The sequence below is a fragment of the Triturus cristatus genome, chromosome 1_2 (genome assembly GCF_964204655.1).
Source record: "Triturus cristatus chromosome 1_2, aTriCri1.1, whole genome shotgun sequence".
NCBI lineage: Eukaryota > Metazoa > Chordata > Amphibia > Caudata > Salamandridae > Triturus > Triturus cristatus.
In genome coordinates this window covers 201,918,601-202,206,958 of record NC_140580.1, presented here as the reverse complement: position 1 = coordinate 202,206,958, position 288,358 = coordinate 201,918,601, and the positions used below count along the sequence as shown (strand labels likewise).

Genomic DNA, 288,358 nt, shown 5'->3' with positions numbered 1-288,358 from the left:
TGTTAGATGGGATTGTATCTGATGTGGTAAAATTTCAAATTCATGGTCCCACAGAGGTGATTAATGTAACCAATGTGCTTCGTGTTTCTATGGAGGATGTTGTGAAACAAAACATACGCTCTGATGATTGGGATGTCCAAGCCGTTGAGGCTCTTTTTTCTGAGTTGAAATATTATGCTGCTTTTGATGTAGAAGATTTGTATTTAGACACAGAAAATTATGGAGAATTGTTCTGTTAACAACACTATGGCAATCATTTCCTGCATAAAGCAAATACATTCAGAAAAGTCGTTAATGATACGCAATGGGAACATTGTCCAGCTCCCATTGAAGGCAGCTCCAAAACTCTAGTGAAAACATTTACATATTTTACTGATTTCAGCGTTTCTAAATCTGAAGCCTTTTATTTCAAAATTGCTGCTGAGCCAGCTTCCAAAGTTACACTGACCCATACTAAATTGTTGTATTCCAAGTCCATTATGGATGAATTGGCTATAGGAGGCTATGAGCTGTGGAAAGATACCATTGATCTTAAATCTGTTTGGGGTTATAAAGTTTGGCAGGTACAAGGCACAGAAGCTCTGCATCGTGCGTGCCTCATCCCGAACCATATGTTGTTTTTGAATTCTAACATTTTTCAGACCCCCTGCTTTGGATTGGCTACTTCTAAAAAGATGAATTCTCCTACTTTTCCTGATCCGGGCGCTTATCCGACCTGGGATAATCACACAGATCTGTCCCTTGATGAATTGCAGTCATTCATTACTAATACATCCTTCAATATTTCCAACTTAAATCCTGGTTAATATCGCAGAAAAGTTCAGATTCCTGTCAACATCGTTTTCTGGGTCTGCACCCCCGTTATACACAGGTTAGAATTGACCCCCGATTTGAATCTTCCCATTCTGTTATTACCTATTCTGTAGGAAAATTATGTCAAAACCGGCTTACACATTCCACCTTAGCATCAGTTAAACATAATTTTTCAAAATTAAATGACAAAGTACATTTGAATGATTTTGTTAAGGGCCCTGTGGGTGGCAGGTCCAAAAGGTGGGTGTATGCTGTTTACAACGAAGTTCGGAAATTATCTCAAATTGAAGCTGCTTCTAGATTGCTATTGAGCAAGCGAATTTGGAAAAAGTGCTTGCTGTCATTGATAATAGCATTAACACCCTTTCTTCCAGAGTTTACATATTAGATAATATTGTTTCATCTGTTGTGGATATTGTACAGGATGAAATGTCTGTTTTATACCATGGTCAAAATCAATTGCATTCTATAATGCAGTTTACATGGACTTTACAAACATTGAAGGCTGGGAAAGTTCCCTGGGACTACATGAACACATCATCTTTATTTCTGCCGTTTAATCTGACTGATAAACAACAGTTCATGTCCATGAAGGATGCGACATACTCGTTATTGCATATTGAAAAGTTGGAACCTTTACCATTCTCTGTGGCCGAATCGAACTCAGCTGTGTGGCTTATCCATGGATTAATCACTCTACCATTTCCATTGTTTAAGTTCAGTTCATGTATGAAACACTATGCCTTCGTCAGATACGAACCACTGGGTACCGCTTTCCTGCATGAAGTTTGGTCACTCCCATTTACATACAGGTGCCTGAGAGAGGGTAAAGAGGTTTATTTAAAAGGAGAGGAATGCACTTCCACACCTGATCACTCATTAGTCTGTAGGAACATCGAATTGCATGGCTCATGCAATGTTCACGCCCCAAATTTAGCTTGCATTTTGAAGGGAAATCCTGTGCCAGCGATCACACCCACTTTCACGTTATTAGCAAACGGTAGTTATTTGCTTTTAAATAATGAAGCATGCTGCGGGATGCTAGTAGGGATTCCATACATTGTAACTGTTGCACAACAAGTAGTCTGTTGTAAGAATGTTCTTTTCCCACCCCCTTATCGGAGACTAGATGTATCCATCTGTCCTTCCATACCAACCTTGAAAGCAGAGTTCAACAAGATGAGCAGAATAAGGGCTCAAAAAGAAGTCGCCCCGACTTCCTCCCGTGAAACATTTGTCCTTCACATAGCAAACACCCGCACCGAGGTGCATGCGCTTTTAAATACTGATCTCCCACTTCATTTCGGTGCTCTGATTCACACTATATTCAATGCCTCGTCAACAACTGGCTCGGTGCATTTTTTCAAAGTTGTGGGCTCCGGCCTTGTGACCTCCTTCCAAACAATATTTGGTGTGATATCGGTATTATTTCAGTCTATTTTTTCCAGGGTCTTCGGCGGGCTTCCGTTAATGCTCGCCTTGACTGCTGGTGTGCTGCTGTTGATTTGTTTGCTCCGCAATGGCTGCACGATCTTTGCCACACGACACCCGGCCACGGCTGCTTCAACTGCACAACAGGATGCTTGACTACTATGGAACATTACCACTGGCCACTTTGAACGTAGCCTATGGATTATCCTTCTGGTTCTCATACTTTACTTGCATGCAACCTGTTTTCCATTGCCTAGATTGTCCATTCAAATGGGCTCTGAATTTGTTCCTGTCGAACACGGCGTCTCCTGCCCCGGATTGAGATCGACTGATGAGTCCCTTAGTGGCTCATGAGTTGGACTATTCTGGTATCGGGATTATGGCCCGTGGAGCGGTGCACGGAATCCTAGGAAATTGGGATATATATGCCGCAGCCCATGACTTCCTGACGTGAAGTTATCTTGAAGAACACGCAAGTTGTCCTCTGATGGTGCTAGAGGCTCCGGTTGTCTTAGAACATGTATGTTCATTTAATTTACTTGACTGGATGGCTGACTCATTTACTGAACATTACAATGACTTCCTCTTGGAGGCTGTTGCAACACATTGTGCATACACGTTGATGGATTAAATTGCCAGTTGTCCATCTTCCATCTTCCGCACGTCCTAATCCAACATTTTTAATTTTTCTTTTTTTACTCCACAATGGGCTCAATACCGCCCCTGAGAGATGTTTACATTTTTTACGTTTTCCCAACAAATTTTTCGAACTTTCACTACCAAATATATGGATTGGCAATATATGGACTTGGTTCTGTCTCCCTCGACCTTGAACTCTGCGTTCCTACATTGCTTCCCTATTCTGTTTGTGGTCCGATCAAGGGAGGGTGTAGTGGAGACAGGGTTTTATGTGCACACATTGCTCTGTTAGCATAAGCGCTTTAGATGTTAAACGCCATCTTGCCACTTTACTGCTTTTGCACACGACACTACAGGTAGCTGTTTTTATAAGTAAAACTGCTTGCTTGCTTTTTTTCTTCACATGAGAACGGTCTGCTTTTCACATCCCTAGACGTGCATCGCAACATTAGTCTGAACACGTGTGCAGAAACCATCAAGGTCAAATAACAATGTATGCTGTTGAATTAAGGTTGATCGACCCACGCTCTAGACACAACAAGCACACAGCTGCAAATATCTGAAACTCAGGTGCCTTTAATATTGCATTTGCATGCATGATTCAGGCACTTGGAGAAAACCTTTCCAGACAAAGAGAGCAGTGCTGATCCTATGATGTGATTCACCTAAGCTGATCTTTGAGGTATGGTGTTCCCCATTCAAACCTAGAGACCTTCTATTAGTTTATAAAACGAGTTTACTAGTGAAGGGAGGGTGGGTCACAAGGTATTATAGGACCTGTTTTCCACTATCATTTTTAATATGATTTCTCCCTTCATTTTCTATGGAATTGTAACAATGCTGATGGTTTTATTTCTAATCATTTGTTTGCTTACGTTAGCCAAAGTACTGCACCTTAGAGCACGTAATTAAAAATAAACATTTTAACCTTTCCGTGTCTCTGATTACTCTTGTTGTGGACTGATATGAGAATAATAACGAAAAGGTGTTTCTGATTCCCACCATTCCTGAGAGTAGTCTAAGTCGCTTGTTCTGGGTTGTCTAATCATTGGTAGTTCTGAGACGATACGGAGAACGAATGAGACACTGATGCTAGTCGGACAGGGGTTCTAGGTACAGAGGTGAGTTTTTGGTACACCACAATTCACTGAGGTCCTGGTTTCCTGTGCACAGTTCTGTGCATGAGCAGAATCCCTGCAACAGTGCCCCCTGCTGCCATTGTGGTACACATACGCTGGTGGACCTGCCTTAACCCTGCAATCTTGCACCCTGTGGTGAGTGGAGAGGATCTGGTGGACCCACGAGTTTCTCGACAACTTCTTATGCCACCTCATCAGGACAACAGTGAGGGCTAGAAGGTCCAAACAAAAAGGCGAAGAGACATAGCAACTGCTCCATGGACCCCCACTGCTACCATGGCTAAGCACAAGGGGGTCTATTCGGGCAAACAAGGCACCATGTATAAAGTCACTCAGTCTAATGGGCCCCCGCAGTCCCAGAAGGTGTTTGCTCCCAAAGGAAGGTTAGAGGTGGCAGAGCCCGGGCCTCTAAACACAGCTGTTAACCCAGCTACTATTAACCAGTCCAGAGATATACTAAAAGCCAACATTGGTGCAGTTGGTAGCGACATCACGCTTCTGTGCCAATACCGATGTAAGTCTGTAGAATGCATTTCCAAAGCCGAAACACAGATTTCTGGTACGGAGGATTCACTACAGACACTGCAACAGATGGTGGTATGACTCTCATTCACTACCAAAGAACTAGTCACCAGAGTGGAGGATGCAGAGGGCCATGCTAGAAGAAATAATGTATGCTTTGTGGGCTGTAGAGAATCCACATTAAAAAGGTTTTTAGACCACTGGCTCAAGTCCTTTATGCCCATGGAGGCCATATCTACCGCCTCACTTAGTTATCTACCAGTCTGAAAAAACTCTGCTTTATAATCCAGAGCAAGTCTTCTACTGGACAGATGAAAAAGTTACCCTTCAGGCCAAGACTCCACCGAGACTCTCTCCTATAAGATAAACTTTTGCGGTTCCCTGGCCACATTGGCATTCACATTCGCACTGGAAACCAGTCTCACTCAACATGGAGAAATATACAACAGCAACATAGTGGTCTTGGCAGAATATTGGACAACCTGGCAGATACTGAAGAAGGGGAAATGGCAGACCCTCCCCCCCCCAACCCTGACAAGTCACAAATTGGATGAGGGATGAAATACACATACACCTGTAATTGTCTGGGACAAGGACCACCCGTCGGTGAGAAGGGGACTGAATCCGGCAGGTGGGCTGCACAGGCAGTCCAGACTCACCACCATAATACCCCAAGTACTTGCAACCATAAACTATTCTCCATTTGTGAGACAAAGGAAGCAGTTACACCCACAGTTGGAGGAATGAGTTTGGGATGGGGATATGCTTGGTACAAGGCTGCCCCGGAGCTCCATTTGAGCCAGGCTCCGGCCTGTTCTGTGACAGATACTTCAAGTTTTAGAAGTATTGGGTGGGGGGAGTTGGGTAATATTTATCTTGGTTATTTGTTTATACAGTCAGCATCTATCCTCTCTACTGGGTGGAACACCCTCCACTGGACTAAAAACCACTCATGTGACTGGGTGACATCATACCCCTGTTTAGAAATTACCAATTGCATGTTGTCATCTGGAGTGTAAACGGTATGCTTGACAAGATTAAGAGAGGGGAGGTCCTCAAAAATGCAAAGAGGGTGGTGGCTGATATTCTAATGTTATATGAGACCCACCTAGCAGGCAATAAAGTCCCCTACTTTGCCTGGTTAAGATTCAATCATGAATATCACTTGGGGTTTGTGAGAAATTCCAGATGGACGGACATGTTGGTGAGACCCCATATACCATAAGTACTGAAAAAAGTTTGGTCAGACTAATGGGGTTGAGCTCCAGCAATCACAGGGCTCCTATATGGCAAGTCCCTGACACTAATCAGTATATACACCCCCCTTCACTTGAAGGGACTTTCCTGGAGTCCATTACTTGACTGCTGATTGAGGTGCTCCTGGTAATTGGGGGGACTGGAACGGACTAGTGGTGGAATCAATGGGAAGGGGAGGAGGAGTGGAACAAAGGACAGGAGGACAAGCTCTCCTATGACTCTTCACCAACACCTTGGGCTTGGTGGATGTCTGGAGAATACTTCATCAGACAGAATCCGGCTACACCTCTTACTCTCACGCACATCGCTCATTCTCTCGCAAGGACTTCACGCTACTGCCCTAAGCTCACACACATGATCTTAGGGACATACATCTGAGCTGGGGTTATGTCTGACTACTACCTGGTTAGCCTAACCCTCATACAGTGCCATCAATACCCAATGATGTGAAGTAGCATGGCTCTATGGTCACCGCAAAATACACAATGCAAGACACACATCAGGGAAACAATAGACTCATACTTTGAGCAGAACACTGGTTTGGTTGGTACTCTCTGGGAGGCCTACATGGCCACGATATGAGGAATGGCCATAAGCTACTCAACTAGGGAGAAATTAAGGCAAGCTCAAACTATATCACAGTTAGAATCCTGAATTTTAGACCGAAAAACACATACACCAAGAGTTGGCGGAAACAGTACAAAGGGATTTAAAAGAAGCACAGGTAGAACAGCTATGATTTACTATTACGGTCCATTTCCCACAGTAAAAAATGCTCACTCCTAAGGCCAAACATCGGAAATGCCCCAATATTTAGAATGATCACAACAAGCAGAAGGAGCACTTTGGTTAGATTATGTGTTTAAAGAAGACATTGCACACTGGGCCTAATATCCCAAAATAGAAACAACTAGCAGAGTTACATAGAACAGCTGTGCCCTTGTTCCTTTTTGAAAATGAAAAATACCGAAAGAATAGATGTGTCTTGATATGCTCTTTGGAATGAACAATGATTTACAGTTCTATGTAACTCTTCAAGTTGTTTATATTTTGGCATAATAGGCCCAGTGCAATTTCTTCTTTAGACTCATAATCTAACTAAAGTGCTCCTTCTGCCTATTGTGATCAGTACAAAGAAATGTGTCCGTTATGCAACAGATCCTCCGGCAGACCCAGACCTAGACAGATGAAGCAAAACTGATATAGCAGTCTTCCCAAAGTAACTGGGGAGACAAATCAAGCAAACCACTACATAGGCTCTGTTTCAGCATTCAACACCACACACAAATAGCATGTCTCAGGGACTCAAAAGGCAAGAAGACAGAATCTGGACTCATCACCCAACAATTTGCAAGATACTCCAGGTATTCATATACCTTGAATTACCCACTACCACAGGGTAAAATAGAGGAGTTTCTGTCTGATCTCCCTTTTCCACTCTTGTCACACTGAGAATGACTGTCCTTGGAGAATGGCCTCACATCAACAGAGCTGGTGGCAGCTTTAAGCCAACTAAACTCTGGAAAGACCATGGGCAGGAATGGCATTCCAGGCGAATTCTCCAAAACATGTATGCATACATTTAGCAACCTGTTAGCCACAGAGAAGAAAAGATTGCCTTCTGACATTCGGGGGGCAGAAATCATAGTGGTGGCCAAACCTGGACACACACCCGATAAATGCTCCTCCTACTTCCTAATCTTCCTCCTCAATACTGAGATCAAAATCATAGCAAAGCCACTGGCAGACAGACTGCTAAAAGTGATCCCCACACTAACACATCCCAACTAGACAGGCTTTATGCCTCGCCGTGAGACTAGGCACAATATTGGGAGACTTCACAAAGCATTGGCTCTAGCAGAGAGGCTGGGGAGGTCTAAGGCAGTAATGCTAGCTGAAAAAGAACAGGCACTTGACTGAGTAAGCTGGTCATACTTATTTGTTCTTCACCGCCTCAATTTTAGACCTAAATACATAGCACATGTAAAATTGCTTTAACACTGATATTTCAGCAGTGGTGAGAGTGGGGAACAACTAAGATCCATTACCAATACTGCAGGGCACACAACAGAGGTGCCGATTATCCCAACTCCTTTTCACCATTTCAATAGAGCCCCTAGGTGTATGGATCGGGCTGGAAGCGTAGATACGTGGGCTTAGTTGGGGACAGGGTTAACCGATAGAGTGGCACTTTATGTGGATTACATAAAGAGATTTGGATTTCCCATTAATATGGGGAGACGCAGTGCTACCGACTCGGGGGCACAGCTGACACCACCACTTGGAACCACAAGCCCCAGGAGCCTGAGGGGCAGCGCCACCAACGGAGGCCCCGCCCAACTGACACCGGGGACTGTATTTGAAGACCTTGCGCCTCCCGCTTTGCGGGAGACGCAGCGCTACCGACTCGGGGGCACAGCTGACACCACCACTTGGAACCACAAGCCCCAGGAGCCTGAGGGGCAGCGCCAGCAACGAAGGCCCCGCCCACCTGACACCGGGGACTGTATTTGAAGACCTCGCGCCTCCCGCTTCGCGGGAGACGCAGCGCTACCGGCTCGGGGGCACAGCTGACACCACCACTTGGAACCACAAGCCCCAGGAGCCTGAGGGGCAGCGCCAGCAACGGAGGCCCCGCCCACCTAACATCAGAGGCATTTAATTCCAGCCGCAATCCCGCATCACGGGACGCGCGCGGGCGAACGCCGGGCTAAGCCCGGGCAAAGGGCGGGCCATTTGTGGCCGTTAGGGGCCGGAAGAGGCCGGGCAGGGCTATCCCTCTGGAGGTTGGAATACAGAACTCATGCCATTAATGAAAGTTACAAGGTACTGAGTTTTGCTATAAGCCCATTACAATTGTTTGGGGTTTCCCAAGTTGTGTTCATTGAGACTCCCGTTATCCTGTGTCTGTTGGGTTTTTAATTATTATTTTTTTATTGATTTCTTTTTTCAGCACTGGTACCTGTTTTTTTCCATCTGTGCTGTTACCTGTGACTTTTATCATGGGCAAGAGGAAATGTACTGAGGGTGGGTTGGTGGCCAGCAGTAAAAGAGACAAAAAAGCAAAAAAAACAACCCATGCCGCCATGAACTGTGTATTGTCTCGAATAGAGGAAATTGTTAATGAATGTGAGGAGTCGCTTGGGAGCGGGATTACTGATGTCACATCGCAAGGGGGGTGCAAAGCGGTTAAACCCGCTCTAAAAAATGCTAAGAAAACGATTCCCACGATGTTCTCTAACCAACATCAAAGAAACAATATGCATGGTCTAGCCCCAGTTCCATTAAAGCCCGCTGTTGACCCCTTAGATATCGAATCTCAGACCATGGTAATTGAGCACGTAATTGCACCAGACTTACATACTCACGAGTTCCCCCCTAACCCCGTCCTATGCTCCAACAGGTTCTCTTTACTAGATCCAAACCCTGACATATCCAGTCCACCATCTGATAGGGAGTTTCTAATTCCTGCCAGCCCTGTCAGGTTTTCAGTTGGTTCCCTAGAAGAACTGCAGGATAGGATTAAAAGGTTGGAAGAGCTGGTTGCAGTACTTAACAGCAGGGTGGAGACCCTTGTTTTAGGCCAAAGCATGCCTCAGGCACTCCCCGCTTCAGTATCATCCTCGGGGTCTACATCTACCTTGAAGTCGATTGACTCGGTCCCTCCTACCTGACCCCCAGCCAAAAGGCCTTCTAGTTCTAGGGGAGGGTAGTAAGAAATCAGCTGCCACCTCTAGATCCTTTGCCGATGTCACGCGAAACTTGGCTTCCAGTAGGCTGTTAAATACACATTCCCAAACCAGGCCTAGTATCCTTGTTACCCCTCCCCTTAGAAGGGGTGAGCATGGCCCCTTTCCTCGCCCTGTAGTTGGTGGATCCACGCCTTATCATTTCCCTGCAAAGCCTCTTGTCTTTATGACGCATGTCCCGAAAACGACTAATCGGGGGGGTTTGAAAGAAGCGAGTCACTGCACAATAAAGTTATTCATTGGTTGAGGCACATCAGAGGTTGTAGATCAATCATTAGAGATGATATACTGAGAGTGCGACGGTTGTCTAGAGCGGATTCGTCATTGGATTGTGTGGAGATTGAGCTTAGTGATCTAGCTCTAGTGGAAAATCTAATATTGCTAGAATATAAATCAACACCACCTCCTTTATCCAAATCCGTAGTTCCCCAGTCTGGTCTCAACATAGTGAGCAGGAGGACTCTGGGCTTAGACAGATGGACTGACTAATCAATCCTTATGCAAACATCTCTTTGTCAACCCCTGAATGCCCCTCTTTTGAGGGAATAGGCTCGGCTCCTACCCTCCCCCTAGATCTCTTAGCGGCTGGATTAGTTGACTTTGTGATAACCGGTGTAGCTCCCGGGGGGGGGGGGGGTTCAGACGGGGGTTGTCTTGAGAGCAGGGAAGTAGCTGTAGTTCCCCCTCCCACCCGAACTCCCCGAGAGTTATCCAGTTTTTATCATGGAATATCGCCGGCTTAAAAAGGAACCTTGCCGATCCCGTGTGGAATGATCTTATCAATAAATTTGATATCATCCTTCTCCAGGAAACTTGGAGCTTGGTTCCCCTCCACAGATCTGGGTTTACTACCTACTTTGTTCCAGCGATTAGCTCATCCAGAGGACGTCCATCAGGGGGCCTTCTAATTTGGGTAAACATCGATCTGAACTGGATAGTCAAGCATAATGCTGTGTCTCAAGATATTCTCCATTTATCTATTGGTGGGTCAGAACGTCATCCCTGCCTAGAAATCTTTAACATTTATGCTAGAGGGTCGTCAGGCGCACAAGTAAGTCCCACGATATCAACCCTTGAGTCCGAACTTTCAGCCATCTCCCCCGCGTCGGGTGTTGTAGTCGCTGGTGATTTTAATTGCACCTTTGAGCCCCTTAGCGACGATGACATCTTGGGCACGGCTGGGGTTGACTCTAAGCGAGGCATTCCCCCACTGAGTCTCCCCCATTAAAAAAGTGGTCAAAAAGGGCCGTGCAAATTACTGCCTCGACCCTAGAGTTCAATCTAAGGGCAACAAACGGCAGATCTCGCTCAGATTCCAGGGGAGCACCCACATTTATCAGAACGAAGGGCCCCATCGCGCATAGACTATATCTTGCTGGATGTTGAACTCTGGCCGGATCTCATTGACATGGAAGTCATCTCTAGGCATGAGAGCGACCACAATCCCCTAACCATGCAATTCAGGCGCGAGTTGCTTACCACATCTATTGAGCCTATTAGCGCCCAGATACTTTGGTCTAGAGAGGTTGTCCCTTCCAACTGCAATAGACGGCTCAAATGGTCTAGAGTCGCAAAGCGTGAGCTGGATCTGGATAGGATCAAAAATATTCTGAAAGAAAGCACATGTTTAATGGAGGCCATCCTGGCCACTGCTCCTAATGCCACGCCAACCGAGGGTTTTAATGAGATTTACCTTGACACCGTGGAAAAGGTGGGGAAATTCTTTGAACCAAATGATAAAGGGGATCGCAAGCCACCCCGATTGAATACTGAAAATCTGTGGTTTTCAAGTGACTGTAGGGAAAGGAGACAGGAACTTGCTAGGGCTTTAAAACTAAGGGATCAGCCTTCTATCGCCTATGCTCGGAAATCCTACTATAGCTCCATAAAGAAAGCGAAGCGCATTTGGGAAGAAGACCATTGGCAGGACCTGAAGTGTGCAGCATGACTGAAAGATTCAACTCCGTTTTGGGACCTTATAAACATCAGTGCAAGGGGTGGGGCAGACCCAATCCCAAACCACATAACTGGGCGCCAGTGGTTCGATCATTTCTCTGGTCTATGCTCTCCCAAAGAAGACTTTTCTCTGGTGGATCTGGGACCAGCCCCCGTGCCTTTAGTTTCCCTAGGGGGGGGGGGGCAGTTCAGTCTCAGTGAGATCCAATTAGCAATAAAAATGATAGCGCCGGGCAAGGCAGCCGGACCAGATGGTCTCCCTGGAGACCTTCTTCTTTATGATAGAGAACTCTGGGCTGAGTTTATTTTACAAACTCTGAATAATAGAGCAATAGGACACCCAGTACCAGATTCCTGGAAAGGGGCAGAGGTGGTGGCTATCTTCAAAAAAGGTGATAGAGAGGACCCTGCCAACTACAGACCAATTAGTCTAATAGATGTGATCCAAAAAGTGGTAGGCAGGGTCCTCTTAACCAGGATTAAGGCCTGGATTGATGAAGAGGGCATCCTCTCACATTTCCAGGCTGGATTCAGGCAAGGGGTTGGAACTATTGACCAGGTTTTCAGATTTTGCACAATCTACTAGAAATCTGTCATGATTGAAAAGGGTAGCCTTTATTTTGCATTCATTGACCTCAAGACAGCTTTCGATCTCGTTCCCCGGCCAAAGTTGTGGCAAGTCCTGGCCGATTTGGGCATTCCCCCCCCTAATTTTGGACCTTCTTAAACAGCTTCATGAAGGCAACTTTGCAAGAGTCAGGTGGGGGCATCAGGGCCAGCTGACAGAAAGAATAGCAGTAAGGAGAGGGGTCCGCCAGGGCTGTGTTCTAGCGCCGACCCTGTTCTCTCTCTTTATAAATGGGGTGGCAGACTTTTTGAGGGATGACGGGGTCGACGCTCCAGCCCTGAGCGGGGAAAAATCGCCCTCTCTGCTTTTTGCAGATGACACGCTGCTGATCTCAAAGAGTCCCATGGGTCTCCAAAAACTTCTGTCTCGCTTTACTGAGTTTTGCAATACTAGGGGCCTGATGATCACTACATCTAAGACCAAGTTAATGGCCATGTCCCCCTCTAAAAGATTCAGGAACAACATCAGGGTGGACAATTGTAACCTGGAGCTTGTGGCAGCCTTTGATTACCTCGGGTGAGGGTTAACAATAAGCTGAAATGGGCACCTCACATATCCAAAATGCTCCTGAATCACAAACAAGCCGCAGGAGCTATGGCTAGACACCAGAGGCTATCTTACAGCCGGCCAATAGCTGCAGCAACCAAGGTTTATCAGGGTAAGGCCCTATCAGCATCTCTCTACGGGGCAGAACTATGGGGATTTGAAAATCTAACAGAGTTGACTAAATCTGAAAATAAGTTCTTTAGAGACATAGCCTCGCTTCCTCTGTCTACTCCATTAGTTCCTCATCGTAGTGAACTTGGTAGACATTCCATAAACGATGTGGCCAGGTTGCGCCCCCTACTGTACTGGGTAAGGCTTAGAAGGTCCCCGAATCTAAGCCAGTATGCCGCCGCTCTGAACAACATATTACATCTTGGAGCTTGCCATAAGATACCGTGGGTATCCAATCTACAAATATTGGTGTTAGAGCTAGGCTTGGGTGAGTCCTGGGAGAACCAGCAACCACCTCCTAAACCCATTGTGAAAAACATCTACTGGGACTGGGTTAACGCTGCTATTCTGAGGTCTCAGAGAGGCATCCTCACTGAAAAATTCTTAGCTGTTAAACCCGCTCCCAGTTTGGAGCCGTTTCTGGACCTCATTGAATCTCCCAGTGACAGGTCACTCTACCTTAAACTTAGGTATGGCACACTACCACTACATGAGTATCAAACAGGGTGGAGAGGTGGGAAGGAGGATGTTAAAGTTTGCCCAGGTTGTGCTTCCCCCACGGAATCTATCGGCCACTTCTTATTTGCCTGCCGGGCCTATAAACAAGTGAGAACCAGATGGCTGAAACCTGTATGTGCCAACCTGGGCTGCAGGTCGCATAGGGTGGTCCTGCGTATTTTAACTTATGAGACGACAGTCCCTAGTGTCATTTTTGGGACTGCTAAGTTTTTGGGGGGGCCTGGAGGATAAGGCAGAGGCTCCTTAAAAAGTACCACCCACTGAGTAGAACATCATCTCTTTCACCTCTGCCTTAGTTCCTAGTCCCTAGTCCCTAGTCCCCAATTAACAACATCTATTCTCCCACTCCTCTCCCCTCTTATGGCACTTTATCACAAAACATGTTTTTCCCTTGGGGGTAATGATTTATGATGTATCAGATATTGTCAACATTTTATTCTGTATATATGAGGAACCTAACGCTGTAGTGGGTTCTTTTTTTTTTTAAACACTGTTTTTTATAAAGTTTTATACTTTTATGATATTTTATATATCGAATAGAGTTACTACAATACTACAATTAATATAATAAAGGCTGTCCAACTCTTGTATCGTCTACCAAGAGCAAGGGTGTTTGTAAACTGCGAGCTAACTGATTGGTTCAATATATTGCGTGGAACCAGACAGGGATGCCCCTGTCTCCACTCTTGTTTAATATGTATATTGAACCATTAGCAATATGGATTAGGAAAGATACCGCTATCGTTCATTTTAGATATGGAGACTTTGTGATTAAGTTAGCCCTTTATGCTGATGACCTTCTACTTTATACCCTGAACCCACAATTGTCCATTCCGATATTAATGGCCAAAGCGGAAGCATTTGGGAAGATTTCAGGATACAGGGTGAATACAAATAAGACTGAAATTATGGAATGGAACCAACCCAAGCAACAATTCCAGGCAAAATCGAGCATGCGCTATCTTGGCATAATCATTACGCAGAAATTGGCGGAAGTTACTACAGTCAATTGGAAAAAGATTAGCCAAGATGTAGGGAAACTGTTGTTAGATGGGCAAATCTCCCTCTAAATCTGTACGGTAGGATAAATCTCATTATGATGGTTATTTTACCCAAAATTACATTTTTGTTTAATTCCATACCACTATTAATTGATAAAAGGGAGATCGCTAAACTCCAAGGAAGGTTAGGTAGTTTTATCTGGGCTTCTAAGGGCTCTCACATATCTTGGAAAAGATTAAGGAGGAGACTGGAGAGGGGTGGGCTGGCTTTAGCAGCTCTGATGACATGTGGGCATGCCTTTTTCTTGAAGAACTGCCGGATGCTTCTAAATAAAGTTGACGGTTCTGAGATGGGAATTCTCTTTGGGGCAATGCTCGGTGAACTGAGGGAGGGCCAAGACCAATTCCTGTTTAAGTTTGGAGACCCAAAGTACTTCAAAAAAGTAAGATTGAAGATTTTAGTGGGGGCTTTGAAAGTATGGGTCCTAATTCGGAAAAAATAGGAATTTCCTAGTCTTCATCTAGGGCCACGATTTGGGAATCTCCAGGGACCCCCTGAGTGTCTGAATGATTCACTTAGTCTCCCATTAAGGAACGCAGGTATTTCTTGTTGGGGAGATTTGAAGTCGGGCACTGAGTTAGTAAATTGGGAAACTTTGAATTCAATCACAGGAGGCCAATTAACCAGGTTTAAATACTATCAGCTCTCTGCTTGGTGGAGACGTCAAGATTGGAATGAAGAGGAGGACGATACCTGGTTAGATCAAGCAATAAAAACTGGCACTGTCAAGAAGGAGGTAGCCCTATGGTATCATACCTTGATTAACGCAGAAGACGACTTAGACAGAGATATGCAGAGGCTCTGGGGAGAAGATATGTTGAATATAAATTTGAGGGAAGCCTGGATAGTTTCCTTTACAATGCTCGGGGAAACTGTGAAACCTGCTTATTTAAAACGCAATCCCCTCTTCACTGCTTATAGGGTGTATTGGTCCCCAGCAAGATTAGAGAAACTCTCAGGGACACACTACGAATGCCCAAGATGTGGAGACCCTGCAGCCGACAACAGGGGTGCCGATTATCCCAACTCCTTTTCACCATTTCAATAGAGCCCCTAGCAATATGGATCAGGCTGGAAGCGTAGATACGTGGGCTTAGTTGGGGACAGGGTTAACTGATAGAGTGGCACTTTATGTGGATGACATCTTGATATTCCTATCTGACCCTGATAAGACAGGTCTGAGCACTAAGTATCCTCGAGGCCTTTGGGGATACCACGGGGCTTCGCCTCAACAGGGCTAAATCTGACGTATTACCAGCCAACTCTTACCCCCTGAGCTCAAGATGGGCGGTGGACCAGCAGATAGTTAGACAAGGCTTCTGATTGCCAGGTGTGTATATCATGCTGGACACTAAAATAGCATAGGAAAACAACATCTACCCATTAATGGAGAAACTGAGCTCTGAAGTTAAAACTCCCTGCTACGTAGGTCAGCCATTTTTAATGTGGTATCATTGCCCCAATGCAACATGGGATAAGAGAGGTTCGGAAAGCCTGCTTGTCTCCTCCCTAAGTTTGACATTAACACACACAGTCAACCAGGTTTAATTTTTATGGTCATTCCCTTGAACAGAGTCAAAAAGATATTTTGGGATTAATGCCTGATCAACAACCTTATCATGGCAGGCTTCATCATAAGCATCTATCTACACCATGGTAAGTGAATACCACCATGGTGGACTCAACCACATACGGGAATCCTTAGATAAATCATTACTGGATTTAGAGTAGGGATCTAAATAAGTAAAAAATACTCCTAAGGTATACCCAATGAAATGTCCTTTTTATTATCTGAGTACTATAAACATGATTAAAAACTACCCTGGTAATTATTAGTAAGGCTCCCTGTGTTCTGTTTTTACTGATTTTTACAGATAAATACAGACAGAAAGCATTCATTTTCTTGTCCGTATTTATTTTTAAATGTGGTTCAAAACGGAAATTGGGTTGCTTTTTGAGTAATTCTAAATACTGTTTGCCATTACTGCCAGGCCAATAGATGTGTGGATTGATAAATAAGGGAGTTAAAGAAGAATGGGATTTTAGTTAAGAGGCTTTAACAGCAGTAGATACTCACAAAGTTGATGCTGCAATGTGCATATTTTCTGATAAGTGCACTGATTTTTCTTCTGCAGGTGTTCACAGCACTGAACCCTGGCAGACATTCAAGTATGAGTGTATATTTATGGGTTAAATAAATGTGGAAATATACTATTTTCAGCTTACTTTTTCCACAAAACCCAAAATAAATATGGATAAATACAGATAAAATTAGCAAAAAATAAATATGGATAAGTACAGACAGAAATGGCAAAAAAACGAAATACCATACAACCGGGAGCCCTAATTCTGAGTAACAATGGCTCAACTATCCTTGTAAAAAGGCCAACATGTTTTGACCTTCTTTTAAAGCCTGTTTGGGTCTAATGCCTTCGTCAGGTCTGTTAGCATCTCTGACTAACTAGTCATTCATACCATGCACTAAAATGAGGCCTAAGGGTCTCACCTAATTGAAGTCTCCTCTTTGGAGAGAACCTCTTCTTTTAGGGTGGTTCAGGAATAATGCAGGTAAATCAGGGAGGCGTGCCCCTGTAGTCACACATTCGTCAAGGTGGCAGAGCCTGCTTCCGAATCTTACTCGTCCCTGCATACCCAACGCCGATTCCTATACCAACTACAGAATTACCCCTATGTGATTTCGCGATCCCCGTTCCATAAAATAAATTCTGTGCTTCGCAGTTTTTTATGGGAGCAATGACCACCCCACATAACCTTACAGAAAGGCACTCAACCCACTTACATGGTCTACTGATTGTTAACGAATGGGGAAATGACAGGGCGATCCTGCATATGCTGTGGAAAGGTGGGCCCTTTGAGAGATTCCAGCTCGCTTACTGTTATGTGGGGGAGGGAAAAGTCTAACGCTCCTACCAGCAACCAGGGTCATGGTAAAGCTATGGAAGTCTGTCTTGATGCAGTTGGGTTGGGGAGGCAAACTTACAGAACAAACACCGCTATGGGGGGAGAGACACCATGGCAAGTGGAAACATTGGAAGGTTTTCAGAATTGGGATATGATAGAGATCCAAACACAGGTGGACATTACGGAGGTTGCTACATTGAAATCCCACTAAACACTACAAGAGGAATATGATTTGCATCGCAGCCAATTCTATAAATACTTGCAGCTTCAGCACGCACTGACACCGTACATCTCTGTGCTAGAGGACGCCCTAAATGTAACCCACTAGAAAGCAAACTACTCATAGAGGACCTTGGAGACCACAAGGTAACCAAGATATTCCAATCACTAATCATCAATCAACCAGATTACTTCCAGGCCCTCTGTTCAGCATGGGAGGTGGACCTGGGAGAGCATATAGACGGTGAATGAGCAGATGCCAGAGCCTCCCCTCGACAGGTAGCCATGGCCGCCATTGTCTCATGCAATTAAAATACCACCAAAGGGTATATCTGATACAATATAGGCTATGGGGGATGGGAGTGGTGGCCTCTCCTATCTGTCTCTAATGTAATGTGGAGTAAGGATAACTCCTACATACAGTGTGGGGCTGCAGAGACCTGCTGCCATATCGGAAAGGAGTGTTGGCTTGCCTTGGGTCAGTCATGGGACTTACGCTAGACCCTTAAGTTACACTTCAACATATTCACGAAGTCCTAGACAGTGACAGATATTTAAAAAAAACGTATTTCACCTAGGACACATGGTGACCAAAGGGTTATGGCATGCAGGTGGAATGACTACACCCCCCCCCCAACGGTCGCTGAATGGGGAAAAAGCCTAGATTACTGCAAGGACATGATTAAAGCAGTATACACGGCCCGAGGTTGCACAGGGAGGCATACTAGGATTTGGCAGGCATCGGCAGGCTATCAGGGCATCTGCTTAGAATCAGTAATCCCTGCAAACAAACTAATAGAAGCTGAGATCAGAGACTTCGGGAAAGGAACTTCCAAGGTGGTAGATGATGTACCATTATGAGGTAATAGACAGTGACACTGGGGGTAGTATGTGTATGGAGATGGCGGGGTCAGGAAGGAGGAGGGAATCAATTATTTTATTTTTTACCTTTGTAAACTGTAACCACATTGGTAATAATCCGCACAAATGTAATAAAATGTGTTACAAAAAAATGAGTTTGTATTCCAAAGAACTGTAGCCTATGGCCATCTACATGCCACTTTTAAATTAACTTATTTTTCATGATGTTGTCGCAAATTATGACCCTGTTGTTTACTCCCTAAGTTGTTTGTTCAATCCTTTCAGCATTAAAAGTTGAGATCAAAAGTATACACAATAGAAAAGAAATATTTCTGCAGTCTCTGAGATGTTTTCAACACTTCCCGTTGTCTCAGCCCTCGCTTCCTCATCGTATGCGATCCTGGCTTTCCCATAGCTATTTTTAAACAGAACTGCTGGAAATAAATGCGGAAACATTTTTTTTTCATTTCGGATGCGCTATCCCTGGGTGTGTTTCAGATTGTCTGAACATATTTAAAAGAGGTCTGGAAATGCCCCTCCACTTTATGAAGCTCGCAGTTGCTGAATATCGACATACGATTTTGTTTCTGAGTATGCCAGCTGTAGCAACAAAATATATTTTCTAGCCAGTAGATAGTTCAAACATTTAATGCAGTTTCATCTTTTTAGCAATCTAGATTTTCCCCGATCGCACCACAATGTGATCATTCTCGCACTTGCAGCAACATGTTGGCCACATACACAAAGTATTTTTGTCGTATATGTTTGAAAGACCCGGTGCAGAGTTTAGGGAATGGGCGGACCAAAGCATAGTTTACCTTAAAAGTTTGGAACTCCCACAAGCTTATGAGTTTGTTAACTCTCAAAAACTATGATCCGAATCCTTCTCATCCTGGAATTGGTCAGAGTTTTACTCGAGGCCCGGAACAACTCCTCTTCCAGGATGGGAAGGGGATCAGATCACCTCAAAATCTGGAGGGGGCTTAGGGAAGAGGTTTCTCCTTGGAGACCATGTTTTTTCTTGGGAAGAAAAGAAAAATAGCGCAATTGCACACTGTGGACAATCATACGTTAGGGAAAAAGGAGTTCGGAGAACATGTCAAATGACATTTTTTAAGAGTACACTTAAAAACATCCGCATGTCACAGCTTTCCAGGCATGTACTGGAAATGTTTCTCAATTCATAAAAGTATTACAATCTGCACCTGGTCATGGGAGAACTGTTACGGGAGCAAATTTACTTTGTGAAACAGGCCATATGTATTTAATTATTATTTCATTTGTTCTATTGCTTGAGAGCATCTACTACTGAGTGAGAAATTGCATTTTGGGCAGATAGATCAATGTGAGAGTTGTCAAAGGGAAGGCTATAAAGTTTGGAGTGAGAAAGGGAAAGCTATTCCTCCATTTGCTAGGTTTGTGCTTTCTAACTACAAGTACATACATAATGATCCTCATTATAAGTGGCGGAATCCTACCTGAAGTGATAATTCGAGGTGAAGAAAGATACTAACATGGACCTAGCAAGTAGTCTGGTGTCTGTAGGCCTGATATTTTCAGGTCTGGAGACACTGGGTCTGATTTGTATTAGGGAAACCACAGCATGGACAGGGGAAGGGGCTGCAGAGAGGAGCACAACTTTGCCCCTGTCTGACCCATGCAGGATTACAGGTGCACATACAAGCTCCTCCAGGCTAAGTCTACCCTGCCTCGGCCTCACAGCCCCCAGTATTCCCACACCAAAGTCCAGCAAACAAATAAGGGGTTATATTGGAGTACTCGGGTCAGATCACATATTTTAAATTTAAAGCTGTCGGCTGGAGGATGTGGCAATGAGTAACATGCAGCATTCTGTTCTCGGTTGCTTGGTCTGGAAATTTAAATGGTGTCTGTATCATGTTCATATACTCCTATGTTATAAAGTGTAAATGATCAGATGGATAACCCAGACTGTACCAATAGTTGTAATCAAATACGGATCCAATTTTACAGAAGTTTGCAACTTCCTGTGGCATTGGTTCTGATTGAACCGGAAGTCATACAGCTCAGGATGGTATACTTTTGGACATTTACCAGATGTACACCTTCACTTTCAAAACCTGGCAAGTGGGAGCAGCATTTTCCAAGAATAATGAGCCTAGTATTGTATGTATGAATGATATCTTCTCCTCAAGGACATCCTTGGGGAAAAGATCCGGCCATCTGATCATTAGATAAGCTTTCATTGTGAGTACCAAGTTTCTGTCACATAATTAAGATTTATTGACTTGCATTAAGAAAAAGAACATATATAAGCGTGGGCCCAGAGTACCCCTAAATTCTTACCACCCAAAAGGACACTTCAACAACATGCCCATCAGCAGATGAGTCAGGGACAGTGATAAACCTCTGTTTTATGAAGCAATGTATCACAAGTCAAAGGCACCACACAACATATCAAAATTATAGTCAATTGAGTAAAGACAGACTCAATAAGTGAGTTCTAGGGGACAATTAGGAAACGTAGAAATATTTATTGAAAAAATTCAGAAGGGTACAATACGGAAATTGTAGAGAGCAGATACGTAAGTCTTTGCCATGAAAGAGGCAATATAGAAGAGTGAGCAAAATATAAAAAATTGAAGTCCCCAATAAGCAGTAAAGTCAATTAGAAATCACACAGCATCCCTAGTAGCTGTAGAAATGTATCCGGAAACATTATATTGCATTACCATCTAAGCCCTATCCCACTACATGAATATTGATTCAAAGCCTCAAAGCTAATGTCATTCAGAGATGTCATGGCAAACTAGTCACAAAACAACAGTAAGCTTTTGTGAGTTAATATAATACAGTAAGCTAGCGGAAGGGACTCTAAATGATCACATTACTTGAACCATGTTGGAAAGATTTCTTCAAGAGCATCAAGAACAATGTCAATATAAATAAACATGTCTTCAATTGACTGTGTGCTACAGAAATAATAAAACAGTGAATGTGCAGGGTAAGTTATCCATTTTGAACGAGATGGCATTGAGGTCTAACTGAAGCCTAGTTTGCATAAGCCAGAAAAAGACACTTTAACATTTCATAAATAATTTGTTTCAAGTGTGATAACATCAAATAAGTGTACACATGTAAAATCGAGTGTGGAACCAGGAATCAGGCCACCTTACATGTTTTGATGTTTCTTAACTTTTACTGTTTTAAATATGTTTTTTTTTTAAATGAGGTAACTATGGAATATGTAAACTGAGATTTGATGCTATTTTCTCATGTTGCAAAGGTTTTAACTAATCATGCAATAAAGTATTTGTCAAGAGTATGGAACCCCGTTTTGTACACCGTTATAAATGCACAATTTAATAAAAGCACAACAACTCTCACATAGTGATCTAAATTTCTATGTATTTGTAGCTCTTTGCTCCAACTGACCATATTCTAGAGAGCCCTGGTCAGTTGTAATTACAATTGCCTTTGATATTTTACTGTGCTGCTTGAGATTTTGCATTACATGCTAGTTGGACTTTAGACTTCCTGATGTGTTGTGTTTTAATTCTAAAATTGTTGAGAGTCAACTTTTGGTGCTTGCAGTTGTGCGTAGAGAAGAAGCACATACATAAAGAGTTGATTACTTCAATCTGGATACGACCAAGGCTTGGTTACAGAGACTTGATGATTGATAAGGAAGGAAACAAATAAGAATCCTGAAAAAATACTTACCGGACAATTCATTTTGTGAATACAAGGTTGATGTCAAACAAGACAAAGACATTTTACTTGGAATTAGCAGATGAGGAAGATGGATGAAGTCAGCCTGGATGCTGGAAAAGTAGCAATGCTGTCTGGGTGAATACACCATTGAGGGAGGCTTTGCTCCTATTTCTCTATCCTTAAATGACGTGGAGGCATGTTGCATTGACATAGATTAGCTGCTGGGCCACAGTATCCGACACCCATCACAAGAGAAGAGAGACAATGAGTAGTTCATTGCAATTGGCATGTAACTAAAAATGAAGAGAAGATTGTTAAATTACTGATCCGAGGTGATTGAAGATGAGGGTGGCAACAAGGAGACTTGTGGGATTCCACATTTCATAGTCAGGCTGGGAGAGGAAAGGTTCAAGCTTAACTCGCTGGGAGTGACTGAATACAAATTATTTAATACATGACAAGGCAAAGTTGGACACACAATCTGTCTCTTCAGCTGTATATATTGTAACATTTATATAGAGCTTCAAAATTCTGATGAAGTCATGAAACTCCTTATTTTTGGGATACGTGCCACTTTATTTGAAGGAACTCATGAACTATATTGTAGAATGCTGTGCCAAAGAGGTTAAGCAGCCTCAAGTAATGCCAAAAATTGCACTACGTGAGCAAGTGCATGAAATTAGTCACTATCTGATTCTCCATGGGGTCTTGGGCAAGCTTTGTGAGACTTCCTCCTAATGTACGAATGGGTTCAAGTGGCTCACTTTATAGTACAACTGTCAATTTATATGGACAAAAAGGCTTTGGCTTAACTAGCAATTCTGTAGGTTAACTTATTAAATAATCCAGAATGTTCGTGGTCTTTAAATGAGTTGGTTCCTTTCCAGTCATGTTGGAGGAACTAGGGGCTTCACCACCCCAAGAAAACCTCAGTGGTAGCTGGTAAACATTTAAAATAATGGCATGTAAATAACTGGTTGTCGCAGAGTCCCATCCTGGCCCATGGTGGTTGTGCAGCACCAGCTGGGGCTTCTTTAGTCTTCTGGAGCAGAAGGTGTGCCCCTGCGACAAAGGTGGAGGAGGCAGGAGGAGGAAAAGAATTTCTGTGCCTACAAGCACAGACGCACAAGGCAGGGCGATGGCATCAGCGGCCCTGTGATGACAGCTTCTGCCTTGCACTGAGTCACTATTGTTACTAGGGTAATGTTAACATAAACCCATGATCAGAGTCTGACAGTGGACAGAGACCCCATGTTCTCCTATATTTGTTTGCTATATTCCAGCACTTAATTGTAAGGCATTGCAGGCCTTGAACCGAGTCTGATGTTAATCCACCCCACTCTCGGATAGTGGAACCAGATGCTGGAGGAAGGAGGAATAGGAATGAGAGAAAAAAGAGATAGCCTGAGCACCAAAGTCTTGTCTGGTATACACCTCTCACAGTTCCAGAGACTCACAGCAGTGTTCTTATAGGATAACATCAAGTGTTTACTGCGAATGCAAAAAACAAAAACTAAAGTTCACAGCCAGAAGCAATCCATTAACAAAGGTGGTTTTCGTTGTTATGCTTACTGGCTTCAGAATGGGGGGCTGCACTGAAACTAAGGCACTGCGGAGGAAGCATGTATCAGGAGTGATGAACTTCAGGTTTAATGCAATCTTGGGAAAATTGGTAAGAGGTAGCAAGGGAAAAAACACAGCAAACCAAGCCAAATCGTAATCCGTAAGCAACTCAAAGTTCAGGCAGGAGTCAGGAAACTGAGGGAACTGATTTATGGTGCAAGACAACAAATGTTAAGAATGAACACTGCAAATGAGCTAATACAATCTGAGATGATTCGGGGTACCTTCCCAGTTGAAGTTAACAAATGTAAAGCACTGCTGTCACTCATGACCCAGAAGCCCAATCTCACTGAACTTCAGGATAGCAGTCCTGACACACTCCCAGCCTCAAGCCAGTCTCCCTCAGTCACATAGGGACTCCAGTGCCACTTCTGTTGAATCTTCTACTCACAGCAAGTCCCTGTCTGCACACCACCGTAGGAAGCCTTCAAAAATGGAAGTCCTAATTTTTCTTCATACATTTACTCAGCAGCCTTACAGCAAGACTCAGCAAGTGAGGTACTCACTAATTTAGGAGTTCACTACCATGGAAGGGTGTACTGAACTTTGACTAGTAAGAGTTAGAGGCAGTCACATGCTTGCAGCATGTACTGCCTTTCATAGTTGTACAGTCCTAGAGCTGAAACGCCTCCGGTCTGGAACATCTTCTCTGTCAGAGAAGGCAAAGCCTCCTATTTGGTTGGGGGACACTCAGGGCCTGATTCACAAAGCTAAACTTACACTTTTGTGTAAGTTCCCTATTTTTTGGTATTCACAAGCTACGAGTTTAATTTTACTTTTAGTAATAGTAATTTTACGGTTGCGAAGATTTCGCAGTTGGAGGCTGATAACTCTGCATATAAAAATATAGGATGGGCCTATCTTTTTCTATGCAGAGTCTCTGCTGTAAGTGTTGCACAATCTGCTTTCAGCCATCTCCCTAGGTTTGGGACGGCATATTCCCAACCCAACACAACAGTCACAAGAAGTCACAAAACAAAAGACAATCATTGAGTATCCTTGGATCTAGCAATTGATACAACTAAAAAGGGGCACAAGCAAAACAAATAGCCCACTGCTGAGGGCTATACCAGTTGTTAAAGGGCCTGCAATTGAGTTATAAATATATATAAGAGGGACAGCCGCAGTCCGTGCAGTTAACAGCAGTGGGGTCGGGTAAGGGGGGATTTCGAGGGACGATGCCAAGGGAAAATTAAATAAATACCGTGTTACTTGCACGGACCGCGGCTGATGAGAGATAGGGCCTTAAACAACCGGTATAGCCCGAGGCAGAAGGTCTATAAGGCTATTAGAACATTCCACCCACTAAGAGTAGAATGTTCAAAATTAACCAGCCATTTTAAGCCCAGAGCTACTCCATTGTCATCAATGGAGCATCGAACATTCCAATGTTGTAATTTTCATTGACTCTATCCTTCAACCTACTGGGAATATCGAGTGACTGGTGTACAAGTGGTAGGTAGTTTTCTTACTAATATATATTCAATATATAGAGTTTGATTCACTCTGCCAAAAATGCTCTTCTTTTTAATCGGGAATGATTCTTACCTTAAGGATCTCTTTGAGAAACAACATCTTAAATATTCAGACATCTTCAACCATCTTCAAACTGTAGGCATCATAGAGGATAAAGTGTAGCTTAGTGGAAAGCAATTCATATTTCTACCACAGCATCTGTGCTCAGGCTCGTGTTTGGTGGCATATGGTAGTGAAAGCCATAGACATGTGCCTGATATATATTTCAGCAATCCTATCAGGAATAATGGCCTTTGTTCTAGCTTAAGAGGACCAAATACTAAGATAGTTGTGTTTAAATAGACTCTGTAATATTAAGAAAATATCTTTTAAACGTTTGATGCACGTTAATTGAGGTCTGCACCTTGTCCTAATGGCATATTCCCTGACAAAAATCCAGACAGATGGACTGGTTTTTGCATTGTCGCTAGAAACAGCTTGAGCTTTCAGCAGAAAGTTTGTCCTGAGACAGCATGTTATGCAATACTCCACAGCCCCAATGCTTGCGAATAGGAACATTTTATAGACCACACGGAAGCTCCTAGGAGTGTCCCAGCGCTTACTACTAATAGTCAGAGGGCTGCAGTCTCTCCAAAGCAAATGGACAAGTTTTAAGTTTTTTCCTAAACTTAGATTCGAAGGTCATACATTGAAGTTTGCAAGGGAGCTGATTCCAGGCTTGCACGGACAAGTAAGAAAAGGAGAGCCTACCTCTTTTTGCCTGTCTCACCCGAAGAACCACAGCAAAAGAGACTCGTCAAGAGCACAACATTCTTGGTGAAGATTAGATTCCAAATAATGAGGGCCTGCCAAAAAGAAGCCCTATAGGCTAAAAAAAGTGACTTGAAAAGAATTCTCCTCTTAGCGAGGAGTCAGGGAAGAGATCTCAAGCGAGAAGAAATAGGTGTACAATAGGCAAGTCTCAGAGTGAGCCAGGCTTCAGCATTCTGAAGTCTCTTAATCAGGAATTCCGTGAGGTCCCGATCCAACATATTCTTGTAGTACAACCTGGAGGTAATGAGAGTACAAACTACCATCTTCCTAGAGGATAATGTGAGAAGCAGGAAATATTCCCTTAAAGAACGAAGTACACCAAAGCACGCTCCAACCTCTGAGGACATCTGCCATTGGAAAGACAGCAAATTGACAAAACTTTACTCCATGGTTTTTGACCACTGCTGAAGGAGAAGGTGGAGATGGAGCCCTATCGGGCCAACAATTTAGCATCAAATCACCTGGAAAAGCCCCATATAAAAGGACCTACGTCTTTTCCATGTTACACTTTAGGTGGCAAACACGCAGCTGTTCGATGACGGCAGACAGGAATGATTTAAAAGAACCACAGCCTGTGTGGTCCCCCTTCTGAAAAGAGAGGAAAAGCTGAGTGTCATCAGCATATGACATTATCTTAAAGCAATGTGATCCCACCAAATGGGCTAGTTGGACCAAATACACATGGAAAAGAGTAGGACTTGAGGATGATCACTGGGGCTCACCAACCAAAAGGGGCTTTGACTTAGAGGTGAAGGGGGATGCCAAATAGATTGTCCTCGATTCTCAAGGATGGATTTACTTCAATCAAGGGCCAGTCCACAGACCCCAGTGATTCCAGGCATTGAAGAAGGGGTATAGGTGACACTGTATCAAGAGCAGTGGAAAGATCAAGAAGAACCAACGCTGCCTTCCCACATGCAACCAAAGATAGTTTAATGAATTCAGACACTTGAAGCAAAGGAGTCTTCATGCTGTTCTTGGGGCAAAATCCAGATTGACGAAGGTGCAACAATGTATTAGTGTCAAGCATAGCTGCCAAGGCTCCAGTTTACTTATGCATGACATTTCCATCTTCTCAGTGCGCTGGTACGTGACATTTAATTGCCACATGTGTGACACAATTAGCTACATTTTATTTGGAGTGAAAAGAATCATGATCACATAAAGAGGTAGCTCATTTTAGCCCCTTTTTATGTAACATTTTAGGAAGTACCTTAAAACAACTCCGAGGCAAATGTTTGAGGTGCTCAAACAAAGATAGTCCCTAATAGATTTAATCCCACTGCTGTCTATGGCAGCAGTATTACCTCACAACAACAATGGACAACTTCCTATCTTTTATAGCTGATAAGATTCACCATGACTAGAAATGTACGGCCCTGCCTGGTACATTACCAATCAGAAGCATTGCAGACAATCTTACAATTAGTTGGCAAATAGGAAAAGATGAACATGCATAAGAAATGCATTTATTTCCAGCAGGTTGTGCCCTCAGGTACAATTTACTTGAAGCATGCTGTATCTCCCCCTTCTATCACAGTTATTACAGGTGAGTTGACTGACCGGAGTACTGCAGGCCTAATGTTGCCTGCAAGCAGATACCCCCAATAATGGCAATGAGGCCTCCAGGCACTAAGCAACTTGTCATCTAAAGTAATCTCTGCAGTGCATGTCAGGATCTGTGCTCAGAGCGCCTGCCAAGACTACAATTCCCAGAATGCCATGTGCATGAGTGGGAGGAGCCACGGGCATAAAACGCCCTGAACGCACGCACGACGCTGTGCGTAATTGACGAATTTCAAACTCGACGAGCGGCGTCTCGTAAACTTTGTTTCCGCATCGGCAGTGAGAGACGCGGTGATTGCTGTAAGCTGCAGCCGAGATTATCGGCATTAGAGTCTCAAGGACTGAGACCAAGACTCCTTGAGGGCCGTTCCAGAGTCCTTGGTCCCCACGCGGAGGGACTTGGTGGTTGGAGGCAATCACTGTTTGTTTTGGTTCCGACTCCCGAACAGACCTCTGGAGGAGTCAGACGTACAAGATACGAGGATCATAGATATAGCCGGCTGAGTCCTGTTAAACCGGCAAAAAACTGCAAGTACCTGACGGGGGGGGGGGGGTGTGCGAATTCAAATGTTTTCCCTTTCCGGGTGGCCTCTTGCAGTACCTTTCGTTCTTTAACCTCCCGTACTGGTCTGGAGTAAGACCGTGGTTAATAGGAGCTAGCATCGCGGTGAGGAAACCGCCAATAAAGCGATTGAGAGATCGGTCACGTGCAGAGGCAGGCGGGGTGTCATTCATAGTTCATTCGAGCGCATCGCTGGAGATACAATCCGGCAGACTTATCGATAGAACCATACCAGGACATATAGAACATTACCCACCTAAGGGTTACAGGCGGGGGGCACCGCTCTCTGTGGTATTGACTACTGGATGGGAGCATCGACCTAGAGTCCGTATAACTCCACAGATACATACCCGAGCCACTCACACCAACAACAGTAGTAAAGAAGGCTGCCAATCCTCTCCAGTATCTCCAATAATATACATGGTCATAACCCCAAAAATTACTGGGATCATCTATTGCTTGGTCAGCGTGTGCATGTTGTGTATGGTTACAACATAGAGTGATGGTATGCTTGTTTATGAGGAAATAAGGAAGCTTATTATCAGAACTGTGCCAAGTAGTGAGAATTACTGAGAGTAGGTACGTTGTCTTGCATTGTATTGTGTTATTGTTTATATGTTATTGTTTGTGTGTTAACTTTTCTTTACAGGTTCTACTCCACGCTGTTCCCATCCTTCCCTTCCCTCGCTCGATTGCTCCAGTCTTCCGTGCCTTTAGTGCAGGAAGTTGGTGACGTCGAGAGGTGGACACCATATAGCGTCGCCCGAATCCTTAGGAGTATCGGACCTGGGACTGATTCTTGACAGAATTACGCACCCACGTATTGAGACTCCTCCCGGTTCGGGGGGTGGTTAGAGACGCAGTATGGAAGAGGTTGTAGCTGCACTTGCCGCAGTACAGCAGGAGTTGGCGGCCTCTAGGGCAGAAACGGCGGACTTAAGGGACAAGGTGGAGAGGCTGTCAAGGAATCCCTTTGATGTAGGATCCGTTGTGCATCCGATACAGGTCACGGTACCTCCCCCCATTCCGTTAGCCAACCCCGAGAGATATTCAGGAGACCCCCATGAGATACAGGTGTTCCTCACTCAGATATTGATGCACTTCTCCTGTAGGCCTTCCTCCTTTCCTACCAATCATTCTAGGGTGGCGTTTGCTATCTCCTACTTGGCTGGAGATGCAGCCAATTGGGCGGTTCCTTTAGTACGCCATAACAACCCGGTCTTATCAGATTGGGACGAGTTCCGAACAGCTTTGGAGGGGGTTTTTGACAGAAGAACTACCACGTTCAGTGCAGATAGGGAGCTCTTGGAATTAAAACAAGGAAGAACCGAGTTAGTAACTTATTTAACCACGTTTAATCGTTTGGTAGCGGAAGCAGCGTGGCCCGAAGAGAATGTCTCTTTTCTATCAGGGTTTATGCAATGACTTAAAGGATGTTATAGCTCGAATAGATCCCCAGCCCAGAACATGCGAGGCTCTAATAAATCTAGCCTTACGTTTAGACGGTCGGATAACAGACCGGGGGGACGATAGGTTTAGGGGAGAAAGAGTGAGTAAGGAAACCATGGGGAATGGGGCGGCCTCTGAGCCCATGGAAGTGGGCGCGGTCCGTGCTCAATTATCAAGGACTGAAAGAGAGTGCAGACGAACACAAGGTTTGTGTATGTACTGCGGTAAGAAGGGGCACTACGTACGTGAGTGTCCTGCCCGTCCCAAAAGACCAGGGGGCAATTACAGGAATAAGAAAGCTATTGCCACAGTGGCGGGAGGACACTGTTCCCCAGAGGGGGGTGAAGCCTCCGAAGAAGCCGAGGTACACAAGTGGGCGATTCCGTCTCTGGCCACCACTCAACAAGGCGATGTCGAAAAACATTTCGAACTGATCATGTGGCTGGATACCAGCCGACACACCTATCAGATCAACGCTATGTTGGATTCAGGGGCAACAGGTAATTTTATCCATAGCGGACTGGTGGAAAAACTATCTATAGGAAAGATCACTCGGGAAATCCCCGAAGAAGTGTTAGCGGTGGATGGCAAACCTCTCACCTCAGGCCTACTCCTAGAACAAACAGAAATTATAAATTTGACGTGTAGAGCAGGTGAGATGCACCACATCGACTCCTTGGCCTTGAATATCATAGATCCTCCACAGTACGAGGTGATTTTGGGGATGCCGTGGTTCAGCCTTCACAATCCCACCATCGATTGGAGAGGCCGAACCCTTCAGTTCTTATCCGAGGAATGTCAGGAGCATATGGTGGTAGTTTGGGGGCCACAGCAGTGGCACACACGTGGGTAGCAGCCACGGCAGCCGAAAAGAACATTAGTCTACTAGAGGAATACCGGCTCTTTGCAGACGTGTTTAGCAAGGAACAGGCCGAGTCGCTTCCCCCACATCGTCCATATGACTGCCAAATTGATTTGGTGGAAGGAGCTACGATACCTACGTGTAGGTTCTATGCCCTCACGGAACCAGAAACTAAACATCTCCGAGAGTATTTAGACCATTTTTTGGAGATAGGGTTCATTCGCCCGTCCCGTTCCCCAGCGGCCTCGCCGTTGTTTTTTATTGCAAAGGCTAATGGGGATTTGAGAGCCTGCTGTGACTATCGCATGCTCAACAAAAATACAGTTCGCAACAGATACCCGCTACCCCTTATCCCGGTCCTTTTGGATCAAGTGCGGGAAGCAAAGATTTACACGCGGTTAGATCTGCATGGGGCGTATCACTTGGTACGCATTCGTAGAGGGGACGAGTGGAAGACCACGTTTAAAACCCGCTATGGTCTTTTTGAGTATCTGGTAATGCCGTTCGGGTTGTGTAACGCCCCGGCGGCATTCCAGTACTTCTTGAATGATGTCCTTAAAGACTTCGTGGATAGAACAGTAGTCGTATATATAGACGACATATTGATTTATTCTGAGTTGGTCAACCGTCACCTTGAACATGTGTCACAGGTATTGAAGGAGTTGAGAAAGCACAGCCTCTTTTGCAAACTAAGCAAGTGCGAGTTTGGGGTGACGGAAGTGGAATTCTTGGGAGTGATACTCCGTCCGGATGGTATGAGTATGTCAGAGCGAAAGGTGCAGGCAGTACAGGATTGGCCGGTTCCCCAAAACGTGAGGGACGTACAGTGCTTCCTGGGGTTTTCTAACTACTACCGGAGATTTATATAAGGTTTTTCACAACGGGCCATTCCAATTACCCGTTTGCTCAGAAAGGGAGTGGCATTCGCATGGACCACCGAAGCTAACCAAGCCTTTGAATATCTGAAGAAGGCGTTTACCTCTGCACCGGTCTTGCGTCACCCACAATTGGATGTTCCTTTCATAGTTGAGGCAGATGCGTCTAATGAAGCTATAGGGGCCATCCTTTCACAAAGAGACAAAAACACAGGGCAGCTTCACCCTGTGGCATATCTTTCACAGAAGTTGTTACCGGCCGAGAGGAATTATAACATTGCGGAAAAAGAACTCCTCTTGATTAAAAAGGAGTTCCAGGAATGGCGCCCGTATCTATGGGGGGCTAGGTTCCCGGTAACGGTATATTCCAATCATCGGAATCTGCAGTATCTGCGAACTGCCAGGCGTCTGTCACCAAGACAGATGAGGTGGATGCTTTTCTTTGAAGAGTATAATTTCATCATCACCTTCCGCCCCGGGGCCGACAACCGAAAGGCCGACTCTCTGTCCCGAGTGATGGCGGTTGAAGGAACCGAGGAAGATATCAAAGAGTCTATTATACCGCCGTCCAAGGTAATTTGTGCCATACGCGCAGAAGAGTATCTGGACAGCATACGAACAAACAGGAGCCAGGAGGCTTGGAGCAGTTGGGCGGACAAATGCCCAGAACGCAAGATCCAGGGGGGGCTGCCGTTCCAGAACAAGAAATTGTTCCTACCCACACACGCCCTTAGAAAACGAGCTTTTGAGCGGTGCCATGAATCTCCTTTGGCAGGGCATCCGGGCATTCTAAAGACCACGCTTTTGGTGCAAAGATATTTTTGTTGGAAATCCCTAGTCCAGGATGTTAGGAATTGGGTGTCGAGGTGTGAAGATTGCGCAAGGGGGAAGACAGACACATCCACCCGCAGAGGCAAATTGGTCCCCTTACCTACCCCCCGGGCGCCATGGCAGAATATCAGCCTGGATTTTATCACAGGCCTCCTGGTGGACCAAGGGCATACTGCAATCTTGGTAGTTATCGACAGCCTCACCAAGATGGGCCACTTTATTCCTTGCAAGACACTGCCTACCGCTGGACAGACCGCACAACTGTTGTTACAAAACATAGTGAAGCTGCATGGAATTCCGCAAGTTATTGTGCCCGACAGAGGCCCTCAATTCGTGGCACGCTTCTGGAAAGGGTGGTGTAAGGCTCTGCATATCGACTCGGCGTTGTCCTCCAGTTTCCACCCACAGACTGATGGACAAACCGAAAGGTTAAACCAAACAGTAAAGAAATATCTAAGATGCTATGCAGAAAGAGCGCACGAATCATGGGTGGCCATGTTATGGATGGCAGAGTTGGCATATAATAACGCCTCCCACGGCTCCATTGGTGTATCGCCCTTCATGGCCAACTTTGGGTATGGCGCTAGGATTTTGCCTATTGTCATGCCGGGCCGGGTCATAAATCAGCCTTCGATACAAGATCACATGAGAGAGTTGCGCCAAGGACACTCCAGAGTACAGAAAAATTTGGTGAAGGCTAAGATACGGTATAAAAACTGGGCGGATAAACATAGAACGGAGGGCCCGCAGTACAAACAAGGTGACCGGGTGTGGTTGTCAACGAAGAATTTCCGGTTTAAGCTGCGGAGCGTGTTCCACCCACGATACATAGGCCCTTATCGAGTGATTAAACAGGTGAATCCGGTGGCTTATAAACTAAGGCTTCCAGGCTCATTGCGTATTCACCCGGTGTTCCACTGTAGCCTTTTAAAGCCAGCAAAGGGAGGAGTGCGCAAACCTCCACCTGCAATTTCCACGGACGTCGGTCAGGAGTATGAGGTACGACGTGTGGTGGATTCCAAGTACAGGGGGGGGAACTTGTGGTACCTAATCTCCTGGAAGGGGTACTCAGCAGAGGAAGATTCGTGGGTGCCCAGTGCCAACGTGCACGCTCCGGCCAAACTCAGGGCATTCTATCGGAATTACCCTGATAAGCCGGGTTCTAGGAGGCGCCTGGCGGGGGACCTACTGTCAGGATCTGTGCTCAGAGCGCCTGCCAAGACTACAATTCCCAGAATGCCATGTGCATGAGTGGGAGGAGCCACGGGCATAAAACGCCCTGAATGCACGCATGACGCTGTGCGTAATTGACGAATTTCGAACTCGACGAGCGGCGTCTCGTAAACTTTGTTTCCGCATCGGCAGTGAGAGACGTGGGGATTGCTGTAAGCTGCAGCCGAGATTATCGGCATTAGAGTCTCAAGGACTGAGACCAAGACTCCTTGAGGGCCGTTCCAGAGTCCTTGGTCCCCACGCGGAGGGACTTGGTGGTTGGAGGCAATCACTGTTTGTTTTGGTTCCGACTCCCGAACAGACCTCTGGAGGAGTCAGACGTACAAGATACGAGGATCGTAGATATAGCCGGCTGAGTCCTGTTAAACCGGCAAAAAACTGCAAGTACCTGACAGGGGGGTGTGCGAATTCAAATGTTTTCCCTTTCCGGGTGGCCTCTTGCAGTACCTTTCGTTCTTTAAACTCCCGTACTGGTCTGGAGTAAGACCATGGTTAATAGGAGCTAGCATCGCGGTGAGGAAACCGCCAATAAAGCGATTGAGAGATCGGTCACGTGCAGAGGCAGGCGGGGTGTCATTCATAGTTCATTCGAGCGCATCGCTGGAGATACAATCCGGCAGACTTATCGATAGAACCATACCAGGACATATAGAACATTACCCACCTAAGGGTTACAGGCGGGGGGCACCGCTCTCTGTGGTATTGACTACTGTATGGGAGCATCGACCTAGAGTCCGTATAACTCCACAGATACATACCCGAGCCACTCACACCAACAACAGTAGTAAAGAAGGCTGCCAATCCTCTCCAGTATCTCCAATAATATACATGGTCATAACCCCAAAAATTACTGGGATCATCTATTGCTTGGTCAGCGTGTGCACGTTGTGTATGGTTACAACATAGAGTGATGGTATGCTTGTTTATGAGGAAATAAGGAAGCTTATTATCAGAACTGTGCCAAGTAGCGAGAATTACTGAGAGTAGGTACGTTGTCTTGCATTGTATTGTGTTATTGTTTATATGTTATTGTTTGTGTGTTAACTTTTCTTTACAGGTTCTACTCACCGCTGTTCCCATCCTTCCCTTCCCTCGCTCGATTGCTCCAGTCTTCTGTGCCTTTAGTGCAGGAAGTTGATGACGTCGAGAGGTGGACACCATATAGCGTCGCCCGAATCCTGAGGAGTATCGGACCTGGGACTGATTCTTGACAGTGCAAGAAATATCAGAGACAATACATTTCATTCTGTGTTTCACTCAGCAGACTGGGAACCGGAAGAGCTGGCCTCAAGACAGTTTGACAGTTGCTTGTTAATCAGTTTCTCAAGAACCTTGGCAAACTCTGGACCAAGGGAAATAGAAAGCTCAGGGCAGCAGAAGATATTTTTTTAACAAGAGAACTACTTTCGCCTGCTTCCAAACTGATGGAACAGTGGGGGTGGATGTGGAAATATTCAGAAGCTTATTTAAGATTGGATTGCTCAAGATTGGATGGCTTTTGCCCTACTATTTTTTGCTTTTGTTTCTTTATGGGTTTGACTCCTCACATAAGCTTTTTAGGTTAAGCTTTCGAGACCTGTTTTATATACTTTAATAAATACTTCGTTGTGTACTTAAGCCCGCCCACTGCTTTTCATTTTTTGTTTCAGTGTTCTTGCTTGCTAGCGGTCAATCCTTCGTCTTTGTCCCTCCTTTTTGGCTTATATTTCCTCCCACGCAGCAGTGACCAAGTACTGTATCTTTACGCTTTGGTTGTTTATCTGTTTGTTTGGGGGACCATTTTTGTAATGTCTTTCCTGTTCGTTTTACACTCTGGGTGCGTGTTCAGCTTCGTCGCCCATATTTTATTGCATCTTCCCTCCCTACCCCTCCTTCCCGTTTGTGCTGCCATCATTCCCACACCTCCCGCTCTGTTGCTTATTTTTAATTATATTCTCTAAATAACTTCATCTCCTCATCCTGTCCCCCTGCTGCTTGCATTTTCTTGCCTCTTCCTTAAGCTGCAAGTGCCGTCACCCCACCACTGCCTCCTGCCCATCACTGCGTGACACGCTAAACTCCTCCTACCCCTGACTCTGCTTTAACCATTTTCTTAGAAGGCAGTCGTGTTTCCGAGCTCTTAAGGCCCTGTAAATCTTTTTTTTTTATCTTTGTTTAATTTCTTTATGAACCAGCTACATTGGTATTTTCTAGTATGCAGTGGGGAGAGACAGGCCAGTACAATGTATTGCCAAAAGGCATTTTTTTAAGCAGAGGATGTGGGCCTCACTGGAGATCTGTGGCTGCTGTCTTTGGGCTGACCCGAAAAGAATGTCCTGTAAGTAGACTGGCATGCATCCAACAGGGTGTTTCATATTTCACGACGACCCATGTTTAAGTTACTGCACTCAGTAAAGCCCAGTGTTGCAATAGCAATATAGAAGTTAATTAGCCAGGGTCACACGCTTGTCAACCTGGGAGGCCAGGTTTAAGATGCAGGGCTCCAGAATCCACAATCCACAATTTAGCTGTGAAACTTTGTTATATCCGCTGTTTTTGTTTCTTTTAGGGTTCTATTCAAGTTCTTACGGCTGTTAATCTTGTTATGATTAGTGTTTTTTATTCAGAGTATATTGTACAGATATATGTATTTCATCTTTGGCGAAGGTTGGGTCACATTTGTAATTAAATATCACAACTATTTAGGTTTCATATGTAGTGTGTTGTGCAGGTAGGTGTTACCGCTCACCTTGTCTCTGATTATGTTTTGTCATCAAAATATTGCAGTGTTCGCCCCAGGGCTGTGGCCTGAAGGTGAGGGCTGGGCGCCTGGTGTACCAATCTGGCCCTGATGCTTAGGGCATGGCCTTATCAGTGCAGAGATCTCCCTGTATTAAAACAGTTCTTTGAGGACAATCTTGCATTGTTGTCGGTGTTGTTTAGTTTTAGGCAGGGACAGCCCAAATCCCACCCAGCACCTCTGTTGTTCCCCTAACTCCCTGTTGCTGCCGCAGCTCCAGCGTTTGTTTTCCTAATTAATCTTTACAGCCTCCACCCAGCTCCTCCCTTGCACTCCCGCCCCCCTTTGCTTTTCCACAGATGACATGCTTGTTTCAGAACCGCCTGCTAAAAACTAGGGTCGTTTCTAGGTGTTTTGCCGCCCTAGGCGAGAATTGAAAAATGCCGCCCCCACTCTCAGCTGATGTACAGTTCTCAGTGCAGGACTGGTCATGGTGGTACTGCTATGCATGTATGAGAGAGGTGTGCGTGCCCTAAACACCATCTGCTCAGCCTCTAGTACCAGGCTCAGAGCAGGTGTTCATGAGGAGTTTTATTGTTGTCAGGAGACTGCAACAATTACTGGGGGCCCGGGCTGGGGCACAGGTTGAGTGTGGCAGATATCCTGTGATATACACAAGCTATAATGTACTTTCGTGAAGGGCCAGAGTGTCTTTCAAGTTCAACAGCATGGTATTATGTCTGTTTATCTAGGAGAAGTGTGTACAACCAAAGTTTGCAATATATTAATTCAAACATGCATAGTTTAAAGTTGTTACCAGTTATTTCATCATAATTTGCACAACACTGTGTTTGGCTCGATTATGAGAATGGCTTAAAAACATGAAGCTTTATTTTTTAAGCACATGCTCGCAACAAAACAGGAACAGGAGCAAGAAAGCAAGAGAAAATGAAATTGTGAAACACGCTATCATGTGGGGAAGCGAAAGGCTGCTTCACAATAGCTTAAAAGCGCATCACAATTAACACTGACCTCTGCAAACACGGCTCCACTTCACCAATTCAGTGGTCATGATTTACACAAGCCAGGAATGAGAACCTTCCATTTTTGGACAAAGGAAGCACTAAGCACACATTCATTTCTATGGCTGCAGAGTGATAAGCATCACTCTAACGAACTTTGAAACACAAAGGTTTTCAAAATGCACTCATCAAGCTAGGGAACCCCGGGGTCAAGTGTGCTGCCGCCTGCTATTATTACTGACTTGCGCGGGTCTCTACACACCTGGAACCTACCGCGCAGTCAAAAATCGTGTCCTCCCGAGAACTCACTGGCAACTTTCGTTTCCAGCGACTCCATCAGATGAACTGGGCAAAACCACGGGGAAAGGATAGGACCAGGGGACAGCAGCACAGCGGGAGGGAGGAGCAGAGCACAAGCACCCCTGCGGCTCCTCCTGCTTATTGCTACCGCCGAATTGCAAGGCAAACTTGCCAAAAACTACTACTGCAAATACTTTTGGATAAATACAGTCTGCTGCTCACTCTGGCACTTACTGAAGATCATGCAGGCTCGGCGGTCCTGTCTGCTGCAGTCAAGTCGTGCGGCAGGAACCCATCCACATCGTTCCAACTGCCGACTGCGGCGGCGATGAGGAGCTGGCTCTCAGCCTAATTCCCTTTCACCCCCCCGCATTTGACTCTCACCCCCCACTGACCTTAGACTATAACACCTCAACAAGCAATGATTGGCCGGGAAAAGACTGACTTCAGCTACGCTCGTGTATTGGGCCGGGAGCGGGCGGGGGAGGTGTCTAACTTGGATACATTGTTGTAGCAAAGTGAGCAGTGCTCGAGAGCTAAGAGCTGCCAGCCCTTCAGCCTGCCGGGAACAGCGCTGCATTGACAACTGAGCAGCGCTATAATGCGTGACTAATGCATTCAGTGCGGTGATGGGGCTCACCAAACTAAAATGCTCTAGACCAGAGGTCTTCATAACTTTTGGGTGCCGAGACCCCCCTGTCAACATTTTCAGTCGTAAGGACCCCCTCCTGACAAACATTTCTAAACCTGTAGGCAGGGCTACTGGAATTGTGAGGCAGGTGAGGACCAAATTACACGACAGGCTTGACTAAATTGTGTGGGAAGAAAATGTAAATAATGTTATGTGATGCCGCGTTATTTTGGGATAGCATTGCTTCATTATTTTGACATTTTTTGTACACAGTAACACTGGTGAAAGATTTCACCCCATCAGTACCAGTTTATAACCAAAATACAGCAATTAACATCAGAAAGATGTCTAGTCAACCTTTGTGATGGGCCTTCCACTCCACAGGAATACGCTCTGCCACATTAGAAGCTCACCTGGCCCTGGCCGGGAGCAGCAGGGGTCCCTTAAAACCCTGGCGGTCTTTTGCAGAGTTAAGAAATTTACCCATGCTGCTTTCCTCTCACCCCTCCTTTCCATCCCTCTCTCCTCTCCTCTCCTCTCCTCTCCCAATCCCGGATCCCTCTCTCACTTTGCAGGCCATTTTCTTTCACCCCTTTTTACAACTTCTGAACTCTCCCCATTCAACTTCTCACTTCACCCTTAATCACCTCTTGCCATTCTGTCTTTTCACTGCCCTCACCTCTAACAGTCTCTCGCATTTATCTCATGGCCTCTCTGGCCCGTCACCTCCCGTGCCCATCTGCACTTCTCATTCACCTCCAGTCTCTCCATTCAAATTGTTGTCTATTTGTATCTTACACCTCTCCAGTCCCCCCATTCATCTTTCACATCTCTCCTTTGTTCTTCCACACTTTCTTTATCAATGTCCCTCTCCCCTGTTACCTCAGCACCAGTGCTTAATTTGAGCAGGTGGTTTCCGGTGCTCCACACTGGCACCCAATTGTGCACACTGGCACTATGACCGTCTGCCACATGGTGGCTCTGTCTGTGTAATTTAGAGATGAGCAGAACAGCTGTTTTATGAATTCAATATACATTAAAAACGATAAACTCCTGACATCCAGGGGAGGCTGGTGACATTTGAAAGAGGTGAGCGTAAAATGATTGGCATACTGCACCGTTGCGAGGAAGGGCCCATTTTCGGCGGATTCCCGTGCCACGCTCCAGGATAAGATTGATGGGAAGGTGCGCGCGCTGCCAGGGTGTGATCCTGGGGTCACCGGGGCAGCACCCCCACTCCGTCTGGTGGCTTCCCCTCAGCAGGAGCCTGTGGACGAGGGGTGCTCCCGTGGACGCCTCTGGGGCAAGGCCCAGAAGGGTGCACATCATGCCGGGGTCAGTTATGCGGTAAGCACCAGAGTACAGACACTCAGAGCTTGTGATGTGCCACTTTCTAAGACATTTGCACCTTTCAACTGGTTCCGAAAATACATTTCTACTTACAGGCCAAAGCTGCAGTGCACTGGAGGTCGGCAGTGCAAAAGGGTTTGCACCGATCTGTCTGTGTAAATACGTGTCACAGCGCCCTTCACTGGTGCAGTGGTCCGTGGTGGAGGGGGGCCACGAGAGCCGGGGGGACATTAGCCCTCTGCGGATGCCCGTGGCGAGGTGGGACTGAGCCCGAGGCCAACAGACCTTTCACTCGGAACAAAGAGAAGTGCATCTGTGGAATCGGCTCAATCGGGGGTAGATTTGGAGAAAGTAAGTGTATTTGGCACGTGTTTGCCAGTGTGTTGTGACTCCCAAGGGCTCCAAGGAGCCACCGACCCCCGTCACACCTTGGGGTGACGTCACGACGAGGAGCACGAGCTGCTGAGGTATAAAAGCTGTTCTCGTGCACACATTTGAGTTGGAAGCGCTGCTGCTGCTTCGAATAAACACATTAAAATAAACATATGGACGGGAGAGCGTTCTAAAGATGACATATTGTTAACATTATCTGAGCCGAGCCCATAAAAAGCGTGAAGGAATGCCGGCTGATAAACCATGGTGGAAAGTTCTGCGTTTGGAGAAAACGCACATTCCCCAGTGGCGGCCCTTGAAAAACAAGGCAAGGCGCACTTGTACTCACCGGTTTCAACTTGGCCAGGGACACGGTGTTTCTCCCAGAGGTGTCTCAGGGGCCCAGATGCAACTCGTTGAAGAAAGGAGGGAAATAGGAACCCAGCACAGACCGAAGGAAGCAGTGTTGGAAATCCCGCCTCCTATTCTCATAGGCTGACAGCAACAAGGGTCAGCCAGTCACAGGAGGAGGCGGGATCCTCGAAGGATGTTATGAGTTACGTCGTAACGTCATAGATCCGGTCGAGCCGCGTTTTCGACCAAAGTACTGGCAAAACTGCTGCACTAAGTAGCGCCTGCTTGCCCTCACCACTGCCTCACAGACACACACTGCACATGCGGGATATGGGCGGTATTGAAGTCGTCCACCTCGCATGCACAGCGTGTGTAGTATGTACAGGGCTGTGCTGCACTGCCACCAAAATGGACAGTGTGAGTGCCGCAGCCTCAGACCTGTCAATCTCCTTCTCCCTCCTCTGGAGACTGGTGGGGCTCCGCCCCCTACGCCCTCATGCAGGAGCCGCGGTTGCTGACATCCATGCCATTCTTATAGCCTTGGGGGCTTGAAATAGTCACACTTGTACAAGTGTAATGATTGGTAGTTGCATAGGTATTGTCAGTGGCCGCACTGGCAAGGCAATGGGTGGGTGGTTAAAGTTGGAGTGGCCTACTGGTGAGATACCTGGCACATGTTTTGTTACAAATTAATCACTGCTCAGCACCCACCCCAGTACTCCCTCTCTTCCCCGATCGCTGCTGTCCCTCACCCATGTCGCATCATATTACTTTTTAGGTCACAGATCATCTCTCAGCTATCTTCTCTCACAGTTTAACAGTAGCCCTCCTCTGGGCCCTCAACTTTCCCTCACACTCACTTCTTGCGTGTCTGCACTTCCCTTTGGCACTTCACATTTCTCCTCATCCCTGACCTCTTCAATTGAATTCTCACTCCCTTGCTGTACTTACTCATCCTCTCATCTCTCCTCACCGAGCACACTGGTTGGACCCGTATGCTCCGCTTGGCCTGTGCCACTCTGCTTATTGTTCCCTAATTCAGGAAGGCACAAATTGTCGGTCATGCTGTTTTGGTGCAAGACGAACAGTTATGGAACGTGCACCCTCCTTTGCTTCGCTCCACCAAGAATCTATTGTCCTTTAGGAAGATATAAAAACCTGCCTCTACGTTCTGTAGTTCACCCCATTTGGCTGGTTCGCCTTCCCCTTCTGTGTGTTTCTCATTTGCCTTCAGGCAGCAGATGGCGATTAGCCCCTGGACACCTTTTGGTAACAGTAGCGCACTAAATGAAAAAATAATAGTAATAGGCGGAAGCAGAGGAGCCACTAGACCCAAACTTCGCGGGGGCCTACAGTCCCAGGCAGGCCTGGCCCTAGCACTGGTCACACACGGTGCAACAGTCTTTTTTGGTGCCCCCTCCCCAGTTTCCTCCTCCTCCATAACTTCACTCACTACCACTCACCAACAATGCAGCTCATCTCTCTGTAGCACCTTTCTGACAAACATAAATTTTTATTGATAGCGCTACTCATAGTTTACTCACACTCAGTTCTGTGATTTGCATAGTACATGTTCTTTGTAGCAGGCACATTAACCCTCTGCACTCTGTGGATGACGAGTGACCATGTGAGTGCACGGTGAGCGATGCAACAGTGTGAGAGTAGGGAAAAAGGAGTGACTGCAGGGTGAGTGAGGTGACCATATGAATTTGGGTGCAGATGTAAATGCAGAGTGGGACACTGAATGCATGGTTAATGATGGGCTTGTTTGAGTGAATTGCAAATTGAGCAGTGAGGGGGCAGGTGAATGAGGTGTCACATGAATGCAGGATGAGTGCAGATGAGTAGTGTGACTGCAGGGTGAGGTACAGGGTGAACAGCACAAGTGCATTGTGAATGCAGAGTGATCGCTGTGAGTGCAGGGTGAGCGGGTGAATTGTGTGAGTGCATGGTGATCAGTGTGAGTGCAGGGTGAGCATGAAAGTGAAGTGTGAGAATGAGAAGTGAGTTCTCTGAATGCAGGGTGCCTTCCCAGAAAATTGAAGTAACTCAGCATATTATTGACGGCGGCGTAGGGTTTCAGATATACGTTAAACTATTGCTATTATGGCATTAATTAGGGATCGAGGGTGGAGGAAATAATTAATATGCTGATCCGGCAAAACACTTCCAGTCCTATGGTTAGGGTTGCCTGCTCATTATTTTGATGTCCCAGACGGTACAAAAATAAGCAGTCACCTAAAGCTGTATTTTTCAGCACTAATCTGTGCATACTTCGAACAGCACATATAAATAGAAAGCACTTTTAATTGTGTTCTAGGACTGCCTCAATGATCCATGACTGATAATTAAAGGGAACAAAGACAGAAATGTCACATTAGGAATGAATGCATATGGTTTTATTTACAATCCTATTTAGTGTCAAGAGGAGGCCTTTGCAGGCTCTTTAAACATCAAATGGCTGGTATTTTTCTTTTGGTAACCCTACTTTATATTTCTTTTCATGAAATGCATTCTCACACTACTGCAGTAAATGTAAAATGCCTATTCCTTACATTTGTAGAGTGGGGGCCCAGTGGGTACTGGAACTAGAAAAACAAGCATTGGCATAGCCAATAGGTCTCGCTTTTGGGACCTTATAAGTATTTAGTTATGCAGCACAATACCGTAGCTACTGTGTCATGGGCCCTGGGACAAAGGAGGAAATATACGTACTGACTGCTGCCTGAATTATGAAATTCAGAAATAATCATGGTTCAGTGTGCCCCTCAGTCCTCTGGGCCCTGGTGCACTACACCTGCTGTACCAATGGAAGCTACGCCCATTCTCCCCATCTCTGTGTCCTGGTGCTTTCTTACTATCTTGGACTAATTATAAAAAATCGGGTGCCCACTGCATTATTTTTGTATCTTATGCAAACTGAAAAACTTTGAAAATTCTTTGATAGGTGATAATAATTTGTGGTGTGACCGGTGGAGGCCAGATCTGTGGGGGCATGGGTCTTTCTTAATGGCATTCTATCCTCACATGTGCGTGAACTGTAGACACTTCTCTCTTAAATCATAAATACACTTCTTGAGTGTTTACCAAAGTTGGAAGTAAGGCATCCCACTCTCCTCACTCATCACACTAGCTCTCGCCATTTCTACCCTTTCACGCATTCCATATACCAGACTCCTATCCAGTTCTCTCCCTCATCCCATTTCCACCTGAGCATTTCCATTCTGTCCTTCGTCAGAGCTGTCCCTTACCTTCAATGTGAGGATGTTAAAAAAGCCCCAAAAAAGCTTTAGACCTCCAGCTTATGAAGAGATTGAGATATTTTTCACTTTCCGTGAGTACAAACTCGTGGACAGAAGGAATTATCCACGAATTGCAACTGGCAAATGTAAACACCGGTGCATTTAAATGTACGATGCACATTAAAATTATAACTATTATTGTTCAAGTAGCTCCAAGCCCGAGTCTAAGATGAGACGCCTGAGCCCACCCTTGCTGCCCTCCGAGTGTCAGATCCGTGGCATCAGAGGGTCCTTCTTCCTGTTCTTGGAAGCAGGGCCCATCCCCCAGTCTGGAGAGTAGAGTGACTTTCCAGGCTTTCAGCACTCGGGCCTCCTGACGTGCTCATGGCCCTCTTGTTATGCATAGGTGTGTCTGCATGAATGTGGCTGGCATCTTGTGTGGGTTGCCTTCTCGAGTTTCCTCTCAAGCCAGATGAATTTAACATCCCTGCTGCTGAACTGAGGGTGAGGCTTCATTTACAGGATGGGTGAAATAGATTTAGCTTAAATTGCTCCTCAAACGCAATGTGAACAAGCGAAGGAAGGGGGCAAAAGATATGAGGAGGCAGCAGGGGGAGGGGAGAGGGGAGGGGGCCTGCGCCTGTTTCCCTTGCGGGAAAAACTAAGCCTCAGTAATCAGTTTACAAAAGGTATGTAAACATACAAATGGTCTTTAAAGACCTGTGAAAAACTCAGGCGTGCCGTGCTGTGCTGGAGATAAGACTGCAGACAGCCCAGCGGAGCCCATAGCAGCTCAAGCTGAGACACACTACGGGGGAGGAGAGGGGCTGAATCCCTTGTAGTTGTATGGGCCTGGGCAGAAGTGTGACCGGGAATGTGCGACCCCCTTTGCGACGCTCCACGGCCCCCCTGGGGGTCGCGCCCCACACTTTGAAGACCCCTGCTCTAGACTAACGCCCTGGGGCCCTGATGCGTGGTACTTGTCAGGACTGTTTTCCGCCCTCCCCCTTTTGCCGCCCTAGTGGTAATGGTAGAAATGGCCCTGTGTGGGTGCTAGTGTGGGTGCTAGTGATGATGAGCAGGGTGTTTTCGCCAGGAGGAGCGTTTTGAATGATGAGCAAGTGGTGAAGAAAGACATGCCACAATGGGATTCGCCACAGTCATCGTCACTGCAGGAAACCTATACACCTAAAAGGTTATCTGTAACAGGCTGACACCAAGTTATCGTTAGGCCTTCTTGTATTCTTAAGGTCTTTTGAGATTGTATATAGTGTTTTAGTCTAGGGTGCATGCAAAGTATTGCGCGTTTCAGGATTTGGAGGGTTGTGATTCACTATGTTTACTCATCATTAGGTTTTATCTTACCATTGTTGCTATATTGCATCCGTGTTTTTTATTATGTAATTGTTTGTACATTTATTTACTTTCTTTTCCATTGTTTTATTACAGTTTTCTATTCCTTTTGTGTACAATTATTATTTATGTACATTCTGTTAGAAAGGGAGATGTGTTGTAACTTACTACAGTTTATGTAGAGCCATGGTGCTCAAGGATTCCATGTGACGTCATGAGCCTACTGTGATAACAATAGAACTTTATTCAGAGTTGTGTGCTGATGGTTGAAGGGAGAAGAGCAGAGCCAGGCTGTGCTTTAAGTTGGTGGAATAAAAGAAGCTTCAATTTGTCTGCCGTGTCCAGAGTGCTTCTTAGCACACTCCATGACACACAATTCCACAATCACCCCATCTGCACTCTTTAAGATTGAACAATGCTGGGTTCACCTATTGGGCTTGGATAGGAATGGTCTCAATGAGGACATTCCGTGGAGTTCCCTCAGTACATAATTACATAGGGTACTGAGAAGTGTACTACCTGTGAACTGGCAATTACATTCCGGAACCTGCAACACTGGTGAGGTCCTCCGCTGAGTGGTCGCGAGATTTTGTAAGTACGGAACTACTTCTGATCCACGACCGAGGTAAGACTCATCAACGTTTTAGAATGTGGCATAGGAATGGACCCGGCGCCTCTCCTGATATACCTATCTTGGGGGCCGAAAAGTGCTCTTTCCACCGCTACACTGCCACTGTGTTAATATTGGGTGGAGGGCTGGCACTGAGGGGATGCCACGCTGGTCAATGGTCCGGTAGCCACGGCTTTCCATGACACTCTGTGTGGCCCCGCCTGGTTGCCTCCTCCCGGTTGTTTTACACTGTGGTAGTGACTGCTACTACCGGGCACCTGAGAGTGACGCGTTGCTCCGCATATGTAACTTTCCCAATGCTGGGTCCACCGGAGTCCACCATTATCCATGAGCACTTTACCTTTAACGCTAATTGTCTCCTGCCATCATCTTTTATTCAGGAAACTACGCGTTGAATTGACGTGCTCATTTGTTGCCGCTGACCGATGCGGCCAGTAGTGAAATACTTTTAGGTGAGTGGTCCTACTACGGTCTTCTGGTGATCTACACTACTAACCGGAGGCCGCTGGGTTGCCTAAAATATCCAATAAGATTGTTGGATTTCTGCTGCATTTTTATACTTTTAACTTGAGACTATTATTATTCTGGTATTTAGTCACATACACGACTAGGCCACCCATTAAGGGGTCACTAAAATTGCACGTGGCAGCGTTAAATAACAACTACATTGTACATTGTCATACAACTTGCTTACAATGACAAAGCTTGCAATTGATGCTCCCCCTGTATTAGTGACTATGTGGTTCCACACTTTGTTTTAAATCCTAGATTGATTCCAGCACTGATGGACGTTCCTCGCCGATGGTGCTCCAGAACTGGTAACACTTAGGTCAATGCACCTCATAACCAGTAATTAGTGTAGTATTATATTTATGATTTTCGGTCCTGAAGAATTTCCGCTTGATTCCATTTCTTGGAACTACAAGGCAAGAAACATGTTGACCACATAAGTGTAACTACCCACAACATTATTGTAGTTAGTTGCCATCACCATTTTAACCAGGGTAGGAGGCAGGATTATTAAAGTAGTGGCCCTGACCACTGTCCCCTGTTTTAATTCACTACCTCTATACACACTACACTTTCGCACCTTAGAGCCCCACACACGCACTCACCATACGGCAAGGATAAAAGATCTCCGCCAAAGAGCCCTCACTGAGGGTGCCCGTCGGGTATTGCACCGCCGACCCGACGAGGAGCACGCCCGATGATGAAGCATGACACCTAGCGGGCTGGGTGTGTGAGGGCATTTTATCCGAAAAGAGGAATTCCTCATCCTCCTTTTTGGGTACTAAACACCATTGGTGTTCTCCCTTTAGTCACAATTCAGATAATTTCTCTAGGAACTGCATACCAATTCTTGTTATTCTCAGTATTTGGGCACGTATGCTGGACCTGTGTTAGAAATAGCCCACCCCGGTCTCTCCCTTTGTTCACACGCCTAGCACGGTTGCATAACCGTGAGACCTGAGGTTACCAGACACACAACCTGTGTGTACTGGACCATAATATGTTCTTTTTTACCTCACAATGGAAGAAACTCAAGGTCTGAGTTTTGGTGAGGATGCAGCAGCAGAAATCCTTAAAACACCTTCAATCCTAGGCGCTGAGGGCAGCTCAGCCACAGGTAACCAATCAGAAGACCGCCCTCAAAAAAGAATGGCTCAAAACTACATTACACGGAGCACTCATGACGGAATATCTTAGGGCTAACATTGCTCCCAACGGCTTAATTGTTAACAACTTTCCCCGTCTCTTCTTGGATGACCCGTTGTTCAAGAAGGAATAGTCCCTGGTATCTTGGAAATGTACCAGTGACCTCCTCATCCTGATCATAAACACAGCTAAAAGAATAGCTGATGCCCTCCTTGCTCGGATACAAATAGCAGAAGGTAATCTTAAATCTGACATCCAGAATACTGCATTTAAATGCACATTGACAGAAATAAACCATGAAATCAGCGAAAGTAGGGAGTTTCTGCTGAAACAAAAAATCAGTAAACTCCAGAAGGACATCAACCGATTCGACAAAGAAAAAGTCTACCCCTATCTCAAGCCGGACTTTACAAACAACAAAACCAGCTACTCCTCTGACGAGAGCAGAACCGATGCAAGGAGCGTTGCACTTTAGATCCTTTACAAGGTCCCTCTCCTCAAGCATACTACATTACCCAGAATGCAGCATATGGGGGAGGTGGTTGTGTGCGCTCACAGGTATCACGTGTCCTGGGAGGCGGATATAAGCTTCCTACTATCAAGCACAGGTGCTTGACAACCTTCCCTTTGGATGGACCACGCATCCCTTCAGCTGTGAATTGTTTGTTCGACTCCGGTTGGGAATCCCCGTGTAGTGTGTTACTCTCTCGCTACTCTTTTTCTGCAGTCCCGGCCCTCATCTTCTTGACAACTCCTGGATATTTACTTTGGAACCTTCGTTCGTGCCGCACTCCCGCGGCTTCCTGGTCTGCCCACAATTCGAAGAGACTGCACCACTCAAGTCCCTTACGTGTCACGCGCCCGCGCACTTTTCTTTTTTATTAACGCCGAGATATGGCGTGACCGCGATGTTGGCGGCCGTTTCTTTTTGTCCTTTCCCTTGAGGAAACTTAGTCCCTTTGCTGCCTGGCTCGTATTTCTCCCCTTAGAGCAGCCTCATTTGTTTGCTTTCCGGTTGCTCCCCCAGTAGCGCGTGTTGTGGCTCTACACTGGCTGCCGGTTTGGATTACCCTTCGCCCTAAGAAGCTGCCTTTTGGACTTCCTCTTGCATCACGGATCATTCATAACATGATTATCCTTTCATGGATTAACCACTATCGACTTCTGGACGACCTTCCTGATCTGCTTCAAGGCAGCAGCTTTAAACCCTGACGGTGAGTCTGGGAGAGCACACAACCAGGGAGGGGTATCAGTCTAGGGGGGGAAAACACATTGAGGATTGGATAGTGTGACTAGCTAGGGGCAGAAACTGTTTAACTAGGGTCAGATATTACTTATCTGGTATTTCTTTTCTTTTTATTAGGAAACCCTCAACTTTGAATTACATTCCTGAAAGACTTGAACCTACCGTGTCTCTCCCGCGCTCTGGTGGTCCTAAGCTGTCTCTTCTCTACCATCAGGGTAGTTGACTGGTTTTCTGGTTGTATTCGAATCTGGTGGTACCCTAGGGGGAGAGTAGAGATACTTTTTCGCTCCCGAGGATTTGGATATCTGCGGCTTGGAGGTCGCACCCTGACAAGGAGGGGTTCCTCCTCTTCCAATAGTGACTCTAGCACAGGTAGCTGTGGCGGTAACCCCACTAGACGCACGCGCCCTAACTATTATGGATACCCCATTCCACCTTAACAAGGTCCGCCCGTTTGGAATTACCCGGGGCTCCCCACGGGTCCTCAGGGCTACCCCCATGGACCACAAGCATTTTTCTCTGGCGACAACCAGCCCTTTTTAGGTCTCGCGAGCCAAGGGCTCGAAGAGACATTTTATATCTGGGCTTTTCAAAGTGCTGCCGTGGCCTAAAGCTACAGTGCACGTGAAGGTGCACGCGCGCAGCGCCATGTGTCTTAACTCCGTAGCGATCGTAATCACGATCACTTTCACTTTCGCGGGCTCCTCTGTTGCTGGCATTCCCCCCTCCCTTCTCGCCCAGCCCTTCTTGTTTCCCTTTCAGATGAGACCAGACAGCTGCTAAAGACCTGGAAGCCTCTCCCTAGAAAAGAAAACACACTGCACACCCATCTACCCGATCCCACCATTGGCTCTGGTTCCCTACATCCCCGCTTCTACAAATCCTTATACCAGCAGGTCAACGCAAGTGCACATTACCTCTCTGTTTTCACGGTCTACCTTTTCTCACTATAGCTTCTCTACAGTTCGTCTTTCCTGTATGTTGCTCTTTTCCTAGTTTCACTGTCTACCTTTTCTCACTATAGCTTCTCTACAGTTCGTCTTTCCTGTATGTTGCTCTTTTCCTAGTTTATATCTTCTTCCTTGTTTTTTTATGCGTTCCCTCCATTTCTAGCATCTACGGGATGGTTTGAAAATGGGGATTCTCTGCAGCTCAGTGATATTTGGAGTGCAGGGTGGCCTTGTGTGGCAACGAAACCGGATAAAATAAGGTAAGGGGGACTGTTGTGATGCACTCGCTGCACAGTGTAAACCCGACTGCATATGTTCCTTAGTTATGACTGAAATGCGCTTTGTCCATTCACCACGCTGCAGCTGGCCGTTATTCAACTTTTGCAACACGTCGAAACAATTCGTTTTTTCCCCTACCATTCTACTCCCATTTTTTGTTATTTTGGTACCTGCTGAAATCATTAATCTGGTAGGTGACTTAAAAAAATTGTATGCCGCTTCCACCAAGAGTCCTGCTCCTGCGGCTTCTGACCTCTACGAACAATATGTCTGATTACTACAAATTCAATGTTATTCGATTTCTAGACCACAGAATAGTGAAAGCTGAGTCAACTCCGAACCTGTGATATGCACGTTACACCCATATGTCTGCACCGCGTGCAAAAATCCAATTAATTATTTTACCACATAAAAGCCATTAGTGTGTTTCCGCGTTAGAAGGTAAAAGGTGAGCATTCCCCCAGATAAGCGGTGAAAGCGATGTGGACAACAATGTTATTTAAGATGGACGGAGCTCAAATGCAGGACAATGACATTTAACTCAGTCAGTCAGTCACTGCCATAGAAAGCCTGCCGGGAAGGGATTTCACTCGGTCGAGTACTAGTAGCCGCTACTAGCCAGAGATGTCAAGTAACCACATCAGGTGTGAATATTTCCAACGTGAGGCGGCATCCTGGCGCTAGCAGTTAATCGCATACAAAGGTGAAAACACCCATAGCAGAATGTATATAATTATCCAGACGTGGACAAGCTGCTTACACCCGATATAGGAACATTTAAAATCAGTTGTAGCTGGGAGGTTAAAATTCAACTGGGCCAACTCAGCTGTTCATCATGTTGAAGCACCTTAGACACATGAAATAACACCTATAAATTGCGTTAGCCACGTACATGAGCACAGCAGGTGGTCTATATGTGCCAACTAAGGCTGTTTGGCGTAACTGGACAGATTTGCAAAGTGTCTTACCTGATGTGGAGGGCTCGGAGTAACAGGTGGGACTCACACGGAGTAGACACAAGAAGCCTCGCAGGCGCTGCTGCCTGCTGGGCTCAACCTAAAAAGGATGGGGTTCGACTGCACGGTACTAAACTGTTGTAGATTTTACCTGAGGCAGGACAGTCACAGAGAGCCCCAGACGCCGCACTTACTGGAGGCCCTGCACTTCTGTTACAATCAGAGGTGTGCAATATTCTCATAATTTGCTCTTGCATAATTATGTGAAATATCAGGAAATTACGCCAGTGTTCGCAAAATGCTTGTCCTTCATTTTACTCAATATTTTAACATTGTCTCAGTTTTTGGCACGACAAAGCATTCACAGATTAAAAAACAAGCATTTGCAATGCAATAGGTCTCGCATTTATAGGAGTTTGAGCTATTGGCATTGTAAATGACAATGCTTTTTATTTAAGTTTGGTTTTTTTAAAACATAAATAAAAGGCACAGTCATTTATAATGCCAATAGCTCAAACTCGTATAACTGCGAGACCTATTGCATTGCAAATGCTTGTTTAAAAAGAGGCTGGTGCAGAGGAAGAAGGCGGCGAAGAGGCAACAACAAACAGGTGCACTGGCAAGAGTAGCCACCTAGGAACACTGAAACCAGGAGCACAACGAAGGGGAAAAGAAATTGATAATAAATCTCTCACAAAGAAATTTGTCTGAGACAGAACATGAAGTCCTACGGAAAGGACTTGGCTATGTGCCCACACCTAAACTAGATAAATTCAGAGATCATTGCGAAATTCAAAATCTATTTCGCAAAGTTAGAATCAATGCCTTTTTCCAAGACAGACCTACACCAGAAAGTAACGACACAGGTTTGCGGAATCCATCTACTTTTACACCTAATAGTAGTATGGTACCGAGTGAAGCCTCACCTTTGAGCAGGCAGTGCTCAAGGATCTTAGAGACCTAAACCCTTCTGCCCCTTTTAATAACCTCTCCAATGCAGAAAGGTCCACTGTGACATCACTAGCTGAGGACGCTTCTATAACCATTAAACAAGCAGACAAAGGGGGAGCAATTGTGATAATGGCCACTTGTGACTATGATACAGAGTGCCTCCGTCAACTTCAGAATGACAAATACTACACCCCTATCAGTGTAAACCCCACGAAAAGGCTTTCTACCCTGATATCAACAATGACCTACACTGCAGAAACAGAGGGCTGGATAACCAAGAATGAATCTGATTATCTGGTAACAAGAAAACCCAAAACACCATACTTTTACATCTTGCCTAAGGTACACAAAGGTGTTACACCAGTACCCGGGAGACCAATTGTCTCAGGGATAGGGTCACTGCTTGAACCACTATCGAAGTTCTGTGATCACTTCTTACAGCCTCTGGTGAAACAAACACCAGCCTTCCTACTTGACACCACTGAGGTACTACAACTTATCAATGACTGTCCTAGGCAAAACGAGATAGAGCTCCTTCTCACCATCGATGTAGAGGCGCTTTATACTAACATACCCCAGCATGCCACTCTAGAGGTCATTGAAGATGTGTTGAGTTCATCTGATTGGACATCACCTACACCAGTACCCTTTGTGATGGAATGTGCTACCCTGGCCTTACCGAAAACTTTTTTGAATACAACCAAAAACTTTACCACCAGACACAGGGCACTTCTATGGGTAGCACATTGGCTTCCAGTGTGGCCTGTCTGTACGTGGCAGCCTTTGAATCCAGATACATACTCCACCAATCGAACCCCTACCTCGACAATCTTGTCGTATGGAAGAGGTACATCGATGATATTTTGGTGTTTTGGAAAGGGGACAAAGGCAGGTGTGACGAATTCTGCCGTTGGATCAACACTCTTAAACCATTCCTCAAATTCACCCATAACATCTTTGAATCTACTGTCCCCTTCTTAGACCTGAATATCAATCTGACGTCAGGCGCCTTAACAACTGCACTACATAGGAAACCAACTGACTGTAATAGTCTCCTCCTCTTTGGTAGTCACCACCCCCAAGACCTTAAGAATAATCTTCCTTTCGGCCAATACCTCTGCATCAGGAGGAACTGTACTACCGTGGAGGATTATAAAGCGGAAGCAGCCAAATTGGCATCAGACTTACGCAAAAAAGACTATCCGCAGCATTGCATAACTACGGCCATGAAAAGAGCTAGATACAACCACAGAGATACTTTGTTGGTAAAAAGCCATCAGAACACAACTGAGGCAATCACATGTGTGACTTCCTTTAAACCTGCATCCAACCAGATTAGGAAAATCATACGCAAGCATTGGGCAATCTTGAACACGGGTGAGCTCACCCTACCAGCACACAGATTTGCATTCAAAAGAACCAGTAACTTGTAAGATCTACTGGTGCATACCAGACCCAGGTCCCAACCCTCACAAACCCAAAGAAACCTGTGGGATTTACCAGCTGTCACGGGCCATTACCCTTGCGGCTCCTGCTCGGCCTGTCCCCAAACCAGACATACCAAGGAGGTAACTTTTGATAACAACTTCACCTGGCACCTGGGGAGACACACAAACTGCAACACCTCTAACTGTATTTACCTTCTACGTTGCCCATGCAACCTTATGTATGTGGGAAGACAACCAGACCAGTGAAAACTCGGATAACTGAGCATAAGAGTAACATTAGGTGTCACAAAACTACAACTAGACTTTACACCCACTTCCTGACTAGCAACCATGCCCATGGCACCCTAAGGTGGGTTATTTTGGAAGCACACCCCACAATCACCCCATCTGCACTCTTTAAGATTGAACAACGCTGGCTTCACCGATTGGGCTTGGAGAAGAATGGTCTCAATGAGGACATTCCGTGGAGTTCCCTCAGTACATAATTACCTAGGGTACTGAGAAGTGTACTGCCTCCTGAGTGCACTATAAAACTGACCCAACTGTAGCTATCATGGAACCACTGGGTATCCTACTTACTTACTTACTACCATTACCTCACATGTCGACTACGATGACCACGGCAACCATCAGTATGCCCACGCAAATGAAGGCGGCATCTACATTGTGCTGCTAAGCAGTAACGTAATGTACTGATGGGGTGGGGACACTCATGGTTCAGACACACCTATACCCACTTAAACCAGGACTCTAAGTAGTTCGCCCATAATGCTATTCCTCATTCACTATAGTGGCCACCTACCACCTCGATCTTCTACATTAGACAGCCTTTTAAGAGACTGTCTATTATTCGGACAATTAAGCCACTGACTATGCCGTACTATTACAATAGACACCCTTCCAAGATGGCGCCTACTTTATCGTCGGCCTAGTTCGCTCCCAAAATGGCCACCTTACGTTCCACTGAACTAGGATGCTTTCCAGGCTTCAGGTCGAGCGCTCCGATGCTGACGTACCCGGCATGCCCCGGTCCCGAAAGGTTAAACAGCGTTCGCCCCGAACTGGCAGTTACCTTCCGGAACCGGCAACAATGGTTAGGTCCTCCGCCGAGTGGGCGCGAGATTTTGTAAGTACGGATTTCAACTACTTCTGATCCACGACCGAGGTAAGACTCATCAACGTTTTTGAATGTGGCATAGCATGGACCCCGCGCCTCTCCTGATATACCTGCCATGGGGGCCGAAAAGTGCTCCTACCACCGCTACACTGCCACTGTGTTAATATTGGGTGGAGGGCTGGCAGTGAGGGGACGCCACGCTGGTCAATGGTCCGGTAGGCACGGCTTTCCATGACACTCTGTGTGGCCCCGCCTGGTTGCCTCCTCCAGGTTGTTTTACTCTGTGCTAGTGACTGCTACTACCGGGCACCTAAGATTGACGCGTTGCTCCGCATATGTAACTTTCCCAACGCTGGGTCCACCGGAGTCCGTCATTATCCATGAGCACTTTACCTTTAACGCTAATTGTCTCCTGCCCTCATCTTTTATTCAGGAAACTACACGTTGAATTGACGTGCTCATTTGTTGCCGCTGACCGATGCGGCCAGTAGTGAAATACTTTTAGGTGAGAGGCCCTACTACGGTCTTCTGGTGATCTACACTACTAACCGGAGGCCGCTGGGTTGCCTAAAATATCCGATAAGATTGTTGGATTTCTGCTGCATTTTTATACTTTTAACTTGACACTATTATTATTCTGGTATTTAGTCACATACACGACTAGGCCACCCGCTAAGGGGTCACTAACATTGCACGTGGCCGCATTAAATAACAACTACATTGTCATACAACTTGCTTACAATGACAAAGCTTGCAATTGATGCTCCCCCTGTATTAGTGACTATGTGGTTCCACACTTTGTTTTAAATCCTAGATTGATTCCAGCACTGACAGACGTTCCTCGCCGATGGTGCTCCAGAACTGGTAACACTTAGATCAATGCACCTCATTTCCAGTAATTAGTGTAGTATTATATTTATGATTTTTGGTCCTGAAGAATTGCCGCTTGATTCCATTTCTTGGAACTACAAGGCAAGAAACATGTTGACCACATAAGTGCAACTCCCCACAACATTATTGTAGTTAGTTGCCATCACCATTTTAACCAGGGTAGGAGGCAGGATTATTAAAGTAGTGGCCCTGACCACCGTCCCCTGTTTTAATTCACTACCTCTACACACACTACACTTTTGCACCTTAGGGCCCCACACACGCACTCACCATACGGCAAGGATAAAAGATCTCCGCCAAAGAGCCCCCACTGAGGGTGCCTGTCGGGTATTGCACCGCCGACACAACGAGGAGCACGCCCGATGATGAAGCATGACACCTAGCGGGCTGGGTGTGTGAGGGCATTTTATCCAAAAGGAGGAATTCCCTATCCTCCTTTTTGGGCACAAAACACCATTGGTGTTCTCCCTTTAGTCACTATTCAGATAATTTCTCTAGGAACTGCATACCAATTCTTGTTATACACAATTCCACTACACATTATTCCGGTTCCATGGTGCTTAAGGATTCCATGTGACCTCATGAGCCTACTGTGGTAACAATAGAACTTTATTCAGATTTGTGTGCTGACTGTTGAAGGGAGAAGAGCAGAGCCAGGCTGTTCTTTAAGTTGGTGGAATAAAAGAAGCTTCAAGTTGTCTGCCGTGTCCAGAGTGCTTCTTAGCACACTCCATGATACACAATTCCACTCCACATTATTCCAGTACAATCAATAAAATGTAGTTATTATCCACATAACTCCACTGCACACCATCCCACATAATTCCACTATACAAATCCACTCAACACCACACAATTCTACAGCACACAATTCCACAACTCACAATTCCAATCCACATAATTCTATTCCACACCACATACAACCACTCCACTCCACTCCATAACATGTAGATAAAAGACATTTTCATTTACAAAGCCAGTAGCTCTAACTCTCGTGAACGCAAGACCTTTTGGCTTTGCCAAAGCTTGTTGGTTTTGTTGTTTGTAGAGTTGCCCTTTCGCCCTGCTCTGAACGCAAAATTGCAAACAGAACCCTGTTAAAACATCAGTTTGATGCATTTTAGTGCCACCTAGTGGTCACTAGAGAAAACACAGCAGAAATGTGGAAGATACCAAATCGATTTTTACAGCTACTAAGGACAACCTGTCATGATACACTCTAGACGTGTTAATACCATTACAGGATGAACGTCAGACCATTTGTGAAAACCCTCCCTTGTCCCGTGCACCAGCACTCCTGAGTGGTAGGTAATGATGAGTGGGGGTGAATTGGATATGTATCGTACCTCTTTGGGTTCATGATGTTTGTGAGAGCCATACTTTAATGTTCAGGTTTGTTTTGTATTTCATGTTGGACATTTCTTTCAATCAGAGCAGTGTTGGACATTTCTTTCATTGCAATCAGAGCATTGTTCGCAGGTCGAGATGCTTGGTTTCATTGCGCTCCGACACAGAAGGTGACGGTGCGTCTTAATTACATTACGCATCGTCACTGAACGTGACGGTGCGTCTCAAAGACGCCGGGTGCGGTCGAGTATAAAGACCGCACCCAGCGTTCTGGAAGACGCTTTGCCTTCCGTTCTCCCTTTGGAAAGGATCGGGGTTGCCGCTTGCTGAAATACTCACCTTGCTTCCGCGGATGCCTTCAGCAGACAGCACGGTCTTCATCGTCGGTCTTCATCGTCGGTCTTCATCATCGTAGCAGTCTACACGATCTGAAAAGAGGAAACAGAAGGAGATAAGTACTTTTGCACTCAGGCGCCCTACGCAAGAAAGAGTCAAAGTATAATTTTTGGAACCACAGAAAACTCACAAGGGATTTCATGCTATCGTTTTATTGGTAAAGTAAATCAGAATTTTGGTAAAGAAGACTTGGCAGTTTTGGAATATTAGAAACAAGGACAATGGACATGTTGTAAAGGTCAATGTTTGGTTGTCGAGGGGAAATATCGAAGAATAATTCATGCAAGGTTAAGATTTTCCCTGAGTATCTTTTGTTGTGTTTTGTTGTACCTTATTGTTTTTTATGAAAGCGTACAGATGAAAAGGCAGAATTCGGAAGTAAGAAAAGTAAGTAAAACAAGTGCATAGGGAAAGATGGTAAACTAATGGGGAATACAAAGGGAAAGGATCTAATAATTTATTTTCTTCCTCGTAGGCAAAATTAAACACTCAGAAATAGAGGAAAAGGCAACAAACGGCACTCCCAACTTCCGAATAGACAAAGAAATACTGGATGAGGATATCAGAATCGCTGAATTGCAGGTACGCTTAAGTAGGGTTATGTGTAAAACCAATACTTAGTGATAGAGATAAAGCGTGTTTAGAATTAGAGAACTAACGGAGTGTAACTTGTATTTCGCAGGTCAACAGCCATCCTACATCACATCCAGTACCAGGCCCTCCTCCCCAATTTCTAGTTTATAACTAAAAGAAGTAACAATATCTTTTACTGTAAGTTAGAGATTTGTGAAGTTGGTCCCTTGCGTCCCTGCGAAAAATTCTACGTCGCCATCGTAAAAGGATTAGGTAGGAGACGACGTAGACGCTTGACAGAAGGCAAAGCCCAAGAATATAATTTCGCCCAGACGCAATGGATCAATCCTCGCAAATTTCGTTACAGGACATAGCAACAATGTTAAGAGACATAAAATCTGAGAACGCAGCGTAGAGATATATCCACTCTTCAAGAGGCCATGCATAAACTGATTCTAAAACCAGCAACCTTTCAGCCACCGTCACCTTCATCTTCCGTTACTCCTACACAAATTCAAGTAGTCACCCCAGTACCAGTACCGTTAGCTCAACCAGAAAGATTTTATGGAGACAGTAATAAGTTTACAATCTTCATGAATCAATGCCATTTGCATTTTTTGGCTAAAGCTACAGCTTTTCCTGATGATTTCTCTAAGGTAGCTTTTATTTTATCCTATTTAGGAGGGGACGCTGCACTCTGGTCAGTACCCCTTGTGGAAAGGGACGATCCCATTTTATATAATTTCAAGAATTTTGAACATGCTATGAAAAAACTTTTTGCTAAGCATGTTTTTGTGCAAACAGCTGACAACGAACTACTAAATTTAAAACAAGGAACATCAGATTTGCTTCATTATATTTCGGTATTTAATAGATTGGTATTGGAAGCAGATTGGCCCTATGATAAAAGAATTTCACTTTTTTATAGAGGATTAAAGGAAGTATTAAAATATATGGTGACACAGATTTTAGAGCCACCTGATGACATCAATGATTTTATAGATTTAGTAGTCAAATTAAATCACAGATTGTTCGAAAGACGCGGTGAGAAAGGAAAAACAGATCATAAAGTAATTTTGCTGAGAGATAAATCTAGTACGCAAAAAGAAACATCTAGTAGACTAGATCCTGTAGAACCAATGCAGATAGGGACAATACGAGGACCTTTGACCAAGGAAGAAAAAGAAAAAAGACGAAGGTTGAATCAGTGTCTCTATTGTGGAAAAGCAGGTCATTTCGTCAAGGAGTGTCCTAATCGACCGACTAAAAGTAAACAAAACAATCCAGAGGTAGCTTTGACTCAAGCGGAAAACTAGATCACTCGATGAAAAGAGAGGTCAGTTTATCGAGTGCTTATTCTAGTTTGGCCTCTACAGTGCCTCCTCAAGGTTGCAGACATTTATGTATAAAAGTAACGTTACAGTCTTTGTCAGGTTCTAACCATGTAAAAGAAATTGATGCATTAATAGATTCTGGAGCTTCTGGTAATTTTATTGATACCAATGTGGCAAAAAAGTTAGGCTTCGTAACTGAGTATAAGAGGCAGCCAGAAATAGTACGGGCAGTAGATGGAAAATAATTAACTTCTGGGCCCATTCGACTTCAGACAGAACTATTGGAGATGTTTAGTTCCTCCATTCATAGGGAAAAAATATCTTTTGACATTATAGATGCACCACAATTTCGGTTAATACTCGGAATTCCCTGGTTGAAAAAACACAATCCAAGCATAAATTGGATAAAAAAAACTATAACATTCTCAGATACCCATTGTGTAGACACTTGTTTTCAGAAACATGTTCTTGAAGATATAGTACAAGGATTTGACTTTTCCAATGATTTACAGAGTGTTTAAATGCTAGAAGGTGTACCTACTGAATATTCAGATTTGATTGATGTATTTGATAAGAAAAAAGCTAACACTCTCCCTCCACACAGGGATTTTGATTGTAGAATTGACCTACTCCCTGGCGCGACTTTACCTTGTAGTAGAATATATGCTTTGACTGAAAAAGAAAATGATCATTTAAGAGAATATTTGGATGAATATTTAGCAAATGGCTTTATTCGACACTCAAAATCTCCTGTTTCTTCTTCTCTCTTTTTCATTCCAAAGAAGGGCGGAGAGTTGCGCGTGTGTATAGATTATAGAGCCTTAAATAATGTCACGATCAAGAATAGGTGTCCGTTACCTCTTATACCTACACTCTTAGATCAAGTAAAACAGGCAACCATTTATACTAAATTGGACTTGCGCGGAGCATACCATCTTGTGAGAGTCCGAGAGGGCGATGAGTGGAGACTGCTTTTCGCACAAAATTTGGCCTTTTTTAATACCAAGTAATGCCCTTCGGACTCTGCAATGCTCCAGCGGCTCTCCAATTTTTTATAAATGAAGTTTTGCACGAATTCATTGATGTTTGTTGTGTAGTCTATATAGACGACATACTGATTTATTCGCGTTCAAGAGATGAGCATGTAAAACAAGTACGAGCCATCCTTCAAAAACTGCTTTCAAATTCCCCATATGTGAAACTGGAAAAAAGTTTGTTTCATGTATCTAAAGTAGATTTTTTAGGATATATTATCAGTCCTTCTGGGATAGAGATGGATAAAAAAAAATAGAAGCAGTAAGTACGTGGCCGAGTCCAAACTCAGTAAAACAAGTACAAAGTTTCTTAGGATTTGCGAACTTCTATCGTCGATTCATTCAAGATTTTTACCGAATTATTACTCCCAATACTCACCTCCTTCGAAAAGGAGTAAAATTCATTTGGTATGATTCCGCAGAAAGGGCATTTCAAGAACTAAAAGCTAAGTTTACTTCTGCACCGATTTTAAGTCATCCTGATCCAACTCAGCCATTCATCGTAGAAGCTGATGCCTCTCAGTTTGCTTCGGGAGGTATTCTCTCTCAACAAAACAAGAATACTGGTCAAATGCATCCCATTGCCTATTTTTCCAGAAAACTATCCCCAGCAGAAGTAAATTATGCAATAGCAGACAAGGAATTATTGGCTATTAAGGCAGTTTTTGAGGAATGGCGCCACTACTTGTTAGGGGCCCGACATCCAATTACCATATACACGGATCATAGAAATTTACAAGCTTTACGCTCTGTGAAAGCATTGACCGCTAGACAATTGTGGTGGTCTTTGTTTTTTAATGATTATACATTTGTAATCACATTTCGTCCTGGGAAAGAAAATTTGAAAGCAGATGCATTGTCGCGACTGGGTGAAGATGACTCTGGAAAAGAAATCAACATTTATCCAGTGCTACCTGTACAATGTTTTCAGGCAAGTCTTTCCATTTGTGAGATCATGACTGACATTAAGAACGACCTAGAGGTAAAGGAAGAAACCTTTTGGAAAGAGAAATATCCCTTTTTGCGAAGTAGAGAAAAGTTGTTGTTCTTTAATGACCAGATTTTTGTACCTTTCATTGAAACACGAAATAAGGTTATGCACCTACATCATGATACTCTTTTGTCAGCCCATCCTGGCATCTCAAAAACTTATGAAGCTGTAAAAAGACAGTTTTGGTGGCCATCAATGTTGAAGGATATACAAGAATTTGTAGAAACTTGTAACATATGTATTCAAAATAATTCTTTACATCAAGCTCCTAGTGGTTTACTTCAGCCACTGCCGGTTCCTCCTCAACCGTGGCATACTATATCTTTAGATTTTATTGTGGAGCTGCCACCGACTAAGAAAGAATTTACTACTATTCTAACAGTAGTAGATCAATTTTCTCGAATGGCTCATTTTTTACCTTTGAAAAAACTCCCATCAGCAATGGAGTTAGCTCATGTGCTACTGGAAAATATAATTCGATTACATGGACTTCCATCTGTGGTAATCACAGATAGGGGTTCTCAATTTGTTTCTCATGTTTGGCAAAGTCTGAGTAAACTTTTAAACATGGACGTGCGTTTATCATCCAGTTACCATCCACAAACTGATGGGTTAACGGAACGCACAAATCAGCCTATAGAACAATATCTGCGATGTATGCTTACATATGTGGATGATGATTGGTCAGAAATCTTGGGAGCTTTGGAATTTGCCTATAATAATACTGAACATTCTTCGACCAAAATGTCACCTTTTTTTTGTTATTATGGATTCCATCCCAAACATATCCCTGATCATTTGCCTTTCCCTAGTACTGTGCCGGCAATTCATGATTATGTTTCCAAACTTTCGACCATTCAAGCGGAAGCTCAATTTAACCTTGCAAAAGCAAAGGAATGTCAAAAGGAAAGTGCAGACAAACATAGAGTTAAACAACCATCCTATGTAATAGGGGACAAAGTATGGTTAAACACAAAAAATCTGACTATTAAGGGAAATAAGAAATTTAATCCTCAATTTGTGGGACCCTTTCTTATAGAAAAAGTGATTAACCCAGTTTGTGTACGGCTGTCCCTCCCATCTAATTATCGATGTCATCCGGTTTTTCATGTGTCTTTGTTAAAACCTTACAATCCCAAGACTCGAATGATTACACCACCTCCTCCAATAGAAATTGAAGGGCACCCAGAATTCGAAGTAAAAGCAATTCTGGACTCCAAGAGAATTAGAGGAAAACTGTTTTATTTAGTAGATTGGAGAGGTTATGGCCCCGAAGAACGGTCTTGGGAACCAATGACTAATTTGACCCATGCTCCTAAATTACTAAAGGCTTTTCATACCAGATTTCCAACTAAACCAAAGCCTATTCCACAAGTCTTGGGGGGACTTTTGAGAGGGGAGTACTGTCATGATACACTCTAGACGTGTTAATACCATTACAGGATGAACGTCAGACCATTTGTGAAAACCCTCCCCTGTCCCGTGCACCAGCACTCCTGAGTGGTAGGTAATGATGAGTGGGGGTGAATTGGATATGTATCGTACCTCTTTGGGTTCATGATGTTTGTGAGAGCCATACTTTAATGTTCAGGTTTGTTTTGTATTTCATGTTGGACATTTCTTTCAATCAGAGCAGTGTTGGACATTTCTTTCATTGCAATCAGAGCATTGTTCGCAGGTCGAGATGCATGGTTTCATTGCGCTCCGACACAAAAGGTGACGGTGCGTCTTAATTACATTACGCATTGTCACTGAATGTGACGGTGCGTCTCAAAGACGCCGGGTGCGGTCGAGTATAAAGACCGCACCCAGCGTTCTGGAAGACGCTTTGCCTTCCATTCTCCCTTTGGAAAGGATCGGGGTTGCCGCTTGCTGAAATACTCACCTTGCTTCCGCGGATGCCTTCAGCAGACAGCACGGTCTTCATCGTCGGTCTTCATCGTCGGTCTTCATCATCGTAGCAGTCTACATGATCTGAAAAGAGGAAACAGAAGGAGATAAGTACTTTTGCACTCAGGCGCCCTACGCAAGAAAGAGTCAAAGTATAATTTTTGGAACCACAGAAAACTCACAAGGGATTTCATGCTATTGTTTTATTGATAAAGTAAATCGGAATTTTGGTAAAGAAGACTTGGCAGTTTTGGAGTATTAAAAACAAGGACAATGGACATGTTGTAAAGGTCAATGTTTGGTTGTCGAGGGGAAATATCGAAGAATAATTCATGCAAGGTTAAGATTTTCCCTGAGTATCTTTTGTTGTGTTTTGTTGTATCTTATTGTTTTTTGTGAAAGCGTACAGATGAAAAGGCAGAATTCGGAAGTAAGAAAAGTAAGTAAAACAAGTGCATACGGAAAGATGGTAAACTAATAGGGAATACAAAAGGAAAGGATCTAATAATTTATTTTCTTCCTCGTAGGCAAAATTAAACACTCAGAAATAGAGGAAAAGACAACAAACGGCACTCCCAACTTCCGAATAGACAAAGAAATACTGGATGAGGATATCAGAATCGCTGAATTTCAGGTACGCTTAAGTAGGGTTATGTGTAAAACCAATACTTAGCGATAGAGATAAAGCGTGTTTAGAATTAGAGAACTAACGGAGTGTAACTTGTATTTCGCAGGTCAACAGCCATCCTACATCACATCCAGTACAAAACTGAATGCTTAGGGTTGGTAAATGACAGACACAACCACAAGATCCTATCCACAGATCCGACCCCATCGTTGCAACTAGAAATTGCAAACTTGGTAGAGGAGGCAGAAAGTGAAGCATGGATAACAAAGTCAGAGGGAGATTTCCTATGAAACACCAACCCTAGAACGCCCTACTTTTACACCCTCCCAAAAATACACAAAAATCGAGACCCCCCCCCCCCCCCCCCCCCCCCCCCACCAGGACGACCGATCGTGTCAGGTATTGGCTCATTGTTAGAGCCCTTGTCACAATTCTGTGATTTTTATTTCAAACCTATTCTACAAAAAAACATGAAATATTTGCTGACACAAATTTGAGATTACGAGTATAATGCTCAAACACACCTGCTATTGAGCTTGGATGTGGAAAGCCTCTATACGAGTCTCCCACAGGATGAGACTCTGGAGGTATTAAGGCAGACCTTACACAAAGAAGACTGGCAATTTAACACTCCATGAGAATTCATTTCTAGAATGTGCAGATCTATCTCTGACTAGGAACTTTTTTGAATTTGAGAGAACACTATACCTGCGAAAAAATGGAACATCGATGAGAAGCACCTTCGCTCCAAGCATAGCAGGATATTTTGTCTTCAACCTAGAAACAGAATATATCCTTCATGAGACAAATCCTTATCACAAACACATCTCCATGTGGAAGAGATATATAGATGACATCTTCATTCTATGGAAGGGAGACAGGAACTCAGCCTTAACCTTTATTGATTGGTTTAATGAACAAGACAGAAACCTCAAATTCACTCAAACCATAGATATAGTCTCACGTTCCTTGATGTCACGATCTTCAATGAAGAGGGTAGGTTACATACAGACACGTACCATAAACCTGAAGCAAAAAACAATCTTTTGAGATTTTATAGTTTTCATCCCCGCCCTCTGCAATAGATTCTCCCTTATGGCCAGTTTCTCTGCCTACGACGCAACTGTAGCCAAATAAAATACTTTAAGATACAAGCAGAAATATTGATCAACTAGCTGAAAGGCAGGAACCACCCCGAACAACTGATAGATAAATGAAAAAGAAGAGCTAGAAACCAAAACAGTGAGGCACTTTTGGAGGGCGCAACATGCAACAAGGCAGACCCCCCTGGTATGCTTCACTACATATAACATAGCATCTACCTGAATAAAATAAAAATCTACGTAATGGGAGAACTCCAATTATAGGTGGCAGACCATGGGATCAGCCGCTATTCTCTCACAAGAGAGGATGAAGCATATGTGACAGTCTGGTACACACAAGACCTAGACAACAACAAACATCAGGACAGTAAATGCACACGATGCTGGGGCTCCCACCAATCACAGAACATTACCCCTGTGGGCAATGTAGCGTTTGCCACCTGACGTCAGCAACAAAACTATAGACCTGGGACTAAATACCCCGTGGGAGTTGAGAAAACATACTAATTGCAACACCTAACAAGTGGTCTACCTCATTGTATGCCCATGTAATCTCAAATACATAAGAATGACAACACAAAAAGTAAACACACATATCATGGAACATAGGAGCACAATAGGATGTAGACGCAGTACCACCAAGATGGCGGAACACTTCATAACAACCAATCATACCCCTAATGATATGAGATGGATAGTTTTAGAACAGGTATCCACAGAGACAAGAAATTTGGAAAAACTCCTTTTTGAAAAGGAAAAAAGATGCATTTATAAACTATCTAGTCATACCTGATGATTAAATTATGACGTTCCATGGGGTAATATTCTCTAAATATTCTCATATATTTTTTTCAAATAAGTTGAGAATGAGGAATGGTGATAGTTCTGAATCAATCAATCAATCATGGGTTTGTTAAGCACAACTACCCACCCATAAGGGTTTTAAGGCACTGGGGTGGAGGGGAGTTGCAGGATCCAGTCATCAAGGAGGAGGTCTATCGAAGAGCCATGTTTTGAGGTCTCTCGTGAAGATGGGGAGTGATGTCGTTTGTCTGAGGTGGAGCGGGAGGGCATTCCAGGCTCCTTTACCTTCCTCGCGGCCTCCCGATCTGGACTTCCTGGTGCGGGGGAACATGGCGCGGGAGAGCTGTGGCTGATCGTAGGGTTCTTTGGGGTGCGTGGAATTTGAGTCGGCTGTTCAGGTATGCTGGTCCGGTGTTGTGGAGGTCTTTCTGTGCGTGGGTGAGAATCTTGAAGGTGATTCTAGACTCAATGGGGAGCCAGTGGAGTGTGCGCAGGTGCTGGGAGATGTGGCAGTGTCGTGGTAGGTTGAGGATTAGTCTTGCGGCGGCGTTCTGGATGTTTTGTAGCTTGCGGGTGAGGTTTTTGTTGATCCCGGCGTAGAGTGCGTTGCCGTAGTCAAGTCTGCTGGTGACGAAGGCATGAGTGACGGTCTTTCTGTGTTTGAGGGGGATCCATTTGAAGGTCTTTCGTAGGAGGCAGACGGTGTGAAAGCAGGAGAATGCGACGGAGTTGATCTGGCGTTCCATTTTGAGTTTGGAGTCCAGGATGATTCTGAGGTTGCTTGCGTGGTCTGTGGGGGTGGGCGGGCTTCCGAGGGTGGGGTGCCACCAGGTGTCGTTCCAGGCGTTGGGGTGTGGGCGCATGATGAGTACTTCTGTTTTGTCTGTGTTGAGTTGTAGGCAGCTGCTCTTCTTCCATTTGGCGAATGTTTCCATGCCTTCCTGAAAGTTGTGTTTGGCTGCGTTTGGGTTCGTTAGATAGGGAGAGGATGAGTTGGGTGTCATCTGCGAATGAAACAATGTTGATTCCATGGGTTCTGACGATGGGGGCGAGCGGAGCCATGTAGACATTGAACAGCGTGGGGCTGAGGGAGGATTCCTGGGGGACTCCACAGGTGGTTGGTGCAGGGTCCGAGAGGAAGGGAGGTAGTCTGACCCTCTGCGTTCTCTCGGCGTGCTTTCAGTTGTGGGGGAAGGAGGCGTGTCACTGGTGTTGACAGTGCTCTATACAGGAGCTGCTCTCCACCTAAACTTGAGAACTACCCAGAGTTCTCTGATTCTTCTCTTTTTAGCATAATGTATGTGTCACTCTATGATATATATATGTATGTATATATTCACTGAAAAAACCATAGGTTTCACACATGTTATAGTTAGCTGTACATTTCACTCGTAAAAAACCAATGAAATTCCCCCGTTATAGTTAGTGCAGGCAACTATAACTCACGCGACCGCAATCCTCTGCTGATGCTAATACTGTATTTAGACACTTATTTGCCCATGTCTTCTTCCATTAAATTTTAACTATACATATATTACAAATATTTTTTTTTCATAAAGACACATATGTCATCAGCAGAAGATTGCGGTCGCGTGAGTTATAGTTGCCTGCACTAACTATAACGGGGGAATTTCATTGGTTTTTTACGAGTGAAATGTACAGCTAACTATAACATGTGTGAAACCTATGGTTTTTTCAGTGAATTTGCAAGGTTTTTTAAATGCTAATTCCTAACTATAACGTGTGTGAAACCTATGGTTTTTTCAGTGAATTTGTACGTTTTTTTAAATGCTAAGTTACTTTACGCCATTCGTCGCGTGCGCGCCCAGTTAACGCAGTTCGTTCCGTGCGCGCACGGTGCGCTTCGCGCGCCCACTTTACGCAGTTAGTGCCGTGCACGCACGGTGGTCACACGGTGCGCTGCGCGCACCGCGTGCCCACGTTATGCGGGATGGGCCATGTACGCACGATGCGCTTCGCGCACCGTGCGCACATGGGGGACATATTATGCGCATCGTTGTGAAGTGTATTCTTTATTAATTTCAAATGTTTGATATGACATGCACAAATGGTGCCCTTCGGGCATGGTTTGCACACGGGGTGGGGAGAGTGTGGATAATTTTTTTTTTCTAAAAAATTTTTACCGTACGGTACGGTACGGTACGGTAAGTGTATTCGGCGATTTTTCGAAAAAAAAAAAAATTTTTTTTTTGGCCTTGGGGGTTGTTTGGGGACCCGTATATCACTGCTGGGTGGTTATGATCTCAATATACTGCCCCTTTATACATTTTTTGGCTTCATTTTTGCTGCCCCACTCAGAGTGCGAGAGACAAAATGGCGGCCGCCGCTTCCTGGTTTCGGCCGATTCGAATGTTTACTAAGATCTAAGAGCCAATCAGAATCGCGCTCGCGCACGTCACCGTACGCGTACGGTAAGCGCACCGTAAGATGGCTCAGATATATATATTGATTTAAAGGCTATTTTCTCAGAATCTACTGAACAGATTTACACCAAACCTACAAAAGGCACTTCCTTGACCTGAGGACTACCTCTCTGCCAAATTTCATTTAATTCTGTTCAGCCGTTCGGGCTGTAGCTCTGTCTAAAGGTCCTATGGAAAAATGCATGGGAAAAATGCGTTTTGGAACCCCCCTTTTATCTCAGCCCCCGCTTGACGAATCCCCCCGAGACTTTCAGGGTAGGAGCGGAGCTCAACGCCCCACCTATTTTGAAAATTTCGCGAGGATTCGTCGACCGGCGCCAAAGTTATTCAAAATAGAATGTTGCGGATTTCCTATGGTAAGAGGGTCCTAACTATAACTACCTACTGGCGACCGCCAGTAGGTAATATATATATATATATATATATATATATATATATATATATATATATATATAGTTTCATTTTTCACACCATCTCAGAGAAAGTTTACTGTCTGAGAAATTGTGAAGCAAGCTCCGATTTACCTGGGTGCATTACAGGCAAGACAGACACTGTCACAAATAAATGGGTCTCCTCTCTCCTTGTGTTTATTGTGTTAACGAGAAGAGACATGAACAAGCAAAATCTATTGACGCAAACTGATGAATTTGGGAACTAACCCTGGGGGGATGTTAAACTTGAAACTCCAAAGGCCATATTTATGGCCAAGTCCCACAGTGCAGTGCAGTGAGTCACCTTGCTGTGCTGCACTGCACTACGTGACAGGGAAAGGGCAAGAATGTGCTGTATTTAAGTCCATATGGTGCATTCCTGCCTTCTCCCCTGTGCTGGTGCCCTTTTGGCTGCCTAGCGCCAATGAGGCACCCTTGCTCCATGGTGCAAGGGTGCCTGCATTGTAAGGAGGATTGTTTTGTGCAAGGAGGGGCACCTTCCTGCACAAACACAATCCCCTGAGGCTTTTTCCTCTTTCTCTGTGTGCTGCAGGATGCAGCACACATGTAGAAAGAGGAAAATACGAGGAGAAATAAACATATTTCTCCTTGTTGTGCCTGGGCTGGGGTGGCATAGATGTTTAGCACGTTCCTAGGTTTACCACTTCTGGTAAATATGGGAATGCGTCAAAATCCATGGATGTTGCATGGGAACACCAATGCAACGCCCATGGAAACGCCTCCCTGGCACCGAGAAATGCAGCGCAGCAATTTGCGCTGCGTTGCAATATTCGAGATTTAAGAAGCCACTATGGGCCACGCAAGGTAGCCTTGCATGGCTTCCTAAATCTCATTTTTACTTTGCGTCACTCTTCCATCACGATGCATGGTGCAAGAGCGATGCAAAGGTGCTTATAGATATGCCCCCTAGATCAAATTGTTTGACAAGTCAGCAGATTGTAGTGAATGGTTGATGCTCAGTGGGTTTAGAAAAAAATCAAGCAGTTTCCTTCCAAGAATGAATAATTTGACTGTGCAGCAGTGCTTAATTTCTGCTGGTGTTTTCCGGAGTTCGGCACTGGCACTTATTTTTAAATACCAGCACGTATTTATGAGAGTATACCATTGTGTGGTGTTCTCAGCCATTTTTTTTAACACAGCATGAGTGTTTAGCCATTCAATGTATTCCAAAATAATAAAACTCACACTCCCAGGACATTCCTACAGCCTAGGGTGCTCTGCAATATCAAAACTGACACATTTGTTTAAGTGTGATAGTTGGTAATGCTAGCACTGCCTTTCGGTAGCAGTGGCAGCAGCTGTCGGTGGTGCTAGTTGAAGTGGATTACCTTGGACAATGGCACTTATATTTTTACAAAAATAGCATTGCTGTGCAGACAATACTCTTATCACTGATTTAACTCTAGTCCAGCTCCAAAAACAGCTGTATTTGTAAGGGGTTATTTTGAGATAAGTAAGCTTGTAAATAATAGATCTGTGACACGAAAGGTTTTATAAAGAAAAGCATATGTCATTGGTGGCCTATCACAAAATGAAGATCGTTGCCACATATAACAATCTAGTTATGTTTACGGCTAATTCTCACTGTGAAACAGAAAACATATGGCACCCATATACAGGAGTAACAGTTCTTAGTAATAATATGGTGGATATTCCATGAAGGAGAAAGCGTATTTACAAAGAGCACACAGCTGGTTAGATCATAAGAAGACACTATTAGGGGTGGTAAGGTAGGTGAAGTGCTTTTTATTCTTGAAGGATATTTGTGTATTAGAGCGAGATGCAGCTAGACCTTGGGGGGATATGTACTAGGAAGTGGCGGAGCGTGTCATTAGCATCCTTGACTTAACGACACGTTCCGCCACTTCTGAAAGGCAAGGCTGCACCATATTGACAAGAATGTGGTGCAGCCTTGCGTTTCTCCCTGCGATGGCGCTAAGTTTAGCAACCACCAGAGTGCAAGGGTGTCTGTGTGCAGGGGAGGATTGGTTATGTGTAAGAAGGTGTCCCTTACTGCACATAAACAATCCTAAAATGCCATTTTGTAACTTTCATGTGTGCTGCTTCATGCAGCACACATGAAAGTTACAAAATGACATTTTTTTAAAAGGTTTGTTTATGTACAGGAAGGAACACCTTCCTGTACATAAAAAAAACCATGGCATTTTGCTTTTTCCATGTGTGCTGCACAAGGCAGCACACGTGGAAAAAGCAAAAACAAGAAGAAACAATGCATTTCTCCTCGTTTCGCCAATTTAAGACCAGGATTTTCCTGGTCTTAATTTTGGCACTGCCTCCTATGTACGCCACCCTTGTACATAGGGGGCAGCGTCAAATACAATGGGTGTTGCGGTGGAACGCTCACCACGACACCCACTGCATGCCCCTTTCACGCTAACCATAGCGTAAAAGGGGGCCTTATGTACAAGGCAGCGTTAAGCCACATTAAGTGGCTTAACGCTGCCTTGTACATATGGCACAGCCCCTATCGCCACCACAAAGTCCGTATTAGTGACGTTGTGGTGGCGATAGGGGCTTGTACATTTGCCCCTCGGTTTCTTTGGATTATATTTCAGAGGTAAGTATTCTGTATTTTATATTTTCGTCTTAAGCCCCCCCTTTTCCATCTTTGGCTAAACTGTTCATGGAGAAACGGATGTTACGCAATTTGCTAAAGGCAGATAGATATCAAAGTAAATACTAAAAATGATGTCAAGGATGTGTTCAGAGTAAGATTGGATGCTTGACCTGGAATGCACAGCTCTATGCCTTTTAACATTTTCTGAAACCGATAAAGGTGTTGATTGTATGAGAGAACTTTAAACACAAGGTTGTTGTGTAATTTAGTTGGGATGTAGGGGTGGTGTTAAATATGATAATAGGAATTGTCATTATGATTGTCTTTTTGTCTTTATACCTTTCTCTATATATTCATGATTTGTAAAGTGTTTTAGGATATTCAGATGTGATGCTTGGACCCAAATGTATTGAACTACTGCTGCAGCAATGGGGTTATAACTGAAAATGGCAAACTGTCAGGTTCAAAGTGGATTAGTAGGCTTGTTATATTTCCGTGGAGCAATGGTGTAATATGTTTTGGAAATTAATAAAATCAACTCTCAAAAAAGCTTGTTTCCTGAGTAGCAGAAGGATGTAATCATCACTCCACTGCTGAAAAAATCCAGCCTGATGTCAGCAAACGTAAGGTACCTGCTTGGTCAGGATTCTGACCCATGTATGGAACCGAATATGCTCTAGTTGGTATCAGAGAATGTCTATTGGAATAACTCAAAACTAGTCAAGTGGCTATTCCCATCCTTCTTGACATCTCTGTTGTATTTATCATGATTTACCAGAAGATCCTCATTGAACAAGTTAGACATGTATTCAGCTTCCCTTTTGTAAACATTGAGCTATTGGAGAATTTCTTTTTCAGCCTATCGTAACAAGTTAAGATTGATCCTTTTCTTTACGTCAATGACACATTTTACTATGGAGAAATACAGGGGCCTTGCTTGCCCGCTTGCTCTTCAGTGCCTCCTTGAACCCTGACTGAGAGAATAGACCGATAAAATATCTGCCTTGATGGGGCAGAGCGATGAGGTTCTGACCTAGAAGGTGTTTCCACTGCAATAACAGATTAATTATCAAAAAGGAAAAACAACTCAGAGCTATTGCAGCTAAGAACGAAGACCTGATGGCATTCTCCTGGCTAAACAATGTCAGAATTATTGGTGTACCTAAATTCACTAACATGGGACAGATGGACACTTTTTTGTAAACCCTTATGACAGAATTATTGGGTAGATCTGCTTTCTCATATTCCTTCCTTGTGGAGCAAGCCCATTGTATCTTAGGTCCCAGGCAACCCTAGTGGCACCTCCCAGACCTCTTATCACAAGACTTTCTCTGTTACCAAGACTGGGACATTGTCCTTCGACTGACAAGGGAGAACGGATTGCTGCAGTACCAGGGCTTGGCCTTGTCCTTTTACCCAGACTTTACACCTGTGGTGCAGGAAGATAGGTGCAAATTTGTCGAGATGAAGCACACACTTCAGTCCAAAAATATCTAATGTGCTATGTTAAACCCAACAAGACTGGGGGGGTAATAAGAGATGGAAAAATACAAATCTTTTTTAGCATAACAGAGGGGACCAAGACATGTAAAAGATATGTTCCTGCAAGTAAATAATTATGCCCAGAAGCCTCATCGCCTATGTAGGTACACTGTTTACTGATTGGAGATACCGAGTTGGCTTTGTTCCCAAAAAAATTGAGCTAGCGAAAAACTCCTCTAAGGAGCTTTTTTGCACGGTTATAAATCTTATCTCTGCACCAACTGTCAAGTCAGTTGAACACAATCAGGTTTTCTGTAATTCATTAGGTATCATTTTTCAAAACAAGGTTCAGGATATTTGTAAGGGATTTGTTGCTCATAGCCAAAATAGCGGCCATTTGGTGAACATTGAGGATTTAATTAACAAGACTTCTACTATTCTTACTGTACTGTAAAGCAGCTGACTCTCATTACAAGATCACCAGCAGACCCATGTCCACCATCTATCATTCAGCTTATACCAGATATGATTTCAGAACAGCTAACAACATTTTTTTAACAATATGTTTTCTCAGGTGTATTTCCGATACTTTGGAAAAAAGCCAGATTTATCACTCATAAAAAAATCTAACCTAGATCCCCAAGATGTTACAACTATCACCCTATATCAAGACTTCCCTTTCCTGCCAAATTGGCTGAAAAGGCTATAAATATACAGCTGAAAACATTTATTGGGTCAAATAATCTTCTGGACATGACTCCGTTTGGGCTCCGCAGTGGTCATGGAACAGAAACAGCTCTCATAGTGGCAACTGAGGAACTCAGGTCCATACTCGATGGGGGGCAGAGCGGCCCCAAGGCTGTTGGACCTATCTGCAGCCTTCAACATGGTTGATTATTCTCGTTTGATCGATCACATTCCTCCTTGGCTAATAGGACACAGTTAGTGACTCTAGGCAATTTTACATCTGAACCATACGCTTTTCCCTGTAATGTTCCACAGGGCTCATTGTGGAGTCCTACATTATTTAATTTATATGTTACCCCCTTAGCTGCCTTAATCAAATCTTTTGGGTTTTCATTGGTGTCCTACGCTGATGATATCCAAATAGTGGTGTCACTTTCTAAATCTGATCACAGCTCAGATGAGTGTTTTCGAAAATGCATGTCTGCTGTTAGTGATTGGATGAGCAGTAATTGCCTTAAATTAAACTCATCCAAGACAGAAATTACATTTTTCGGGAACAACACTTCCTTCTGGCCTTCATCTTGGTAGCCACAAGAATTAGGGACTCTGCCAGTACCCACAAAAAAAGAAAAAGCGTGGGGGTCACTCTTAATGATAGATTCACGTATAAGAATCAGGTGAATGTAGTTTTCTCATCATCCATTTTTGTTACAAAAACAATAAAAAAGTTCTTCCATCTGATTCCATTTGAGCTACTAAGGATAATAGTCATTGCATTGGTCGTTTCTCGTATTGACTATTTCAAAGGACTGTACTTACATCTACAAAAGGGACTGTTAACTAAACTACAAACTCTGCAAAACTCAGCTGCTAAAAAAAGCATGCTGTTCCTTCAAAGCTAGAGTTACAAATTCATAATCTACTGCTCATATGGGTGCAATTTCTGATGTTTCACTCGTCTTCATTGCTCGATTTTGCTCGTGAGAAAGTGTCACTCATAGTTATTGAATGTCACTGATAATTTCACTGAAATTATGAAAATGTCTCACATGGGCAACCTGAAACCTTGGCAACTATGTTTTCTACGCAGAGTAACCAGACATTATGGGAGGCCGAATTGGACCTTGAATGAACTGCCACTTTTAATGTGCTGGAGTAAGTGTAAACTGGCGCAGGCACACCTCTGATTTCTGCAGAGAACATCCTATGTATTTATTTTGTACAGTTACATTAACATGTAGCTGATGGAAATCTGCTTGGCGCTTGCAAGTTTGCAAAGACACCTTGCAGGCTGGTCACCGTGAGGGTGCAAAGGAATACACCTCAACTAGAGCACATTTTACACTGATTCACTCATAGCTGCCAAGGTTTCAGATTGTTAAGTTTTCATAATTCAACTGTAATAATGGGTGACATTCACACAGTCTGACTCTGCTCAATTTTCAGTAGCCTGCTGTTAGCGCACTTTAGTTCAGTGACTTCCTTAGAGTTTCTAGTTGCTCAAATGGGTGTAATTTCTGATATTTATATGTTTCCCTCCTCTTCATTGCTTGATTTTGCTCACGAGAAAGTGTCACTCATAGTCATTGAAATGTCACTCATAATTACAGTGAGATTATGAAAATGTCACGCATAACAATCTGAAACCTTGGCAGCTATGCTAATTCTACCACACACAGCACATTTTAACATCTCAAAATTCCATGCCACACAATTGAACTATAAATAATTTAACCCTACAACATTCAATACCACATAATTACAATCCTAAAAACTAAAAAACACATATTTGCACGTCACTACATACCACATAATTCCACATCACATAATAACATTCCACACAATTTAATACAACTCCAAACCACATAATTACACTCCACACAGCACAATTCAACTACACATAATTCCACTTCAATTTATTTAATTATACTTCACACAACATATTTACACTTAACTGCAAAGGACAGAATTGCCCTCCTCAAAATACAACTCTGTAACATGCTGCATAATTCCACTTTGCACAATTATACACCACACCATGCCACATAATTCCACACATCACACAATTCCACAATTCATCCCCACACAATTCATCACACAACATAATTACACTCTACATAATACCACTCAGCGCCACATAATTTACCTCCACATAAATATTCTCTACTCCATATTGCATAAATACACTCCATATAAATCCAGTCTATGCCACATAGCAACATTCCACATAACTACACTTCACACCATGCCTCATATTACCACTCAACACAATTTTCACTCAACAGCGCACACTTCCATGTCACACAAATTCAACTCTACACATTTCCATTCCACACCACATAATTCAACAAAAAACTACATAATTCAAACCAAAAACACAATTACACAACATACATCCAATTTACACCACATAATTCCACATCACATATTAACATTCCAAACAACTTAATGCCACTCCAAACGACATAATTACACTCCACAAAACACAACTCTGTAACATGCTGCATAATTCCACTTCGCACAATTATACACCACACCATGCCACATAATTCCACACGTTACACAATTCCACAAACCACTCCACATAATACCACTCAGCACCACATAATTTACCTCCACATAATTATTCTCTACTCCATATTGCATAAATATACTCCACATAAATCCAGTCTATGCCACGTAGCAACATTCCACATAACTACATTTCACACCATGCCTCATAATACCACTCAACACAATTTTCACTCAACAGCGTACACTTCCACGTCACACAAATTCAACTCTACATATTTCCATTCCACACCACATAATTCAACAGCAAACTACATAATTCAAACCAACAACACAATTACACAACACACAACATACATCCAATTTACACCACAAAATTCCACATCATGCTGCAATATTTAACAGCACACCACATAAGTAAACTCCACTACTCCACAACACAAAATACCATTCCAGATACTCTCACTCCAAGACACACAATCCCACTCCATGACACACAATCCCACTCCACATAATTCCAGAACACTAAATACCACACAATTACTATCCACATAATTACACTGCGCACAATGCCACATTTTTTCACTACACAGATCCAATCCACACAACACAATTCCACAACTAACAGTTCCAATCCAAACCATATATGACTTGCATATATGCAAATGCATATATTGCAAAACCATATATTGCAAATGCTTGTTTACCTTCCAATGCGCCCCAGCAGATCCTTTTCCTGGAGCTGCAATCCTTCTCCTGCCATTGTCAGCTCTCCTCTGTGCTGCCTCCTGCTCTCTATGGGGCCCCCACCCCCATCTTTTTCCGGGCCTGGCTCCTGGCTCTGACTGAAGAGAAACAATGTAACGTGTTACTTTGTTTCTCTTCAGTCCTGGGTCAGTGTGAGGAGCTCAGAGCAGGCTGCACACTGCAGCTGATTAAGAGCAAGCCTCTTACAGCTCTCTACCGATGAGCTGAGGGGGCCCCCCTTCATGTACTGAAGACTGGGGCCGTCCCCCGCACTGCGGGGGCTGCAGCGGCTGCGGGGGTGTTTGTTACGCCCCTGGGGCATGGACGTCTATGGCCCAGTGGGCTGGTATCACATTTCTAAAATCCACAACTTTGTGGTTAATCACAAATCTGCTCCAATGGCTAACTAAAGAGCATAGAGTGTTACTGATGTCAGCTTAAGTTGGCCTGAGCAAGGCAAGCTGGGTCGTTTGTATATCGAAGGGGATTCCTCACATGATATCAGTCTACGTTAAGGGGGATTTATCCCCTGTGGATAGTTTAATTTATTTACAGTGGTGACATACTGCACAAAAGGTGCCCTGGAAGTTCCCTGAGGAACTGCTAGAGTTTGTCCAACTAATGCAGTTTATTATATTGTACATTATGTTCTCGGAGCTCAGGGCAGATAGCACCAAATATCATAGACAGGCATGGGAGTCGAAAGTTGCAACCAGGATTTCCAATGCTATGTGGAGATTCTGCTGTGTACACACTAAATTGATATACATGAACCACAGGCTTAAACTGTTTCATTTAAGAATAGACCCAGCCAGGCAAAAGCACTGCCCTCGCTGTCATATGAAACATGCAGGTTTCTTCCTTATGGCTTGGTGATGTTCTCTTATAATGATTTAATGGCCTAAGATTTTTACCACTGTCTCAAGTATGACTGATGGGAGGTTGACCGGTGACTGCCCTATTGAGATATGTTAACTGGTCCCAAGTGGAATGAGATGATTTGTGGCAATGGTACTGTCATTAACTTAGCACAGAATTGCCATGAATTATTGTAGAACAGCTGTCCCTACAAATGATGAATGATGAATGTGTAGAAACGTATATTAGGTTGTAACCCCTGGCATAAAGCCAAGAGATATATGAGGACTGCCCAAAGCGTTCCTAATTCAGGAAGTTGTCAAGCATACATATGGTCATACACATACCCTAGAAGTAGATAATGAAACAGAAGAAATCAGCTCTGGTATTGATATATAGATGGTGCAAAGAGGTAGAACATTACGAATCCCCCTCATTGTATTGAATAAATAGCTATGACCAGACAAACTACACAGGAAATGTACTATTCAAGTCTACTATACTGTATACCATTTTGGTATATTTCCTCTAAATATATATATGTTTATATATATATTGCCTGGCGGACGCAAGTAGGTAGATATGGTTAGGGTCATGTTTCTATAGAAAAATCATTTTTTGCCTTGCCTATATCTTTGGTACCGTTTGATGAATTATCCAAAAAGGTATCATAGTGAGTCTTATTGTGCATGGAATGTTTCTGGGTGACCCATCAAGCGAGTGCCAAGGAAAAAGGGGTTTGAATGTTAATTCCCGTTGGAGCTTTGAACACGACTACAGCCTGAAACACTGGAACGGAATTACACCAAATTTGGCAGGAAGGTAGCTTTTGGTTCACAGAATATGCTTTCAGTTATACGGTGTAAATACATTCAGTAGTTAAGGGAAAGCAAATAAGGATATCTGGGTGGAGCCTAAGCACAAATCTCGTGGTGAGGAAGTGTTGGCAGCCATCTTGGGACTAAGTTTCAGCCGAGTCCCATAAAAAATGTTTAAACAAAAGAAAAGGGGGCAGGGTAGGATTACCCCGACCCCCTAGGTTTAGTGTGGGGTCCCCTGTGACTCCAACAGGGAAAAAAAATCACCTTTGTAAAAACAAATGTTGTTGCGAAAACGCTGCACATCCGTGACAAAAATATTTTTTAAAAGGTGCTTGTTTTAAATACAACCCATGGGTGGTCTAGGTCCCGGAGGCATTTTTTTTTTAAAAGGAGGAGGTGCACGGGCTCCCACCTAAGGCTGATTGAGCCACGGGGAACACCACCTCTCCAGGGCTTTCTATATTAAAAGAAGTGGGTGCATTGGGACCCCCTCAATGGGCTCTATAAGCCCTGGGGTCCACCACCTCCCCGGGGCTAAAAAATGATTAATGTGAGGGCGTGCGGTCACACCCAAGCCCCAGGAACCACCACCTCCCCGGGGCTAAATAATACCCACAAGTAAGTCCCTTTCTCAAAGACTCTGCAAATGCATCTCCTAGTGCACTACTGGTTGGGGGATGAAGTCCCCTTGGCTGCTGAGGGTCATTGGGGTACAATAACCATAATTGATGCCACCAGTTAGTCCCACACAGCCGTATTGCTAATCAGAGGCCTCGCCCCTTTCTCAACCACTCTGTAAAAAGTGCCTATTGGCACACTACTCTTGGGGGATGAAGTCTAGGGGTGAGCGCACTGGTAAACTCAGCTCTGCCACCGGTTGGCAGAGTTTTTGTCTAACTCTGCGTTCCAAGCAGAGCGCAATGTGGTAAAACTCTGCAAAGTTTGCCGGTGGAGCTGAGTTTATCAGCCCCCTATCAGAGACTCACACAGCCACTCACAGACCCACTCAGTCACTCATATACTTACTTACAGCCCCACTCAAACTCTCTCAAACCCACTTACAAAGCTACTCAAACACTCATAAACCAACTGACTCATGCACTCACTCACACACTCAGAATCAAAGGTTAGTGTTTACAGTTAGGAAATAAAATAAAAATATTCTTACAAATTCTCTTAAAATTTCAGGGTACACCACCTTTTTAATTGGGGAGGGGGGCACACAGCCCTCCTCCCAGGCTGATTTTGGCCCAGAGATCCCATCCTTCAGGGCCCAACCAATCATTAAAGGGGGAAGGGGGCATGCAACCACCCTCACCAGGCCGATTTTGACCCCCTGGGACCCTATCCCTAAGGGCCCGGCCAAAAAACGGTGTGTGTTCTGTAACCCACACATCACACCCACTGCATTATTGTTGGGGGCTGCAGGGGGAGACTCAATGCCCCGAAGCCAAGCTGGCTCCCCACCTCCAGCAAATAAAAATGCTGCTCCCTGCGGGCGTGAGCAATATTCACATCTGTTTCCCAGATTTGAAGTCAGCTCCCAGTGGGCGGAAGCATTTTTAAAGCTCCCACAGCTGGGAGCGGACTTTCTACTTGCCCTTGCTTGGTGGGAGCTGTGAAATTGCTCCTGCCAAGCGAGAGCAAACACAACATTCCCTGCCCGCGGCAGTTGGGAAAGAGAAAACAATATGTCAGGGGGGATCGGCACCCCAGGACATAGCTGGAGCAAGCCTTGGGGGATGGTGTCCCCAGGGCTATTAATGACACTGAGATGGGGGCCAGTTAGCTCTCTCCCCTTTTAATTGCAGCCGGCCCCAGGTTATGGGGACACTGGGCTAAATTAGTTCCTGGGAGCTGGCTGAGTGCCTCCTCCCCCTTCTGACCTATTACCTAGCCCCAGGGGATGGGGTCCCTGGGGCCAAAGTCAGCCAGGGAGGAGGGCTGCATGCCCCCTCCCAATAACTTATGAGGCCGGGACCCGGAGGATGGGGTCTCCAGGGCTGAAATCAGCCTGGGGAGGGGGGCTGCCCAGCCCCCCTCTCCATTACTGTCACAGGTGTGCCTCAGGGGATGGGTCTCCGGGGCTGACATCGGCCCGGGAGGGAGGCTGCATGTCCACCTCCCAATTATTTATGAGTCCGGGCCCCAGGGCCGAATTTGGCACTGCTAATTATCCCACATATTACATCATTCATGACATCTTCCATCACATCATTAATAATATCGCTTCCACATTTGCAGTGAAATTGTTGATGGGAAAACTGCATGGTGGGCGCCAGTTATAGTTACCTTAAGCCCCAAGGCTTAGTTACTTGAGAAAACGATAATTGCTAGATTTCTATGGCTTTGTGTGTGTAAATCTGAACCTAACTATAACGCCCCTGTAACCTTTGTTTTTCTCTGTGAATAATATACATATGTATCCATGCTCAAGGCTCATAGATAGGAGCCTAAATGCGTTGGTTTGTGGCAGCTAACTATAACTTGTGTGAAACCTATGGTTTTTTCAGTGATTTTGCAAGGTTTTTTAAATGCTAATTCCTAACTATAACGTGTGTGAAACCTATGGTTTTTTCAGTGAATTTGTACGTTTTTTTAAATGCTAAGTTACTTTACGCCATTCGTGGCGTGCGCGCCCAGTTAACGCAGTTCGTTCTGTGCGCGCACGGTGCGCTTCGCGCACCGCGCGCCCACTTTACGCAGTTAGTGCCGTGCACGCACGGTGGTCACGCGGTGCGCTGCGTGCACCGCGTGCCCACGTTACGCGGGATGGGCCATGTACGCACGATGCGCTTCGCGTACCGTGCGCACATGGGGGACATATTATGCGCTTCATTGTGAAAGGTATTCATTTGTACTTTCCGTTGTAAGATATGCCATGCACAAATGGTGCCCTTCGGGCACCATTTGCACACGGGGTGGGGAAAGTGTGGATAATTTTTTGTTTTTTAATAATTTTAACCGTACGCGTACGGTAAGCGTAATCGGCGATTTTTCGAAAAAAAAGAAAAAACATTTTTGGCCTTGGGGGTTGTTTGGGGACACCTATATCGATGCTGGGTGGTTAAGAACTGAATATACTGCCCCTTTAGATGTTTTTTGTCTTTGTTTTTGCTGCCCCCCTCAGAGTGCGAGAGAGAAAATGGCAGCCGCCGCTTCCTGGTTTCGACCGATTCGAATGTTTACTTAGATCGAACAGCCAATCAGAATCGTGCTCGCGCACGTCACCGTACGCGTACGGCAAGCGCACCGTAAGCGCACCGTAAGCTGGCTCAGATATATATATTGATTTAAAGGCTATTTTCTCAGAATCTACTGAACAGATTTACACCAAACCTACAAAAGGCACTTCCTTGACCTGTAGACTACCTCTCTGCCAAATTTCAAGGAACTCTGTTCAGCCGTTCGGGCTGTAGCTGTGTCTAAAGGTCCTATGGAAAAATGCATGGGAAAAACGCGTTTTGGGACCCCCCTTTTATCTCAGCCCCCGCTTGACGAATCCCCCCGAGACTTTCAGGGTAGGAGCGGAGCGTAGCGCCCCACCTATTTTGAAAATTTCGCGAGGATTCGTCGACCGGCGCAAGTTATTCAAAATAGAATGTTGCGGTTTTCCTATGGAAACAGGGTCCTAACTATAACTACCTACTGGCGACCGCCAGTAGGTAATATATATATATATATATATATATATATATATATATATATATATCAGAAAATTCGAAATTCCTGCTACTTCCACTCGACGGCGGCGAAGAAGGAAACTCGGACCCCGCTGGACTTCAGGTCAGATGTTATTTATTGCAAATCACAACCCACTTATGACGCGTTTCGGGCTTCAAGAGCCCTTGATCACATGCAAGTTAACCTTTCCCTTTCCACTTTAAATGTGTTTTGAGTATACCACCCACTTTCCCTAGTTCCGTGTCACATGGTAATGAGCAGGGTAGAAAGACTTGCGATAGACATTAATGTAAGCTGACTCCATTATAGGAATATGTTTACACGCAAGTCTTAATACAACATATGTTTTTCTTATATCTTTGTTACATATTTGTATCAGACAATTACTGCAATTACAGGATAAATCCCTGGAATTTTAAAACGAATTTTGTAACTGGATAAATCCAGTACCATGACAGAAAAAGAAAGTGCATAAGTGCAATAGCAGCAAGAAAGACAATATTAATGTGCAAAATGTGCAAAAAAGTGCGAGAAATAGTGCAAAATGCGCAAAGATATTACATTATGCAGTGTTTTAGATAAAATACCTTATAAAATTAATTACAGTTTAATAAATATGTAAACAATCACGAATATTAATAACAGTAAAATTCCATTGTTGTATCGGAATATAAAATACTGTTAAAAAGCATATACTGTAAATTGCACATATTCAAAAAAACACATGTATTCTTTAGTTTTTTGTTGTTCTAACGAACTATTTGGTCATAGTTTTTTTGATTTCCTTTGGGAGTTGGTGGCGACAGGTTATTTTCTTTATACTATTTTTCTCTCTGCAATGCACATCTTTTTATAATTGTTGTGTATAGATACTCTTATAATACTATTATATAAAAAAAAGATGAAACATGGATCGTGACCAGACTCTGTTGTCATATGTTTCCCTTTTAGGTATTTCTACTGAGTCTTTATAATGTGCCCATTTATAGGAAATTATGCATATCCTCTGTGTTGTTCAAACCGTTAGGCCATTTACTGTCGAATTCCAGAATAATCCTAGTTTCTAACTGTCTTAATTTGCGCTCCCTGTTCCCACCCCTTCGTGACTTTGGGGCAGCGTTGATGACAAAGTATGTTAGACAGTTGATATCGTTGGCATGGATTCGCTTAAAATGCCGTGCCACAGGATAAGCTGGATCACTGTGTAAAATGGCTCTAATATGCTGCAATATCCTGACGTGCACCTGCAGCTTCGTACTCCCAATGTAGTTAAGGCCACATGTGCACGACAGGACATATACAGCATATTCGGTTTTGCAATTGTAATGGCCACGTATTGGAATAGGAGATTCACTGAATGGGGTTATGTAATGGGTCTTGTTACAGCCAAACTTGCAAGCTCTGCAAGTTGCACATTTTCTGAAGCCGTTGCTGGGTTGTAACCAGCTTGCTGATTTCCTGGTTTCTGGGGAACTCTTGTCTAAGGTGGATCCCATGGTTTTACCTCTTCTGAAGGTGATTTTCGGGGTTTCTGTTAGTCTGTTGCATAGTACAATATCAGTCATCACTATAGGCCAATGTTTTCTAACTATAGCTCTAATTTTACGTTCTTCATTACTGTACGTTGTAATTAGTCTTGGGCTGTCAATTTTAAACGTACTCGCATCTGATATACACTGAATATCAGTGTTGATGTTTTTGAACAGACTTTCCCTTGGACGCATACTTGCTTTTTTAATGGCGTCGCCAATAATTTTGTCACTGTACCCTCTATCCTTCAGTCTTTCCACCATTTCATTAGTACACACATTAAAGTCTGACTCATTGTTGCATATCCGCTTGAGTCTTAAAATCTCTCCGTAAGGGATACTTGCAATAAGATGTCTAGGGTGTTGACTTTTTGCATGCAACATGATATTGCCCGATGTTGGCTTCCTGTATAGTGTGGTGGCAAGTTTCCCTTCCTTGATGTGCACTAATACATCCAAAAATTCAATGCATGTTTTGTGTATGTGGGATGTAAAGACAAGGTTCATGGTGTTTCTATTGATGTCTTCAATAAAAGAATGGGCTTCTGCCTCGTTTCCCTTCCATAATATAAAAACATCATCTATGTATCTCATGTAAGAAACTATGTGTGTCTCAACTACTGCTTTGTGTGCCTTGATAAGAACCTGTTCCTCCCACCAGCCTACATGCAAGCATGCATAGCTGGGGGAGAAACAGGCTCCCATCGCAACGCCTCGTTGTTGTTTGTATATATCTTTATCAAAAAGAAAAAAATTGTTGTTGAGGCACCATGAGATGAGCTCCAGAATGACTTTGTTGTGTTCGTAAAATTCACTAGACCTTTGGTCCAAAAAATGCTTTACCGCTTGTAGTCCCTGGATATGATCTATGCTAGTATATAGTGATTCTATGTCTAAAGTAATAAGACATAGATCATCAGTCCAGTTTAGTTTTTTAATCTTCTGTAAAAAATCGCCTGTATCTTTAACATAGCTAGGTAAATCTTTAACTATGTTCTGTAAAAAGTGATCAATATATTGGCCAACTTTTTCACTTGCGCTGTTAATGGCCGATATAATGGGCCTACCAGGGATGGGCATAACATTTTTATGGATTTTGGGAATTAAATATAACACAGGTAATACTGGAAACTCATTATACATAAATTTGTACTCCTCCGTGGAAATAAGACCTTCACGTCTCCAATGCGCCAGCTTTTTGTGTAAAACTGTCTTGGCTGTGTTATATTCTTTGATGCTAGATTTAGTATAGCAACTTTCATTATTGAGCTGTCTCTGTGCTTCCAAAATGTAGTCTTTTTTCGGCCATAAAACCAAATTCCCACCTTTGTCCGATTTTTTTATAACCACATTATTATTTTCACTTAGCTTTTTCATTAGCTTATCATACTCTCTTTTTTTAAAAAACATGTTTCTTTGTTTTCTGCTTTTATTAATTTTGTGGTTCAACTTTTTTAGATCATTGCTGATCATGTCGTGATATGTATCAACGGCATCTTTCGGCATTAGTGGTACAAAACATGATTTAGATTTAAATGGGCTGATCCCAGCCCCTTTCTGTGTTTGGTTGATTTTTCTTAGCCTCTCTTGTGTATTTAAGTCTGTGTCGTCATTGAGGATTTCAGATTCTGATTGTCCATGCAGGTCTTGCAATATGAGCAGAGTAGGAATGTCCGAGGCTGCCAACAGTGGATCTGGGGTGCTATTCTGTTCTGAGGATGTGTCTTCTTGTTGTTTGCTTGACTGTAATGCAAAGAATTTCTTCAGTTTGAGCTTCCTAATGAAGCAATAAACGTCAATGCGAGTACGTGCATAGTCAAAGCTATCACCAGGGCAGAAATTCAAGCCGAGTGCCAAAAGTTGTTCCTCCGCTTTAGTTAATTCTATTGAGGTTAAGTTGACAATACTGTTGTCTTTTAGCGCCGTTTTCTTTGCCACTGTGCTTTCTTCTTCGTGCTTTTGTTTGCACCTTTTGCGCCTGTTGGCTCTTCTCTTGTTTCTGCGTTTTCTGTTGGCCTCCTTTGCTGCCTCGGTCGCAGTGTTAACAGTCTTTCCTCCACTAAAAAATCAAGCTCTTGTTCTACATTTAATTTAGTTTGTTTCGCATGGGGACGATCTATTTCTACACTCGATCCGCTCGTCAACGAAGCAGTGTCAATGCTGGATGTGTCATTGTCGTTGTTGATCTCGATATGTGCACTTGCAGTGTCGCGCTTGGCTTTTTCACTGTAGTGTTGTCTCCTTGCTGTATCGAACTTGCGGGCAAAAGTAAAGATTTGGCCATTTTCATAGTCCGCTAGATCACGGGCGAACTTGTGTGCCTTTCTGAATTTTATTTTTTCTTCATGCTTTTTTACTCTTTCTTTTATAGCCTCCTTTGTTTTAGTAATCAGATCTGTTGTTTCGAATTTACTCAACTGGTTGTTTATTTCCTCAATTTCCTTTAAAATTTCCAGACGATCGATGTTGGCATATTTAACCAAAATCTTGACCAGATTCATGGAAGCCGCTAAATTGCTTTCTCCCCACTCGCGTAACATGTTGGGGTTAGGTTTGTCGAAGCTAGGTGCCAGCAAAATACGTAGGCCACGCGGGACCCTCCCAACTTCGGCATATTTAGACAGTGACTTATGCTCCCACCATTTTGTGGTCTCCAATTTCATTTTCTTTTCTAAGTTTTTCAAAAGGGACTATATATATATATATATATACATATTCACTGAAAAAACCATAGGTTTCAGGGGTGTTATAGTTAGCTGGACTTTTCACTTGTACAAAACCATTGAAATTCCCCCGTTATAGTTGGTTCAGCTAACTATAACTCGCGCGCCCGCAATGCACTGCTGATGACGTCACATATTACATCACTCATGACATGGTCAGTGACATCACTCATGACATCACTGATGACATCTCAAATGACATCACTGATGACATCACTGATGACATCATCCAGTGAATGTGTGTTTTTCTGAAAATTAAATATGTTTTATATATGTATATCTCAAGGTCGATGGAAGAATAAATGGGTATATAAGTGTCTAAATGGATGATTTGTTTTTGAAAAATTGATTGTGTAACTGACTGATTAAGTGTATCATAGTGAATACATGGCTTAGTGAGTAATGTTTAAATATGTAAATATCTGTATCAGTCTCTCACTTTGTGTATAAGTGGCTGCATGGGTTGGTGAGTAGCTACATGGGTGTCTATATAGGTTATTAGTTGGTTTTTTGAGTATCAGTCTGAGTGTCTGCATGGTTCGGTGGGGGGTATTACGTATTGCATAGGTGCATGAATGAGTGACTCACTGTTTGTATGTGTTGAAGACAGCATGTATGCTGGACTGTATGGGTGGATGAGTGTGTGTAAGGGTGTGTTAGTGAGTGAAATGACTGTCTCAATAGTGTCTTTATGAGTAACTACATATGTTTTAAACTAGTATATGTGACTATTGGTGTATATATGTGAGTATATGTGAGAGTGAGAGATTGAAAGAGTTCCTGTATGAATAAGTATGTGTTTCTATAAGTGATTGTTTAAAAGACTAAGTATGTGTAAGTTTCCGTAGAAGTAAGTATGGTGGTGTGTGTATAACTGTATATGCAAGTAAATGTATGTTTGATTCTTTATTAGCATGAGTGACTATGTGTGTGAGTAACTCTATGGATGAGTGGCATTGTGTAACAGGATGTATAGGTGTATGAGTACATATGATGAGTGAGTACATGTATGAGTGACTGTATAGGACTGTTGGTGAATGAGTGGATGTGTATGTGGATCTTAGAATTACTGAAGAGGTTGTTGTAACTGGTATTGGTATGTCCATTGTTTTGAAAATTTTAGTCTCTATTTTTGAATGTGTGTATCAAAGGTTATATTAGGGTGAGAGGAGGTCTGCCACTCTATCACAAGGATGATGTCATCAGTGATGTCATTTGAGATGTCATCAGTGATGTCATGAGTGATGTCACTGACCATGTCATGAGTGATGTAATATGTGACGTCATCAGCAGTGCATTGCGGGCGCGCGAGTTATAGTTAGCTGAACCAACTATAACGGGGGAATTTCAATGGTTTTGTACAAGTGAAAAGTCCAGCTAACTATAACACCCCTGAAACCTATGGTTTTTTCAGTGAATTTCTGAGGTTTTTTAAATGCTAATTCCTAACTATAACGTGCCTGAAACCTATGGTTTTTTCTGTGAATTTCAAAGGTTTTTTGAATGCTAATTTCTAACTATGCCTACAGAGATAGGACATGTGAAGAAAGAAGAAAAAATGCACAGAAAGAAACAAAAGAAGTGCAGAAAGAAGCAACAGAAGTCCTCAAATACGAAGATAAGTGCAGGAAGAAGGATAACGTGCAGAAAGAACAAAAAGAAGAGCAGAAAGAAGCCTTGTTGCAAAATCATCCTGTACCCTCAACTTTTTCAGACGGATACTGGTGGTAACTGAGTCTGACTAACCAGTCCTAGAGCCAGTGCTATGTTAAAAGACACTTAGAATACAGTGAAAACACCTACATACACTAGGGAACATTATGCGTTGGGGTCCCCCTGTGATTAGCATGACCTCCTCTGTAAGCCCCTAGTGTATAATAGGGCATGGGGATTAAAACTACCTCTTAAAACAGGCCACAGGGCGTTTTTGCACACGTTAACTCAGGCCCCGTCCCCTCCCTTCACCACTGTGTAAACACGCCCTGTGTCCATTTTTAGTTGGGAGATTAAGTTCATTTGAATCCTGAGGGTCCCTAGGGTCCAACTAGCCCACTAGGTACCTCCAGTAAGTGCCACAGAGCTGCGTTGCAGAGAGGTGTAAAAAGTGGCACGGCCTGGACCACCTCTCTGCAATGCAGCTCAGTGGCGCTTACTGGAAGCACTTGGTGGGCTAGTTAGCCCCCAGGGTCCCTCAGTATTGAAGGGAAATTATATCCCCAATTTAAAACGTGCCATAGTGCGTGTTTGCACACGTCACCTCAGGCCCCGTCCCCTCCCTTCACCACTGTGTAAACGCGCCCTGTGGCTGTTCTAAGTTGAGAGATCAAGTCCCCCTGAATCCTAAGGGTCCCTAGGGTCAAACTAGACCACTAGGTAACTCCAGTAAGCGCCACAGAGCTGCGTTGCAGAGAGGTGTAAAAAGGGGCTTGGCCTCAGAACACCTGGCTGCAGCGCAGCTCCCTGGTGCATACTGGAGATGCCTGTTGGGGGCGCGTTTGCAGAGTGCTGCACGGAGGGGGCATGGCCTCCGGCACGATGCCAGTCTTTTATTTATTTTAGTTTTTTAAGAAGGGGGGCTGTTTGGTTCCCCTTCTTATTCTAATTTATTGGCCCTGATGACCCCATCCCCCATGGCCAGTCTCCTAATTATATTTTTTTGACCCCAATCCCCAGGGCCGGCCACTGTTTTTTATTATTTTAAAAAAATATATATTTATAGACACACCTAGGACATGCTGGACAAACCGTACGTACCTATCACCATGACGATTTGCGTGATATTCATTAAAAGGCGACTATGCATGCAATGAATCCACGTGGAATGTATTTACACCACTAGTGAAGCTCTGACATGTCTGATGCCCTACCGTGCCTAATCCTGGTAGACACCCTTGTCGTTTATTTATACAAACATGGGTAGCTATTGACGGGCACATTTAATACACATGCACATCAAGCCATTCAAAGGGGATTCGACAAAAATTCGACCAAAACTATGCAAGAAACCCCCCTCACGGTTAATAAAACACACATCCACTGCCGGATGTGTAATACTTTTTATTTTACTCTCTGGAAAGGGGACGAACATCACTTGAGAGTCACAGCGTGCTCCTGACAGAGCCCAATGCTGTGTTACACCCACCATTGCCTGCCGAGTGCCACACACCTCTGTGTTGTATTCCACTAGCTAGTGCATATGCTACGACACTCTCTAGCCCATGTGCACTGTAACACCACCCCGTGAATATGTCATGCCACACTTGTCTTCGCACGGGTTATATTGCCCCATCTAACGTGCCTTTCTCGATGCCTATGTTATAACGCACAGTGCTATGCCATACATATTACAATCTGGGATCCATATCTTTGTCACAGTGCATATGCAACGTTACACTCCCCAGCACATATTTTATATTACAACTTTAGAGACTAGTTAGGTTACACAACACTGCCCTGTGCATATTACACTCCAAGGCGCATATCGCATAGCACGCGCTAGTGCCTGTGCTATCTCGCGCTCTCCAATGAATCTGTCATTGCGCACAATGTATTGCATATTATATTTCACGCCCGGTTCATCTTATATCACACTTTTTGGTGCATAGTTTATACCATACACTATATCTAGTTTTCATTTTCAATCGTGCTCTCAGGACTATGTTCTATATAACACTGTGTTCACCTACCCTTTTCACGGGCATTACATTTTGCGATAGGGGGTGGAGGGTCAGGGGGTGTTTCTGCCAAGTGAGCCCGGAGTCACAGTCACAAACGTCCTCTTCTTCCTGAATAAAAGTGAGATTATGCTGCATACTTGTTCATATTTTAAGTAGTTCGCACAGACACAATGTTTTAAAAACAATAAAGTTCCTAATACCCGCCTTCTCTGAACAGTTAGCTTGCTGCCCCATCCCCTTCCTCCCTATCCTCTGTTGTGTGAATCCATGGACTAGCCTCCTCCCTCCTGCCATGCATGGTCTGATGTGCTGCCACTGCCCTCAATTTAGTATGATGTACCAGTCCACTCCTCCTGCCCTCCATTGCCCAATTCTATGCCCCATCATTGACCTCCTGCTTAAACTCTGTGCTTAGCTTGCTGCCCCTATTCTCCTTCCCCCTGCCCTCCGATGTCTTTGTGCATGCCCCTGCTCCATCCTTTTTGCCCACCATGTCCCATGGACCTGCCACTCCTATCTACTCTGAGTGTTCTGTTGAGCTGCCACTCCCCTCCCACCTGCCTAGCATTGTCAGATGACTGTAACCTGTCCCTGCCACCTCCACCCTGCCTGTCCACATGCCATGCCCCTATCCTCTTCCTCCTGTCCTACATGGTCCATTGTACTGCCACACCCTTCTGCCCTCCCTGGTCTGTTGTGCTGCAACTGCTCCTCCTGCCTGCCCCGTGTGGTCTGTTGTGAGGTCCCTTCCCCTGAACTTTCTTGTCTGTGCACAGGTCCTGACCCTCCCTTCTATCCTCCATCGTCCTTTGTGCATGCCCCTCCACCCTCCTTCTTGCCCATCATAGCCATTGTGCTGCCACTAACCCTCCCACTTGCCATGCATGGTCTTCTGTGCTGCCATGGCCCCTCCCACCTTCCCTGTGTGGTCAGTTAGCTGCCCCTGACCCCCTCCCACCTTCCCTCCATGGTCTGTGTGTATGCCATCACAGTCTCACTGTTGCTCTTCATGGTGTGTCTTGCTTCTAGTGCCCATCCTGCCTGACCTCCATGGCTATCTTGCTGCTCCTGCCCTGCCCCCTTGCCCCCAGCCCTACTCCCTCCCTCCTGGCTTGTCCGTTCCATTGTAATGCCCCTGATCCGTCCCTCCTGCCCTTTATGGTCTGTTATGCTGCAGCTTTCTCTCCTGTCTGTCCATTATGGTCAGCTAGCTACCATTGCCTCTTGCCCCTCTGTTCTCTGTTGTCCATGTGCATGGTCCTGTCCCCTCCCTCTTGCTTTCTATGGATTGTTGTGCTGCACTCCCGTCCTGCATGCCCTGTGTGGTGTATTGTGCTGCTGCAAACCCTGATGCCTGCCCTGCAGGGTCAGTTTGGTGCACCTCTCCATGTCCCTCCTGTCCTCTGTTATCCAAGTCCATGTCCCTATCCCATTTCCTTCCATGATCCAATGTACCATACTTGCGAACATTTTGAACTTGGTAAGAGGGAGATTTTGAAAAAAAACTGGGGTATTGATTTTCCCCTTTGAGTTACATTGAAAAAGAGGATATTGTAGACAGGAGACAGATCAAATAAAGCCCATTTGAGCTTAAAAACATTGGACGTTTCCTGGCTGAATCGGGTCTGTTGGCATGTATGGTTGTACTACCATTGCCTCTTCCTTCTGCCCACAATGGTCTATTACATTGCCACAGCCTTGAAGGAGGGTAGATTTTGTATCACAGGGGGCCCCTGGCCCGTTCTGTCCACACCTGAAGTATGAGACCCTTGTCCTTGCCCTGCCAGCTGCATTTGTAGGCCGTATTAAATTGACCAGCGGGTCCTGTGTAGCTATATAATTATCCTGAGACATCCTTACCACTCAGCCAGCATAAAACCCCTGTGTAGGCCCTTCTGTTCAATATGTAGGCCTCTTTGTTAAATTGACCATAGCTCTGCAATTTTAGTGTATAGCAGTCTGAAGGCAGGTCTGCGAGGCCTTCTGATTCAAACTAGTAGCCCCCACCCTACCCGAGTGCTCCGTGCTCGGTATCAAAGTTCAACATCCCCCTGAAGCTGTCGACATACAGTAGGCTGCATCCTGGACTGGTACTTGCTTCCTGGGCAGGTTTCCCGCTTTTAAGGAAGTGGCAACCGCAGAGCGTCAAGTTAGGAGAACTGAGGAGATTTTATACATGAATATATTGAATTCCCGTACAATACCCATTATTTTCTGCTTGCTCTATGGAACTTACGATAAGCGATTGGCCTGAGAGACTGACCTTTTCACCCAGTCCATTGTCAGCATTAAGTGGGTAAATGACGAAATGTCTGGTAAAATCTGCAGACGAAGCTTTTGGGTAGCATACGTAGGTAGATGTAGCGTGCAAAGGAGCCCACAAAATGATATAAAAAGGGAGCACCCACAGATATCGACGGACTACCTCGCCGTCTGTATGTAGGTTAACAGGCAGTGCAGGTTTTCCCCAAGAGCTGGGAGCTCTTGTCTTCCTTTGCTTAAAATGTCTTGCTCTGCTTTGCTTGAAGTATCTTATTCTATTTTACCTATATGAAATGTCATGTTATGTTTAACCATTGTTCTCTTTACTTTTGCATTTAAAAGATTTTGTATTGTAATTGCAGGAATGCTTGCTCTAAGAGTAAACGTGAGTGTTCCTAGGTAACATTTTCCTTGGTGTAACTTGTTTCTCATGATGCATTTATAGATGTGTTTTCTCTCTCTCTCTGTCAGTACATTAATTGAGATACAGAGAATATTATGACAGCTGTATGATTATCTGGATTCTGTATTTTGTACTTTATGTTTCTATTCTGCGGTTTCTTTGAAGTTGCATCTTCTCATTAAACTGCCATTGTATTCTGCCTCCAATTCCATGTCTCATATGTCTGTTTTCTTCATTTTTGGAGCAAGCGTTCCTAGGCACCCCGGCTCAAATTAAGGTGCCCCTTTTGTCCCTGACTCACTCTCCTGCTCAGTTCTGTGGTGGCTCCCGGGGATCTGGGGACCGCCCCTAGCTTCCTTGACCCGTAATAGATCTTCCCTCCAACAGCCTCTCTTGCAAGTCCTGTATTGTTGGTTTGTTGCCCCTGCCCCCTTTCCACTGCCCTCCATAGTCTGTTGTGCTTCCACGGCCCTTCCTGCCTGCTCAGTGTGGTTAAATTGTTGCCTTTGCACCCTCCTACCTGCCTTCAATTTTCAGAGTCCGTGCCCCTGGCCTCTGCCTCTCAACAGTATCCTAATGAACAACTAGATTGCTAACATTCTATATTTATTACAAAAGTGTGGAACGCCTGACATCATCTTGATGTAATCAAAACTGTAATACCTAGAGCATTTCCTTTAAAAATTACATATATGAGAGGGTCTTATTGGCATCAAAATTATGGTTAGTGCTCTAAAAGACTAAAATAAGGACATATTTTCTGAGTTTTCAAATAGCGACAAAGCACTTTTAAACTATTTGTTATCTTTATGTTTTTTTATCCAGTTGACCACTTGATTAAAGGTTGCACTTAGGGGAGAGGATGTGGTATTACTTCCAGAACTGCAGACTTTGCAACTGGGGAACCAGGTTGAAGTTTCTGCTTCAGCTCGACATTCTGTGATTCTGGTCAAATCACTTAGTCTCCCCATGTCTACAACCAAAATGAATTTGTTCTTGTGTGATGTAACCAATGCTCATGTAAAGCACTCCAATACCTGACAAGTCTGCACTATATAACACTGCAAAAACACAAAATAATAAGTGTTTTGCACACTTCTGTCATTGGGCTATAATTGGGCTACATCTGGGTGATTTTGGGCTACATTTGGGCTCTTTTGTCTCCGGTGGCCATCTTGGGATATTTATTTGTTATGAAGTTTCCTAATTTCCTCATGTACTGCAGTCTCCTCAGTAGGAAATGCTTTCAGTTTTTTACTTTGATTCCATCATGAAGGTATTCAGATATGTCACACATTTGCCATAAATTCTGAATGTTAGCACTATAGTTGCTCATTAGATCACTGTAGTAAAACTACTGCACCATGGAAGTCTGCTCCTGGTATTAAAAGTGCATGTTTCAGTCTGCATGTCAGAATTTTTTAATGAAATAGAAGAGGATTTTAGAAGTCACTCAAAATGTGCCCTCATTTTCTTTCTTCAGCATTAATCATAATTTCTATGGCAAAATGAACCTCCTCATTGTGTTCCTTTTTAAATTAAATGTTTTAAGTGTTACCAGTTTATTCCAATCAAGATGGCTTCAGGTGTGCCATACTTTTGTCATAATGAAGACAGTAAGCGCTCTAGTTGTTTTTAAGAACATTCTGGGACATTCTGTCATTGGGCTATACTTGGGCTACATCTGGGTGATATTTGGGCTACATTTGGGCTCTTTTGTCTCTGGTGGCCATCTTGGGAGACTTATTTGTTATGAAGTTTCCTAATTTCCTCATTTACTGCAGTCTCCTCAGTAGGAAATACTTTCAGTTTTTTACTTTGATTCCATCAAGAAGGCATTCAGATGTATCACACATTTGCCATAAATTCAGAATGTTAGCACTCTTTTTGCTCATTAGATCACTGTAGTAAAGCTACTGCTCACCAGGGAAAACTGCTGCTGGTATTGAAAGTGCATGTTTCAGTCTGCATGTCAGAATTTTTTAATGAAATAGAAGAGGATTTGAGAAGTCACTCAAAATGTGCCCTAATTTTTCTTTCTGCAGCACTAATCATACTTTTTATGGAAAAATGAACCCCCTCATGTTGTTCCTTTTTAAATTAAATGTTTTAAGAGTTACCACTTTAATCCAAGCAAGATGGCTTCAGGTGTGCCATACGTTTATCATAAGTAGGACTGTTAGCGCTCTAGTAGTTCTTTGTAACACTCTGGGAAGCTGCAGTAGAACACAAAGGAATCAACTGACAGTCTCTGCCCTTGTTTGATGTACATGTTTTACTGAGAATGTCAGACTTCATTCTCACATGACTGAGAAAGATAATGTGAATTTACAGAAAATAAGCTCTCAGTTTAGCCTATAAATCACCTTCCAAACCTCTGTGGTAAAAGCATGAGAAAATATTTTTCTCTCAATCATGATATCCCAGCAGAAGGCTTTTTCACATGGTGAAATCACCTTAGAACATACCACAATTCCTAAAATGAGTATGGTACCATCAACAAATGATTTATAATGTAACTAAAGTCTTAAAACCTTCTATTAACTGCAATGCTTTTTAATGAGGTGCTATCATGTATATTGGTCCCAAGATGGCTGCCAACACTTCTTGGATGAAGTGCTGACAGCCAATCAGATCTCAGGATGAGATGTGTAGTTAGGCTCCGCCCACATATATATATGCTTTTAAATGCTATTTTCTCAGGAAATACTGAACAGATTTACACCAGACCTGCAAAAGGCACTTCCTTGACCTTATGGCTACCTCTCTGCCAAATTTCAAGTAATTCTGTTCAGCCGTTCGGGCTGTAGCTGTGTCTAAAGGTCCTATGGAAAAATGCATGGGGAAAACGCGTTTTGGGACCCCCCTTTTTTCTCGGCCCCTGCTTGACGAATCCCCCCGAGACTTTCAGGGTAGGAGCGGAGCGTAGCGCCCCACCTATTTTGAAAATTTCGCGAGGATTCGTCGACCGGCGCCAAAGTTATTCCAAATAGAATGTTGCGGATTTCCTATGGAAACAGGGTCCTAACTATAACTACCTACTGGCGACCGCCAGTAGGTAATATATATACATATAGATATATATATAGATATAGATATATATGTATATATATATATATTCACTAAAAAAACATAGGTTTCAGGGACGTTATAGTTAGTTGAACATTTGACTCATATAAAACCAGAGAAATTCGCCTGTTATAGTTAGTTGAGCTAACTATAGCTCGCGTGCCCGCAATGCACTGCTGATGATGTCACATTTTACATCACTCATGACATGGTCAGTGACATCCCTGATGACATCACTGATGACATCTCAAATGACATCACTGATGACATCACTCGTGACATGATCCAGTGAATGTGTGTTTCTATAAAATGTAAATATGTTTTATATATATAGGCCAAGGTGTATTGAAGAATGAATGCATTTACAAGTGCCTAAAGGAATTATTTCGTATGTGTCTGACTGACTGTATAAGTGAGTGATTGAACGTGTCTTACTGAATGCATGGGTTAGTGACTAAACTGTCTAAAAGTCTGTATTAGCCTCTCTATTGGTGTGTAAGCAACTGCATGGGTTGCTGAATACCTACATGAGTGTCTATATCGGTTATTGATTTGTTGTCTGAGTATCTGTATGGGTCCCTGAGTGTCTGTGTGGGTGGGTGGGCGTATGAGTCTGTGCATAGATGTCCGAGTGGGTGATTCAGTGGTTGTATGGATTAAAAAGTGCATCTGGAAAGGGCTGTATGGGTGAGTTAGTGTGTCTATCGGTGTGTTGGTGAGTGAATAAATGTCTCAGTGTTATATCTGTGACTAACTACATATGTTTTAAGCCACTGTGCTGGCCCGGTGGGCCGTTCGGCCGGGCCCTGGGGATTAGCTTGAAGGAAGTGATTGGTGTGTCGGAAACACGACAGAAACAGTTAGAGGCTGGTGAAAGAAGGGCTGCTTCTTTCGTTTTATTTTGGATGCCTTTCTCGGGGGCTGAGTAAAGTACATAGGTGATGTAACAAAGGTGGAAAAGGCAGAACACCAGGATGTACTCGTCCCTTCTGGGCCAGAGTCGTCTTCCCTTGTGACGTCCGTCGGCTGGTTTCTGGCTCGCTTCTCTGGGATCTGGACCTCAGGGACACGAAAACAACAAAGGCACGAGGTTACTGACGTGCTCCTATACTAAAAAGTGTTTGTGCCACCGTCACCAGGGGTTGTGGTTTTTACGTGCGTTTTTAGAGTGGTTTGTAAGGGGAGCTGGTCGGAGTGGGACGGGTGCTGTTGGGTCAAGAGAAGGTCAGTGGCCCAGGCTTTGCTACCAACCCTCTTAAGCCCCCTGTTCACAGCCCCATGCAGCTTTTCCCAGCCCACCACCACAGTGAACCCCGAGCGGTCACTTGCCTTGAGCCACGACCCAGGGACTGGGCCGCGGCGCTGGGACCTCGAGCGTCCTTAGGTGTCTCTGCCCTCTCGGACCCTCCGATCTTCGGATCTGCCGCCTTCCTCTCTCTCGTGTCACCGCTGGGCTCCGCACTGCTGGGCTCCGTTCTGCTGGGCTCCTCACCGCTGGGCTCCGCACTGCTGGGCTCCGTTCTGCTGGGCTCCTCACCGCTGGGCTCCGCACTGCTGGGCTCCGTTCTGCTGGGCTCCTCACCGCTGGTCCCGGGGTCGTCTGCTTCTTTACACTCGCCTTTCTCCGTCTCGCTGGCTGTCTCTTCCGGTCGGCAGACGAGACACTCTTCCTTCCCTGCCTCTTTTCTTTCCTGGACTCCTCCTGTTCCCGCCTCGTTGCACCAATCCCCTGTCCGCGATGTGGGTGACGTCGGGAGGTGTGTCCGGAGTGTTTGGGCCACTAGACCGCTCCGTGCTTCCGGAGGAGAGCCGCCATCCCCCTCGCCTGAGCTCCGGGGTCCTGACTCGTCGGAGCCTTCACACATCCCCTCCCTTAGGAATGGACGTAGGGGCCATTCGGACGATGGGTGGCGGGAGAGGTAGTCGGGACCAATGTTCTGTGAACCTGGCACATGGATCGTCTGAAAAGAAAAAGGTTGTAATGCCAAGAACCATCGAAGGATGCGTGCATTGGTGTTCTTATTGCGGGACAACCAGGTGAGAGGTGCATGGTCGGTTACAATAGTAAACTGTCTTCCCAACAAGTAATATTGAAGCGCCTCCACAGCCCACTTGATAGCAAGACATTCAAGCTCGATGGTTGAATACCGGGTCTCTCTGGGGAACAGCTTACGGCTTATATACAGGAGTGGTCGTAAGTCTCCTTTGGGGTCAGGCTGGCATAACACGGCCCCGAGGCCGAGTCCCGAAGCATCTGTTTGCAGAACAAAAGGTAACGTAAAATCCGGGCAACTAAGGACAGGGGCTGTACAGATGGCGTTTTTGAGAGCCAGGAAGCTATTCTCCTGTTCTTGAGTCCAGTCCTGTATACGGGTGGGTTGTGTTTTGGTTAGCAGAGCAGTCAGGGGACTGGCTAGGGTTGAAAACGAAGGAATGAACCTACGGTAATACCCGATGAATCCCAAGAAGGAACGGACGTCCTTCTTCGTGGCTGGCTTGGGGATATGTTTGACAGCTTCAATTTTGTTTATCTGGGGTTTTATACAGCCGTTGGTGATGGTATACCCTAAATACTGGATCTCGTTAGTGCCTAACAAGGATTTCTTGGGGTTAATCGTGAGACCAGCGGCCTGAATGGCCGCAAACACTTCCCCTAGATGACAGAGGTGATCCTCCCAGGTCTGACTATAAATGACGATGTCGTCAAGATAGGCTGCAGCGTATGTAGTGTGGGGTTTTAGGATGGTGTCTATCAATCTTTGGAAACTGGCCGGTGCCCCATGTAGGCCAAAGGGTAGGACCTTAAATTGACACAGACCGGAGGGGGTAGCAAAGGCGGTTTTTTCTCGTGACTGAGGGGACAAAGGTATTTGCCAATAACCTTTTGTAAGGTCTAATGTGGACATGTAACGGGCCTTTCCGAGTCGCTCTATTAATTCATCGATCCGGGGCATGGGATAGGTGTCAAACTTAGTTAAGGCGTTCACCTGTCGAAAGTCTATACAGAAACGAAGACTTCCGTCTGGTTTTGGTACGATGACAATCGGTGAACACCAGTCACTCAGAGAGGGTTCGATGATTCCTGCGTTTAACATGTCCACTACCTCTTTTTCTACGGCTTCTCTACGGGCTGCCGGGATTCGATATGGTTTTTGTCTCACTATCTGTTTCTCCAAGGATACAATCTCATGTTGAACGATAGAAGTTAAACCTGGTTTTGAGGAGAATAGACCAGGGTAGTCGTTGGTTAGACACTCTAACTGGTTCCTTTGAGGATCTGTCAGGTCCTTTCCCTTTGGCACAGGGTCGGGTACCTGGTCTGGTTTGGTGGGGAGAGCTATGTCAACCGGTTTGTCCGAGCAGACCAGATAGGCCGGTTGGGTGGGTGTTCCTTCTTCCCACTTCTTTAGCAGATTGACGTGATATATCTGCCCACCACGGGCGCGGTGTGGCAGTTTTACGCTGTATGTCACAGGAGATACTTTGTGATCTATCTCGTAAGGACCCTGCCATTTCATCAGGAGCTTATCCTCAGTAGAGGGAAGCAGTAATAGCACCTTGTCCCCGGGTTTGAACTCTCGTAGCCTGCTTTGCCTGTCATAGTATTTCTTTTGTGCTTCCTGTGCCTGCTTCAGATTGTCATGTACGATACCCCATATATGAAACAGGGATGCCCTAAGGTCTGTGGCGTACTTTAGTAATGGCTTCCCCTCCTCATCCTCCTCCTCCCACTGCTCGGCTGCCATGTCAAGGAGGGTCCTAGGTTTCCTCCCGAAAAGGATTTCAAAGGGTGAATACCCTGTGGACGCTTGTTCGTGGGAGCGCAGGGCCGAGAGAACGAGAGGTAGCTGGCGGTCCCAATCCCTCCCTGTTTCAGAGATGACCTTGCGAAGGAGGTGTTTGATAGTTTTGTTATACCTCTCCACAAGGCCATCGGTTTGGGGGTGGTATACTGACGTGCGTAGTCTTTTGATCCCCAGGATATGACAGATTTGGGACATCAGACGGGACATGAAGGGGGTGCCCTGGTCGGTGAGGATTTCGGAAGGGAACCCCACCCGGGAAAACAACGCAATCATGGCTTGGGCAACCGCCTGGGTGGTCATGGTGGATAAGGGAAACGCCTCAGGGTACCTGCTGGCGTAGTCTACTATCACCAGGATGTATCGATGTCCCCGGGCTGATGGAGTTAAGGGGCCTACTAGGTCCATGCCCACTCTCTTAAAAGGGACATCTATGATCGGTAAAGGATGCAATGGGGCTTTCGCAGGCGCTTCTGGGCAAGTATATTGACATCGAACACACGCAGCGCAATGTCTAGCTACATCCCTGTACACCCCAGGCCAAAAAAACCGTTCCAGCAGGTATTTTAAGGTTTTCTCTCTACCACAGTGACCCCCTCCCATCTTATTGTGGGCGAGTAATAGGACGTGCTCGCGGTAAGATACAGGGACGAGCAATTGCGTTTTCGTCAGGGATCCCTCCTTCACCCCTCGATACAATAGCCCACGCTTTATGAAAAAGTAAGGTCCTACCTGTCCGGGTGTTGGGTCTTGTGCTTGGGCCCAAGCGTACTTGAGCGCGCTATCTTCTCTTTGGGCCCTTCGGTAGCTGCACGGCTGTGCTGGGCTGGCATCTGTGAGGGAGAGAGGGAAGGCGTGACGTGACAACGAAGCCCGTATGTGCTCCCTCTTCCCCTCCCTTTTTTCCCTTTTGCTTTTCTTGTCCCTACGTTGTGGAGTCTCCAACTCTTCCTCTCTGTACGGGGCTTCCTGTAACCATGCCTGTGTTTGCGTCTTTAGGCCCTCCATGTATTGGTGAAATTTAGGATGGTCCGTCCCTATGATAACCGCCTCTGGTAAGGAGGGAATAATACCGACATTCCGTATATGAGGGTCGTTATCAATGTCTAGAAGAACCTTTGCCTCTGGATAGGTTTTAGTGTCCCCGTGTACGCATGTCACCCTGACTTGTTCGGTTGCTTGTATTTGGGGTTTATAGACCAGTGAGCTGTCTACTACTGTCACATGACACCCTGTGTCAAGTAATGCTTGTTTTTTTTTTCCGTTGATGACAATCTCCTTTTTATATTTGATGGGGTCGGTGTTAGCTACAAACACCCTACCGCGACTATAACCCACCTCCATAGGTTCGGGCACAGGGGTACGGTGGGGACATTGTCGGGCGATATGCCCCCATTCTGCACAGTTATAACACTGTGGGCCTTGACCACCGGGTCCGACCGTATGGGTTGGTCGGGGAACAAACAGGGGGCTTGTGGGAGGCCTGCTATCGGAGCGACTAGTACCCTTCTGGGGCGTAGGCACCTGTGGGCGGATAATGTTGGAAGGGTTCTGGTAGCGGGCTGTGCTAGCTTTAAAGTCAGGGGCCCTATGGAAGGCACATGCAAGATCTACTGCTGTAGTAGAGGTGAGCATCGGGTGTTGCTTGTTCCAGGACCTGGTACTCGGGGTAATGCATCTAAGAATTGCTCCAGGTAGATTTTCTCTACCACCTCTTCCGGGGTTGAAGTGTGGGGAGTTAACCACCTATGTCCCAAGTCCTTTATCCGAAAATACAAAGCACGGGGGTTTTCACCAACAGACCATTTCTCTCTCCGGAATTTAAGTCGATAATGTTCCTGGTCACAACCCATCCGTTCGAGTATAGCCTTCTTTACGTCGGCATAGGGGGTTGTACCGTTAGGATTGGCAGATTGGTATGCGGCCTGTAGTTCTCCAGAGAGAAGGGGGGGCTATGTACTGGCCCCATCTTTCCGGAGGCCAAGCTGCTGTCGTAGCCACCCTCTCGAAATTCAAAAAGAAATAATCGGGATCTTCTCCTGTTTGATATTTTTGCAGCACCGTTCCTGGAACGTGTGGACGGACCTGGGTATTAACAATCGCGTCGGTTAGCCGTAAAATGGCAGTATCCTGGACCTGTTGGTTTGTGGTGATGAGGGTGGCCTGGTCCTTTAGAGCACCTTGTAGGGCTTCCCTCTCAACTCGGGCGGCTTGAATCTGTTGCTCCAACACCAGTTGCAGGTGTCTTTGGCCCTCGGCCAACTGGGACACGACATTCTCCATGGGCACGGGTTGTGTCATGAGGCGACACGGATTGTTTCCCACTAGCGAAGAAAAAGGGGAAAATCCCACTTCTGACACCACTTGTGCTGGCCCGGTGGGCCGTTCGGCCGGGCCCTGGGGATTAGCTTGAAGGAAGTGATTGGTGTGTCGGAAACACGACAGAAACAGTTAGAGGCTGGTGAAAGAAGGGCTGCTTCTTTCGTTTTATTTTGGATGCCTTTCTCGGGGGCTGAGTAAAGTACATAGGTGATGTAACAAAGGTGGAAAAGGCAGAACACCAGGATGTACTCGTCCCTTCTGGGCCAGAGTCGTCTTCCCTTGTGACGTCCGTCGGCTGGTTTCTGGCTCGCTTCTCTGGGATCTGGACCTCAGGGACACGAAAACAACAAAGGCACGAGGTTACTGACGTGCTCCTATACTAAAAAGTGTTTGTGCCACCGTCACCAGGGGTTGTGGTTTTTACGTGCGTTTTTAGAGTGGTTTGTAAGGGGAGCTGGTCGGAGTGGGACGGGTGCTGTTGGGTCAAGAGAAGGTCAGTGGCCCAGGCTTTGCTACCAACCCTCTTAAGCCCCCTGTTCACAGCCCCATGCAGCTTTTCCCAGCCCACCACCACAGTGAACCCCGAGCGGTCACTTGCCTTGAGCCACGACCCAGGGACTGGGCCGCGGCGCTGGGACCTCGAGCGTCCTTAGGTGTCTCTGCCCTCTCGGACCCTCCGATCTTCGGATCTGCCGCCTTCCTCTCTCTCGTGTCACCGCTGGGCTCCGCACTGCTGGGCTCCGTTCTGCTGGGCTCCTCACCGCTGGGCTCCGCACTGCTGGGCTCCGTTCTGCTGGGCTCCTCACCGCTGGGCTCCGCACTGCTGGGCTCCGTTCTGCTGGGCTCCTCACCGCTGGTCCCGGGGTCGTCTGCTTCTTTACACTCGCCTTTCTCCGTCTCGCTGGCTGTCTCTTCCGGTCGGCAGACGAGACACTCTTCCTTCCCTGCCTCTTTTCTTTCCTGGACTCCTCCTGTTCCCGCCTCGTTGCACCAATCCCCTGTCCGCGATGTGGGTGATGTCGGGAGGTGTGTCCGGAGTGTTTGGGCCACTAGACCGCTCCGTGCTTCCGGAGGAGAGCCGCCATCCCCCTCGCCTGAGCTCCGGGGTCCTGACTCGTCGGAGCCTTCACACATCCCCTCCCTTAGGAATGGACGTAGGGGCCATTCGGACGATGGGTGGCGGGAGAGGTAGTCGGGACCAATGTTCTGTGAACCTGGCACATGGATCGTCTGAAAAGAAAAAGGTTGTAATGCCAAGAACCATCGAAGGATGCGTGCATTGGTGTTCTTATTGCGGGACAACCAGGTGAGAGGTGCATGGTCGGTTACAATAGTAAACTGTCTTCCCAACAAGTAATATTGAAGCGCCTCCACAGCCCACTTGATAGCAAGACATTCAAGCTCGATGGTTGAATACCGGGTCTCTCTGGGGAACAGCTTACGGCTTATATACAGGAGTGGTCGTAAGTCTCCTTTGGGGTCAGGCTGGCATAACACGGCCCCGAGGCCGAGTCCCGAAGCATCTGTTTGCAGAACAAAAGGTAACGTAAAATCCGGGCAACTAAGGACAGGGGCTGTACAGATGGCGTTTTTGAGAGCCAGGAAGCTATTCTCCTGTTCTTGAGTCCAGTCCTGTATACGGGTGGGTTGTGTTTTGGTTAGCAGAGCAGTCAGGGGACTGGCTAGGGTTGAAAACGAAGGAATGAACCTACGGTAATACCCGATGAATCCCAAGAAGGAACGGATGTCCTTCTTCGTGGCTGGCTTGGGGATATGTTTGACAGCTTCAATTTTGTTTATCTGGGGTTTTATACAGTCGTTGGTGATGGTATACCCTAAATACTGGATCTCGTTAGTGCCTAACAAGGATTTCTTGGGGTTAATCGTGAGACCGGCGGCCTGAATGGCCGCAAACACTTCCCCTAGATGACAGAGGTGATCCTCCCAGGTCTGACTATAAATGACGATGTCGTCAAGATAGGCTGCAGCGTATGTAGTGTGGGGTTTTAGGATGGTGTCTATCAATCTTTGGAAACTGGCCGGTGCCCCATGTAGGCCAAAGGGTAGGACCTTAAATTGACACAGACCGGAGGGGGTAGCAAAGGCGGTTTTTTCTCGTGACTGAGGGGACAAAGGTATTTGCCAATAACCTTTTGTAAGGTCTAATGTGGACATGTAACGGGCCTTTCCGAGTCGCTCTATTAATTCATCGATCTGGGGCATGGGATAGGTGTCAAACTTAGTTAAGGCGTTCACCTGTCGAAAGTCTATACAGAAACGAAGACTTCCGTCTGGTTTTGGTACGATGACAATCGGTGAACACCAGTCACTCAGAGAGGGTTCGATGATTCCTGCGTTTAACATGTCCACTACCTCTTTTTCTACGGCTTCTCTACGGGCTGCCGGGATTCGATATGGTTTTTGTCTCACTATCTGTTTCTCCAAGGATACAATCTCATGTTGAACGATAGAAGTTAAACCTGGTTTTGAGGAGAATAGACCAGGGTAGTCGTTGGTTAGACACTCTAACTGGTTCCTTTGAGGATCTGTCAGGTCCTTTCCCTTTGGCACAGGGTCGGGTACCTGGTCTGGTTTGGTGGGGAGAGCTATGTCAACCGGTTTGTCCGAGCAGACCAGATAGGCCGGTTGGGTGGGTGTTCCTTCTTCCCACTTCTTTAGCAGATTGACGTGATATATCTGCCCACCACGGGCGCGGTGTGGCAGTTTTACGCTGTATGTCACAGGAGATACTTTGTGATCTATCTCGTAAGGACCCTGCCATTTCATCAGGAGCTTATCCTCAGTAGAGGGAAGCAGTAATAGCACCTTGTCCCCGGGTTTGAACTCTCGTAGCCTGCTTTGCCTGTCATAGTATTTCTTTTGTGCTTCCTGTGCCTGCTTCAGATTGTCATGTACGATACCCCATATATGAAACAGGGATGCCCTAAGGTCTGTGGCGTACTTTAGTAATGGCTTCCCCTCCTCATCCTCCTCCTCCCACTGCTCGGCTGCCATGTCAAGGAGGGTCCTAGGTTTCCTCCCGAAAAGGATTTCAAAGGGTGAATACCCTGTGGACGCTTGTTCGTGGGAGCGCAGGGCCGAGAGAACGAGAGGTAGCTGGCGGTCCCAATCCCTCCCTGTTTCAGAGATGACCTTGCGAAGGAGGTGTTTGATAGTTTTGTTATACCTCTCCACAAGGCCATCGGTTTGGGGGTGGTATACTGACGTGCGTAGTCTTTTGATCCCCAGGATATGACAGATTTGGGACATCAGACGGGACATGAAGGGGGTGCCCTGGTCGGTGAGGATTTCGGAAGGGAACCCCACCCGGGAAAACAACGCAATCATGGCTTGGGCAACCGCCTGGGTGGTCATGGTGGATAAGGGAAACGCCTCAGGGTACCTGCTGGCGTAGTCTACTATCACCAGGATGTATCGATGTCCCCGGGCTGATGGAGTTAAGGGGCCTACTAGGTCCATGCCCACTCTCTTAAAAGGGACATCTATGATCGGTAAAGGATGCAATGGGGCTTTCGCAGGCGCTTCTGGGCAAGTATATTGACATCGAACACACGCAGCGCAATGTCTAGCTACATCCCTGTACACCCCAGGCCAAAAAAACCGTTCCAGCAGGTATTTTAAGGTTTTCTCTCTACCACAGTGACCCCCTCCCATCTTATTGTGGGCGAGTAATAGGACGTGCTCGCGGTAAGATACAGGGACGAGCAATTGCGTTTTCGTCAGGGATCCCTCCTTCACCCCTCGATACAATAGCCCACGCTTTATGAAAAAGTAAGGTCCTACCTGTCCGGGTGTTGGGTCTTGTGCTTGGGCCCAAGCGTACTTGAGCGCGCTATCTTCTCTTTGGGCCCTTCGGTAGCTGCACGGCTGTGCTGGGCTGGCATCTGTGAGGGAGAGAGGGAAGGCGTGACGTGACAACGAAGCCCGTATGTGCTCCCTCTTCCCCTCCCTTTTTTCCCTTTTGCTTTTCTTGTCCCTACGTTGTGGAGTCTCCAACTCTTCCTCTCTGTACGGGGCTTCCTGTAACCATGCCTGTGTTTGCGTCTTTAGGCCCTCCATGTATTGGTGAAATTTAGGATGGTCCGTCCCTATGATAACCGCCTCTGGTAAGGAGGGAATAATACCGACATTCCGTATATGAGGGTCGTTATCAATGTCTAGAAGAACCTTTGCCACTGGATAGGTTTTAGTGTCCCCGTGTACGCATGTCACCCTGACTTGTTCGGTTGCTTGTATTTGGGGTTTATAGACCAGTGAGCTGTCTACTACTGTCACATGACACCCTGTGTCAAGTAATGCTTGTTTTTTTTTTCCGTTGATGACAATCTCCTTTTTATATTTGATGGGGTCGGTGTTAGCTACAAACACCCTACCGCGACTATAACCCACCTCCATAGGTTCGGGCACAGGGGTACGGTGGGGACATTTTCGGGCGATATGCCCCCATTCTGCACAGTTATAACACTGTGGGCCTTGACCACCGGGTCCGACCGTATGGGTTGGTCGGGGAACAAACAGGGGGCTTGTGGGAGGCCTGCTATCGGAGCGACTAGTACCCTTCTGGGGCGTAGGCACCTGTGGGCGGATAATGTTGGAAGGGTTCTGGTAGCGGGCTGTGCTAGCTTTAAAGTCAGGGGCCCTATGGAAGGCACATGCAAGATCTACTGCTGTAGTAGAGGTGAGCATCGGGTGTTGCTTGTTCCAGGACCTGGTACTCGGGGTAATGCATCTAAGAATTGCTCCAGGTAGATTTTCTCTACCACCTCTTCCGGGGTTGAAGTGTGGGGAGTTAACCACCTATGTCCCAAGTCCTTTATCCGAAAATACAAAGCACGGGGGTTTTCACCAACAGACCATTTCTCTCTCCGGAATTTAAGTCGATAATGTTCCTGGTCACAACCCATCCGTTCGAGTATAGCCTTCTTTACGTCGGCATAGGGGGTTGTACCGTTAGGATTGGCAGATTGGTATGCGGCCTGTAGTTCTCCAGAGAGAAGGGGGGGCTATGTACTGGCCCCATCTTTCCGGAGGCCAAGCTGCTGTCGTAGCCACCCTCTCGAAATTCAAAAAGAAATAATCGGGATCTTCTCCTGTTTGATATTTTTGCAGCACCGTTCCTGGAACGTGTGGACGGACCTGGGTATTAACAATCGCGTCGGTTAGCCGTAAAATGGCAGTATCCTGGACCTGTTGGTTTGTGGTGATGAGGGTGGCCTGGTCCTTTAGAGCACCTTGTAGGGCTTCCCTCTCAACTCGGGCGGCTTGAATCTGTTGCTCCAACACCAGTTGCAGGTGTCTTTGGCCCTCGGCCAACTGGGACACGACATTCTCCATGGGCACGGGTTGTGTCATGAGGCGACACGGATTGTTTCCCACTAGCGAAGAAAAAGGGGAAAATCCCACTTCTGACACCACTTGTGCTGGCCGGTGGGCCGTTCGGCCGGGCCCTGGGGATTAGCTTGAAGGAAGTAATTGGTGTGTCGGAAACACGACAGAAACAGTTAGAGGCTGGTGAAAGAAGGGCTGCTTCTTTCGTTTTATTTTGGATGCCTTTCTCGGGGGCTGAGTAAAGTACATAGGTGATGTAACAAAGGTGGAAAAGGCAGAACACCAGGATGTACTCGTCCCTTCTGGGCCAGAGTCGTCTTCCCTTGTGACGTCCGTCGGCTGGTTTCTGGCTCGCTTCTCTGGGATCTGGACCTCAGGGACACGAAAACAACAAAGGCACGAGGTTACTGACGTGCTCCTATACTAAAAAGTGTTTGTGCCACCGTCACCAGGGGTTGTGGTTTTTACGTGCGTTTTTAGAGTGGTTTGTAAGGGGAGCTGGTCGGAGTGGGACGGGTGCTGTTGGGTCAAGAGAAGGTCAGTGGCCCAGGCTTTGCTACCAACCCTCTTAAGCCCCCTGTTCACAGCCCCATGCAGCTTTTCCCAGCCCACCACCACAGTGAACCCCGAGCGGTCACTTGCCTTGAGCCACGACCCAGGGACTGGGCCGCGGCGCTGGGACCTCGAGCGTCCTTAGGTGTCTCTGCCCTCTCGGACCCTCCGATCTTCGGATCTGCCGCCTTCCTCTCTCTCGTGTCACCGCTGGGCTCCGCACTGCTGGGCTCCGTTCTGCTGGGCTCCTCACCGCTGGGCTCCGCACTGCTGGGCTCCGTTCTGCTGGGCTCCTCACCGCTGGGCTCCGCACTGCTGGGCTCCGTTCTGCTGGGCTCCTCACCGCTGGTCCCGGGGTCGTCTGCTTCTTTACACTCGCCTTTCTCCGTCTCGCTGGCTGTCTCTTCCGGTCGGCAGACGAGACACTCTTCCTTCCCTGCCTCTTTTCTTTCCTGGACTCCTCCTGTTCCCGCCTCGTTGCACCAATCCCCTGTCCGCGATGTGGGTGACGTCGGGAGGTGTGTCCGGAGTGTTTGGGCCACTAGACCGCTCCGTGCTTCCGGAGGAGAGCCGCCATCCCCCTCGCCTGAGCTCCGGGGTCCTGACTCGTCGGAGCCTTCACAGCCACTATATGTGAGTGTTGGAGTATATAAATGAGTATACGTGAGACTAAGTTATTTCAAGAGCGGGTGTATAAATAAGTTTCTGCTTCAATCAGTGATTGTATAAGACAGTAAATATGTGTTAGTATCTGTATAAATAAGTGATGTGGTATGTCTAAAAATAATGAAGTTGGTGTGTATAACTGTATACATGATTAAATGGGTATGTGATTCATTCTTTGCATTACTGACTAGGCGTGTGAGTAAGTCTATGGCTGAGTGGCAGCGTGTGACTGCATGTATAGATGCATGAGTGCATAGTATAGTCCTCTATTGATGTGTAACTACATGTATAAGTGACTGGATGCGTGTGTAGACCTAGGAAATAGTGAGTGCTATATAGTATATGGCATTCTTCTAGTATGGTTTTAAAAATAGTAGTCAGCATTTTAGAACAGGTGTATCAAAGTTTATATTAGATCATCAGTATGTGCATCAGATTGTCACGTGGATGATGTCATGAGTGATGTCATCAGTGATGTCATTTGAGATGTCATCAGTGATGTCATCAGTGATGTCATTGACCATGACATGAGTGATGTAATATGTGACATGATCAGCAGTGCATTGCGGGAGCGCGAGTTATAGTTAGCTCAACTAACTATAACAGGCGAATTTCTCTGGTTTTATGTTCAACTAACTATAACGTCCCTGAAACCTATGTTTTTTTAGTGAATTTCTAAGGTTTTTTAAATGCTAATTCCTAACTATAACGTCTGTAAAACCTATGGTTTTTTCTGTGAATTTCGAAGGTTTTTTAAATGTTAATTTCATATTTTAATGTTTATAAAACCTATACTTTTTCTATTATATTTTTAAATATTTTGGAACTCTATTATACTTCTTGTTTTTAACTTTAAAAAATCATGTAGTGTTTTATATCTTCCCCAAAAAATATGTATATATTTTATTTTTTGGGGAGAAAACTACACTCCCATACCGGTAGCGTAACAAGCTCCATCACCACACAAATCCTATCCGCAATATTGCTCAACTAATAAATGATGCGCATTTCGAATCTGACGAGTTCGTGGCACCGTGGTCCCGCGTAACATCATATACGCATGAAGCCACCCCAGGTACTACTTTTGTATCCGACGGGTACGCAGTACCAAGCCACACGTTACGTCATGTACGTATGGGGTCGCGCCTGCTGTGCGTTGCGTATATGACGAGTACACGCTGCCAGGCCCTGTGTTACATCACAGACGTATAGTATCGCGCCGGATACGCCATTCCCTTTTTTTTTTTTGTCTCAAAAGTATATCTAAATAACTTTAAACATTATATGAGAGCACACAAAAATCTAAATTATTTTAAACATTTATATATTTCTAACTGCAATAAACTTTTGATAAATATATTTTGTCAAAATCGCGTCGGGTGCGACCTCCTTGCATGCTCGGTGCGCGATTGCCATGTGACCTTAAAAAAAAGCATTTGATTGGTTCATAACATTTCCCATTGTAACAGTTGTACGACCCCACCCATTTTACTCATTCTCTCTACAGCGTTTGATGAGAGACACCTCTTCTGCTTAGAAAGCTTTTTTGAAAAGTGTTTTCCTGTATACACATATCTTACACTACACACAACATGCAACGATCATCTTGATCAATATTCATGCTCTGTACATTAGCCTTGCACGTGTGATTGCCATGCATCTCAAACGTTCCATCAAAAAACAGATATGTGTTACACGATGCCCCTGGTGTGTGTGTCTCCACATTATTGTGCTGCCTTTCGGCCTGGATATTGCTGGCTCTAAGGAGCATCATCAGTCACGGACAGACTGCACATCCTGGATCACATGAAATCTCATTAACGATTGTTTCCGCCCTCCTGACACATGCTACACTAATCTAAATGGCACACTCTGCGAGGTCAAAACTACAAAAGAAACACACATAAGTACACTTCCTGGCCAGGCAGGAACTGAACAACGCCCAAGTCCCCGGAATAATTATTCACACCCCTATGCTGGCCTGGCGTACGCAAGCCCGGCCCACTTTGCGTACGTATAAATAGGATAACCACGACGCCACATGTCCCTCTTCTTCCACACTACCTCAAATGATGTGCCGCATCCACCTCACATATCACAATGCGCAATATAAAAAAGAAATGGATCCATGAGGTGTTTACTCCATCCTGGCAATCAACACAGGTTCTAAATTGTGAACACTACTGCCCGTCGTCTACGAAAGGGATCCATGAGGTGTACACTCTCCTGCAATCAACACTCCATCTGAATTGTGAGCACTGCTGCCCATAGTGTTTGCTCACACAACAATGACAGCAGCTAAGCAGAGCGGCCTGGGTGCACAGGGCCTCCAATTGAGCGTGCTGCGGCGAGAGGGGTGGGGTGCTTCAGCCTAGCTGCGCAGGTCCGAACAAACGATATTGCCATGTGTTATGATGTGATCTTTGACCTCATTCAGTCACATCTCTGTCTCATTTTAAAGACCTGCTGGACTGTACTGTAGGCCTGAGCCAGCGGGCAGCGCTGCCCTACAGACACCTCTTCAGCGCGGTGCTGAGGGAGGGATAGGATGCATCAGCCAGACTGTGCACGTTCAAATAAGCGATATTGCCCTGTGTTAGGATGTGATCTTTGACCTCATTCAGTCACATCTCTGTCTCATTTTAAAGACCTGCTATACCATAAGGTAGGCCTGAACCTACGGGCAGCACTGCCCTACAGACACCTGTTGAGGGTGGTTCTGCGGGAGGGGTAGGGTGGATCACCCAGAGTGCGTACGTGCAAAAAAGCGATGTTGCCGTGCGTATTGATGTGATCTCTGACCTCATTCAGTCACATCGGTCTAATTTTAAGGACCTGCTGGACCGTACTGTAGGCCTGAGCCAGCGGGCAGTGCTGCCCTACAGACACGTGGCGTTGGCTTTTTGGACACTGCAGCGAGTTCCTTACTAAGTGTACATGCACACAGGCTCCCGCCACTGCATTACACGCGCACATTATGCTTCTAGCATGCGCTCTGTTCCTTTGTATGTGAACATTGGCATAACATATTATTATTTAACCTTGTGTATTCTCGTGCACTCCAACTCCTCTTTGAACCACGATTACCACTAACAGTTGGTAGATTGTACTTCAAAAACGAAGGATGCACTCAACTCCTATTTTCTATCAAGCTTGAAATAAACCTTCATTTACCTCCAGACGTTTCCACCATTAAATTATTTCTCCCTTTTCAGACATTCCATTGATTGCCACAAGAAGGGCGGAGCGGGAGCTGACCCCGCAATGATGCCCTGGCATTCTGACACCTTCCATCGTGGTATCAAGACACCGTCCCCGACCGGAGACCTAGGAGCTTGCACCAACATGTCGTGGAACACACCAGTGGTGGCAGGTGAGCAGTGAATCCTTGGTGTGCAAGACCTACAATTGAGCACAGTGCTGGGGAAGGGGTTGGGGTGCAGCACCCTGGGTGTACAGGTGCATGCAAGCGATTTTCCCATAGCTAATAATGTAGGACTATATTATCAAACAACGGCAATAACATTATCACCACTTTAGCGACAGGAAACTGCCGCTAAAGCGATGATAAGAGGTTGATAATATGCCCTTGTAAATTCCCATAGAAGCCCAGGTTCACACCAGAACTTGGGCTTCTGAGGGAATTCACAAGGGCATATTATCAACCCCTTATTGTCTCTTTAGCCGCAGTTTCCTGCCGCTAAAGCGGCGATAATGTTATCGCCATTCCTTCATAATATGGCACATAATCTCTGGCCTCACGTATTTAATTTTAAGGACTTGCTGAACCACAATCTTTCTCGCAGACGGGTGACGGAGGGAAAACACTAAGGGCTGGGTGCAATAGGCCGACGCTCTGTCTCCTCCTCCCTCTCTTCTTTTGACTCTCCCTCCCCTTCTCCCTTCCACCCACTCCCCCTCCCTTCCATTCTCAATATGGTCCTTTCATTCGGACTACCTTTCTTTACCTCTTCCACATAGCACACATACTTATGTTTCATTTTTGTCTTGCAGGTTTCCTACTCTGCTTCCACTGGAGTCCAACCCGCGTTTTTTTAATTATACTGTTATATAAAAGTTACATTTCTATTTATTTCTGTTCTAATAAAGGTTACTTATTTTTTCAAAAAAATAACTGAGTGTATAGGTCTTCTTTTTCTGACGACACTTGTCTATTGTTTATTGTGAAAATCATCTGTTTATAGGAGATTTTAAGGACAACATTATTTAATATTAGAGTGCACCTACCAAACATAATCTAACTGACTATTAGACAAATGAAGCCTGGGTAATTGTACAACTGCAAGAGTTCTATGAGTGTATCACTTTATAACACCATAAGTACTGCCCGTGTGATTACAGAACAAATAAGGCACTGCCTAGGACCACCGAGGCTTCAGGGACTGCCGAGGCCCACCCTGCATATTAAAATAAAGACCCTGAGTATGGCGATCCCCGGTCATCAGTTGGCCTTGAACCCCCAGAACAATTAGTAAACAATACCAGGTAAGGTGGCACTCCCCTAGGCTGCAAAACGTCTCTCTGCCCTTCCATGCCTAATTTACATGTGACATTAAGATCCCCAGTTCTACAGAGACCCCGCAATATAATAATTGGATTGGCCACGGAACATTACCCACCCACCAGGGGCCTCATTTAAAAGAACGGGTGAGACCCTGCTTTTTTTGTTTTTTTGTTCTTTTCTCTCCATTTTTACCATCCGCATCCCCTCTATTACAGCGATACGAGGTTTTCCTCCTCTCGCTTCAAGTAGTCGAACAATTATTTGCTATCACAGGGTGGAAGCCATGCACCACCCTCTAATAGCAAACACAAATGTCCAGCGAATGCACACCCCGGGACATTGTATGAACTGCACCTGAGAGGTCGCCCTCCCTACTACATGATGCATTTGTTAGTATAAACGCATACTAACACTACTTACACATGTGTAGTACAGCAACCAGAATGTAGTGAAGAAGCAGAGGAAGCGCAAAATCTAAAAATATAAATCCTACCTGAAGTCGGATGACAGTTCAATGAGCCGACGACCCTGGCATGAGTAGAAACAGCTACATGAACAAAACGGGTCTTCAGCACAACGCAAGCAATTTTGAAATATTGCTGAGTGGTGCCTTCTTTTTGCCTTCTCCCACTCATCGCCAAATTTATGTAGTGAAGAGGCAGACAGCAGTGAATCCAATAAGTAGATTTATAACAAGAAAACAAGACACCTGAAACAACCACCAACAGGAGCAGACAGCAAAGCAACCGTCTAATCCAGCACCGTGTACAAACTCCGCAAGGTTCCCCTCATGACAGCCCTACATTCTAACATTACATACTGAGGGCCATATTATCAAGAAACGGCGTTAAAATTATCGCCGTTTCAGCGGCAGCAAAAAAACCCGCTAAAACTGCGATAATGGGCTTGATAATATGCCGTAGAGAATTCCAATAGAAGCCCATGTTCTCGTGTTAACATGGGCTTCTATTGGAATTCTCTACGGCATATTATCAAGACCATTATCACCGTTTTAGTGGCAGTTGCCTGCCGCTAAAGCGGCGATAATTTTAGCGCAGTTCCTTGATATTATGCTCCTTAGAGTCTAGTAGAATTACATACTAACATTCTACTATGACTTACAATCGAATACTACACAGAACACATGACTTTACAGCAATGAGCTCATAGTTTCATCCACGAGTCTTGAAACCGGTAGGGGTAAGACTTTTGCTTCCCACTCCCTATATTGTATAAACGGAAACTAACACTTCTTCCACAAGCATGTTACAGCGCCCAGAGCACATCACTTTACAGCAATGAGCTCACAATTTAGGCTCACGGTTTAATCCCAGAGTCTTCACACCAGTAGGGATGAGTAGTTCGCTTCCCACTCCCTATATACTATAAACGCATACTAAAACTACTTACACACTTTTACTACAGCGGCTAGTATCCTACACCGCCCAGAGCCCATCACTTTACAGCAATCAGCTCGGTTTCATCCCCAAGTCTTCACACCGGTAGGCGTAACTACTTCGCTTCCCGCTTCCGGTATACTATCAACACACAGTAGCGGTCAGTAGTTTGCTTCCCACTCCCTGTATGGTATAAACGCCTACTAACACTACTTGCACACCTATGCTACAAACACCAGACCACATCACTTTACAGCAATGACCTCACGGTTTAGACTCTCGGTTTAATACCCGAGTGTAGCACCATATCATATCACCACCATGCCACTCTGAGCAACACCGCACTTTCAGACCGTTAACAGTGATAACTACCTACTGGCAACCGCCAGTAGGTAATCAAGAACAAATTACAATAGTTCCTTGATTCTTTTAGCTTTCAAAAATTCTCTCTATTGCTGTCTTTCTACTTTACCATATAACTAGTTTTTTAAATATTCAAGTACACATCGAAGTCAGAAATGCAAAGTATTCTATCAACACACTTTCTAGAACATTCTACAACACGTGGAGGTTAAAAGTTCATCAATTTTTTTAAACCTAACGATATTTGTTTCCAACATTTTCTTGAATATTTAACGGCACGTGCAGGTTAAAAGTTCACGATTGTTTTAAGTTCGAACAGTGCCTTCCAAATGCAAGTAGCAGGTGTGGTTGAGTTAAGCAAATTTTATCCTATAATATGTACTATAATATGTACGTGCAAACTGCTTTTTCTTAACCAATCACAAACATACTTTTCCACAAAACGAATGTGTACCCTACTTTTAAAAAACAATGCTTTCCATCTCCCAATCAGGTACCATTTTGTATGCGAAAAGAAACTAGTTCCCCATCTTTAAACATATCTCTTATTCTACGAAGGAACTGCATGAGCTACAGACATCTTTCCATACCTTCCAGCCATACCTTCAAAATACTAGTGTGGATCGTAGGACAGAGCTTTGTTTTCTGGTGCAAGAGGTATGCAGAACAGAGACGTATTGACTTAGACCTAGGTTTACAAAATGTGGACATTAAATGGTTTGGACAGAGAGGATTGAAGTGGCACCAATTGTTGCCTTTCGTTAAAACCTGTTTGCATCTCCAACACCCTGACCTCATGATTTTGCACTGTGGTGGAAATGACCTAGGCACATTCACTGGAGTAGATTTGGAAATGCTTATGAAGGACAGCTTTGGACAATTGATGTTACTTTTGCCTCAAACTGTCTTTGTATATTCCAATATATGCCAAAGACAGAAGTGGAAATGGCCCAAACAATTTTGTCCTCAGATTGAAAAATCTCGGAAAAAGTCAACAAAGCTGTCTCTGCATACCTCAGAGACCACAAAATGGGGTCCATATACAACAACAACATACGTTTTGATATGGCGGATATATACAGAAGTGATGGAGTACACTTCACAGATCAGGGAAACCGAGTTCTCCTGAATAACTGGAAGCTGTGCATCTGCACTTACATGTAGCTCAAACTAATGAACACAAGGGCTCTTTTTAGAGCCACCCTATAACTTACAACTTAGGCCCCCTATTTTAGGGCCATATAACGCCAACTCCTGCACCCTCGCCAACATTTATTCTCCACACAGCTGTGGCGCAGCGGCCAGACCATCTCACTTTGCAGCACAGACCTCTCGCTTTGATCCCCAGCTCTACTGACCCATAGGGGTGAGTAGTTTGCGCTCTACAAATACCATATTGATTTACCTTTGCACTCCCTATACAACACCACCTAAGCACCATACACAAGCTACAATGATCTAAACAAAAGTTCATCCAAGTACCTATAACTACATGCTGACACTACTTGCGCAGATGTGGCACAGTGGCCAGAGCACATGACTTCACAGCATTTGACACACAGTTTGGGCTCACGCTTTAATCCCCGACTTCGACAGCAGCTCAGCTTAGCAACATGAGACTCTAGACAATACCTCACATATATTCCGTTCCCCAAGACTTTCATACCAGTACGGGTCAGTAGTTCGTCCTAGTAGTTATAAACACATCTGGACACTACTTCCACAACTGTAGTGCAGTGGCCACGGCACATGACTTTACAGCATAAGACACACAATTTGGGCTCACGCTTTAATCCCCGAATCCCGCATCAGCTCACCTTACCCGCATCAGACTCTACCCAATACCTCACTTAATTTCCATAGCCAACCACTTACACACCAGTAGGGGTAAATACTGCGCTTCACTCCCCCTCTATAGCACACCCTAAACACCCCACAGTGGTTACAGTGCTCCTACCCTACTATTTCCCACTTTTTTCACCTTACTCACTTCAACGGAATCACAAAATGGCGGCCAACACTTCCTGGTTGCAACTGCTTGCACCGCTCGCAGCCAATCAGCAACAAGCTCGTGCTCGTAACGCCTCAGCCAATCACATAGCAGAATTCCCAAATATCGATATCTGTAAATTTCAATATTTCTCAAACACTACTGAACGGATTTACACCAAATAAACAAAAGAGTGCTTTCTCGACCAAGACCCTTCTCCCTGCCAAATTTGGGGTAATTCCGTTAACCCGTTCGACCTGTAGCCTTGTCTAAAGATTCCTATGGAAATTAACATTGAAAAAACACGTTTTGGCACCCCCCTTTTTTCTCAGCCCCCCTTCACGAATCACCCCCAAACTTTCAACATAGGAGCTGATCTCAACAGAGAATTAGTTTTGAAACTTTCGCGAAGATTCGTCAATCGGCACCAAAGTTATTAAGAATAGAATGTTGCCATTTTCCTATGGCAACTAGGTCCTAACTATAACTACCTACTGGCGACCGCCAGAAGGTATATATATATATATATATATATATATATATATATATATATATATATATATATATATATATATATATATATATATATATATATATATATATATAATCTACTGGCGGTCGCCAGTAGATAGTTATAGTTAGGACCGTGTTTCCATAGGAAATCTCAAAATTCTATTTTGAATAACTTTGGCGCCGGTTGACTAATCTTCGCGAAATTTTCAAAACTAATGGGGCGCTCCGCTCAGCTCCTACCCTGAAAGTCTCGGGGTGATTCGTCAAGCGGGGGCCGAGAAAAAAGGGGGGTCCCAAAACACGTTTTCCCCATGCATTTTTCCATAGGACCTTTAGTCGAAGGTACAGCCCGAACGGCTGAACAGAATTACTTGAAATTTGGCAGAGAGGTAGTCCTCAGGTCAGGGAAGTGCCTTTTGCAGGTGTCAATTTGTTCAGTATTTCCTGAGAAAATAGCATTTAAAAGCATATAAATATCTATACGCGCGCACCGTGCGCGCACGGTGCCGTGCGCGAGCGAAATTCTGATTGGTTGTTAGATGTCAGTCAACATTCGAATTGGTCGAAATCAGGAAGTGTCGGCCGTCATTCTGTCTCTCGCACTGAAAAGGAAAGGGGCAAAAAAGGTGGAAAACGCGAAAAGGGGTCAGGGAAGAGAGTTCCTGACCCCCTAGCCTTTGTCAGGGGGTCACAGAAGGACCTTATACCCTATGGGGAATGCTTGAGAACTATGCGCAACTGTAGTGAGCACGAAGTCAGGGAGACTGAATTGACAAATTTACATTCCCGCTTCAAATCTCGAGGCTATGGGAATGAATGTATTCAAGCAGCTGTTCATAAAGTTAAGGACAAAACAAGGGAAGATATTCTTTTTAAAACAACAGGGTCCAGCAAGAAAGCCAAGAGCTGGGAAAACGGATCAAATGAGTGTAGAATGATAACAACCTACAATAAATAACATGGCCAAGTAAGAAATATTCTGGCAAGACATTGGCACCTGATCCGTAATGACCCTGTGCTCAACAAGTTAGTTTCAGCTAGACCTTTAATAACTTTCCGAAGAGCTAGATCCATCAAACAAATTCTGGTCAGTAACATGGCACCTAAACCCATAGTTACACGCTCCAAAGCTTCTTGGTTGCAACGCAAGAATGGTTTTATTAAATGCACCAAGTGCAAAGCGTGTCATCATGGTAAAAATACTTCAAAATATGTAACGGGTTGCTCTAAAATTGAAAAGAACATCAAAGGGCAATATGATTGCAAAACTGATTTTGCTGTATATGTACTTAACTGCCCATGCAATTTATCATACGTGGGCAGTACCATTTTACCAGTCCATAAAAGAATTCTGCAGCATCTTCAAGCTATTAAGAATGGGGATAAGACGTAACCTGTTGCTCGGCATTTTGCAAAATACCATGAGAATAATGTTCTAGGCCTCACATATTTTGTTATTGATGCGATTGCTCCCAATATTAGAGGGGGTGATAGGGAAAAAGACCTAAGAAAATTGGAATCCCCCTATATTTTAGAACTAAATAGCAGAGCCCCGTCAGGCCTTAACATGGAAGAGGACCTGTATACACATCTATAAGGGCTTGAGATAGGTCTACATTTAGGTCATCAGTATTATGCCATTGCTGCTTTCTTTCCGTAATCTCTTTTTAAACATGTTTGTGTAATTGTAATGTTTTGTTAGTTTTACACTGGGTAGCACTGTATTAGATAGAATAAGATAAGTCCAGATTTGCTTTAAGAGGTCGGAGAATCATGTGTAGTGCATGCCCACTAGGGCTTAATCTGAAAGACGGCAGCAAGAGCCATTGTGCATGCCCACCAGGGCAACATTTACAGTTTGGTGTGTGGAACTTAAATAATAAGGAGTACAGTATGCATTGTGTATTCACGCCGAAAAAGTATTGGTACCATTTTAATTTTAACTCACACCAATTCCGCTATGCATGCTTTTGCTTTGATGGTGAATTTTAAATGAACTACGAGTCTGTTTTTCATTGCACTTTATTTGTAGTTTATCATGTGACTTGTCATGTGCACAGCTTTAAAATGGTGTTTTTTTGACAAAACTTTGTTGGTGAACAAGCCTGCTGGTTCAGGCGAAACGCGTCCGACATTGCCGTTGATAAAAATCTGATACAGATTGTCAAGACGTGGCGTCGTCATTCCTTTTCTTGAGAGGAGTATCTATTCTATATATATATATATATATATATATATATATATATATATATAATATATTCACTGAAAAAAACCATAGGTTTCAGTGAATATAGTTAGTTCAGCTAACTATAGCTCGCGCGCCCGCAATGCATTGCGGGCTGAACTAACTATAACGGGGGAATTTCAATGGTTTTGTACGAGTGAAAAGTCCAGCTAACTATAACGCCCCTGAAACCTATGTTTTTTCAGTGAATTTCTAAGGTTTTTTAAATGCTAATTCCTAACTATAACGTGCCTGAAACCTATGGTATTTTCAGTGAATTTCAAAGGTTTTTTAAATGTTAATTTCTAACTATGCCTTCAGAGATAGGACATGTGAAGAAAGAAGAAAACATGCACAGAAAGAAAAAAAAGAAATGCAGAAAGAAGCAACAGAAGTCCTCAAAGATGAAGAAAAGTACAGGAAGAAGGATAACGTGCAGAAAGAACAAACAGAAGAGCAGAAAGAAGCCTTGTTGCAAAATCCTCCTGTACCCTCAACTTTTTCAGACGGATACTGGTGGTAACTGAGTCTAGCTAATCAGTCCTAGAGCCAGTGCTATGTTAAAAGACACTTAGAATACAGTGAAAACACCTACATACACTAGGGAACACTATGTGTTTGGGTCCCCCTGTGATTAGCATGACCTCCTCTTTAAGCCCCTAGTATATAATAGGGCAGGGGGATTAAAACTACCTCTTAAAACGCACCACAGGGTGTGTTTGCACACGTCACCTCAGGCCCCGTCCCCTCCCTTCCCCACTGTGTAAACATGCCCTGTGGCCGTTTTAAGTTGGGAGATTAAGTCCCCTTGAATCCTGAGGGTCCCTAGGGTCCAACTAGCCCACTAGGTACCTCCAGTAAGCACCACAGAGCTGCGTTGCAGAGAGGTGTAAAAAGTGGCATGGCCTGGACTACCTCTCTGCAACGCAGCTCAGTGGCGCTTACTGGAAGCTCCTGGTGGGCTAGTTAGCCCCCAGGGGCCCTCAGGATTGAAGGGGAATTATTTCCCCAACTTAACACGCGCCATAGGGCGTGTTTGCACATGTTACCTCAGGCCCCGTCCCCTCCCTTCCCCACTATGTAAACACGCCCTGTGGCCGTTTTAAGTTGGTATATTAAGTCCCCTTGAAGCCTAAGGGTCCCTAGGGGCAAAATAGCCCACTAGGTATGTCCAGTAAGCGCCATTGCAGAGAGGTGTAAAAAGGGGCACGGCCTGCACCACCTCTCTGCAACGCAGCGCAGTGGCGCTTACTGGAAGCACCTGTTGGGCTAGTTGGCCCCCAGGGTCCCTCAGGATTGAAAGGGAATTATTTCCCCAACTAAAAACGTGCCACAGGGCATGTTTGCATACGTCACCTCAGGCCCCATCCCCTCCCTTCACCACTGTGTAAACACACCCTGTGGCCGTTCTAAGTTGGGAGATTAAGTCCCCTTGTATCCTAAGGGTCCCTAGGATCAAACTAGCCCACTAGGTACCTCCAGTAAGCACCACAGAGCTGCGTTGCATAGAGGTGTAAAAAGGGGCGTGGCCTCAGAATACCTGTCTGCAACGCAGCTCTCTGGCGCATACTAGAGATACCTGTTGGGCTAGTTGACCCTCAGGGACCCCCAGTATTGAAGGGGAATTAATTTCCCAACTTACAACTCGCCAGGGGGCGTGTTTGCAGAGTGCTACAAGGAGGGGGCGTGGCCTCCAGCGCGATGCCGGTCTTTTATTTATTTTTATTTTTTAAGAAGGGGAGCTGTGTGGCCCCCCTTCTTTTTCTAATTTATTGGCCCTGGGGACCTCATCCCCCAAGGTCTGCTCCCTCATTTTTTTGTTTGAAAAAAATAAAAATTTGGAAGTGGGCAGCGGGATCCCCCTCCCGAGGCCTTAATCGGCCCCGGGGACCCCAACCCCCGGGGCATAGCCTTTTTTCTTTTTAAAGTCTTTAGGAGGGGGGCTGCATTGCCCCCTCCTCAGGCCACTTATGGGATGGGGTCCCCGGGGCCGGCCTTTGTTTTTTATAAAAAAAATTAAATATATATTTATAGAAACACCTAGGACATGCTGGACAAACCGTACGTACATATCACCATGACGATTTGCATGATATTCATTAAAAGGTGACTATGCATACAATGAATCCACGTGGAATGTATTTACACCGCTAGTGAAGCTCTGACGTGTCTGACGCCCTACCCTGCCTAATCCCGGCGCCCCCACCGGTGGGTACTCTCCAAGTAGACATCCTTGTCGTTTATTTATACCAACATGGGTAGCTATTGATGGGCACATTTAATGCACACACACACCAAGCCATTCAAAGGGGATTCAACAAAAATTCGACCAAAACTATGCAAGAAACCCCCCTCACGGTTAATAAAACACACATCCACCGCCGGATGGGTGATACTTTTTATTTTACTCTCTGGAAAGGAGACGAACCTCACTTGAGATTGACAGCGTGCTCCTGGCTGAGCCCAATGCTGTATTACACCCACCAGTGCCCGCCGAGTGCCACACACCTCTGTGTTGTATTCCACCAGCTAGTGCGTATGCTATGACACTCTCTAGCCCATGTGCACTGTAACACCACCCGTGAATATGTCATGCCACACTTGCCTTCACACGGGTTATATTGCCCCATCCAACGTGTCTTCCTCGATGCCTATGTTATAACGCACAGCGCTATGCCATACATATTACAATCTGGGATCCATATCTTTGTCACAGTGCATATGCAACGTTACACTCCACAGCACATATTTTAAATTACAACTTTAGAGACTAGTTAGGTTACACAACCTGTGCATATTAGACTCCAAGGTGCATATCACATCGTACGCGCTAGTGCCTGTGCTATCCCGCACTCTCCAATGAATCTGTCATTGCGCACAATGTATTGCATATTATATTTCACGCCGCGGTTCATCTTATATCACACTTTTTGGTGCATAGTTTATACCATACACTATATCTAGTTTTCATTTTCAATCGTTCTCTCAGGACTATATTCTATATAACACTGCGTTCACCTACCCTTTTCACGGGCATTACATTTTGTGATGGCGGGTGGAGGGTCAGGGGGTGTTTCTGCCAAGTGAGCCTGAGTCACAGTCACAAACGTCTTCTTCTTCCTGAATAAAAGTGAGATTATGCTGCATACTTGTTCATATTTTAAGTAGTTCGCACAGACACACATTTTAAAAACAATAAAGTTCCTAATACCCGCCTTCTCTGAACAGTTAGCTTGCTGCCCCATCCACCTCCTCCCTTTCCTCTGTTGTCTGAATCCATGGACTATTCTCCTCACTCCTGCCATGCATGGTCTGATGTGCTGCCGCTGCCCTCCATTTAGCGTGATGTACAAGTCCACTCCTCCTGGCCTCCATTGCCCAATTCTATGCCCCATAATTGACCTCCTGCTTAGCCTCTGTGCTTAGCTTGCTGCCCCTATTCTCCTTCCCCCTGCCCTCCGATGTCTTTGTGCATGCCCCTGCTCCATCCTTTTTGCCCACCATATTCCATGGACCTGCCACTCCTATCTACTCTGATCTGTTGAGCTGCCACTCCCCTACCACCTGCCTAGCATTGTCAGATTACTGTAACCTGTCCCTGCCTCCTCCACCCATCCTGTCCACATTCCATGCCCCTATCCCCTTCCTCCTGTCCTCCATGGTCCATTTTACTGCCACACCCTTCTGCCCTCCCTGGTCTGTTGTGCTGCAACTGCTTCTCCTGCCTGCCCCGCATGGTCTGTTGTGAGGCCCCTTCCCCTGAACTCTCTTGTATGTGCCCAGGTCCTGACCCTCCCTTCTATCCTCCATGGTCCTTTGTGCATACCCCTGCACCCTCCTTCTTGGCCATCATAGCCATTGTGCTGCCACTAGCCCTCCCACTTACCATGCACGGTCTTCTGTGCTGCCCCTGACCCCCTCCCACCTTTCCTCTATGGTCTGTGTGTATGCCATCATAGTCTCACTGTTGCTCTCCATGGTGTGTCTTGCTTCTAGTGCCCATCCTGCCTGACCTCCATGGTCATCTTGCTGCTCCTATCCTGCCCCCTTGCCCCCAGCCCTCTGTTTGCATGTGCAGACCCCTATTCCCTCCCTCCTGGCTTGTCTGTTCCGTTGTAATGCCCCTGATCCGTCCCTCCTGCCCTTTATGGTCTGTTATGCTGCAGCCTTCTCTCCTGTCTGTCTATTATGGTCAGCTAGCTACCATTGCCTCTTTCCCCTCTGTTCTCTGTTGTCCATGTGCATGGTCCTCTCCCCTCCCTATTGCTTTCTGAGGATTGTTGTGCTGCACTTCCGTCCCGCATGCCCTGTGTGATGTATTTTGCTGCTGCAAACACTGATGCCTGCCCTGTAGAGTCAGTTTGGTGCACCTCTCCATGTCCTTACCCCAATTCCTCCTGCCTTCCATGATCCAATGTACCATATTTGCGAACATTTTGAACTTGGTAAGAGGGAGATTTTTAAAAAAAACTGGGGTATTGATTTTCCCCTTTGAGTTACATTGAAAAAGAGGAGATTGTAGACAGGAGACAGATCAAATAAAGCCCATTTGAGCTTAAAAACATTGGACGTTTCCTGGCTGAATCGGGTCTGTTGGCATGTATGGTTGTACTACCACTGCCTCTTCCTTCTGCTCACAATGGTCTATTATATAGCCACAGCCTCTCTTGCCAGTCCTGTATTGTTGGTTTGTTGCCCCTGCCCCCCTTTCCACTGACCTCCATAGTCTGTTGTGCTGCCACTGCCCTTCCTGCCTGCCCAGTGTGGTCAAATTGTTGCCTCTGCACCCTCCTACCTGCCTTCAATTTTCAGAGTCTGTGACCCTGGCCTCTGCCTCTCAATAGTATCCTAATGAACAACTAGATTGCTAGCATTCTATATTTATTACAAAAGTGTGGAACGCCTGACGTCATCTTGATGTAATCAAAACTGTAATACTTAGAGCATTTCCTTTAGAAATGACATATATGAGAGGGTCTTATTTGCATCAAAATTATGGTTAGTGTTCTAAAAAACTTAAAATGAGGACATATTTTCTGAGTTTTCAAATAGCGACAAAGCACTTTTAAATTATTTGTTATCTTTATGCTTTTTTATCCAGTTGACCACTTGATTAAATGTTGCACTTATAGAAGAGGATGTGGTGTTACTTCCAGAGCTGCAGACTTTGCAACTGGGGAACCAGGTTGGAGTTTCTGCTTCAGCTCGACATTCTGTGATTCTGGTCAAATCACCGAATCTCCCCATGTCTACAACCAAAATTAATTTGTTCTTGTGTGATGTAACCAATGCTCATGTAAAGCACTCCAATATCTGACAAGTCTGCACTATATAAAACTGCAAAAACACAAAAAATCAAAAGTGTTTTGCACACTTCTGTCATTGGGCTACATGTGGGCTCCATCTGGGTGATATTTGTGCTGCATTTCTGCTCTTTTGTCTCTGGTGGGCATCTTGGGAGATTTATTTGTTATGAAGTTTCCTAATTTCCTCATTTACTGCAGTCTCCTCAGTAGGAAATGCTTTCAGTTTTTTACTTTGATTCCATCAAGAAGGCATTCAGATGTGTCACACATTTGCCATAAATTCTGAATGTTAGCACTCTAGTTGCTCATTAGATCACTGTAGTAAAGCTACTGCTCACCAGGGAAGTCTGCTGCTGGTATTCAAAGTGCATGTTTCAGTCTGCATGTCAGAATTTTTTTAAGAAATAGAAGAGGATTTGAGAAGTCACTCAAAATGTGCCCTAATTTTTCTTTCTGCAGCACTAATCATAATTTCTATGGCAAATGAACCCCCTGTTCCTTTGCAAATTAAATATTTTAAGTGTTACCACTTTATTCCAATCAAGATGGCTTCAGGTGTGCCATACTTTTGTTATAAGTAAGACTGTTGGCGCTCTAGTTGTTCTTTAGAACACTCTGGGACATTCTGTCATTGGGCTATACTTGGGCTACATCTGGGTGATATTTGTGCTACAATTGGGCTATTTTGTCTCTGGTGGCCATCTTGGGAGACTTATTTGTTATGAAGTTTCCTAATTTCCTCATTTACTACAGTCTCCTCAGTAGGAAATACTTTCAGTTTTTTACTTTGATTCCATCAAGAAGGCATTCAGATGTGTCACACATTTGCCATAAATTCAGAATGTTAGCACTCTTGTTGCTTATTAGATCTGTCACTGACTCAAGATGTCGGCGTGGGTGTGCGCATGCGCGAGGAAGTCAGGCAGGTTCAATAGCCTGACTTCCCCCGGACATCGCACTTTGCGTTCAAGTATCCCGGATATGCTGCTTAGACCGTCTCCTTCGTTTCTTGGTGGCGTCTCCAGCTCTGAGCAAGCCTCGTTGATGTTTTCTTTGGACCTGTTTCCCCAGGACTCATTCGTACAAGCGTCCCTAAAGCTCCGGTGATCGGCTGTCACCTAATTACACCCGCATTCTCCTCGCCGGACAGCAAAGGGAGGAGCAATTCCGCCTGGCAGGTGAGGCGATAGTTTTGGGTTCCGCCCGTCGGCCGGACCTTGCTGTTCCGTCGGCCGGCCGGACTTCTGGCTATGCACTTCGTTTGTTGGTCGGATTGCTCCTACTTTGTTGTCCCGCAGATCTGCCCACAGTATTACGCCCAGTCCTCAAATGGTTCTCTGCTGACAAGGTTGTGCACAGTCGGAGTGGGGACCTGGACTGCCAAGCCTAAGTAAGAGGTGGACTCTGAAGACACGGTAACTACGTATTTACGCTGCTTTTTGTTTCTTTTGTGAAATGGACTAATATAATGGACTTTTGACATGAAGATAGAAAGTAGGAATTTTGCAATGATCAAGAGTCTAAAAGGCAAGGGGGTTCCAGAAGGAAGTTATATCCCATGAAGCAGATTTTCAGAGCAGTAGTCTGGCCAGAGTGGTAAGCGGCAGTGTTACACATTTATGACTCTAATGCTCAATAGCCTTAGTATAATTAAGTGCTACCTTTGTACTTCTTTTTCCACAGCACTGTTTCCTAGACTACACTATCACTTCCCAGGCCATATTCAGAAGAAGGGAGAATTAAGGTATTATTTAAGGGGAGAGTGTTTGTATACAGCTAGACATACATTACCATCTAATACATCCCTTCTTTTCTTTTAGTTTTATTTTAGACGAGAATCCTGTGGAAGGTGAATTGCGTCGAGGGATTTCTTCCCCTTTATTTTTCCTTGTTTTGTTTCCCTTCTTCCCCAATATCACCATTGTTGCTTGGAGTTTGATAGGCACAATAGGTGGTTAGGGGAGGTAGCGGACCTTGTCTTCAGTTCCTGGGTGCCTCTGCAGAAAGACAGGTGAGCCTTGACAGAACGCAAAGCCCAAAAAGAGAAAGAAAAAATATTCTGCCCAGGTGTCATGGAACTGAGTCAGGTGACGTTGGCCGATCTGGCCAACAGGATTGGGAACTTACAGGCAGAAACCGAGTACTTAGCAACACGTGTAGATGCCTTGCAGAGAGAGAGGAGAGTGGACGTTGATTTAAGTAGACCAGGGTCTAGTATGTCTCCTTCCGTGATACATGTATCTACTCCTCACACCATTCCCTTAGCTCCTCCCGAGCGCTTCTTAGGAGATACAGCTAAATTTGCAGCATTCATAAGTCAATATCAGTTACATTTTATGTGTAAGGCCGCCTGTTTTCCCACAGATCAGTCGAAGGTGGCTTTTGTTATTTCATATCTTGGAGGTTCTGCCGCTAATTGGACCATACCCCTGATCGAGAGGGATGATCCTTTATTACATGATTATACTGCCTTCCGTAGAGAACGTAGAAAATTATTTGACAGGCACACCTTCACTCATTCTGCAGACACAGAATTACTAAACCTAAAGCAGGGAACCAAAGACCTAGCTGCCTATATCACTACGTTTCACAGATTAGTTGAGGAAGCAGGATGGCCTGAGGAAAAGCGAAGCGCCCTGTTTTATAAGGGTTTGAGGGAAGACTTAAAGGACACCTTGGCTCAGGTAGTCGACCCTCCCGAGTCTTGTCCAGCCTTAATTGACCTGGTAGTCAAACTAGACCATCGTTTAAATGAGTGGAAGAGCGGAAGAGGGAAAAGAGTAAGGTAGATAGTTGACGTACCGAGAAAGGAAACCAGAAACAGATAAGGTTACGGAAGACCCAGAACCCATGCAGATTGGAAAATTGAGGGGGCCTTTAAGTAACGAAGAAAGACAGAGGTGGAGAGATAATAGATTATGCTTATATTGTGGGAAGCAAGGCAATTTCCTTAATGAATGTCCTATGAACCCAAGACAATCTAAGAAGTCGGAAAACTAATGAACCCGGGGCCTATGGAGACAGGGACCTCGGGTATTTCTGGGTTGATTGTCTCTTCTTTGGATACATCCTTATGTCACTCTCGCCATTTCTTCATCACTGCCTGTCTCTCTTGGGACCAACAAGTACTTGAGGTCCGGGTAATGATAGACTCAGGTGCATCAGGTAATTTTATGGACGATCTATGGGCTCAAAAGGTTAACATAGACCGTATATCCAAGAAAGCCTGGGAAGAGGTAACTACCATTGATGGCAGCACCTTAAAATCCGGTCCTATTACCCACCATACTATTTTGCGGTTGGACATAGAACAGAAACATCACAAGTACTTACAATTCGATTTAATAAGCTTGCCTCAATTTCCGGTTATCTTAGGGTTATCGTGGTTACGGCTGCATAACCCTCTGATCAATTAGAAAGATATGACCTTGGAGTTTAGACCCGACTCCTGTGCTAGCCATGTTCCTTCTCTTAGAAACCCTGCAACTAAGCAGGTGGTCTCTACAACGGTTGAAGTAGTATCCTTGCCTTCGGTATACCAAGATCTCCGGTCTATCTTTGATGCTGAAGAAGCTACTAGTCTCCACCCGCATAGAGTCTATGATTGCCGGATTGATCTGCAGGCAGGAGCCCGTATTCCCTGTAGTCGGGTGTATTCCCTTACGGAAAAGGAAAATATATATCTTCGAGAGTACTTAGACCACATGCTCCAAATAGGCTTTATCCGTCCTTCCCGGTCTCCTGCCTCTTCTCATTTTTTTATTCCAAAGAGAGAGGGCGGTCTGACGTGTTGTATTGATTATAGAGCCCTGAATAATATCACTATCAAGAACAGGTATCCTTTACCTCTGATTTCTTCCCTCCTTGACCGAGTAAAGGACGCAAAGATCTTTACTAAATTAGATCTACGCGGGGCTTACCACCTTGTGCGTGTCAAGGAGGGGGATGAATGGAAGACAGCTTTCTGCACTAAATATGGATTGTACGAGTACTTAGTGATGCCTTTCGGGCTCTGTAATGCTCCTTCAGCCTTCCAGTTTTTTATAAACGAAGTTTTGAAGGGGATGATAGACGACTATGTCATATCCTACATCGATGACTTATTGATCTTTTCCTCATCTCTGCAAGAACATGTAATACATGTAAGGAACGTCTTAGAACGTCTGCGAGATAATAAACTGTATTGTAAATTAGAAAAATGTCTGTTTCATGCACAACAAGTCGCCTTTTTGGGATTCATCATTTCCTCGCAGGGACTTAGCATGGATCCTCAAAAGGTGGCAGCGATTCACCGTTGGCCGGCCCCACAAACAGTTAAGGAGACACAGAGCTTTCTTGGCTTTGCTAACTTTTATAGAAGATTCATTTGTAACTTTTCTGACCTTGTCTCCCCTATCACCAAACTGTTATGAAAGGGAGTAAAGTTTATTTGGACTCTCGAGGCAGAAGAAGCCTTCCAGAAGCTGAAAGAGGCATTCACCCAGGCCCCCGTATTGCGCCATCCAAATCCTGCCTATGCTTTTGTGGTTGAAGCTGACTTCTCCCAAGTAGCAGTGGGGGGTGTCCTTTCGCAGACTGACCCCAATACAGGAGTCCTTCATCCGGTAGCATTTTTCTCACACGAACTGACCCCTGCTGAGATTAATTATTCTATAGGGGACAAGGAACTACTAGCTATAAAGAAGGTATTTGAGGAATGGCGACAGTACTTATTAGGTGCCAATCACACCATCACTGTATTAACTGATCATCGGAATCTGCAGTTCCTTAAATCAGCAAGAGCTCTATCTATGAGACAGTTACGATGGACTCAATTTTTTAGCGAATACGATTTCGTTATTAAATACCAAGCTGGAAGGAAAAACGGGAAGGCGGAAGCATTGTCTCGTTTGGGCTATAGTCACAAAGAGACCCCGGTAGAACCACCTCTCATCATAGCCAGGGAGAGAATAATTGGAGGGATCTGTGCTGAAGACGACTTTCTAGCAAGGGTCCAAGAAAAACAAGCCACTACAGACATAGAGAAGATGATAGGTACACATGTAGTCACCAAGGCAGAAGGATGTCTCTACGTACAAGGAGGCATGCTTCTTCCTACCTCAGAATTGCAAAGACAAGCTTTAGACTGGTGTCACTCACATCCCCTTGCAGGCCATCCAGGATACAAGAAAACACTAGAGTTACTACAGAGACATTTCTGGTGGCCAGGAATGAGAAAAGACACAGAGCAATTCATCCAACAATGTCATGTATGTGCTCAAAGCAAGCCTTCTCAACAAAGGCCGGTGGGGTTGTTACAGCCTTTGCCTACACCCATTCTTCCCTGGCATACTGTGTCTTTAGATTTTATAGTGGATCTACCACTGACTACGAAAGGACATAACACATTGTTAGTGGTAGTGGATTTATTCACTAATTTGGCTCACTTTGTTCCTTTGACACGGCTCCCTACCTCGCAGAAACTAGCCTCAGTGTTCTTGCAACAGGTAGTCCGCTTGCATGGCCTTCCATCAGTTTTGGTTTCAGATAGGGGGGCTCAGTTTCTGTCTAAGTTCTGGAAAGGGTTGTGTGCCTTATTACAGATAGATGCACGTTTATCTTCAAGCCACCACCCCCAGACAGATAGACAGACGGAGAGAGTGAACCAGTGTTTCGAACAATACATCAGAGGTCAGGTTTTCACTCCCCTAAGGACTGGGATGATTTGGTGTGGTTGGCTGAGATCTCATACAATAGTTACCATTTTTCAACTAAATTCACGCCATTTTTCTGCACATATGGTTATCACCCACGAACTATGCCTAGTCCCACATATTCTTCTTGTTCAACGCCTGCTGCAGTTGAGTTGATACAAGAACTTAAAACACTTCACAAGACAACACGAATGAACCTATATCAGGCTAAGGCTAGTTATAAGAAAGGGGCAGACGCACATAGAAGATTAGAACCCGAGTAGAAACAGGGAGACAAGGTGTGGCTGTCCTCTAAGAATTTGACATTGAGAGGAGCTTGTAAGTTTAAACCTAAGTACATAGGCCCGTATGAAATACTCAAGGTAGTGAACCCGGTAGCGATGAAACTAGAGCTCCATGTTTCCTTATTAGAACCCATAGAACCAGGAACACGCCTCCCTGCCCTTCCTGCTCCAGTGCTTATTGATAATGAGCCAGAATATGAGGTGGAAAAAATCATAGACTCAAGGAGAGTCAGATGCAAACTACAATACTTAATACATTGGAAAGGGTTAGGAATTGAAGAACGCACATGGGAACCCGCTGGTAATGTGCATGCACCCCGGTTGATACGCACTATTCACAGGAGGCATCCAGAGAAACCTAGACCTGTGGGGGGCACGTTAGGAGGGGTGTACTGTCACGGCTGTCGGAAACACTGACTCAAGATGGCGGCGTGGGAGTGCGCATGCGCGAAGGAAGTCAGGCAGGTTTAAAAGCCTGACGTCCCCCGGACATCGCGCTTTGCGTTCCAGTATCCCGGATATGCCGCTTAGACCGTCTCCTTCGTTTCTTGGTGGCGTCTCCAGCTCTGAGCAAGCCTCGTTGATGTTTTCTTTGGACCCGTTTCCCCAGGACTCATTCGTACAAGCGTCCCTAAAGCTCCGGTGATCGGCTGTCACCTAATTACACCCGCATTCTCCTCGCCGGACAGCAGAGGGAGGAGCGATTCCGCGGGCAGGTGTGGCGATAGTTTTGGGTTCCGCCCGTCGGCCGGACCTGCTGTTCCGTCGGCCGGCCGTACTTCTGGCTATGCGCTTCGTTTGTTGGTCGGTTTGCTCCTACTTTGTTGTCCCGCAGATCTGCCCACAGTATTACGCCCAGTCCTCAAATGGTTCTCTGCTGACAAGGTTGTGCACAGTCGGAGTGGGGACCTGGACTGCCAAGCCTAAGTAAGAGGTGGACTCTGAAGACACAGTAACAACGTATTTACGCTGCTTTTTGTTTCTATTGTGAAATGGACTAATATAATGGACTTTTGACATGAAGATAGAAAGTAGGAATTTCGCAATGATCAAGAGTCTAAAAGGCAAGGGGGTTCCAGAAGGAAGTTATATCCCATGAAGTAGATTCTCAGAGCAGTAGTCTGGCCAGAGTGGTAAGCAGCAGTGTTACACATATATGACTCTAATGCTCAATAACCTTAGTATAATTAAGTGCTACCTTTGTACTTCTTTTTCCACAGCACAGTTTCCTAGACTACACTATCACTTCCCAGGCCATACTCAGAAGAAGGGAGAATTAAGGTATTATTTAAGGGGAGAGTGTTTGTATACAGCTAGACATACATTACCATCTAATACATCCCTTCTTTTCTTTTAGTTTTATTTTAGACGAGAATCCTGTGGAAGGTGAATTGCGTCAAGGGATTTCTTCCCCTTTATTTTTCCTTGTTTTGTTTCCCTTCTTCCCCAATATCACCGTAGTTGCTTAGAGTTTGATAGGCACAATAGGTGGTTAGGGGAGGTAGCGGACCTTGTCTTCAGTTCCTGGGCGCCTCTGCAGAAAGACAGGTGAGCCTTGACAAGATCACTGTAGTAAAGCTACTGCTCACCAGGGAAGTCTGCTGCTGGTATTGAATGTGCATATTTCAGTCTGCATGTCAGAATTTTTTAATGAAATAGAAGAGAATTTGAGAAGTCACTCAAAATGTGCCCTAATTTTTCTTTCTGCAGCACTAATCATACTTTCTATGGCAAAATGAACCCCCTCATGTTGTTCCTTTTTAAATTAAATGTTTTAATAGTTACCACTTTATTCCAATCAAGATGGCTTCAGGTGTGCAATACGTTTGTCATAAGTAGGACTGTTAGTGCTATAGTTGTTCTTTAGAACACTCTGGGAAGCTGCAGTAGAACACAAAGGAATCAACTGACAGTCTCTGCCCTTGTTGGATGTACATGTTTTACTGAGAATGTGAGACTTCATTCTCACATGATTGAGAAAGATAATGTGAATTTACAGAAAATATGCTCTCAGTTTAGCTTATAGATCACCTTCCAAACCTCTGTGGGAAAAGCATGAGAAAATAGTTCTCTCTCAAACATGATTCATGATATCCCAGCAGAAGGCTTTTTCACATGGTAAAATCACCTTAGAACACACCACAATTCCTAAAATGAGTATGGTCCCATCAACAAATGATTTATAATGTAACTAAAGTCTTAAAACCTTCTATTAACTGCAATGCTTTTTAATGAGGTGCTATCATGTAAATTGGTCCAAAGATGGCTGCCAACACTTCTTGGATGAAGTGCTGACAGCCAATCAGATCTCACGATGAGATGTGTGGTTAGGCTCCGCCCAGATATATGTGATTTTACTTTTGATTTTCTCAGGAACTACTGAACGGATTTACACCATTTAATCAAAAGGCACGACTCTGAACCAAGGGCTACCTTTGTGCCAAATTTGGTGTAATTCCGTTCAGCAGTTCGAGCTGTAGCTGCGATTAAAGGTTCCTATGGAAAATTGCATGGGGAAAACATATTTTGGGGCCCCCTTTTTTCTCAGCCCCCGCTTGACGAATCACCCCGAGACTTTCAGGAAAGGAGCGGACCGGAGCGCCCCACCAGTTTTGAAAATTTCACGAAGATTCGTCAACCGGCGCCAAAGTTATTCCAAATAGAATGGATTTCCTATGGATAATAGATAATAGGTCCTAACTAAAACTACCTACTGGAAACCGCCAGTAGGTAATATATATAAATATATATGTATATAAAAGCGTATGGTCCATATCTGATTGATAGTATTAACTCTCTGTAAGTTTGTCGTTTAAATATTAAAAGAAAAACATTAAAATAAAAAGAAAGAGATGAGTTTGTGTGCATCATAGGTGAAAAAAAAACCGGTGCCTGTGTGACAGGTGAAAAGATCTGGTGTAGAGACTGCCCATTATTGTGAGATGTGTGTTAGAGAGGAAGATGAACAAAGGTGGAAGTAAGAGAAAGGGAGTTGCGGAAGATGCGTGACTTAGGGTGTCTGAGAAGAGGCTTTTATATGGGTGTGACTGAATATGAAGAGAGAGTAGTGCAGGAAGAGGGTTGCGGTGGTACCCATGTGCGTGTGAGGTGTGTAAGAAGAGGTTGAATGAGATAAGAAGCGATGAAGAGGAGCTGGAAGGAGAGGTGGATGTGAGAAGAGGTTGAAAGAAAATAGTTAAACGTTGAAGTGCGGGAGAGAAGAAATTGCAAGTGTTGTTGTAGGCATGTGGCAGGATATCAAGGAGGTCTCACAGAGGAGTGTGACTCCATAGCACTTTACAGCACTTGGGCCAAAGGTTGTGTTTTTTTAAGCTGCCCCTGTCTCCCCTGAAACTGTGGGAGTGGACCTGTTTGCAATTGGGGTCGTGAAACCTGTTTCAGGTAGATAATGTTGCTGCTTTTGTTTTAGCTTGATACGTCCTTTAGACTGTGCATCAGTTGTTTGCCACTTCTTAGTTAAAACACTCTCTCGACTGATGGTTTTGTTTAATGCGATGCACTACATGAAAGCCACCCATGGCCGGATGAAAGAACATGCATTGTTCAGAAAGCAGTATTAGTCATATGCCTAGGAATGTCTCTCAGCACATCTGTTCTTTTCTGTGGTAGGCCTTCCCTTATTAAAAACATAAATATTCGATTTCTACAATTAGAAACAACGGGCTTGACTGTTTGGAAATTGGTTTACGTTGCTCTTTAGCACGCTCAGCTTGTTTCTGACAATGAGGCATTTCTGTTGCAATTTTAGAAGCTGCTTTGCATTACGCGAGTCACGTGGCTATGACTTGCCCTTGTATGTCTGTGGACTTTCAGCAGCCTATGACATTCTGGTCCACGCCAGGCTTTTAGAAAGAACCGCTGGTGACATTGGCAGGGGTCTCCAAGAGGCTTCAGTCGGGTATTTACTAACCGTAAAGCTTAGTTCACCCTCACATGACATTTCCAGAAGGTCTTTTGTAAGCTCTAGTGTTACTCTAGGGTCAGCCTTAACCCCCGTGCTTTTTATCAACTAGTTACAAACTATTCAGAAGTTGTTGAAATTACTGGACGTTGGTTTTCCCTGGTGACCCATAATGTGAGGTAGTGGTGGAGTGGACGCACACATGAATACACTTACTCACACTCATCCACATTCACACTCACACCCATCCATTCACAAGCACACACACAAACACCCAGCATTCCCGAGCACATGCACATGCCCATTTACAGCACACACATGCACATTCACATACATTCATACATGCACTCATCTACCCATTCATTGAATACATATCTTACCGGGTGACGCTAGGTTTAAAGGCAGGGGAAGCAAAAGGCACCGCAAGGAGCTAGTGCCTTGGGCAGATAGGGAAACAAGCATTGGCATAGCCAATAGGTCTCGCCTTTGGGACCTTATAAGTGTTTAGCCATGCAACAGTTGCGTAACTAAATACTTCTAAGGTCCCAAAAGCGAGGCCTATTGGCTATGCAAAGCGGCCGTGGGGCCGCGAAAGTGAAAGTGATCGCGATCCGATCGCGATCAAACATCAAAGCGGCCGAAAGTGAAAGTAATCGCGTAAAATGAGGCGTGCGAGCCCGCGCACAGGCACTGTAGCTCTAGGCTGGCCTGGTAGCACTTTTTGGAGCCCTCTCAATAAGTCTCGCCAGACCAGCGCATGCGCTGGGTCAGGCGAGACCTAAAAAGGAGGACAGCCTCCTCTCATTGGCTGACCTTGTCATGTGTAAGACAGAATAACAAAGGGGAGAGTGAGAAGAGAGAAGGCTCACTCATCTTCCCATCACAATCTCCATAAAGTGGAGCGAACAAAGCTACCAGAGTCCTTCGGAGGGTCCCTCACACAGAGTGAAAAAAAATCCTTAAGGGTTTTTTAAAAGACTCCTCACCCACCATCCTAGTTGGTGGCATGTTTCATCATTGGGGTCCCACACGAGATACCTAGCGCGTCACAGTGTTCTTCAACTCCTGATTACAGCGTATCTGGGTTTTTTGGAGTGTCTCTTTTTGTTAAAGAAGATGAGGGGGGAGTCTGAATTAAAGTTCCTTCTGGGTTACCAACCAGAAGTGGCATATCTTTTAATAATGGTACCCGTAGACAAGGGTAAAAACAGTGGTGGATGTCTAGCAAGGAGTTAGTGACCTCTCACATCCTTAAAAACGTGTTTCAGCCATAACAACAATGCTGCCTTGAGGGGTCAGGATGGCTCTCTTCAGGAGTAAGTGCTCATGCGCACTAAAGCATGCGGATATAATTCAATTCAAACTTGCGTATTTTTTTACTTACTTCATTCAAGTTTGTGTATGGAAAAAAAAGGGGAGACACACATCTGCATGAAGTTAAATGCAGAATCACGAACAGCAGGTGCTGTCATCTATTCTAATGGTCACTAGGTTTCCATCACTTTTGGACCATTTGCATGATGGTTTAAGCACGCTATGGGTGCTCAGCCCATAATTGTATTGCCTACCTAAGTGCAAACTGATGTGAGTCTCCCCCTTTATTTCCACACAGAAACTCGAATGGAGTAAGTAAAAAAATACATAAGTTACGAATTGAAATATATCCATATGCCTTTGTGCGCATGCGCGCTTGGTCCTGAAGAACGCCATTCGACTGTCTTAAAGGATGTGAGAAGTCACTAACTCCTCACCAGACATCCACTACTCTTATTATGGGTAAGCCAATGAAAGGAGGGTCTTCCCTACCTCCTCCCAGAGTAGGATGGGATCAGTGAGAGTTGCTGACCCCACTCTGTGACGAGGCTTGATGATAGACACTTAGCCCTGGGCACTTCATGCCTTAAAACATAAACGCTCAGGTCTGAGGCTATCACTGACACTCCCCCTCATCATGAGTGGTAGGACCTTACAACACTTTGCTGGGCTTAGAGGTCACGCCCACAGGGCTATTAAATCTTCAGCCCGTCAAAGTTCAGATCAGGTGCCTGTGCATGTTCATGTACAGTACCTGGCTGCCTCACCTGACGATGAAGAGTGTCTGTCAGGCTGATCGTTGGTCAGGATGACAGTCATTCTCAGACTTTGCAAAGGGGGGGATCTCTGCCCTGCATGATAGGCTGCCACTGTTTATTTTCATATTGAAGGCAATCATGTAATTAGTTGAGTTATGAAATACTTCAATTGTTCTTACCTGACATAAATGGAAATACGTCACTGTATGTCTTTATTACAACATGGGGGTAACATGATTGACTTGTAAATCAGTGACCATAAAAAATATACTATTAGCAGCCACTCTTGCATAGGCTTTGTTGATTACTCCAGGCTCCAGGTGGTTGACAGGTAACTCCTGTTTCTTTTGCTTACTTGACACACAAGGCATTTTTTGCAACTGCTTCAATTTTTCTTAAAGGCAGACAAAATATTTTTTAAACAAATACACTCCTGGGATAGGTTGGAAAAAAACAGCTGAGGATTCTATGATGTGGTGGTAGCAGTCTTTTCATCAATCAGCAACTTTGTGGAAATTTCGTCACCAGGAAATGTTTAATATTTCTTCCCATCAGGCCTTCAGGACTCAACTAAAAACATGGCTATTCCAAAGGCAGCGTACCCACTCATTGGCCACGGGGATGGGTAGATGAGCCCTTGGTCTAGCAGTGCTCAACCAATGCCAAACTGAATGTATGATGTTACAACGCATACATTTACAATGCATGCTTTTACAACGCAGTTTTTACATCGCAACAGCCTTTACAATGCATACCATTACAATGCATACCATTACATCGCATTTAAGGTAAGTGTTGGATAGTATAGGGGTAATAAATACTATTCTAACTCCAGTGAGTGCAACAGTATGGTAAGTGTTGGATAGTGTAGGGGTTAAAATTACTATTCTAACTCCGGTGAGTGCAACAGTAGGGGTAAGTGGTGGATAGTGTAAGGGTACTATGCGTTGTAATAGTATGCATTGTAATGACTTGCGATGTAATGCCTGCGTTGTAGTGACATGTATTGTAATGATATGTGGTGTAGTGACATGCGATGTAATAGCTGCATTGTAATGACATGCGATGTAAAGGATGTTGCGATGTAATGACTGCTATGTAATGGTAGTGCGATGTAATGACTGCTTTGTAAAGGTTGTTTCCCAACTGCATGGATTAGAATGGAAAATCGGGTAAACCTCTGTAGATGCGTAGGGGGTGGACATATGCGCTAAAAGGCGATGAGTGACCTTGCCATCCAGTATGCACAGATCAGACTTTCACTTTCTTTTTTGAAGTGGTTAAAAAACGAAGGGATCACGATTCTTTCTACCTGCGCATGAAAAAATAGACCTTTTTGATGCTTCAAGGCCAACTAGTCTTTGGAAGAGGTATTGATAATTTGTGGCAGGATACTTGTGCATAGACCTGTGATTGATGACTGGGGCTTATGTCAAATGTGCAAAACACACCAGGCAATGAGACGCTCTTGCGTTTCTATATTAGTTCCACCAAAAATAGTACAGTGGTCCTGATGAAGAGTTTAGTGATATTTTCTTTTTGAATTCTGTCCTTTAAAGAAATTAAACTGAATGGCACACCATTGATTTGGAAATGCTGAATTTCCCATTTCAAGAACCTGATGAAGCAATTATGTAAACACAGGAGCACAAACCACGTACTTATTAAGGACGTGTCTTTGTTGTTGCTTTCCAACACAATCATTCTCTCAACCCCTTGTTTTCATCCAATTCCCACCTATTATATAGAGAATTCAGTTCAAGTTTTATTGATACTGTTCCACTAAAACACCACGTTCTGGAATATCAACGTGTTTGAGTGAAATGGGTTTCTAAGTACAAGCCATGCAAGAGTCAGGGGGTCACAAGTTATTAATTACCAGGTTTGGCCTTGTTCTGTTAAGGAGAACCATAGAGATAAAAAACAGACTAAAAAACATAGGGGCATATGTAGTAGGGAAGTGGCGGAGGTTGTCATAAGCCTCCATGGCTTAACGACATGTTCCACCACTTCTGAAATGCAGGGCTGCACCATTTTTGCAAGAATATGATGCAGCCATGCGTTTCCCCCTGCACTGGCGCTAAGTTTAGCAGCTTAGCACCAACGCAGGTATAGTGCAAGGGTGTCTGCGTGCAGGGGAAGATTGTTTATGCACAGGAAGCTCCCCCTTCCTGCACATACACAATCTTAAAATGCTGTTTTGTAACTTCTATGTGTGCTGCAAAAAGTTCTTGTTCATGTGCAGGAAGGGGGACCTTCCTGTACATAAACAATCATTGGCCTTTTGCTTTTTGTATGTGTGCTGCACAATGCAGCACACATGAAAACAGCAAAAAAAGAGGAGAAATTAAACATTTCTTCTCGCTTTGCCAGGTTAAGACCAGGTTTTCCCTGGTCTTAATTCTGGCGCTGCCTCCTATTTACTCTGCCCTTGTAAATAGGAGACAGCGCCAGAATCGGTGGGTGTTGTGGTGGAACGCCCACTGCAACACCCATTGCCGTCCCCTTTCACGCTAAGCATAGGCAGCCTTATTTACAAGGCAGTGCTAAGCCACATTAAGTAGCTTAACGCTTCCTTGGAAATAAGCCATAGCCCCTATCGCCACAGGAACGTCACAAAAAAGTGACTATTCCATGGCGATAGGGGCTTGTACATATGCCCCAAAATTTCTTCACGCATCCTTTTGAGAAAAGTTTTTTAAGATGAAAGTCACTCTAGTATTTTGTTTTATTGGTCATGCCTGATGCTGAGCATGTATGATATTGCATTTACAACAACGTCACTAATGACAGTTCGTTTCTGCAGGCAGTTCATTTCTTTATTCTCTTCATTGCAACAGCCACTCTTTGTACAAGACTGACGCTTAAGTTAAGCCGCTGTTATGCCTTGACTCTGGTTGTGCATCATTCGTTCTGTGGGGCTCTGCTTATTCACAGAGAATTTCCTTTTTCATCGTTTTTTTCCTTCTTCCAGTTTGGAAGATCTGAAAGCATGTCATCAATTAATCGCAATAGTGAACCACAAACCAACCTTCCCGGGCAATGAGTGTGCAATACAAAACCCACAATGATCCAGTTGTAATGGAGACAAAATCTTCTCATTGTCTGCAGTATGAGATCCAGCATATGGACTTCTAGATGAGTCTCATATGAAGAATGGGGATTTGCCAGATAGAATGTATTGCCTCTGCTTGCCCTCCGATGAACAATTTTTAAATGTTTAGGTCATGAGGAGTAAATACACTTATTTGCACTCAACCAGTGGCCTCCACCACCGTGTTTTTTAAGTTAATCTTCTCCCAGTAACATCACAAAGCACCCACTAAAAGCTGTTAATGGAAAAGCCTCATGCTAAGGAGCATGATCAACAAGGAAGAAGATGTCCATCAGAGGCAGGAGCTTGCCTCCATCTCCAAACACTTCCCTACCATGGACCTTAAAAATGGAATATTAATCCTGGTGGGAGTTTGCAAGTTTAGCGAGTATGTTAAGGTGGAAAGAATGACCTACTTGCTGTAAAGTACTCAGAAGATAATGCATCGAACCCACAATTCTTCTGCTGCTGCTGTGAACAGGCAGTCACACTTAAGGTTCTAAAGTTGAAACCACTTAGGAAAATATGGCATGTATGAAGAGTAACAAAACAATACAATAATTCTCCTTTCCAGCGGAAATACCCAAACCTCGTACAACTTTCGCTCAAGTGCACTGTAGTGACAGCAGGATGGCCCATATGTGCTTTAAACATCACAAAGATCTTCCTTTATTGGTAAAAATGTTTCTATAAAATGTATCCTGCTATCAAAACACAGGGACATAGAGTTTTGAATATGTTGCATTGTATCTCCTTTTTAGTAAAAACGTTTTGGGAAACATTCGCTTTCTTAATACTTTCTCTGGAATGTGACACATATACATTAAAGTGCACTACTGTGAACATGCACCACTGAGAAGATTGTTACCTTTACCCCCCCAAACACCCCTTGGCAATTTTAATGTTGGTTTGATTCATTTAAACTAATTAGACTAAGAAAAATAAATTAAAATAATTTGTAAAAGAACAGCCGAGGACTGTCAAAGTGTGACCCACTCGTATGGGGTCGTGGTGGGACAACCTGACTCTTTAAAGCAATGTTTTTTTTGTTTTTTCAAATTAAGTGCTGGTTACAGTCTCTAGTCCTTGCTACTGTTAAGCTCCCCAACAACGTGAGCTCTGCACCCACTCAATCATAGCAAAAGCAATTACAAAACAAGTGCTTATTTATTTTGGGGCATTCTGGATGGCCTGGCAGGCAGCATCATGGTTGCCTTGGTGCACTGAGTGAGCCATTCTATAGTGGTGTAGATCAGGAATGCATCTTGAGGTACATTTTGAGGATGTTCGTCTTGAAGTTGTAACCCATGTTTGTCCCTTGTGAGGACTCTGGTTGGCTCTTGATGGCTGGCGTTAGTTCTGTGGGTGACTGGACTGGACCCTTAGTCGAGTAGAGTGGGAGCCCTGCAGTCACCTGCTTTCAGCTAAAATTTTAACAGAAAGTTTCATAACCTTCCTCAGTCATCATGACACTGTTGGGTCGGTGCAGGCCCCACATCATTGAGGTTGTCTGTCTGTGTTTATTACCTAGGGGAAATAAATAATTGATCACAGGTACCACTATAGTATGTGACTTAGACTTTGCAAATGGAATATAACCATTCTAGTCCTTTTACAACACTTAGCAAAAGCCCTTTATACATAAACATGTATATTAATTTAGTACAATTCAGTCTAAATCTGCACTCTTTTTTGTGTTTAACTCTGAAGGATGAAAGGCTGAGTCACGTTTGACGGAATGGGAATATGTGGCACTGAGGCTTGCAGAGAGTCTACTTCCTTAGCTGTATTATGGCGAGCATGCACTGTCCCACTCTGTGCCACGGCACACATTTTAGTCAGTGCGCGGTGTAACAGCAAATGCGGTTATCCCAGTACAGGCACAAACCTTTGCCTGTACTGGGAACAGTGCATGTTTCGAAGCTAGACCAGCTGTTTGAAGCTGTTAGTCCACCTTTCACTGTGCAGGTGGCAACTGGCCTGCATTTCAAAGGGGCAAAGATTCCCCTCCTGTCGGGTGCAGTCAGTGACTGCACCCACCTGCAGGGGGATGTCTTAGAGCTCCTTTAGACTCCCTTAGGTGGCACACTGACGGTGTGTCACCTTTATATGGAGCACAGTCAGTGCGTCGCCCGTCAGACTCTATGCCTCTGTGTCGGTGTCTGTAATGTGACACGGGCTTGCAGGTAAAGGTTTCCCTGATTCGTATAGCCCATGCCCCCCCTTCAAATGAGAAAACCCTCCCTTGAGAGTGTGCTAATTGTGCACTGGTGCAATCTGTATTACAGAAGGGGCTGCAAAAGCATCTGAAGCTCTTCGGTAACACCAAAGGGCCCAGGGGATGCAAAACCGGTGAACACGCCGGATGCACACCTGGTGCACCTTCAATAACATTGCCCTTGGTGTGATAAAAGAAGTGAGACAGTCCACTGAGCCAGTATTAAAATGTAAGCACCTTAAGTTACCGATGATCACCCATGTTTGGCCATTTAGCTTTCAGTCTTATATATGTTTAGCTTCCTGGCAGATACTGCACGTTCACTATGTTTGTGTGGATGTTATGAAGACCAGACGGCCAGTTAAAAAAGGAATAGTGAATGTGTGGAATATAAGGATAAAAAAAGTTTAAATGTTCTGTTCACCGATGGTGTCTGGCTCATGCTGGCATGAAGACGATGCAGAGCAGCAACTTTCTGGATGATATGCTCATCCAAGACTGCCAATTTTTTATCTGTGTGTGATTTTAGGATGTATTTATGGTAATGTTTATAGACAATGGTCTAAATAAAGAGCTTATTGTCTGACTGACATCCAGGACTGCAAACAAGGAAGAGCAGAGGCTGAATGCTAATCATATCACAGGATTCCTGATTACCAATTACTTCCAATGATGTGTTTGTACTGTGAGGGGTTTCTGGTCTATGTTGCCACTATTACCAATAGTTTCGGAGGACATTAATCATAAGCACAGCCACACCTCATATTGATGACAGCAGTACTAGAAGGGGTCAAAGCATCATGGGTGCTTTCTGCTGCATAATGACATAATGAACCTATGCAAGCGTTACATTGAACTGCATTGATAAATGCACGGCAAAGCTTGAATAACAAGTGTCTCTCTCGGCATTCACTGAATGCAAATACGGTAGCAGGTAATGAGCATCTTGGATCTTCTGCAGAAATAGTCTCTTGGTCCTATGACACTTTATTGATGATGTGTGTGTGTTCTGTCGGAATGTGTAGCGTGTACTCGTTGATCAACACTGTGGCATTCTTCAGCATCTCATTAAACATGTCCACCGTCTTCTTGTAAAGATCTCTGTGCAACACAAATGGGCGGAATAAGTTCAGAGGTTCGGCAAGGCGGAATACTTCTGGAAGCTGAGTTGTCTCTGGAATCTTTGGGTTCCCGATGAGGAAATGGTATAGCTTCTTCTCTTGCAGGCACTTCTTCAGGTAGTTCAGCATATCGCGTAGCCTGGCCTCCAAATGGTCAAAGTCCCAGTCGATGTAGGGCCGAGCAAGGAGCAGGTGCATCAACACGGTCTTCAGATGGTAGTTCGTCAGCCCACTCTGTCCGGTCAGACTGCATTGCTTTCCGTGGAGGAACGTGGCTATCTGTAGGCAGCTGAGGTGACATGAATTCTCAGGCAGCCTTTTGGCAATATCTTTCAGGAATCGCCTCTCATAGACCGCAAAGGACAGAAACCAGTAAATGCTGGAGGAGGTGTCATTCAGCATACTGCTACCTGAAACGTGGGACATAAAATAGACATCTGAATCTTCATATTGCACCACCGGAGAAAGGTTGAATGTAATACACTTTCCAGAGCGAAGCTTTATTTTCAGAGCTCCAGGTGTGTCTAAATGGCTAAAAGTAAGGTCAAACTCATACTTGCGGGAAATCTTATTCCATGCTTTGGTTACTGCAATCTGGAACCATTTCATGACTTGATCTGTGTCCAGATACTGAGTATTTTTGCAGCAGAGCAAATCCTCCATTTCACGGTTCATCTTTGCCACATTGTTTTTGCTGTGTAGAAGACAAAGCATGTCTTCTCCAAGCTTGGTCTTGTCACAGATACACCCTGTCCCTCCTTCATCAGGTCTGCAAACTTTAATCTTCCCATAGCCTTGTTTGTCTGGTGGGATTGATATTTCAGAACCCCAGATTTGTGACTGGAAATGGTATGGTTCTGGAGGAGAAAAAGGCACGATCAAGTCACAAATTAAGGGTTTGTTCACTCGCCAGTTTTCATACATGCTGCCAATACCTATGCTGTCCTCCACTTCCATGTCTGCGTCACGGTTACACACACTTCTCAGTGCTTCCAACAGGTCATCTGCAAACCCTTCAACAAACTCACGTGTCCTGCCAGCATCGTTGGTTGCCCCACGAATGCACTGTTCGTAAAAGCTGGCAAGCACTGCTTTATTTGGGAGTGCCACTCCCTCAAACATGTTCCCAAGTATGTGTGAGTCATCTTCCTCCAATATGGGCTCCTGCGAATGTTCATCTAGATAATCTTGCCTCCAGATCTCTATCAACAAGAAAATGATCATGGACACTGCAGTCCAGAAATTTGAAGCTAGGCCCTCATCTTTCAAGTTTTCCTCTTGCTCTAGGGAGGCTTCCTTTTGCTCTTGGTCTGCTATTATCTCCCGCTCGAGGCGCAGTTGCTCCATTTTGAGATTTTCTTCATGCTCCTTCATCTTTTGAATGATGTTTTCATCTTGCTCTGGTAGAGTCGCATTGTCTTTTGGGAAAAGAAGAGGGTGGTTGACAATGGCCGTAATCACCACAAAACATACTTTGAAGAAACCAGCTTGCATCTTGAGTTTTCGTCTGAAACAAAAAATATCAGAAAGACATTTGTTAGTGGTACAAAATACGTTCAAATGGAAAATATTAAATAACTTTAAAGTAGCTTGACTCGTGACAACAGGAAAAAAAAGAATACAATTAACCAGTGCTTAATTTGTAAAATATTAAGTGCAGGTGCTCAAATTTTTTTAGGAGGCCACACCCACTTGTTCAGCTCTGCTCACGCTCCACCCACTTCCTTTATTGGTTCCACCCACATCATCAAGCCTCAACACATCATAGCCACCTCCTCACATCTTGAGTTCCGCAAGAAGCTGAAGACCTGGCTCTTCACATAATCACTTCGAGGACCTCCCACCTACACACCTGCCCAAGTGCATGGATACCCTCTTGGGTGATTAGTGTGCTATACAAATCAATACTGCAACATAACATAATGTAACATATGGGAAGCCTATGACAACAACTTAAAAGTTATCTCAAATAAGAGAATGTGTGCAAATCTGAAAATGCAGCTTTAGGAAAGGTCAATAGAAGACTTAAGGCAGTTTTGCAAACTAAAGAGAATGTGCTTGTACTGTGCTGTTTAAAAGAAAGGAAGGGATGAAGGAGATAATTCATTAAAGAAGGCAGTATCAAATACAGGGTGGAAGGGGGTACTGGAGTGAGGAAATAAAAAGTAATGGATGAAAGAAGGAAGAAATAAGAAAATAATGTGAAAAGAAAAAATGAAGGGATAGAAGGAGAAAGGAAATCAGTGATGTGTGATAGATGAATAGAAAGAAGAGAGGAAAGGAGGAAGAAACGCAGAAGGAGGGGTTGGGGATAAGAAAGGAAGAAATTAAAGAAGGGATGAAGGAAGGAGCAGGAAAAAAGAAAGTACGAAATTAATGGAGGAAGGATTAAATGCACCAAGGGAGGAAGGCTGGGGGAATGAATGAGGGTGTAAGGAAGGAAGAATGGAATGAGGGTGTAAGGAAGCAAGAAACAAGAGGGGAAAGAAGGCATGGCTGGAGGTGCTGAGGAGGAGAAAAAAGGAAAAGAAAAAAGATGGGACGAAGGAAAGAAAGGAGGTCAGGGGAACGGATACGAGTATGAAAGGTTCTGGGTCCAGGAGGTACAGAGAGAATAATGACAGTGTAATATTGCAAAGAAATTGAAAAAAAAGATTGGAATACATTTGTGTCCTTAACATACCATGTATGTTTGTAAAGCACATATTCACCAAAAGAAGCCTTGACAACAAATTTAAAATGTTGTGATCCAGCTCAACTGCACACATTTTATCGACCTCAGAAAGATGAAAGACTGATTTGCCACACCAAGATTTAAATTTATGACCCCGAGAACAAACACAGATTCCTGGAGTGGATATAAAAAAATGTGCAAGAAGGAAAAACATAAAAAGGGGGAGTGAGGAAGGAGGCAAAGATAGATACGGTAGACAAAAAATGTGAAGAGAAGTGAGGAAAGCAGAGATGGGGAGTGCGAGATTGGAGTGGAGCAGGATGAGAATGAAAAAAGGAAAGAAGAGAAAGGGAAGAAGAGCAGACTGTGGGGAGTGCGTGAAAAGAGAGTGGAAGGGAAAGATAAGCAGGTTAAAAATGAAAAGCAGTTAATGATGGGAGGTGGCGATTAAGAAAAACGTGGACGTAGGGCAGAAAGTGAAAGAAGAATGGAGAGAAAGGAAGGAGTAAAGTGTGAAGGGTAGGAAGAAAAGCAAATAATGAGGAAAAGCAAGGAAACAGTACACCTCTGCTTTATTAAATATACAGTAATTAATTATGTAAAGTTGAGGGATGACAGGGCTATATCATTCTTGGCCGGCACACCATTTGTGCATGCACTGTGAAAGCTCGTGCCATTGTTAGTTTTAAGGACTCGTTCTTTCAGAGTGTATTTGAACAAGGCGGTCACCCCCACCTCCTCAAGCTTGGTGTACGCGCTGCCAAAAGAGATTGTTGCATCAGGTGCCAGGAGCGCTAAAGCGGGTGCTGCCAACACGTTCACTTAGAAACTCATTAATTAATCCACTTACATTGACTTGAGTATTGAAAAATACATCACAAATTAACTCCATGTGAAGATAGAAACAAGGTCATATTTTTAAATTTCGGCTTCCTTTTACAATTTGTCCACTTCAGGCTTGTTTGCATAGGACTTCCTGTAATGTATCCTAAACATTCTACATTTTAACAAGTGTGCAACAAATCATTTGCACAACATGAATGACTCTTTAGTCCTCAAGAGGCAACAGTGGTGGAGGAATGAAAAAGTCATATATGACTCTTACAATTTAGCTCCTAAATGATAAATCTTTTTTCAAAACAGTTAACCATTTCCATCTCATAATAAGCCAATTACATACAGTGTAGTGGGTCAAGGGAGCATTTTACCATAAGTGGATTTAATTAAGGAGACTGACAATGGTTTCCGGACAGTGTTTTCTGCAGCATACTATTGCTCATTTTGCTTTTGGGCACTTTAATCAACCAGCATGTATGTTTGGATCAATCAGTTTCAGCTCTTGTGTTCATTCATCTAGTAATTGAATTTAGTGGAAATGAAATGAAAGGACACACTTGCAGAGACAATGCAGCAAGCATGTGAAATTAAAACACACAATTACTTTCCTGCTATTAACTAACCTGCTTTGGCCCACTGCTAACCACATTTTAAATCACAAAGTGCCTACACTTGTGATTCTGGATGAGAGTATCCTTTTTTAAAAGCGTTCTTTGTTTAGGGTTCTTGTTAGCCAGTCTTTTAAATTTGGTAAAGTCAAAAGCAACTTGTACATCAGAAACCGCCTTCTTTTCAGGTATCTGCTATTTCTTTCAGCTATTTCTTTTAACAAATGTGGACGTCTTATATCCCACAGCTGAGCTAATGCAAACTATGTGTCGAAATAAAAACACCACAAAAATGCACAGAGTCCTCATTTTCAAGGCAAACACACAAATGACAAAATCAGCAATGGCCCTCCCTGCGCCGAAAATGATTTGCTCCAGTTACCTGACCTTTGAGGGGTGACGGGCTAGTCACATTGTGTTGCGTCACCTTGTGCTGACTGGGTTCAGAACCTTTACAACGCACTACACTTACAACGCAGGCATTACAACGGAACATCCTTTACAACGCATGACACTACAACGCATACCATTACAACGCATACCATTACAAGGCAGACACTACATCGCATGTCAGTACAACGCAGGCATTACAACGCATACCATTACAATGCATACCATTGGAGTTAGAATATTAATTTTTAACCCCTACACTATCCAACACTTACCCTACTGTTGCACCCCCTGGAGTTAGAATAGTAATTTTTACCCCTATACTATCCAACACTTACCCTACTGTTGCACCCCCTGGAGTTAGAATAGTAATTTTTACCCCTATACTATCCAACACTTATCCTACTGTTGCACCCCCTGGAGTTAGAATAGTAATTTTTACCCCTATACTATCCAACACTTACCCTACTGTTGCACCCCCTGGAGTAAGAATAGTAATTTTTACCCCTATACTATCCAACACTTACCCTACTGTTGCACCCCCTGGAGTAAGAATAGTAATTTTTACCCCTATACTATCCAATACTTACCTTAAATGCAATGTAACATTATGCGTTGTAATGGTATGCGTTGTAAAGGTAGTATGCGATGTAATGGAATGCGTTGTAAAGGTAGTTTTTTAAAATGCGTTGTAGTGTCATGCGATGTAATGGAATGCGTTGTAGTGGATGTTGCGTTGTAAAAATTGCGTTGTAAGTGCATGCGTTGTAAAAGTATGCGTTGTAACGTCATACATCCGAATCTCCTGCTATGCCTGCTGCTCGGCTGCTCCTCGTAATGCTGCCAGGTCCTGTGCCACGCAATTAGAGTGCTGGCAGTTACTAAGTGCAGAGCAGCACGTGCACACTGTAGTTAGTCTTGGGCCATGAGTACTAAGTTCGAAAGCAGAATTACAGACAGCTCTCCATGTCAGTGCTGATAAAAATGCATGCTACGGGTATGCACTCTTTTTTAATTTCAGAAAGGCAGGGCATCAAAATAAATCTACAGAGTATTTCAGAGTATCAGGCTATCAAACCCAAACTATGTGACTCAAGCTCAGCTTCTGGCAACCATCGGTCGGATTTCACATGGTAATAAATCTGAAGCGCAGGCCCTCAGCATGAAAGACATGAGATTAATAATGTGCCTTAATGCCGGATATGTATTTATTTGTTGTGCGGCTCTTGTTGCTTTTAATGTATTGTATTTTAATTGCATTTATATAGCGCGTACTACCCCTGACGAGGCGTCGAAGCGCTTTTTCGGTGAGTAGCACGCTACTCCGGAACCCATAAAGGATTAGTGTTGAGTTAGTATAGTAAAATATGAAAGTAATTTGAGTGGTGGATAGATTAGTCAGTTATTTGGATTCAGACGGATAGCAGAGGGATAGAAGAGGGAAACAGGTTAGTATTTACATAGAGTTTGTTACCCCTGATGGGGTGTTCAAGCACTGTTTTCGGCGAGTAGCACGCAACTCCGGAACCCATAGGAATTAGTGATGAATTAGCATCGTGAAATATGAAAGTAATTTGAGTGGTGGACATTAATCAGTTATTTGGATTGAGAAGGATAGCGGAGGGATAGAAGACGGAAAAGGTTTTCATTTATAAAGCACTTGTTATCCCTGATGGGGTGTTCAAGCGTTTTTATTTTTTTTTGGGCGAGAAACTACTCCAGAGTTCTCATCTCGAAAAGGTACGTACATCAACACTCTTCCCTGGGGTGCCAGAAAGAGTGTAGTCAAGTGGAATCCTAAGCCGCATATCAGCATTAAAGGTTTGGGAAAGCCTTAACTCTCATGGCCAATATACAAATGAGCTATGGTCCTCCAATACACCTGCAACCATTTCCTTTGTCTTGCTAGATTCAACTTTAGACAACTGCAGTTCATTCAATCAAGAATGGGCAACATGCATGGCAACGAAATTGATAGACAAGAACTATTTCTCAATTTAACAATTTAACCAGAAGAAAACATATTGGTAGCCACCACACATGTAGAAAATGTGTCACAGCACAGGAGAGACCTTTCCTGTAATGTGCGCTTGAAAGTGGAGGCAGCGCAGCAAACTGAAACGTAAGAAAAAAGAAATGGCCCACGATAAACAATACTTGCATAGGCCTAGCTACCTCTAAAATGGCGCAGGAGTAAGGCATGGGCAGTCTTAAATGGGGCCGATAGACCAGAAAGAACTAAAGCGGACATGGGCAACATTCAGAAGTGTCAGAACTGTCACTAGGCCAGATTCAGCTACTCAATGTGAATGAAGCCCAGAAAAGCATTTGCCTCAAAATCCCTTAAATTTTAAACTTATTGGAAATGTACTCTGCTGTCCTAACTGTTCAGAATGTCAGCCCAGGGTTTGGAACAGGGCTTCTGTAGTAAGAAACCTATCTAGAAGCAACAATATTGAAACAAGATATAAGATGTTATGATTAGCTGCAGGACGCTAGAATAGCCATCCATTTTGAAAGCAGAATGGCTTTGCATGCACTCGTTTTTGCTCTTTCTCCTGTCTTTGGATAGGACTGAATTATGTTTGCTTGATTGGTAAAGCAGAATGTTAACAATAATGTATACAAAACACACAGGAAAGGGCTTCCTGGCACACCCTCTTCTGCCACAGTGCACTCAGACTGGAGAGGCAGGAAAATCTTAGGTCTCACTTAAGAGCGCTGTGCACAACAACGCACCAAGATCTTCAGCAAAACTGGGAAGAACAGCTTTTTAGGACGTGCAGCATTCATTCCAGGAGATAATACAATGTTCCACACAGACGTTTCCGCGTGAACCTATCAGAATTCAGATAAATATGTAATCTGCTTCAAAGAACTCTTTCTGCAAGTAGTTGTCTCGTGTTACTGAGAAGGGTGCGATTCAGGCTGGTCAATAAATCTTGCAACCAAGTTTCATAGCAAGAAGCGCCAACAATGATTTTGGTCATGTTATTTTGGAAGGCACTTCTCTAACGCTGATTTGATACTTTTCCGGTCATTTGCTGTATTTGGGTGTCAAACTGGTGCGGAGGTGAAGCCTTTTCTTTGACAGTGTCAACGTTCAAAAATGACAAAATAAGGAGGTAATACTCTCCCTTCCCCGGTCCTCACGGGTGAGTAGCAACGCTTTACAACTATGGTTGACTGATACAAATGCCAAACACACTGAGGCAAACTGTGAGTTGCACCAAGTACGCGTCCATGTGTACGAAGGTATTTACAAACTGACACTATAAAACTTTCTCTCACAAGAAGCGATTCAAAGCACGTGTAAACAAAGCAAACGAAAACTATTCTAGAAACATGATACTACGTGAAAAGGCCCAAACGAATAGATTACACTAGGCAAGAAATTAGCGGCCCAACTAAATCGCGATGAGGGTGTCAGGGAAAAATATCGGGAATGCGTGTAACATAAGGCACTTCTCGCCCGGTTTCACAAAATAACAATTTATTCACGGGATTCTGAGAGGCCCGATAGCGCCTGCACCACGTTACGTTTCTACCTATGAAGCAAGTAAATAGAATCTACTTGCTGCTGCTTTTATCGTGGGCGCTCGTTTAAAATCACTTCTGCTGGAAGTTTTACGTTATTGTAAAACATTTGACCTGCAGTACTGCACCATTCCAGCCAAAAGCCCGCCCTCGGCAGTTCCCCAACGGAAATGAAAGCATGTTCTTTGTGGAAGGCAGGCACGATCTGCTGACGTGACATCACTAACATGATGAACGTCATGATGTCGATCTTTTAACATGCCTGGACAGGTGTGGACCTCACAAAGAGGACATACCAGGCAGCAACAGAGGAATGAACAGGAATTAATTTTTAATAATTACCGGGCCCTCTGCTGGAGGAGAAAGATTGCATAGACCCGGCCCGGTGATTTAAGTGCTGGTGCTGAGCACCGGAAAGCACCGGCACAAATTAAGCACTGCAATTAACTAAGAAGAGTATGCATGTCGTTCAAGACTTTTGCCTCTGGGAAAAAAAAACAAGGGACAAAGCATAATTTCAGGCAGTATTTGGTACTTCTGGGTTTTTTTCCAATTGAAAAATACATCACCTTCTGTCTGCTTTATTTCCAAGGCAAACGTATAACACAGTCTAAAATACATACATGTTTCCACTATAAGCACACGCCACTGGTGGCCCTGCTAAGCTGCGTTGAGGGAGCTCTGCCTGTAAAACGTCGACTAATAGCTATGATGCTACTGTTAGCGAAACGGAGATTAGCTATACAGTGGGGTGCATCAGGGAGTACTCAAATAGGCGCCTGTGTGGTGGATGTGGCTTATTGTCAGGAGCAATTGGCTGCGTTCTGGAACCTTATGCCCACGTCGTTCTGCCATAAGGATATCTGGGAACCCTTCAAGGAATGGCTCAGAGAAAGACGTGTGGTCTGTAGTTACCATAACGCAGGTCACAGTTAATTTATTAGGTCTCGCTGGCGTTGCAGCGCGAAGCGCTACCGCCAACGAGACTATTGTTGCCGTGTTTACTCCCAAGGGAGACAGACCTGGGCACGAGCCGATTCTTGTCTGTGAACGCACTTCACAGTGGAACAGCTTGTGCGCGTTAATTCCAGTTGAGTGCTCGTCTCCGGAAGACGTGCTGCGCCGATTCTGGTCTGGGCACGAGCCGATTCTGGTCTGTGAACGCACTTCACAGTGGAACAGATTGTGCGCGTTAATTCCAGTTGAGTGCTCGTCTCCGGAAGACGTGCTGCGCATTAATTATAGTTGAGTGCTCCAGCAGCCTGGGGCGCCTGTCGACATGCTGTGCTAATGATTACTGTGGGGTCTCATGCTGTGATAATTCTCTCTTTCTGTGTTGTGATCGGGAGCAGGCGTATTACTGGCGCCACCGCCACGCCTTCATTAGTAATAAAAGCTGCATGGCAAGCGATAATTAGGGCGGCATGTTTTAGGACATTTTTAGCAATTACTTTGTTTACTTAGTGCTATTAGTGATATCTTTCGTGCATCCAATGCTCTATTTAAACGTGCAGCACTGAACATTTTCAAAGAAGGCGAATCAGCGACATTCATTGGAGACACGACCTATTTGAAGACGCTTGTTTTACTGGGGTAAGTTCTGTGAACTTTTTAGTTTGTTTACTTTATTATAGTATAACTGTCAGGGTTGGCTAAATTATGCGAGAAAAGGAAAAATATGCCGGAGATGATGGTATGAGGCAAGTGTGGCAAATGTATAATTATGCGTACACCATATAAAAGCAAGTTGCAAAATGTCCGGTGTTGGGCGGATGGGTTCACTGTGCTGTTGCGTCACCTGTAGGTGTGGTTATGAGTGCATGTGACTAGCTGGCGACATGTCCTTGTACTGTTACTTGCCTTTGCACTTGTTTTTTTTTGCATATATATATAGCACGAACTCGACCCAAAGTTTATTGGAGCGCTTTACACGAGCACCGTATTTACATTACATATTCAGGCACGGGGAGATTAAGTGATTTGCCCAGAATCACAGGATGTTGATGCGACCTCGGGGCTCAAACTCTGGTTTCCAGCACCAAAATCGGCAGTTTAGCCGACGGACCACATCCTCGCCCTTGCCCTGCTGATTTTCAGGGACGGCTGCTCTGTCTTCACAAGGGTCGGGCGAACTATGACTCCGCTGCTTGACCTGGAACAGATATGTTAGGTGTTTGTATTTATTTTTTAGTTTTTTTTATTTAGCGCAAACTCAATCCGTAGGTATTGGAGCACTTTACATGTATACCACATCCATTATAGAAGGACACATTCATGTTTGGTAGGTACGTGGATATTAAGTTATTCATAACCGGCGGAGCCAAGGCTGGTCTCTCTACCTCTGTGACTCCGGTTGCTGCTCGCGCCTCGTGTATAGCTGGTTTTCCTAGTTATCTGCCGAATACAAAAGCGGGCTTTGCTGTGTTTCTGTTTAAAGGCTACACATAAGGGGCTCAACTGATCGAATTGTAACCAGCTGTCCAACACAATACCGGCAGAAGGGCTCAGTGAGACGTACACTTGTAAGGGGCAGAGGTTACACTCCCGGCAAGTCTGCCTCAGCCTTCATTCTTCTGAGGTGTATCAATTGAATACCATTGATTGGGTAGTAGTTATATCTGTTAACAGAGCGTAGAAATGGAGCAAATTTAATACGGAGGGCTATTTGAAAAGTATAATTTTTTTCCAATATGCCAGATGAATTTGTCTTTATGTTCTTGGGACTTATAAGAATCTTGTAGTGTGTACATCAGGCGGGTCATGTGTCTTTGGAAAACTAGCACCTTTTTGTGATATTGTAGTTGCATGATAGTTTCACATTATAATAGTGGGGGCTCGGATGTCAAACCTCCTTTCCGGGTGTTGGTCCTTGCCAGCAGTCATCACCTACTGCCAAAGACCTGCTTTTTAAAATGTATATCACCTGTCCACCTCCTTCCCCTTCCGGTACCCCCTCACTAGTGCCCTCTCTCCCTTTCGTTTTTACCCTTCCAGCCTCTCTTCCCCCGTTCTCTCTCGGTCTGCCATTTCTCTCCATGCCCCAATTTCTCTCTCCCTGTGCCCCCTTTCTCTCTCTCCCTGTACCCCCCTTACTCTCCATCCCATTTTCCTGTGACCCATAGCATGGCTGCAGGTGAGTTGGCACAACTCCTGTGAGAGAAGTGTCTCTAGATTAGGTGGCACGTGCCCCTGCTGGGACCATGGTCAGGCGTTTGTCTTTTACACAGAAAACCACGTCTCCGTTAAACTGCAGTTTGAGAGTATTTTTGGTTATTGTGTTTATTTACTGTACCAAATGAATCATGGTGGAACCGGGAATCTTATGCCAGAGCATCCCAGGAATCCAAAAAGTAAAACTGAAAAAACACATTTTGGAGAAAAATCATGTGATGTTGCAGAAATCGCTTCATCTCTTAGTGGTGTTTAATGTAGGTTCATTTACAACCCCCAGCCATCATATAAGGTCTCTGGAATGCCTTAGACCTGGCAGAGTCTCTTGAAATGGGCCCGAAATGCATTGGGATGGCATTGGCCACTTGATGATATGGAGCATGTATAATATCATCGTTTATTGCATCTTCAAGCTTACAAGACACTGTTGAAAAGTTAAGACATCAATTAAATGTCATGATTACAAGCACGCACGGCATCTTCATTTAAACAGACGAATTAACGTGCTTTAAGCTTTTGCTTTTTGAGGTGTGCCCAGAGGGACGTTGCCTGAGTTCAGCCAACGCATGAATTTTGAGAGTCTCTTGATGCCCATGAGCAACAGTAAAGAGCATGTTCACCGCTGAAGAGAGTGACCACTTCACCATTCATCCCTTTGTGCCTGCAAACAGAGCTGAATACTTCAACTTTCACCACTTTGCATCTGCAAACAGAGCTGACCACTTCACCAGCTGAACAACATTTGCACAAGCGTCGCTGACACCCCGTACTACCGATTTTTTTATTGCATATGATGCCCCAATCACTTCAAGTACATTTGTTGTGATCGGTAGTCCCTGTCCCCTGCTATACATTCCATCGTAAATTTTTAGATCCTGTTTTTTGTATTTTTATTCATCCATTCACACTCCTTTACGTTAAAATAGCCATAGCTTTACTGTACAGTTGCTAGAATAGCTTATAATATGGTATAGTGTGGAATTTTTAAATAATCACTCCACTGCAAACAAAAACATTGATACAAAACGCTGCCATTTACAATGCCAGTAGCTCCAACTGCAACAAATGCGAGACCTATTGCATTGCAAATGCTTGTGACTAATATTGTTTCAGATACTGGCCTGGCTCATACTAGCCGAAGCCCACTGGTGGCTCACATAAATGCTGGTGTACGCGTAATACACTATAATCCATAGGTCACAGGGTATCATCACTATTCTTACATGCATTCCCAATGATGCCCATCTATACCAGATGTACAGATAATTACTCTGTTCGCATTGTACTGTTTGTGTTATTTCACGCCAATAATGTGTACAAGTCATTGTAAAGCCTACAGACAACGAGATGTAATACTTATTAGATCTGCACCGGTGGTTCAATGGGTAAGCTATATATGTACAATTGTTATGAAAACTGTGCAGTCTGTTGCTGATTGTATATCTGAAACACACAAATGTTTGTATAGATTTCAATAAATAAAATATATATTTTTTGAATAAATAAAAAAAAAATCTCAACATATACCCTACAGTGGTAACATGTTTCAGCTGCAAAAATATATGGTATCTTGATTATCACAGCTTTTATTGATAAACCCTACTTACAGAAATGTGGTAAAGCAGCTTATGTAACCCAGTAATAGTGCATCAGTCATTACGAATGACTTGACAAATCCTGTAGAAATAACCTTTTTGATTGTGAAAAGCCCAATATGTCCTAATAGGCTCATATGTGACCATTGCTGTGTTTTACTAATAAAGCCTGCTGGTGTGCAAATTGCAACATAGATCTTTACAGATAATGTCAGCAGAATAAATTTACAGGGTTAGTTTCCTGTGTGATACTTGTTTGAGGTATGTGATTTGTAATTAGACTTAAATACCTCAGGAATGGAGGTAGATTTATTAAGCTCACAACAAACGTCCACCAGCTGTCCCTGTAAGCAGCAAATGCCACTGCTCAGAACCTTCCATTTCAACGTTCCAAACCTCCCTTTCATAAAAAGCTTCCAAACACAACATATCCTTTTTCCGTATACAGCATAATTAAGAGAACAGGGGATAGCATTAATGTCACAAAAGACAAACATGAAACAATACAAGAATAAATTATTCCGCGCTAAACTCTTGTACTGCTGCAGAATTACATTTTGTCAACTTCTGTACATTCCAAACAACGCCTCCCTGCAAATCAACCATATTTCCTTTTACCTAGCAAACTTTGAATGGAGGTGACCAAACACTTTCCCCTTTGTTAACAACCCAATCATCAACCTTGAGGGCAAGTTTTACAGTTCGATATACTTTCATGTTTTGCTTGATACCTCTTCTGAAATGTACTCTTACACTCTCATACACCATCAAATTACATCCAAATTACAAATTGGGAATTCCATGCGTGGTGGGAGTTTCTTTGAATGTATGCAATTTCTTACTCCATGTGCATGGTAAACAACTTCTCACATGCCGCTCGATCAACCTATCGATCCTAGATCACCAAAAATGATTCCCGGCCTTCTTATTCATCCCAGACATTCCACCATGACCTTCATACTGAATGTCAATCAATGGCACTCTCAATTCCATAAGAACAACTCATTTGTCTCCTTGATACCATGTGTTGCACTCCGGTATCAACTCATCCCAAATGGGTCCGTAACCATTCCCCAACATGGCCTCAGTCTTCTCTTTCAGCCAACCAACAAATAAACACCTCTTGATCGCCAACATCTCAGCCTTCAAATTCACCTCACACTTCCCATTCCATCTTTGTGATGACTCATTCACAACACTCAGATACTGAGGCCACAAAATGTCATCCTTTCCATCACCATCACTTCTTGTTTTCTCATCAGCAACTTAAAGAGCCAGACTGTACAAAAAGTCAGCTTTAATATTTGTATGTCCAGGTATACATATTTTGCATTGAAGGAGAACTGTTGCATGCCATTTTGCTAACTAAGTCTTGGCAGCTCCTTCGTTTGAGAATAAATCTACTAAAAGTTTGGGATAATTTATTAACTCAAAAGTGTTACGCTAAATGTAATTTGAAAATGTTTAATCACCCACCAACACACTACAGCCTCCTTTTCAATCACACTGCATGCTTTTTCAGCCCACTTAAGGGCACTGACAGTGCTTGCCACTGCCATTCATTTCTTGCATAAGGAATGAACTCAAACCATACAAATTATCATTAGTTACTAAAATTGATCGATCAATGAAAGCCACACCAAAAGGTTTTAAATTCTGTGCATTTACAATGTTACCCTTGGCTTGCTCGACCACTCAAAATTCACATTATTCTTTAAAAGTTCCTATAACTCCTTTAGTGATGTCAGAAAAATGCAAAATAACTTTAGCATAATACTCTGCCATCTCAAGGACATACCTCAGTTTCTGCATGTTCGACAGGGATGGCACACTTTTAATTGCATCCACTAATATCATCTTGGGGCTCACACCTATTACAGAAATAATATGACCCAAATACTCCATTTGTTCCACTGTAAACTCCTATTTACCCAAACTTAATATAAATCCTGCAGCATTCAATATTGTTAATACCCTTTTCAATACTTTATCATGTCATTCAAATCCTTGCCCCACAATAGAGTTTCAACCTGAAAGAAATCTACATTAGATTAATTAACAAATAACTTCTTAATCTTGTCAAATACTGCAGAAGCAAGTCCAAGTGCCATCCACACAAATCTATACGAACCCTCTGGTTGGTGTTATAAAAGATGGTATGTGTTTCGATGATGAGTGAAATTTAATCTGATGATATGCTTTAGATTGATCAAGAGTTGAAAACAATTTGGACTCTTCAATAGTCAATAACATTTCAATTGTAATAGAAAGCGGATACCAATCTACCCAAGTGAACACCTGTTCAATAATGTCATCTGCCTCCAACCAATTCAACTCCTCCCATAAAGCTGTTCGCATAGTCAGTGGAATACCTCTAACTTTCTGCGCAATTGGCTTTGCACCATTTAGGAGTCAAATTTGATGCCAAAAATCGTTCAAACATCCTAACTAAGATGAGAAAACAATCAGGAACAAGTCCCTCCATCTCTGGCTTAAATAACTATTTGAGTAAGTAAACAATACTTGGACAGGATGGTTGGCATTCAAAACGATATCCAACATTTTCTGATCTGACCACCAAAATAGTTTTTGTCAAAACTGACCACATAAACTGTTGATTCTATCCTACGTCCCTTAAAAGTCAATATTTATAACCCAACTCCCTAACCAAGGTAATCGCTGACCACAATAACATACAGGATTGATTTTGGTATGGTTTTTTTAATGTAATCTCAAAGAACACGCATTGGTAAACTGAGATATTATGGCTCTGTCAATGCTTTCTTAGACATGCTGCACAGCAGAACGAGCTGTTAGTTGCGCAACATGGCTTTAAGTCAAGAAAAAAAAGCGATATGATGCAGCCAGTGGGGTAAGTGGGGAGCCACACGATGGAGGCATACGGGATAAGGGTGAAAGTTACAACAACGGGGGGGAGGAGGCACAAGAGAGGCACTGGGGGGGAGGGTGGGAGCACGAACCACGGACAGTAGAAGGAGGGTGGGACAAACAACACAACGGAGGTGCGAGGAGGAGGGACAGAGCCGCACCACAAGGGTCTGCAGGAGGAGGGCAGTGGGGACAAGCAACACGAAGGAGGGGCAGGAGAAGGACTGCAGACATGCACTCTTTGAGAGTGCATGACAAAAACAAAAGGACCTGGAGGAGGTCACTGGCCACAGACAGGAAGATATATTAGTCCATGCTCCATGGCAGGGACCAACTCTGAAAATGCCTTGAGGAAGAAGGAACGAGCAGGAGTAGCCGACCGATCAGAAGCAAGGAAACAGGAGTGACGTGGTAGCCAACTAATGGTAAGCAATGGCCTGGCTCTAGGCCTATTTTTAAGCTTTTTTTGTTAACAATGAACTTTGCCGACAATGCATGCATGCTGTCGCCCGGGCGAAACCTAAAAAAGGATATCTATTGATACTGCAGGCAATTGCATAAGAATTTATAATTCATATGGACACATAACAAAATCAATTACATTAGTTGTGAAGATACGTTTCTCTTCACCATTGACTTCATCATTAACATCAATGAGCCGCACACAAATGATCTAAGTGGGTTCATTATAGGGAAACCAAGATGCTGAGGTGGTCCTTCAGACATTCAGCTACATTATTATCTGAGAATAAATGTTGTTCGTGTCTTTAAGGACAGTAACATTTCAGTCAAAAAAGACATGACTGAAGGCAGAGTTGGTTGTGCACAGGCTTCGGGTGACAATGGTAGCAAAGGAAATCGTCACCAAGAGCCCACTGGACACAGTAAAAATCAGTGGCAAGTTGGGAATGTGTCCATTCCTCTGTGGACCCAGCAAGGCCATGTCATGCACACACTGGAGCAAGGTGTCCTAGCAGTGGTGTCATGATTGCCCCTCCCCCCGAGTTCACAGCTTAACGTGGCTTGGTGTTGGCACTAATAATTACTTATAAGCATGTTCAGTCTGCAAATCTGCAGATAAAAGCTCTTAGAACATATAGTAAGGAAAAACTCTAAGAGAGTTCATAGATGCAATGCAAATTTTATAACAGTAAAGGAGGCCCAGCAGGTGGAATGATGAAGAAAAGAGATAGAAAGAGTGAGAGAGAGGGCTGGAAAGAAGAGTGTACGGGAGGACACATGAAAAGAAGAAAGAAAATGACAAGAAGGAAGGGTGAAAATAATGGAAGAATTGATTCAGGCGGGAAAGCACTGATGAACAGAAGGGTAATCCATCATTTGCATGGGTGGGTGAAAGAAAGAATGGCTCAAACGATGAAAGACTGGCTGAATGGTTGGATGGATGAATGAATGGAAGTCTAGGTGGATTGGTGAATTGATAAAAGGGACGTTAAATGATGCATGGATGTGTGAATGTTTGGAAGTGTGAGTGGAAAGATAGAAGGGTGGATGGAAGAGTAATGATGAAATTATGGATGGATAGACAGAATGGCAAAGGAAGGATAGATGGAATGGTGAAAGGATGGATGGATGGAAGCATGAAAAGATGTATATATGGACGGATGCATGAAAGACTTAAAGGAGAGATAGATAGACAGACGGTGGGTGAAGGGATCTTACTAAGGGTGGGTAGGGCTTACTCGCTACACAAGTGGGCTGCGTGCACTGCAGGACAAAATGAGGCGTCCTGAGCCCAGACCCTGCTGGACATAACCGCAGTCTGCTGTGGCAGGTGGTGTTGGTAAAGAGTTTGTTCAAAGTCAAAGGCTTAATTTGAGCACGGGCCAACGTAGACCATGACAGAACCTAAGTAATTCAATGAAAACTTTGAGTGACGTTGTGGTTGTTTACCAAATTGCAATCTTACACCACAATAATTTAAGTCTCTCGAATAAACCGCTTGGTCGAAAACCCCATGCACTGAACATCGGTTAGATAAAATCAGCACCCCTTTCGCGGTTTGCCTCGCCATGGAAAAACATTCCCAGGCTATGCTCGGATGCCAAGAAAATGGGCCAAGAAAATTCTAAAATGGCACCTAGGAAGCTGATGCAAATCAGTGCAGTCAAGAGATCTCTAAGGATATAAAGAGCTGTATAAAAGCTGCAACACAATAAATATAATATTACATGAAATAAAGCCAATTTTTTTTACGCGAGTGCCCTTAGTTGACAATGAAGCAGCACTAGGCGTGCCCAACGCGACGAGATGTACTGAGTCAAATACATTAATTAGTAGAAAGTTAACGATCCCCTAAATCATATTCGACACTGCTCTTAGCGGACTGTTTCCATTCGCACCCCATACACACACTCAGACACGACAGAAATAGCGGTATCGGGCGGTTTCGGTGAAAGAGATATGGCTGTTCGTGTTATCAGCACAGGGGCTTGCGTCAGCCTCCCCGTGACCTCTCACCAGAGGCGCGCTGAGGGAATCCAAAAGAATTCCTTCTACTTTCTCCATACTGGGAAGCCAAGTGTGGCATTGAGTCAAACTGCTATCTGCAAAGATGGAGGAATCACAAAGTGGATGTTGCTAATCACCTCAAACACCCATCGCTCGACTGAGCTAAATGCAGCACCGAAGAGGGTTTATCAGCCCCCAGGTCCGTCACAGGAGCAGAGCATGATGGTCCTGAATTCCCCAGGAGGGTTTCTTTCATCTGCGAGCAAAAAACTGTTTTTACAGAGAGATCAAACAATTTCTTTTGGCAGTACAATTGTCCACAAAAATTGAATGGAAAGGGATAGGTGTGCTTGCAATTGATTTCTGAACAAATCGATTGTAATATGTCTCTGGTTCAAGGTCAAGCACCGAAATCCTGGAGTATTATTTCTTGACAACAGCAAATATCATATGTGGCTACAAATATTTCAAGCCTCTTCCTCGGGATTTCATTCAAGGTTAGATGGTCCGAGAATCCCTAAATCCACCCCGGTCTAAAAGCAGCTCCCATTAAACGCTTGCTACTTTGCTCCATTTTCCTAGGTCTAGTTGGGCCCAGCTTCGGATTGGTGACGTGGGCACTCGGGCAATGCCCGAGGGGCCAGTATCCGAATACCAGCTGTGGGCTGCTTTTTTGAGCAGCCTGGGCTGGATCAATTCTGAATAAATCAATTTGAATTGTGAGTGCTGTTTGATCAAACTTACATGAGGAGATTGGCTGTTGGTGGTGGGGAATGAGATTTCTTCTAGATGATAAAATGTTAATTGAAAATGCGCAACACCTACGTTTTGTTTACAGGTTTCCCTCTCGACTCAAACTGTGAATACTGGATAGATTCCAACGTCTCTGTGTATGTTATCTGTACACTTGAGAGCTATTAGGAAAGTATATAGAATTACACACAAAAGCAAACAAGCATTAGCAAAGCCAAAATGTCTTGACTCTAAAAGGTCAAGCAATTTGCCTTACCAAATCTTTTTTGCCAATTGCATATGTGCTCATGCATCACAAAACATGTACAACCATGGTTGCCTCTCCTGCACAGAGTTTTCTATTAAAGAAAACCAGTTCCAAGATGGTGGCTAAAGGGTACAAATGCATCATGATGCATGCACACACACGTCTTAGGAAACATGGATGTGCATGAGCTGTGATACAGATAGAAATTTTTATTTTAACATTCTAACGTGGCAGACAGCCATGTTAGAACAATAAATGAAAAAGTAAAAGCTGTGAAAAATAAGTGAGTATAAATAAAAGAAAAAAATGGGCTGGTACCTGCTGGCCCTCATTTAAAAAAAGGGAAAAAAATACATATAACATGTAACGATGGGAGCATGAGGTAGTGGGGAGCATCCATGCAGAAGAAAAGTCTACATAGGGGCACACTTACACACATGTAAGTTATATATTTAAGACCAGAATTCTCCATAGTTCATGCTACTCAAATGCATGAAGACAACTCTTAGCTAGGCCTTAGGCTGCCCATGGTGGCCCCTACGTTTGCCGCCCATGGCGGCCTGATCGAAGAGCGGGGGTGCTGGTGATTCATGTGGCCGCAGGTAAGAGGTGGGGTTTGAGGGGGTGCTGCCGATTCTTGCGGCCACATGTAAGAGCGGGGAGAGGGGGGGCCAGCCGCTGCACCTACAACTCGTGCCGCCTGGGGCGGTCTGCCCCCACCACTTCCCCCTATCTACGCCACTGCATTGCACTGTGCTGCGTGAAAGGGTGTGACCAGGAATGCACCATATTTACCAGCATAGATATTTCTCGTCATTGCACCTTCCTAGGGGAGGCGTAGCATTTTGAGGCATACCCAGGTTTACCTGTCTTGGTAGATCTGGGAATGCACCAAACTCCATGGGTGGCTACTTGGGAACACCCATGTTCCACCCATGGAGTGCCTTCCCAGGGCAGAGTGAGGCAAGTCAGAGACTTGCTCTGCCTTGGGTTACTCCAGTTTTACCAAACCAAGGTGGCCTTGCAAAGCTTGGTAAACCTCATTCTAGGTTTTGCATCAATGGTAAATCTCATTCTAGGTTTTGCGTCCCCTAGCGTGACGCAAAACTTTGATAAATCTGGGTCTTGGAGACATAAATAATGACAGAAATTGGGTGTTTGTGTAATTGTGGATAGTGCCCCAGAGAATATCAGGCTCCAGCATCCCAGCAACCCCAAAGGACAGGCAGTGACTACAAATGGTGTCAGATTGCCATCAGTATCTGAGAACAAAGCCCTTGACAGACAGGGAGGCTTGTAAGCTGGATGATCGAATTCATGGATGTGCATGTCAATGAATGTTTGGGTACAGTAGATAGATGTTCTGAAATGTGCTCTCCTTAATGCCACAAAGAGACTTAAGTTAACACTCTGTTAACTACAGCGGCCCTCAGAAACGCTTGCCTCACACTGCAACTTTCTTCTGTTTTGCACACAAGACAATCAAAGCAATGCCTGTCCCTAATATGTCCACTGTGAAGAGATGCTCTCCTTTTCCTTTTATATTTCTCACCAATGACATAAGGACATGGCATGTGCATATATGAGGCGTTACCCCTGGACTCCTCGCAAAGAACCAGCTGTAAAACCTACAATTCTGCATTCCAGACAAGACACCCTTTGCCCTGTTTAGAAACAGGAAGTGCAGCCTGAATACAAGTAGACCTAAACACTGTACATTTACATCTTAGTGACATATGATTAATACTAGCTTGGGAAATTTCATGCAAATGCTCTAAATCATGCAATTTCCAGACACTGGGGCAGCAGACATTTTGGGGTAGTAGATCACAAAACAACAAATGGAATGCACGTTCCTGCCCACGGAATGTTCTGTATTGTTTTGTGTATTATGCATACGGAAAAAGCTAGGCATGTTGAAAAATCGCATTAAAAAATCTCACAAGCATGCACATAATCATGAACGCCACTCAAACAATCACTTCCATAAGGTAGCAACAAGAAACCTAAAAAAGAAGAGAAACAATAAAACCAGTGAACATTACTAAAATATTCTCCCATTGCCTTACCACTCACTTATGATTAGGAGCATAAACAATATACTTAATACGGGAGAAAAGAGGTTAAATAGCATTTATTACACGATTCGATATAGTTGCGTGTAATAGACTTTAAAGTATAGTACATACCATATACTTCACTCTATTATTTAGAGACATAAATGAGTGAGTGCTATTTTAGTTTGCCCTGGTGGGCCAGATAAGAGGAGGGAGGGCCACAAGACGCAAAGCGATAAGCAAAAGAATGACAGGGTGGGAACGAGCGGGAAGAGGAAGGGAAGGCCTGGAAAAGAAAGTTACAAAATCTCTTGAATCTCCCGTGACTGCTGAATGACGCCCCGTAGCCCCCCTTGGGATTGCGGCAGTGTTCTCTTCGCGCGCTCAGAATTCCTGGCTCGCGCACATCTCATGACGTGCGGCCAGCTGCCCTCGCGCGCTACATGCTGTGTGACCGCAGCTGGCCTGCAAACAAGGGGGCCTTCAGTTCTGGCACTGGAATACAGGCGCGACCCCTCCGGTTCTCATGACATCTTTAAACACGAGGCATTCACTGAACTAACTCATCCACATGGACACATACATTACAATGAGGCGAGGCCAACTTTCAGCATTCACTTCCTAGATTTCAGTCTATTTGTGGCTGGGCGGAGTACAGTTTATGAAATGGGGCAAATCTTTTTCAGTGTGGATGACAGTGGAGATTTTATCAGTGAGAGAATGAGTGAGTGAATAGGTGGGAGCACGGAGATGGGGCATGTGTGAAAGTCTCAAGAAACACCAAAAATACATTAAAAAGATACGTCCTTATAAAAAGCCCCTAAATCTTTATTGCATACCATGCAATCAGGATGACAGCACATTGAAAATATCAAGACTACATATCTGTTTGCGTATTGATTCTGGGGTGAATTATTGCAATAAAAAGTTCAATTGTATTCTAATGTAGTCGCATTTATATAGCTCGTCATAGCTTTGATGCAGCGTCGAAGCGCATTAGTAGATGGCTAGCATGCTGCTCTGTGTGAATAAGCTGAAATTGTGTTGTTCCCTGGGGTGACCTGTGTAGTAAACGTTAGGATGTCCTGCATGATGACCAGTGTTGCGATCTGTTCGCGCGCCCCGACGTGTAGCTAAACGAAAGGAGAGAGCGATAGTACGTTTAGGCTCACTAGGAGGTAGTGTACAGCTAGAGCAAGCCGGATGAATGCGGTGTGACTGATGTGGGCAGTGGTTCTAGTCCCATGCACGCAGGGCTGAGACTGCTCAGAGACTGTCTGTACTCTCTGGTTCCAATCATGCATGTGCGCTTATGGTGGAGTGGAGAGCTGTGCATACTTTTCATTCTTGGGGCTGATCACGAGCCAGGCCGAAACAAATTACAGTGCGGAATTCCACCACAAACACTAGTTGCCTGTTGTTTCCGAATCCTGTTTTCACAGTAGCGGGCACACCAAACACGATTTTACCACACAGAATTGCCTAAAGCTATAGCTACAGCAGCAGCCAGGCCTCACTGAACCTTTTTCTCTGCCAGAACAAACTTTCCCCTACCCTTTCCTACGCTCCATAAACCATCTGTCCCTACACACAGTATCCCTCATACACATTTATCACCTACTCCAAGCAGGTAGTAAATCTGTGTCTTAAACTCCTCTAAATAGGGAATACAATATAGACTAATTCTGTGCATGCAGTTATTTCCCATCCGAGGGGTTTAACTTCATAATTTCATGGAACTGGAGAGAATCCTAACACATGGTAATAATAATTATGTGCATGGAGTTTGCACTTTGCCAGTAATGTACAACTCGTAATAGAATTTGTGTTTTATCTTCCAGATTTGGGCAGGGATGACCATACATTCTGATTTATCCATCCTGTCCTAGACATAAGCGGAACTGTCTCTTCTTTTTGTGTCCACCCATCATCCATTTGGGAAGAGGCAGGTCTCTTTACTGCTTCCCTATATCACAGGTGGTCTTGGACTTTACATGTGTTTGCTGGGAAAAGTTCTAAAGTTTTGCAGGTTGTGTAGGGAAGGGAGTCCACTAAAGCCTTTTTTTTTGGATTAAGGGATGATCAGCTAAGGAGCCTGCAGTGGGGGATTATCTATGTGATAGACTTTGGAGCTCTACTCAGAAGGATGGGCCAAATTATGACCCTTGCTGACTCTCTGGGCAGTGAAGAGAGCCTTGGAAGATGAAGGCCCAGCAATGGTTCACCAGTGGAGAACTTGGAGGACAAATGAGATGAACCCAAAGAAGCTGGCGTACTAGTTATACGGTTGCGACACAGATTCTTTCCAGTCTTCAGAACAGTAAGAGTGGGGTTCTACAACGTAGGTCGACAAGAAATGAGAGAAGCATAGGTTAGGGAAGATTTGCCAGAAAGTGCAAATGGTATCGAAAGCACTTTTTCTTTAGTTCATTTGGCGGACCAGGGGTGTGGCGTGTTCCATAATCACTCTCAGGTGTCTCATTTCCATTGATGTCAGTGGTGGTGCACTGAGTTCCGGAAGTAGATGGCCATAGGCTTACGGTTCTTACATTCTCTGCAGGTTAGGATCAGTTTCTTGGAGGAGTTATGTTCAAGGCGATTCTTCAGCATCCATTGATCAGCAGTTCAATGGCAGTGGCTTTGTTATGAGATGTCTTGGTCTCTCTTGTTTTCCACCTTTAACATGTTTTGAGTGTTGTTGGTTTAAATATAGCGCATGTTAGGGTTAAGGGCTCGATGACATACAGTGGTGGGCTCAGATAGGTGTCGAAGTGGAGTGAAATGGCTAAGCCTTGAAGTAGGCCAAAGAAGATGCTGAAAGCAGGTGATGTAAGGTAGAGCAGCCAGAAAATACTGAATCTGTTGGTCTCAGTAGAAGGGAGTGGCGCTGGACTCTGCCAAATGTGGGGGATAGGCCCGAAAGAATTGTGGCAGTACCTTTCCGTCCGCAGTGGTCTACAGATCACCCCAAAAGCAGGGGCAGCTTAAGGATTTTGGGGGTGCAGGGTCAAACATTATTTGGGGACCCCTTCTCAGAACAACTCTGAATTTATTATACATTTTCAGCTCATTCACAACCTCAACAAATTTTGACAACCCTCTTTCTTGGCCATCAAAACAAGTCTAGTGTAGCGAACTAGCCCACTTTATGTTTTGCAGTGGAATGGTGTCTCATATTTTGGGCCTGTAAATATGGAGGGTGCATTTGTGTTTAATGCAGTTAATGCAGTTTAGTCCCTGCTGGAAAAGGACAGAGATTCTGAGTGAGTTGGCACTATGCTGTGATTGCACCGGGTCAGCAGCTTCTCCACATGGACTGTGCATGGACTGTGCAGTCAAGAATGGAGCATATAATGCTGCTCTGCACTGCACATTGATGTTTGGCTTACCCTTGTGGCTTACCCTAGGGTTCTACCTCAGCACTAGCAGTCTCCGTCTGGACTGCACCAGAAAAGCAGAAAGACTAGAATTCCTATCAAGCCTTGTACCCACAATGAGTGGTGTAGTTTGTCAGCAACATTCAGGCATATGGTGCTGATGGGTGCTTTTGTTTACTGTACTGCTTCTGCTGCGTGGGACTGGGATTCAGAGACCGGTGGCAGCAGGCTGTGATTGCACTGGTCTGGCAGTAGCTCCGAAAGAACGATGCAGTCATATAGGGAGCACAGAATGTTATTCTTTACTAAACAGTAAGTGGCACCAGTGGCGTAGCCTGGCAGTCATGGACTTTAGTGTAAGCATTAAAACTAGGCCCCCTCAGTCAGTACTAAAATACTGCTATAAATAGGGTGCAACATGCCCATCACACTGTTGGACTCCGGTGTCACTACACCTGCTACACTAACATAATATGCAGGTCTCCAATTTCTACATTCTACGCATCTTTCCTTCTTGCCATCCAATTTCTGTCGCACAACTCTTATCTCTTTTATCCATTTATTGCGCTCTTCACTATCCCTTTCCTCAATCTCTCCCTTTCCCCTCTTGTCTCTCACTCATCCTCATCTCCTTCCTCCCTTCTCTCCTTATTTCTAGTTCCATTCTCTTCCATGCCCCTTGCCCACTTTGCTCTTCCTTATCTCCTTTCTCTTTCTCGCTCAACCTTATTTCCTTCTCCCATTCTGTCACCTTTTTCTGCCCTCCTTCTCATTCTTTTACCATCCCCTTTTCTTTGACCCATTTCCTTTCTCTTCTTTATTGTTCCCTTATACTCTCTTCACTCTGTACCAATCTCCTGAAAAGTACACTCAGCCAAGCCCCTGGCATTCACTGTAGTAGTAGTAATGTGATTTTATTGTATTAATCCAAGATTACAGTGAAAAATATAAAACATCACGATCAGTACAAATATCAGTTGATCATTAAAAATTCGAGGATCATACTATTTTAAAATCAAGGCATAAAAACAGCCTGCTTGTATTAGGATACGGATGGATTCAATGCAGAGTATATGCAATATATTTGAATCACAAAGTTGATGATTTGCAAGCCTGGTCTAAGAATTTCATTGGCATATTATTGCGCTACCGTCCTTGAGGCTATAACAGCTTAAACGGTAGATCTTGTTTTGCCTTAACGAAAATCACTGGCAGGCACCTTTTCTTCAATACAAGATTTTTGGGGCGGTGTGCAGATGTACGGAGACATATGGTTTGCCATCAGTATATCAAAGCATGCACTGTGCCTAAAAAAAAAGATATCAGAACAGGCAGCCTCGAAAATAACATCAGCTGGTGCAGGTCGGACTGCGTCCCCTGCCACACCTGGGCGCCGGTGCATTGCACTGGCCGCACCAATGGTAGCTACACCCATTGACTGGCACATACTGCATAAAAGCAAAGGCTTGTGCAGTTGGGCGGGAACTTTGCACTGTAAAATGTTAAATACTTGCTGACTGTAATCAAAATCTAATAGGTATTTTCTTTTAATGCTTACTATCTCTCAGGTAGGAGTCAGAATGGCTGGGCAGCCTGGCTGGCTTAAAAAAAAAGAAAGTAAGTAAACAAACTGATTATTTAAAAATGTTATACACTCTAGGACAGTCACAAAAGCCTAACAAAGGGGCCCCTTGAAAGGTGGGAGCCCTGGGCCACAACCCACTTTGCCCATGCCTTAAACCGTCTCGGACCAGAAGGACATCAGAGCATATTCACTGCCTCTTCTAAGTTTACTGATCATACAGTACACTGTTTTCATCAAGGAAATTCGAGATTTGAGGGAAAGCTGTTCATTCAATGAGTTTTCCTGAGAAAGGGTCAGTTAAGGTTGGTGCACAAATGGAATTTTTGGTTGGATTTAGTTTCTTCATGAGTGATCGTAATGAAGAAGTTCTTATGGTCTGAGGTGTAGAAGCCTGGTGTTAGTGAGTTGTTAACAATATGTTTTGTCTTATGCCTTAATCTTATGGTTTTTTGTGGTGTTTTTACCTTGTACTAAAGTCAAATCTATATCTAATCCATAAAATGTCTCATGTTGGTGTCAGGACTATGTCCTGGGCGAGTTCTGGAGTGAAAGATGAGACAGCGACAGGGGAACGGTGAAGTGGTGGACAGGCGGTAATGTGACAAGCAAGCCCAGAATAAAGATAGGAGTGGGAGTTACCTTTTCAGGGTGTGCGTCCGCTCAAAATAAAATGTTCCAAGCAGGGGTGGCAGCACTCAAAGAGGGTATTATTATCTTGAAAATGTATGCAGGGTAGGGGTCTTGCGGAGAGCCTACATGCCTGCTAGTCTTGACCGGATCTTTGAATTGGGAGAACAAAAGTTGGTTTAAATAGCCAGGGTTTCTTGACTGTTGAACTGTGTAGTTTTCACAATCTTGTTCTGGGTGCTTGTCTGTCTCATAAAGCGTTGTTACAGCATCTTTGCTTTAGAAATAAGGTGGTCTGTGATCAGGGCGAGAAAGTTTGAGAAAGAAAACTCTTTTTATGGTACCCTCAGGATTGCAGAACTCTTAGCGATTCATACCATATTTAGTAGTCTGGCTTTTGGCATTGGTGATCTAGTTGGATTTGTGTTTTTTCCTTGTTTATGGATCATCTGTAGACCGTGTTTAGTCATTGGACATGGTTTTTGTTGGATTGCTAGATTTCTTCCATGGACTTGAATATCTAGTGATTTCTGTTTCCATCTACATTATCTCTTTGTTAAGCCAAAAGGCCTTAGGTTAATGGTTTGAGTGTCAAGATGTTACAAGATAAATCAATCTGTTCACGGCTTTGGACGGCCAGTTGTAGTGTGGGGTTACCTCTGTTATTTGGTTGAGATGGCAGATCATCGGGAGATGAAAGTAGAGTTGCACAATGTTTATTTTTTGCAATGTCTGTAGGTAGTTTTGTTGGTCACTTCTGCTGCTGATCTCCCTGGAAGGTTGGCAAAAAAAGGAGGCAAGATGGTTGTCAGGCCAGAAGATAAGAGGGTTTCCTATTGATGTGATAAGACCAGGAGGCAAGAAAATTGTGTTCAAGGATTGACTAGCCATTAGTGTAGGCCAGGAGGTGTTTGGTGAAGTTAATAGCTGATAGATTTGTCGTGATGGCCCATGGCAGTGAGACATTAGTGTCAGTGAGCCAGGTACAGAGTTCATGCAGAATGCAGAAATTGAGGGGGTTTACGGTGGCATCTGGTAAGGTGTCTGTAAAAGCTCTGTTTGGTGGAGGTCTGTGAATCAGCATAAATGAGCAAAAGAAGGTGGGTGTGAGTAAAAAGTAGACTAAAAGTATTTTACTGTCTATAGTGACAGTCTTGAACACTTTTCATTTCTAAGGAGTCATTGAAAATGACTGACAGTGCTACTTAGGTGATGCTGGGATGGCTTCTTGTGAGGATTCCACATGTTGGGGGACTTGTTAAGTGTGGGGCAGGAGAGCACCATCTGCGAACCAGGTTTAGGTATTGAGCAGTAGGTCCACTTTAGAGCACTTTAGACTGGAACTGTTTATGTGTTCTCTGTTCAATGATTGATAATTGATTGGGGGAGGGGCTGTGGAGAGTGTAAAATATGATGGAGAGAATTTTTTTTCAATGTCCCCACAATGCTTGTTTGTGGTTCACAAAACAAATATCCATAATTTCAGTTCTTTCTTTTACTTAGCATTATGCTCGCTCCTTATCAGTTTATGAACATACTGTTATAATAAGGGATAGGCCAGTGGTGACTGAGTGCTGTAGAAAACACTATAATGTGCATGAACAATCTAACAACCATTGGCATAGCCAACAGGTCTCGTCTTTCGGACCTTTTATGTGTTTAGCTAGAGCAATTGCAATTGCACATAAATAATGAAATAAAAATGCTGCGTGGCAAGTACGAACACAATATATGTTTGAAACGCAGCATGTGCCGTCTATGGCAGAGTTTATGACGGGTCCTCGGCACACCAATCACATGGTAGTCCCTGACATTGGGCTGAAGCTGACCCCCCTCCCCCGTCCCCCCCCTCGCACAGCCTCCTGGTACCCGCGGTGACGCTGCTCCCATAACAACGCCATACAGGCGTTATTATAACCCATCTCGTGAGTTTGGTACTCATGTTATCTAGCTCTGAAGGATGAAAGGCTGAGTCGTCCAGTGGGGCTCAAGCTCTGTGACACACAAACAACTGAGGTGTATTAAACCCATGAGCTTCTACAGCCCGTGGTCTGAGGAATCAAATGAGTATTTCATGCCTGAAATAATTAAGGCGCAGGAAAACAAGTGGAAATGGCAAAGTATTTTATTAAGAACACTGTGAATCATTGGTCCTGAATACAGCAGAATAATTAGGTATGTGTAAGCAAAGTTAGAAAGCACTATCTGTCGCCCGTGCTGCTTCGGGGCATCTTATAGGGCCATTTCCTGATTTTATCAATTTGTACTCGTGAGGGGCTGTAATATCAGATGATTCGAGTGAAATTTACCAACCACGTTGTAATGTTATCCTTTATTTCTAGAGCCTCTCTCATCAGACAGGGCCTCTTGGTGCACTCACTCAGAAGCTTCAAAATATGACCCCGTGCGTAAGAAGGTTTATAGTGTCATAGCATAACATTCCAGGGTTCGGAGTCCGATCCACAGAATCTGTGTTTTTATTTTAATATGGATAGTTGTGGGGGCTCCGTCGAGCCTTTGAACTTCACGCCCCCTCCCCCTTTGAAGAATCGGGGCAGAATGCGTTTTATCCTGAGGGCTTCACTCACCGTAAATCCATCTGATGTCGATACATTAAGTATTATTGTGTCCTGTAATATTAACACATGCTGTTTGCGGTGCTATGAAAAGACACAACTGTAGCAAGCGCTATATAAAAGGAAGTTATTTTAATAAGGGAGAGAGGCGACTGTGGCACAAACATAATCTTTAACAACTGTTCTGTCTGCATCGGGAATGGATGGTGGGGCAGACGAACCGTAATTACATGTGTATGTTCTTACAGTAAAAATGGCCATTTTCTGTAAATGTGAATGGTATTCTGCAAAATAATTTATTAAGCTTCTCCCCAGACCGTACTGACTTTTTTATTTATTCTTTTTACATTTTGTATAAGACACGCTCAAATAAGCAACGGTTAACAAACATAAATCCCTCTCTCGATAGTCATAGGTACACACACTGGAGGTTTATTTTACCCGCTCTTGTTTTGTCAAAAGTGACCTGAAGCTGCCGACGATTTGGCGCGGCGCTGTCGGAGGAAACGGAGTCCCGTCACATACGGGGGCATCAGTCATGGCAGAGGGAACGGCGAGATGTATTCACAAATGAGAACTAGCGACTGAAAACACGAGCATGCTCAAAACAAATAAACAAGTAGATAGTAACCTGATCCACAAGGAATGCAGCTGCCACCCTGCGCGCCGTGGGAGTGAACATTACAAAAGAGGTGGGACATGCACTCGCCTTTAGCCATTTGCGTGCTTTCATTATTGAAAGACACACGCAAAAGCCAATCCAATGTGTGGGGGGAGTCAGACCCACACACAGCAGTTACAAGAAGCCTCGCAAAGCAGCACACGCGCGCTGCGCTAGGCTCTATCTAAAAAGTGAAATAAGTATTAAACGTACCAATAAAACAAATCCAGAATCATTACAAACTAAGCTAGTGAATGCCATGGTAAACCATCAACCGAAATTAATTTCAGCTACACTAAAAACAGTCTTTAACTTCAGATAGTTTTTCACAGCTTTATAATATGTAAAAAAGTAAATTCCCAAAAGTTACAGTAGTCTCAAAAAGTAGTGCATGCAAGTATTTTTTTTGTGAACTTTTGGAACATCCCTGCGATATACAAAGTTACTCCAGTCGCTCTGAGCACATTGACGATGACCAACTTATCAGCCAGTTTATCATTTACACACGTGGCCAACATTTGACTGTTGCACTTAATTGAGGGTAATCCTTGTAGGTGCTGGCAAGATTTGATGCTGTTTTTTCAGGGCAATTTAGGTTGTTATAGTGCAGGCTTCTTCATCCACCAAAGCAACAGTGGAGGATGCTCCCACTCCTACCTCGCGGCTAAATCCTAGAACGACCTCCCCTTGCACCTCTGGACCACCACCTCTCTCCTAGAATTCTGGAAGGCACTCGGGACCTGGCTGTTCAACTGAACCCACATGAAAGAGCAAGACCTTGGATACTTTCCCGGGTGATTAGTCGCGCTTTAAAATTCCTGATCTACACTGATCTGATTTCCAACAAGTAGCTTGTGATCTACTGGAAGCCCTCCAGCTACTTCTCTGTAAGTAGTTCTGCCGTGTGCACTCCAGCTTCCTACATAAGAACTTTTCTCTGGTGGATTTAATGTATGTATGCCAAAATTGAGTATTCAAGATAAAAACGTATGCATTTTCAGGACTCATGAGTTGATGTTTAGAGAAAAATGGTTTAATTTCCATAATATATTTAAAGCTATTATGTGATTGAGACATTATATGGGGAGACATTACTATTATTATTAGCTTCGTGCCAGGGCCATTGCAGATGTGGTTGTTTTGTATTACCCATATAGAGGCGAACCCTTGCTTACTTTTGGCAACTCTTTCTGATGTGCGGTAGTGATCCCAGCTAGTAATTTTACATCTAGTGGCCACTAACGTAAACGTGTCTGATGTGGTCACTATTACTAAACTAACTATATTAGTAGCTCACAATAATTTTCACTGACCACAAGTAGCTTTTGTTAGACAAAAGGTTGGAGACCCCTGATTGCGACTACAAGGTATGTTGCGGATTACAGCTTCAGGACGACTGAATCTGCTGAGGGCGTTGATTGATGCTATTTTAAGGCTGTAGTTAATGCTAATTTGGGCAGATCTTTTGATCATAATAATGTAAGGATTAAAAACCATAAACATATGAGAACAATTTGAAAAGAGTCATTTTGCTCCAGCTGAACAGAATTGTGAGTTGCACACCTGTAATAATGATGGCACGTCTCAAGCTTTCATTCTTCTGAGGGTGTTATGTTGTGCACAGCCAAGAACACTTATATTATGTTATTTGGTTAACTATATTACTAGACCTGCTAATGGTAGTGACTTCAGGGTGGAATCATCTTCAAGGCCCTGATAGATTGCTCGGAGAGCGGGGTAACCAAGAAAGGGTCTCAATCTTTGTAAGCTTGAAGAAAAAGTATGACTTTATGTATTTTCTAAGATATGTGCTGTCCTTCACCTCTTCCGGGTTTATAAAAGTAGATTCCAGAACAAAAACATGAACTCTCTTTTGTGTTAAAAATAAGGCTGGATTAGCATGACTCAAGAGTGTAATCTTCTCTGCGGATCTCAGTATTAAAGTTGGTGTGCCGTTTTTACATTTTTCTGGTTTTCATGTTGATGTTAAATAAAAGTAATATCAAGTCTATTGTGTTGAATCATAGTAACGTCCTAGCAGTACTTCCGTGTGTCAGTTCCATATAAAAGATCCATCAACATAATTGCATCCACCACAGCGGATCCACCACGCCCAAGAAGCCAATATTTGGCTGCCTTTTACCTGGAATGCCACAAATAAGACAAACTGGTGTAACACGACTTGAATCACATAACATCATTCCCATATTTTGTAGAACACTTTATAAATTGTTTTAAAAGACCGAACATTTGAATAAATTTGACTTTGACTTTACTTTGTTTTTGAGACTAGATACCACAATAGGAGATGTGTGATGTTAGTAGAGTGCATGGTACATCTAGTAGGTGCAGAGGAAGTGAGGGACACTGGAACACAGCAGAAGGAGACAACAAAAATTGGGTCAGCGCTGCAAGTCAATTTGATTTTGATGGAAATCTGACAACGTGGTTGCGCAGTCGTCCTCAGAAAGGAAGGAGGTAGGCTGATACTAAGCCACAGGGGGCAACCGAGCAGGTCGAGTTTTTTTGATCTTGCACATTTCTTGCAAGGCATTTTTAGTGGGTAGAAAGTCTAATGGAATAGGGTGAGTGTGTCTATAAAACAAAAATGCGTCTCCATGCAGCCGATCTTGTTAAGTAACCTATGCCAGTGTAAAAAAAAGTTGTGGTCGCAGTGCGGGCGTGAGACTGTTAGAAAATAAGCTGACATGTGTGACTCATCTATGTCTGTGGTTTAGATGGAATGCATTACTTTTAACAAGTTAAAGAGCTAGATTGAGTGACTGGACAGACCTTTGGTTGAAAAGCATAACAAGTTTCAAACTAAACAAGCATTTGCAATGCAATAGGTCTTGCATTAGGAAAGTTTGAGCTATTGGTATTGTAAATGGCAAATTTTGTATTTATGTGTTGGTTTTCAAAATAGCAAAATGAATAGCTTTGTCATTTACAATTCCAATAGTTTAAACTTTCGCACCAAATACATAGCATCGACAAACATTGACCGAAAACAAAAAAAATGCTTAAAATGCGTTTTGGAAACATTTTGTTCCTGTAACGTTTGTGACTTTTTTTAAAAAGTGAAAATGCACCTACTGACATCGTACAAAATAGAGGGCCGTGTGTAAGAGGGCAGTGTGTGAGGGGACATTGTATGAGAACAAGGTGTGAGTGTGTAAGGGTGCGGGCTGTGTGTGTGTGTGTGTGTGCGGGGTGTAAGGGTGCAGTGGGTGTGGCCTAAAGCAGTGTAAGTGGGTAATGTGTGAGGGTGCAGAGTGTATAGGGGCAGTGTGTCAGTGGGGCAGTGTGAGGGGGTGCAGAGTGTGAGGGGGTGCAGAGTGTAAGGGGGGTGCAGAGTGTGAGGGGGTGCAGAGTGTGAGGGGGTGCAGAGTGTGAGGGGGTGCAGAGTGTGAGGGGGTGCAGAGTGTGAGGGGGCGGTGTGTGTGGTCTGTGTGAGAGTGGGGCAGTATGTGTGGTCTGTGTGAGAGGGGGCAGTGTGTGTGGTCTGTGTGAGAGGGGAGCTGTGTGTGTGGTCTGCGTGAGTGGGGGGCAGTGTGTGGGCTGTGTGCGAGGGGGCAGTGTGTGTGGTCTGTGTGCGAGGGGCCAGTGTATGTGAAGGACCAGTTGCAGGCGACTTGCGAGGGCAGACCTCAAGACACAGCGAGGTGCAACAGAATAAAAGTGCTGTTAGTTCATCAGAATGTAAGCAGGAAAGCAAAGAATGAAAGCCATACAAAAGCATATGTGTTTGGGTGCGTAAAGTAAAATAATGAAACACACATTCAAAAGTAAATAAATATAAGAGATGAATGCAAAGCACAGAGGCAGGCGGTCAAGTAGTAAGTTACACAGAGCCGAGATTCCGGAAAAGTTGCGAGAAAGAGAAGGCGGGGCGGAACTACACGGAAGGGGAGAGACGCGTGGGCGGAGAGGAGCCTGTGAGAACGCGCTGCGGAGATCAAAGAAAAGGTTTGCGACCATATGGAGAGTGAGGGGGTGTGCAGCCTGGTGAGCTGAATGCGTGTGGCAACAGGGGGAGAGCGCAGCGCGCACGCCACAACATTTTCAGACCGCAACGTCCACGTGAACTTTGTTCATTTGTTAAATAAAGTTAAACAATAATTGTAATTTAAGCACAAAACACCTAGCACCAATAGACATTAACCGACGGAAAAAAACAAAAATCTACTGATGCGTTTTAGAAACGCTTTGATCCTGTAACGCTTGTGTTTTTGTTAAAATTTAGAAAAGGCACCTACTGACATCGTACAAACTAGGGGGCAGTGTGTAAGAGGGCAGTGTGTGAGGGGGAATTGTATGAGGGCACAGTGTGAGTGTGTAAGGGTGCAGGCTGTGTGTGTGTGGGGTGTAAGGGTGCAGTGTGTGTGACCTAAAGTACTGTGAGTGGGTAATGTGTGAGAGCAGTGTATGTGGGTTCAGTGTGTCAAGGGGTCAGTGTGTGAGGAGGGGTCAGTGTGTGTGGTTTGTGTGAGAGGGGGCAGTGTGTGTAGTCTGTGTGAGAGGGGGCAGTGTGTGTAGTCTGTGTGAGGGGGCAGTGTGTGTGGTCTGTGCGAGGGGGGCAGTGTGTGGTCTGTGTGAGGGGGGCAGTGTGTGTAGTCTGTGTGAGGGGGCAGTGTGTGTGGTCTGTGTGGAAGGGTAAGTGTGAGTGGTCTGTGTGGAGGGGTAAGTGTGAGTGGTATGTGTGAGGGGGCAGTGTTTGTGGTCTGTGTGAGAGGGGAGCAGCGTGTGTGGTCTGTGTGAGGGGGCATTGTGTGTGGTCTGTGTGAGAGGGGGGCAGTGTTGGTTAGTGACTTGTCAGTAAACTGTATTTCTATTTTCTTTAAAGGGTGTATTAGTATTGAAAAAAATACACAATCTGACACTGGCTCACGTAAATGACTGCAGTGCCTTGGAAGTAAACTGAGTTCTTATTTATTTGAGGGTGAGGGGGTGCAGAGTGTGAGGGGGCTAATGTGTGTAGGGCAGTGTGTGAGTTGGCATTTTGTAGGGTCTAATGTGTGTAGGGTATTGTGTGAGGCAAAACAGAATAAAAGGATAAAAGTGCTGTTTGTAGAGAGAGTGTTGTTTTGTTTGTTTTGCATGAGAATGTAAGCAGGAAACTCAGACAAAAGCATACGTGTTTGGATGCGTAAAGCAGAACACAGAGGCTGGAAACTATTGAAGACGAGGGCAGACAGCAAAACCCAGCGAGGCGAGACAGGATAAAAGTGCTGTTTGTGGAGAGAGAAGGAAAGGAAACAATGAACGTGTTTGGGTGCGTAAAGTTAAATTAAAAAAAACATTCAAAGTAAATAAATATAATAGACGCATGCAAAACTCATAGGCACAAGGTCAAGTAGTCAGTCGCACAAAGCCGAAAATCAGAAAAAGATGCGAGAAAGAAAAGGCGGAGGGGAACTATATGGAAGAGGAGAGACGCGTGGGCGGTTAAAAAAAAAAACATTCAAAGTAAATAAATATAATAGACGCATGCAAAACTCATAGGCACGAGGTCAAGTAGTCAGTCACACAAAGCCCCCCAAAAAAAAGAAATGCGAGAAAGAGAAGGCGGGGCGGAACTACACGGAAGGGGAGAGACGCGTGGGCGGAGAGGAGCCTGTGAGAACGTGCGGCGGAGATCAAAGAAAAGGCGTGCGACCATATGGAGAGTGAGGGGGTGTGCAGCCTGGTGAGCTGAATGCGTGTGGCAACAGAGGGAGAGCGCGACGTACGCGCACAAAGTGTCTGGTAGAAAATGGAAGCTGGAAAGAATGCGCGTGGTTGTGGCAGTTGTTGACAATGCGCGTGATTGTGTTCACATGAACTGTACGCGATCCGCAGCTAGGTAGACTTTTCGGACTGCTTACTATAATCTCACCTCTCCATCCCTGCGGGATAGAATAGGCGAGACCTAAAAACACATGTATTGTTGAAAATGCTTTACTGGGTTACTTCAATTTTGTTCGCCTCGGACGAATGGGCATTAAAACTTTCATTACATACATAAAGCTAAAAATCTCAACTTAAAGTGAGATTAAACCGATACTCCAGATCCTTTTACATAAAAGTAGCCTCGCGTTTTAGAATTAACTGTTGTTTTAAAGTCAACCTTCATATCCACAGCCAGGAGTGCAAAAACATACATAGGGAGCATGACATTAAATTCCTCATTTGCAATTGCACAATGATTGCATGAAATGTACTTACTTCTATGGATAAGCCTTCAAGTTAAAAAAAGATAAAAGCCAGTAGTTACTCACTGATCCACTTGGGGTACTTTATCATTTTATTCTACGAGCTTCTTGCACTATTGAGCCACTAAAATCGCCCTGCGTATGGAAGGGATGGCAGCACTACACATAGCAGCGATGGGAACTCTGCAGATTCACACAGTTAGGGAAAGGACCTTGTACCTCTAATTGAATATGGATGCAGTAAATGGTGTGACAAATTTGGCCCTCAGAAGTCCTCAGGGAGGACAGTGGGAAAGGCAATGAGAAAGGATTTCCTTTGTTACACCATCACAGGTGCATATTGTGCTTGGATTGATGTCCTTCACATCTAACATGGGCTTCAATTGGAATTCCATAGAGCATATTATCAAGCCCATTATCGCCTGTCTTGATAATATGCCCCTAAGTCTTTTATCTATGGAGTTTAGATCCAGAAATTGTTGCATTTGTAATTAATAAGTCCTATCTACAAGACCCTTTAACACCATGCATCAGCTTAAAATGAAAAAAACTGTACTACTATTTGGACTTGCGTAAATTGTGACTTTTTGCATGTACACAATGCATTCAAAGTTACCATTTTCAATAAAAGTCCGGTTCGAAATGTTAAACTAGAGATACAGATAGTTCTGTGTCTGGTGCGCATCTAATTTCACTACAGCAGTCTTGTCTTGGCGCAAGGCCGATGCAGGGGAATGCACAATGGGAGAGAGGCCATAATTTGCCCATGCAAGTCATGAACAGGGAACCACAAGTGTGCAATCCTAACGCCAAAGGAGGGCTAGGACGTCTGACCATTGGCATGTAACGGGCCTTTAAGGCTTGTGCATATCACCGTGCTTCATTGTATGCATATGGAGTGGAAGGGGTAGTCTAGTATCAGCAGGCTCCTCCTACCGCCGAGCCCACGTGACTCACGGGACCAATGCATTTCAAAGAAGCACATGCTGTTCTGCATGGAGAGCCAACAGAGGGGTGAACACACACTAGCTATAGCTGCGGCCTGGCTCTCACACCTCCCACTGGTCCCTTTTGTGACTTGGGCCAGCAGTTCAAGACAGCGCGCTCCCACATTAGAGAGCCTTGTTTTCTGAACCCGTCCTTTGTATGTTACTGAAGAAGAACTGCTCTAATTATGTTCGCTACTTCCACGTGTAGAGAATCGTAGTATGAACCCTACAGTGATAACTAAGACAGTTGTTATTATTCCCGTCAAACACGTTTTTACTCACTTACAATGATGTCGGGGAGATGTGCCCAGGCTTTATTTAGGTGCATCTTGTCCTACTTCCTCTTTCATCACCAAAATACCTCCTCATAATCCACTTTCTCAGCCTGAATACTAAGGCTTTAGAAGAGACAATTTTTTCACAATCCCTCTTAATGCTCACTTTCTAGTTTCAAAAGAATTGTGAGAATCAATCACATTATGAAATCTCAGCACCTTGAAAGGTTCTGGTTTTCATGGGAAACAGACTGATTTAGTTTATCACAGCTAAGATCTCAAAAAAAGTGCCACAATGATGACCCTTACACCTGCAAATTCATCTCTCTGGCATATTTACTGTATCTGAAGAGGATTGCATCAATAAGAGAAACCACTGGGTTCGGCGCTAGGCTTGCTTATATTATTTATTGTGTTTGTGCAGTTCTTTTTGAATTGATGGGTAAGCAGCAATGGCAAAGTCAATAGGTCGCCCTGTAAAATATGACACCAGAGCTACTGGCTTTACCATTGGTTATTTCCTTTGGCGCACTTTAATAATAGTTTACTTTTTCAAAGGTGGTCGAAGTGTTGCTTTTAATCATCTTAGAATGGCAAAAAAGTATGTAACAACTTGCAAAGATGGCCGCCCATTAACACATTTGCCAAGGCAGCTATCTTTGCAGAGATGTAGTTTCCATGAGAAGTGGCACTAGAACACATAGGTTTGAGAGGCCCTCCAAATCCTGATAATTGCTGTATATTACAATCCCAACAGAAGCCAGAGGGCTCGTTTCCTTCCCTGCAATAGGGTCCATAACACACCGACTATGGCAGTACATCTTTGAATGCATTCTCTTTATTCTTTATCATTCCAAGAGGGCTGACATGTTGAAAGGAACTCGTTGACCACTGTAGAACAGTAAAAATGCTAAAGAATGAGAAACAAATTGAAAACTGGCTGCCACAGTATAACCTGTGCAGGATGCGGCCACTTTAAGCCGCCAGATAGCAGTGCTGTTGGGTCAAGAAAACAAGCATTCGCTAAGCCAGTAGGTGTAACCCTTCTAAAGCTAGTGCCAAGCTATTGGCTTTGCCAATGTTTGCTTGTAAATTATTGTTAAAAAAAGAAAAGAAAAATACAAAACATTGAAGTAAAAATAAACTCTAAATTAAAATAGCTCGAAACAGCATGTTGATTTCAATAGTTTACATTTTTTTAAATGGCAATGTTTATTTTTCAAATAATTTTCACATAGGAAACTGAACATACTTTAAAATGCCTGTTGCACGAGGTCCCACTTAAAAATATCACAACAGAGGACTAGTTACAGGTACTTATTTATTATTTATTATTTATTTAAAGGTTTTGTAAAGCGCGTAGTAACCCAATGAGCATCCCAGCGCTAACCTGCATCTCCAGGGGTTTCAGCCGTCTAAAGAATTATGTTTGAGGGAAGAGGAGAGTCTTTAATGATCTCCTGAAGTGGAGGTGATTCGATTCTGTCCTCAGTCTTCGTGGGAGGTGATTCCAGTATTTGGCCGTGTGGACCGAGAAATGACGGCCACCGGTCTTGGCTTTTTTGACTCTGGGGACTGAGATGAAATTTTCTCCGCTGGACCGGAGATCTCTTTCCACCTTGTAGGGGATTAAGAGTTCCTTGAGAAGGGGGGGGGGCGTTATTGTTGAGGGTTTTGTGGGCCAGACAGAGGGCTTTGAAGGCGACCCTTTCTCTGACTGGAAGCCAGTGTAGAGATTTGAGAGCTGGCTTGGCAGAGGATCTAGCCGGTGTGCCCGTAAGTAGGCGGGCAGCGGCGTTTTGGACTTTCTGCAACGTGTTAAGGGTGGCTTCAGGAGCTCCCAGATAGATGGCGTTGCAGTAGTCCAATCTCGCCAGGATGAGGCCCTGAATGAGGAGCTTCCTTGCGTTAGCGGGGAGCAGGGGGAAGATCTTCCTACAGGCTCTGAGGAGACCGAAGCATGTCCCTGCCATCTTTTTTGCCTGGGTTTTGAAGCTCAGGTCCTTCTCGATCCAGTACAGAGATCTGGGCCTAAATCCATTGTTTTCTTGCTCACCATGCCGTTCCAGTTTGAACCCAGCCATATGCAAGTCAGTCTTGACCCTGTGCCTCATGGGAACAGTCCAGCCCGAACTGCCAAGCCAGGTCCTCCCTGGACTGGAAACAAGCATCCTAGGACCGATTTCGGGGTTTTACCTCTCTTCAGCCAGGATAGCTTGATTCCAGTGGCATGGTGAGCACGGGACCCACGTCTGGGTAAACCCTTCCCACTCGGGGTGACAAATGCAAAAACAACAGTTGATGGACAGAATGCAGAACAATGTCATACATTCACCCCAGTACAGAGATCTGGGCCTAAATCCATCATTCTTTTGCTCACCATGCCGTTCCAGTTTGAACCCAGCCATATGCAAATCAGTCTTGACCCTGTGCCTCATGGGAACAGTCCAGCCCGAACTGCCAAGCCAGTTCCTCCCTGGAGTGGAAACAAGCATCCTAGGACCGGTTTCAGGGTTTCACCCCTCTTCAGCCAGTGCCATTCCAGTTTGAACCCAGCCATATGCAAAATAGCTTGAAACAGCATGTTGATTTCAATAGTTTACATTTTTTTAAATGGCAATGTTTATTTTTCAAATAATTTTCACATAGGAAACTGAACATACTTTAAAATGCCTGTTGCATGAGGTCCCACTTAAAAATATCACAACAGAGGACTAGTTACAGGTACTTAAATGAAGGTGTCTGTGGCGATGAACACGGTAGTGTCAGAATCTTAAAAAAAGCATAATGTACTTTTCGCAAGAATCGGAACTGAAACAAATGCACCAGCCATTTGGTGCTCTGCAGCAGCCCAGGGAGCAGGTTCATGGGCCTACTTTTTAGTCACACTAGGTACATCTTCTGCTTCAAATGCCAGTTGAGTGCAGCAGCCTTCTCTCCACCAGCACCATGAATGCAACATTTGGAAAGCAGTAGAGAAAATGAAAACAAGTAATTAGCAACTGCTGCAGCATTCCTTGTGCGTCCAGCAGTTTTGAGGCAACAATAAAGATATCAAGATAACTCTGGTGATTAATGTTGCTGTTGGAGAGAGATCAAGTTTTGTCTAGTGGCAGTTTTGACTCATCAGAAAATAGAGCAGAGGGTTAATGTGCCTGCAGCAAAGAACATGTCACGTAGAGATCAAAGAATTGTATTTTATTTGGAAAGCTCTGTGGGTTACTGCTTTTGTCACAGAGATCTTTTTGGCACTTGCTGTTCATGAGTTACAATCCTAATACAGCACAGTGACATAGGAACTGTCATCAAAGAGCTGCATGCAAACTGAGTGCTATAGGTTAGAACGCTCAGTTTTTTAATGTTTTTAAAATTGTTTTGTTTGGGTAGAATATATTCTTTATTAGTAAAGCCGACCCCAACTTTTGTGGAAAATTTTAAATCATGAGTTTGTGCTTCTAAGACTAAGGACTCTTAAAATATACTGCCTACTAGTATGGATGACATGTTAATCCTACACCTTGTATTTCTCATTGACTAATGTAGCATGTCCTATAGACTGATTTACATGTAGGAGTCATTGAGTGGCGGCTGGCACGGATTGAGAGTAGTGAGGCAGGGTATCTAAAAATACGAAGAAAAAAAACACTTACCTTATTGCGGCATCTGTCCTTCATCTCTCCTCGCATCAGGAACAGAATAGGGAGCACCCAGGCTCCCCTAACCAATAACAATGCTGCAATGCAGTGTTGTGATTGGTCTAAGTGCTGTGATTTGGCACTCAGCCAGGGAATAGAAGTCTGGTCATGTTCTCCACCCAGGCTGTAATGCAGCCTAGGTGGAGAACATGCAAAGTTCGCATAAATGATTGGCCGGCCCGGGACGGCCGCCCAAACATTCATGCGCACTTGGAGTGGGCAAACCACTCCTCCTCCTGCTCCTCTGTCATTGGTGCAGCCACGCCCTCCACAGCTGCTGCACCAGGAACAAATAAAATTATAATAACGTTGAGTTATTATCATTTTAGTTTTCCTTTATTTCACTGCTAAAAGCAGTGGGGCGATGCTCCTCCACCTTAGCGGTGGAGCCGCCACTGTAGTCATTGTCTCTGTATAATGTGTGTGTGATGTAATGTGCTCTGGTAAGCTTTGCACTATAAAACAAATTAAATGCATGTGAGAGAGGAGCGATGGGGAGACGAGGGGCACCGTTGGAGAGTGGTATTGAGGGACTCCATGGAGAATGAAGTCACGGGGGGCAAAAAACAATGCCACACCGGGTGCCACCAGCGCTAAGGCCGGCCCTGATCACAGTTAGATGAGCAAATGAAATAATTGGACTCACCCATTACCACATGCTGTTTGCTTTGATGGGTACAAGTAAAATGTGAGTACCAATTTAACGGGCCAACGGATAAAGAATGTTTACCGTAAGACCCTCTCTATATATGTACATCATATATGAAAAGTTTTGAAAACCTACAACCGTAGTGGCCCTGCCCATTTTTAGCAAACCACAAAATAGTTTCACAAAAGTGAGAAGTATAAAAATGTAGAGCAAAAACGTATACGTGCCAGACTTAATCCGGTAAGGACTATTTTATGCTTTTAACAGATACTTGAACAAGGAAGTGCAACCACAACATTTTACTTTTAGTTTGACTGAACGGTTTGCTATCAACTTCCTCTGCAGTCTCAAGTTTACTATCTCAGGAGAAATCTCGAATTTTCATGTTGGTGAGCAACTATCTTAGACTGACACTGAGCCTAAAAGATTAAACTTAAATAAAATCACAATCTGACAGAAGTGGGATTTTTATCTAACAACAAAACATTCGAAGCATGTGACAAAGACATCATGCTCCTGCAAGTGTGTAGTGAAATGTGCATCATTGTAGATAGGTTAAAGCATGTGCAACATCAAAACACTGGGAGAGCAAAATTAAAAAGAAAAAGATAGCCGGAAATGTACTTCTATTGCTTTACTCCTATGTTTGGAGTACATTTCTGAGTGCCATTAAATTTGTGATGGATTCAAGAAATGTTCATGATAATCTGCAACATTTGGGGTTTTTTCTCCAGATTTTCTATTGCCTTGTAGTCTAGATGTCTTTATAGTGCCTTAAGCAAAGAAGTTAATACAGAATTTAAGGATGTTTGAATCCAGTATGGTTAATGGCATTACCACTCTCTGTTTCAGAATTTTTCTGTAAATTGGATGATTTAATATCTGAATTTATCTGGTAGAACAAAAAAAAACTATGAGAGTATATGAAATTGTACAACTTCCCCGTGGAAGAGGAATCTGGACAATACCAGATTGGCAGTTCTACTAGTGGGATGACTTGAGTAAAAGACTGCACCACCTCTCACAGAACATTGAAGCAGCAACAAGGTACTTTGACGTACTTCTTCAATCAGGGTGTGCCATGTTAATTTTAAATCTAGTGGCCCATGTTTTGTTAAAGCATATTAAACATAAGACCCTTGTGCGAAGCTATCAAGTCTGGGCAGATGTTAGAAGCATTTGAAGCTACCATTGTTACACATTTCAGGTATTCTTTGGGGTCTCGAGATATGCCTGAGATCTTCCATGACGTATTTTGGTATGTGTGGCAGAAGAATACAATTTGGTCTATTAGCGACTTCTTTACTGACACAGGCTACTGCTACTAGTAGTACCTCTCTCAATCTATTGATAATGACAGACCTGTCAGCTTTAAGGCGGACTTCCCTCAAACTTTTTGCCTACACCCTCCGATTTGTATGAATGTGTTTTTTCCAGCCTTAGGACATTGTGCACTTCCACTGCTAACCAGTGCTAAAGTGCTTGTGCTCACTCCCTAAAACATAATAAAATTGGCTTATACCTGATTGGCATATTTAAATTACTTATACATCCCTAGTAAAGTGGGGTACCTTATACCCATTGCCTATACATTAATGATGCTATTAGTGGGCCTGAAGCACTTTTGTAACCCACATTTAAGTAGCCCCTTAAAACATGTCCCAGGTCTGCCATGACAGCCTGTATGCAGTTTTAAACAGGGAATTCGACTTGGCAATAGAAACCGATTGCCAAGCCTAAAACTCCCTCTTTATAACATATGGGCTATCTCTCGCAGGATGGAGAGCGGATCTGGGCATAGCCTCACTCACACATCAACAGGATGAGCCCTGCTCTCACACAAAGAACTTCACACTAGTTCATTGTGCCTGTAGCCATGCTGTAGCCAGGGCAGGGAGGTAGGATATTCCAACAACTTGAAAGGGAACTTCTAAGAAATTCTCCAACTTCAAGGACAGTGCCAGGGATAAAAAAGGAGACTCTCAACCCCACTTTTCAGTTCACCCCGGGACCTTAAGAAGGACTCTCAGAGGAGCTCCTGCTGCTCCGACCTGCTGTGTAGTCAGGAGAGGCTGCTTGGCTGCTCCAAGATGGACTGCTCTGCTGGCTGAAGCTTGCTCGGAACCCCAGAGGTCCTCCCCAATGCCTGAGCCCTGTTGTTCTCCTTGAACCCAGGTTCTCCAGTCGTTATTTCAAGGGCTAGTTGGCTGGCCTCCTAATTAGAGCCTCAGGGACAGAAAAGGCTCCAACCATCTTGAACCTCACCTGGACCCTGTCTGAGTGAGTCCTGACCCTTCAAGTGGTATCAGTCCAGTCCTGGACCCTTGGAAGTGGTGCTAAAGGTGCCCAGATAGTCATAATCCAAAACTTGGGGCGTAAAATATATTTGGCTTAAAACTGCTCTTAGAACCGAGAGGAGACAGGGACCTACCTGCTCGTCGATCCACCCATGGTGCATCGCCGGTCGGCCTAAATTCATGGCAGTTCCTGCTACGTCCTTCACTGCAGCAACAAATCCTGTTCAACAACCCTTTGCAGAAGGGGTATCCGGCATCATGGAGCCCTCATCCGCTACAGCTTGTAGCTTCATCCATTTGACTTTCAAAAAAAGGAGACTGAGGGCCTGATTATGATTTTGGTGGATGGGATACTCTGTCACAAATATCCCCTATGCCGTATTGCAAGTTCCATGGGATATAATGGAATTGTAACATGGCAGACGGGATATCTGTCACCTTTGTGACAGAGTAACCCTGTCCGCCAAGATCGTAATCAGGTCCTAAGTCCAAAAATAAAAATCTTCACCATGAATTCATCCAGCAGCTCTAAAGACGGTTCTTCCATAGACACCTCCAGCTACCTCCCCTCACAGAACTTCACCTTCTCAGACATTTTTACGTATTTCTTCAAAGTCCGAAGGTAAGCCGAGACGAGACCCAATCCTCTCTTTGTATCTAAACCATGATCCATCACGCATAACTTTCGACCTTTCCCCGGTCTCGCCCAACTAGATGTCCGCAGACAGCATTTTGATTTTTACACGCTAGTTTTCACTATAAAATGTAAAATTTTATTACTGGTTCTGCTGATTGGATCGTTGTCATTTTGTTGTCAAATAATTTATAAAAATTTACTCTATTTTTCTAAATTAGTGTGGGATTTTTCTTGTGCTGTGTTTTCACTTTTGCATAAATACTTTCCACATAGCTTCTAAGTTAAGCCTGACTGCTTTTGTGCCAAGTTACCTGAGGGTTCAGCACAGGTTAATTTAGTGACTTTTTGAAGTTCACCATGACAGGGATTATGGCTGTTGCTTGAGTAAGGCACCCCCTGCCCGTCAAACAACCCAATTTCTCAGTGACAAAGAAACTGTACTGCATGGTTCACCAATTATGAATATGATCTTTAGTTGCTGGACTCCAACCATACTGCACATCTATGACTAATGAATTTAGTAGAGACTAGACGAACTTGCCTAGAGGGAAGAGAACTGGGCAAAATACGCTGGCATGCCTAATGCTTCTACAGAGATTAAGCGAGCTCTAGCTCACATACACTTTATTGACAAACTCAATTGAGGATACTATAATTCAGCACTATCTTTGATTTTTACATTACCTCAGCCAAGATCTCAAAGTGGTGGACAGGTGATATCCAGGACACAATATTGATGCATGCCCTTGCACTAGCTCTTAATCAAAGTGGAAAGGGATGGATGCTGCCCTCTTTTATGAAGGCTGCTGGTTGCGGCTTCACTCTTGCTTCCTCGAACATTCCACCGAAGATGGCTAGTATCAACATTGCATATTTTATTAAGTAGTTCCACCATGAAGTACAACTCAATAATTTAACAAGCCCATAAGTGAAAGTTAGGGATACTATGCCCTTATCTTCCAATCTAATTCTTTAAAATCGGATGCTCACTCAATATCTGTCCGGATGATGACACATAGATTAACGCTATGAGGTCCAAATGTAATCGACATAGAAATAAAGGCATTATTGTCCCATACATATGTCTTTGTCTTTTGAATATAATCTATTTTCTGTTTGTGCCTTCTGTGCTAGCCTTTTGCTCATCACTATGCATGAGCAATTTTGGGGCACGTTTGGATCACTGCGCTGTACCTTTTATGTCTTGTCTCATTACAAAGTATTTATCTTTGACATATATAATACAAATAAGATGAAGTTATCAACTTTAATTTTGTCATGGTTCCCGGGGTCCATTGCCTCCCGACAGTTCACAGCGCATTTACCTCTTTGCGCATGCGGGATCGGGTTTTCATTCCTTCTGCGTAGCAGGCGGGTGGCGGTCTACCTTCCTGACCGGAACCCGCTGCTGGGGGAAACCGCATAAACCACAGCGGTTCCAGCCGGTCCAGCGCTTCGGATTGACGCTGATGGACCCCAGTTCCTGCTTGCCTGAACCTTCGGGCCTCGGAGCAGGTTTGCCACGCAGCGCTGGAGCGCTTTTGTGTACTTTTAGAAATGCCGCGCTGGAGCGCTTATATGCACTGTAGATACGCCGCGCTGGAGCGCTTTTGTTTGGCTTAGATACGCCGCACTGGAGCGCTTTGTGGGCACTTAAGATACACCGCGCTGGAGCGCTTGTTGTTCAGATCACTTACGGTTTGGTGGAGCGCTAAGAAAGTTACTTAGTGATTACAAGCATACGCCTGGGCGCTTACCACTGTACTTGACTTTTTCCTCTGAAGCACTGCAGAGGTGCTACCTACCTTGTGACGCAGTGTGCTTCCCAGAAAACAGCGCAGGAGCGCTGCTTCCTACTAGGATTACGAATAGTTATGAGATAGGGGAGCACTCCTATGGTAATCCCTTTTTTCAACTGAAAATTTTAACTGTGGTGCAGCAGTTATGTAGAGGTTTGTCCACTTCTACCAAGCAAATGAGAGTTAATGACAGGATGAGAACCTGTGTGTAACTGCGCACTATTCACAAAGTGTCTGAACTGGCACTAAAATCCTTGTGACAAGTTGTACTTTTATTACTCAAAGTTACAAATGATTTTTTTACATATGCATAACAATGTGTACAATACAATAGTCTTACAATGATGCTTCAATTTTAACATACTGAATGTTCTCAATGCATATTGTCCATTATACTTTCATGAACATACAAACAAGTTATTATGACATTAACAGATTTACGACAACATGTGTACATTTGCACAATGCATTTCGGAACCTACCGGTTCCTTCGTCAGGGGCCAATCTGAAACAAAAAACGAACAAATTCGGGATTGATTATGTGATGGTAGGCTCAAACTCATGATGCTGTGTTTAGTACGAGAGAAAAGAGGTTTTATGTTACCTGTATAAATGTTCTGTGGGGTGCACACTGAAAAAAACCAAGAAAAACAGACATAAGAAGGACGTTGTAATGTGGTGGTTTAAAAAGGAATATGGTATGACAAGGTGCCACGCTTACCTGAAAATAGGTAAAACGCTTTCTGCTTAAAAAAGAAGAAAGAAAAATATAGCACTCTAATAAACAGTATAACATGCCACTAAGAATTGCATGTAATATGCCTAATAAACGCTCGAAGAGCATTTAATAGCATCTTCTTACCTCGATGTAGAAAGGTTCAAGAATTTCTACGAAGTAAAAGCAAAAAGAAGGGGATAAGTAAACGGTTGGGATCGGTGATGGGAAATGGTCAAATCAGGCTGTGGAAAGGAACCGCCTATGTCCTTACCTATGGGCAGCAGAATCGTTGAGTAGTGCGCAGTGCACCGCCAAAACAAAGCGAGTGCAGTACGGCGAAAATCGCGCGTTTAAAAGATGAATGCATATCGGGAAATGGGAATGACCAGGGGCATAAAAAAGGGACTAAAGTAAGAGTAACAGAAGAACAAGACCCGGTGGGCGCCATCTTGGAACAACTAATAATGCGGTTGAAAAATACTGAAGCCTGTTGAAAATATAAAATGTTTGGGAAAGTTAAAAAAAACGCGAGCAAAGAATACAATCCGGTGTAAGGTAATGAAGAGAGCTGAATGATACCGAAGATGAATAGATAATAAGTGACTGAAAGAAGAGAACCAAGCAATTCCTAAAAGATAAACACGGGGGTCAAATGCTAAAATGACCAATAAACAAATAAAAAAAAGTTCAAATTAAGAATGATGGAAAATGCGCAATGTAAGGAAAGAGCATAACTGAGATGGGAATGCTGAAATAGGAAGAGAAGTGGTGTGGTGAAAGTGAATTAAAAATATCACTATAATACAACAACTGTGAGGATTTTGAACAAGCGAAATGTGCCTAAAAAGAGATAAATGACTAATATGGTACTGTGCATAGTAACCTTTTTATTTTAATATAGGTGGCGGTGTGGACATGTCAACTGGAAAATGTAGGGAAAGAAAAATTACATGTAACAAAATAAGTGACGAACATAATGAATGTAAGGAATAGGCAGAGGCCTAGAGGATGCAGTAAATGAGGTATCTGTAGTGTGAATTATATACGATGATCTGTATGTTTAGATGTAACATGACATGTCTAGCCTGTCATTCAATCCTCTTGGAAGCATTGTGTCTAGGTATTTTATCCAATAGACTTCCCTTTGTAGTAGTTTAAGATGATTGTTTACTCCTTGTTGTGGCGAAATGTATTCAATGATCTGGAACCTAAGCTGAGATATGGAATGGCTAGCTTCATTCCAATGGATGGCCAGTGAGGAGTTTGGATTCTTGGTTCTAATGCGACTTTTGTGCTCTGTGAGACGCACCTTGATTTTACGTTCCGTTTTGCCCACGTACATTTTGCCACAGGGGCGCTTGATTCCATATACTACGTTGGTAGTATTGCAGTCACTAGTGTGTCTTAGTGTTATGTTTTTGCCTGTAGTTGGATGAGTTAAAACATTGCCCTACTAGGATTACGCCATGCTCCCCTTTACAATGTGATTATCTGATCCGCATGTGCATAATAGGTAACCTAGAGAGGGGGTTGCCTGTTCCTGTTATAACAGGGTCTCCCTTGTCTTCCTTTCAGCAGGAGTTGATGGCTATTCTCCAACCGAGGGTGGTTCTCTTATGACCTTCCACACACCATCCCCATCACCCTTGGCTTCCTTCCCCGGTCCCATCTCCATCCCGGTTGGTGTAAAACTCCGTAACAAGGGTAAGGTGGGTACGGAGGCGATAGCTCATGTCGTCTCTGTGAGAACACTTCGCAAGCAACAGGTAAACCTTGTGGGGTACTTGACAACTTTTTAATGGTGCATGTGTGTTTTTGAGGTTTTTTGATTGTGTCATTCTGGGATCCTGAAATGCAACCTGTTGTACTCTTAGATATGAACGACTATAGGATTGTTGAACCATTATTATTAATATACATGTGACCCAGGTTCTTCTCATTGGGTATTATCACTATTTGTTATATATTTTGCATGGACTGTTGGAATAGCTTTAATGAGATACATACATTAGACTTCTTTAATGCCCAAACTAGAGATGGCATGTAGAAATGCCAGAAAATGTAGTATGGATTCAACACCGACTTTTATCGATAACCATGAAAGGAAATTATGCTATTTCTATAAGACAAGAAATCTTGCAGTATTGCTTCAAAAGTAAATATATATTTGAAATCCATTAAGTTCTTTATCAAATATTTTTTTAGATTTTGCACTATGAAAATGTAATTATACGATGAATCATTAGTAAAAAAAAGAAAAGCAGTGATAAAATGGGCCACTCATTCTAAACTTTATGGCAAGATGACAGTGCGGGTGTTTAATCTCAGTCCTTATGAAATGATCTTCAGAAGAAACATCAAAGTGAGCATTCAAGAAACATCGTTCTGGAACAGGGGTCTAGGTATGCATGCTTTATAAAAGGGGATGTTTCAAACTGCTATTAGTCATACATTTAACTATAAAGTATAGGAGCTGAAGAGGGAATATGGGATGGGGCATATTAACATGAAAGTGAGAAGAGGGGAGCTTTGAAAAGGCCTGCAGAGGAGATGTGTGGAAGAACAGGTAGTCTCAACAGGTGCGAGGCAACTATACTCTTTTAAACAGGAAGGGGGTGGGCTTGGGCAACAAAACATAGGCCCTAAACTACCATGGTTCTGTATGGGCTGAAACAGTAGAATCAGCTTGTTCCGCTAGATATCAGATGATCAGTGTTAGACCAGGTATCCTTGGCGTACTTGTTCCCTAAACTTTTGCCTTCAACTCTCCTATTTGCTGACTTTGTTTTTGCTCCTGTTAGGACTAAGTCCATAGAAAAGTAGCAAAGTAGCACAACCTGTGCCCAGGGCCTGTAACTTAAATGCTACTAGTGGGCCTGCGATACTGATTGGGCTTCCCACTTAAGTAGCCCTTTAAACATGTCTCAGGCCTGTCATTGCAGCATGAGTGAGCAGTTTTAAACTGCCATATCGACCTGGCAAAATAAAACTTTTGCCTGGCTCAAACCTTCCTTTTTTATACATGTCAGTCAGCCCTAAGGAAGGCCCTTGGGTGCAGTGTATTTAAAAAGTGGGGCATGTACTGTTTAGTTTTATATGTCCTTGTAGTGAAAAACTCTTAATTTAGTTTCACTACTGCAGGCCTCCCTCTCCCATAGGCTACCAATGGCGTTACCTTATTACTTCTAATAATTGATAAATAGGACCAGGTAAGCAGTTCATGCTCGGTGTCTTTGGAACTGTAATGAAAAATACTCTCTCATGGTGAAGTCGGATTTTAAAATACCACTTTTAGAAAGTTGGCATTATTCTGCCATAGCCATTTAGTGTCTGTAGCCTGTCATTGGGTGTGCTGACCTGCTGCCTGCTGCCCTTCTGCCTGGTTGAGAAGGACTGGAACTGCATCTGTTGAACCCAGGACTCCAAAGTGACTCCAAGGGCTAGTTGAGTGCCTCCTGACTACAGCCTCAAGTACAGAAGGCTCCAACAAACTTGAACCCAGCACATGGACTCTGCCATCTGTGAGTCCTACCCAAGTGGTGCCACCCCAGTCCTGGACCCTTGGAGTGAGAGGGTTCTCCAGAAGCAAAGACTCTGTATCAAGCCTACATCGGAACCATTGCCTGTGCAAAGCTTTTCCATTGTAGGCTCTCGCATCGTGAATCCCTTGTCAACTGCAACCTCGACAAAGATGCAGGTTCTCACATCGTAGCCTAACAGCTCTTCAGAATCAATGCATAGTTTCGACTGTGTAGCACATCCTCGACACCTGACTTTGCACTGCAAACCCTCATCAATGGGATCCTCAACGACAACGCAACGCAAGCCCTCACAATGCAGCTTCACCGCTTCTTGGAACTGATGTATCGCATCGCCGCAGCACAGGACCTCATAATGCTACGCAAACCAGGATTTGTGCAGCTAGTCTAGTTGGGTCCCTGTGGCTGGCCCATGCTCCATTGCAGTCGGCCTGAACTTGTGACTTTGTCCTGGTCCAGCGCGACCAGATGTCCACAGTTGTGCTTTATATTTTGGCACTACTTTCTCTAACATTTTAAACTTGAATATCTCCTGTCTTACTGATTGGATTTTTGTAGTTTTGGTCTTGTTTTATTTATTAAAAGTTACTCTAGTTTTCCTGTGTTGTGTTTTCACTTTATTATTGTTCAAAGTGCTGCATGAATACTTTACACATTGCCTCTAAGTTAAGCCCGACTGCTCTGTGCCAGGTTACTAGAGGGTTGAGCACAGGTTAATTTGAGGTTTGCTTGTGCCTCACCCTGATGAGGATTGTGGTTGCTAGAGAGGAGAGGGCCACGTCAAACTCCTGTCATGCTCTGCGACTGAAGACTGCTTCTGGGTTGGGAAGGGAGGCACTGCAGCACGGCTCCTCGATGAATTTGCCGACTGACTCTCCCCAGAGGGAGTGAGCCAAGGCAACTGCCTTGTAATAGGAAAAGAGAAAGGAAAGGAGAAAGAAGAGGAAGGAGGAGAGGGGGAAGGAGGAAAGAAGAGCCAAAAGTTAGATGCTGCCACTCCAGGATGTGCGCAAGCAGTGCGAGGAGGGAGACACCCTTGGCTTTGGGCTGGTGGTGTTGTGATGGGGGCACAACACTAGGAGGAGGCAAGCCTGGATGAGGATACAGCTGCGGTGAAGAGGAAAGCAGGTAAGCAGCTAAGCATTTGGGTCTTTTCTTGTGGGGTGAAGAGGATTCAACATATAGTAGGCCAGTTGGCTGGCTGCCAGGGTCGCTGGTGCTGGTGGAGGAAATGGGATGGCAGGGAGCAGTAGAAATGTGCCACGCCCATGCTCCAAGTAAGTCAAAGCAGGTGTTTTTCTTTTTCTTTCCTTAATAAGTTATCCAAAGCACTATATCAGACCTGCTGAAGCCTAACAAGCACAATAAGTACAAGAAATAGCCACAGCTTGCGACTCATGTGAATTAAGTGGGAGGAGCAGACAAGATCCGGGCAAACTGATCCCCATGGGTGATATTGCAGCTATTCAAAATAAGGTGCAAGACAAAAGGAGTGGTAGATTGAGCGGTGGTGTATTAGGCATCATTTCAAAGGCAGTGGTTCCCTCGGGCGTTGGGGAGGCGGCCCATTCAGTAGTTGGTGTGCATTGTGGCTATCCCTGAACCCTTGTGTGCTCCCTCATGTCTTGTTGCCACAGACAGTTGTGACAAGACCCATGTGTCCAATGAAAGATAAAGAGGAGAACCTCAGTAGAAACTGGTGCAGAAATCTAATGAAGTGTTACTCACTCTGTGAAGCCCCACTGAAAATAGACTTCCTGTAAACGTGAGCAAGGGGTCAAAGCACTGGATTGCCACATTGACAACAGCACCTAAAGCTTTACCTAATACAGAAAATTGCAAATATATTTTCAGGCCAAAAGTATTCACCTTTCAATGAAGGTCTGCAGGTGATCTGAGAATTCAGCAGCTGCCGAAGGCACTTGCTAATGCAACTATACATGAGGCATCTTTCCCCGCTCAAAACCCAAAACAGCAATTGATAGAGGGTCAGAATAGCAAGAATATGAAGTGCTTGGAAAACAAACAGTGTAGTATACTTGATGGTGAGAACAAGTTTTTCGTCATTATCACCAGCGGTGCAAAAGATCCAAGCGGATAATCCAGCCTCCATACAGATGACTTTACAAGACACAGCTCCTGCCCAATTGCCAACAGCGCCATCTTCTAAATTATTATACCCAATTTGTTCACTGCCTGCAAGGCTATCTCATTCAGAATATGTGTCATCTCAGCCAATCCCGACTAATTTCGAATGTAGATCTCCCAAATCACCACTAAATAAAACAACATTGCCTAACAGTGTTTCACCTAGTCATAGTGGCCTTGAAGAGTCACAAGGCTCAGAACTAAGTTTCATGGAGTAGGAGTCTGCCCATGCTGAGAACGCTAATTTGCAAATGTCTTGGGCAAGGTTGGATCAATTGATCTCATCACTAAAAGATGTACATGCTGTTACTTTTGCCTCTCTGCTCTCCTCTTCACTGGTAGCCCTGATGCTGCAGTAGAATCCGAAAAAGATTCAAGAAATGAGAAATGCCCCCCAAAGAAACCATAAGGAAATCACTGAGCAACAAAGTGTCTTAAATGAGCATTTAATTCAATTCAACAATCGAATGGAGCAAGCAGACAGAAGGATATCTGACATTGAGGACAACTGCAAGCATCTTGATAATATCACAATGAGATCCACAGCTGAGATTAGCGACTTTAGGGCTAAATTGGAAGAAATGGAGATTAGATTACGTTGCTCAAATCTGCGATTTGTGGGCATACCTGAAGGGCATCCCCATGATCAAAATGTGGTGAATCTGCTTTGATTAAGACATATGTCATCTCTGTTAAAAGATGAAGATCTTATCATTATGCATGCACATCGAGTTCCTGGCTATTTGATCCCAAACGTGAAAACTCCTCCAACTATTCTGGTTAATTTCAGGGACTATTGCGTCATGGAACAGATAGTTACCAAAGCACTAAAAGCGAAGTCTCTATAAACTTTGTATAACTATTCTTTTCAGATCTTTCTGATATGTGAGTAGCCACTGCCCACAGGCATAAAGAATTCAAATATGTGATTGATCTGTCCAAGAAAGCAGATGCCAATTAGGTTCAGCAGTCAAAGCTGAAGGTTATCCACAGTGGACAGTTCCAAGTCTTCTCTTCAGTATCACAAGAAACTGAATTTCTTAAGCATATTAACTCTCCCAGAGCTAAATACCTGTTGCTACTATTCAATCACCATTTTCCTCCAGCAGTTTATTTTATGCCACCCAGTCCTTCAAAACCTAGAATGCAGAACTTCTAATAGTTTTTTTAACAGTTTCAAAAACTGAGAAGTATTTGTTTTCCAGAGGTGTATTTCCATACATTAGGGTTAATATGATTTATAATGCTCTTTCTTTTGTTTCTTTTCCTCTCTTCTTCTTCTTTTCCACTAGCTAAGTTGTGTTCACTATGCTTTACATTGATAGGGGGGTTAAAGTAGGGGGTGAAAGGTTTTATAGGCCTGCACGCCTCCACCACCCAATAAAGCAGCCACGAGTGTACTAACAAGGCACTCAACTCAGGGGAGGTTCTAAGGGGGGCACAATATGGGTGGTGTCACAAGGGGGGGCTGGGCGAGGATCTCCTCAGGAGCCATGATGGGTTGGGCTCAGGAAGGATTACAGGGAGGCCAGGATGAGATGGCACATAGGGAGAGTGTGCTCACTTAAGCAAGCAAAAAGTCGAAAAGTCATATTGGTATACTTTTGACTATTAGTGGATGGTATTTGGTGAGCGCCATTTAATAGCTTCTATATACAACCATTTAAATCCCTAAAAGATGATGTTGCTCCTGGCTTAAGAGAGATGTAGCTTGAGAAGTTAAGTAATCCATGAATTAAAAACCCATAAAGGTGGCTTCCTGTAATATTAACGGGATTAAAAATAAAATTAAATATAGATCGATTTTGGCTTGGCTAAGAGCACTCAGTGCAAATCTTTATTTTTTCAGGAAACACACTCCAAAACCATTTTGCCACAGTACAGCATTCCAGATTTTATCACCAATGCTTCTGCCCACGCAGCACTTAGAGGCGTGGCTATTTTTGGGTTTCTCTTGTGATACAGTGGCAGGATATCTTTAATATTCCCATGTACTTAAAGGGGTTTGTTGTGCTTTGGGTGATTTCTAGATCATTAAAAACATTCAACTTTATTGCTCTTGTCTCACTATACAGCAAAATGAGTCAAAACCAGCTTGATTTGTTAAAAAGCCGATACATGATTTAGCCTTAATAGATCCATGGTGGACTGATCATCCACATGATTCGTTATTTACTTATATTTGAAAACGTTTCAATTTGGTCTCTCGAATTGACTTTTTTCTACTATCTCATTTTGATGCGTTGGTGTAAGGCGGATATTTTAGCGAATGGCTTTTCGTTTTCTGATCATTCAGCATTCACCATTGAGTTGGTAATGGAAGAATCCTATACAATTCACTTTAGATGGTGCCTCGACAAATCTCTGTTAGTCGATGAGAATTGGATTACAAATATGTATGTTGAGTTGGAAGAATTTTTAGAAAGAAACATTGTACTGCTTCTTCATTTTCTGTATGGGACACTTTGAAAGCTTTTATTCAGGGCAAATCAATTTCCTATAAAGCGCAGACTATCAAGCAGTGCAGAGCGATAGTGGCACAATCTCAACTGGATAATGCAACTTTAGCTTATGCCACCTCAAATACATTTTTAGCCCAATCAGAGCTAAATCAAGCACGTATGAATTTAATGGATCACTTCATAGCAGCTGAAATAGTGAATCACAATACTTGTTTTAAGAAAAGCTATGAGTAAAATGAGCATGTTGGTCGATATTTAGAGTGGTTAATAAAGCAAAAGAATAATAAAAACACTATAAAATGTATGTAGCTAAAAGTAGATGGTTTCTTGCCCGGATTCAATTGCTGAGTTATTCCTTAAACACTACTCTGATTTATACACAGTAACAGACAAGCTCACGTATGAAAGCATCACTGACTTTGTAGAAACTATTAATTTGCCCATCTTTTCTACAGTTCAAACAGTACAGTTGCAGAAATCTACAAATTATTCATATGTCAAATAAGCAAATTTCTGGTCACTCTTTTCAATGAGATTCTTGCAGGTGGTGACATTCTCAGCTCTCTTACTGAGGCAGTAATTGGTAGCTTTTTGAAAAAAGGCAACCCCAGCCCATATAACCAGATAAGTCTACTTAATTGTGACTATAAAGTCTTCACGAAAATAATAACAAGTAAATTGGCCTTCGCTAGCACAAACTTTGATCCCTCGAGATCAAAATGATGTTTTGCCAACAAGACCGATAACAAACAATACTAATTATTTAATTCCAAAAAATGATTATTACTCATCTATTAAGATTGAGGCTGCCATCATTATGCTTGATACGGAAAAAGCTTTCGACCTGGTGCAGTGAGAAGTATTATTTGCAAATTTGGTTAAATTTCGGTTTCCACCTAGGCTTCTCACCGTGTTGTGAAATCTTTACAAGAATGCTGAAGCAAAATTCCTGGTCAATTCCAATTTACGGGATGAATTGTCACTAGCCATGGGACAATACAGGATAGTCCACTGACCCTGTTCTTTCCGAATTATGTATCAAGTCTCTGGCTTGTGCAATATAACAAGACATTTGCATTCTATCCCTGGTTAATGTTGCTGCAAAGTTACATTATTTGCAGATAATATGATACTCTATCTGGTCGCCGAGGAAATAAATATTAAAAATGCACTTGCCAGCATTGAAGACTTTACTAGTACTGGAGCCTACAAAATCAATCATATGAAATTGGAAGGTTTGCCATGTAATAGCTTCCCTCTGGTTTTACCGATTGAACTGTGGGTTATTTTTTCCACTAGTCATCCCATTAGGTATTTAGGAATCAATGTGACCAGTAATTTTTCTGATCTATTTCGATTAAATTAAATTTCTACATTGACTAAGATACACAGGTTATTGAGTCAGTGGCAGTCTTTAGCTCTTACCATTATTGACTGAACTGCATAATCAAAATGATCATTCTCTCCCTACGTATATTTATATTTGCTAATGTTATGTTTAAAGTCTACTAGTCATACTCAGATGAATTTGAAAGTATGATCCACCATTTTATATGGGAAAGAAAAAATAAATACATTTGAAGACGCTGCAATTAGAAAAAAAGAGGGTGGGCTGGTGCTCCAGAGAATCAAAATGCATTAACAGGCTGCCATGTTCGATATGATGGTTAAAGCAACAACTGCTTGCACTCACCAAGACCATGCTTACTTAGGCATAATGGTAAGGGAAGCAGGTATTAAGCTTGTCACATTTTTAAGAACACCAAGGCTCACGAAGCGAATCAGGTATTAGATGCCTCATATTGTAGTTAATAGATTTGATATGGTTTGGTGGAGTTTAAAGTATGGAGGCTCCCCCCATCCTTACATCAAATTGGTTGCATTACATTGGTTCACCAGCTGCATGCATCAGTTATAGCTAAATGAGAAAGGGTTGGGTGTTCTAAACTCATGGATTTTTTTCAAGCAGCAATTAAATAGTAGCCACGCAAATATACCCTATGACCTATGGTTCAGTTATTTACACATTAGGAATTTCTGTGATCACTGTAAACAACAGCCCAGTGAAATAGCGCAAAATATAAATAAAGCCTATTTTGGATCGCGTCTCAAGGCCATAGGAAATTGGTATTGTCTGTTACGTCAGAAAATTGCAGCCACCACCAACTAACTGTAAGATTGGTTTGGCGTGCTGGAGGTTTTACAATAGAATGAGCTGCAAAGTCTTTTGTGCTCTGAACTTTAGATGAATGTCATTTTTCAGCAAGTGGATGAACAATGTATCCCACAGTTTATTAACAAAATGTGTCCAGCAGTCTTACCAACATGTTTCAGACGTGCAAATGCCAGTGGTGAGTGGCTGCATTTATGCTTTACTTGCCCACGCCTTTATACCTTTTGGGATCAGGTTTTTGGTTTTATTACCCACAAACTCCAGCTGTTGATATGTCCTGATACATAGGTGGCCTTATGCAGCATTGTTGCACAATGCTCTAACATTACTGTCGGGCAATAACAATTTGTTTTTGCTGCATCGCTTACTGCAAGGTCACTAATGCTTCAAAAGTAGAGGACCACAGGGGACCCTTTGCTAGAGTCAATGGTTGAATAAAATCCAAAAGGTGAAGCATTATGAGGGTTTGTAGGGGGTGAGAACTGGGAGCTTAAGAAAATTAGCAGAGACTTGGAGATATTTGGATGTGTGAGTTTTCAGTATAAAAGGTGCCTGAGTAAGATGTTATGCATTTCATGTTTTCTATTGCTGGCTAACATATCTGAAATACAACTATGATATGCTTTGTAAACATTGAAGAGCCTCTAGACCTTCCCTTTTTAGGTCTTGCCTAGGCAGCGCATGCGCTGTATCTTCTGAGACATGTTGTTTCTCAGCTATAGGTTTCAAACACGCACACCATTTTCATTGTTTCTTTTTTCTGCAGCTTGGAAATCCTTGCTTTTTAGTGGGGAATTGGCTTTATTTGTCCAGCCTTTGGGTGTGTTTTTCACTTCATGGCTACTGTCCCTGTTACATGTCCCCCAAATCTAATGTTTAATTGTGTCTTTTTGGGCGCACTCCTTTTTTCTTTAGGCATGTTCTTGGATGTAGGCTGTTCTATCTGTATGCGTTCACCTGAAGGGAGGACAACCATTGCCAGTACGGATCGGCATTTGTAATTTTTTCTTTGATGTGGATTTTTCTTCCTAAGGATCGACATTTGTCATTTTGTTTCCATTTTGATTTGTCATTGTTTATTTAATGTTATTGGTACCTCTTGGCATATTTTTGTAGGCAACCCATTGTTTATTTAATTTTATTGGTTCCGAGTGGCATATCTTTGTAGGCACGGCAGAGCCTATGGCGAGACTCGAACCTGGTTCCCCAGTCCCAAACTAGGCAGCTCTGTACATTATGCCACACCCTCTCAGGGGGCTAACTGATTTAACATTCACAGTGCTTATACACTACAGAGGCACATGTGGACTTGACAGCCAATATGCACATCCCAATTCTGTGCAGCACACATGGTTTGGCTGTGGGGTAAACATCCTTTACAACGACTGCCTTACAACACAGTCCATTACCCCACATTTTTTACTCTGTGAAATCTTTTACAACGCAGGGCTTTACACTGCAAACCATTACAATGCATTCCCCATTACAACGCCTCGGTGCTGTTAGAATAGTATATTGCGTTGTAATGGACAATGCGTTGTAATAGATTGTGTTGTAAAGATTTTGTGGAGTAAAAAATGTGGGGTAATGGCACACGTTGTAAACGCATGTGGAGTAAAGTGTCATATTAGGCTGTGGTAATACGATCGCATAACACAGCAGTTCATTACTATACATTTTTTGGGTTCAACCTGAAAGAGCACATCTTTATTCTTCTTTTACCTATTAAAACTACCACAAGTGGTTTCCTATCTAAGATTGCCACTGCACTGGTAAGCTCTCTCTTTCATTTACATCCTAAGCATTTAATGCGCCCGCTTCTGGTTCAAAGCTCCAGCTTGTCTCTTGGCAACTGTGCTGAAGCTGCAGGAGGTGAGGAAGAAGGGGGTTGGGCCAGCAGACTCCATAGCCAATAGTAGGGATAGTCTCAGAGGTTTGCGCAACCTGCAGCATCTGAGAAGCCTTTGGTCGGTGCACTCGGTTCTCCCTCTCCCTCACAGCCAGCTGGGTTTTGACACTTGAGTGCTTACAGCAGTGTAAATGAAGAAGGGGGGAAGGAGCACTGTGCACATGGGAGAGGATTTCCTGCTTCTTTGCTGAGGGGTGATTACCTTTGTGGCTGTCATGGTAACACAGGAATGTTTTTTATGGGGCGAGTAACCTCAGTGACATGTTGGTGACTGCACGCTTGATGATGCCCCGGTGTCCTCGGCGAGTGCGCACCTACACAGATCGACTTTCCCTTAGGTGCCAGTGCGCGTTTCCCAACTGGGTTTCCATGACATCACTTTTTGGGTCTGGTACCTCTACCAGCATGTTCTCAGACCCCACAGTGCTGCTACTTTATGAAACTCATCCGCCCTTCTTAATCCCTTTTTATGTACGGGCATGCTTCTCATGTGTCTGCAGCTAAAAGCAGGACGCCTGTTTCAGACGGCAACTTCTGAAAGTTTGGATTGTTTCTATTTAATGAGGGTCATTCCTTCTCCCTTATGATGCGTGTATTTTAGGCGTGCCATATGAGGATAATTTGTACTTTCTTCTTGTTTTAAGAAAGCTGATTGATTTATGGCCCTCCAGCAAGCGAGAATCTGAAGATATTTGCAGGGACGGCTCCTCCATGTGGGTGGAGGAGTGTCACCCCACTGCTTTCTCGCATTGCGAGAAGCAGAAACATTAAATTATATAAATACTATTTTGTTTCTGTTTCTGTTTCTCGCACTGCGAGAAAGCAGAAGAAGGGTTTGGTTGGGTTTGTTCGGGGAGGAGTGGCTAGCCCAATGTTGTGGGGCTGACTGTTTGGGCTGCCCTAGGGCTGACCAAACCAGTCATGCACAGTCTCCCGTTTCTCCATGTAGGCTGCATGCAGCCTGCATGGAGAACACAGCCTCTCCATAGACGCCTGTGGGGTTGGCGTCCCAGCCAATCACAACGCTGCCATTGCAGCATTGCGATTTGCTTAGGGGAGGGAGGCTGCCTGCAGCTACTTCCTGCCAGGACGACGCAAAGCGGGACCCGACTGCTGAAGGAAAGTTTTTTATTTAAAATTATTCACCCCTCGCATGACCCCTGCCCCCCAAACCCGCGAGTCATGCCAGCCACGACTGGCTATTTGATAGAATGGCACAGCCGAGTTCAGGCAAGGATTTGTTTGTTTGCTTGATACCGTTATGTAGTTGAAAGGAGAAGGCTTGTGGGAAGTGCCTATTTCCAGCAATATTCTGGATGTTTTGTAGTTTCCCGGTGCACAGCAAACAAACAATCGACTGCCACGAAAGGAACGTGACATGTAATTTCATATTTTTTATGAATTATTTGGTTCTAATTATTATCCCTTTGTCTTCTGGAGGATACGACACAACCAGCATGGTTTAATATTTTTTTTCGTCCAGCTGTGTGCTTAAGTCAGTGAGAAAGAGCACGTCCACAACTCTTGCCTCAGTAGGTCACATAGCTCCTTCGCTACACACACACTTCATTCCTGCGACCATGATGTCATCGTCATACCACACCGGAGAAATGTCAAGGAAGCTCCTATCAAGTGACATGCTTTTGTTTGTTTACATCCTCCCTGTCAATCACGCTGGTCTCCCCGGCTGAAGTGCTGTGGGCTCACTTGTAAATCGTGGTTCTAGGAGGATGCAAATACTTTTTGGGGCAACCATTGATCTTTCTTAGAGAATTCCAGCTAAAGTGTCAATGACCTTAAATGATTAAAACATGGCCCAAGCCCCAAAACATAATGTCACATTCAACCAGGGTTATCAGATTACCCAACAGCATTTTGGATACGATGATTTGTAGTCTTGCTTTCATATTGCTTCTTTGAGCTGCTTAACTGTTTATAATGGTTTTATTTGGTATATATTTCACTTGGCTAATATAAATGTATAGTTTTTCACTGCACGTAGTCCAGCACCAATCGACCCACACCGTGACTGGATTTTACAAATAACCGTTCTAACTGGACAATGCAATTTAACATGGCATTACAAGTATCTCAGAAGATAAATTAAGGCTATTTCCTTTCATGTATGTTATTGCCTTAACACGAATACTGAATGAAGTCAATGGAACAGACCCAGTGTAAGATCGAATGTAACTGAGGGCGGAAATAAGTGGTTTGAGGTGACAAATTCATCTGCCTTTGCTGCACTGCACGCACTCCTTTTCTGCTGTGTTGCAGTCAAAACGTCTTAAGTAAATATTATTGAAGGGGGATTTGGCTGAGGTCGACTTTGCAGCATTTTTGCAAAGTTTCAGAAGACTTGCAAGGGGGATTATGTCCTTCAGTCACACTCTCTCTCTCTCATACACCTGTCTCTCGCTCTCTCACGCACTCTTCCCACCTCTCTCATATTGGTTCACTTCAGGTCTTTAACCACAGCATTTGCGCTTTATATCTTTTTCATATTTTCTTGTCCATGGCAAAAATATTTTTCCCCATGAACAATCCTCTTCTTAAACACCTTCACAAGTTGTGGGGTGTTCTTTCCATTTAACCACCCTGAATACATATTTACCTTTGACTTTTGCGGGCGCATACAAAGGAGAGTGTTTGTGGTAGGAACTGCCTTTTGTGACTATCCACCAGCCTGCAGGTTTGGGGTGTTCACCTACTTTTGCAGGAGTTCATCCTGAAGTTCGCGCCCCCAGCTCCTGTGAGGAGATCCTTGGTCTGATGTTCTAGTCCCATTAGCAAACCAGGGATGTGCAGTTTGCCACTGACTGATTTGCGACCAGTAATGTAATTGTGATGCATTATATGTACTATAATATATTATATATATTATATTATATGTTTAGTTAAAGTCCCTCGCCTTCGGCTCGGGCCTTTAACGCTGCAGCGGGCCTTTAATAGCCGGTATAGCCCGCTACGGCGGGCTATAAGGCTATAATAGCTTGCAGTACATAGATTGCATCACAAATTGTACATTTGCAGGGTATCACAAAACGACCTACTTTATGAGTATTATATGGGCAGGTTGAAATTTACATCTGGCAGTGAAGTCATAGATGGAGACCTACAAGGTACAGCAGACCACTGTCCTGCATCTGCATTCTCAGAACAGGAAACATTTTTAAAGCACACATTCTAATTTAAAGGGACAAGCACTGTTAAAAAAAGGTTTCCTGTTGAGGACACATTGGCGGGAGTAGATGCAGATACTTACACACCCAAGTTGGTCTAGGTTTTTCTGTTAGCGTGCACACCATCGCATGCTTAAACGGTTCTCAATTAGTGATACACAAATACTCCAGTTGCAAACGCAAAGCTGCCTGAGAGAATGAATATGTTTTTCACTGACCATCTTCACTGGGATGGAAAGAGTTTTTGCAGAGTCGTATCTTTGGTCAGTGGTCCCTTTCACCTGCCAGCTACATGACTTGTAAAACGTAAAATAGCTTAGAATTATTCCCTCAATTGTTCACAAGCCCGACCTCTCCATGTTATGACCATACGTGGGAAACCCACCATAAATACACTAAAATACATTAACAAACATAGTGACCATTTCATATAAATTTCAGTTGTATATAAAGTTGTCACAAGAGGGGGTGTGGCACGTTCTGCCATTTTGATGTGTCAGTATTCCTGATGTAGGATAGGTGCAGGTTCACTGGGATGTTCCCTCTCTTTGCCTAGTGAGGAATGTATCATCTTTATCGCATTTTATTGCGAAACATTTCAGATTTCTACTTCTGCTGAAAAAGTATGATCAGGGCCGCTCCTGGTGCCCCTGTCACTTTCCTCATCTCCCCGAGGTTAATTTCAGCAGGTACGAGGAGGCTTCAACAGAGAGAGAAAGAGATGGCGGGAGGGTTAAGGTTGAGAGAAAGCGAACAGTGAAAGGAGAGACAGAGAGTAAGAGTGGATGGATGGAAAGAGAGAGAGCGCGGGAGGAGACGAAGGGAGCTGCTTTGAGCATTTTTTCTAGGGCTGCTTTTGGTTCCTTTATCTAGTTCTGAAGACAGTGCAACGTATACACCAACACAACATTTTCATTTACAAAACGTTGTAACATCATTTGATCCATTTTTCAATTTATAATAACTTTCATTAAGGCATGCTCCACTTGTGAACGTGCAAAAAAGACTTCCCATTCAATCATACATATTCATTACAATAAAGAGGTAAAAATATATCATCCCCACACACACTTTTTTTTACTTTTTATCAACACAAATTGAAATTCAATTTTGTAAAGCAAAGAGTATAGTTTCAAGAAATGTAATTGTGATCTGTGAGGATTCTCTTTGTAGCCTGTCCGGTCATAGTTCTATTCAATTTATCCTGCTACTAGATCCCATTGCCGTTCCTGAATTTTGTCCTGGAGTTCCATGGAGCCGCGCGTGAGAAAAAGAAGAGAATGTTGCATGATGTGTGGAAAGCTCCATGGAATGCAAATGTGTTTCCAAACCAAGTGCCATTATGTGAACATCTGTACCATGGCCAAATGACCTCTTAGTCAGGCACCTGATGGGCTTGACTGTAATATGAAGTTAGGAAATTACAATGACTTCGATATAACCTTAACTGTTGGCTGATAAGCATTGAAAAATATGGGAAAACAGTGGGAAAATATGTGCGATAACCAAATGATCACATTAATGGTGTCTGTTGACAAAATAATCCGTGAGGCTGACATCCAATTGGTTATTAAATGTCAGCAAACCTCCCAGTGTATATTTTACATATAGTGTATTTTGTTTTATAATGAATGCTTATTTTCCATGAAAAAGATTTTTTTTCCCAACTCAAAAATATATTTTAAATAATTAGTTAAATACTTTACTATACTTTTCGGTTGTCTGTAATTAACAAAGTCATTAAGAAGGTGGGATTTTAGAACTATTAAGGTTTTAAAGCTGTTGCCTAAAGAATTCAGCTAACAATATGCCCCAAATGCAATTTGAATGGACAGAGAATAGCGGATGGGAGAGTTGTGCTTTGAGCACCTCACTAGAACTGGCAAACTTTAGGTGCTCGGTTGTGACACCGCAACCAGAAGGTCGCTTTTACTATATTTTTTAGGGTCTGTTTGAGTCTTTTATTTGCAAACGTTAAATTATTGTAAACAAAGGTAACCATAGCTTAACAAAGTTTTTGCCACTTTTAGTTTTTATGATAAACTTTAGTCCTAACACCATTAAAGAACTTCTTGGATATTGCAAAACATGCTCAGGGTGCACCGTCTGGCCATAAGTCCACTGTGTCCACATAGCCCATTGTGCACAGGCTTTAGCAGTGTTCAGGGATAAATGGGTGTTCTGGGGCAGGCGGAGGCCATGGCACCCAATATTCCTATGGGATTTTAAATGGGAAACCCTACTTTTTGGTCTCCCCTTTAAACATCATCTCACACACCCGACAAATGTATACAAAACTTAACCAGTGGCTGCTCCTCCGCCATGGTCGGAGGAGCATCGACCCCTGCCAGCCTCAAGATTTGAAAAAGAAAACATGTTTATTATTATTTTCTTTTTCTTCCATTGAATGTGTCTTAGGGGCGGGGCTATTGTGGGGCAAGTCATGAGGGGTGTGATGGGCACTGCCTTCAGTGCGCATGTTGTTTTTGTCGGCCGTCTCAGGCTGTCCAAACTGACATGCACACTGAAGCTGTCTCCAACCCAGCTGCGTTGTTGGGTTGGAACCAGCAGACACAGGCTTCCAGACTTCCTGGTAGAGCAAATAGAGGGTGCTCAGGCCAATCCTGACGCAGCTCTCATCCATGAGAGCAGTGTCAGGATTGGCCGCCGGGAAGACAGGAAGCCTGTAGTTCTGCGAGGAAGAAGCAGAAGAGTGGTGTTTCGGCGGGCGGGATGCGGCAGGTAAGATCTGTTTTTTATTTTTTGTGTTTTCTTCGTTCCCCCTGCCCCGCCACTCTGCCAGCACACCAGCCACTACTGCACATAACACAATAAAACTGAGTTAAATATGCAAACGGTGTGCCACATTTGATACAGATTTGCCAAAATACACCAAATGTATTTACACATTAAAGCATTTTTGGCCCCATTTAACATTTCCGCCTCCTACCTCTTGAAAGGTCCACCTGTAAGCCGACATGCTAAAATTAAACTTTTTGCTCAATTTCATTCAGATTCATGATTTGGTACCAATGTTAAAAATAAATAAAAAGATGAATTTCTAGTAGATACTACACTGAACAATAACATCTATATATTTAAAAACAAGATTTAAATGTAAATCCATGATTTTGTTTTAAAATCTCAATTTCCTTCTCAGGCTTCACAGTTTTTCCTAAATAGGTTATTACATGCCCCATTGGGGTGAGCGAATTTTTTTCCAACATGTCAAAATTGCAATTTTGACCTTAAATCCTAATTTCAGTGAGGAACATCTAATTTATTGGGTAAAAAGAGCTTTAGCAAAGCATTATTTAATGCACATTCTCCAGTCCCTAAATCTATAGCAATTATAAGCCCACACTCTCCACAAAGTGTACCTAGAATTATACTGTCTCATTTTTTTATCACATTTTTGGGGTGGTTTGTCATTCCTTTTATATTACGTTTTGTTAATTTAAAATATTTGTTAATTCTTTGACTCATCCTACCTACCCTCCTCAACCCATCTGGATAGCATCAGGCCGTTACGTTTTTATTTAATTTTACTTGTTAAATTATGGGCATTTACAGGTTGGGTGGATCCTATATATGCATGCGATATTGGTACATGGAAGTACTGTCGAACTGTTTAGTCATGCACCCTGAAGAAAGACTGACTGCTAAGGTCAGTAAATAGGCTACTGCCACAAACAAGGTAGAAAGACTGTTGCATGTATAGTGACCTCTGACTTACTGACTCAGTGACGTAGCTAGACACTTTGCCGCCCGTGGCAGTACCTGCCTTTGCCACCCCGTGGCGGGCCGCATGTAAGAGGGGGGCTGGGGTGCTAACGATTCCTGCGTTTGCTGCAGGGTGGCAAATGCATGTAAGAGCAGGGGGGGTGGCGGGAGGCCGCTGCCCCCAAAACTCATGCCTACTGGGGATTACTGCCCCCCCCCCCGTCCGCCCCTTGCTACACCACTGCACTGACTCCTGTCACAAACTGAGGCTATGACAGACAGAGCTAAGGTTAACAGCAAAAGAGCAATATTAAAGACATTCTTAAAGAGCAACAAAACAGACAGAATTTTAATTTTTTATTTTATTAGAACGTTATGGATGGTGTCTGAACGAGGTGGAATACTAAGACGTATGACTAAAGGATATTTCCTTAAACAGTCTTTATTCCTCATTGAAATGCTTCATCCCAACAATGCCTGTGTGCTAAAGAAATACTGTCAGCACAAAACACATGCTGGTGTCTGAGCGGCACTGGGAGGGCAGGTAGGCTGTCTCGAGATCACAGAGCCCATAGAAACCTTAAGGACTGAGCAGTAAGCGAAAGCAAATAACAACAGGTCCAACACAGACAGAACAAACACAAAATCATGTGCTTGTCTGAGCACTTCCCGGAAAGCTGCCTATGTGCACTAAAGCAAGCATGTCAGAACAATTCTACAATTAGTTGCTACTTAATTTTCATTAGTTGTTCCTTTCATCTCAAAGCTTAAGTGGAGCTGAGAAGTGGATTTACTTGTGACGTTTGATTTGTGCAGAATTTGTAATAGTCTCAAACTAGGTGAAATGAAGGCTCACTTAATGCGTCAAATATCTGTTAAACGTCATAGTCTCAATTCACTTGCTGCTCCTAATTTCAAAGGAAGTAAGTTACAGTTTAAAAAAATCATTTTCTACACTATCACACATATTAAACGGAAGGTACATTCAACCAATGAGTTACACATAAAACAGGCTTACACCATGTCAAACCAGGCACCGGATAGTTATTGCATCTCTCCATGGCCCTTACGAATCTAAACACAAGCATTCTGCAGTAGAAAATTCATTTTTGGTTCAAACCCTGCATTTCTTACTGCTGTGAATTCCCGAACCTTGGCATCACGGTTAGAAAGTAAGGTCCAGCCTTTTTCGAAAGCAGTTCTGGCTTAATGGTTCCTGTTAGAAGATTCTCGATAAGCGGGTAGTGTTATTGGCTATCTTCTAGTAAGAAAAGCCCTAAGCACAATAATGTGGCGCTCTAACACCCCTTTCTTGTGTCTTTCTAAAATGTCAGGTGTGAGAGCTAACAATGAAGTTCTGTATCATGAACTAAGTACTACGGGGCAGATTTATGTTAGACTTGCGCCACTTTTACGCCGCCGTTGCGTCACTTTTGTGACGCAGCGGCGGTGTAAACCCTGCGCCACGTTGCGCCCTATTTACATCGTGACGCATCTATGGACATGCGTCACGGTGTAAAGCCCTGCGCCACATTAAACCTGCGTCAGGTTTAATGTATGCAGGGTGGGCGTTCCACCGGAAAAAGCCTCGGAAACGTGACGCAGTGAAATCTACAAGATTTCACTCAGTCACTTTTCCGACGCTGCTGCGTCAAAACCTTAAGGCATGACGCAGCATGTTAGGTATGGGCAGCCCCTAAACATTGCTGGAGTTGCGTCATTCTTGCGACACGACTCCAGCAATGCGCCGCCCTTACGCCATCAGATGCGTCACGCATCTGTTTATCCTTGCGCCACGATGCGCTGCATTGTAAATGCGGCGCATCTGTGGTGGCGCAAGGGTAAACTTGCGTGACGCATCTTTCCTGGCGCATCCCTGCTGATTTGCAGGGATGCGCCACGAAACATAAATCTGCCCCTAGTTCTGGGAATCAGTTCTTCATTCCAATTAAGTTTTTCAACTCTTCAGGGTGCAATTGTTGCTGACCAGTTAATTCAGCAGAGGTCATGTACGTGCTGGTCTCTTCCTGACCACCTAGGATATAGGGATTCAGGGCCTTCCAAAGACACCTGCATGCACCTTCTGAATATTTCTCTTGTTGCTGGATAGTCAAGTAATAGAGCAGAGGAAGCAAATTGCCTGGTGGGACGAAAACCAGGGGACCAGTTACCACTAGATGTTTCTTCTGCTTGTCCCTGTGGAACTTCCCTCCTGCCAACGAGGGCGAGAGGGCCGATGATGTGAACAAAGAAAGCTGCTGCTGCAGCAGAGGAATCTTGAGGTCCGGTTTGAACCGGATGTTTTGCAGTACATTGCTGAAAATCTTCATAAAGGGTTCGAAAGTCTAAAGAAAAATAAATTGGGGGGAACGAACAACCAACCCAGCGTCTGTACATAGGAAGTCAGCTACAAAGGCTCACTTGTTCCCTATCTACTGCACCTCTCACAGTGAGTTTTGGTTTTCTGTTGTTTTTAATGGAACCATTTTGGTTAGAACTACTGATCCTTATCCAATTTCTTTAATTTTAGGCGTACTACTCATAATATTGTTCTCATTTTACTAAACTAAGTTTGCAGATCTTTATTTCATCACTTTTTTTAACAAGTGGTTCCATATTTCTCAAATGAGTTTTCTCTGAGAAAGGCCTTACTGCTACCGCCAAGCTACCAAATATGAGCTGGGGATCACTAAAACAAGCATTGGCATAGCCAATAGGTCTCGCCTTTGGGACCTTATAATTGTTTAGCCATAAGGTCCCAAAGGCGAGACCTATTGGCTATGCCAATGCTTGTTTAAACTGTGCGAATGATGCTTCTTTACTGGCTGATTAAAAAAAAAAAAACTCTTTTTGGTGGATGACACCCTGCTAATATCAAAGACTGAGAAGGGCTTGAGATTCTACTTGAGAGATTTGTCTTATGATCCACCTATGGGTTAGTGGTTAATGTCCAAAAGATTAAGCTTATGACATTAAACCCACACAACAAATCTAAAGGTAAAAAAATGATAGGTGGGAGTAACTTAAACAGTGAGGGAGCTTGACTATCCTGGGGTAATGATATCTGACTCACTCGTGTTCTAAGCAAATGCTGACAAGTACAGTTTTACTAAGAAACAGACCATGGCCTGTCTCTAAATCCCTTAGGAAAACATTATACCAGCCTATATCACCTGTTCTCGATGTATAGAGCTCAAGCAGTAAGCGGAGCCATTTATGGATTAGATTTATGGGGGCATTGTGAAGTATCTAGCTTTGAGAAAGCCGAAAACGCTTTCAGAAGGACAGTGTTTGCTCTGCCTTGATTACTTGCTATGAAGAATCCAGTATAAATACTATGTAAATACCACAATACTACTCTGCTCCCTTTGAGAATTGATTTGTCCATGATCTATTGCTGACCACATGAGGTTGAGGCCAATCCTGTACTGGGTTTGGGTGTGAACTAGTAAAGACTTGGTGTCCTACAGGGAGAGTCTGCGTGATGTGATAGGGAGGTGAAATGTGAGTAAAATACTGTGGTTGAGCTATGGCACACTTGTAGACCTTGGCCTGTCAAACTATTGCTCCGATGCGGACTTTTTTTCAGCGCGAGCACACGGTTTCGTTAATGAAAGGTTTTGGTATTGCCTTAACGACCAGAGAGATTTGGCGTGCACTTTGGGTGAGTTGAATTGGACTATAATTTTGAAGACTAAATGGATCCGATACAACCTCCCACAGCCAAATCGCTTTACATAAAGTTTAGATTGGGGACCTTAACAACTGCCTCTTTCATATGTAAGTGGTCAGCTTTGGGTAATGACAGCTTGTGCCCAATTTGCATGCAATATGAATATGTAATATCTCGATAAGGGATATGATGAAGAAAGTGTGTAGATTAACAGGAGTCATTTTTTTCAAGTTATTTAATTCTTAGGTTTCCTATTTTTTTTTTAACCAACGTATCATTGCCAAGTTAAAATAATAAATAAGATGCAATGAATACATGCGCCGTGAATTGAAATAAGTTTGTATAATTTTACTTTTGTCCAGCAGGTGGCAGTAAAGTAATTTAATTAACAGTGAATTTGAACGCTTCGCTTTTCCATTTTTATCCGCCTTTGAACCAAACGGACTCGATATTAGAAATAAAGCTGTAAGGAATGGGCAATGCAGGGGTATGAGTGTTTCGAATCTCCCCCTGCTAAACTTCCACAGAATGCTCCATTCCTTGAACATGAACAATTTTGCCCAAGGTGTGAAAGGTTCTATCAGTGCAGGAAAATTGGTATACTGGGGTCCGTAGAGTCTGTGAAAAGCGAACATCAGTAGCTTTGTAAAACTTCCCATTGACAACAAAAGAAAACAAGGAATGCGCGTGTGAAAACGCGCTGAAAGTTACAATTACAAACATGCTACGAGATGCGCTCTGTGGTGGGGGAGGGGCATTGAAGCGAGGCGCGCGCGCTTGGCCGAGCGAGAGGAAAGCCAGATGACTCCTCTGCTCGTGCGCGTAACCGCACACTGTATGCCACACAAAGCTGTGGTCGGACTTAGAAAACTCCACTCCTAAATGTCTCGCCAGAGCATCGCATGCGCTGGCTCAGGCGAGACCTAAAAAAATTAATTGGGGGGAGTTTGGATTGTTTGGGCCACGTGGAAGCTCACAGCACACATCAAGACCGTGGCCTCTTTCAACAGAAAACGAACAATCTGATTTCTGCTCTAAATGATTTGCCCTTATCTTCTCAGTGAGTCTTTCCTGCATGGACTAGTGTACCGGGATGTACATGAGACTCAATTGCAAACTTCAAGGAAGTACAAAATTGTGCAACCCTAATAACTCTAAACTCAAAATGCAGTATTCACAGCTATATACTCAAGGTCTTCACTGGCACACGATCAAGAAGATTGCTGGTTGCGAGCTAGTTTGTCTAGTCAACAAGGATCTACAAGGTTCGGTGTGCCTCTAACTACAAAATGAATTGTATTATACAAGCCAATTAGATGCCTAAGATAGAAAACGCCAAACAGACTGCATACCTAACTGGACAAACATTAGATATCTGTGGGTATAGCCTTGCAACCTCAAAGATATTACTTTTCTCTGCTCACCTGTTTGGCAGAAGTAGACTTGAGGCTATTCAAGCAAGGACTGAAAATCTATCTCCTTTTACAGGATCTTGGTTTACATTCTAATATTTAACCTTGATTAACACTGCTTGTCCATCGTCTCAAGAAATTGGCAACTAAAAAGTCGATGACCCCAACCCTGCCTCAATGTAACCCTCTCCCTCCTCAAAAGCACTTTTAAATGGGCCTCAACTCGGTTAGGTGTAACATAAAAACTAAAAATCAAATACATTATTTTTTTACAGTCCTATGGGACAAAGTTGATTTCTTCTTCTGGGTGTGGTTGTGTAAACCTGAGGTGATCACAACACTGTACATCAGACAATATATACTCAAAGGTATGGCCTTGAATCTTCAATTCCAAGTACAAGTTAGTCCTACATCATGTTTCTGCTCGAAATGCTCATGATCTACGTCTTTCTATCCAAAAAATTATTAAACATTTGATATTTCTGGTTGTTGATCTGGAATTCCAGATGACCAGGAGGTCTAGATAGCAAGTGAGTTTAGGCACTGATGAACTTAGATTTCTTAATAAATGTACACTCCTACAGAACACTTCCATGCAGTTTTTATAGACTAGATTACTCAACTCTCAATGCAAACTAGAAATATGTTTCTTACCACATTTAACGGACAATGCCTCACAATGGGTTACTGGACTAATACCTGGCACTGTCCTCAGTTCTTCTTCTTCTGCAATCTGAGAATCTTTCTGGTTTTCTTTCTTTCAGCTTCCGCAGCCTCATCCGCGATTTCTTCCCCATTCCCAAAGGGATTCTTGTATTTTATGACGGTTTTATCACACTGGATAACTCAGATCTGTCATCAGGCACAATCATAGCACTTCAAGATATTTTTGGAAATACTTTAGATATTCACTTTTAAGCTCAGTTTCTGAACAATACCACACATCATCCTGCTCTCTAAGGACCTGGAATTCTATCATGCTGGCTTTGCTGGCTCAGCGCAGAGAAGAGTTCCTGTTTTTATCATTTGCAGTGTGTAACCGGAATTCATTTAACACAATATTTCTCTGATTTAGTGCTTTATTTTCCGATAGTAAAGCTCGGAACATGTAATCAAGCTTTACCTCTTTCTGTTTATGAGCTGTGGTGTCTAAAATAAAGTACTTACTCAGAGAAATGTCGGGTTAGCTGAAGACACTTTACTCACTGCAGGAACATAAAACAGGCGCTCAAGTCTGCTCTGCACCAGCAATGCCCCTGGGCTGTTCCATACCCTCTTGCCATCCACTGTTTTGAAAGGTAATAAAATACTGACATATCTGAATTAAAGGCTCACCCATTTAAAACCTGGGATTAAAATGCATTTCAAGGTAGGTGTTCGTCACAGCTAAATGACTGGATGTCAGAAGCAATTTGTGTGAATTAGGCGTGGTGATTGGGTTATGAAGCTGTTCTCAGTAGCTGGTGGTGCAAGTCTAAATGTGGAATTATTTGGAATGCTATTCTTTGTACACGGAGTGATCGTGAGTTTTCAGAAATGTGCAAAGTGAAAGGAAAAGAAGGAAGCGTAGGTTTTAATATTAAGGGCCTGATTACGAGTATAGCGGACCTGGGAACGCCGTACTCGTGGTGGATTACAATGGTGGCAGTGGGACCACCACAAGACCACCGCCCCTGCCAGGATCCCACGGCGGTGGTGGTGTGGAAAGCAGTCGGGAATCGCAGTAGTGACGATGCCGGCACTGCCGAACAGATTCAAACCTGCCTTTCTACCAAGAATTTTTGATTGGAGGAAAGGCATGTAAAGAGGCCCCCAACAACGCCCCTGGGGAAGTCTGCCCATGGGGGTACATACAGGGGGCACATGATATGCCCCCCCAAAAGTGCACGGCTGTGCATGCACTATGTGGCAAGCATGACATGGTGCATGCCACACCGTGCATGAATGTGCTGTAGGCACTGTCATGGCAGCAGGTTGCGGTTTAGGCTCTCCTATTAGCCTAACATACCTGCCACCATGACACAGCCGCTGCACTGCCCGCCAGCCCTGGATCCAACTCGGAATGCGGTGGTGGTCCCACAGGAAGACCATCAAACTCGTAATAAGGCACTTAGTCTCATTCTGGTTTACACTAAGCACAATATAGAAATCACCCCCCAATCTCAGGTAGTAATCTCAGTAAATAAAATCTTTCTTCCATATCATCTAAATTTCCCACTTTCTCAGAACTCCACATATTGGTTACTGATGGCCTTTTTTCCCATTCTATTTCAGTGAAGCCAAAAGGGGTAGGCTGGGTGGGGATGATGATGATGCACCATATGGATGTGCATGCATGTCTGTAGATAAGAGCACCACATTACAAAAACAAAGCAGCAGTCTGCTGTACAGGGAAGAGGATTTGAACGTCCCCACAAGGGTCAATTAAGTCCAGATGCAAGCTACGCCCTCCTTTGCAGACGCCAAATGTAGGGCCAATAAGAGGGAATCCATTTCCGTTGCTTATTTTCATCCACAGACAGTTTGCCCAGCACATATAATGCAGGCTTTTCTTTCAAAAGTAACAATGCCTCCCACAGGTAGCAGAGTCAGTGATGAAACAATGATGAAGGGTTCAAGTTAGGTAAGAGGGAAGTTTAATCTCCGCCACCCCAAAGGTTGGTTATGTTTCATAGGCTCGCTGGAGACCTCGTTACTGTTGCATTATTCCAAACTAGGAACACCCCACTTTTAAAATATAAATTACTAAGATACATTTAAAAATGTAATACAAATTTAAATTGACAAATTAACAAATTAAACTTAACCAAATAAAAAAACAATTAAACAATTTGCAGAATCAATAATCAAATAAATAGTTGAATAACACTAAAGTAATATTAAATGAACTACAATGTAATTATCTTCCCAACCTACTCTCCTACAAATTCATCAACCAATACTACATTACAAATTACTTAGAGAAAAATTACACGTTTAAAATTAAAAGCTATAGTTTTAACAAATAACAATAATGAAAGAACTAATACTAGCAGTAGAAATGAATGTACTAACTAATATATTAAATTTATAAGAAAACGAAAACTATTTCAACCGTATTTAAGTAAACAATAATAAATACGATAATATCTTTAAAAACAATACTAAAAAATGATACTCCTATCCTTAGATATTCTGTGGCACAATATTTTGGTAGTCACAATAATTTTAACAAAATATTCATGTTGCACGATATTTCTGTTAAAGTTCACTACCTTTAGGGCTGATACTTAATTGCTATTATTAAGTGTTACAGCTCTGTAATTGTTATTAATTGGATTATCATCAATATTATTTCACTACGAAATAATAATAATCAGTATTACTATTTATATATAATATTATTATTATTGGTCATAATATTATTACTGTTGCTATTATTGTTGCTGTTGTTTTTATTATTACAATTATATTGTTAGTAATACGTTATTTTTTTTAATACTACATTTGGCATTGTTACATTATCAAGTAAATACTTTTTTCTGAAGGGAAGCCATGAAATAACAGTGACATGGACTTTATATGCTATCACTGAGTAATGATGTCAATTAGAATCTGGGCCCAAAGGTCTGAATAGACAGCAGGCCCTGAAAAGGGAAATTCTATAACTTTTTGTTATTCTGGAATGAGATGTCCAGGTATTCTAACTCAAGAATGTTTCCTGAGTGCTATCCATGGTCAATCACTCATTCAGCAGTATGGGCTGGAAGTGATATGTACCTAGCTGTTGTCTAGATACCCCTTATCCACAGAAATGGCTTGGAGCATTTGTTCTTTGCAATCAGGTGCAGATTATCTTCGATGTCCTAAACTTGGATCCTAAATGCCTTGACATTGCTTAGGCACTCAACAGGAACTGTACAAAATGCGGCATTAAGGGGATGGAAGCACAGTGCCTCACATCCCAGCAGAGTTCATCCCTTTGCATTATGGTGAATGCAGGTCACAATTAGTGCTTACTAGAATAGAAGTAGTACTATTTCATTAAAGTTGGTGCAGGTAGTGCTGTTCGTCTCTAGACGTGTTTCTGGACTGTATTCTTCATCAGTAGAGATTCAAAACTAATTTTATCAGGGGTTGCTGAGAATGCTGCCACAGTCCTCTTAGGTCTCAGTACCTCTCACAAGCGCACAGGTTCATCTCTAAAAGCTAGTCAGCTCAATGGCTCAAAGGAGCCTTAATAAATAGAAGGGGGATGGGAGCACAGTTCCTCACATCCCAGCAGAGTACACCTCTTTGCATTATGGAGAATGCAATTCACAGTTAGTGCTTACTTGAATATTAGTAAAAGTATTTCACCAAAGATGGTGCAGGTAGTGCTGTTCATCTCTAGACAAGCGTTTCTGGATTTTATCTGTCATTAAAAGAGATCCAAAATTTATTATATCAGGGGTACTGAGAATGCTACCACAGTCCTCTCTGGTCTGACTACAGCTAATATTCAAGTGAGCACAAACATCGTACTGTGTGTACCATAATGATATGTGTCGAACTGTGTCCCATCCCCCTTCTGTTCAAAAAGGTTCCCTTGAGCCAGTAAACTGATAAGCTTTTGGGCATGCACTTGTGTGCCAGTGAGAGGTACTGAGACCTGAGAGGACTATGGCAGCATTCTCAGCAACCCCTGATAAAATGTGTTTTTTCGATCTCTACTGATGAAGCATAAAATCCAGAAAATAATGTGTCTAGAGATAAACAGCACTATCAGCACCGACTCTGGTGAGAAAACTACAGCTAATATTCAAGTAAGCAGAAACATTCTACTGTATTTACCATATTTCCTGGGCGAAGTGTGCTGTGGTGTGAGGCAGTGTGCTCTAATCCCCATCCTGTTTAAAAAGGCACCCTTGAGCCAGCGAGCTGACGAGCTTTTGGAGATGCACCTGTTTGCCAGTGAGAGGTACTGAGACCTGAGAGGACTGTGGCAACATTCTCAGCCACCCCTGATGTAAATCGTTTTTTTGATATCTACCTATAATGGATATAATCCAGAAACACAGGTGTCCAGAGATGAACAGCACTGTCTGCACCAACTCTGGTGAAAAACAACAGCTAATATTCAAGTAAGTACAAACATTGTACTGTATTTACCATAATGCTAAGGGGTGTACTGTCCTTTAATGTGAGTGAGTGTGCTCCCATCCCCCTTCTGTACAAAATGTAGCATTCCCAATGTATTCATGTGCACTACAGAGTTTTTGATTTCACTTATGCGCTCAAAGGGCATCCACAGACAGGAAAGACTGTGTTTTCCTATGAAGGAAAAGTTCCCCCAAGTCTGACAACTTTCTCTGAGTGATCTGATATTCAGCCTTGCACCTTGCAAGAGGACCTATGTTCAGTACTCACAGTATGTATGTGCTCTCCTTCAGGTAGGTCCAGACAGCTCTGGGCTACATTTTATTTTTGAATCCGCCAACAAAAGACTGTGCCCTCTAAGCTGTTGCACTGGTGTTTCAATTTGTTTATTTTCCAGGTCAGCTCCTCACAGTACTCACTCTCTTGTCATGTCTGTCACTCTTCCTCCACTAAAGAACCCAAGTCCCAGCAGCGGTCACACTTCAATTACTTTCTGGGTCCAATACTTAGCTTCCATTCTTCATAAACTCCATAGTACATTGGCTTCTCAGGACCAGCAGTCTGCCACCACTCTCGGTCTACAATCCTTGATACATTCACTCGTTTGTCTCTTGGGATATGTTTACACTTCAGCCCATCTATGGACTTGTTCACTTGTCTGGCCCTTCACTCAAACCTCTACTTCAGCGGACTTTGGTGTATTTTCTTTTTAGGTCATCCTCTTTGCTTCAGTTCTTCTACTCACAGCATTCACTCATTTGATCATGTGTTCTGCTTAAATTACAGATTAGATGGTCCGGCCGTATACACACAATTCAGATAATATATTTCTTTCATTCTTGCTTTCTTGATGGTCAGTTCACTATAAACAATCTTCTAAAGCATTAATCAATCAATATATAATTATTACTATGATGATTGTTAGACATGGCACATTGGTGTGGGTCTCTCCTCCATTTTTTCGCTGTTGCCTCATATGTTTTTGCTGGTGTTAGTTGCTCAGGGCACTGTGCCACTGCTGTCCAGTGCCAAAGTGCAAGTGCTCCTTATTGTAAATTGATGTATGATTTGTGATTCCATGATTGGTTGGTTTGGTTTACCTGTCAGACCCTAGTACAGTGCACCAGGAGTGCCCAGGGCTTGTAAATCCAAATACTGCTGGTGGACTTGCAGCACTGGTTGTGCCACCCACAGAAGCAGCCTGTAAAAATGTGTCTAAGGTCTGCCATTGCAGAGCCTGCGTGCAGTCTGGTACTGTCATGCTGACTGGGCAAGTGCACCCACTTGCCAGTCCCTAAACCTTCCCTTTTCTTCATATCAGACACCCCTATGGTAGGCCTAAGGGCAGGGTGCATTGTAAGGATAAGGTAGGACATGCCCTGGTGTGTGTGGCATGTTCTAATAGTGAATTACAGCCATTTTCGTTTTTCACTATTGCAAGGCTACCTGTTCTCCATAGACCAGAATGGGCAGTTTGGTTATTGCATTTTATAATCTTAACGGACTCAGGGAACGTGGTAGAAATTGGAATTTAGTTTCCCTGAACTCAGGATGATAAAATACATCTTTTAGTGAAGTTGGTTTTGACATTCTGTGTTTGAAAATGCCACGTTTAGAAAGTAGGCCTTTTCTTGTCTAACCATTCAAACCTGCTACTGCTAGGCTGTGTATTCCTTTGTCTGGCTTCTGTGAGTGACAGGGCTGGGGGATTCCAAGAGACAGGATGAGTCAGCCCAGTGGTGAATAGAGAGATCTGCATCTAGATGGGTGGGAGGAGTTGCACCTGGGACCTGATTAGAGCTGTGCCTTCCCTCCACAATGCTGGCTCCACCTCCTGGGGAGTGGCTGATGTCCCTGCCCTGCACAGTGAATGAAGAGAAGGAATCCTGTCAACAAAGTGCTCCAGGGCTGTAATTGTCTTCCACAATGCTGGCTCCACCTCCTGTGGGGCGTCTGATGATTCTGCCCTACACTGTGAAAGGAAAGGAGAAGTCTGGTACACAGAGTGCTCAGGAACTGGTTTGAACTGGGCAAAGGCCCCTCTGCCCTCAGAGGACAAAGGATTTTGGGGTAAAAGTATTGGGACCCTGATCCCAAGAATTCAGATAAGATTGGGAAAACAAGAAGAACCTCTGCTGAGGGAAGGAACCAGAAGAAGCTGAGGAGGAAACTATCCCCGAACCTGGGGGATTGGCCTGCAGTGGTTGCCTTACTGCCAAAGAGAGGAGAAAGGAACTTTGTGTGTACTTTTGCTCAACTTGTAAAGGATCTCCAAGGGCTTGGAAAAGAGCTTGCCTCCTGCTGAAGTCTCAGGAACAACAGACTTCACCCCCCAGCTCCCCATAGTTCTTTGGAAGTGCCTGCTGCTGTTGTTGGGCCTTCTGAGGGACTGCATGTCGCAAGGAACTGGAAGCGCGACTCAAGAAGGAAAAGCGTGCCGCCGTCGGAGCTGTTGTCGTCGCATCTCGTACAGTGTGATGCCGCTACAGCATCGCATCGAGCTGAAGCGTCTCGCATCATCCAGGAAGTTTCTTGCAACGCCGAAGAAGCGTGTCGCCATCGCAGCCATCGTATCTGATGCATTGCACCGCATCAAGAGAAGAGTCTTGCATCGAGGAAGAAGCCTGTCGCCATCGTAGTTGTCACATTGCACCACATCAATAAAAGCACCTCGCATCCATGGAGAAGCGTGCCGCCGTCGGAGCTGCTGTCGTCGCATTGCGTAAAGGGGTGTCGCCGCTGCAACATCGCATCGAGCGGAAGCGTCTCTCAAACATCGGAGAAGAGTGTTGCTGCCAAGACCGCTGTTGTCGCATGGCGTGAAGGTGTCGCCGCTGCAGCTGAAGCATCGAGTCGAGTATTCTCGCAACATCGGAGAAGCGTGCCGCATCTGGAAGATCTTCACTTCTTTATTTCTTTGCACCAAAAACTTCATCGCATCAACATCGTTGCAACACTTTCGTTGCCCTGCGTGTCGCTTCTAAAAGGTACATTGACTTAAAGTGTCGCATTTAAGAACTAAAGAGAACTAAGCAAAATTCTACCATCTAAAGTTACAGTATTGTGTATTTTTGTCGTTTAATGGTCTTGTGGTAAATCTATATAAAGAATGCTTATTTTTGATATAAAACCTGTGTGGTGTCCATCTGTAGTGTTGTCACTTGGTTACTGTATGTGTTCACAAATGCTTTATACACTGCCTCTGAGATAAGCCTGTCTGCTCGTGCCAAGCTACCAAGGGGGTGAGCAGGGGTTATTTTAGGAGTGTGCCCCCTTACCCTGACTAGAGGAGAGGGTCCCTATTTGTCACAAGTGCATACCTGTGCCAACTAGAGACCCCCAAGTCTAACAATGATTATTATTATCATTATTATCTTTTTTATTATCACTTGCACAATGTCATTTTGCTTTGGTTTGAATGAATACTTGCGTCAACTCTGATTGAATTTTTCACTCCGCCTTTACTCTCAAACTTCTCATTGCTGTACTGGATTGTTAGGTTCTGCTTCTCTCCCGGTCAGTAGTACCTTGCAACGCTCATATTTGGTCTTAAGACTGCCTCAGGTATTTGCAGTTCTACCACTGCTCCTTTAGCTGACCGAAACCAGGCGCTCTTGCAAGCTACTTTAAAGTTTAATATTAAATAACATGGACATGCCACCTCAATAAATAACTTTCAGCGGTCCAAGCAGATGCTCGCTTCTTGTGTTTGCTTCCTTATTGTGATCGTGGTTAATTAATATAATGTATATGTGTCTTTGACAAAATCATTTTCAATAGCTACCTATAGTAGCAGCATGAATAGTTACTATTCCTCAATTGTTCTGCAGAGAGAAAACAAATCCCTGTGCAGACGGCATAGGTGTCAACTTAATAACAAGCCAGACTCCATCTGTATTACTTGGCTGACAACCCTGGTCTTATGGATAGGAACCTAGTTAAACTCTGAAGCCTCCTTTACACAATATGTTAGTTGTTATCTTCAGCATCCATCAATACAAAAGAAATAATTGACACAGAAAGAAAAATCATTAAAATCAACCACAGGATCACATGTACAACCGAATTTGAGGTCTATGTCATTCGATGCACATGTGGATTACAATACATCGCAGCACTATCTGCATGTTGAAAAAGAGAATCCTAGAACATATTCGAGCTGTGAAAAACAAAGGCTACAACAGCCAAACATATAGCTCTATGCCAAACTAATGATTGGAGATGGATGGAATTATTTGGACTAGATACTATCCCACAAAGTGAAAGAGGGGGTATAGACGGAAAAAGCGGAGACAACTTGACATTACATTATCAGGCTACGAACAAAGAACCCGAAAGGTCTTAACAATGATGAAGAATTTCATGTACACTTATGAGTCAAGGAGTAACATTATTCAATGTGAAAACTTGAACAGGACGTTTCCTTTATAAAATGTGTGTACTTGGAAATTGAAAAGAACACTTTCATTACAAAGTTGCAACTAGAACTACTCCGTTGGTACTATACCACCATTAACTTGTTACACTATGTAAGAACATTGACAACACTTGAATGCAATACTTCCAATGCAATCCACAGCAATAGCATGCGATGACCGTATAGATTTAAATTGGCAATTTGAAATAATACTATATCAAGTAGACTTCTAACGCTTTTGAAAACGACAACTGTGCAAATAATAGAATACTAATGTCTATTTCCAGAATTGTAAGTTTGTATTGGTACGTTTGTATTAAACACTCACTAGATCGATGTGCTATCTAATCCCATGTAAATAATAACAAAGAGTCTGTCTTACGTGAATTGACGTAACACATACAATTAAGAAACTACAACTCCCAGAAGTCCACATAATTGAACGAGAGGGGAGTGGTATATAAATACGATGAGTAGAATTATCCCTCAACCGTGAGCGGGCCCTGTCGGTGAGACAGACTGGCTCTGTTTGAACAATAAACACTGAAGATAAAGGATTTCTGAGTGTGGTGTATCTTTGGCTCAAAATTAATCCAGGCCATTGGTTCGGCCTTACTGCGCGCGCCGGGGAGGAGGTGGGGGGGGGGGGGGGGGGTGTGTGTGTGTGTGTGTGTGTGTGTGTGTGTGTGTGTGTGTGTGTGTGTGTGTGTGTGTGTGTGTGTGTGTGTGTGTGTGTGTGTGTGTGTGTGTGTGTGTGTGTGTGTGTGTGTGTGTGTGTGTGTGTGTGTGTGTGTGTGTGTGTGTGTGTGTGTGTGTGTGTGTGTGTGTGTGTGTGTGTGTGTGTGTGTGTGTGTGTGTGTGTGTGTGTGTGTGTGTGTGTGTGTGTGTGTGTGTGTGTGTGTGTGTGTGTGTGTGTGTGTGTGTGTGATATATATGTGACTTTTCAATCTTTGTTCCCTTTAATTATCAGTCATGGATTATTTAGGCAGCCATAGAACACAATTAAAAATGCTTTCTATTTATATTTGCTGTTCCAAGTATGCACAGATAAGTGCTGAAAATAGGTTTTAGGTGACTGCTTATTTTTATACTGTCTCGGGACATCAATATAATGAGCTTGCAACCCTAATCTCAAGACTGGAAGTTTGTTGCAGGATGAGCACAATATTTCCTCCACCCTCGATCCCTGGACCCTGAATAATGCCATAAAAGCAATAGTTTAACTTATATATGAAACACTACGCCAGCCCTCAATAACATGCTGAGTTACTTCAAGTGTTACTTCAAGTGTCTTGGGAATACACCCTGCATTCAGACAACTCACTACTCATTCTCGCCCTTCACTTTCACACTCACCCTGCACTCACAGGGATCACAATGTACTCACACTGATCACCATGTACTCACACCACCCACTCACCCTGAGCTCACAGTGACCACACTGCACTTATGCCACTCGCCATGAACGCACACCTTTCTCCCTCCACTTACCCTGCGGTCACATGAGCCCACCGCTCACTCTGCACTCACAGTGATCACTCTGCACTGACGATGCTCTTGCGCTGTTCAGCCTGTACCTCGCCCTGCAGTCACATGATCACACTACTCACACTGCTCATGTGACACTTCACTCACCTGTCCCCCTCACTGCTCACTCTGAAATCTCACTCAAACAAGCCCATCACTAACCATACATTCATTCGTCCCACTCTGCACTTACATCTGCACCCAAATTCATATGGTCACCTCACCCACCCTGCAGTCACTCCTCTCACCCTACTCTCACACTGTTGCATCGCTCACCGTGCACTCACATGGGCACTCCTGTCACCGACACAGCGCAGAGGGCTAATGTGCCTGCTACAAAGAACGGGTACCATGCAGATCACAGAACTAAATGTGAGTAAACTACGGGTAGCCCTAAAAAAGGGAAATGTTGGTCAGAAAAGGGCATAGAGAGATGAGGTGCATTGTTGGCAAGTGGTAGTGAGGGAATTCATGGAGAAGGAGGAAATGGGAGAGGGGGCACCAAAAAAGACTGTTGCACTGTGCGCGACCCGTGTTAGGGCCAGCCCTGGTTGTGAGTCTTAGCCCCCCCCCCCCCAGCAAAGTTCGGGTCTAGTTGCGCACATGATACACACATACACACATCAGCCCTATATTATATCACTGTATTAGGATGTGGCCGGTTGCCATTGAAAAGCAGCTTTACACTATGTTAAAACTTGTCAAACCATTAATATTTACACCCTCTAAAAATATTTACCTTTAACAAATAATTATTCTTATGTTTTATGAGTTTTTACAACCTAGGTCACAAAAATTATAGACTAAAAATGTAGTGGAATCCCTAAATGTAAAATGGCGTATGCTGCTGATAACAGCAATACAAATACATCAAGTACTCCAGAGGTACATAGCAAAAGGAAATCGATGAAAAATAAAGTATTCAAAGACCGGGCTGCCACACTTAACACTAAAAAATGCACTTATGAGTTCATATTCATAGTCTCCCCGTATGGTCATTTTGTATACAATTTTGATGTGAATCGGGGAATACCTTCGAACATTGAGCTTTCCTTCTCTTGCTTCCTGCCACAAATCACCCCGACTGCACATAAATGGTTGCTATGGAGGGCGGTGAGAGTTCAGACAAACAAGGGTGTGTTTCTGTGGGATCATGGGATGTAGTGCGGGCAGTGAGCCAATCAAGGGACACGGTTATAGCGTGCCTCGTCAAGGAACGGATTATCAGTGTGTCGCGGGTATTAATGTATTTATGCACACTCATACTTCTTAAGCAAGTACTGGCTGATAAAACCGAAATGAATTCCCTAAGGTGACTTTTTAACTATTCATGAATTTTGATACCTGACAACAAACACAAGTATTGTCTGTGTGGCGTTAATATTGTAGTGTTTGTTTTGTACTAATTATTCTGACACCACTTATCAGGAACAAGCAAAGCCAGTGCTAAATGCGGAGAGAATGAATTAGTCATACAGACCGAGAGGTGTAGGCTATCCTCCCCACGCCCAACCTCTCACTCAGCAGCAGCTGAGCCTGCAAAGAACAGTAATAACACTGCATCCGCACCACCTAAACATGAGCGCTAAACAAACGCAAAAGCAGAGCTTCGATTGCAGAAGAATAAGTGCCGGACCCAATTGTTTCTAAGCAGCCCGCTGGCACCTCTGGAACGTTGGGGTTCAGAGTACCAGGGCTGGCTGCTCTTTATTTCTCCTCATGCCACTTCCACAGGCCCGGGCTGGTCGTAGCGGCCATCGGGCGTTTATCCAGGAGGCTGGACGGGTGGAGGCCGGTTTTGTAGCGATGGGGGCCGGTTTTGTTAAAAGGTGCCGGTTTTGCAGCGATGCAGCTATATTGGCCTCCCAGTAACAAAAGCAGCAGTACTAGGGGCCGGTTTTGTCAAGCAGCAGTGCTTCACACTTGCAATCCTCCCCCCCCCCACCGTGGGTGGGGGCCTGTCCAACAAAATTGCCAGGTTGCTTTGTGTTCCCAGTCCGGCCCTGCACTTCCATCAACCAATATAGTCTTCCTGCCACTACATCACCCTCTCGTAGGTTCCTTTTCATCCCTGCTTTCTCTGTTTGCTTTTGTTTTCCGTCTGTCTCATCCTCCTTCTTTCCCCCTCTGCTGCTTTTCTCTGTCTTGTTCTGGGTCAAAGTCTGATAGTTAAACAGAAGTCCGCTGCAAGTCCTCAAAAAAAGCGCTGGCGGGCATCATCTGCAATCACCAATTAAACAAACATCAAATCCACATTATAAGATACACATTAGGTCAGGAGACCCGCTACTGTTACAGGGCCATGTTACCAGTCCTGTGGTGTTGTAATGAATGCACCTCCATTGACCAAGGCTTGTCATGTACTTACTTTGCAGTATTCCTTTCTCTGAGTTTTCTAGCTGGGGATTGGAACCCCGAGATGCAGGGGAAAGACACTGAGTTATTCTTTTTAAAGACTGTATTACTCTTCTCTGCTCACTGCCGCCAAACTGTAGAGTGTCTCTGCGTTATCTGCAATGAGGTACTAAGCGACTGTTCAATAAAAAAAGAATGTTTAAATACTCATACTTTTCGGGGGCTGAGCTTTACAAGTTTTCACCTTATAATACACAGAAGACGGTAGATAGCTTCTGGAGCATCTGGAGAACAGCGGTGACCCTGAGTGGGCGTCAGAAGGCATGGAGGTAAAGCTTGCGGTTTGAAAGCGAGCATGGGTACATCCTGTAATAGACAACTGACATGCCCATGGATGGAAACCTGCTTCACTTTACTACTGGAGTGATGTGCGGCTACAGAGCGCAGTGACGGGATAGATCACTGTAACTGGAACACGAGGACCGTTGACGGTGGGAGCCGCTAGAAAAGATGCGTTGGTCTTCACTACAGGAACCTAAGAATGCACCATACACTGGGATACCATTCGGATTGGGAATACAGATGTACTGAGGCGGTTCCTGTGATATTAATGATGTACTATGAGGGAAACGGGGGTTGTCCATGCCGAGACCCTCTCTGAGTCTGTAGGATGAAGATCTGACTTCTGTGGTTACAATCCAAGTCTAAATGTGCCCATGTGCTGTTCCATGAGTTGACAAGTGACAGCACAAAGTTCTACTCACAGACCTTCGGTGCTTAACAGGACAGTGTGTGCTAAGCTCACCCAGGGAGCATTGGTTTTATAGATGAGAGTAAATGCTGCCGTAGGTGCTTCAGTATTAAAAGGGATGTTATGCTGGGGGAAATGCTAATAGTGTCCGTGGGTATGTATTTATTGAAGCTTGCTGGGTGAATTCCTTGAATTTTGTGTAGTTGCGGTTCGTCTGACACCCTGGAACTGACATCTTCTCTGCTGGAATGGAAATCAAGAACTATATCCCAGATACAAACCCTTGGTAGGGGTTGTGGTAGTTATGGCACCCGATAATATCCGATACCCTGAGATTCGGTATTTATTGGGTACAATACATTGCATATTACAAGCTAAGCCTTTCATAATGGGGATTAACATACAGATGGAAATACTTTCAACACCAAAATCAGCATGCCCCAGCATTTTCTGGACATTTCCCAGGTAAATATTAGCAGGTTCGACCTACGATATGTATCTGGGGTAAATTGCGGGGTGCAGACATTATCATACTGGGTAATCACTGGATAATGTAAATTTCACACAATTCCTAATTCTGATGTCTGCACTAAAAGGGATTTGCGGAAGGGCTTGAAATGTCCAGCCCTATCGAGAACAGGGCATTAGTGTTATATAGAGACCGTCACTGGTATGGGCAGGATGTGGTTGTGTCGGGAGGAAAGAACCTGAGTAAAGCACTGGACAAGTGCAAGCTGTAGCTCCTGACTCTGCAATGCTGGGGGTGACTTGGCTCAGGTCACTGTTGTTGGGGCTCTGACAACTTGCAGATTGGATTCCTTACCTTGAGGCGGCTTTCGGATAGATTCTTTTGTTAAAGGATAAATATGATCCAGAGGAAAAGTAAAGATTAGCCTAGATACAGAAGTGCATTAGGCTGATATTAGTATGAATTATGGCTCCTGAAAGCAGAACCCAATACTTGTTCTAGATAAAGGTTCTCATGGACTTTCTTTTAACTGATCTCTGTGTCAATGATGCATATTAGAGTGATTACAGCGATGAAACCAGGACACAAAAGTTATGAATGTTGATTCTCCACACTAAACAAGGGGCAAACACTTTTTTTTAAATGAGGTCTATTGGCTTGGCTTTGGCTAGTTGCCTATAAAATGAGCTGGTAGCAGCAGTATAGCTGGTGTGTTATGGGCCTTAGTGCAAGGAAGGAAATGGGACCTAGGTTGCTGTTTGAATTCACAAATACAGCAATAATCAGGATAAGTGCCCCCCTCCCACCCCCAGGCCTCTAGGGCTCACAGCCACTGCACCTGCTGCACTAATGGAAGTCAAGCCTCTGTGTGGTAGCAACAAAGACTTTGCCTCTCAGCTGAAATATTACATGAGATGCAGCACGGAATGCTGTGGTGCACTTTCTACCACTCCCCATAATATAAACATACAACGAGGCAAAGCAGCATGCAATAATATGGAATTCCATGGTAAGCTTTGAATATTGCTTTCGAATTTTGATTTCCAGCACACATATTAAAAGGATAAGTATACTCCCAATACATTTTATTTGTTTCGTTGGCTAGAGCTTTTACAGACACAATTTAACTCAAATATTAAGAAATATGAAAATCTCTACAAAAATGCACAATGGATTTTAAGGTATTCCTGTGGTTGGGAGCCACATGTCTTCCGGCATATAAAAGTCTATGTTACAAAATGAGACTAACTGTTTGGTACATACAGATTTCTCAGTCAAGCTGTTGTACTTTTTCCAGGTCATAATCATCTACGACTGCTTTAGACGAGGATATTTCTGAGAGTGATATTGGTCTGTTGTCAAGCCGCTCACGCTTAGAAGTAACTGTGGCTTTATAAAGTGCTACAGAAATATCTAGGGCATTTATTTATTCAATTCTGAACAACCTGTTGGAAACACATGCGTTATCCATTCTAAGCCTCCTCAAGGTCAGACATTCCAAGACGAACTTTATGGCCAAGCCACTGGTTTCTGTTCAAGTTTCACAAAAGTTTCTGACTTGACGCAGCAACTGTGAAAGAGGCTGATGGACTCTCAGAACATTATCTATCATAGAGTTACAGTTAATGACAAGATCCCATCTCTTCTAAAAGAAACAGATTATGGGGCTTCTGAAAACACACTGTATAACACATAAGGACATAAAATAAATATTATAGTGAACCATGGTGTACTGTGATATTTACAACGCATAATACTCAAATCTTCGCCCATTCTGACTTCTCTGCAGCACCACTGGGCCTGGGCTATATTCTTAGGAGAAGAGCTCTTTGTCTCCAAAGACTCCATTCCGAGCAATCCTCACTTTTAAAGTCCATGGTTCCTCCTTGGCAGTGGAAGTGCCCTGTAGAATGGCATACACTACCCCTTCAGCCTATATGTAAGATATTGCCATCTTTTTTTATGTGACCAGGTAACAGATCAATGTATGATGGCTCTTTCACGAGGGTACCATTTAGAGGAAGTACCTCAACGTTCAGCCTAACAGTATCATTCAGGTTCGGAGAAGAGATAGGTGAAAATAAAGTTTTAAAGTATCATCAAATAATAGATGTTTCAGCATAGTATAAAGTATATATTTCCATCGCCACCAACCAGGTCCAATCAATCACACTGCTCAGCTGAGAAGACATCAGATATGAGCCAATGACAGTCCAAAGCAACGTGAAGGAGAGGCTAAAGAGAATCGAGTGTCCTATTTTCAGAGCAGGTTTGGACAATAATGCCCTTGACTCTAGACAGAGGTGGACTGGAAACCAAAACCTGCCCTGGCAAAACAATCAACATAGCCCGACAATGCAAAAGACCACATCTAGAAGAGGGATATGGTTGGGCGGGGCAGCCCATCCTGCTCTGACTGCAGGCCCTAGCCTAAAGCCCCTCGGGAAGATGCCGCAGTGCCATAAGGGCCAGCAGGCCCCGGCTCTAGCCATGCCGCTGTACTCTGGGGTGCACTTAACAAACACTTACTCATCCCTTTAACAACTCTGGTAAAATTCCTCTATCAGGACATCTCTGACGATTGCTTCATAATTCTTTAGAAATTAGTTCATATTTAATAACAAATTAACAAAGGCAGCAATATGAAATTAGCAAGAGTGGAACGTGAAATAATTGCAATGTTCCAGCTAATATTATGAAAAGGAAAACATGTAATGGGACTACTGAATTAATCTCAGCCAATGGCACTCAAGACCATATTTCTCCCCATCATTTTTTAAAAAATATATATTGTTCCGCTCCAAAGAGTGTCCCGCGATATGCAAAGGAACCTTGGTCCTGCTCCAATAGGAACAGTCCAGTCTAAACTGCCAGGACAGGTCCAGGAAGGCAAGGAGCCCAGAACGGAACCTGTCTGGGCACCAAACCGCGAAGGCCACTCTGCAATTTAACATGTTTGCAACCAAGCGCACCCTATGGTGTATATCATGCTGCTAGTTTACTAATATACTACTAAAGCACAATACACAAAGGAATGCTCACTCGTAATAAATCTAAAAGGCAATTCATACGGTTAAATCACCGGGGTGGAAAGTGGTGCAAAGCGGCTGCCCTAGTGCAGCAACACCGGGGAAGCAATAGCGAATCCTCTTAACACCCAAACGGCACCCCTTGGTAAATCGCACTGGGTTTTAATTGCAGACTTGGGGGGGAGGGGGTGAAGTAAATCGGCCGCTCCCTCCCTATTCCTGCGCACCACCACAATGAGCCTGCTGTGTCCATCTTTAACAACACTCTGAACATAACACATTTAACTGATGGCGACAAAGGAAAAAAAACGTCAGACTGAGCCCTCAGTTTCTCTTTGTGTGTCCTTTCTCCGCAAAGCCGCCCCTCTATGTCTCGCTGCATGCCGCCTGCTTTATTGGTGAAATAAAAGCACGTCTCGAGCCTACCTCTATCCCTCTCGATGAGCGTCCTCGGAGCAAAGCTCTCGTTCGAGGGAATGACAAAGGACACCTGCCGGTGCACGCACCGCTCTTACGTCACCTTTGTTTGTGCTATAATTGGCGAGGTGTGGCAATTGTGACTACCTCCGCCCAACCTTAAATGGGAGCAACAAACGAGCGGCCAATTAACGCTAGTGAACAAGCTTTCAAATCTCTCTCGGCACATTTACGGACGGATTTCGGTCCTCTTACAGTTTAATAATCTGAAAAATAATGGATTGCTGCGAATCTTAAAATAAAATAGCACCCGTAGGGCCTTACTGCATCTTTATTTGATCAGGTCAGACCGAATCAAACGAGGCTAGGGCACAAGTCCTGAAAAAAAGAAGTGGGGCACTAACCAAGTTAACTTAGCAGTAGGCAACTGACATGGTGTGTGACATCACAGCAGATGACATCACACGTGCCTCGAGGGAAATGAGCTCCCAAGAAGTGGCATTAGTTATTAAGACCTCACACATATGTTTAGCAGGTCTCTCATGAGTACATTTAAGCTCATTTTGAGATTTAATAAATGAGATTTTGTGTTGGGGTTGTGCCAAAAAAGTGGTGCATCTCCAACGCAAAATCTGGATCTCAGATAAAACATTTTTTTAAAACTCTGCCACAAATGAATTGGCAAGGAGGAGAAACATGGCAGTAGATTTGCTCTGCTTAACTGGCTGCAAAGTCTGCGTTTTAAAATATCTAATGGGGATAAGGCACCTGCTGCAGGTGGGCCTAGTATATCCAGGGCCGGACTGGGAACCAAAACCGGCCCTGGCAAAGTGCTCGGCCGCCTCCGGCGGGGTTTGGGGGTGCAGCCGAGCTCTTTGCCTGGGCCGGTTTTCGGCCGATTTTGTTACAGAGCCGATTTTGCAGCCTAGCTGCAAAAATGACCCTGCAACAAAAACGGCCCCCAGGGGCCGAAAACCAGCCCCCACCCGTGCGGCCCACCGGGGGAATGCCCGGTGCCCGCTACGGCCAGTACGGCCCTGAGTATATCTCAGGGAATAATTCTAATGGTAAGAAAACTCTGGAGGTTAACACGTTTGCTGGAATGTCAGTGTTTTCTAGTCCCAGATTTGAATCAAAGTAGTATAGACGGTTAATGTGTCTCCTGCAACGTGCATCATGTAACATGCAGATGACCTATTTTTATTTTATGTTAATGTGTAAGTGGGTTAGTGCGTTAGTGCTTTTAACATAGAGATCCTTTTGTTACTTGCAGGTCATAAATTGGAATGCTAACATAGCACAGTGAGCCATGAAGGGCATGTGACTCCTACACCTTGTAACCCTCACTGTCTTATTTAACACATCTTGTGCATTGATTTACACACTTACATGCTTTATTGTCAATGTATATTACATGCTTTATTGTCAATCTATACTTGTATGTTATGTATTGGGATGAATAGAGCTATAAGAGAAATAAAACAGTGATATTTAAATTCCTTACCACCCGAATAGAAGCCTCCGCTCAGCGAACATGTTGCTCGCCACAGTGCCAAAAATAAAGAGAGCAAGAGGCGGTGGCCGCTCTTTCTCTTATAATGCGGCTAGGTTTTGGAATGCCCTTCCCCCCATATACGTCAGGAATCTAATCATCTGTCTGTCCGGAAATTACTTAAAACGTGGCTCTTCAAAATCACTGGTCAGTAAAGGTGTTCTCTTGGTCTGTGTCTGCAAACAGCGCTGGAATGCCTCAGGGTAGCTATGCGCTCTAAATGTTTCTTTTTTTTAATTCATTTAATTTCATTTGTTTCAATACTGGGACAGACCAACACATCTGACAATCTTACAGTGCATACATATCTCTTATATACAGGGACTAAACAAAGTTAAGATTGCCTCTCTAAAGTACCTGTGAAGTGATAACAAGCAGTGTGCCTTTGTTTCTCCTCCTATGCATTTGCATCTGAGTGTGAGGCTCCAGACTGCACCCAGCCAGGATCATATTGGAACAAAAGGAGGCCTGGTGATTCTTTAACTGGGCCTTTATCTTTGGCTCAGCTGGAGCTGAAAATAAAATAAACCCTGCCTGCCTGCACGTTGCTGCTGGGAATGGAAATCAGACAATGAGCTTGCGCTGCTGAACGTGTCCAGGTGTCTGAAAATTACACACAGACAAGTTCAGCAAATTTCAGAGGGGCCCAGCTTCTTGGCAGGGTGGACGGCGTATGTCCTGTGAAAACAGTGGGTAGATGCCGTCTACCTGCGCATACCCCCGACTTGTGCACTGAACGAGGCTATGTTTAATATAAACGTTCAGACAAAGCAGCCGAGATCTGACCTTTCCAGATCAAACCATGTGACATTCAAGGATCTATTTGAAAAGCCACTGCAAAGATATTGTTTCTGAGCGAACTATGTTAATTATTTATCTTGTGCCAGAGCCTCCAATGCTCTCGATGACTCGCTAGTTTCTATGAGACTGTTATGATTGTATGTTGTTTTGTTGGTTTGCTGTTTCTTCCTTGTACCTTTCATGATTGCTAAATTATAAAGTGCTCTCATACCCCCTGCGGTCATGTTTGTGCTATATAAAACCTTTTTAAATATAATAAATATATACAAATAATGACCTCTGGTGTCATCAGTGCTAAATTGGAGCCAGTGGTTGCATGTTAAGTCCATCAGCACTCATTTTTGGGGAAGGCACTTATTTTCCCTCAGTAAACTTTGATCCAGAGCAAGTGAAAGAAAAACACAAAAGAGGGAAAGAAGAAGCAAGAGAAAAACACAGAAGGGGAATGAAGGAGGGAGAGAAAGGCAGTAACACAGTGAGAAATGGGAGAAAGCATGGATGAAAACTAATCTGCAAGAGTGATATAAAGAGGCAGAGAGTGTCAATTGGTGGATTAAAGAGGTATACAGCACGCCGGCCTTCAATGGGGCAGGCCATGGGTATCTGAGCAAAACGTTGGGTCCTAGCACTTATTTTCTTTTACAAATTGAGGACTGGCAGGCCAGCATGTTATATTTCTATTGACCAGTTTAAGGTCTGCATTCTCATAGTTGCTCTCCACAGTCGGAACACACATACTTAACACAGTGATCAGCTTTTCCCTAATCTTGGTTAAGGAATGCATTTAAAAATCTGCCAATGCCTTTCACTGTTATTTGAGTCTAGACCCATAGCACAGTGTTGTAGCTATAAGCTGATTTAGAATGGCTGCTAGTGGAATGTTACGGTATGAACTCTGGTGGTTCTTGGAGCCAGTTGAAACCTAGCTGGCCTCAGGGAAGCACGTCTGAATCTTGCCTCCAATAAGCTTGAAGAAACAGTAATTGGAACACTGACCTTTATCGCAACAGTGTTGGTGACGATTTTATGATGCAGATCACCAGGAGCAGGCTCTGACAGCGCGACTAGAAACCACTAATCACAGCGTCTACTTCCAAAAGCTTGCTGGCACAACAGTAAGATAGAATGCAAAACACACAACTACATCTGCCTCAGTAAGTGTCTCTGCGGCACCCCAACCTCTCAACATTGGAGCCTTTTCATAATTCATTGTTTAAAATTTTGGCCCTGCTATATTTATTGTGGCATCCAACTGTCGACCTCAGGCCAAAATGCACATATTAGTGAGCTTGTGTCACATAGTGTGGGAAGTACCGTTAAGGCAGTGCTGTATGTAGTGTGGCCGCTAGGAGTTCATAACTTATGTCCTCTTTGGTATTTGTATTTGTACATTTTTTATGTTCAACAACCAACCGGAGAAATTTTGCACTGATGGAAATGTACATTATATTGTAATTTTTCTTAGGGGTAGGTTTGAGGAAGACATTTTGTAATAATGTAAATGTGCAGGATATTGCCTTACTTACTTATATCTGCTCTGCAAGCATTACTGTTTGATTCTTTGAAGGTGCAAGGTTCAGGCCCGTATTGCTAATTTAATGATTTTCTAGATCCCTGACTCAAGACCAATCCAGTCAGACACTGACCCAGTGTGGACCAGTCTCATCTATCAGCAGACGCACCGCGATCTGAGTGCACAAGGACGATCCGTCCTATTTTAGTCTCTCCCTTTCGGACTGCTAGCCTTGCTGTGACTGAGAGACAACCATTGCTACATTGTAGCCTACAAGGTAAGCAGCTCGGATTCTGCCGTCATTCAAAAATTTTCCACACTGAAGATTTAAAAAATATTTTGATAATTATTTCATTGATTTACATAGCCAACTGGGTGATATACTTGCAAGGGGCTCTTTAACCTTGATGTCTACAGATTATATCTGTGGTTTTGGTAAGTTATTGTTTAACCCGTTCTTGGTAGCCGCACTACACCTTTGTAATTAAACCATTTAGTGACTTCCTTGTCTTCTTGCAGCGCAGAATTTGATTTAAAGTTGGCCGACTGGTCGCCCCCCTGATTTGAATTAGCTCATCATATCACTTGACTGTATATTTAAGGTGAGCACTTTTTTTAGTTTTTAGCCGGAGAGGTAGTGAGACTCCACCATGGTTCCATTAGAAATTGTGGTACCTTATTAAATTTCTTTAGGGAGCTGCACCTACAGATGAGGAGCTGGCTGTACTCCGCAGTCTTCGGAATACATCTATTGATCCCTTCATTGGTCATTGCAAGAACTCAGGTGAGGTCTTTGCTGTACATAGGAGGAGAGTTTGCAATTGACACACACTTTTAGTAATTGAATTTCAATGATCCGAATACCCTTCCCCTTTGTTCCCCATAGGTTGCTCTCATTACACTACCCTCATGAAGACACGCATTTAAGTTTTTGACTGCCTTCCCCCAGTTTTTGGATCGAAACGTAGACGTTTCATTACAGCCTGGATGGAAGAGAGTATCCACAGAGAGGCACTATTTATTTGAGCAATTACCTCTACATAGTGAAACACATTTCTAGTGGTTTTAGGATGCTGTAAAGAAAGGCTTGGTTCTAAATGTTAATAAATATGTTCTGTTATTTTTCCCTTTTTGTCTATACCCATACTCACAAACGTCCTTTCTGAGCACCTTGTTGCACACATTTGGAGCAATCTTTTGTATGTACATATTGTATATGTACACCTGATTTGAAATATAGTTGAATTAATTTTTTTCATATGTACTTCTATGTGTGATGTAATTTTTTATGTACTCTTTTTCTCTTTGCTGATGTAATACTTACCCCACTCCAGATGATTGGGAGTTTAGGCTTAGTTGTATTGCAGCAGGGTATGTTAATTAATTAAGCTTGTCCTAATTACCTATGAGGGCCAACTGTTGTGTGTATTACTTTGTATCCAGGTCCTACAGACTTATGGGTTACCCTATTAGTATATATGGGCTCACGCCATGAGCATCAACATGTGCCAACCATTATTTACTAGAGTGTGACTCAGCAGGGCACACACTGCAAGCCTCAACATGCACTGAACATTTGTGTTAGTGCATTACACAACTGGGTGTCAGTACACATGCGTTTTGCCCCTTGAAATGGAAAGCACCACGTTACTAAAATATATTGAGATTCTCAACCCCAAGGCCTGTTACCACTTACCAGTTGTGTGTCTTTCCTTTTCTCTTTCACCGCAACCTTTGCCTTCTCCGGCTTATTTGACAATGCCTCTTCAGGATCATGTGACCACACGCTATCCACATCATAGACCGACAGCACAACCTAACAGATTTTCTACAATGCTGCAATCACAAAAATGAACAAACTTTTGTTAATAATGATATATAATAAATATATGGACAACACTGCAACAAAACAAAAGGATATCTGTCAGCTAAAATAAAACGAAAGAAAGAAAAGGAGATAATAAAACAATGCTCAAATATTTGTATAACCATGTAATTCTCACAAGGGATAATCATATCACATAGTTTTCTCAGACTTTCAGGAACTCTCAATATAGAATGGGAGGAATGGATTGACATATTCCACAATTATTTAGAAGCAATGTGTGTCGTAGATTTTTCTCCTTGTTGCAAAAAGGTAATACTGCTAAGATCTTTAGGCGAGATGGACAGCATGTATTTAAATTCTTGACACAAGTGGTGGATTCACAAGTGGTGGTGGTAAAAAATGTCTTCAAAGAAGTAAAGATAAGCCTGGAAAACAGATTTATTAAAACTACTAACAACACAATGACAAAACAGAAATTCTGTAGTTCACCATAAAAAATAGGAGGGAATATAGATGGGTTTGTGGCAAGACTTTGTGAATTGGTGACAAAATGTTAATTTGGACCAATAACAGAAGAGTTAATCAAGGATTAGTTCATAGTACAGTGTGCCAGTGGAAAGGTACACAAATGATTGTGGGTGGAAAGCAATCCTACTTGCAAAGTTGCAATCTCAATAGCGAAGGTTGTTGAGATTCAGAATTCAGCATGACATAAATGCATGCAGTGCTTTGGTCCAACGAAGATTCAAGAAGTGGTGGTAGCAGAACAGACTAATCAAGAAACAAGTTCTCAGATAAAGGCAGTTGGAAAGAAGCATCTTCCATGGACAAAAGGTAATTAGACTGAAATAAATGGTGGAGATCACACCAGAGTACAACATGTAAAAATCCACAATGGAACTGTCTCAGATGTGGCACCCTGTAGCATGGCCAAGAGTCCAAACATTGCTCAGCAATTGGCAAGGATTGTGTGAAATGTGGCATGGGAGGTCATATTGCCTTTGTAGGTCACAGTGGGAAAAGCAGGATTGCAGCAATAGACTCTGACCAAGATGATTGCACAACAGGGGCAATAAGTGTGGACACACTAGAAGAAGACACTCGATTTATAGTCAAGGGAAAAGGTGGTAGTTTGATAGTTGACTCTGGTTCCCTTTGCGCAATAATTTCAAAAGACATCTGTGGCAATACATGGCCAGATGTTGAACTTCTATCAAAGGACATAAACCCACTGAAATACCAAGTGAGTTCCATTTATGTCGCAGGATATATGTGGGCAGAAATAATGCTCCATTACCACAGGGTTGTGGGCAAGGTGTATATGGCTCAGTCAGGGCCACAAAGTTTGGGATGGGTGTACCAATATGATATAAGTATAGTAATAAACCGGATAACACCGGATCAGGATATGGTGGTTTCTGATACGAGTTTTAGAGGAGCTCTAACACATTTTGAAATTGTTTTACAAGAAAGATTGAGTACATCAAAAATACAGTGCCTATAAGACACAAAGTTAGGAGAAAACCCTTAGTCATCAGGTATGAAGTAAAGGAATTACTGCAACAAACGGTCAAGGATGATGTGATTGAGCCTGTTGAGATGTCTAAATGGTTACCTCCTATATTTATAATGAAAAAACGTATTTGAGATTTTGCTTTTGTGTAGATTTAAGGTCACTTAACTAAATTGTAGTCTTGGAACCTGATTGTATGCCAAACATTGATGAGATGGTGTTATTGCTAAAAGGGGTAGGCATTTTCCAAACTTCAACCAAAAAAGTGCTTAGCACCAAATTCCAACCAAAGCCTTAATAGTGTGTGTTATGCCTGAGGACATTTTTCAATTTAAGAAGCTTACATTTGTATTGGCATTCACTACCAGTGTTTTCCAGCACAGGATGTCTGGAATTTTGAGGGACACCTGAAACGTTGTTTTCTTTCAAGATGGCATTCTGGTATTTGGTAACACTGTAAGTTAATATGATTAGGTTCTAGGAGAGGTACTAATAATATTGGCAGCTGCTGGCATGACACTACATAAAGAGAAATATTGTTTCCTTGAAAGGGAATACCATTTTGGGTGATGGGGTAAAACCAAGAAAGATCGTGTTAGTGAAATTGTAAATGCAAGTACATCAATCGATAAAAAACATCTCAGGTCCCTCATGACCATGATCGAGTATTATGCTAAGTTTGTTGAAAGATTTACTGATAAGACTGACAATCTAAGAGCACTAATGAGGAGGGTGTTACATTTTTGTTGCAAGAAGCCCAAGAAAGGGCATTTAAAACTGTTAAAGATGCCATTTCACATGCAGTCTTATTACAAAAACATGGGACTAGAGAGGTAATAGTTGCATATGCAGCCCGTTTATATAACTCAGAAAAAAATCATTTTGTCATTGCAAAGGAAGCATTGGCAACAGCGTGGGGCATGGAATATTGTAAGATATTTGTGCAGGGAAGAAAATCACTGTAAGCACAGACCACAAACAGCTTCTCAAGATTCTGATGGCTAGTGTTTAGATAAAAAGCTCTGCCAGGTTGCCCAGGTTTGCTGCCAAATTACATTGCTTTGTGTACACCATGGAGTACATTCCTGGATAGAAAACTGTGTGGTGTATTTTCTATCAAGACTGCCTATAAAGAGTGGAGTAGGAGTGGAGTAGTGGATGAATATAAATCTGAAGGAATGGCTGTATCCTGTGATAATGATGCTAAAGAGGGGATATATGATGCTGATTCATTGAAGGATTGGATGCCAGCTATGGATAAAGATAATTAAAGGTGTAATAAACTTAATCAGAGAGGGTTGTAGAGAAGAAAGTTGTATACCAGCAAATGTGAAGCTCTTACAATAAACTGTGAACGAGTTGACAGTTACAATGACCAGTTGGTCATGGGCGGGGAGAGCTTTTTGCCTTCTTTTGAATTAAGGAATAAACTGATCACAATGGCACACCAACAGCACCTGGGTCAGACAATGACAAAGAAGAGGGTTCTTTTGGTGGCTGGGTTTGGACACAAAGGTCACTAGAAGTGTGATTGTTAGTTCTGTGTGTAAGGAAGAGGAGAAGTGGTTAAAAGTGGGAGTAACTGTTAGCAGCCAACCCCTACATAGTGATGACCCGTTTTCACCTTGGCTTAAGATCTGTTTATAATTTATAGTTCCATTTTAATTCCTCCCAGAAGCACAGCTATTTGAAGCTGTCAAAGTGGATGCTCACTCCAAGTGACTAGACATAATCTATCTGAGTAGTGTCACAACCTCTAGCAATATTAAAGTTTTAAAATATGTTTTTATCAGAGAAGAGGTACCACAGCACATAATTACAATGTATTTCAGATCAAATGAAAACGTTCTTTGTAAGAATCAGAATTCACTTTATAATCCACAATCCAATGGCAGGGCAGAAAAGACCAACAGATTAGTCAAGGGAACTCTAGAGGTGGTTATCAGGAGCAGTTTGAAAGTTGATGAGGCGATCAGAGACACAATATTGACTACATCAAGTAACCTAATGGGTGTGTCCCCCTTTACCAAGATGAGGGTTAGGAAATATGGTTCTAACATGGCACCATGTTGGTTACATGACTGGAAAGAAGAATGTCGAATCAGCTGAAGCACTGTCTCAAAAGATTGAGAAAGTAGGCTGGCTTAAGACTAAATTGTGAAGGTATCATCAAGGTTATCAAAGTTCAAGGGACCTTTCAAATTGAAGAATGTCAATAGCAACTGGGTAGAGCTGGAAAACGGACAGAAGTGTAATAAAAAAGGGTGGATTTGTATCAAAACAAAGATTCTGGTAGTGAAGTACTATAACGTCTGGATGTTTGCAATCGTTTGATGTTGACTTCAGATGAGGAAATGCTGGACATGAAGGGATGTGTGATTGAGAGCCTGGGTGTTGCTGCAGGTGATGGTCAATCACTCAGGCAACAGATAAAAGTAGAGAGTTAGAAGAATGTCAAATAAATACTCTTTGAGCATTTTGGAGAGGACCTACTTGTTTGAGTTACTTTGTGCCATGATGTATCTCTTATTAAATGTAGAGTGACTCCAGCATAATAATATGTGATAATTGTTCGCCATACTTCCTTTGAACATTTACACCCTAATCTTATTAATAACTCTTATTCTCTTTTAGTATAGTTATATAAGTAATAGCCCCTTGTGCAGTATGTGAAACAAGTAATCTGTAAGTGTTTACAGTCTTTATTCTTTCTTCCATGTACATATGAAAGAGAGATGTGTTGTATCTTTAAACTGACTTTGAATGTCAGCTAGTTGAATGTTATGGTATAATCTCAGGTGGTTCGTGGATATAGTTGAACCCCACCTGATCCCTGGTAAGAACATCATAAGCTTGCCTCCAATAAATATGAATAAACAGTAATTGGTCCACTTAAGTTTTTTATAAAATGCAACCTTCTTACTGCTGCATATGAGCCGCTCACGAAAAGCCCTAGCCTGAATCTTTCAAAAAATGGCATTAAACAGACGTAGGATCCATGTCTCCAAAGTGTTGCCAATGCGGCCCATCTTGTTCAAGCACCTTAAAATACTATATTGAGTATTGTTGTTACCCTCATCCTCGCCACCAAGTCTCAGCACCTCTCCACTGCCAGATTGTGTTGATATGAAATATAGCTACTATCTGTTTATCACATTAGCCTTGTCCCCTGTCTCATCCCTATGTCCAATTAGTCAAATTAGTTTGCCACAACTAAATTCTTACCTTCGAGGAATCAGTTTCAACATCAGTTATACCATCGATTGGGTCTGCTTGATATTCGCTTTCAAACCATTTAACAAGACTGTACCCAGGATTTGAATGAGTGACTTAGGGACTGATTTAGAATTTGGCAGATGGATTACTTCATCACAAATGTGACTGATATCCTATCCGCCTTATTACATGTATACAGAATACATGCACGTACAAAACGGCAGACGGTATATCCTTCATCTTTTTGATGGAATAACCTATCCACCAAACCCTAAATCAGGTCTGTAGTAGAATGCTATATATACCAATTTATTTTCTTCTTCTGACAAAGATTCTGGGCCACACAATCAATTGCTTGGGAAATGTCTATAAAGCAGGAATTCGGGCTGGGGTTTCTTGTAATTTGGGCTGATTTGGTTAGTAAAGATAGAGTTGCGATGTTGTAAGTCATTGAGCACCATTTTGCAAAGCCTATCTGATTTGTGGGCGCGATGTTGCCATGGTCCATTTAACAAGGCCCAAGACAAAGTAAAAGGAGTTAATTGAAATACATTTCTAAGACATACTTTCCTCATACATTCGAGGGGGTTTAGGACTCAATACGCAACCCTCGCACAACACAATGAGCCTCCAGAGGTGCCCAGCATATTTTCTAATTGCAGCTCTACTGGTTACTGCTCTACTTTGTGATATTTCTTATGCTGTGACAAATGAAACGTTTGTGCTTTCTCTTAAGATGAGTGATTAATTTAGGATCATATGTCCCAGAACTTTTTGTGGTATGTTCAGTGGTCAAAGTGGGCGTGATCGGCAGGGTACGGCGTGCCCCTACTTTTTTCTATTCATTATAATCTGCTCCTCTATTATTTTAATTAAAAAATGTGTCCAAGGACAGCAGAAATAGCGACGGCCTATAGATAAGGCGTGACTGCTCAGGGATGGGCGGGGTAGGCAGAGAAGGAAAAGGCCTGTCTTTTCCTTCTTGGCCAGAGAAGGCAAGGGCAGTGCCCATTTCTCCTGCTCTGCCGCGGTTAGCGCCCCCCCCCCCCCCCCATCTTTCTTCCTCTTCTTCCCTCTGTTTCTGTCTCTGTCTCGCTCCTCCTCACTTGATGATTGAAAATCGTGACTTCAAGAAACGGCTCTTAACCCCTCTTTCCTCTCCTTTCCTTCATTCGTTCCCATGGGAAATTGATCCAAAAAGAGAAAGAAATACTTTTACTCGCAATGCCTTCTTTTTGTGACATTTTTCTATTCCAAAGTGCTGCCTTGGGAGGAATAGAAAAAAGGTTAAAAATAGGAAAAAAAACTAAATAAAGCAAGACAGAGTGGTCGCAAAGAGGCCAGATTGGTTTTTATTCACATCCAAAAACATTAGCACCACTTTACAAAGTTTGCCAGTGAAGCGCTACTTTCTTTTTCTCATCTTTCTTTGAACAGCATTGTTTTACCCCAGTGGGGAAGTGCACCATTTCTGGAGGTACAGCAATACCTGATTGATGCGTGGAGTGGAAAACGTTAACGTTTAATGTGAGCCATACCAGCTGTTTACCTTATTTAAGTTTATAAAATGTGTACTGCGACTCTGTGTTGAGGGATGTGGTCTTTTTAAACCATACTGCTTTCGTTTTTAAGGATATAAGCAATGGGCATTGAACGGGTCCCTTATCGGCCCTGTAGTTATGTTCATAACTTTTCAGGCAAAAACACTCATTGATTTCGGAATAATGAGTGTAAACGCGTTAAGGTAACCATGTTGTTCCTGCTTACATTTCACATGGTTTATTTACTTAATCTTGCATTCCCTTTGAGTGTTTGCTTTTTCCAGGATGTTATTACATTTTGTTTTTCAGGCAGTATATTACTCTTGCACAGGGCCGGACTGGGAACCAAAACCGGCCCTGGCAAAGGGCTCGGCCAGTCCCCCGGGGCTTGGGGGTGCCACCGAGCTCTTTGCCAGGGCCGGTTTTCGGCCGATTTTGTTACAGGGCCGATTTTGCAGTTATGCTGTGGTGATCGGTGAAAAGTAGATTTTTAGGCACATTGGTTCCGGGGTAGTGTGCCACTCACCATAAAGTGCTTCAACGCCTCATCTGGGGTAGTAAGCGTTATTGAAATGCTAATGCAATGAAAGACATGTTCAATAGTGGGTAAGGTGCCCATTGAGAAAGTGTGAAGAACGCGCGGCTCATAGACAGAGTATGGAGAGCTTTGAGCACATTAACAGGCTGTGTAAAGTGCTTAGAACACCAGCAAATGATATGAAGTGCTAAGTGCACTGAAAGTGTGTGAAGAGTAAAGCTCATTGGCAGAAAGTGCGGGGAGCTCACCGAGCCAAGGACTACTTTATTACCAGAGCCTTCAATCCCTCACCCACTGCAGGCACTAAAGCCCATGCACTTGAAGCGGATAGGGCTCACAATGGGCGCTTAGCACGCACTTGTTCCCCTGTGCAACGTTGTGACACTAGGGGATGCTAATGAATAAAAGCATTGCGCAATTCCAAAATAGAATTACAAAATGGCCGTACTCACCTCTCTGAAACCTCCGTTCCTCCTCTTTCACTGAAGCAACAGATGAATGCCTTAGAGTGAAATGCACTTCAGATGAAAGCAAGTTGATGAACGGCAGGCGGGTGGGAGTGGAATAGGGACAGCAACTGGGCAGGGAGGGGGCAAGCAGCGATGGGAGGAAGGTGGTGGGAGAGATGGGTAAGCAACAAAGGTAGGAAGGTGGGGTGGAGAGGGGCATACTTAAAAAAAAACAGAGTGCTGAGAAGGAAAATACAGTTTAAAATAAGACAATGGGGGAATGTGCAGGCAAGGAAAGATTTGGAAAGCAGCAACATCAAAGGGGGTGGTGCAGTGGACTACTGAGTCGGATGGCAGGAGGAGGAAGGGAGAAATTAACAGCGGTTGGAGGGGGATAGAGTGAGCACCAACAGAGAGACGGGAGAGAGAGCTAGCCATACTATGGACAGTGGAAGGAGGGAAACATGTGCACTCTTATGGAGTGCAGCCAAGAAACTAAAAAAGAAGTACGTCCAAAAGCAAGCAGCCAGTGGAAGGACACGGGCCGCAGACAGGATGCAGTACTTCGTCCAAACTCCACTGAACGAACAGCCGGACCAGAAGAGAAAGGAAAAAAAGGCAGTGAGAAGCAACAAAATGAGACTAGTTTAGAAGCCAACTAATGGTAAGTAATGGGAGGGCTCTAACCCCTTTTTAGTTATTTTAAAATTTAGAATAATTTTGCAAGCACAGAGCATGCGCTGAGCCGGCGATAGAGAAAAATGATTGACTAAGGAATGATACTTGCATTAGTTTTCTTTACATAGCTCCATAGCTGTGTGGCCTTTTTTTCGGCTTTGTGTGTCTGGTGCTCATGCCTATTCACCTACTCTATGCATGGGGTCTGTACACACATTTACATTCCAATGGATTCACAAGTTACAGCAATTAATGTGTATACATTTTTGGCAAGTGTTTCCCACATTTTCTGGGACTGGAGGCGCAGTAACCTATGTATGGGTATAGTGTTACGGTGGAGAGAGTATTTGCAAATGACCACAATAATGCTAGCTGATATTGGTGTTTGCTTTTCGATCCTTTATGATGTTTTGACATCCTCTTCCAAACTCCCCCTTCCAGATGCTGACAAGTGTGGAAACCGCTCTACAAACATAAGCTTTTTTTTTTTTTGCTTTTTTTTTAAGCAGCCTTGTGAATCTCATAAGATGCTAATCTTAAAACCTCACACAATCAGCACTGGCTGACAGGAAAAGTTTATGGATAACAGAACTTTTTCACTCTATGTTAACTGTCATACCCTTACCTATAGCCACATAAATTATGTGTGGTGCTTTTCAGTTGCCACTGTATATTCCAAGTTAAAAATGTGCAGTAGACAAGAAAAATTCTAGATCACCCAAAACCAATTGTGGAGGAAATCTCAGACGGTAGAGATCAGGAACAAGTGAGGTCTTTACTGCATGATCATGGGAAGGCAGGGGCATGTCCACAAAAGAGCTAGCTACCCAATCTTCTGGGACAGCTTGGTTCCACAGAAATATATAGACCTTACAGTACAATGGAGAAGTATAAGCTTGCAGCATTACCTGTGTAATGGGACTTCTGATACTACATATGTGTGGCTGGGCAGACGGAGACACTGAAGTGTCATCTCGGAAGCTGACAATATGAACTACATCTGCAGGAAGAGGGGACCTTCATTACAGGGTGACGGGTCATTTGAACCTGATAAGAGCAACTGCAAAACTGAATCGAGAGGGACAGAGTTGAGAGGGGTGAGTAGGCTGAGTGTGCTTAGTTAGGTGAGTAAGGGCCAATGTGGAGAATACTAATAAGTATGTAATTCTTCCCCAATATCCCTCCTTGTTGATTGTAAGTTCAACCAATAGGTGGAGCGGTTGTATTTGTTTGGTCTCTCAGAAATAGAGGGGCTATTGTCTGGATGAAACAGAAGACTGTCCATAAGTGCCGTGACATCAAGGTCGACAACAGACGAGGGGGCTCATGGGTGTGAGATGGATATACCTTTGCTAACAGCAGTATTGGTAAAACTATCACCTGAACACATCAAAACCAAAGACAATATTAGAATAATTGCAAAACACAAGACATTTTTCAACGTAATCAGTTTCTAAGATGCCAAAATGTCTTCTAAGCAATCCACAATATCCCAACCGCTCTACAATATAACTATTGGCTAGATGTATTCTATTTCGTAGTTCAGATAAATGAAATTCAGTAGCGACTGCTGCGGGGCAGTAGTGGTCGGGTGGGGGGGACGGTGGGTGGTAAAAAAAAGAAGAAAAAAAAGGAAAGAAAACCAATTCAACTTACCTGCCAGCCGCTGCTTCTCCTCCTTCCTCTTCTTCATCTGTCGACGCAGGAAGCAGGAACAGAAAGTACCCAGGCTTCCCGAGCGAATCACGACGCTGCTGATAGCAGCGTCGTGATTGGTCTGAGTTGAGTGGTTCAGCACTCAGATGGGGACTGGGAGCCTGGGCAACACAGCCCTGTGGAGAACATGTCAAGTGCGCATGATGGTTTGGCTGGCCCAATACGGCCGGTCAATCCGTCATGTGCACTTAGAGAGGGCCCACCACTCTTCCCTCTGCTCTGTGGGCAGTCCAGCCTGCCCCACCTCTACAGAGGAGTACTGAAAAATAAAATGATAATAAGATGCTGTTATTATCATTTTATTTTTGTTGTGGGGTGAAGCTCCTCCGGCTTAGCGGAGGAGCCGCCCCTGGAGAAATGTTGGCAGTCACAGTAGCATCTGCGTCAGGTGTATGTGTCTGCTTCAGTGGCGTAGTCGACCCCCCACTTAAGCAACTTAAGCGGGGGGTGCTACTGGGACTGATGGGCTGGTAAATTGGGTCCCAATAAAAAGTTAAATAGTGGTTTGTAGGCCTTCACCATCTGCAGACTAAGTTCTAATAAATAATGGTTAGGAATAGCAGGGCACATGGGTGTGTTCCATTGGCTGAGATGCAGAGCAAAGGGACCTGAGAAAGTGAAATAATGTAATGATGAGAATAGGGGATAACACAGAGAGAGGGAGAAATAGAAAAAGATGCATTTGAGAAAGAAATGTAAAAAAGTAAAAGAAGGATGATGACAAAGGAGGGATACATAGTAAGAGGAAAGAGAGAACCGGAGGGAAAAGGAAGGATGGAACTGTGAAAACAAATAGGTAAGAAAATGTGACAGGTAGGATGGAAGGGTGAAAGGGCGAACTAGTGGATGGATGATGGAGTGAAAAGGTGAAAGGATAGACTGACAGAGGTGCAAAAGTATGGATGGACGAGTGAAAGAATTAATTGGTGAAAGCGTGAGTGGATGAAAGGATGAAGAATGGACAGATAGGTAAAAGTGAAAGAGTATATGAAAGGGTAATAAAATGGATAGATGTTGGGAGAGGTGAGCAGATGAGAGTGCGAAGTGACGCAGAGATGGATAAATAGATATAACGCGTAAAAGGGTGAATGCTTGAATGGATGGAATGGTGAAGGTATTTACGGATGAATGGTTTAATCGCTAAAAGGGTGTAAGGATTGGAGGATAGATGGATCGAAAGAGGATGAAAGGGTCAAGGGAAACCTCCCAAGTAGGGTCAGGTTTCTTCGCTTTGCCTGCTCGGTTTGTTCAGAGGTACAGTTCAAGTTGGGGGGGATATTAATGTTCTGGCTACTTCCTGGGTCTGTCTGATGGAGCCGGACAGGCCATAGCGGGCATCGGGCGTTTCCCTGGGAGGCTGGAAGGATGGGGCCATTTTTTCAGAGGTGGGGGCTGGTTTTGTTACTGGGGGCCAGTTTTGCAGTGGTGCTGCAATATCGGACCCCCGTAACAAAAGCAGCAGTACACACTTGTGCACCCCCAGGAACTGGGCTGACACAATCGCCAGGGCTGCTTTGGGTTCTCAGTCCGGCCCTGGATGGAGTGACAGTTGTGTGGGTGACGAATAATTGCCAAGCTGTCAGTGGAGACAGCAGCCCAACCACTGAGGCACAGAGACAACAATGGAAGTGCAGAAGAGTGTATCAGAAGAGCAGTAGTCAGGCATCTAATGTCAGAAATAGTTTGTCATGCCGTGAAAAGATAGAATGTCCTTTTTACTAGTCTGTGGCTTATGCATGCTCTTTATGACTCAACTTGTTCTGCCAATATTTTTCTGATGCCTTTAATATCAGGTAGCCAATATACAAAACCTCAGGCAAAGAACACTGTGATTTTGGGAGGGAAGCTTTATATCTGTTTTTTGGAGGTGGTTAAGCAAGCCCAACATATTTTATATGCAAGCCCGAAGAGTGGGAGAGGCAAGGAGGAAGGAGTTCATCTGGATATTAAATAATATTTTATAACATTGCCATGGCATTGCAAGGCTGCCCAAGCCAATTTTCACTGCTACAGCATATATGGTCGGTCTCTTAGGCTAGTCAACGATAAGCTTCCCATTTTTGGGGAACGCCTACTTTTTATCCCATACGTTTTTGAAACAATGCAAACAAGCATTTGCAATGCAATAGGTCTCGCATTATAAAAGTTTGAGCTATTGGCATTGCTAATAATAATGCAACACCAGTAGCACAAACATTCAGTAATGCGAGACCTATTGCATTGGAAAAGGGTTTTTTTGTTGCTTTTTTATATAGCGCGACTTGACCCAAAGGCGTGCATTTATGTTGTATTGAGTTCAGTGCAATTATGTGGTATGTTATTATGTGGCACAGAGTGGTATTATGCGGAGTGTATTTATGTTGCATTAAGTAGAGAGTAATTATGTGACGTTGAATTATGTAGTATTGAGTGGTATGTGGAGTGCATGTATGTTGCATTGAATACAGTAATTATGTGACGTGTAATTATGTGGTACTGAGTGGTATTATGATGAGTGTATTTATGTTGCATTGAGTAGAGTGTAATTATGTGGTGTGTAATTCTGTGGTACTGAGTGGTATTTTGTGGAGTGTATTTATGTTGCATTGAGTAGAGTGTAATTATGTGGCTTGTAATTGTGTGGCACTGAGTGGTATTATGTGGAGTGTATGTTGCATTTAGTAGAGTGTAATTATGTGGCGTGTTATTACGTGCCACAGAGTGGAGTGCGAGAGTGAGAGGGAAGAGGGATAAAGAGAGAGAGGGAGGGAGAGAGAAAGAGAGCTAGAGAGAGAAAGAGGGAGAGCGAGAGGGTTAGAAAGAGTGAAAGAGAGAGAAAGAGAGAGAGAGGGGGAGAGAGAGAGAGAAAGAGAGAGGGAGAGAGATAGAAACAGGGGGGAGAGAGAGAGAGGAGAGATAAAAAGAGAGCGGGAGGGAAAGAGAGAAAAAGGGAGGGAGAGAGAGACATAGAAAGAGAAATAGAGGAAAGAGTGAGAGAGAGAGAGAGAGCAAGAGAGGGTGGGAGAGACTGAGAAAGAGAGAGAGAGAGAAAGAGGAGAGAGAGGGGGAGGAGAAAAAGAGATAGAGGGAGAAAGAGAAAGAAAGAGGGAGGAAGAGAGAGAAAGAGAGAGGAGAGAGAAAGGGAAAGAGTGAGAAAGAGAGAGAGGGAGAGAAGAGAGAGATAGAGAGAGAGCGGGAGGGATATCGGGGTGATTCCCACTTCCGAAATGAATAAAGTAAGGCCCTGAGAAATGTGGGGCAGAGGGGTCATTATGTCACAATCCTCACCTCACACTGTGTTTCAGGTCTCTTGTGCTGTGATATTTAGAGGCAGAGGATGTGGCGCTGCGGTCAGAGCTGCAGTTAAAAATGTTATGCTACAACTCCTGCTTTGTAAAATTAGGATAAGAGCAAACTTGGCACCTCGCTGCTGTCCGAAGTATCATCGTTTTGAGTTTAACAAGGGTCAGAAAGTATTTGAGACAAGAGCAGCTGTTTAAATGCAGACAAACATCGATGAGCTACAGCTCATAACAGCCTTCCAGCAGCCTTTGAGCGCTATGTACCTGGGATCAGACTGGTCGCTCTCGTCTGGCCCAAAGTAACCGACTGCAAACGGAGTGAAATGTTGACATTAATATGATGCCATCCTTCTGATAGATACGTATCCACCTTTAGTGGCGCAAAGGGCTCGTGACCTGCTGAGTGGTGCTCAGACCACACGCTGCACCTTAAACAAAGACTGCTGCAGCAGGGACGCCCCCTTCTAAGGCGGTGGCAATGATTGCACAGGACATCCTTGGATCACAATATTTGGTAGCCCTTTTGTGGTCAGGGTAGATATGCATTGTATTGTTTGTCTGTCCGTTCATCCAGCGGATGGCACATGGTTCTCTGCTCCGAATAAATGTCTTCTGTGCTGGTGCCATCTCATGCCGCCTCTTCTCAAAGGAACCTGCTGCTGGGACCTTCTGGCCTGGAATAAAGAGCGCGACTGCGTGTATTAATACCAGAGCTTGACCAATGTCCACCGAGAGTCAGTAAGGAAAGAACTTCAGCCAGTGATAACCATTCTCTAGAAGCCCATAGAAAATGATATTTGATACAAGTGCAAGGAGAAGGCCTCAGACCCAATGTGAGCAGTCTGGTACATGAAGGACAGACGCGTTATACGATGGTGCAGAGTTGTGAATTAATGTTATTTAGTGGCCAATGCCACACATCGGCTGGTATCTACAACAAGCAGAGAGCAAACAGTGGCACCCCGAAAAACACTCCTGTCCTGCAGATCCAGCAGAATGCTTGAGAAGCATGCAACACAAACATCAAAACCGGGTGACTGTTCACAAGCAAAGCTTTCCAGTGTGAAAGGCACACAAAATAAGCACTGAACGCTCTGCAGTTACTGCCCATGTCACTGACATCAGTTTGTGTCAGAAGTTTTTCACTACACGTGCACCCCAAAAATAATACTTATTACCGAACATTCTTAGTTTGTCCAAGACATTAAGAACACCCAGAACTGGATGCCTGAAAGAGAGGGAAATAAATAGGGGAGAGAGAGAGGTAGATAGAAAGAAAATAAGGGACAGAAATTAGGAAATCCAGATAAGGTGGGGGAGAGAGAGAACGATAGAGACAGACAGAGAGAGCAAGAGAAAAATGAAAGATAGGAAGATAAAAAAAGTCACGAGACAAGGATAGACAGAGATACAGAGAGAGGGAGAGAGAAGACAGACAGGAAGTGGCAGAGAAAGAAAGGTGGAGAGACAAGAAGAGAGCGAGAGAGTGACAGATGGCTAGAGAAAGATGATAGAAAGTTAGGGAGAGAACGGGAGGCAGACAAAGAGAGAAAGCAAAACAAAGACAGACCCAGGCAGGGAGAAAGAGACAGGGAGAGGCAGACTAAGAGCTAAGAAGAGAGCGCTACAGAGAGAACCAAAGAAAATACTGAGAAAGAAAAAAAACATTGTGAAACAAGCAGGAAGTGGGATAAGGGAGGGGGTGGCAAATGTTTGCACTTTCGCGGGCGCTTTGATGTTCTCAGTGGCCGCGCGGCTCACTGAGAACATCAAAGCGCCCGCGAAATGTACACGCAGGCTGCCAAATGGTGCGCTATCCCAGTTACCCCAGTTTCGCATCCCAGTTCTACATAAGATTTGTTTGGCGCAAGACCTGAATAAAGACAGGATGCAGGTCTACTTAATGCGAGGATAGCAATATCCAATGATGTATTATGTACGAAATAAAGTCAAATTACTTGTATCTAAACACAATCTGTCATTTGTAATATGAAAATGCCAATAAAAACATTGATAAAAAATAAAAATCCTACTTTCGAACATCCAAAACACAGTTATACAGACGTTTCTAACTAAGCAGTGCATTTTGCAGGAGGGGAAAGAGGCCCATAAGCAAACGTTTACTGTATTTCTGGGATTTGGGGCAATCGACTATGCAACGAGTGGACTCAGGAAGTGGCATTCTACTTTCTTTTGATATATCCTTAATGTCGAAGATCATGAGGCAACCTAACCTGTGTATAACTGGGACAATCAAAATAACCAAATAAGCCCAAATTCTCATGACATTCACATTTCCTTCCCCTGATAAGCCAATCAAATGTAGCCCCATTACCATAAAAAGCGTTCGAAATATTAAGTAGCTAAAACGTAATCGAGTCAATGAGGAGTACCTAAAGTGACCAGTGACTGACCAATGAATTGCTTCTCTAAACTTATTTACCAAATTTCAAGTTAACACAAATGCTTACATACACATCCCAGGCTAAACAGTTTCTTTTTCCATAGATATACGCAAAAATAAAAACTTCAGAGCAGCATCTGTGCAATGGAAAACAATAATAATAGTTCAAGTGCCCCGCATGCCTCGCTCCCAGGACCAATGAAATCCATTACGTATCCTAAACTATGTTTCTAAGACTGCAGTCAAACGTATTTTTCCCCGGCTAGCAGAGCAAACCTTAGGGACCGGGAGGAGCGGTGTGAGCAGTTATTGCCGAACATTCTTAGTTTGTCCAGGACATTAAGAACACCCAGAACTGCATGCCTGGAAGAGAGGGAAATAAATGGGGGAGAGAGAGAGGTAGATAGAAAGAAAATCAGGGACAGAAATTAGGAAATCCAGATAAGGGGGGGGGGGGAGAGAGATAACGATAGAGACAGACAGAGAGAGCAAGAGAAAAATGAAAGATAGGAAGATAAAAAAAGTCACGAGACAAGGATAGACAGAGATACAGAGGGACAGAAATTAGGAAATCCTGGTGAGCCGTATCTCAAACCTTGTCCCGCAGCTCCAAAGACGTCAGCTCTGGCCGTTACTCCACACCCTCTTCCTCTCAATCATAGGAACTTAGAACAGGAGGCAATCTAGTACGCCAGGCACATGTTGACTCGTTTCACTGAATACATCTGTCTTCTCTGAGCTGCATGTATATTCAACAGACCCCACAAGCCACTGTTCCTTCCCAGCGTGAGTGAAACCGCTCCTCGTAAAGCATTATGAAAAGCTCAATGCACAACGCGTCTTCCACAGAGAACACGGCTCAGAAAGTACAAACCTTACAATTCACTTGTCACTAGACACTGTAATAACGCAGAGCTGCGGTAAAGCGCTATCAGTTCCAGCGAATTTAGAGATGAAAAAAACATGTTCTTTTAACTCACTGATGATTAGAGAATGAGCACGAGCTTTTAGATAACACATTCTTAAAGGAAGTTAGTCTTGCGTGCATGGTTTCAGAAAACAAACAAGAATGGGGCTGCCTGTTTTTCAGGTGCCGCTACAGCTAAGTTTATACATTTCAGACATGTTGATTCACAGCTCTGCGAAAAGGCAAACCAGGGTTGGGAGCCTGCAAGACATTCTCCATGCAGTTACTTGCAGTATCTCACATTCCTGTTTTTTACCTCGTCCTGTATGACAGATGCAAACAGTTTGTCGTGGCTCGAGCTGCACGTCTAACGGGCAACTAAATGAGAGAACAGTTCGCTTCTGGTGATCACGTGATCAGGGCTGGAGGCCAGATATTTGGGGAATTCCAAGAGCAGTATCCCTTTCGGTTTCAAATTGACTAGAAGCGCGTGATTTAGGAAAGCAAATAAAAAAGAACAAGTGCGAAGCGAAACCAACCGCCGCAATTGAGAAGGAGGGTATGGGGGGTTGAGGAAAGCAACATAGAATACAGTCAGTTCATTTGGTGGTATTGTAATAGGAACATAACCAAAGTAGGAAGCACTATTGAAGTGCTTAAACATAAAGAAGTGGGGTGGGGGAGACGGGAGAAAAAACAGATAGGGGTACGAGGGTGAGACAGAAGAAGCAAAAGGGATGGGGCAGATAAGATGTGCGTGTGTGAAACTAATCGCGATCACATCAAAGCGGCCGTGCGGGCCGCGAAAGTGAAAGGAAACGAGTGCTTTCAGGCCTCCAAATGGTGCGCGCGCCCGGCCGACGCACATGCCCTGTATTTGGAGGCCTGAAAAGCCACTGTTTGCACTTCCAAAACTCGCTTACTATAAGTCTCGCCAGTGCAGCGCTAAAGCGCTGTCTCAGGCGAGACCTAAAAAGCAATTGTACATGCTCCTTGTTTTTGCAACACAGTGGTCTCCTGGGACACATCAGCATGATGCAGGGGTACATCATTTACTACATCCTTAGCCACTCGGCCATCACCTGACTCATTCAGCCACACTTCCACCCAAATCTTGAAATACATACGCTGCCTATATTTTCATTTATGGAAGGGACTTACTCTTTGAAAACACATCTCTAGAACAGCATTCAGGGTCCATAAACTAGTAAATACATGTAATGACTAGTAGAAGAAATGAGAAAAACCACCCTCTTAAAAAGAAAGGACAATTTTTTGGGGTGAGCTAGATGTTTAATTGTCTGCAACACATTTTTAACCTGGAATATACAGTGATAACTGTAAAACACTGTACATTATTTATGAGGGTACATGTAAGGGTATGACGAATGACATAAAGTGAGATTGTTCACAGACTTTCCCAATCGATCCATTGCTGATTGTGAGAGATTTCAAAACCTGCATCTGATAGGAGGCAGAAGGCTGCCCCGGGGTATGAAAGAGCTTATGTTTGTAGAGCGGCTTTCAGACTTCCCAGATACCTGTAAGAGGGAGCATAAAACTCTTACGCCGTGTGATCTACAAAGTATGGGCCATAAAATACCTTTCTTTCTCCCCAAGTTGAAATTGGATGGGCCTATAATTATATAAAAGATATAAAAATCAAAATGCCTTTTGGATTGAAGGCTTTGTTGTACTCCAAGCAGGAGCCTGGCAACTCCAGTGCACGTCCCATGCAAGTCAGGGTTCCAGGCTGAATAGGTTGTTATAAGTAGCCCCAGAACAATTTTGTATTCCAGTCTGATATTGCACCAACAAAGTGCTGCAAGAAATCCTCACCCTCTCGGAAGGTTTTTGGGGTGAGAGCAAGTGAGGTTTTCACCACTCATCAACAGGTACATTTTTGTAAATTCGGCTAACCAATTCATTTCACAGCACATTTCCCTCCAATTTATAGGGTAAAAAGAAACATATTTTACAGGAATTCCAATCCTGGTGGTTCAATGAAAATTTGATACTTTTCTTCTATTTTTTTTATTTAATGCGATTTTATATAGCGCGGACATTACCCGAAGGTGTCAGAGCGCTTTACAAAAGAACCAGTTCCGTTACATAACGACTTTGGATGACATGAGTTACAAAAGAGATACACCCAAAAAAAAGAAAAAAATTGCAAATGTACAAGTTGTGAAGTCACTCAAGGAAGAGATATACACAGACAATTTTTTTTTTGCAAATGTACAAGTTGTAAAGTCACTCAGGGAAGAAAAACAAATGGAAAAACTCTAAAATCACATAGGAATGGTAGTGAGTACAAAGGTCTACTACATATACTAGTGGTTAGAGTTCTATATATACAAATAGTAAATTCACTCAGGATTACATTTTAACAGCGATTAGGCTTGGACAATTATATATTACATATTTACATATATATATATATATATATATATATATATATATATATATATATATATATATATATATATATATATTCATGAGTTACAGGAGCATGACTCAGGCATATGGAAAAAAACAGGCAAGGGGAGGGAAATTGAGGGGAGAGAGGAAATGAATTGGGGAGGTAGAAAGAGAGTAAGGGAGGGAAGAGGTAGGGGAGGGGGTGATGAGTGATGGGATCAGGGGCATCAGCATTATTCGCAAACGATGAGTAGATCTGTGGAGAAGATAGACGATCGATCAAAAGGTCGCCCAGCTAGAGACCGGCGGGACCAGCGGTAGGGACCAAGGTCGCACTTTGAGAGATGGGAACATAAAACAGAGCAAACCTGCTTCGTTAATTCTATCTTTCTTGTTCGCCTCCTGCCAAACAATTGTTTATTGAAAGCAATGTGCATATCAGACTGTTCCACTAGAGCATCTTTAAGACATGGCATTGCTACATCAACTGTGCTGCCTCTTGTGTTCCTGTGTGTGTTTCCGGAAGTCCAGGGCCTTCAGCTGCACGGCGCTCTATGAATACTCCAAGAAGGCCCATTCATCCAGTGCCAACGACGTGAAAGGACATCCAGATCTTTGTTATGTCTGTCCAATGGAAGAGATTCATTGATCGCTTTTGGCGCTTGAAACCCTGCTTTATGAAATGTAAGAGTTCGCTGTTAAATAATGATGCTCTCGGGAAGGGTATCGATACAAATGAGAGGTTTATGCTAATTCTAAATAAGGGGCACTATGGATTTTTAGCCTGTTTTAATACTGACATTGATTATGAGTTATTTATAATTGCACTCACCCAATCAGGAGGGAAAACCTATAGCCAGGCTTACTAAACATGCATATAATGAACACAAAACGAAGCAGAAACTAGTTGCACCCATTGGACTTGTTTAATGCACCTAACGCCGAAATGGGTGCAAACAATTGTCAGAAACCTGGTACAAATGATAATTGTGCCACAGAGGTTTGGCATCTGTTTTAAATCCAAGCTATATATGATACTCTTACTCAGATGTTTTTACATGTCTCCTGCATCCCATCCATTTTCTTATGTCAGTGCACTTGTTGCTATGTCCTTTTTATAGCATTATTGTAACACTGTACACCTTTTTATAAATCCCTGCATGTTATGCAGAGAGTACTTCTTGAATTTCAAGATTCATAACCTTTAGTTTTCCTCTCTTTTAATGTTATTAGATTGTTTTGATAAGAAAAGAAAAGCAAAGGCAAAAGAAAAGCCAAGTAATTCCCATGCAACAAAAATCGAGTAGATAGGTGACTTTAAGGAGGCCTGTGACTTGGTTCGCGACTATCCGTCCTAGAACATGGCAGGTGAAATTTTAAACGAGACGATAATAGGTGTATCCTACACTCCAGCCGCATAGCCACAAACCTGCTGAGGAAAGTTTAATGAGTAACGGGGACAACTATGAATCAGAGACAGAAGATCACCAGGAAAATGGACAATCTGGGGCTGTATCATCAAAGCGCCCTTCAAGCTCAAAGGACATGCACCAGTGCCGTCTTAACGCATGGACACGCTGGGCAGTTGCCTGGGGACCCCACGAGCATAGGGGCCCGATGCTAATCCATGCACAGACCAGAATTTAACCAGGGGCGATAATTTACATTTTTATTCCTGTGAGTGGTTAGGTAGGCAGGGCCCAGTGCACTTCTTTGCCCGGGGGCCTATAAGACGGCCTTGGCACGCACACCTGTTTTTTATGCCCCTCAGGCACTTTGTTATTACAGAAGGAGCCACAGACACTTGCTGACCCCCTTCAGTAATACAGATCACACTAGTGCACATTTAATGCCAGCAAAATCTCAAGGTCCAATGCAATGGGGAAGGAAACTCCTTGCCTCTACACCTGTGCTATAATTATTGACGCAAGCACAGGGCGGCGGAGTGGTCATATGTGCACTGTAAGTTCACCACTAAGAGGTAGAAACCTTTCATCCCTCTGTAGGTAGGTGAGGCCTGTCACTACACCCTGCTGCAGGGGTTATTCTGCCTGTAGGGCTTATCTCTGCCTGCAGGGGTTATCTCTGTCCGCATTTAGACACAGGCATGTTGCTGTCTGCACAGTTAAAGATGGATCAGTGGCCTCAGAGAGTCTGCCCCCATGCAGGCTTAAGTTTGCAGTTGTACTGCAGGGAGTGTAGTCCATTGTGACCTGATGAATGATAATGGAGCACCGCCGCGCAGCCCATGTGTTACTCTCTGCAGGCAAACATCAGGCAGGGTACTGTGTGGAAAATTCTTCCCCCCATGTAGAATAGAGTCCCCACCCTCAAAACAAGCATGTAGAACCTATAACAGACTAAACAATTGAATTATGAGCACCTAGTAGGTGGCACAGTGGAAGAAGGAACTATTGTAAACACTGCCATTTCATATCAGATTCCAGTGCTGGCAAAGCTAAATTACCCCACAAGAAGCAGGCAATCATGCATGTGAAGACAAAGAGTATACCTAGCAGGGTGAGAGGGAGAATGAGTACATTAATTTAAAACAAGGGAGGTCACTGCAGAGGCACAACAGCTTGCCCTGTTCAAGGCAACATTAAGTGACATATTCGTGGCCAGGAAGACATCTTTTCAAACAAAAAGTCAATATTACACTCCACCTTACCAGAGAAGTGTCAGAAAAGTAGTTAGCACACATTAGAATTTAACCATGTTTTTTAACTATAAAAACACAACAAAACCCCAAACATATGCTGGAATGAAAATAAAAAGCAAAAGATAAGAGCCTTCCAACATTTGTAACAAATGCTTTTCATTAAAAAACTGACTCCGAAGGCCAGAATCAGCCATGCCGCTAATAAATTTGCTTAAGTTGACTACTACTTAGAGGGCAGACTTGAAAACACCAACATAAAATGAAGAAATAATCAAAGCAATACCTTCTCTTAAAACAAAGAAGATGCAGTAAGTAGGGCAATTCTGTAACCAGCCTGACCCACTTCTACTTCAGCCTATGCTGACCTATTCTTTGAGACTGCTCAAACTACCATAACAATGACAGAGACCACCATATTGGTAAGTGATGAATGTGAATTAATGGATAAACATAAACACAGTGGATGAAACCAATTCATGGAAAACCAATTTTCAGAAAATACCTTTTTACGGAAATACAAATACATTTAAAACTAAAGGAAACATTTTAAAGAAAGGCATTTTAAAGACATATAATCAAATAGAGAATGACATTAAAAACAACAACTAAATAGTATTATATTATTGTACTTAGAAATTAGAAAGTAAATTAAATTGCCAGGAAACGCTCCTGAGCCTCATTGTCCCGCTACATAATTGTTATGTTATGTTATGTTATGTTATGTTACAATTATTTATTGTGCGCACAGATACTCCAGCCAAGGAGCGTCCTGGCGCAGAGACAAGGTAGCACGTAACACAACCACAGGCTAAAAACAGATACTAAAAAAGAGCTAAAACAAGAAAGTTTTTATAGCCCTCCGAAAGGTCAGAAGGTCCTCCAACACGCGGATCTCAACAGGCAGGGAGTTCCATGCTGACGCAGCCATTACCCTGAACGAGCGGCCTCCCATGCGGCTAAGCCTGAATCTGGGAACCACCGCAAGGGCCAGACCCTGAGAGCGAAGGCTGCGGGCAGGAACATAGAACGACAGACAACTCGACAGGATCTCCGGGCCTGTACCTCGCAAGATTTTAAAAGCAAGGCACAATACCTTGAAGAGGATGCGCTTCCTAACCGGAAGCCAGTGTAGGGAGCGGAGGACACCTGTCACCGAGCAGAATCTGGGCAGGCCAACGATCGCCCTTGCCGCAGCATTCTGAACCCGTTGTAAACGGGTTAGTTCAGACTGATTAGCCCCAGCCAGGAGAGAGCTGGCGTAATCCAGGCGGGAGATGATAGTAGCCTGGATCACTAGTTGCCTGGTCGGGGCGTCAAAGAACTTGAGAACAGGTCTCAAGCCCCTCAGAAGACCGAAACAACAGGCCGCGGTTCTTTTTGTGTGGCCTACAAAGGAGAGGCCCACATCCAGCCATACACCCAGATTTTTCACTTCCGATACCGGGATCGGAGTGGGTCCCAACTCTGAGGGCCACCAGTGGTCGCCCCACAGCTCCACTCCCTTCCCGACGACCATCACCTCTGTTTTAGTGGCATTTAGCTGAAGGCAGTTGCCTGTCAGCCAACTAGCCACCGCCTTCAGTCCGGACTGAAACCTGGGGGCCTCAATCTCCGCATCCCCACTGAGAGTAACCGCTAGCTGAGTGTCGTCAGCATATGAGACCAAAGTAAGGCCCCACTGCCTAGCGACATCAGCCAGCGGTCTCACGTAAAGATTGAATAACGTGGGACTCAGCGAGGACCCTTGCGGAACCCCCATGGCCAGTGGTTGGTAGTTGGACTTGAAGGGAGGGATGGCAACACAGAAGGAACGGTCATCAAAAAGGAGCGGAACCATTGCAACACCCGACCGCCAATACCAGTCTCCTCGAGCCGACGCAGGAGGATGCTGTGGTCTACCGTATCAAAGGCGGCGCTAAGATCTAACAAAATAAGCGCCGCCGTTTGACCAGCATCCAACATTGCCTGGAGATGTTCCACCATCACAAGTAACGCAGTTTCCGTACTGTGCCCAGCACGGAATCCGTTTTGTGTGGGGCCCGAGTCACACAAAAGTCTTAGGTTTACTCACCCATTCCCCCACCAGATCCCGGTTACCCTGGTCCGCTGCATGGCATCATAGACTCTTACACATTACAAACTACCCACACTGCATGGTTCGGGGATGGTGCCTGCGCAATTATATAGGGTAATGCATTCCTTACTCTAAACGCTCTTCAAATACCTGCTGCGGAGGATTCCCCTGCTTAAGGTTTCCCGGAGGGTCTCTTCCAGGTTGGCATTTTGTGCAACAGTTTTCTAGCTGGTTCTGTTCTGCTGGGTCTCTTCTGCTTTTCACCCGGCCCTTTGCAGCTGGGGCTGCCCTCAGTTACTGGGACTGCATTGTTTCCAGCTGGGGCAGCCCTTTGTTGATGGGGCATGAGGAACTCTCGCAGGGCAGCCCAATCTCGGTAGCCATCTTGGATACCTGGAGGTATTTATACCCCACCCAGAAAAGTGCTTGATGCTTGACATTGAGCTTCCTGGTGGAAGGAGTCGGCTGTCTGCTTCTCCAGGCCCCTCAGAGTTTCCTGCACAGACTTTGGAGTCAGATGGTGGGATCTCTTGGACATCTTCCCAACAGATATGTGTTGGCTTACCGCCATGTTTGATTTTGAGTCTTGGCATAATGAGTACGATTGCCATTCTTGTTCAATTACCTAACTGACAGACGATTGCAGAGACTGATTCGGTGCTCTTGAGCTTTATTCTCAAAACAGGAAACAGTCCCCATAGCTTACAAGGATCCTATTGACTACATGAGCAGTACCGCGTCTTGTGAACCTGCACAAGCTTATTGAGTACTTGTGGTACTATGTTAAAACTGCAGAACCTGAGCATTATTTATGTGAGATAAGTGTTTGCAGTGTGCGTGCGTGTGTGTGTGTGTGTGTGAAAAGGATGTTATTCTAAGTCACAATGTTATATATGTATGATAGAGTTTAAGTCTTCTCCCACCTTTTGACATCTTAACAAGGAGCCACACCACTTAATGGCAGGACCTAAATGAGTGAGGAGTTGTAAATGAGAAGTTAACACAGTCACATCATTATGAGCATAGTGTGCATGCACAAGTAGAGTCTTTCCTAGTTGTAGCCGAATAGCAGATATTGAGTCCGTCCTGGCACTGGGGCAGGGCCAGGTGACTTAGCTGTGTCTTTTCTCCACTGCACAAACGCGCACAGATCAGTCCATTTTTATTTTTACTTATTTTGTTAGTTTGTTGTTTGTTCTCAAACTCCCATCCCTTGGGAGTATCAGTCGGCACCCGGTTGATGCTATCCGCTGACCATCGTATGCTTTCAGGGAATTCTGGGACCATGCTACCTCTGCAACTGAATATGGAGAGAAGAACGTGTTCCAGCCAGGCTGGTTGTGACATAAATGTGTAATTGAATATATGTTAGGACTGGGAAACAGTACTGTAGCCCTGTATATATATATATTCAGGTTGTGGCTTATACAAAGCTAGAGTGCTTCACCATATGTGGGACACTCACAGAGTTTTCGTTCTAACAGCGGCAGGCGAGGGGATGTTTTTATTGACGGCTTTTCCGCACTGATGACGGCAAGAGCCAGAAACGCGTCTGCGGATGTTTTATAGCCGACAGATACCGCGTGAGTGCACCGGACCTTGGGAGTACCATGAACTCCTTGTTTTTGCTGTGTAATAAGTGGTTTCCACCACCACATCCCGGTTGCACCCGCCACGAGTTCGGCTGGCCCCAGGTGGAATACTGTGTTTTGGATTCAATTTGGGCTGCTGAACCGCCGTTTACGGACTCTGTTGACCTATTCAAGTTGTGGCTTATACAAAGCTAGAGTGCTTCACCATATGTGGAACACTCACAGAGTTTTCGTTCTAACAGCGGCAGGCGAGGGGATGTTTTTATTGAAGGCTTTTCCGCACAGATGACGGCAAGTGCCAGAAACGCGTCTGCGGATGTTTTATAGCTGACAGATACCCCGTGAGTGCACCGGACCTTGGGAGTACCATGAACTCCTTGTTTTTGCTGTGTAATAAGTGGTTTCCACCACCACTTCCCGGTTGCACCCGCCGCGAGTTCGGCTGGCCCCAGGTGGAATACTGTGTTTTGGATTCAATTTGGGCTGCTGAACCGCCGCTTACGGACTCTGTTGACCTATTCAGGTTGTGGCTTATACAAAGCTAGAGTGCTTCACCATATGTGGGACACTCACAGAGTTTTCGTTCTAACAGCGGCAGGCGAGTGGATGTTTTTATTGACGGCTTTTCCTCACTGATGGCGGCAAGAGCCAGAAACACGTCTGCGGATGTTTTATAGCCGACAGATACCCCGTGAGTGCATCGGACCTTGGGAGTACCATGAACTCCTTGTTTTTGCTGTGTAATAAGTGGTTTCCACCACCACTTCCCGGTTGCACCCGCCGCGAGTTCGGCTGGCCCCAGGTGGAATACTGTGTTTTGGATTCAATTTAGGCTGCTGAACCGCCGCATACGGACTCTGTTGACCTATTCAGGTTGTGGCTTATACAAAGCTAGAGTGCTTCACCATATGTGGGACACTCACAGAGTTTTCGTTCTAACAGCGGCAGGCGAGGGGATGTTTTTATTGACGGCTTTTCCGCACTGATGATGGCAAGAGCCAGAAACGCGTCTGCGGATGTTTTATAGCCGACAGATACCCCGTGAGTGCACCGGACCTTGGGAGTACCATGAACTCCTTGTTTTTGCTGTGTAATAAGTGGTTTCCACCACCACTTCCCGGTTGCACCCGCCGCGAGTTCGGCTGGCCCCAGGTGGAATACTGTGTTTTGGATGTATATATATATATATATATATATATATATATATATATATATATATATATTCAACACAAACAAATCTGAGATAGTTACGCGACCCCCAGCAAGAATAAACATCAGAAGATGAACACATAAGAAGACTCATATATTGTTTCTTTGCTTGTACTATGAAACTATCTCAGATTTGTTTGTGTTGAATATATAATTGCACTGGTGGGGACCAGTGTCTGAGATTGGTGGCGCCGGGCAATGTTACCTGTAACCCAAGTTGTATTAGAATATATATATATATATATATATATATATATATATATATATATATATATATATATATATATATATATATATATATACATGTGCATATATATGTGCATATATATATGCATATATATATATATATATATATATATATATATATATATATGTATATATATATATATATATATATATATATATATATATATATATATATATATATATATATATATATATATATATATATATATATATATATATATATAAATAATATATATATCCAAAGGATTCCACCACCAAATAATCGGAAGAACGAAAAAGCAGACCCAGAATTAGTGCAAAGTTGGTTTAATTGGAAAACTCCCACACCTCCGCCATTACGCGTTTCAGCCTCCAACGAGGCCTTGATCACATGACACGAAACTGAGACATTTTTTCATTTTTAAAGTGCAAGTGCAAGAGAAAACACACGTGATTTCAAACATAATGGAAATGGACATGCTATTCATTGTAGTTTTGGAATACTTATCACAGTATAGCATAAATATGATTCTAAAATAGAATACAATTAAATATGTGCAAAAAAGAGCAAGATGTGCTATTAATAAATATTCATAGGATAATGTAAATATTTGGCACAGAAGACATATGGTTAATATCAAATAAAATCCATATCGATTATATCTAAAAACTTTAGTGTGTTGACATTCCATAGTCGAGCTAAAAATGTTAAGACATGGATAAAATGAAGTAAGACTCTGCATAAAATATACAATAAGTCTTAAAAAACATTAATATCATACCAGAGATATATCAAGGTTCTCTGATCACTCTAGCTCATCTGCAGATCACTCATAGTGGTAAAATACCATGGCTCTTGTTTGTTTTATATTCAAGTATGCACATAATTATTGATGCTGTACAAAGTGAAATGAGCAAGTCCCGCCCAAGTGGGTATTTATCCATAGATTTTACATAAAGTGCTGGTGCTACTAAAAACATAAAAAGTGCCTACACCCTACTAAATCACAGCCGCGATTTAGTTAAAAATTTGTATAAACCTATAACATGACTAACCATAAAAATTAGATATAAATGAGAGACTATTCTGATGTTCAGCTAAAAAGGAGAGTACAAAGATAAAAAAGTGTTTGAGACAGGCAATATCATAAACAAGAGAAAAAATCCTCACTTGCATTCAGGCCCAGTGGTGTTTTACAATCCAGCTCTAAGATGTATTGAGTTTTCAGTTTGCGTAGAAGGTAATCACGATTTCCACCCCTTCTGAGAGGCAAGACAGTGTCAATGGCAAAGTATTTTAAATACTGTAGATCACTGCCATGATGTCCTTTGAAATGCCTTGGAGTCTGTACCCTGGTGATGCGCCGCTCCGGTTATATATATATATATATATATATATATATATATATATATATATATATATATATATATATGTTTTCTACCTTATTCCTGTTTTGTTGTTGCGTTGATGCTCTTTAGTCCTAGGGGAATTTTCTCCCAAAAGCAAACACACAAAAAGAATACTTGCATAAAACCGGGATTTGGGAGTTATAAATAGAAAGGGGTATAGGGATAGGGATAAAGGATTTCTGTATCTATGAAGAAAACCTTCAAGGTTCGCTCTTTTTCAAGATTAATTGCATTTTCAATGTAAAATAAGCATGCAAAGGCCTACTTCGAAAACAGAAGGATCTTCTATCAGTCTGTTGCTGTGTAATGGTAAATGCCATTCATCCTGCAAATTTCCATTAAACTATGGAGGTGAAATGGTTTCCCAGTAATGATAATCCATTAAACAGTTTTTCCATGACATCTCATACAGGCAACCCTTACAGGCTGATAGCTCTGATCCACAAATACTACACCTTTCCAAAGATCACTGGCCAGGTCATTACAAAATATCCTGCTTAACTCATGGATACAGATCAAAGTGGATTTGTAGTGGGGAGGCAAACATTCTACGTCATTAGAAGGATAGTTTACTATAGGGCACATTGAAAAGAAGGGTCACCGGCCCTCACTTCTATAGCTGAATGTACATAATTCAATAGTGTTGTTGGACTTTCATGACCAAAGACCAGTATTTATGGATTAGATTCTGAGGAAGGAATCACATGAATGTGCTTTGGACTAGATAAGGACAGTCTATTGATACATGCAGATGATGTACGTGTGCTCTGGTATTAAGTGATCACTGTACAAACTGATGGGAAGATGAGAAGACTGAAAGCACCTTAGGATTCAGTGCAAATATGTCTTAGCTCTCTGAAGACACTTAACCCACTCACACTTTCCAAAAGAGAGACTGATGAACTAACATCACAGGTACCCTTAAAATAAGCTCAAAGAATTTTGAATGACTGGAAGAATTATGTCTAGTTTGTTGCAAACTCTTTACATGGCTGACTTCTGAATTCTATTTTAGCCGTGGACCCGAGAAATTAATAACATCTTCACACATTTTTACATGGAACATTTGTCACTCTTAAAATGTGCTTAAGATAATTGTTAATATTTCAAAGCCAGACCTTTTAAATATGTGTCATCAAGCAGGAACTAAGAAAACCTCAGAAAGAATGATGGAATTAAAATTGCAGCAAAGATGTCAAGGATATCTAACATGATCATTACACTCCTATAGGCAGTAGAAGGCTCTAATACCCAAGTGCCATAAAATAAATGCTTTATATGGGTATAGTGACAGCAGAACAGCAGTGCTCGAAGGAAGAAATGAAACAAACAAACCCGAAAAACGACCAACCACTTATCTTCACCTCTTGCAGAGAGTATTAGTAAACACATTGGATATATTTTAAATCAAAGTAAACTCTCAGGCATCTGATGGCACTCCAAATTACAACACTCACTCTGGCAGTGGAAGGTAACAGGAATTTGTTCACCAGAAATGAGTACATCTGAATCCACTGAAGTACTTCTACAAACTGGTTTAGATTTACTACATTTTGCTATAAATCAACATTTTCAGTGGTAAACCTGCAAAGCTTCACGAGGCACAGTTTTTCAGGCATACTACTGGGAATGCCATCAGGCATGACCCATGGGGTAATGCTGTCCCTCTGGTACTGCTGTCCCTCTGCACAATTCTACACAGTGTAGAATCCCACACAAATGGAGCTCTCTGTTCAAATTCAAAAAATGTCTCTGCAGGGAAAACATTTTTCTTTGTGGAGATAGCACATTGTGTAGTTCCCCAGCAAACCTGAGGGGTGATTCCTTTTCCTTTTCATCCTGGAATGGGAGCTACTGCAGCACTTAGCTGGAGCAAATCTCCAACTGGAGCTGTTGGGTCGCAGTTTGGGAATATCCACAAAAGTGTGGATGTCTGCAATCTTCCAAGGCAAACTATACCTTAGAACATCAACTTCCCACCCTATGAGTGAGATTTGCAACTGCAGATTACTCTGCACTTTTGGTGGAGAAATCCATTAATGTCCTCCAGGAATCCCTATACGAATTTTTGGCAGGGGTAAATGGAGGTATTTCGTATGTTTATGGCTTGAAGATGACTCTTTTGTTGACTGGGAGGCAGTGGAGATCACTGAGGTGGCTGGCGATGTGACTGTGGCAGGGGATGTTAAGGATGAGTCTGGCGGAGACATTCTGGATGTTCTGCAGTTTCTTTAGGAGTTTCTGGGTTATGCCGGTGTAGAGTGCATCGCCGTAGTTGAGTCTGCTGCTGATGAGTGCGTGGGTGACTGTCTTTCTGGACCTGGTAGGGATCCATTTGAAGATCTTTCGTAGCATGCATAGTGTGTGGAAGCAGGATGTTGAGACAGCGTAGATCTGGTGTTCATGTTGAGCGAGGAGCCCAGGATAATGCTGAGGTTCCGCGTGTGGTCTGTGGGTGTGGGGGAGGTTCCAAGTGCTGCGGGCCACCAAGAGTCATCCCAAGCAGATGGGGTGGAGCCCATGATGAGGACTTTGGTCTTTTCTGAGTTGAGCTTGAGGCAACTGTTCTTCATCGTGTCGGCGAAAACCTTCATCCCGTCATGAAAGTTGTTCTTGGCAACTGTGGGTTTGTTGGTGCGGGTAAGAATCAGCTGGGTTTAAATAGCTCTCAACCTAGGTATTGACTCAAGCACAAAGTCTTAAGTCCTAGCTCCAGATTCCTCATCACATATTTAGCCCCTCTTCCTGTTCGCAATTTAAGACCCACTTTTACGTGCTCAATGGTGTTGTGGATCGTGTGGTGGTGCAGACGCAGCCTAGATACCTTCCCTATGCAGTAGCTCCTAGCCGAGGAGACGTCGGAGGCGGCTTCCCTTAGAAACAGGAATCGCTGTATGAGAATAGCACAGCAGGTCTTATGTATCCAGATAATGTCTTCTGCTATTGTGACACTCTTGGCCAAGTGCAGAAGAGCACCGAGACAAGGCAGTTGTAGCCTCTTGGCCAATCCATCAGCTGTCTTATGTCTTCAACAACTGTGGCATCCCTAGGCCATTGCAGCTCTAATTCAGTAGCAAAGTGTCTCTTCCTCTCTAGCGTGGGCAATAATAGCAGTAGCTCGTGGACCTACAATAGCTGCCAGCTGAAAAAATGTAACTTGTGCTTGTAAAGTCTTAGTGCAGTTCAAAACAGGAATCACATAGAGAGACTGGAACTCACCCTTATGACAAGGGTCACTCCTGGCTTTGCTCTCTAGGGCAATTCACTTTCTCAGGGTTTCCTCATGCCTGGATCGCACTGGGCTACCCTTCTTGGAAAGTCTCTTCCTCCTCCTGCAGGGCAGAGCTTATCTCAGCAGGCAGACAGGCTTCTAGGCAGCAGACAAACTCTCAACTCTGCTTTCACCAGTACAATCTTTAGGTGATGTCCCCCACCTCTGGGAGATTTTCCATCAGGCAAACACCAGCACTGGTTGCACAGCAGCTCTTCAAGTACTCTGTAGAGCACTCCCTTCCATGGTCAAGAACAACTTGGACTGGATAAAAAGTGGAGTGGTTTGGATTACACTTTTATACACATTTTCTAGCCAGGAAATATGGATTCACTGTCTAAGGCTTCAGAACCAGTTTGTGCTGATTCATTTTAAGATGTCTTTTTTCAGGCTGCTCTGCAGACAAGCCTTTGTGCATAATGATGGTTCTCATCACATTTAGTAATGGGGCTGACTCCAAGCAGGTGAATACAAAACAGTTTCACAATAAAGTGTGAGATCTCTTCACCTGGCTGTCATCAGACTTCCTGAAGTAGTAATTACAGACAGACAAAGAGACAAGCCCTGCCTAGAAACTTCTCCATTATGAACAACAACAATTACAGGCCCCTCCTCCACCATCTACCAAAGGGCAATGCTAAGGAAGAACTAATAAGTAGCCCTTTGCTAATAAGACTTTCATTGAATTTCAAAATGAAGCCCTGTCTCCATGCACCTCACTTCAGTGTCTGGGGCTCCACCCTCCAGCCAGATGACACAGGCAGTACACGTCCGCTCTCTGGGGGAAGTTGTCCTCATCCTCCTTCTTGTGCTATGCTAAATGAGGGGCATCCAAAATGAATTCCACTGTCCTCAGTACTAAGACTCACACACTGAGTCCTGCTACTCCACATGTGCCACAAAATCACTGCACAAACACACATTTGATATGCACATGGAATGTCAGTGCAAGGTTCTGGGCTTGACAACAGCATAACTCTTCTTGAGAAATGTCAGAAAGCTGTAATCTCACTGACATAGAGAATAAGATCTGGTCACTTCGCAAAACATGGTATGCTGCCATCACCACTTTATAAACTACACCAGAGCACGGTCAGTAGTACACAGCCCACTATGAGGGCATGCTTGGTGAACCCTCCAGGTCACAGGCAAATATTAGACCTCCCATTGTCAAGGAATTGTAAAGGACAGGCATAAGTCACTGCACACACATTACACTAGTGTGATGCCAGGGTCCAGATAAAAGTCAGGATGCCAGTTTTACATACAGTCCGGTACTCCAGACAGGGGTGCATTCCCGTCCCAACACACACCTGATTTCTCCAAATAGTTCTTTATTAGCAGTTTTCATTTTACACAGATAAGCAATACAAGTAAAATGAACAAAGAGCGCATAAGGGCCGGACCACCCAGAGGACACCACCAGTATGCGATCTGGAAGTGACATAAGTGTCTTTGACACCGTCATAGAAATACTACATGGTTGTGCTGCGTGTTATGTGCCCCCCTGCCACTCATGTTCTCCTGCTTTAGGTGAGAGTCCACATACATTTATTCTCCAGAACACCATGTTGTGAGAGGATGCAAAAATGAAAAAGAAATGCCCAACCGGGGTGCAAACTTCAAACCATGTTTCCATGGAGGCAGGCTGACAACTTCTACAGTGCAATAGACTTCGCAGATAATGGGGGGGAGAGGTGGAAGATATGAGGATGATGTTTTCGCGGCTAGGGGCCCAGATCTAGGGGGTTGGGTGAGCTGGGGTGCCAGGGGGCAATGGGCTGCAAGGATCAAGAGGCCCAACACTTGTATGTTACGGATGGAGGGGAGGGGGGTCCCTAGACTGTGGAGTATACACTTCGTGAAAACGTGTGACCATACTGTCTCTCATGGAGGCCTGCCTTCTGTCTTGGCCGCCAGCTCCTCTAAGTGCATGTCCCAGGCATCCGATTGCAGAAGATCGCCCTGCTGTCTCAGCAATGAGTGCCATGTTGTACCTTCCACCTTCTCCCACTTAAGCAGATCCTGCAATTATAATTGCATTGGTAGGACTTCTGAGACTTCCAGCCATGGCAATGCAGTGTTTCGCCAACACATGCGCTAGATCTCTCGATTGCAAGGCATACTTACTCTTGTGCACACATTGTGAAGATCCTCAGTGTGCACCGCAAAGAGTCAGAGAGTAATGTTCGTTCCATAAGGTCCAACAGTGTCGCTACTACCATCCCCTGGAAGCATCCAATAACAGGGCAGGACTATACCATAGGGCAGACATCTGCCTCCAGGGTTGGGCAGCGGGGGCACTCAGGGTCCACCGCCGTATGGATGTGGCAGATGCGCCTAGTCGTTATGGAAGTCTGCTGCAGGTAGTTAAATTGAGTGAACTTCAGCCAAGAGTTTCTAGATACTTTGTGCATCCGCTAGAGCGCCATGGTCCATTGCCCGTCTGTGAGGGCCCAGCATGTTTTGGTTGTGCATTTGTTTCTAGAGAGGGGAAGTCTGTGATGTGGATCTCTAATAGTGCTCTGGACAGCACCATAATTGCTCGTCTGGCAGTCCGATGAGTAAGCAGGTCCTGCAGAGGCCCAGAGGGGTATAGTTCCACACGCTCCGGTCCCCAGAGGCACCCCATAGCACCCAAAAGCTCACAGTAGAACAGGAATTGGCCCTCCTCAAGATCAATTGTTCATGAAATTCTGGGAGGGTGAGAAGGGTTTTATTAACATAAAGATCTCCCATCGCAGTAAGGCCAGCATCCCTCCATGGTCTGAAATTACGGTGTGCAGCCACTTCACCGAGAGTCGGCGGTGCCCATATCGGAAAGTTCGGCAAGTAGCTCAGCTGGCAGCACTTAATCTGGACATATCTGTGCCAGCAATGCTTTGGCAGGTGTGGTGAACCAGTCAGGTTGCAATGCAGCCATCCGAGGATCCATCACCCAGCTTATTATCGTTGCGTCCCCTAGGCCCCCTCTTTACAACTGCCTGCTTGGGGCTATGAGTGTCTGAAAGCCAGCGCATCGGCCACTGCAACTGGGCTGCCGCATAGTATAGCTCATAATTTGGAGCTCCTAGCCCTCCGTGCTTCGTGGGAGCATATATTTCGTGAAAATAAACTCTCTTGAGGCCGGCCCCCCAAACCAAATTAGAAAGGATAGAGTCCAGCTCCCTGAAAAAGCACCAAGAGAGACTAACTGGGAGAGCTGTGAAATAATACAATAATCTAGACATCACCAGCATCTTAGCTATTGTCATCCTGCCCAATGGTGACAGCGGCGGGAATAGCAGAATGCCAAAGGGCTGTGCATACTCGCTACAACTACCCAAAAGTTCCCTTTTACAAGGTCGCTATTGGAGTGGTATATGTTCACGCCCAGATAGCGGAAAGTGTTGCAGCTCCAGGCCATCGCCAAGGTAGGCAGTGCTTCCCACTCCCCTCGAGTGAGAGACCGCATGGGGAATAGGCAGGACATCGCCCAGTCGAGCAGTAAGTCTGAGGGCATTTCAAAGTCTTCTAGCACCTCCATCACTCTTGAAAGGTCCCAGCCCACATCCCTGAGGTGCACTAGTGCATTATCTGCATACAGCTAGATGATTGCCACCTGGAATCCCTCTCTGTGGGCCCCACAGGTGATAAAGGCATGCTAGGAGCTCAATGCCTGTGCAAAGATGAGTGGGGACAACAGGCACCCCTGTCTTGTACCCCTGTGGATTATTCATCGCATTATCTCTGAGCCTAGTCCCATTCTGTTCAGTACTTCCATAAAGTAGGGCCACCTCAGGGTGTCAAATGCCTTTTCGATGTCTAGAGAAAAGCTATACAGGTGGGGTTACCTGACAGATTTTCTTCCATCAATCAGAAGAGGCATCTTAGATTTAAGAATGTGTTGCTCCTAGGGATGAAACAAGTCTGTTCTTGGTGGGCCAATGTGGAGAGACAGGGTAGTAATCTATTTGCAATAACCTTCCCCAGTACTTTGTAGGCTGAGTTGAGGAGGGAAAGCGGTCTGTACAATTGCACCTCCAGTGGGTCTTTGCCTGGTTTGGGGATGCAGGGAGGGCGCCCTCATCTCTTGACCTTAGGAACATCTTATTTAGTTTTGGCGCTAAGGTCACACTTTATGCTGAATAGAATTTCACTGGGAATTCATCAATGTCGGGGGTCTTATTAAGTGCTAATTGAGCAATTGTGAGCTAGATCACATCCACAGTCAGTGCCTCTTCTAATGTATGGCGCTGTAGAAGCAGGAAAGACAGGACGTCTAGGAATTCCTGCTGGGTGGGGCCTATACGATCCTCCCTCGTTCTGTGTGGTGAGGTGTAATAATCAAAAAAGACTTGATTGATGTCAGCTTGTATATTCTGCATCCGCCCCGGCGGGGATCCGATAGCGCTCGTGTGGGCCCTTGTTGTCTCCGGCTTCAGGAGCCACACCAGCGTTTCGCTGTGCCACATGTTCTGCAAAGTCTAGTTTCCCAAGTCCAGTGACCACCTTCCTGTATTTCCTGCAAAGGTGGTCACTTTATTTATCTTTGTTCACCGCGTCAGTCCCCACCCGTACCTACGCCTCCCATATATCATGTTCAAGCTCAAAGATTCGAGCCCACAGTGTGTGTTTTACCCCTTATGAAGTTTTCATACACAATCCCTTTGCAACCACCATAATGGTATCCCATTCGATTCCCGCATTAGTGGCAGTTCTCTCATTTTCAGTGAAGTAGTTAGTGATGTGAATGCCCACAGTGTCACTAAAAACCCTGTCATGCAGTGCCAGAGTATACAGTTCCCAGATGGGTATGGGTCCCATCCATGTGTGCCTCATTGTAGTGTCATTTTGAAGGGACTGTGGTTGGAGAGTGTACGGCCTCGGTATTCAGAGCCCACCCCCTGGGATGCCATGTTGGAGTTAGAGTAAGAGATCTAGTCTGGTGTGTTGCAGGTGGAGAGGGGCGAAAAGCAAGTATTCCCTTGTGTCTGTGTGCATGGTGCACCAGATATCATGCAAATTTGCCCATGTGTGGGACAGTCTTACAGAGTGTTTGCCATCCTAATTGCTGTTCGCCATCCTAATTGCTAGTGTTCCCCATAGGGGAGGGAAGAACGTCTTTAAAGTGTTTTTTTTTTTTTTTAATTTTATTTACAGAGTTTTATAAAGCGCGAACTTGACCTGAAGGTATAGGGTATCAGAGCGCTTTACATAGCACCAGTTGCGTACATGAGGACACATTCATTTTTGTTAGGCACGGGGAGATTAAGTGATTTGCCCAGAGTCACAGGATGTTTCGTGTAATTGCCGAGACTTAAACCCAGTTCCCCAGATTCAAGGTCGACCACCCTAGCTGTTAGGCCAACTCCTCTCCCATAAGTGATGTTGTGCACAGCCTTAGAGTCCCCATTCCATTTCCTAGATGCCGTTAGGTCATGTATGATTGCGGGGGTAAGACTTGTTAAAAGCTGTTGCTGATTAGTGTTAGGTGCATAATTTGCCAGTAGGGTGATTGGGCCACATCCAAAGCCCTCTCCACCAACACGTGTCTGCCCACGGGGTCCACCATCGTGTGGTCCGTCTTTAGTGGTACCCCGTGCCACCCAAATAAGGACCCCCTGGTGTACCCTGAATAGGTGGTGCCAACTATTTGACCTTTTCCTTTTCTATGCAATTTACTGAGCTCTGTGGTGCTCATATGTGATTCCTGCAAATTAACAACGTGGGCTTGTCTGCACTTCAGGTAGGAAAATATATCAGGTGATGCCTCGAGGAGTAGCCATTCTTCGGAATATCCAAGTAATAGCGTTAAATGTATACAGTTGTGTGTGCAGGCGTATTTCTCTCATACGTCGATCCTCCCCTGCCATCCATGTAGAATTTGATGCTGCTGCTCCACGGAGCCTAACCTCAACTCAAGATACCCAACTCCCGCTCCCTGGTCAGGGCCATCACAAACCCACAACCATTTACAAACCATAACTGGGGTTCAAATAGTGCACTCCTAATGGTTTCGGGGTGAGCAAGCAAAGGAACAAAATAGCAGAGCATGGAGTCCAAGTCCAAGTCCATTTACGAATACAACATGTTCCCTTGCTCCTTCAGAGCAAGGAGGGCCATAACTCTTCACTACAACACTTCAGCAGATCAGGCGCCAAGTGACATCATGCTGTACCAATGGTCACATCAATTGCTCTAGCATCATTGGGGTGAGGTCAGGTCCTGCCGGGATACCTTCCATTGCAAGGGCCAGTTCACGCACCGGAGATGTGACCCCGAGCCAGTCGACGGCTGTGACAGACTGCACCACAACTCCAGCTCCGCAATCGTCTGTTCACTTGTGGTTTATCCCCTCGGTGTCCTGTGCGAACATCTTCCCATGCAAGGATGCCACCTATCTCCTTTGAGGTGAATACTTTGGGGTGTACGGGACAACCCTTTCAACTCCAACCACTCCCAAGCATCTGCAAGCAACCTGCAAAAAGCGTGGTGGTGCTGCCCACAACACACAGCTTGGCCGGGAACATTAGAGAGTATTTCAGGCCCAGTTGACATATCTAAGTAGGAAGAAGCTCCTGAGTCCCAACACACAGCTTTTGTTGAAGCCATATTACTGGGGCAAAATATTCTGACAAAGGAAAGGAAAAGCATATGGTATACTTATATTGTTATTGAGAATCTCCGTGGGCAAGGTGGCCCAGTCTCATCTGTGCAGGAAGACTTGACATGTGTTGGTTTGTATAGAGGTTGTCGCTACCATTTCACATAATATGTGTTACATAGGATTCATGTTGCACTTCTATCATTTCTAACTCCGGTAAGTTTGGTATATTCTTATTAATTCCAATGGTACTCGCTTTAGCGACCTCGGAAGAATTCAAGGCTGAGGCAACTTTGCTGTTATTCAAACTTGTGATCTTACAGAGAAGCTCAAAGATAAGTGTTACTTTTTTAAGCCATCTTGCCTGATTAACTCCAGGAGTTAACTCCAGTGAACCTATGATATAATTTGAGTACACAACCTGACCTCCAGTATGAGACAGTAAAAGGAAACTGGCATCAAACAAGTTGACGTAAACTTCTGCATGTATTTATTCATTTATTTAGAACGTTTGTCAAACTCTAAGTATGTAACCAAGGTTGGTCTTTTGTTGCTAAGACAACCATGGCTGAGAAGAACAGAAAGGAGCAGGTATTTACAATGATAAAAGTCAATTATTGTGAGCATTTTTGGACTAGATAGTTAGAGATTCGATGAAAGGTGGAGTAAATGATGAGTAATAGTTGATATAACTGAAATAATTTAATGACAGAGCTCAGTGGGGCTCCAAAAGCAGGGTCATCACAGGAGGGAGCAGCTGGGGCTCTTTGCCCTGAGCACCGCTCTTTCTTGGTGCTCTTGTTTCAAAAGGTGTTTAAATAATAAACAAGCATTGGCAAAGCCTAAAGGTTTCATATACGTGAGAACTATTTGCTTTGTCAATGTCTTTTAGCCATGTTCAGCAGCGCATGGCAGCTGTGCAGCATGGCTGAAAGTACAAATAAAAGCCCATGCTGGCAGCATTTTTTTTATTGCTTATGGGATGGGAGGCAACAGGGATGGAGAACATGTGGGCGGGGCAACATGGACAATTGAGGTTGTAGGAAAAAAGCGCTATGATGCAGCCAGTTCTGGTCACATCATTTTGCTTTTTTATAGTTTATTGCTGAGAGTTGGGGGAGACACGGGGACGGGTGATGGCAGGCAAAATGAAGAGAGGATGGGCAGGAGGCAACACCGAGGTAGGAGGCGGGAGGCAACACAGAGGGGACAAGAGGTAACACAAAGTGAAGGAGGATGAGTCAGGGGGCAACATGGACAAGAGGGGTGGGAAGGAGATGCTGGAAGCCAGCACATAGACAGCAGAGAGTGAGAGAGCTAAGAGAAAGCAACGATGGAAGAAGGATAGGAGGGCTGGGTCAAGCAACAACAGGCAAACTACAATGGAAGGAGAGTGGAAGGGATGTGGCAAGCAACAATTAAAGGATGGAGGGTGGTTGAGGGCAAGCAACAACATGGACAACAGCGGAGGAAGGGGAGAATGGATTACGGGCAAGCACCACAGATCAGGGTGGAAGAGCGGGCGAGTGGGGGCAAGCAACATGGAAATGGAAGGGAGGGCGGGCGGCAAGAACACAAAAGAGAGAAAAGGTACACGAGCGATTCAACTGAAAAAGATACACTCTGGTACACTGCCTAAACAGAAAGAAAAAATAGCTTGCATAAAAAGAGCAACTGAAAAAAGAGCCGTTTACTTTCTTAACCCTCCCTTTTGCAAAGCATCGGATTCTGATTTGCATGTTTACAAGTATGTTAAAAAGAGGGGGATACCAACGAGGATTTGGGCAGTGCTTCTTCTCTAGGGCTATAGGCATCTAAGCACTTTGTTTAGAAAATTGTGGTACAAGAAGGTCTGCTTAGCCCACACACATCTGAGGCCCAGATTTACAAAGATGTCTTGCAACACAGAACAACGTTACGCAAGAGGGAGACAGCGGAAAAGCACCATATCCACTAAGATATGGCATTGCACCGCTCTCTCTCAGAGCGCTGGCAAGTAATCAAGATGCCTAGCGCCCCACACACCTTTGCCGTAAAGTGCAACAGAGCGTTAGCAAATAATCAGGCTGACTAGCGCCCCACACACCTTTGCCATAAAGTGCAACAGAGCGTTAGCAAATAATCAGGATGCCTAGCACCCCACACACCTTTGCCGTAAAGTGCAACAGAGCGTTAGCAAATAATCAGGATGTCTAGCGCCCCACACACCTTTGCCGTAAAGTGCAACAGAGCGTTAGCAAATAATCAAGCTGCCTAGTGCCCCACACACCTTTGCCGTAAAGTGCAACAGAGCGTTAGCAAATAATCAGGATGCCTAGCGCCCCACACACCTTTGCCGTAAAGTGCAACAGAGCATTAGCAAATAATCAGGATGTCTAGCGCCCCACACACCTTTGCTGTAAAGTACAACAGAGCCTTAGAAAATAATCAGACTGCCTAGCGCCCCACACCTTTGCCGTAAAGTGCAACAGAGCGTTAGCAAATAATCAGGATGCCTAGAGCCCCACACACCTTTGTCGTAAAGTGCAAAAGAGCGTTAGCAAATAATCAGGATGCCTAGCGCCCCACACACCTTTGCCGTAAAGTGCAACAGAGCGTTAGCAAATAATCAGGATGCCTAGCGCCCCACACACCTTTGCCGTAAAGTGCAACAGAGCGTAAGCAAATAATCAGGATGCCTAGCGCTCCACACACCTTTGCACCAAAGTTCAACAGTCATGTCTAGCTTAGGTTTTGTACTGGAAGGATACACTTCCAGCGCAAACTACTATACTTAGACTAACTTTAAAACCTTTTCCACTTTGAATATGTACTGTACAGTGCAGCACACGTGCAAAGTGGGAAATGTTAGGAGACATAAAAGCATTTCTTCTGTTAAATGGCAGCTTTAACGAGTTGCAATTTTATGCTGCAAAGCCCTGTCTACTATTGTTAGTACATAGGGCTGTGAGTCAAAAACCATGGCTCAGTTGCTTGGCAATGCCCATGTGCCCACCCACAGCCTGATACAAAGTAATGCAAAGCAGTGATCTGCGTTCTTTCAGTCAGCTTTCCAGGGCCAAACCAGTTTTACTCTGGAAAGTAAATCCAAAATAAACATTTTGCGCAGGGTTTCATCACTTTTGTGATGCAAACCCAGCGCAAAATGTTAGTAAAGAAGCCCCTGGGTATGTAAAGAGCGGGAAAACAAAAAAGAATGAGATATTAGTGTTCACAGTCCCAACCACTCCGCCTGCTTGTTTCCTAATGTTGTTGTTTTTCAAACATGGAATGGTCATTTGACACTGAGCTACCGAAGAGGCATTTCCTCTCTCCAACTCTCGAAACAGCCGCCAGGAAATGACCGCCTCGGGCAGACTTTCTGCTCCCAGCGCGGGTTATAAACGGGACCAGAGCAGATTTGTATTTAAAAAAAAAAAACAGCATAAGAATGCCCGATACCAGTCACTACACGAGGAATAAGTAAACATACCCTTTCTTCCAAATGGAACTTTCCAGAATGCACTTTTTGCAGTTTTGAGTTCACAGAATTATATAGGAACTTGTTAGTGTTCTTGCACAACAAAATAATCTCTATGAGCGCCCAGTTATTGGCAGACTAGTGAACTGAGTCACAGGGAAATAATATGATTTGTCCAGGATCACACAATGTGTCCAGGTGAGGAATCTGGTGATTTAAAACAACCTGGAAAGCTTCTTCTTCCCTGTCTCTATGTTGGACTGTTGCAAAAATCCACACTTGACAATCGTAAATAAAAACACAAAGACGTACTTCATGTAAAAGGTCTGGCAACAGCTTCAACTCGGACAAAATGCAACCATAAAATGTGTTTTTCCAAAAAAGGAAAAGAAGAAAATGCATATTACATTGTTGATTGCAATCAAAAAGAGCTTCGTTTAGGAGAGAAGCGCGGGTTCTGCTCTGCTGGGGGGACGATGGTAAGAAGCCGGTCTGTTCTCCTCGCGGAAATTCCAGTTGACCTTTTACTAACGTTTCATCTGGGTGTAATTTCAACCTATGGTTTACTTGACTGGGGATCTACCAGCACAATATGAAGGTTAATGAACGTGCTGCTAGGTAATCAAAAATCAAAATGTCACCTGAGCACAGGCTATTGGTACTACGAATCGCAAATAACCAAGTTCAACGTGAAACTGAAATTAAATGGGATTTTCACCACAACAGTTCGCTGGATTCCTGGCACACCTGCATACCAGATGGGTTCCACAAACTGTTTTTACTGTTTAACTACAATTCCAAAGAGAGACTTCATTCTGCACGCTCTTTCTGTCGACCCAAACGGTAACATGCGTTATATTTTCAACATCTATAAAGAATGTGTGCAGTTTGGTCCATTAAAAGTATGGCCAGCTTCACAGACACAGCGATGACCGCAAAAGGCCACACTTAACTAACACAACCGTCACCCCGGTTCGATTCTTAAGGGCTGAACTGAAGCTCAGGATGACCAAGTGGAAGTTTCGCTTCAGGCACACCTCTTGCCACACCGATGTGGTGATGAGACCTTCTCATCTGGCTTCTTCTGTTTTTGACAGGAAATGAGTGACTGTGTGTTTCACAGAGAGCGTGCAACGCTCGCTCAGACCCACTTTCGGGTGCAAGTTTCTTTTTAGTGTCAAGGTTCCCAGTGTGCCGCCAGCCCACGCCCTCCCCCTCCCAAGACCTCTCTAAAGCAGCCCCCACAGTGCCGCAGAAGGGCCCTGGGTTGCGCAAGTGGCCCGCCTTTCTCCGTTGCGGCGGGATCATACAGTTCACGCGGGGCAAGGGGTGTGCGCTGGCAGTGCCAAACTCTCGGGGGCAGATTTACAAGCACCTTGCGCCACTTTTAAAATGGGAAAAGTGACGCAAAAGTGGCGCAAGGGGCCTGTAAATCTGCCCCTCGGTCTCCAGGTGAGTCCACTCCTGGCCCTCCTTTAGAACTGCAGCGTCAATGGTTCTGCACGCAGCCGGTGCCAGAACTGCAAGCCATCGCTTATTCCCTTTAGGAATATCTACTTCGTGTGAATCATAGCGCCTAAAACTCCGCTAAAAGTCTTGCAGAGTAAACATGATGTAAATATGGGGGTAGGGCAAGGGCAAATTAAAAGCATAAAGCAGTTATATGAAAGTAACGGCAGCTACTCACTCCTTACCTGCTGGCGTCTCTTCTGCACGGCCGGAGCCCCTCCAGCGTCCGCAGTGAAGGCTTCCTCGGTGCCCCTATAAATACTTGGTCAAAGTGAAGACCCATCCAGGAGTCGGTCCCGGGGACTGCCGCTCTCTTCTCCTTGTCTCCGTCCCCTGTTTTCAGAGATGGCTACCCAGTTTCCTGCCCCTCACTCTCTCCTTTCCTCATCATTTCCTGGATGTCACTGAAATGAGAAACATTTTCCTACCCGCGCAGAACAAGCAGGCTGCTCACTTCACCACAGGCGGAACCATTCTTCATTTAAGGGGGAGCGGCGGCGTTAGCAGGGCCGGTGCCCTCCGTCTTCGCTCGGGCGCCGTAGGAGAGGGCATAGACGCCAAATGACAGCCCGGAGCTCCAGACAGCAGCCCCACTGTGTTCAAACAAAGGCCGGGTGTAGAATGACAGTCCGCTCACAAAGCAGCACCCGGCGCAGGAGAAGGACGGCCTTAACTGCGGACTGTTATACGGCCCCATAAATATTCGGCAGCACGGGCTCAGCAGTGCGCGTGCCAAATGTAGATTACGAGCGGTTTATAGCAAAAAATGCGCTGCGAAGGCCGTTCCCGCTGCTCTTTGTGTTTGTGTGTGACATACGGGGACAATGCAGTGTCTAGCCTCGGTGCAAACCAATTAAGCTAGGGTTGCCACCTGGCCGGTTTTATACCGGCATGATAGGTATTTTAATGTCCTTGCCGGTTCGAAATTAGAAGGAGATTACCTAAAGGCGGTATTCTTCTCCTCCCATCATTACATACTTTAAGCAAAACAATTTAGAAGAAAACACTTTAAAATATATTCTTCAGCTGCCATAATGACCCCTTACTTTGTAATTCGTAACTCACATTTGCTTGCTTCCTATTTCTTTGCTTTATTTGTCTTAGGCTGTCCATCTTGAGTTGTCCCTTCCCTTGCCCAATCCCTATTTACTGTATTCTTCCACCAGTCCTGAATTTCTCTAAACAGATCTTTAAATCCTGTTCTTATCTTGTCACAATTGCCGTGCATTCAAAGATAGAGGTCACATGTCAGGCTCTGTCTTCCAGGGAGCTTGGTGTTTTCCTTTATTTCCCTGACATCAAAGTGAAAGGATTTATGGACTGTGCAGATATTTCACAATAGGGAAAGCACAAATGGAGCAAATATTTTGGTATTTTTGAAGTGTGGTTAAAACAAATATTTTAATACGATCAAAACAAATCAATATACTAGGTGATTACATTTCCACAGATTATTGTTTGTGTGCTGTATAGTTTTATTGGTAAAACTGTATGTGCAAATGCAATGGTTATTTCAATTGAAGATGTGTTGTCTGAAATGACAGTGCGCTACCACACCATACATACCTCTCTTTACCCCACTTCACTCCACTCTGTATCATTCCACACCACTACACTCTACTCTGCACCACTCCACACTACACCACTCCATGCCACTCCACACTGGTCACTGCACTTTACCATGCACCACTCGACTCTATGCCACTTCACTCAACACCACTCTGCTCTACACCACTCTATGGTAGTCGCTGAACATTCTCTCACTGCAGTTGGGACGCGGTCTTCTGTCCAGATCTATGGGGTTGTAGATAACACTACCATAGGATGGGATTTTGTGTACTCATTTAGGGACCATATTACTAGGTATAGTTTACCAATGAATGTCCCTTGAGATACACATGATATATTCTTTCAGGGCTCCTCCCTTCTTGTATCATTACATACAAACCAGTACAGGAGAAGGGTAGAAGTCACAATCTTTTTCTGGTCCTGAAGAAATGCCTCTAATCCCTCCTGGACCAATAGGCGTGAAACATGTCGACCTTTTAAGTACACTTCACGTGTGGAAACTGTCACGGTCCATTACGCACCAGTGACAGCTTTTTCACATGACCATTTTTAACCCTGTCAAGGAGATAATATATGTCAAAACCTTGTTTTGACACTCCTTATGTAGTTTAATCCACTGTTTTCACCAGGCACACTCTACCCTACATTCTCAGACCCCATTCACCCTTACGGCTTAAAGTGAAGATCTCAGCCTAAGAGCCCTCTAGCAGCGCCCATGGGGCATTGCAGCGCCGGCCCCACAAGAAGACAAAGCCCAATGATGAAGCATGACACCCATCTGGGTGTGTGAGGGCTCTAGCTTCGATTTAGGAAGACCCTCCCCATAACTGCTAAATCTCCACCTACAGGTCACATCAGACTTTTTTCTTCTTATAGGAACAGACAACCCCTCCTTTGTATCCATATATTGCTTTCAAGGGAGTATGGGGTTTGGACCTTCATCTTGCTCCTAGGCCCCCCCTGGTTTTTTGATTGATTTCCGGATTAACTCCACCACTCTCCCACCACCACCATACATGTCTCTAGGTATAACTTGTTTCCAAGCATTGAAAGGTGGATTCCGCCATGGCGGAACAACACCAGGCACTCGTAAACTATCTCTTTATGCCTGATCACCTTCATCTCTTTTGCCTTGTAAAACCTTGACATCTCTCGCTAACCTCTTTTCTTGCTCTGTTAATATACATTGGCTTATAGGCCCCTCTCCAAATTTTCTTGGGTAAGAACTGAATCTATCCAAACTGTTTTCCAGCCTACTTTTCTCTCAGGCTTCCTAAATCTTGCTTAATGACGGTGATCAACTCCAGCCCTGTGGCTCGAACTAAATCACTCTCCCACAGGTGTACCACTACCATTTTGGGGCGTGGCCGTTTCCCTCTGAGCTCACATAGCCTGGGCACCAGCTGTCCCACCACATTTCTTCTAACCAATACCACAGCAGCTTAACATTTTCTGGGTTAAAGCCCATCTGTTGGTCGCAGAATTGTTTTCCAGCCTGATCCCCAACCTACTTCATATTCGAATGCCAACATACCCTAACTTCCATTGTTTTACCTTTCTCAGCGCACACACCTTTAAAATGAAAGAACAGACCATTAGGTCCACCCTAAAACTCTGTATCTTCCTGTCTCAATTAACCCTATATGCAATCACTCTTCCATCTTCCTAGGCCTTTCAGTCTGTTTGTGCTCATTCCCACCTTCACTTGCCACACCAATTAAAACAAATGTGCCCCATACTCCCATTCATTGCACCCTGATTGCTGCAAACACCATCTCATTACCTCAACACTTGCCGACCCAAGTCCTGTCCCCTCGCTCGTGTCTAAATAATAGCCCTTCCCCTGTGCCCCATTTTCTCGAAAATTGCCAGTGAACTAGGCAGACTCCTTGCTTCCTAGATCTTCTCAGCCACACTATGCACCCCCATAGTCTTCTGATCAGTCTTACTCCTTTAAGGAAAAGTACAAACCTTGTACAATCTTTAAAATATCTCCCACCACCAAACCCTGGTCACCTCTTGATCCTGCCAGTTCTAATACTCTAAATGCACCAAAAAAACAACATCATAAAAAGTGCCCCAAAAAGCCGTCTTTCCCAGGTGGCAGCATATGCAACTCTCACCTGGTCCATGAAGCTCCTCAACACCTCTATAGTGACCAACGCCCTCTACCTCACAGCCCTCCCCTTCACCGTGGTAACTTTCCAACATCCTCCTACCTCCTACCTCCTACCCAACTAACCCCCACAACCACTTCCCATAAAAGACAATCCCTGCCATGTTCCCCCAATTCTCACTGGTGCCAAGCCCTTCTCAATGTCCCCCATTATGAATTTTATTACATCATTCCTCCTCTCCTCAGAGATGTTACCTTCCAAACACACCAGCACATGCTCATTCAGCATCCTAAACACACACATATTCTTTGCAATCATCCAGTTCACAACATAGACTACCACTTGGTTTTCAGTGACTAATGTTACCTTCTTGTTTCGCAACTCCTGTCCCACCAAATGCACAGCGAGCACCACCGGGAAGAATTCTAAAATGGCAATGCTATGGCCCTTTTTTCTTCTCCCCTGGCCATCTCTCATCATACCAGTACCCTCTCTTATATATATCAAAATCTCTAGCACCCGATGCATCCTGATAATCTCAACTGTCTATATGAAGGAGTCATTTTAGAGCTGCAATGTTACTCTGTTGTAGTATTCCAAAATTTGCATCTGCACTGTCAAGTACAGTTTGATTTGGTCTGTCATTCAAATCCTGTGGTGTGGCTTTTATGCCTCTCCCATGGCAAATGCCAATTGCCAACAAAATGGCATGCCCTGGGCCACTATTCTGCATGCCAAGTTTATGTGTTAAAGCACTTGTGGCAATTGACTCAGCTCACATTCTTCTGGCCTATCACTTCCAATAGCAAATGGGTCAACTCATTCAGTTTCTTACACAGAAGTTGTGACACCATCGCATTACAATCCAGCTCTATATCTAGAAATGTCAGCCTAATGTCCAGCTCTTCTGTTTTTTCCTCAGCTAATGGTATGCCAAATGTCTCTGACCCTATTTTTAGCATCATCATGAGCCTGTGGCATTCATCTGGTGCCCAGCCCTGCTAACCATCACAAAATCTGCTGTGACCTCAACATCTGTCTCACAAACCATTCCATGAAGATGCTGAACTTCTTGAAAACCTGACAGGTCAGGAAGCACCTCATTGTCATGCTATTGACTTGTCAAAGTGGTAGCAGCCTTGACACTGAATCCCCAAGAGCTGAAAGTCATCAAGTCATATCCGGAATGCTGATTTAATTTCCATTTTGCCCAACTCCGCTCCTTTCCCACATTCCTTCACCAAGGTTATAATTATGTCAATGCTGGCTTACATCACTGTCCATTCTGATTTGTCAATAAAGTAATTTACTGACACCCCTTTGGGTCAAGACAGGTGATGCATCAGGCAAAATGTACCCAGAGCTTTCTTAGGAACTACCCCAGTGGCAATATTATAAGGTTTCTGTTTGACTTGGCCCTTTTTGCAGGGTCATTCCCAAGCCTTTTGCCTTCACTCTTTTGTTTCCTGTACCCATTTCTATTGACATTTAGGACTCTGCATACTTTACCACGGCTAACCATTGCTAAAAGTGCTTGTGCTCTCTCCCTAAAACATGGTGACATTGGCTTACACCCAATAGGCACATTTAATTCACTTGTAAGTCCCTCGTAAAGTGGTATCACGTGTGCTCAGGGCAGATAAATTAAATGTTACTAATGGACTTGCAGAACTCATTGTGCTACCCACGTAAGAAGCCTTTTAAACATATCTCAGGCCTGCCATTGCAGTCTGTGTGTGCAAATTAAAACTGCCATTTCAAGCTGGCAAAAGAAACCTTTTGCCAGGCCTAAACCTCCCTTTTTAATAAATATAAGTCACTACTAGGGTAGGCCATCAACAGACCATAGGTTAGGGTACAGTGTTCTTAAAAAGTGGGACATATACTTTTAAGCTTTACATGTCTTGGTAGTGAAAAACTTCTAAATTTGTCATCACTACTGTAAGGCCTACCTCTCCCACAGGATAACATTAGGTTAACCTCTTACATTTAATAAGTGATAACTTTCAATTGGGAGCAGGTGTGAATGTCGAATTTGGTATCTAAAGAATAGTAATTTAAAACCATCTTTAAAGGTATAGGTGGATTTTAAATCACAATTCTGAAAATGGTTCATTTACAAAGGGTATACACTACCCTCAGAGAATTCATTTTGCAATGCGCCACCCTAGCTCTGAAGGAGAACTACTTCGAGTTCGAAGGTGAGTTCTACCTTCAGACGAATGGTACATCAATGGGCAGCATTTTTGCCCCAAGCGTAGCCGGACCCTATGTGCATCATTTTGAAAAAACGCATATACTACCAGCCTCCAACCCATACACCAACAACATCAGGTTATGGCGTTGTTACATAGAATCCATTGCAAAAATGACAGAGTGCACACCTTGTTTTTGAAGGATTGTCTCTTTCATTGTTCCTTGATGTTGTCTTCCGCGTGCTACCCGGAACGTGGTCAGCCCAAAACCACGCTGTAAAATAATGCACAAAATGGGAGCGGCTTACCACCCCGCGCTGGATGCACAGCTTTGATTTCCGTTGTACTTTACAAATGCCAATAAACTTCATGATTTTTTTCATACTCTTTATTTTTCGTTGTAGTCAAAGGTTTGCCATTTCTTCATGTTTTTGCGCAAAAGTTTATTGGCATTTGTAAAGTACAACGGAAATCAAAGCTGTGCATCCGGCGCGGGGTGGTAAGCCGCTCCCATTTTGTGCATTATTTTACAGCGTGGTTTTGGGCTGACCACGTTCCGGGTAGCACGCGGAAGACAACATCAAGGAACAATGAAAGAGACAATCCTTCAAAAACAAGGTGTGCACTCTGTCATTTTTGCAATGGATTTAATACTTTCGGCCCAGCTGACAAGTAGCACCCGCTGGAGAATTCGATAATACGTGATAAATTTGAATACGTCACAAGAGAGACAATTGTATAAACATTCGTTCACAGCATTTTTCATAAGATTTGGATCTGACGCATTACACGTGGAGGATGATTAATGTTTGAAAGTCTCAAAGTAATATAATTTGCATATGGAAAGTATAGTGTTGCATTTTAGTGTGGCTTAGGGTAGATGATTAGAACACTGTGGGGGGAATCAATGTTGGATTTGATATCTGTGGGTGGTGGGGAATTGTTGGTGAATATCTCGCTAAATGATGTGGTTAAAGCTAGGAGTGTAAGTGCCAGAAGGGTAACTGTGCCTCATACTGACGAACATATTGAGTGCATTGTGGGATTTGTAGGCAGGTATTAAGTTGGGAGGGAAAGAACGAAGCAGGGTGACGTATGGGAGGATGTTGGATTGGTAACAGGTGTAGTGAAGGGGCGGAGACAAACAGAGGTATAAGAAGCATGTTTTAGAGAGTTAAACATTAGGACGATTTCGGTTTTGATGAGAGAGGAGCTGTAAGAACGGGAGCACTCACATTTTTGAAAGGTATGGATGATTAATAACGATGAGGCAGTTAGGATGTTTGATTAAGGGAAGTTGAACTGATGTTTGAAAAGTGGGGTATAGGTGTAATGAACATAGAAGTGGTACTTAATTAGAGGGATTGGGAGAGAGGAGTAATACGTCACTGATGTGGAGGTTATGTTTTGATTAAAGTGGTAGCATTTGATGAGAGGCACGAGGAGAGAGAGGCAGTCTAGAGTATGAATAGAAAATGGAGACATCTATGCAAAGGGGTAGCATTAAGCAATTTTTTAGCGGGACAACGTTGATTAGGGGGAACGTTATGAACGTTTATGCAGATTAATTATCGAGTGGGATTGGGTTAAGCATAATCTAACTTCTGTGTCTTGCATTTTTAGATTAATAAACCCCTGACGAAGGGCCGGACAGTAGGCCCGAAATGCATTGGGTAAACAAGATTTATGTTTGTGGAAAAACTTACGTACACTATCGTGGCGCAGGATAAGGCTTGGATTAGCATTTCTGCACCATTTAGAATTAAGTGGAGATGTAAGCGCCTCTCTTGTGATTTGCGCAAAAACATGAAGAAATGGCAAACCTTTGACTACAACGAAAAATAAAGAGTATGAAAAAAATCATGAAGTTTATTGGCATTTGTAAAGTACAACGGAAATCAAAGCTGTGCATCCGGCGCGGGGTGGTAAGCCGCTCCCATTTTGTGCGTTGTTACATAGAAGACATCCTTATGATCTGGGCTGGCTCACAAGAATCTCTGACCACCTTTCTCACCTGGCTCAATGAATGTGACCCCTATTTACGGTTCACCAGCACTGTCAGTTCACAGAGCATAGCCTTCTTAGATCTAACCATTGAAGCAGAAGCAGGAACCCTCAAGACCACCACATACTACAAACTGACGGCTGGGAACTCATTGTTACAGTTTGACAGCTTCCACCATCG

At 43.9% G+C, this 288,358-nt stretch overlaps 1 protein-coding gene across 3 annotated transcripts; it reads right to left on the bottom strand.

Annotated features, from left to right (window-relative positions):
- Nucleotides 1-139,627: 139,627 nt before the first annotated feature.
- ITPRIP (inositol 1,4,5-trisphosphate receptor interacting protein) lies at nt 139,628-280,915 on the bottom strand. 3 transcript variants are annotated; one of them, XM_085603454.1, is made up of 3 exons: nt 280,478-280,915; nt 237,499-237,638; nt 139,628-143,833 (listed from the first exon to the last, which is right to left on the bottom strand). In XM_085603454.1, exon 3 carries the CDS (start codon nt 143,818-143,820, stop codon nt 142,183-142,185), a length of 1,638 nt encoding a protein of 545 aa, XP_085459580.1. In that variant the 5' UTR covers nt 143,821-143,833; nt 237,499-237,638; nt 280,478-280,915; the 3' UTR covers nt 139,628-142,182. The 3 variants fall into 3 exon arrangements, with proteins under 3 accessions (XP_085459580.1, XP_085459581.1, XP_085459582.1); XM_085603455.1 differs by having other exon boundaries at nt 280,471-280,775; XM_085603456.1 differs by lacking the exons at nt 237,499-237,638; nt 280,478-280,915 and adding an exon at nt 231,946-232,094.
- Between the last annotated feature and the right edge of the window lie 7,443 nt (nt 280,916-288,358).

Bases quoted from the DNA above. Each gene is read 5' to 3' on its own strand.
- ITPRIP (XM_085603454.1), bottom strand. From the start codon at position 143,820: ATGCAAGCTGGTTTCTTCAAAGTATGTTTTGTGGTGATTACGGCCATT.